Below are 288,358 nucleotides of genomic sequence, written 5' to 3'. Positions count from 1 at the left end.
ACCAAGAGCAGATCCAAACATAACAACCAGCCAGGGAAATTTGCTCTAGGCAGATAAACCAGAAATGGAAAAAAAAACCAACAAAACAACAAGCCAAATAGGTCATGGGTGAGAGAGACAGAGAGATAGAGAGATAGAGAGACAGAGACAAAGACAGAGAGACAGAGAAACAGAGAGACAGAGAGGGAGACACACACACACACACACAGACACACAGACGGACAGACACACAGACAGACACAGAGAGAGAGAGAGACAGAGAGAGAAGAAGAGAGCAGGGGAGAGAGAGAGAGCACTTCCTTCCAGTGGCCCAGAGTATCAGGATCTCAAACACATTAGTCTGATTTGGAGGAGAGAGGGGTTCTAGTCCTAGTTCTTCCACTAACTTGTTCTATGATCCAGGGAAAGACATTCCCTCTCTCTTGGCCTTAATTTCCCTATCAATAAAATGAGGCTGGGGGCTATACAATCTCCAAGCTCTAATAGTGTAGGAATCCGTGAGAGGGATGGTGATATGACTTTAGATAAAGAGGGAGAAGGGAGTCAGATAGGATAGGGCATTTACCCAAGGGCAGAAGGCGGGTAGACTCTCTAGTTTTAAGACAAGTGGGTCTAATGTTTGGAATCCCATGAGATGGTCTGAACTGAAGGGACTTGAGGAAAGAGGTACAGTTATCCCTTCCACATCGTGGAGGTTAAGGGTGTCATGCCCCCATGATCTGGAAAATCCACATAGAACTTTTTGGCCTTTCCTTCGCATCAGAGAAGAAGTCTGAAGTTTTTCTTTCTGTTTTATGGGGTGTTTGCAGTACTTTATTGTAAAATTTGAGTTGATGTCATACAATACTATGCATATATTTTATATATTTCTGAGTTTCTAAACATTTTTGGTGTCATCTGTGGCTTTCACAAAACTCCCCCAAAACTCCCACTTAATCTCTTATGCTGATCTGTGATATATCGAAACTGAGATGGGGAAAGTTGTGATGTGGATGGGATAACTTTATGTGCTTAAGTCATTGGGTTTTCACATCAGAAGATGAAAGGTTAGAAAATAGATTGCAGAAGTTTAAAAACATCAAGAGATGCCTTACCAAATGAATTTTCCATCTTTAGAAAAGAGAATTGAGTAAGCAGCAAGGACAAGACCTGGAAGAAATAGATCAGGAATGAAGAAGGACCTTGGAAAAAGCCAAGACCTGATTCCCTTTAGTTGCTTGTAAGCAATAGCTCTTAAGGGTTAACCCTCATGCACTTCTCTAACTTGTAAAATCTAACCCTCTTCTTTCTTATTGTACCCAATCTCTTGTGCATTACCACTGAGTCTATTTTAGAGAGTTGGAGAAATAGAGGGGGAAACAGAGCTTGGGTTCTTCTGGTTTTAGATCAAAGGAAATAAAATTTATCAAGCACTTAGCACAGTGTCCGGGACATAGTAGGAGTTTCCCTTTCTTTCTTTTTCCTTCCTTCTCCTTCCCTTTGGTCACACAGCCAGAAAGTGTGAGATGTAAGCTTTTTATCAGCTCTTCCTGACTCCAGTTTAGGCCTTGGGTTTGCTGACATTGGAAACAGGCAGCAGCAGGGAGGGGATGGGCTGGGGTATCATGTAGGTTCTCTTTGAAAAGTTTCAGTGTCGTTTGATGGTCTTTAGTTCATTCACTCGTTCAACAAGGACTTACTAAACACCTACTATGTGCCAGGCACCGTGTTAGACACAAAACAAAATCAAGATGACTCCTGCCCTCAAAAGGCTTACATTATATTGGGGCGAACAGCATGTACATAGAAAGACACAAAATATAGTGAAGGTAATTGGGCTGCTAACAATTGGAGGGATCAGAATAGGTCTCCCTGTCCTCTAAGACAGGATGGCTTGAGCCTAAAGTCAGTCATTATTAATCAAACAGTAGGGAGGTTTCCAGAATCAAGTTGGCCTGATGTGGGACATATGATTGATTCATGTTGTGCCTTTGTGAAATGTTCCTGAAGAATTAGCCATTCTAAAATGTCCTTGATTCTCATGAGGCCAGAGACAAAAAATGGATAGAGACTGGGAGTTTGGAAACCACTAGATTTGGGGGCTTAGTTGTGGTCTTTTACTTAAAGTCCAGTTAAGAGCATGTCAAGATATTATTAGGTGACACCTGTTTTCCAGAGCTAAGGTCCAGCAAGCAAGCTGTGCCCCAAGCTTGGCATAACAACAACCCTATGCACTCACACTCTGGATGATCTCAGCCACAGCAAAATCCCAGAATTGTTTCATATAATTATTGTATTGTTTTGTTCAGCACTAGGTGTTCTCTGAGCTTGGGCAAGCACATGCTGTATCCATGCTCTGATCATGAGGCCCTGCCATGAATCAAATTTGTCTCATCATTTCTGTTACCCCTCACTGTGCTACGGCTCACTGTGAAGCCATTGGTAAAGTATTAAGATCTCCCCACACTGCCTCAGGGCCACCCACTAGGGTGGGGCCTTGGCACATGTGTCTAATTTCCCTACTTGCTTGTGAGCCATTCTGTTTGATTCCTGACTCTCCTGTCTCTAGCCTTCTCTGTTTGACTCCAGCCACCCACAGATTAGAGGCCGGTTCCACCAGGAACTATTAACTTGAGGAATATGAACTTTGGTATACTTAAACATGTACTACACACATACACACACACACACGCATATGTGTACATATATATGTGTGTGTGTATATATACATACACATGTGAACTTTGATATATACGTATGCATACACACATATATGTTTTTATGGACAGCTAGGTTGTGCAGGGGATAGAGTATTAGGCCTGGAGTTAAGAAGAATCAACTTCCTGAGTTCATATCTAGTCTCAGACACTTATTAGCCATATGACTCTAAGCAAGTCATTCAACCTTGTTTGTCTCAGTTCCTCATTTGTAAAATGAGCCAGAGAAGGAAATGGCAAACCAGTCCAGCATCATTGCCAAGAAAAACCCAAATGGGGTCTCGAACAGTTGGACACGAATAAAACGACTGAACAACAACAAATATGCACGTGTGTGTATGTGTGTGCATGTCTATACACATATATGCATTCACATATGCACACACATATATAAATGTATACATATGTGACCTTGGGCATATATATATCCAAAAACACATGTGTTTTATGTATTCACTATACATAACCTTTATATATAACCTATATTTAGTTAGATAGAGATAAGCATATTTCAACACAGTTGATTTTCTTTATAATCCTATGTATTTTATTTTATGCATTTAAATGCATCATTTTGAGAAGGGGTCCATAGGTGTTCTCAAACTGCCGAAGGGGTCCATAATACAAAAAAGGTTAAGAACCCCTATGTGAGAAGAATGAAATCAACTGAGACCTTACTGATGCTTAGCAGGCAAAGAAAGTGTCTTCTTAAAGTCTTAGAAAATTCTGAATGGTCTGAGCCATGACTCAGCACTGAGATAAAGAAGAGGTTTCTCTTTGTGTTGGTGCTGGGGAAAATGAAATAAGGTCTGGACTCTAAGGTTTGGGAGGGAGGCCTTCATTTCCTATCAAGGATTGCCTTGCTAGGATTGCCTTGAAGATTGCCTCAGTGGCTATGCTTTTAAAGGACCCTGTCTGGTCCTTTCAGAGATTTAATTTAAAGTCAAGCCAGGCTGCAGAAAAAGGAATCCTACCATCAGAGTATAGCAGCGAGGTTCAGGATATGTAAGAATTCTGAAACGTCTTTATGCAGGTAAGAGAAGGGGTAAGGGAGTTTACTCTTTAAAGAATGAGGAACTCCAGAGTAACATTCCTTTCACCCCATCTGGCCCCTCTCCTTCCTCTGCTGCTTAGAGCCATGGGGCTTTGGCTGGTGTGTGAGGTAATGAGATGGGACTTCAGCAGAAGGTTGCCACCCTTAGGATCTAAGTGAGAGGGGGGTCAGGACCAGTGATGGAGGTAGTAGGCTTCTTGCCTGGGTTAACCATCCAATCCACTCAACTCTGCTCCATGCTAGGTTAGCTATGGTCACAAGTGGGATGCCTCTGGCAGTGAAAAAGATAGGCAGGATCAATCTCCAGGCTGAGCTAACATTCAGAGCTTACCCAGATCCTAATTCCATTCTACATGCCATGAGTCCCAGGTCTTATGTAAGTCCAGAGTTTCAGCACTGGCACCTAATGGCCAGTAGTATTGGAAGTGTGAATGGGACATTGCATGGAACTATACTCCCCTTTCTCTTGCCTGACCATCAGCTAAGGTTTGCAAAGCACTTTACATATATGAACTCAATTGATCCTTCCAACAACCCTATGAGGTAGCTGCTATTGTTACTTATATTTTACAGAGCAGGAAACTGAGGCAGACAATGATTAAGTGACTTATCAAGGGTTACAACTAGTAACAAAGTGTTGGAGGCCGAATTCAAACTCAGTTCTTCTTGACTTCAAGTCCCATGCTCCACCTAGTGGCCCATCAAGAGAATGAAGATTGTGCATTTCCTATAACTATTGGGTCCAGAGGAGCCCTGGCTTAAGGGCTTTGGAGATTAAGGAAAACAGCAGGTTCTCAATTAACTGGTAGATATTTTATGGATTACCATACATTGTGTGTTAGTTATTATGCATCGTTTATTTGCTTATTGATACTATGCTGAGAGCAAAAACAATTATATGCAGCATATGAATGCATCAAACCATCTCTACCCCATTTAAAGTAGGTGCCAAGATTCCTTAACCAAGAGGAAAGCATTTCTCCATTGAATCAATCAATCATAAACATTAGACTGAGTGCCAAAAGTCTTTTAGCAATTAACTATCTTTGAAAGCCATGGGATGAGCTATAGTGACATTGCACAGGAGGTACGTTGGATTGGTTAAGGAAAATTGGTCATGCCTTGGAGGGCTTCTATCCAATCAGAGAGCTGGTTGAAAATCAAATACTTGAACATCTAGCAGCTTAGTGGGAGAAATTTCCAGACAGGCCTTTGAAAAGGAATTGTTTGGAGGCCATTGAGAAGGAAGGTGGAGTCAAGATGATGGACTGAGAAGCATTTTCACCCAGCCTACCCCTCAATGACTTGGAAAATGCATCAATGTGTTTGTTATCCTACGGGATAGTTGAACTAGGCTGGGTGAAGGAATGAGTGTCATCTGGTAGTTCTGTTGCCCATTACCCAGCCCTGGGTTATAGATTGAAGGCAGAGAGGAGAGGTGAGGATCAAGCAGGACCCTAGTTGATTACTCAGTACAAAATACGTTCTGGAAACATGCCCGTGTGGCTTTGATCCCACCATGAAAGTAGAGAACTCAGTTTTACACTTTAGTTCAGCACATAAGCCTACAGTGGAATAACCAGGACAGGAGTCTCAGACCAAAGAGGAGACAACAGTTCAGTCACTCTGAACCTACATAACTTCCCAGCAGGCTAACACCAGCAGTAATCTACTGAAACTCAATCATGCACAAAACAACAGTCCCAAACCTGAGTCAGGAATATGCAGAGCTCAGACCAATAGGTCAGTGAAGAGGCCTCTCCCCAGATCACATTACTTTGGCAGTACTAAAACTTTTAGACCACCAGGCTGAGCTGTGAAAGCAGCAGAAGGACATAAAAGTCAGGAAGTAGACTGGCAGAATGAGTAAATAAAAAAAAAGAACCTGACCACAAAAGACTAATTTTGATGACAGGGAAGCTCAAGACATAAATACAGATGACAATGACTTGAAAATACCTATAAGCAAAGCCTTAAAAAAATTCAGCTTGGGCAAAAATCCAACAATTATTCCCAGAACAGTTAAAGGAAGAGTTGTTTTTTTTAAAGAACTAAAAATTATTTCAAAAACCAAATGAGAGCTATGGAAGAAGGATAGGATAATTAGAAAATGAGGTACAAAACCTTACTGAAGAAAATAACTACCTGAAAATTAGAATTGGCCAAATGGAAACTGAGTACTCCATGAGACATTAAGAAATGATAAAGTCCAAAGATTTTTAAAACTAGAAGAAAATGTGAATATTTCATAGGAAAAACAACTGACTTGAGAAGGAATTGCTTGGAGGCAAGTAGAGTGTCTTGGCTTTGGTCTTCTTCACCACTTTCTGCACTCCCTGCTCCCCTTATCCTCATCCTAACCTTGCCAGAGTAAGACCTTGTGAACTTTGGAGGACCAAAGAAGTTGGGCTTTTTTTTTTTTTAAAATCAGTTATAACAACATCTCAGGGACAACAGAAGCTGGAAACAGTGTCTATGCTGGGAAACAAGGATAGGCTGGACGTGTTGAAGAAAGGCCAATTCAAAGCTCTACCAGGAGCGAAACATAAAGCCCATACCATACTGAAGGGGATCTTTGTGACAACTCCACAAAGGAGAGAAAAAGACCCCCAGTAACTAGTACCTGTAAGTTACTCTCCTTTGCCACATGTACTTGGGCCTACTGCCCTCAAGACACTATATGAACTTTTGGGAGAGTATTTGACAGACTTTGGAGAGCTGGATATTTTATAGTAACCATACTGATTTAGTAAATTACTATTTCTAAAAGCTAATTAACTCTGAGTAATTGGTATCAAGTGGTAATCAGTGAGGGGTGGGAGGATATTCCTGGGAGAGACTCGTGAGCTATAGCATTAGACAAACATCCCACCAACTCTCAGGGTTACCCCTAGAACCCTGAGAGGACAAGAAATCTCCCAAGCTCTGGGGACCTGACCTGCCAGTGCAAGTGGGTTTTGGGAAGAAGAGGATAATACGTAATATTATTATTAATAATTATTATTATATATTATAATACATTAATATATATTACATCAACAATATAATATAAAATATATATAGTACCTACTATGTACCAGGCACTGTGCTGAGCCCTTTATAAATAGTATTTCATTTGATTCTCAAAACAACCTGGCAAAGTAGGTGGTATTATTATCCTCATTTCACAGTTGGTGAAACTGAGGCAGACTGAGGTTAAGTGACTTGCCCAGGGTCACACAGCTAATCAGTGTCTGGGGCCATATTTGAACTCAGGTCTTCTGTTCAGTTCCTTCCTGTATGACCCTGGTCAAGTTACTTAATCCTTTAGTCCCAGCTTCCTCATCTGCAAGGTGATAGATTTGGACTAGATGGCCTCTCTAATTCCCTCCAGTTTTAGTTCGTTGAACCTTAGTACTTGTTGAAATAAATTCAATAAAGGACATACGGTTTCACCAATGGGTTGGGGCTCAGAGCCAGGTTCCAACAGGGGTGATCAAAAGATCAACATACCCTTTAACAACGGAGCCAGCGTGGCTCTAGAGAGAGGTGGGGCTGATCAGCAGAGAGGTCATTAGCTTTCGGTGAGCCACAGAAAACACTGCCATTACTCAGCACTTCTTCCCAGTGGGGCAGGAGCAAACCCATCAGGATGAGCGTGGGACTGTCTCCCCGGGCAGAGGATATGAATGCCACCTGGTGGTTAAATATACAAACTCTAAAATTAGGGACTAAAATAAATAAAATAAGATAAAATAAAAATAATTTAGAAAATAAAAACAACTCTATGAGGCAAATGTGCATACATACATGTCTCTACTCCTTTAAAAATTTAAACAATAATAAAACATTTAAATAATAAATATTAAATAAATAGTAAAACTTTTAATCTCTTTGGTCCCACACTTGGTCTCCAAACATTTTGACTCCTGTGGCCAATGACAAAATCAAGGCAAGATGGAAAGAAGGGTGAGAAGGAAGGAGAAAATGAGAGACAATTACACGGCAGAGCTTGTTATCAATCAAAACTACCTCCAGGTAGGTTGAGTCCCTGCAGGGTAGCGAGTCTTTACTTGTGGTCCATGGAGAGTCTATGGCTAGATTTCAAGGGGTTCATGAACTTTTTTGTTTATCTTTTTTTTTTTAGTATTTTGATAACTGTATTTCAATAAAATTTTTGTAATCTCATTTATTTTATTTATTCAAAAATATGATTCTTAGGGGTTCATAGGTTTCCCCAGGCTGTTAAAGGAGTTCATGACACAAAGAAGACTGAGAAGCCCTTGTCTAGGGGATTACCCCATTCTTGCCAACCCTAATGTCCACTAGTCCATCCCATAGGGCAGCTAGATGGCGAAGAGGGCAGAGCATCAGACCTGAAGTAAGGAAGACCTGAATTCAAATGTGACCTCAGACACTTGCCAGCCATATGACCCCGGGCAAATCACTTAACCTTGTTTGCCTCATTTGTAAAATGAGCTGGAGAAGGAAATGGCAAACCACTCCAGTGTCTTTGCCAAGAATACCCCAAGTGGGGTCATGAAGAGTTAGATATAACGGAAATAATTAAACAATCATCCCATAAATTCACTGGAGCATAGATTTAGAGATAGAAGAAACCTCAGAGGTCATCCAGCTTAACCTTCATTGTACAGATAAGGAAACAGAGATCCAAGGAGGTCTATTGACCTGTCAAATGTCACATAACTGGCAAATGGCAGATCTGGAATTTTAACCCAGGACCTCAGCCTCCACGTTTACTATAGTTTCCACCCCCAAGGGGTGGCCCAGGTTTTTTCTCTTAGGCAGGATCCTGTCTTCCACCTGCTTCCTCCTTAACGGCACTGCAGACACACAGCAGGTGTGCCAGCATTGCTTGGATTCTCTGGCCCATCTTCATTTCCGGTGCAGGCCTATTTATCTGTATTTGCTTGGGTCCTGGGGGATGGTGCAGAGATGTTTCTAGTATCTTCTCCAAATTAGACGAGGAGAAGGTGTTGTAACTTCTTCTTCTTGATTTATTTACTTATTTTCTCCCAGCTGGAGGGCCTCACTGCCCCCTGCTCATGGAATCTTGCATGCATAAATCATGCTTCTTTAGGGAACCACGTGGGGCATACCTTCAGTCTTTGTATAGGTTTGGGAGAGAGAGTCCCTGGGGGGGGAGGGGAAGGGAGCATGGTTGGAAAGTGGATACTTGAATTGATCCACTGATCCATCAGTCCACATAAGCAATCTGCCCGTAGGTGGCATCTGTTGTCCGCAGAACAAGCAAGAGCATCATTGGGACAGTGCCTGGCACACATGGTGGCACAGAACTGTGAATCAGGCTTTGGAGCCAAAGGTTAGTGGGCAACAACTCTATGAGGCAGAGCCACGATCTGTGGTCACCCAAACAGATGGCCTTTCAAGAGAATTAGAGCTGGATTCTGGATTGTAAAGAATTTCCTCTCCCTGTTTTTCCTTAGCCGTCCTTGACCACTCTGAAATGTTCTGCTATCAGAGGAAAACAGTTCTATTTTGGTCTGAGCCTTTAGCAAGCTCTGCTCTGGACAGAGCCTGAAAATGCTGTCTGCTAGTCTATAGGAATACCCACCGAGTTCAGGACATAATAATAACGACAGCTGCATTTATATAGTGCTTTGAGTTTTGCAAAACCCGATGAGCCCAGGTGCTGTTGTTATCCCCATTCTTCTTTGGAGGGGGAAGGCAGGGCAAGTGGGAATAAGTGACTTGCCCAAGGTCACACAGCTAATAGTTGTGTCAAATGTCTGAGGTGTTATTTGAACTCAGGTCCTCCTGAGTCCAGGAATGGTGCTGTACTCACTGCACCGCCTAGCTGCCCCCTGTTATCCCCTTTTTACAGATGAGTATAGTGGGGAAGGCTAAGTGATTTGTCCAGGGTCACATGGCTAGTCAATGTCTGAGGCAGTACGTAAGCTTAGGTCTTCCTGATTCAAAGTCCAGCACTCTATTCATTATACCAGCTAGGCAGCTAGCTGCTAATAAATCCCTGGTGCCCCCTGAACACAAATCATTAGACTGCAAGCTCCTCGAAAGCAGAAATTTTGTGTGTATTGTGTGTGTGTGTGTGTGTGCGCGCACGCTCATGTGTGGATTTCTTTGTATCCCAGCACATAGCACAGTGCCCAACATGTAGAAGGCACTTAATAAATGCTTGTTGATTGACTGACAGGTCACGAAAAAGTGACAGATCTTTCCAGTCTTGGTGGCTACTTCATGAATTCAAGAAGTAGTTGAGCTGGTGGAGGTGGTACCTGCTACTATAACACTTCTTGGTTAAGGAGATAACCACTGATTCGATTGTCCTATACCTGAAAGGACTGAAGGGCTAGGCCTAGCTGGTCAGAAATTCTGGACTTTGTGAATTGCTCAGACAGTAGAAAGGAACTAGCTATAACCAGCTATTTGTAACACAACACCCAAATCATGAGGATCGGGGAACCAACCAGGAGCTGTGGAGACATTCATATCTTTCTTTCAGCAAGGAGTCAGAACACAAGTCCCCCTAGAAGGGGATGCATCGAATGCCCAGCTCCATGGGAAGTACTCTAGTCCAATCATGGTACTACAGGAAAATTATATATACACATATATGTATGTATAGAGAGACAGACAGAGACAGAGAGACAGAGACAGACCCAAAGAGATAGAGATAGACACAAACACAGATACAGACACACACAGACACACAAAGACACACAGATACACACACAGACACACACACATACAGAACTTTCCCCACAACCCTGTGAGATAGGTATAGTTTGAGTATTATTATGTTCATTTTACAGATCATAGGATCATAGATCTAGAGCTGAAAGGGACCTCAGAGGCCATCTTTTCCAATTCTATTTCACAGATGAAGGAACTGAATGAAGCTCAGAGCTTGCCTAGAGTTATACAGTTAGTTGGTGTCTGAGACAGCTCTTCTGACTCTAGGTTCAGCATAATTTCCCCTACTTTGCCTACCTTTCAGTTTCTCTCCCTCTCTCTCTCTCTTTCTTTTTCTCTCTCTCTCCTCTCCTCTCCTCTCCTCTCCTCTCCTCTCCTCTCCTCTCCTCTCCTCTCCTCTCCTCTCCTCTCCTCTCCTCTCCTCTCCTCTCTTCTCTTCTCTGTTTCTCTATATATTATGTGTATATACATTTGTGTATTTATACACACCAACATATATGTGTACATATGTACACAATACATATATTTATATGTATGTATGTGTATATGTGTTGGTATACACACACACACACACACACACACACACACACAAGAATTGGTCTATAGGGGCCATTTTAGGAAGCATGGGCCAGTTTACAAGGGAAATCTGAGCACATGCTCCCTGGAATGACTCCAATAGGCCAGTTCAACTTTGACTACTCCCTCCTGCTGGTTAAGTATTTGCCATCCTCTGTGAATCACTTGGGGGGGGTGCATTTGGCACATTTGTCCATATTCCAAATTTTGGAAATTGTATGGGGTCCTGGGGAGGCGCAAGCATAGTCCTTTCCTGTGCTTCCCTAGGGCCTTATATGAAAGTCTCAAACAAGACATATGTCATAGTTCTAATTGGTCCCCTAAATGCCATGTAAAGAGTCCCACCATTCCATCCAGCACAGTCCTTACGTACAAGGCTCACAAAAATTAATAGACTTTAGAAAGTTCCAAGGCCAAACACAACTGGCTTATCTGGAGATCACAATCGCTCCCAAACCCAGTTATGTGAATTTAACAAACAAGCATGCTTTTTTGTCAAAAGTTATCACTTGCTTAATACTTATATAATTTTGTTGTTTCTGCCTCCATATTATTTCTCCTTTATGTGCTTTTCCTTCCACTTACAGAGCTGCCACTTTGGTGTAGGACAGGGGTGTCAAACATGGGCCCTCAACTGTGGCCTGAACCAAATTAAAATGGAATTGGGAAATATTTAAAAAAATAAAAATACAATTAAACATAGATAATGTTAATAAGTGATATTTTAGGTCAACACGTGGCTTTCAGGGATCCTTATGTACAGTTTGGTGTCCCACCCCCATCTTTTCTATTTGAGTTTAACACCACCAGTGTAGGTCCTCATCACCTCCCACCTGGACTTTTGCAATAGTCTTCTTTTTGGTTTACCTGACCCAGGTCTCTCCCCACTCTAGTCCATTCTTTATTTAGCTGCTCAGGGATCTTTCTAACATGTAGGTCTATGTCATCCCCCTTACTCAATAATCTCTAGTGGCTCTCTATTGCCTCTAGGATCAAATATAAAGTCCTCTGTTTGGCTTTTTTATAATCTTCTACTTTACTCTCTTCCTTGTACCCTACAAATCTACAACATCACCCCCACCCCCAACTCAGTATCCCCTTGACAGACACTGGCTGTTCCTTATGCCTGGAATGCTTTCCCTCCTCAACTCTGCCTCAAGGCTTTCCTGGCTTCCTTCTAAGACTCAATTCAATTCCCTTCTATGGCAGGCTTTTGTTCTCTTCCCCACTATAGCTTTCCTTCTGAGACTACCTTCCATTTATCTACCTTTTACGGTGTACGTATATAGCTGTTTGTAATGTGAGCTCCTAGAAGGCAGGAACTGTGTCTTTGCCTTTTTATGTGGCCCCAAAACAGGCCTTGGCCTCTGCTTCTTCTTCTCAGTTCTAGGTGAAGGGAGCAGAAGGAAGTCGCCAGTCTTGGTTGGACACCAGACTGAAGTCTGTAGCTGATGTTGTATTGATGTCCCAGAAGCAAGAAGTAATTTTTGGGAATGCCTTCTGGACCCAGGTTAGAGAAAACTCAGATGAAGACTCATTTGACAGTCAGGCCATATCTGGATATGAACTAGGGTAGCCAAATGCTATGTAGGAACTGAGCTAAGTAATAAATATGGCCCCAGGTGTTATAGGAGATGTTTGTATTTGTTCTTGCTGTATCTTTGAAGTAAATATCCCTTTGTAAAGGGAATTGATGTTAAATGGAATGGAGGTGCCAGTCATGGGCACTTAACAGTAGAGGGAACACAGCCAGTTGCTGCTGAAAAGGGATTAATTTGGAAGTCAGCTGAAGAAGCTACATGAATCCGGTAGTCAAAGTCCAGACTGGGTTTTGCAACCAGCCCAGCATGAATGTCCCCATGTCTCAAGGAGCAAGGCCTAGCGGGCCCTTTGTTAAGGTTAATTGATGTGAAGTGGTTTTATGGAACTAGGGCACTAGGGGGATAGCAGCCTATGGGGGCTCCTGATGATGGTATTAGAGAAAAGAATGCTCCTAACTCCCTCCGGATGCCCTGCCTAGCCACTTGAAGAGATGTTACCTGCTTGTCTCTGGGGAGAGGGAGACGCTGCACATACCCAGTACGCACACATATAGTCAGGGACCTGTGATCTCACATGTACTGTGAACTCTCAGGGTTGAAAGTCCTCCTGCCTTACCCTTTGGTGACTCAGTCTTAGAAAGTTATCATGGGCACCGAGGGGTTAAATTCCTTGTCCAACGTCTCTTATCCAAGATCCTAGGATGTCAGAGGCAAGACCTTAATTGATGTCTTCCATCCGTTACACCTCACTGCCACTCACCATGTTATCTCATGTATGATTTTTAAGATTTTTTTTCAACAGCACTGTCCTCATTTCAACTCTCTATATTATTCCCATTTTACAGATGAAGGTTTTAAGCGGTAAGTCACTAATCACACAGTAAGTTTCAGTATCCATCCCAGATCTCCTGACTCTGAGTCCCATATGGTCTTCAAAGATACATGGCGAGTGCGAAATGATACAGGAATTTCACCAGTGAGGAGACTCTGGCCCTTCCCCCTGAGAGCGTTTGACCACCCGACTTCTCTAGTCGCCCTAGATCCACTCTCCCTCTCTCCAGAACTGGGGACAGGGTGCACCACGAACTAGGGTCTCACTTTCCAGGAAGGTCAGTTGCCTTGGAAGTGGAGGGGAAATCCTCCTGCGAGGGAAGAGGCAAAGAAAGGATTTGCCCGGGGAGAAAAAAAAAACAAAAACGCGCTGTGCGCTTTGTCTAAGTGCAAAGAAGCCAAAACTTTACTTGGGACTTGTAGATCTTAGTTCCGTCTCCCGATTCCTCCGAGAGCTCCCACCCCATTCCCCGCCCATCCTCCTTTCCCCACCCCCCCTCCCCGTGAGAGCCCAAGGGACCCTTTAATTCATTACTGGACCGCTCCATCCCATCACCCAGGGAAGCGGGCATCCCTGCTGGGAGATGCTGAGACTGAATTCCTAGGGCAAGGTCACTTTTTTCCCCTTTTATTCCTTTTAATTCATTGAGGAGAGGGCACTCCCCAGAATTTCTGATCCCTCCCCCTCTCTCTCTTCTTTCAGTCCCCGAAGAATTCCCTCCCCCTGCCCTCCAGATTCCTTTCCCTCTCTCCTTCCCCACCCTCTTCTCATTTTCCTCTCCTTCCTTTCCAGAGAAAGACCCCTCCCATATCTCTTCACCCTGAGCTCGCTTCGAAGCCTGGGAGTCATTCACTTTCCCCTTCTATTACCCTCCTCCTCTTTTTCTCCCCCTCTCTCTTCCCTCCTTCCTACCCCCCTTCTCTGAAAAGAACCACCCGGCTTCGACTTCGCCTCCTCAGTCTCCTCCAGTGCTCCTTGGTGGTGACTCCAGCCCTTGCCTATGCCCTGGTAGCCCATGGCATTGGAGTTCTCCTTTATCCCATCCACGAGGCTCCATGACCGAAACAGGAATCTCCTAAGCCAAGCTGGGTAGCATCTCTGCGGCCGTCATTCCACTCAGATTTGCGGAGCCAACAGGTAGGGAGCAAGCCACCTTTCTCGTGATGCATAACTCAGAATACTGGGTTGGGAGTCAGAGGATCTTGATTCAAATTCTGCCTCTCACTGACTTCGGCCAAGTCACTTCACGCCTTTGGCCTCAGTTTCCTCATTTGTAAAATGAAGGGGAGTTGAATTAGATGGTTTCCTGAGGTCCTGTCCAGTTCAAAGCTTTAATTCTTTGATCCCACGACTCTAATGCATGAGAATTTTCCTTATTTTTTGCTTAACTTACATTCCCATGCTCTCAAAGACCCTGGGAGCATCCCTGGAAGAGGGATGTAACTCTTGAGACAACAGAGCTTTTAAGTGCCCCAACGACGACGAGGACCAAGCTCAGCACTTCCAGAAATTTTCTATTGGACAGCTTCTAGTCTGGGCAATAGGGGTGCAGAGAAGTTGTCTGCTACTACAGATGCTTTAAATATTAAGTGACAGTGTTTCATTTGGAATCCAAATGAAATTCTTGCTAGTTAAGCAGTACCGAAGGATTTGCCTCCTTTTTAATTTATATAATTATTAACAGATGCCATTAAAAAAAAGGTGTAAAACCCATTCCTGGAAAGACTGCTCTTCTTGCTGAAAGTATCTTTGGCATGTTTATAATGGGTGGTTTTCTTTTTCTGTTTTCCTTTTTCTGTCAACCAAGCTGCACACAGACAAGCAAAAGAGCCCAGAGGGAGCACTCACACAGTCTTGCAGAGACTGGGCTGCCCATCCCTTTCACCATTTCCCTATTAGTGCCTCTGTTGGAGAGGAGGAGACTGAAAGTACAGTCTGGCTTTCTTCCCTATCTTTAATTTCCCCTACAGAGTTCTGAAATAGGAGTTGCCCCTTTCAACCTGATGGTTTTCATGGCTGGAGAAGGAGGGGTTCAGGGAATGAACAAATCTGAAAATTCTTGAAAATGACTTTGCCATCTGTAAAATCATATTTAGAACCAAACCGGCTCAAACATTTGAGAGAGAAGAGAGGAGATGTCACCCACATGAGACATTTAGGCTTGGAAAGAGTAACCAAGCATTTTACAAGACTTGATTTTGATTAAAAATTGCCAGAGGGTTTCGAGTCTAGAAAGGAACTGAACTTGGAAGCTATGTTGGCAGTGGTTATAAATAAATGTTCATAGAATCGTAGCTTTCAAGCTGGAAGGCATCTTAGAGGTTCCCTTAGTCCACTCCCTTCATTTTGATGTTGAGGAGCCTGAGACCCAGAGAGGTTGAGTAATTTGTCTCAGAACAAACAGGTAGTTAAGTAATAGAACTAGGATTCAAGCCTAGGTCCTCTGCCTCCAAATCCAGGGCTTAATTTGTCTGTATTTTCTGTGGACAGTATTGGGGGGAAGGAAAGGTAAAGGTAATGAGGATTGTTTAGCATTGATTTTTTTCTGACTGAATGAAGCATTTGTTTGTTTCAACCTATCTTAGATAACCAAGGCATATTCACTGCATTTAAGTGTGTTTACCCACAGTGTGAGCAAATTACCTTTTTGAGAAGATGTTTCATCTCTAATATGCAGAGGTCAAACTAGGTGACCTCTGAGGGGCCTTCCAACTTGAAATCCTGTGACTCAGAGCACAGAATCAATCAACAAGCATGTATTAAGTGCCTACTATTTGCTACTACTTGATATACAAAGAGAAAAATGTACGTTTCTACCCTTAAGCAGCTTACCTTCTATTGGAAATAAAAGTCATCATTATTTTATTAAGCTCATTTCAATTCAGTAAGAGCCTCCTATGTGTCATACATTAAGGTAGGTGCTGGCAATACAAAGACCAAAATACTAATAATGATGATAATGGCAATACCAACCCTAAATAGTCCACAACCTCAAGAAGTTTACATTCTATTGCAGCGAGTTGTACTTCTAGATTTCCTGTTCTATTCCTATTTTGTGTGACTAGTTAAAAGTGATCAGTGTCTAAGCTAAAAAGCATTGTGAGTTCAAGTAAACTGAAAAGCCTGGAAAATAGCCTACCAACAAGAATGCTTTAAGAAAACCCAGTAGGCCAAAACCCAGAGGGCATGCCTTATTCGTTCTGATGTTATTTTTTTCCTCCTTATTCACTTGGCAGGAATCCTTATTTTACAAAATAACGCATTGCAGGGTTTCTTTAATGAATAAGTTCCAGGTTAATCGATCCAAATTTCTTTGAAATAAAGCTTTCTAGAAATGCATCTACTGTGTATGGTGAGACTGTACTGATAAGACTTTAAGGCACCCAAAACAATAGGAAGCTTTTAAAGTGAATTGAAATAACCATATGACTGAATTGCAGTCAGCTCTGCCTCTGCTATCAGTCTTCCCCCCCAAACTATTGCAAAATGTCACCAACATGATTTTGTTTCCATTCTTCAAACTACATTTAAAAATAGGCCCACAGACATTCCCAGTATCAACTGGAACAGTCGTTGGCCATTTGTTTTCATAGAGAAGCCAACAAAAAGCTTAGCATTTGTTGATTGATTCAAGTATTCCTGAGTGCTGACATACATGACATGGGGAGTGAGCTAAAGAGTGTTCCCTCTGCATGATGAATGGGATGGCTGTGCAGCTTTAGAAGATTCAGCAGGGATCTGGGGCAGGGGAAATCAATTGGCAGAGTGGTGACGGTTGGCAAACATCAACCAGAAAGTTGGCTGCTAATGGATAATATTATCCCTCAGTTCATCAATTCATACTATGTAGACTACGCAGTAGGCTTTCTTAATGTAATCCATTCCATGTGTGAGAAGTCAGGGTTCAAGTCCCATTGCTGACAGTAACTAGTTGTATAGAATCATTTAACCTTTCTGAGACTTTGTGTCCTCCTTTGTAAAGTGGGGGTAATAGCACTGTCTTCTCAAGGTGGGTTCTGAGGTTCAAATGAGATAATGTATTATTATACTATATATAATAAATTTAGTGTATGTATATAATGATATAATACATAATATAGTATATATATAGTACATATATAAATATTATATATAATATTATAATATAGTATATAATAATATAGTATACATAATATATACTATATATAGAGAAAATATAGCATATATAATATGGTATATATATTTATTATATTATAATGTCAGTTATTATGAAAGCATTTTACTCTATTGCTCTGTTCACCATTTTTGTGCTGAATCTTTCCAAGTAAAATATAATTCACAGCTAAAGGAATAATAGGCAGAAGAACAGAGATAGGGGCTACCCCTGTGAATTCATTGATATGGGGAATGATCTAAAAAAGAAACTCTGTCTTCCAATGCAGGTCAGCACCTTGTCTGTACCTTATCTTGGAAAGCCACCCAGAGCAGGGACTTTAAACCTCAGAGCTTTCTGGTTTGAGGTCATTCTTTATCCACTGAGGTACACTGAATAATAATTCAAGTGAATACAGTAAGCCTCAGTTTTCTTAACTATAACATAAGGGAGTCAGATTGGATGACATCTAAAATCCTTAATTTAACATTCTAAGTCCCTGAGTCCAAATGGCAAGAATCGTTATGTTCTGTCTGCTTCTGCCACCTAGTGGTCTTCAGGTATATAAGCACGAAAATTTCTAGCCTGGAACCAAAAATTGTGTCACCTGCCTGCAAACTGTTTGGAAAATTAATGATGTTTCTCATTTAATGAGAAAATCAGAGAATTTTAGAGCTAGAAGGCGCTTCAGAGATTGCAACAGCTAAAAATGTGCCAGAGGGTTCTTTGTGCGAGGAAGCGTTGACACTGTTTTAATTCTCATTCTTTAGTAATGGTCAATGAATAAATATTAAGCACCTACTGGGTGCTGAGCACTGACACCCTACTCTTTATGACTTTAACTTTTTCAGTCATAGAATCACAGTATTCAGAGTAAAAAGGGAACTTAGAGATTATGTAATATAACTTTCTCATTTCACAAATGAAGAAACAGCCTAGAGAGGTTTAGTGACTTACACAATGTCGCACAAGTAGTAAGAAGCAGAGTCAAGATTTGAACTCAGGTCCTTTGAGTCTGAATGCAGTGTCCATGCATCACAATGCTTCCCAAACCACAAGCATTTATTATGCACTTACTATTCTGTATTACTTAGTCCAGAATTGTGGTGTGTGGAAAGCGGAATCAGAGGGCTTGGGTTCAAATGATACCTCTGATGCTTACTACCTATGTGAACTTGGTCAAATCATGTAACCTTCTGGGCCTCACTTTCCTCATTTTAGAGGGATGTAGGAGTTCTAGGTCAATGATCCTATACATCTCAATGCCTCTGGGACAAAGACTACACCTTTGACATAAAAAGTGACTCTCTCCCCTTATAGGTCCTTAATGTAGTGATGTGCACCCTAAGGAAAACTCAGTGAGGAAGATTTTTCTTCTTCTTGAGCATAATTTCTAGATTTCTTTTGCCTTGGAGATGATATTTTTAGTCCCCAAAGGTATCAGGGCTTAATTGAGAGCTCTACAAGCGATGGAGACAAAACTCCTAATGCACTCCTAGACAATAATTAAGGCCCGTGGAACTTGGCATAATATTAACGTTGAAGATAGGGGTTAAGAGTTAGGAGCCATTTAAACATGAAGAGGAAAATAGGTTACATGCACATTTGTAACCAATTCTGAATTTTCTACCTGTAAAAAAAAGTTACTGAAATACAAGTGTCACTTAGCTAAGAGGAATCTGTGAATCTTTAGAAAATATCCTTGACTAGAAGAGACAAAGAAAAAGATTTTAGGGAATGTATACTTGTTCACTGACATCACCAATCTGAATTTACAACTGGCTTCAACTTCAGCTACATGTGAAAGATGAATCAAATCTCTTCTGCTTGACCCCAGAGGGTAGAAGTAGGAACAATGGGTGGAAGCTGCAGAGAAACAGATTTAGTAACGTGTAAACAAACCCCTTAGAGGCTAGTATTGTTTTTCATTTTGGTTTTGTATTCCTGGCACCTTGCCACAGTATCTCGCACACAGTAGGCATTTAATGAATTCTTGTTGGATTGGATTGAATTTCACTTCAATATAAGGAAAGCATAAGGAAAAGGAAAAGCTTCCTAATAGAACTGGGTTACCTTAGATCAGTTGAATAGCTTACCATTGGAATCTGCTTGTTTTGAATGTCATAGAAGGGAGTCCTTTTCATCTAAAGGTTGGACTAAGTATAGCATAAAGAGCGTTAGCTTTGAAGTCAGAGGCCCTGAACTCAAATCTCACTTCTCTCATTTATTCCTTTACCTGTGTGACATCAAGTAAGTCAATTAATGTCTCTGGGACTCAGTTCCCTTCCCTGTAAAATTGGAGAGTTGAACAAAGTGGTCCCTGGATGTCTCAAGTGCCTCTAAATCTATGATTCTATGGTTTATGAAACATTTATTTGATATTTCTAGAGCATTGTGCTGGTACTATTAACGGGGGAGAGATAAAGATTAAAAAAAAGACAGCTCCTTCCTTAGTGGAACCTTATAAGGAGATAGACTCAAATAACTAAAATACAAAATGCCACTTGATATGTTCCCACAAGAAGTAAAAACTAAGTGGTATTTGAGGTCTAAGAGGGGGAGGATAGTCTGAGGATTATTTTAAGAGGCTTCATGGAGGAGATATTATTTGGACTGGACCTTAAAAGATGGGTACAGTATTAACAAGTAGAGATGGGAGAGAGAGCTTCACAAAAATCTAAATGTCTGTCAATATGGATATCAGAACATAGATCATTAAAATAACCCAGTGCTTTCCTCTAACCAGTTAATACTATAACGTAGTATAGAGCTATAAATTTATTCAGTGTGTGAATGAAGCAATAGTTACTGGGCTTCAAATATTCAAAATAAATATGTATAAATAAAATAAATGTGTATTTCAAAATAAGTATATATTCAAAATATAACACCATAATATATTTAGAACTGGAAGGGAACATGGAGATTATCTAGTCCAGGGGTGGGGAACCTGTGGCCTCAAGCCACATGTGACTTTCTAGGTCCTCCGGTGCAGCCTTTTGACTGAGTCCAAGTTTTACAGAACAAATCCTCTTATTAAGGGGATTTGTCTTGTGAAATTTGGATTCAGTCCAAGGGCCGCACTTGAGGACTTAGAGGGCCACATGTGGCCTCAAGGCCACAGGTTCCCCACCCCTGATCTAGTTCAACTCCCTCATTTTAGAGATGGGGAAATTGATGCCCAGAGTGTATAAGTGATTTTGCTCAAGATCACACAGTTAATAAATGGTGATCAGTGAGCCAAGAAGTATTCGTTTAGAGCCTATTGCATACTAGGCACTGGAGATACAAAAACAAAACCGAAATGATCTCTGCTTTCAAGGAGGTTGCATTCTGTTAGTAGAGACCAGATTACGCATAAATACAAAATGCAGGCAAAGTTAAGTCTGGGGATCAGGGGGGCCCTAGCAGCTAGTAGTGGGAGGTAGAAATCAGGACAGGCCTCATGTAAGAGATGGTATTTGAGCTGAGCTTTGAAGGAAGCTGGGAAGTCTAAGAAGCAGATTGGGTAAAGAGGCTGTTCCAGGAATGGAGGACAGCCTGGATGAAGGCATGAAAATGGGATATGGAATATGAGGTGTGGAAGGGACAGCTGAGCTGGGATTAAAAAATTGAAAAAAAACTAATAGGAAGATAAAAATTAATTATACAAATAAAATTTAATGCTCCTTTAGAATGAAGTTTGGACACTTTTCAGTATTAGTCATGTACAAATGTCATCACATAAAACTCATAGTTGTGTCACCACTAACTGATGTCAGACTACAAATATGAGTAATAAGAATAAATAATGAATAATAGCTCATGTATATAGTGTTTTCAGGTTTTCAAAGCACTTATATATGTATATATACACATATACCTATGTACATATTATGCATACTTCGTATATATGTGCCCACATGTACATATATAATATATATTCTCATTTAATTTCTGTAAGCCTCTCCCTTTTCCCATGTTCCCATCTGTCATCTGCTCACCCCATAATCAGCTGTGTAGGCTGACTCACAGTAGAGCATGACTGTTCTGACCTCAGCCTTATTATCCAAGGCTGGGGTTTGGAACAGACAGCTCTGGTCCTTTGGAAAGTCAGCACGGAGTACATGGTTACATAGGAAGGTTGGACAAAGAAAAGGGAATGAGAGAATGGAGCCTGAGCCAGCCTCCACTCCCCAGGATGGGGCTGCTTTAAAAAATGAATGTCACTTGCAGGCTCTTTTGAAGATGGGCCTGTGTTCCTCCTCCAGGGTTGCTTCTTCCATCAGCACCGGCTATTACTGATGCTGCATTTAAATTTCACCACAAGGCCAACTCAGATTTTCCAAAGTAAAGTGTCCTTCAATATTCATCCTATTTTAAAACATGCTTAATTATAGACTGAATTAGAAAGGTTAACCAAATGCATGGTCTCTAATTGCTTTGATTTGGAGGTCACATTGTAAGGCCCTGTCTTTTGCAAGCTGACCATGTTATTTCTAGACTTGGTTGTGTGTCATAGTCATATTGGACTTACTCAAATATTGTCACGGAGCCGGCAAATGACATTTATTATGGTAATAGTTTTAAAAGACTGAAAGTAATAACCTGTGGAGTGGCAAACTTTACTACAGCATTCACCTGAAACTGTTTAAAGAAATCATTCCTTATTAAATATCGTTAGCACTTAAATTTTCAGCTACTTAATGTAGCTAAAAAAGAATCAAAACCCAGATTAAATTCAGATACAATAAAACAACAGGGTGTTGTAGTAGAAAGAGCATTACGTTAAAAATTGGAAAACCTGAGTTCTAGTCCTGCATCTGTCTCTAATTAGCTGCATGGCCTTTACCTTTCTAGGTGTGAATTCCTCACTTCTTCAGGAAGACTCATCTTCCTGAGTTCAATTCTGGCCTCAGATACTTACTAGCTATGTGACCCTTGGGCAAGTTCCTTAGCCCTGTTTGCCTCTGTTTCCTCGTCTATAAAATGAGCTGGAGAAAGAAATGGAAACCCTTACAGTATCTTTGCCAAGAAAACCCCAAATGGGGTCATGAGGAGTCTGACAGGACTGAAAATAAACGACCGAGCAACATTCCTCACTTCTAAAATAAGACATTTAGATTAGGTGATTTCTGATGTCTCTTTCAACTCTAAGATTCTGTGATTCTACAATCACTGCTTTTTAAATCCAGGCTCAAAGAGGGAAAAACCCTGTGTTGTATTTAAATGTAGCACACAGAACCTCCCCTTACACGCAGGCAGAGGAAAGCTGTCCCAGGTGCGAGGTTACTGGGCTAGTATTCGCTCAAAATCACAGCTCAATGGTTTTCCCCCCGAAATTGCAAGGAAAGGACATTTGGCATAGCCAAAAAATTACAAGAAAGATTCCTCCGCCTCCGAGCACACATAGGTACGGACACTCTCCCACAGTTGGCATCAACTATTGGGGAGAGAGGAAATATAGGTAATACCTGTGAAGAGGCAGAGAGCATGAAATAAGCCAGAGAATATGAGTCGCCACAGTGATTCATGCCTCCAATGCTCCTCTGATGACGTCAACTTAGTCATCGTATCTTAGCACAGTGCTCCGGCACACAGTAAGCGTTTAATAAATGCCCATTCATTCACCCATTGTTACACTCAGGCGATTTGTTCTCTAGTAGGCATCTCTGCCGAACTGCTCTCTGCTGCCATCTGCAGGTCTCAGTTGAGAAACAACCTTTTCTCTGAAGGTGGAAAGATCACCCCACTTTTTAGTTTATAGATTCTAGCAGCTGTCTTTACTTCTTCAGTCCAGTAGACCTAGTGAGCTCACTATAGAAGACTTAGTCATTCTTAAGTGTGCCTTTTGAGCTCTTTTTTTCCTTACTGCTTTTAGTCTAAATATTTACCTGAATTCTTATGATCTAAAATTTCTTTTAACTATTATGCTATTGGGTCAGCAAGGGCCATCTTCAGTCATCTTGATCTATATATGGCCACTGGACCCAGATGGCTCCAGAGGAGAAAGTGAGGCTGGTGACTTTGCACAGCCTTCCCTCACTTAAATCCAATTCACTCGCAAGTCATGGCGTCACCTCCCTGATGTTATGGTCCTCTTCAAGAGTGAAGGGCAAACAACTGGGTCAACAGTCAGGGTCTGCTTCGATTCATTCTAAGGGCTCCACTTAGCAAAGTTGCAAAGGAGCTGAGCGCAGTGAGAGTGAGGAGGTTCTTCTCACCTCCCATAATGTCTTCGGTTGCCATGCAAATCAGCTCAGGAACAAGACCAGAAAGGGCTAGGTGGACCTAGTGAAGGTGGTGACCTTTCTCCTATCACTCCCTTTCTCCCCTCACTCCCCACAGCAGTCAAAATCACTCCATAAATTTTAAGTCTCCTATACTGCCTAGCATAGTGTGCTGGTTTTAAGCATACCAGGCGCTCAATAAATGTTTGTTGAATTGAGTCGCCATCCTGTGTTTTAAAAATGATACATTGGGTGGTGACTGTTATTTTTGTGTAAAACAGCTGAAATGATCACTCTTTCTAGAGTAAGGCACTTTTTCCAAAGCAGATGGGCAGGTTTTTTTTTTTTTTACATATATGCTGCTATTCAGAGGAATGAATGAAAAAACATTTATTAAATGCTTACTATGTGTAAGGCACCGTGCTAAGTGCCAGGGATACAAGTAGAAAAGCCAAGACAATTCCCAACCTCAAAGAGCCCACAATCTAATAGGGGGAGGCAACACATAGAAGAAAATTCAGTTTCAAAGTTAGCTGGAAAGATTCAATGGTCCTTGATGACAAGAAGCGTGGTTAAATTTGGTTCTGTACCCCCAAGGGACTGGAATATGCAGGAGTGTGCTGGTAAATGTTTACCGGCTGACTCTATGGGGGAAAAATGGACTTACATCATACTTTTAAGTTTAACCTTCATTATTAACATTTTATTCATTATTTTTAAAGTCTAGAAATCAGCAAAACTATAAATAAAGACCTGGTTTGTAGCACTTGCCAATTTCCAAGGTGTAAGTAAATGCTTACACTGAAAATTTAGCAGTTGTCTCTCAGGAGCTATATGGACAGGCTCCAGAACACTCCTGGGTATATGTATTGGCTCCCAATTTGTTCTTGCTGAATATTTACATAAAATAATTTTACTGCCAACCTTACTCTACCTGTCACCATAACAGATCAAACAGTGCAGTTGACTTGTAGGGTAAGGAACCAACCCTTGCCAATCTAAGCCAGCATCTCTTTGCACTTGGTTCCAGTGATTTCACCATTGACTACTTAATAACATGCTCTTCCCCAGTCTCCCCCTCCCCCTTCCACCACTTCCTGATCACTAAACTTCAACTTGAGGCAAAATTTCTCCTGAATTCTACTGGCCCCGAGGCTGCTTAGCTCCATGGGTTTGGAGATACGTACTCAATCGTAATTCCTTTTCCCCATTCTCCTGCCACTGCCACTGTAACTGGATGCCCAATTCTGGCATCTGCTCCCTCTTTCCCTTCTACTCCATTTCCACAAACTTCAGACCACAAGTTTTCTAAAGTTTATTTATAAGGGGAAAGAAAATACAGTATACAAATTCAGAAATAATATGCTGGAGCAAGATAATTAGAAGTGAAGACAAAAATAAAACTCCATTCTTGGACTGGGCAGTACTTAGCTTTTTTGCTCTTCTCTCCAGCTACTGTCCTTGAATCTAGTTTGACCCTCGTGCCCATCATGATTCTCTCATAGTCAGAAGTACCTTTTCCCCCATTGACCCCATGGGCAGTGAACTCTTCTACCCCTGAAATATCACTGCCAACACCATACTGTAGCCAGTTTGGAATTGGTCCTTCTGGATGCTCCATATCGAACTAATTGGTCAAGTCTTTAATGCCTGGCTCAACTTAGCCAATCAGAAATCCTCTAGATTAATTGGTAGACTTTTGGTACTCTACACACTTCTGGTTATCTAAATTTATTTTTTTTATTTAAACACTATCTAAATTTCACTTCCTCCTGCCAAGAAGACAAAGAAATATACACTGATGGCAAGCAAGCCACTCCCTCCTAAAGTTTGTAGTAGAAGAGAGATAAAACTAGATAATCATCTGACATGCAACCTACACTTGAAGATGGCAGATTTCAAAAGATTCAAAGGAAGGATAGAGAAGACCTATGGACTAAAACTTCTTTAGGGGAAGTCAGCCTAAACCGAATGGGAAACTTTCAAAGATGAAATGCTGAAGACATTAAGAGAAATAATTCTCATGAGGAGAAAAAACATGAGTTGTCTGAAAAAAGTAATGTGTTGTATAGGAAACTCATCGATGAATTTAGATTTTCTAAAGATAAGAACAGAAGATATAAACAAAGTCAGGTAACAGAGGATAAGTACAAAAATGTGGCAATGTAAGAATAATATTAGAAGCATTAAAGCTCAGAATAAACTGAAGCTTAAAAGTAAAGCTAAGGACATAAAAAAGAGGACTTGGGGTTGTTACTTTTGTTGTTGTTCTTAAGTTATAAGGGAAAAGAGAAGACTCGGGGAAAAGGAGGACCATGGCTTTTGGGTGGATGGCATGATGACAAATAGCAACAGAGAAGGCAGCACTGTTCATTTTTTTCTTCTGTTTTCTCTGCCAAGGAGAGTGACCTTTAGACTAGAACAAAAAAAGCTAATGCATAATCGATGCTTTGGATGTAAGCAAGGAAGCACCTAACTGCCCTTGGTGAATTCAAGTCATCTTGCCCTGGTGAACTATGTCCTCAGGTATTCAAAGAACTGTTGGTTGGAATTGTTGAGCCCCCATTAGTGATGTCTGAAATATCATGGAGGACAAAGAGATGCCCTACAGGACCAGACAAGAACGTATGTTTTGATTTTCAAAAAAGGATAGGGAATAGTCTGAAAACTAGAGGCCACTGAGCTTGATTATAATTCCTAGTGAAATTATTAAAAGGCTGGTTAGTGAAATCCTTGAAAAATTGTCAGTTATCACAAAGAGCAGCCATTACTTTATCTAAGAAAAGGTCATTCTAGACTTAGAGATAGGCAGGATAAGATGACTTCTAATAGTTCTTAGAAGACAGCAGGTGTTGTGAAGTCAGGAAAATACCTGGATTCAAATCCTGTGTCTGAAGTTTACTCACTTTGTGACCATAGACATGTTAGAGTCAGTGTGGCATAGTTTATAGAATGACTGATAGGAAGTCAGGAAAACCTGGGTTCAAATCTTACTTCATACTTACCAGCTGGTTGATGATGACTAAATCACTTAATTTCTTTGTGCCTCAGTTTCCTCATTATCAACTGTATATAACAATATCTGTATCACTCACCTTCTATCATTGTTATGGGCATCAAATGAGATAATTTAAGAATTTAAGTAAGTCTCAGCAATTTTATTCCTTTATCTCTCTAAGCCTTGTTTTCTTCAACTGTAAAATGAGAATTTTAATACCTGCATTACCTACTACACAGGAGTGTTGTGTGAAAATGGCTTTGAGAACCTCAACGTACTATAGAAATGGGAATTAATAAATTACTAATTATTATTTTACCTCTAACATTCTAGGAGGGTTTCTAGTGAAGATTTCATGCTTCTTTCTCCTTGGCAGGGAGTTATTTTTCCTTTTTGTCTCATTTTCCCAAGGCACTTTTGCCCTGTGATTTAAGCCCGCATTGGCCCCTTATGACATGTGATCCTTATACATCTCTATCTAAATATACCTTTTATTTAAGAAATATCCAAATTTCACTGCTTCCTATCAAGAGGAAGACAAGATTGAAAGAAATGAAAAAGCCAAATTGGATAGCTGTGGTTCTTGGGGTCAGAAGACCTGTGTTCAAATCCTGGTTCTGCTCTTTACAGCCTCTGTAACCTTGGGCAAATCTGTTAGCCTTTCTAGGGCTTAATTTTCTCACCTGTAAAATGAGGAATCTGGACTAAATCATCTCCGTGTTCCCTTGCAACTCTAAGTTCTATGACTGTGCTAACAACACCAGCGATCGTCTGTCACTCTCAAATACATTGTCTGTCTTCAGGCCCTGCTGGTGTAGAAGCAGCTGTGGGCTTTCTGGTACTGTGACATCCCACCACACCTCCATGTGTCAGCTACATTGCTTGCCTTTGTGTTAACAGTCCTGAGAAGGTCTCCATCCTCTGCCATGGGATCAATCTGAGTGGAAAGGAATGGGCTTGAGAAGCCAATTCAGCCAGCACTCACTGAACCTCGATCCCATTAGAATGTAAATTTACTGTGAGTTGGGATTATTTGTATCCCTGGAGCCTAGCCAAGTGTCTGTCATTACTAAGTGCTTAATAAATGCTTATTGATTGACTGATGGTGGCGTTCACACTATCATTGACTGGTGTTGTTTCTGCTGGGATTTTTGGATAGTTCTCCAGGACAGATGCACAATGCATGCCCAGAAGAACACACGTAACATATGCCCTTTTGCTTGTCTTCCCTGGATGAAAGATGCATCAGTAGAGGACAAGAGTTACATGGAAAAGAAGGCATCTGCAGATCCTAAACCATGGCAGCAGGGCTGCCTTGCTCTCTATCTCTCTAATCTGCCTTGCATTTATTTTGCATTTATTTCTACCTATCTCTCATCTATCTATCTATCTATCTATCTATCTATCTATCTATCTATCTATCTATCTATCTATCTATCTATCCATCCATCCATCTATCTATCTATCTATCTATCTATCTATCTATCTATCTATCTATCTATGTGTATACACATCCATATTATCTCACTCTATAGAATTAAAACTCCTTGAGGGCAGTGCCTATTTCTGTCTTTTTAATATCCCCAGCACCTGGCAGAGTGCCTGGCATATAGTGGGGGCTTAACAGATGCTTGTTATTGTTTAACTGGTGATTTCTACAACACGAGTTCTACTTTACTTTTTCTCACCTTTCTCATACTCATTCTGTAACATCAGCAGATATATGAAAGAAGGAGTAATTCTCCTCAATGCTTAAGTACATTGATATCTCACTAAAGGCAGCCTGTGCTTTGCTTCCCAGTGTCCTGACTGTACCCAAGCTCTTTCTATCCCTACTAGCTCAGCTTTATTGTTAGACTTATTTTTCTAATAATATCAGAACTTTGGTGATACAGTATGACCCCTGGATCCATCATTGTAGAGTGCTTCTCTTCTCCTAAGGTGTGGGTCTAGTTTTTAACAGTGCTAATTCTGTTTATTAAACACCACCACCACCACAAACAAGAGATGGTTTAATTGTGATAAAAAAAAAAAAATCAAATTTTGCCACCTAGTGGTCATAGAACAACACTGTGATCTGTGACTGATCCAGATCCCTCACAGGCATCAGAACTTCAAATGCTGATTCATGAGAAGTCTTAGGGAAGCCATCAATTTTATTTTTCCTCCCCAGGATCTAGAGCTATAAAAGATCTAGGAAAGTACTTCTGACTACCATTGCTGGGTCCCTGTGCTACAGTGTGGGAAGGGGGGTTATGAGTGTTTCTTTGGTGTTTTGGGAAGAGACTAAGGGGGAATCTATGGAAAAGGATAATGCCTTATCTCTAACTTGGAAGTATATTAATTATCTGGCCAGCAATCAAATAGACACATTAAAAAATCACTTATGGACTCTCAACATATTGGAAAGGTGACAAAATAGGGTTGCTGCTACCTCTAAGTGAAATTGGATGAGTATCTTTAGACAATAAAAGCCTAACTCTTCTCTTTTTCTTTTTGAAGGACAAGCTTGAGTTGTACTATCAAGATGGAAAATATATTATTCTGGCTGATCTTTTCTACCCCTGCATGGACCATCATTGGTGGCTCTGAAACAGAACAGGATTTTACCTGGCACTTAAGAAAAATACCTCGGGTAGTCAGTGAAAGAACTTTGCGTCTTTCCAGCCCCAGATTTGAAGCAGACACTAAATTGGTGCTAAACAGGGTATGTGGTATTGAATGCCAAAAGGAACTACCAGTGCCCAGCCTTTCTGAGCTGGAAGAGTCCCTCTCCTATGAGACTGTCTTTGAGAATGGCACTCGAACCTTGACCCAAGTCAATGTCCAGGGACTGATGCTTGAGCCTACTCAGAACACTACAAGAAAAACAACATCCAGGAGAAAGCGACAGGTATATGGCGTTGATAGTCGCTTCAGTATCTTGGACAAGCGATTTGTTACCAATTTCCCTTTCAGCACAGCGGTGAAGCTCTCCACAGGTTGTAGTGGTATTCTTGTCTCCCCTAACCATGTCTTAACGGCAGCTCACTGTATTCATGATGGACAGGACTACGTCAAAGGGGGCAAAAAACTAAGGGTGGGGTTGCTCAAGATGAGGTCCAAAAGGAATGGCAAGAAACCCAGAGGTTCTAAGAGGAGTCGACGAGAAGCTGAGTATGGAGAGCCACCAGAGGGTCCCCAAGAGGAGCTGAATATGAGATCCAAGGGAAGGAGAAGAAAGAAAGAATCAGGAAAGGTTCAGAGAGGTTCTGAGGGTAAGCCCTCTTTCCAGTGGACCAGGGTCAAGACAACCCACGTTCCCAAAGGCTGGGTTAGAGGAGTGAGTGGAAATGTTGCTCTAGATTATGACTATGCTCTTCTTGAGCTGAAACGCCCCCACAAAAAGAAGTATATGGAGTTGGGCATTAGCCCAACCATCAAGAAGATGCCTGGGAGCATGATTCATTTCTCAGGTTTTGATGATGATAGATCTGGGCAACTGGTCTACCGATTTTGTAGTGTGTCAGATGAATCCAACGACCTCTTCTACCAGTACTGTGATGCTGAGCCTGGCTCGACAGGCTCTGGGATCTATCTCCGCCTAAAGGACCCAGACAAGAAGAAGTGGAAGCGCAAGATCATTGCTATCTATTCAGGCCACCAGCAGATGGACATCAACGGGGTCCAGAAGGATTATAATGTCGCTGTCCGCATCACTCCTCTCAAGTATGCTCAGATTTGCCTTTGGATCCATGGAAATGATGCTGATTGTACTTATGGTTAACCACGCTTACCCCAAAAAGCCATATTCCCAAAACAAAGCAAAAACCAGTCTCATTATCACAACAGCACCTCATCTCAGGTTATGTTTGACTTTGACATCTATCATCAGCATTTCAGCATTTTGAAAATGATTCATTAAAGACAATGAGAATATTTTCATAATTTTTAAAAAGAGAATTTTAAGTCTTTTTAGCTACTAAAATGGAACAGGCACCCCAGTGCCAAAGTTTATGCTTTCCTTTAAATTGTGGTCATTTTAAGTCCTTTGTGAGCAAATGTATTTCCTTCTGCCTTAAAAAAAAAATTAGGCAAATTTTGAAGCCTGAAGCTGGTACTATCAAATAATAGGTAATTTCTCAATAGACTTGTTCTCAGGGTTCTGCTCTCGTTAGTTTCTAAGGTAATGGACACTCCATAGAACTTGTGGAACTGTATCTGCAGAAGCAGGTAAACCATGATGGACAGTATTTAAAATAGGTCAACTGAGAGATACTGAGAACCCAGTGAGTATAAACACTGTATTATTCTGTATTACTAGGTGCTATTTTTTTCTCGAAGTAGAAATTCCGTTATTCCCCACCCTCTCAAGAAACAGTTATTTTTTTTCTGACAAATATTATTAGCTTTCTTTCACATATGCCAGTTCTTTGGTGTCTGTCCAATTTTAAATATTCTCTGTTTCTATATATAAAAAACCTTCATGTTTTTGAATGAACTGGTCATTCTAGTCAGATTATCTCATCACTGGGAGCATTCACATTAATTCAACCAACTTCAAAGTTAGCCACACCATAGCTTTGGGACACAACCCAGAGTGGGCATGGTCTTGGGACCCATTAGCTAAGAAAGATATCCCAAGCTAAGGATCTCCTAATTAGGAAATAAATAGCCCTGGTAAGACTTGTGGATTTATGATCCTTACTTGGTATCTTGAAGACATTACTATCCTTCCCTCACTCCCCTAACCTTCACCCAAGTCACACTCTGCTTAGCATAAAAATGTTTTCATCTTTCCTTCTAAGGAGACCTAGGTATACCTTTCTACCGTTGTACAAGCTGTATGTTTGATTGGTAATAGCAGCTTCCTGAAATGTAGGATTCAGAGGAATCAACTTAAATACAGTTCCAGCTCACATTCTTTTGTACCGTGTGTGAGCTTGTGAGAAATAATTATATGTAAGTTTGCTGATTGGTACTTTTTTGCATGCTCCATTGAGTTCAAGAATGTATCATTATGGAGCCACCAACTAAAAATCTTTTCTTGGCTGGCTTCCATATGATAATGACAGATCTGAGGAAAATAAACATTTTTGTGGTTAGATATGTTCACACTAAGTAAGAGGAAGTAGGTTATAGTGGCTTGGTAGCCTGGCTGCGTGGTCAGGAACACCTGAATGCAAGTCTTACCTCTGACACATGCTGGCTGTGTGTCACTGGGTGAGTCATTCATTCTCAGTGCAACAGGGAATTTTCTAGGATGATAAATCGAAGACAAGTACCTTGGTAGAGGGTGTGCCTCACCAGGAGCTCCTTACATCTATGAAATCATAGGCTCTACTTTAAAAAAAGGGGGGGAGGGTAAGTGCTTAAGGTTAAATGTATTATATTTATGTACATTGGGGCCACTAGGTGGCATAGGAGATAGAGTACTGGACCTGGAGTGGGAAGATTCATCTTCCTGAGTTCAAATATAGCCTTAGACATGTACTAGCTATGTGACCTTGGGTAAATCACTTAACCCTGTCTGCCTCAGTTTCTTTATCTGTAAAATGAGCTGGACAAGGAAATGGCAAACTCTACTTTAATATCTTTGCTAAGAAAACCCCAAATGGGGTCACAAAGAGTCAGACATGACTAAAATGACTAAACAACAAAAATTTATTTAACTCTTTGAGGTCCACCCTTTTACTTAACAAGATTCAGCGCTACAAGATCCATATCAGTTGATGTCATTCTGGGGGGAAGTCTTTTCTTAAGTGTTGCTAGGCTCTTCCCTTGGATCTCTTCTGTTCAATGTTTTTATCAATGATTTTGAAAAAAAAAGTATAAATCATACAGTCATAGTTTTAGAGCTGGAAAGGACTTAGGAGGTCATTTATTATATCTTCATTTTGTAGATGCCTCATCTATAAAACTGAGGCCCAGAGATTTCAAGTAACTCGTTCAAGGTCACACAAGTAGTTAAATAGCAGAATCAGGACTTGAATTCAGGACCCCTGATTCCAAATCTATCATTCTTTCCATTCTGCATCCCATGGTAGACTTGTCAAATTTGTGGATGACACAAAGCTAGGAGGAAGAACTGATGCACTGCATGATGGAACTGGAGTCCAAAAAACCCTCCCTACACTGAAATGATGGGTGAAATCTAATAAGATGAAATTTTTAAAAATTAATTTATTTTTTCTTTTTAGTTTACACCACTCAGTTCCACAAGTTTTTGAGTTCCAAATTTTCTCTCCCTCCCTCTTCTCCCTTCTTCCCCCCAAGATGGCATGTAATCCGATATAGGTTCTACATATACCTTTGCACTGAACTTATTTACATAATAGTCCAGTTGTAAAGAAGAATTATAACCAATGGCATGAATCATGAGAAAGAAGAAATGAAACTAAAAAAGGAGAAAAAAAAGAGCAAATAGTTTGCCTCAATCAGCATTCAGACTCTGTAAATTCTTTCTCTGGCTGTGCAGAGCTTTTTCCATCATGAGTCTTTTGGAGCTGTAAGATGAAATTTAATAGAGGTGAACATAAAGCTTTACATTGGGGTTCAAAATATCAGTGGCATCTGTATGGAAATGGGGCGATGGGAAAGAGACATAGGTCAACAGTTCATAGGGTCTTAGTAGACTTCAAGCTCAATGTGAGTCAGCAGGGTGACACATCAGCCAGAAAAAAAGTAGTGAAATCTTGGGCTGCATTAACAGATGCATGTGAGGGATGGGGATAATGGGAGGAGGGCTGCAGTTTATTGTTGGGCTAACTCCATTACCATAGAAGAGTGGTTTGAACCTGAGTATCAGTGAGCTTGTCTATTTAGGGGTTTAGGCTAATGTAACGTGGGATTGATAATAAGGGAATCAATCAGTTGTACCACTGCAATCTGCCTTAGACTACATTTAGAATAATTGGTCCATTTCCAGGTGCTATGATACAGGAAAGACATCTATCAATGTCCTTGACATTGTCTATTGATATGTCCAAAATTTATCAGCTGGACTATATGAAAACAAGGGTAACCAAGATGGCGCACTCACCATCTGGAAACCATGCTATCTGAGGTTTGGTTGAAGGAACTAGGAATGTTTAGCTTGGAAAAAAAAAAGACTTATGGGAGGCATGCCTGCTGACATTAAATATTTTTCGGGGATATGTATAAGGGGGATTAAACTTATTTCGCTTGAAGTAGAAGAATTTACATGGAGGATAATTTCAGTTTGATATAAGAAAAAATTTCCTAATAATCTGACCTATCTCAGAGTGATATGTAGGCAAGTAGGTGTCACAGTGGGTAAAGTACTGGACTTGTAGTCAGGAAGACCTGAGTTCAGACGCTTATGAGCTGTATGATCCTGTGCAATTCGGCTGACCCATCTCAGCCTCAGTTGCATTATCTGTATAAGGAAGGTAATGATAGCAACTACTTTCTCATTGTTATAAAGATCAAATCAAGTAAGACAACATATATAAAGTGCTATACAAATGCCAGCTATTATGGTTGTTGTTTTGGGGACAGAGAGAGCGCCCTGTCACTACAGATCTTCAAGCCCCCCCTCACTTAAAACCAATTCCCTTGCAAGTCATGTCATCATCTTTCTGATGTCATGGTCTTCTTCGAGAATGCAGGACAAACCACAGCCACAACCACACTCACAAGACATGTAATAGAGCAGAATCCTGGTTAAGTACACGTTGGACTAGGTGACTCTTGAATTTTCAGGTCCCTTGCAGCTCTGAGAGCTTGTGATTACATGAATAGCCTTTAGAAATTACTTCCCTATTTACCAATCAGTTCCATCCATGTAATAAGTTCTAGGCTATAGCTTAATCCCATCTCTAGTGAAAATGTTTTGGGAACCTTAATAACCAAGTCAAAGACTCTACAGCTTGCTTCGCTTCTCTAAAGTCTTAGAGCTAATATGGTCACATAATCAAATGCCTCAAAGAAAAAAATTGTAGTAATTTGAATGCAGTATTAACCTTGATTGAACACTGAAGCCAGGAATGGTGGTACGTACCTATAATCCTTGCTACTGGGGAGGCTGAGGCTGGTGAGTTGAGTTCAGGGGTTCTAAGCTAAAATACAGCTAAAGCCAGAGCTAAGACTGACACTAACATGATGAGCCCATAGGAGCAGAGGGCTGCCAGGCTGCCTAACAAGGGGCAAACCAGCCCAGGTCAGAAAAATGGAGCAGATTAAGTCTTCTATATGAATTAGTATTGGAAATGGCCAATGGGTGGTGACTGCATTTGAGCCTGGATCGGATAGGGAGACCCATATGATGTGTATATGTATGTGTATGTGTATGTATATGTATATGTATATGTATATGTATATGTATATGTATATGTATATGTATATGTATATGCATGTATACATATATAATACAAGATATCCCAAAAATCTTAGTCTTTAAGTTTAATAACTTAAAACTACATTAATAATTTTGGGACACCTTGTATAAGGTGTATAAGGGATAACTTTGAGAAATTAGTGTTACCAGTTTGTGGTTGGTTGTAACTCTATGTTAAATTGCTTGATTTATGTGCGGTCACTAAAAATCACACTTTAAATTGGAAAAAAAGCCTAGGTAAACATTTTGAATGGCTTTTTATTTAGCTTGAATCTGTCACCTATTTTAATGAATTTCATTAAAGCACCTGAGTTGTGTCCTTTTTTGAAACAGACAATTTTAGCATTTTAATTTGCATCTTCTTCATGATTAAAAGACCTGTGATTTCACCAGTCAAGAGACTCCCTCTGGCAATGTAAATTGGGATTCCCCACATGCCATGGGATCACAGGCTCATAGACTTAGCAATCGATCAACAAGTATTCATTAAGTGCTTGCTAGTGTCCCAAGAATAGTGGTAGATGCTGGAGATACAAAGACAGAAGTAAAACAGTTTTTGCCTTCAAGGAGATTACATTCTATAGTATATAGTATATAGTTTCAGTATGAGAGCACAGACTTAAGGCCATCTTCAGAGACTTCAGAGGCCATCGAGTATAACCCCCTCACTTTACAGATTAGGCAATTGAGGCCCACAGAGAAATATGAATTGCCAAAGTGACCCAGGTAAATGCCACAGGCAAATGCCACAGACAAGATGTGAATTCAGGTACCACCTTGCCTTCCACTGTTCAGGGACAGTTTTGTAACATCAGAGGAAAATAAACTCAGGAAATCTAATTCTCCAACATTCCCTTCTCCATTTGTGGCCTTTTTTTAGGTAATTAAGTGGCATGTAAACACATACATATCAGCTTGAGGAACAAAGCGATGCCCAGCTGAAAGGCAAGTCATTTGGAAAATAAACTAGAAATCCAATTCAATTCAATGGACATATATTAAGCACCTACTGTGTGCCAGGTACTGTGCTAAGCTAAGAAATCAGTCTCAAGGCTTAAATTCAAACAACTGTTTAAGTATGTGACTCAGCCATGTCCTACTTTAGTTCTGTTTTTCTTTTCTCAAATCATGCAGAGGAATCCCCTGGTTTAGTATAAAGAGGGTACTACTTCTAGAATTAGAAGGCCTGGGTGGAAATCCTATCTCTGCCTCTTACTACCCATTAGACTGTGAGTTCCTCCAAGGCAAACACTGTCTTTTGCCTTTCTTTGTATCATCAGTGCTTAGCACAGTGCCTGACACATGATATTAATTAATATTATATTAATTGATAAATGCTTGTTGACTGACTAATGAGCTGACCCTAGATAAATTACTTCACCTCACTGGACCTCAGTTTCTTCATCTGTAAAATGAGGGAATTGGACAAGGTAATCTCTAGGGTCTCTTCCAGTGCCTAGCTCTAGGCCTGGTACATGCATTGTAAGTACTTAGCAAATGCTAATTGATCGATTGATTCTGGCTCTAAATCACGTAATTCTGTGAACTCTGTTCCCCTTTCTCCTTCCTCCTTGTAGACATGGGTATGGACACAGTTTTACTATGTTTCCCCCACCTCCTTTCTGATGTATTTTTTAAGGTCTCACTTTCTCAATTAAAAAAGAATCGATAATTCTTGTATAATAATTATATAATGCCAGGATTGGGGTTCTTGACACTTCCATACTCTTATGTACAGAACTCAGTAACATTTTTGAAATGTTCATTTTCACCTCTAAAATATTATCCAGTTATTAAAAAAGTAAGATAAGAAAAATAGAGATTATATATTGCAAATTATGTGTTTATATAAATCAATAAGTCTGCTCACCACATGTTCGTTGTGCAGTTTTCATTGAAAGCTTTTTGGTTTTTCAGTAAAGCCAGAATTGGTCATTCTGGTCATGACTGTTGGGTTTCATTCCTGTGAGTACCAGACAGTTGATTTGTTCTATTTTGAAAAATAGCACATGCCACAGAGACTTTTCCTGCTTCTTAATGAATACTGGAGTTAATTAGATGCAGGGTGGTATGGTAAGTGGAATTAAATTAAAGAAGACCCGAGTTCAAATTCCACTTTCTAGCTATGTAACACATGGACGAGTCGTTTAACATCCGAACCTTATAAGTCTTATAAGAGTTGCCTAATTTTTATAGCTAGGTTATGATCTACCTCGATAGAGGGAGTTCCAATACTAATGCTGAAAGACACTGTTTGATTTTTTTATATATTTCTGTAAAAGAGAACCTAGAATTGAGTCCGTGTACTCCAATGACAGGAGATGTAGTTATTTGGATAGCCAATGAAATCATCATTTTACCTCAGTTGTTTAAATTGAGACCCAAGACCTTAAGTGACTTGCCCAGTGACTGGAAAACAGTAGGTGCATAATAAGTGCTTGTCCCTTGCTTACCAGAGGTCACAGAGGTAGTAAGTGACAGAGCCAGGATTTGCACCCAGATAGTGCTAACTTAGCTCAAGTTAAGAGAACTGATAATTATGAAATTAGAACTCAAGGTTAGAGGGCTAATAGAAAGAGAATAACCTGGGGCAGCTAGGTGGTGCAATGGATAGAGCACTGGGCCATGGAGTCAGGAGGACCTGAGTTCGAATCCAGCCTCAGACACCTAATGCTTACTAGCTGTGTGACCTAAGCTGTGTAACCCCAATGCCTCGCAACAACAATAACGACAAAAATAAAAGAGAAAAGAGAGTACCTTGCCATCTACAGATATGGAAGCTAATGAAGCACGTAAATCGTCACAGGTCCAGAGAGGAAAATTGGAGTCGTATTTCATTACCCTTCTCTGCTATTTTGGGACCTAGTGAGTAATCCTTTATTAAAGCAATACATTCTACTGTCACTATGGTGAAAAAACTAGTAACTATCCATTAGCCTTTATTTGTTATTCTTTTGCTCTTTTCAAAACCTGAATTTCACTAAATTTGTCTGGCTTAAACTTTTATAGATAATCACTGTACCGCATTTTGAAATAAAAGCTGTTCCTCTGCTCACCTACCTGTGCCTACTTCTTAGCTCCCCTCCCCGCAACATTGCGTTTCTTTTAAACGTTGGCTTATCTATAAGGGTTGGAAGGACCTCAGGAGACACAGTATAATTTGTGGCGAAACCACATTAGAGTCACCTATTCTTTTTACCTCAAGTCCCCTCAGGAGGTCCTTAGTATACACTAATGACCACCTTTGGATTTATTACACAGACCGAAAACCCACTATGGCGAGAGGCATGCATCGCATTTAAAAAATACGTTCAGAGAAAGAGATCCCACAATCATCTCCTTTTTGAATTAAGCAGCCCACTGCCTCACCTGATAAACTCAATTGGTCGGAGGATCATGTATTCATATACACATATAAATATTTATAAATATATACATAAAACACACACATATGTGCCCCTTTTGCATGTATATATTTGTATATGCATCTATGTATATACAGATGTTTGTGCATATTATATATAGTGTCCCAAAAGTCTTAGTGCAGTTTAAAGCTTTAATAGTGCTTTAAACTGTACTAAGAAACAGCATATATGTATCTAGATGCAAATACATATGCATATAGATGTGCATGTATACATAAATATATGTGTATACATGTATATACAGCATAATATCTATATGCACGTACACGTATAATATATTTGTATGTGTGTGTATATATGCATATACATACATATATGTAAAAGCATTTTCCTTTGGCATTTGCCTTTTTATAGCAGTTATCTTTCCCCTGCATGAAAATATAACAGAGAAACATTCACTTGAGAGATAGCGTTTCAATCAGAGAATGAATCTACACGGTGGTCCCAACTCTCTCACCTCTGAGTGTTCCCAGGCTCCATGGGTATCAGTCATGCCAATGTCCAGGTGCATCAAGTCTCCATCCTTCTGGTCCACTTCTCCTGCTATGGAATAATCTGCTGTTCCATTAGGCCAAAGCTTCAGTGTGGGGCCAGGCTCTTTGTCAAGTAACCGCCCTTGGGATGTTTTCATCTTTTTTATAAGTCTAGCAAAGCTAAGAAATATAGAACTGAAGATCATTGGAAAGGCACAGAGAAGGAAGGCTGCAGTGTAGCTTTCTGTGGTGTCTACTGGCCATCTTGTGATGGGAAGGCTCACACACATGTATGTGTATGTATGTATACACACATATGTATATCTATACACACATACATACATACATGTGTATATATACACACACATCTCTCCCACAAGGGCTTCAGTACTGGCTTCATTAGGATCTACGTTCAATCCTGACCTCAAAAAGAGTCTTTTCCTCACACATTCGGATTCATTATGCTCCCACCACGGAGTCCTGGAGAAATCTCTTAAGTAAAGCTTAAGTTTGGCTCATGTTTATGGTCTCCCCAAAAGCTGTTAACAAGGTCTCTTTTAGAAAAGCTGCTCATTATATAAATTAGTAGATATCAGGTATAGGACAGTTATTTATTCACTCCTCTCCCCCTCCCCCAAGCATACTTAAATCACGAAAGACTTAAGCACACATTGATGCATACTTAAACCACATAGTCCATTTTTTCCATTCATCAGGACTAATAAACAAATATTTCATTCACTTCCAAACTTGACCTTCTGAGCAATAACTCTAGGTCCATATTTTCTTCTAAGCCAGGAATGATGTCCGACTCATCTTGTCCTATGAAAAGGATGTAGCTACAGAGAACACCTCCCACTGAGCAACCAGCACCCAAATCAACGACTCCTTCTACGGGAAGCCTTTCCCAACACCTCTTAATTTTAGTGTGTTTCCTCTTTTAATTATTTCCTATTTATCCTGTATATAGCTTGCTTTATTTATATTTATTTGCCATGTTTATCTCCCCCATTGGAGCGTAAGCTCTTTGAAGACAGGGACCGTCTTTAGCTTTTTATATCCCCAACACTTAGCACAGCGTGTATATACTATGTATATGTGTATATATACATATATGTATACATACACACACATATATACATATACACACACATATATGCTGTTCCAGTGCCTGGATCATAGTAGGCACTTAATAATTGCTTATTGATTAATTGGGCTCACAAGGTAGCTGCTAAAGGTGGAAATATCTGTGTTTCAGGTTTACTATTTAGTAGCCTCTGCTCATGGAGAGAAACATACAACAGACAGTAGGGACTTAGGCCCTGTCACATTCCTATTACCATGTGTGGACAGTCATTATAGCTGTTGCTAGACAGGGAAAAATGGAGAGGGGAGAGAAATCCATTTACGCCCCACTACACCAGCATTGGAAGTCCAAGCTGGCTGAATCCCATGTGGCAAACTTGAAAAGAGGAGAAACTTTTCTTCTCAATCCCTTATGCAACCTACTGAGGGGAATAATGGTCATCTTTGATTCAGCTTCCACCGTTATGGTGACCAAGGGACCAACCAGGAATCATGCGTGTCATTTAGTAAGGGGCCGAGGCCTATGTGTCCCTAGAAAGGTCCAGTTCTATTGAGATTTAGGGCTGCTGGGACCCCAAAATAGCAACGCAGGTCCTGCCTCGAATGAATTCCTTCTTTCGGCCAAAGACAAGATTTATTAGAACACCAAGAATCTGCCCTGGGTAGATGAGACTGACTCTTTTTATAGAAAAAAAGATTTTGTGGGAAGATCTGGATGGGAGTGGCCAGTAGGCTGGGGTGACTGGGAGATAATAGAGAAGGACAGAAAGGGCTGGGTACCCCAGGTGAACTCTAGGGACCTGGGCCAGGTAGAAGGGGTGTGGAGGAATTAAGGGTGGGAAGTGACCTGGAGTCATCCAGACAATGAAAAGCTGGGCTAGAGAATTGGAGGTTTGGGAGTAGGCCACAATGAAAGGCCAATTTAGAGGATTACTGGGATGGGTGATGTGATGTCTTAGGCAAATGCCAGAGACTTGGCCGTGTGGGAGAATTCAAGGAAAGCTCAGGGTGGGGGTGGGGTGGGTTGGGGGTGGGGGTGGGGGTTTCCCAGGGCCTGTACGCCATCAGCTCCATGGAAAGAACTCCATCCAGTCACCTGCTACACTTAAGTACATACATGGAGTATGTATATATCAGATGTCTTAGCCATAGGACACATCGAATCAAAAGAAAAGATATTTAGTCAAATAACGTAAGAGTTGGCTGATCTAGCCAAGTTTATACTTAAGTCCAGTGAGTACCATCACCCCTCACCAAGGGCAGATGAACCAAATCCAATCAGAGGACCCCAGGCTAAGTTTGTCCATTGTTTTGGCTGCCTGTGTCTGGGGCTGATTCCAAGCCTACTGTCCCAGACGACATTCTGACAGTGTTAGAAAATTCCTTGTAACTCCCATTTAACCCCTCATGGGGAGTCTAGGCTCCTGAAGCCTGTTTTAGGAAGCTCTGCCAAAACAAAGCAACAAAACAAAAACATCGGAATTGTTTCTACTTTGCTTCAAAGATCCTACCTGAATCGGTGTGCAAATGAATCTAAGAAAGCACAAAGGCTAAGAAAATAGCTGACATTTGAAAACGGGGCTTCTCCCCCCACTCTCTAGATCCCCACATTCCTTTCATGATTATGTTATATCTTCCAGTAACCAATGTAAAACCTCACTGGCTCCATACATCATGTCACAAGGGGAGTGAGTTAACAAAATGTACAATTCTCACCTCCCACCAATGAAGGGCAGTTATGCTTTGGGAGATCAGTGACTGTTTGGTGGTACGATGGAGAGTGCTGGACCTGGACTCAGAAAGAAGTTGGTTCAAATCCTGCCTCAGACACTTACTGGGACTCTGGGCAAGTTCCTTAACTTCTCCTAGCCTCAGTCTCCTCGTCTGTAAAATGAGTAAGATAATAACAGCACCTATCTGACAGGGATTGTTGTGATAATAAGATAACATTAAATAAGATAGTATGTTAAGTGATTTGCAAACCTTAAAGCACTATACAAATGCTAGCTATTATCATTATCTTGTATCTGTGACTAATCTGTTATTTGTTGTTCAGTTGCTTTTCAGTCATGTCTGACTCTTCATGAACCCATTTGGAGTTTTCTTGTCAAAGATACTGGAGTGGTTTGCTATTTCCTTCTCTGGTTCATTTTACAGATGAGGAAACTGAGGCAAACAGGGTTAAGTGACTTGCCAAGGGTCATAGAGCTAGTGTCTGAGTCCAGATTTGAACTCAGGAAGACGAGTCTTCCTGACTCCAGGCCCAGCACTCTATCTCCTGTGCCACCTAGTTGCCCCATGGTTCATCTACCTCACTGACATAGTACAGCCCTAACTCCACTCTAATGAGGTGGCACAGCAGGGCTTACTTACTGACTGGGCAATGCTCTGGACAGGGTTCATTATCACTAGCTCCAATCCTGCTTAGCATTAGGGCCTCTCTGCTGATTTACTGTAGCATAGTGACCAGTAAGTCTTCAGGGAGAAAGGATGCTCCAGACCACTGGCTTCCTTAGGAATTGGCTACTGCGCCCACAAATTGGTTCAACTTGGGAACTGTATATCTAAGTACAATATGTGGTTAAACAGAAGTGAGAGAATTTGAATGCTCCAGAAAAGCAGTCTGAATTGGAAGCTGGTCAAAGAGTTGCTGTTTCATCTAGACTAAACAGTGAATGGCTCAAAGATTGGCTCATAAACCAAGGCTGTCCACATGGCATCATGCTACCTTTGAGTCACCAGAGATGTGTCTTTAATTTCAGTGTGCTAGGTGGGGACCTTGCAATTTTTGCAAAGACTGTCCCAGCTGAATTCACTTTCTATATCTGTTGATGGAACCACGTTGGTTAAGTACTGCTCTGGATTGCAATGGCAAGTATCAAATTGAAGACTTCAGTTAGCATATGCCATTTTTCCAACCACAGTGATGGTCTTATTCAGCATATGTTCTAAGTTCAGTGGTAAATTCAAAATTTAGTGTCATCTTCAAAACCAACTTTAATTTGAGGTATTTAATCAGTGCTACTTTTTTCTTGGCAATAGAGCCCTCACATCAAGCAAATCCTGGTTTAAAAAAATAAAGCCTGCATAAATGGTTCCAGGAAGAGTATGAGATGAAGTAGAAATGACTTTTATCCTGCAAATTCCTTTCATAAGAGAATGGCTTGGAAGAACTGAGAATGTTTAGCCTGGAGAAGAAAGACTTAGGGTGGACATTAGAGATGTTTTCAGGTTGTTTGAAGGGCTATTATAGGTTCAAACTAAGTTCCTTAAATTCCAAAACTGCAACAGATTGGTGGAGCATTTGGTCTGCTTGCCCCAGAGGGCAAGTGATGTGTGTTAATTTTAGGTTTAACTTCCTAAAACTGGAGCTATCCAGAAGAAAAAGATTGCCTCAGGAGTTAGCAGCTTCTTTCTCATTGGAGGTCTTCAAGCAAAGACTTTTCATGCAGTGGGGATTCTTCTTCAGGTATAGGTTGGATTAGATGACCTCTGAGTTAACTGCCAACTACATGATTCTGTGTGTATCTGCTAGATTGAGTTGAGTCCAGCCCAACCACCTCATTTTACAGATCTGAAGACACCAAAGCCCAGAAAAAGAGTGTGATTTGCCTAAGGTCACAAGTTAGTGAGAGATCCAGGCACAGAAGCCAAGCTTCTTCATTTCCAGGAAAGCACTCTTTTCCACCATATATCTCTGGAAGAGACATCCATCCCACCAGGAACAGTACAAAAACCACATGTATTCTCTAGTTCTATGAATGAATTTCAAGCCCTGATCCATTGTCTGTAGGGTAGAGGCCACATTTGTTCCCAAATCCCTTTGTGACAGTATGCATTTCTGTGAGACAGATGGTTAAGGTGATGAATTTGATCTGGGTCAAGGCATAGAATTTTTTCAGTGCAAAACTAACTGGAGCAAATGAGAAAAATATAAAACAAAACAAACCAACCACCTATGATTCTGACCTCATTGGCAAGCTACAAGTTCCTTCTTTTATTATTGGAGCATATAACAGGACGATAACCTTCCTTCCTTCCCTCCTTCCTTCCTTCCTTTCTTTCTTTCTTTTTCATTCCTTTTTTCTTTCTTTAATTCCTTCTTTCTTTCATTCCTGCTTTCTTTCTCTTTCTTTCCTTCCCTTTCTTTCTTTCTTTCCTTCCTTCCTTCCTCCCTTCCTTTCTCTTGCTCTCTCTCTTTCTTTCTGATAAAGCATAAAATCCACTGAAAAACCATCAACCTCAGCTTTAATTATAGCTATAAGTTCTCTTATCCTGTCCACTATCCATTACACTATATAGCATCGGGCTACAAATAAGTTTCTCTTGAGCCAGTTCAACCTTAAATCTCGTGTTTTCAGCGGTGCTGATATTTCAATGACTTTTGGCCCAGAATAGTTCTGCATTTGACATGTGTCTGCTGTAGATACCAACTGGCCTTAGAATTTCCTTTGCCCAATTTTTACACTTTGGTAGGTGGCTTACCTAGCTATTAATTGAACCTACTGACTGATAATCAATGGGAAGCACATCGGATGGGGGCTCAGGGCATGACAACCTCTAGCTCCATCACTGTTTGGGATCTTTTTGGTCCATCTTCATCTCCTCTTTTCATACATTATTAAACTAGGTGAGTGGCCCTCAAGGATATAGATTTCTCTGAGCTATGCACTCATCTAGTTCAACCCTTTCATTTTACAGATAAGGAAATGGAGGGCTGGGAAGGTTAAGTGACTTGCCCAAGGTCACAGAGCTAGTTAGTGGCAAAAGGAGGATTCTAATCAATATTGGTCAATAATCGGTGTTCATACAATCAGTGAAGTAGCCTACCCTTCCCAGTTTCCAGAAGCAGAGTTTTGGTCCCTAGAAGGTAATGACTCCTTCTTCCCCTCAGGGTTCTTGGGTTAACCTTGAGAGTCTGGGGATTCTAGTACAATTGCTCATGAGATCCCATCCAATGTACTCCCATTGATTATCAACCAGTAGACTCAATCAATTTTAAGGGGAAGAAAAGGTATTTACTAAGACAGCATCGTAAGAAAAGTTGGTGCAAAAACATCCCCCATCCCCAAAGTCTAGAGCACACGCTTCCACAAATATACAGTCAAGTCTACGGGAAGATCATGCTTAAACCTCAAGTGAAATGGTGGTGAGGCCAACATAAAAGATAGGATACACATGTGGCAAAGAGGAGATCCACAGCTTCATGTTACTAGAAATTCTTTATAAAGCCTTCATGAATTTTTCCTTAGATAATCTGTCTCTCTCTCTCTGAGTCCTGAGGATCAGGGTCAGCATTCCTTGTGGAGTCCTGATACTGCCTGCCCTTCTTTTGCTTAGCTTGTCCTTGATGCCTCTCAGCTCCCAGGTGGGTGTATTATCTCCTACTTGTCCAGTCTCTCAAATATCATGGTCAGTTGGGAAAGTGTAACACTCCCTCTTGGTCTTACTTCTCTTCCCTTTTGCTGCCCTCTCATACAGGTGCAACAGCTTGCCTTCTCAAGGTGCTCCTGAGCCTGGAAGCTCCCAGAGCTTGACTACTTTGTTATTGAGTTGCCAGATTCTAAACTGGCTTTCTTTATTATGTGTAAGCCCAGGGGTGTGTCTGATTTTTCAGTCCATCAAAAAGTACTTCCTGTGTGGTTACCCTCTGCTTTTATCCAATGATCAAAGTATTTCACTCCTCCCAAATTGAATAAAGACTTGTTCAAACATAGCTTATATCTCTGATTGATTTGTTGATTGATCCAATCAAGACATCTGAACTTTTTGTGTTTACATTAATTGATGGGGAGCTTTTCAACACCCTGCCTCTTGCACTAACAAATTGATGAACTCAGATTTAAATGATGAAAACAAAAGGTGGAATGAGGGTCCTAGAAGTAAATGAAAATGTAGAATTGCCTACAAATTTGCAAGAATAACTTCAGGGGGGTAGCTAGGTGGTGCAGTGAGTAGAGCTCCGGCCCTGGAGTCAGGAGGACCTGAGTTCAAATCTGGCCTGAGAGATTTGGCACACTTAAGAGCTATGTGACCTTGGGCAAGTCACCTAACCCCAATTGCCCTGCCTTTTACCCTCCAAAAAAGAGTAACCTCAGGAAGGTTAGAGTCAGATGTTAAGACTTATGTAAAAAGCTAAGAGCAATGAGAAAGACTTTTAAAAAATATTTAGAGCAAGGGGCAGCTCAGTGACATAGTGGATAAAGCACTGGCCCTGGAATCAGTTCAAATTTGGCCTCAGATACGTATTAGTGGCATGACACTGGGCAAGTCACTTAACCCTGATTGCCTCCCCTCAAAAAATATTCACAGCAAAAAGAAGATAGGTTCACTGCTTGGAGGAAGATCAGATAACGCTAAGAGATTTTTTTAAAAAAATGTAGACATTTAACCCCAATTTTGTTTTTGTTTGTTACTGTTTTATTTTGTTTTGCCTAAAAGGGTAAAGCTAGAAACAGGGTAAACATTATCATGATGGACAGAAACTCGAGTGCTGATAATTATGGAAATTAGAGCTGATAATAAGTGGGCAATCTACCTTCTACAGATGTGGGAGCTAATGAGACAGGAAAAATCTTCACAGGTCAGGGAGAAACACTGGAGTCATCTTGCATTACCCTTACCCATTTTCTTGGGACCTATTAAGCTATCCTGTTTCTTTCAATTAACGAAATTTGGATATATAAGTTATGCATTGACTTCTGCTTTCACTTTTCAGCAGGGTAGTGATAATGATTACTACATAACCTTCCATCTAGAGAACATTTGCTGCTAAATGTTGGGAGGAATGAGCTCTGAAGATTTAGCACCTCTCTGGCTTCTCAAATTATCTCCTCCAACCTAGGACAGGAAGGGGCAATGTAGTTATATAGACTTCTTAATTCCTTCCAAAGTCAATGTCTCTTTGAGTTCAAATTCTCTATAGTTGGTCAGAATTGATCATGGAAGGGAAGCTTTCTACTGAGAAATAATTCTCTGTCCCATAACACCTTAGCAACTATAGAGTTTATATTATATATATTGGTAATGGCATATTGGCATATATAGGTATATATATATATATATAATACATATATATATATATATATAATACATATATATATAATTGGTAATTGGCATATATATTGGTAATCATTCTATGTACCACATGAAATGGTTTGTCATAAGTAGGGTGTTGATTATGAAATTTAAAAATGCTAAAAGTATGATAAAGTAAGAAATAGGATAAAATATGATAAAAATATCTTAAACACAAGCTCCTCAAACTTGTTTTATTTGGATGCTCCAAGAACACATTATGAGTACTTTTCTTTTAACACATATGTAACAGCAATGTTACTAGCAGCTGCTATGGGGGTATAAGGCCAACAACACCAGCACATAGGAGGGCTGCTAGCACAGATTCTTTGATCTGCTTTTCTAAGGAAAGCAACTTAAAGGGGTTTACAATCTCACTTTAATCAAATGTACATATATCATTCACTTAGTTCAGGGGGAAAAATCAGCACTCTGAACTTCAAAGCAAATACAAACAGAAATTACAAAGAGAGAAAATATAAACAGAGCAAATAACACAAATCAACAGACAGGCTTTTAATTGTCTGACCAGAGCTATACATACATAGTTGCCAGAGAGAGAAGCACCAACATCTGGGTTTTCAAAGCTGGGGGCAGGGGGGTCCTTAATGGCTACCCAGAGTCTCCATACCAACAGTCTTCCAATGAGTGAGCCTCAAACAAAATGATAACTTCTTCAGGGTCAGAGTACTTCACACCTCTTGAGGGCTTCACACCTCTTGAGGGTTTCATACCTCTCATGACCTAACTAGCAAAAGAGTGTGGGCTTTCCTACAAACAAAGGCAAGACTCAATCAAAGGCACTTGATTGCCTTAATCCTGAGAAGCACTCCAAAACAAAAGACAATAAAAAGTCCCACTTTGCTTGCCCTTACAACATAGCATACAAGTGATACACCTCTTAATGCCATCAAGTGTCAGTGGATATGGTTTAATCCCAGTTAGGAACTCAAGAGACACCATCATCTGAAATCATCACGTAGGACTTTCATGGCCAGAGATGGAAATGTCTTGGGTTCTGCCTGGTTCCGTGTGGAGGAGCAATTACAGTATGGTACATTACTTTTACTGCTTAGCTCTAACTTCTGTTTCCTAAAGGGTAAGATGCCGTTAAAGGAATGAAGTTCTCCTGGGGATCACACCCTCACCTCTTGTTCTGTATTACTTCTCATTGGCTTTTATCATGCAGTTCTTCCTACTGACAGTCATTTAAGGACAGTTGAGGCAAAGAGGATCAATTCAGTGCAATCAAGTTTACATCCACTGATGCCACCCTCCCTGATGTAAGTATCAGACTCTCAACTACACTTTCATGTGCTAAAGTGTTATGCCCTGCCGTCCCCCTCCAGTTTCTCCATCTTGCCCCAGCTCACCCCACTGTTTTTACTCCCATCTCCACAGACCCCACTGTTTGTGCTCCCTTCTCCACGGAAATAATCCTGCCTCAGCTTGTCCCACTGTTTGTGTCCCCATCTCCACAGAAATCTAATTATTTTCTTTCCCTTTAAGTACCCTTTCTCTTCCCTTGCTCACTGCTATTGGATTTGAGTAATTACTCCAAACAGTAGCACCCTTCAATAAATCCACATCCAAATTTATATCCGGGTCTTGCTTGCCTTTTTCGGCACAACATAAGGATCTTGTATACAAGGGCTTTCATTCTTCATCATAGACCCTGAAAACCCTTCACTTGGATCCAAATTGACATTTAATGGTAGCAACAATTACCTTTCTTCTCTGAAGCTTGCTCCAGCTGAGGAAAATAGCCATACCATATACTACACAGGTACAAACTTTTCTGAGAAAGCAGAAAGGGAAAGGATCCTCAGATAATTGGATCATAAAAGAAAATTAAACATGTTTTTTCTTCTGAAGCAAAACCTCCAGTTAAATCTTAATTGTCTTTGAAAAATGTGGGGCACAATCTAGAAATATTATAAGAGTATAGGCTCAGAGAGGTAGCTAGTTGGTATATAGAACACTGGCCCTGGAGTCAGGAGGATCTGAGTTCAAATCCAGCCTTGTACACTTGACACTTACTAGCTGTGTGACCCTGGGCAAGTCACTTAACCCTAACTGCTTTGCTAAAAAAACAAAAAACAAGTATAGGCTCAGAGATTTTGACCTGGAAATGACCTTAGAGAGTTCATTTAGTCCAACAGCCTTATTTTAAAGGAAATTGTAGAGGAAGCCAAGGACTAGATCGGGGAAGTAGTCATTTGTCAGAGGATATTGGTAGCAAGTGAAGAGCCAGGATTCCAGCCCAGCCAAAGTAGCTGATGACTTAAAAAAATAATTTTTATTTTGACCTTGCAGTGCTCTTGAGCAGTGTGTTTTGTCTCCCAATTCAGTTTCACTAGGACATATGTTCAATTAGTTGTCATCTTCTGATAGCTCTAGTGGGAAGAAGCAACCTGGAAGCATAGAGAGTATAAGACCAGTCTGTGATTAAACATTGGTTTCAGGTAACTTATGAGTGAGGGTTATTCAACTCATCCATCATGAGTTGCATTTATTAGAAAAAGTTCCCATTCAGAGTGTTCCTGGAGGAAGAAGTATGGCTAGCAATGTTGCACATTTTACCTGGCCCTCCTTTTGAGAGCACCTCCAGGTGCTATTTGGAAGGCTTATTGATGTTTATGTTGGTAGCCTCTATGCTTAATAGATTCCCCTCAGGCCCTCAAAAGGATCCAGTCCTTTTTTGTTGGACCACCATAGTGGTCCATTTAGTCTCTTCTTCTTCTTCTTCTTCTTCTTCTTCTTCTTCTTCTTCTTCTTCTTCTTCTTCTTCTTCTTCTTCTTCTTCTTCTTCTTCTCCTCCTCCTCCTCCTCCTCCTCCTCCTCCTCCTCCTCCTCCTCCTCCTCCTGCTCCTCCTGCTCCTCCTGCTCCTCCTTTCCCTTCTTCTTCTTTTTCCTTTGGCTCTTAATAACTTTCCTGTTGGATTATTTGCTTATGTTCATGATCTTTAACTGAATTTTCAAGTTAAAAATCTCATATTTAAATTGCAATGAGAGAAGTTTTAAATACTTTATATACTCATTTTAATTTCAATAAGAGTCAACATTGTGTAGTGGTTAGGGAGTAAGACATGGAGTGAGGAGGCCCTGGGTTCAAGTCCACCTCAGACACACACTACCTGGGCAAATCATGTAACCTCACAGTATCCGGAATACATCTCTAAGACTATAAATTACAGAGACGTTGTGGATCTGTTTCCCAGAGCCAGAGCAATGAAATCACAGGACATACTCAAAACAACTCAATAGTTATTTTTAAAATGGTTTTTAAAATTGTTTTGAAATTTAACTTCGTAGCAATATATACATTTAAAAAATACCAAATCTCAAATGATACTTTCATACTTTTAAAACTATGAAGCCAGTCATTTATACTTAATTCTAAAGATTGGTTGCATCCTTTAGAGATTCTGCCAGCATCTGGAAAAAGGCATAGAAAATGAAGTTTTGAAAACTAGTAAACAAAAATTGAAGTGGAAGAGAAATTATATTTGACTTAGAGGAAAAAAAGAGGGGAAGAATTAAATAAATAGATGAAAGCAAGCAAGAAAACGGAACCAATAAGCAAAGATCCAAACCTGGGGAAAGGGAAGATCATGTCAGCAGTATTAACCATGGAGATAAGAGGTTCCCTTTAGGAAAGTGTCTGGCACATAGTAGGTGACTAATAAATGCTTATTGTTAGATATACAAGCAATGGGTATAGAAATCTATCTTGCCCTACAAGAAAGTAAGGGGAGGGGGGATAAGGGGAGGAGTGGGATGATAGAGGGGAAGGCAGACTGGGGAAAGGGGCAATCAGAATTTATGCCATGTTAGGGTGGGAGGGGGAGGGTAGAAATGGGGAGAAAATTTGTAACTCAAATTCTTATGGAAATCAGTGTTGAAAACTAAAAATATTAAATAAAAAATGCTTATCGACCAACTATTATTGTATCTGTTAGGATCTTTATTTATACTGATTAACTCTCAAAGCTCAGTATCATTCAATTTCTTGATCCAACTATAGAACATATTTAAGGAATTTTTTCCCCTTAACTATATTTCAAAGTTGGTATTTTAAGAGCCCAGATGAATTGTAATGGAAGGCATGAACCTTCTATTTCTTTATAACCTAAACGTGTACTATCTATATTCTCCTTATAGGTAGAAATAGCAAATGCATGGATAACTTGCTTTCTCTGTAAAATTTTAAAATCCTACAAATGGATGCGAAAGCTCAGTCACCAAAATGTTCTCTTGGCTCAAAATAAAATAAGACAACATTCGATTTTGAAAAAATCCCAAGTCACAATATTTTACACTGAGGCCTTTAATACTGGCAATTTCTCTTAGAAAGAACATGTCAAAATTGATATGGTTTCACTTCGAAAGAAATGCTTTGACTGAGAAGTATTGTAAGTAAGGTAAGTAAGTCGTTTCTGCTTTTTCAGCTTTGGCACGCAAAGCACATGCTGAATAAATGCTTCATCTGTCTAATTCTTAGGTAGGTTATCAAAAGCATGAAAACTTTAGTTAAATAAGAAAATTATTTTGAAAGTTTGATATAGCTAACATAAAACATGTATTCCCCACTTGGGACCTCATATAGTCTGTGGTTAGAGTTGTAGATAACTTAACTATGAATTTTAATTTATTATGAAGTTTTTAAATACCATATTAGCAGTAACTTGCTGGTACAACCAATAAAATGTTGGGATGGAATCAGGAAGACGTGAGTTAAAATCTAGCCTCAGACCCTTAATAGCTGTGTGACTCTGGGTAAGTCATATGACCTTTGTTTGCTTCAGTTTCTTCACCTCCAAAATGGAGATAATATTAGCAATTACCTCACTGCATCGTTGTGAAGATTAAATGTGATAATATTTGTAAAGTGCTTAGCCCAGTGCTCAGATAAAAATACTCATTCCCTTCACTACTTCCCAGTCCTTCCCTGCCCCTCATTCCATCAGATGTGGATAAGAGTACTTTCTGTCATTGAATCATGTATTATGGTGGGATTGAAATGTTTTATTTCTTTTTTTTAAATTTCTCTATCTTTTTTTTTTGAGGGGGGAGGGCCAGGCAATTGGGGTTAAGTGACTTGTTCAAGGTCACGCAGCTAATAAGTGTCAAGAATCTGAGGTCACATTTGAACTGAGGTCCTCCTGACTCCAGGGCAGGTGCTCCAGGGCAGGTGCACCACCTAGCTGCCCCGTGTTTCTAAAGCAAATCATCTTTAATTTCCAATTGTAAAAGCAGGAATACTTTCATTTACACTGGCACTAAAGGTGAAAAGATATGTTATATAGGACCATTAAAGCCCTTATGCCCTCTAGGGCAGGGCTTCTTAAACCTGTTCCCCCCACAACCCCTTTTCACCAAAGAAATTTTTATGCTATCCTGGGATATATATATAGGTATATAAAATAGGTATACAAATCAAATTTTTAGTGATAATAAGTCATAAAGAAATTTTTTTAAAACAATTCTTTGGTATACATATGATTTTATCATTTATTAAAGATAAAAGCAAATTTGCATACTAATGAGATCGATGTGCTTGTTTATCTTTACATAAAGAATTAAATCTTGGCAGAATATTTGATACTACAGGACGCAGAGCATCTTCAACATTTTTCAGAGTTGATCGATATTTTGGTTTTATAATTGTCATTGCTGAGAATGCCGCTTCCCAAAAATACACAGTACAAAATGGCAGAAATATGTTTAGGGCCGTTTCAGAAATTGTTGGAAATTCTGTCCTAATCCCAAGCCAAAATTCATTTAATGATTTTATATATATGGTAGACACACTGCAATTCATAACATATAATAGTCTTGAGTCTGAGCCAAGGTGTTTCTGACAGTGTCCATTGGTGCTGCGTGGCACGACTGCATGAGTGGTGCAAAGTGCATATGTTATGTGTTCAGAACCAAGACTGCAATGAAGTTGAGCAATGCGAACACCAGCAAGCATCGCCAGAAACACCTTGGACATATTTGATTTTGAATTAATTATTGGTCGTTGTGCATTCAGAAACCCTTTACTGTTGCCAATTTTTTTTTTGCAACCCCCACATTCAGTTATATGTCCCCACATGGGGTTGGGACCCACAGTTTAAGAAGCGCTGCTCTAGGGAACAGGACTGGAAGAGCTACTTGGAGTGCAATGTCTGTGTGAGCCACCAGGTGATGCCTAAGCTGAGCTACCATCTTGAGTCCTTCTGTGTAGGAACCTACAGGAACTCCTCACCTATTCTTCTAGTGCCTTACCCAGGATCTGACTTATATAGTCTAGTGTATGGAAGTAGGGAAACTTTTGGTGATAATTCAAAACATAATTTTCTTGCCTCATTTCCATTCTCATTAAGATTCTCATGGCCTTTACCAAGTTCAATGGGACTTGAAAGGACTGCTCATTTAATACTTCTACCAGTTGTTGTTCAGTCATTTTCCAGTTGTGTTCAACTCTTTATGACCCCGTTTGAGGTTTTCTTGGCAAAGATCTTGCAGTGGTTTGCCATTTCCTTCTCCAGCTCATTCCTCAGATAAGGAAACTGAGGCAAACAGGGTTAAGTGACTTGCCCAGGGTCACACAGCTAACATGTGTCTGAGGCTGGATTTGAGCTTAGGAAGATGAGTCCTCCTGATTCAGAGCCCAGTGCTCTATCTACCGCACCACCTAGCTGCCCGATACTTCTACAAAACACCAACAAAATTAGCCGTATTGGAAACAAATGGCAATGACCTGTTGTTCCTTGTAACATATGAAATCTCAACTCTCCACCTATTCTTTTGTGCCAGGTGTTTTCATCCACAGACTCAAACCTCAACCCTCAACCCTCAAGTATTTCCAGGTTTTGAAGTCAAAGGGTGGGGCATGGAACTACCTCTAGGCTCACCACAGTCACCTCACAGTGGCTCATTGTATGGTGGGTAACATTCATCTGTCCCCAGTACCTGCAGGGATGGCATTTGCTTCCTGGCCAATTGCCAGTTAAGTCAACTGGTCCATTGGTCCAACCACTGGTCCATGGTTAGGATCAGATGACTGGGAGTCATCTTCCAGGGTTGTCACTGGACCTAGGGGTCCTTAAACCAATTAAATTGAATAACTGTCTGGTGAGTAGGAGCTGCAAGTGCAGTGTCTTTTCTCTTGGTCATGATTCCTATAAGGTATAGAGAACCCGATCTTTGTTTTTTAAGGTCTCCACGTAATATCATTTTATGCAGCTGCTTTTAGGTCAAAATGACCCAGGCAATTCATCTACTAGCCCTGTATTTTATGTTCTTTTCTGGTACCTAAAAGGACAGGAAATTACAGAGGAGAAAACCTACTTTGTTTGAAACATGAATTATACATATGTAGCAAACAACCCACAAACCTGTTAAAACACTCTCAACGTAAATGCTTGACAAGTATTAACTCATCATTATTTTAAATTGGAGTAGACGTGAAGAATGTTATAGTTAGAAGGTCTCAGTTGAGCATGAAAAGATTTACATAATTGGCACAATGGAAATAATTTCATTTTAAAAATTCATTTTCCTCACATTTACATTTTTAAAATTCATTTTGAATTTAAATACAAAAAGACAAAAAAAGAACATTTCCCCCCACCCTTCTGATTAATGCTTTGTTTTGTTATGGACTAATGTGAAAATTCTCTCCTTATCATTAGCTTGTGTATTTTTAATGGTGGGGAAATCAGGAGAAGGAAAGAGAATATTTAAGCTCATAAAATATAGGAAGTGTTTTCCAGAAGTATTTGAGTTGGCTCGGGTCTCCATCAAATGCCAGTTTTCTAGTTATTAACTTTGCATGGGAAGGGTAGTGCCACATAATGGATCCTGAAATCAGGAAGACCTGGGTTTAAATCCCTCCTCAGATACTTACTAGCTGTGAGATCTTTGGTGTACCCCTATGTCACTCCTCTTAAAATCACTATCGTCACTCCTCTTAGCCTCAGTTTCTTTAATCTATAAAATGGGGAGAATTTCTGCAGTACCTATGTCAAAGGGTTGGTATGAGATGCAAATGTGATCATATATGCAAAATGCTTTACAAATATTAAATTGTGCTACAAATATCAACTAGTTATTATGGTTATTTTTCTTTCAAAGGACATTTGATAATTTTTATTAGATGTCAATTAGCCAAATCCAAGTTTGCTCCAAATCTTAACTTTAGTCACATTGCAAAAATGGCACGAAGAAATATGTGCCAGAGGGAGAAATGAGCTCTTTATAGGTTCTGGTGCTTTGAACTTGGAAGATTAAAAAAAATCCATAATCTTTTATTTTTCCCCAATTACATGTTAAAACAATTAAAAAATTTTTTTAAAGTTTTGAGTTCCAAATTCTATCCCTCTTTCCCTTACCTCTCCTCCCCCCAAGTTGGTAAGCAATCTGATATAGATTATACATGTACAATCATGTAAAACATTTCCATATTAGTCATTTTGTACAAGATGTCTTGAATAAAAAGAAAGAAAGAAAGAAAGAAAGAAAGTGAAAAATAGAATGTTCCGGTCTGCATTCAGACAATATCGGTTCTTTCTGTGGAGGTAGATAGCATTTTTCATCATTGGTCTTTTGTGATTGTCTTGGATCATTGTGTTGATAAGAATAGCTAAGTCATTCACAGTTCTTCATTGTACAGTATTGCTGTTACTGAGTACAACATTCTCCTTGTTCTGCTCACTTCATTCAGCATCAGTTCATACATGTCTTGCCAGGTTTTTCTAAAGTCTGCCTGCTCATCATTTCTTACAGTACAATAACATTCCATCACAATCATAGACCACAACTTGTTCAGCCATTCCCTAATTGATGGGCGTCCCCTTAATTTCCAATTCTTAGCCACCACAAAAAAAAAAACTGCTATGAGTATTTTTATACAAATAGGTCCTTTTCCCCTTTTTATGTCTTTGGGAAATAGTCATAGACCTAGCAGTGGCATTGCTGGATCAAAGGATCTGCACAGTTTTATAATTCGGAATATTTTTAATGAAGTTGTCAAAGACTCCTTCACATAGCTGCAGAACTTCACAGTCTCTCATCTTCCTGAAGCCAGAGAAGGCCAGAACGATCAAAGAGATAAATACATGGTTAAAAGGACTATAGATAAAGGGAAACTTTCTCGAAGATGGTTTGGATCCTGAGATTAAAAATAAAAAAACCCCTCAAAAACCACAATAACCAAAATAATGATTAATGTGGCTTTTCAACTAAGATAAACAGTAATTCTGAAGTGCAAATGATACACTTGCTCTAAGGCACCCATATGCAGCAGTCATTGCTGAGCAACCATGCCTCTCACAATCTTGAGTAGTGAGAGGCATTTTAATGATATGGATAGTATTAAGGCTGCTATTAAAAGCAGCCAAATGGGGCCCTAGGCCCTTACATTCAGTTCTCTTCCCTTCCCATTTCTTGGTCCTTTACTCACTCCCATTATTCCCTTACCCTTACCAACAACAAAAATTTCGATCATTTTGTTGAGTTCAGTAAATAACATGGAAAAACCTTCATTTTACCTTCGATTCAGTGGGACTTAAACAGACCACAGATGCAATGACCACCCAGAGTGGCATGCTAACAGTTCAAACAAGTTAATTTAATTGGTGGTCTTTTTGTCACACTGGCATCAGCAAGCTTCTCTGCTGACAAAGGTGAGATGAAGAAAAATCCAGAGAGATGGAGTTTCTAGGTAATTAATAATCAATTTATAATTAAGCTAGCTGATAATAAATTGATGGTCAGTGGTTTCTCTTGGTAACCAAAGACAAAACCATGGAGGTCCCCCGAATACTTAAATGCCTTTGGAAAAGGAGGTGGCCCTGACAGGTGAACATCAACCCTGATTGGTGAACAATTAATGAGGGGGTGGACATATTAATAAGGAGATGGGCTAAAAGTCTTTACTCCTCCTGTTGAGAATGTGACTTGATCATGACACTCAGCTGCCTCCATCAATTTGGACAAAGGGATCTATCTCTACTCAGACCACTCTGATTGATTTCCTCCTTCATGAGCTGAGTTCCCCTACACTGCAATGGAGGGGTTCAAGGGTGTGGGTCAATGCTTTAGGGCTGGAATGGGCCTAGATTAGATTCAGTAGATCACTTAAACAGAAGTAAGGTCCTTTAGTTGGGTGGGGTCCACCCAAGATGGTAGAGCATGTACTCGGAGGATTAGACCAAACTTATCTATTAGCCTTGTCCTTCAGAGACTGACTGAATGACCTACAAGGGCTGGTCTCTGAATGAGGATATAGGAAGGAAAAACCTTAATCCTAATTTAATAATTGGTTATTAATATAATAGAAAAATAATTACTTCATTAAAAGAACAAGAGGTATGTTAAATATTACTTAAGAGGAAGTGTCCCATAGGAAAACTACTCTCCAATCTTCTGCAGGATGAGGCCTAAACTAAAATTGTAGGTCACCTATTTAAACTTCCAGGAGCCAAGTTAGCAGAGTAAGCAGTAAGTCGCTCTCACCCTCCCTTATGGAGTTTGAAAAACCCAGAGAATATTGCCGCAAGAAAAATCCTGGAATAGTGGAGCCAGCAGAAAGATGGAGGATAGCGGTTTTTTTAGATGGCCACCTCCTTTTCCAATGCCAGTGGCAAGCCACACTTCAGCAAACCAGCAAGAGATTCTGAGCCCCAGGGTGGTAAAGCAGGCAAGTGCCAACACCAGACACACACCAGCCACCACCAGCAGCTCCAGCTCAGCACGAGGTAAACTACCAGACCACTACAACATCCACCTGCCAACACCTGAGGCCCTAGCGCATCAAACCAATAACCAGGCTCCTTGCCCCCAGCACAAGAAGTCTGGGAAGTGCCCCCTGGGCCCCAGAAGCAGAGATCAAATTTAAAAGCCAGAAAAAAAGACAAAAACAACATTAGCAAGAAAAATCAAAGAAAAACAATAACCATAGAGGAATATCTTGGTGACAGGGAAGATCAAAACACAAATCCAGGAGAGGACAACATGGTCAATATAACCACAATTGAAACCTCAAAGGGGAATATGAATTGGTCTCAAGCCCAAAAAGCCTTCTTGGAAGAGCTCAAGAAGGATTTTAAAAGTCAAATAAGAGAGGTAGAAGAAAACTTTAAAAATACAATTGACAAAATGGAAAAAATAATTGTAACCAAGCCTACCAATGGGTCAACTAGGAAAAAAAAGATCTCAGGCTAGACCTCTATCCACTGGGTCAAGAAATAATGCTGACATCCAGGATTTAAATCAGATGATTTCAGACAGGATGTTAAAAAAATCTGATTTTTTTCTCCCTATATCGTAGGACAGTGTGGTGCAGTATATGGAGCTCAGCAGAACTGAGTTTGAATTCTAGCTGAATGTGAGCAAATCTGGTAAATCGGCCTGAGCTTGCATTTCATCTGTAAGAGGAAAAGGTTGAACTAGATGACTTCTATGGTCTTTTCCAGCTCAAAATTTTATGAAAAATAATAGCTAACATTTGTTGTTGCTATTGTGTCATGTCTGATACTTGTGACCCCATTTAGGGTTTTCTTCAATTTTTTCATTCTTTTGATTTTTTCTGACTGATTCTTTTTGGAATCTTTTTTTTTTTTGAGGAGAGAAGGCAGGGCAATTAGGGTTAACCAGGTTGCACAGCTAGTAAGTGTGTCAAGTGTCTGAGGCCGGATTTGAACTCAGGTCCTCCTGACTCCGGGGCCAATGCTGTGCTCACTGCACCACCTAGCTGCCCCTGTTTGACTGATTCTTGATGTCTCATTGAGTCATTAGCTTCCACTTGCCCAATTCTAATTTTTAATGAATTGTTTTCTTCAGTTAGTTTTCGTACCTCCTTTTCCATTTGGCCAATTCTACTTTTTAAGGAGTTGTTTTCTTCATCGTATTTTTTTTTCCATTTTGTCAATTGCATTTTTAAGGGAATTGACCAGTTTTTCTCCTTTATCTTTAGGGGCCCTTCCAACTCAAAATCTATGATGCCATAAACTAGTTTACTCCTTTGCTCCTGGTTTTATGGCAAATACTGAAAGCCATGGGATTTTAATCCCTACTGGATGCTGTTCTCCCTTGTTATCCCCAGAAACTCTTTCTGTTTGGCAATTGGAGATGATTGATTCAGGTTAGGGTGTGATGGGTGTGCCCTGAAATATACATAGTGAGGAGAACCCAGAAGGTTAGATTATTTCTAGGGCTGGTAGTGCGGTTTAGGTCTCTTCAGGTGTGAGTTTAGAAATGCTCCATGACTTTGAATTGCTTGTTTTCCATGCCTAGAATGCATTAACTTTTCATCTCCAGCTTGTAGAATCTCTTATTTCTTTAAGGGAGCTCAAACACTACTTCTCTTCATGAAACCTTTGATGAGCTCCTCCTCTCTTTACCAGCCCCCTCCCCAACTGCTAGTGTCTTTTTTTGCAAAAACTACTTTATATTTACTTTTATTTATTCTATATGCTAGGTGGTGCAGTGGATAGAGTGTCAGTTTTGGAGTCAGGAACACTTCCTCAGTTCAAATCTGGCTTTAGGCATTTACTAGCTGTGTGATGCTGTTTGCCTCAGTTTCCTCATATGTAAAATGAGCTGGAAAAGGAAATGGTAAACCACTCCAGTATCTCTGCCAAGAAAACCCTAAATGGGGTCATGAAGAGTCTGACACGACTTAAGAACAACATTCTTATATACTTGTATACTTTGTAGGGGCAAGCAAAGTGAGACTTTTTGCTGTTTTTTCTATTGGAGTGCTTCTCAGCACTAAGACAATCAAGTGCCTTTGATGGAGTCTTGCCTTTGTTTGAATCAAGAGTCTTTGATTGAATCAAGAGTCCTTTTTTGGAAACAGTATATATACTCTGAGGTTAGTATTTTGCTTTGGGGTTCACTCATTGGAAGAGTGTTCATGTGATTTGGCCAGACAAAACTCTGGGCAGCTGTTAAGGAGTCCCTCCCCCCCAGCTTTGAAAATCCAGATGTTGGTGCTTCTCTGTCTGGTAACTATGTATGTATTGCTATGGACAGACAGTTAGAAGCTCTGTCTGCTGATTTGTGTTACTTGCTCTGTTTATGTAATTTCTGCTTGTGTTTTCTCTGAAGTTCAGGGTGCTGACTTCTTCCCCTGAACTAAGAGAAGGATATATGTATGTTTAATTAAAGCGAGATTGTAAACCCCTTAAAGTTGCTTTCCTTAGAAAAGCAGATCAAAGAACCTGTGCTAGCAGCCCTCCTGTGTGCTGGTGTTATTGGCCTTACACCTCCACGACAGCTGCAAGTGGCATTGTTGTTACATACGTATATGTATCCTCTCATAGAATCTAAGCTGCTTGAAGACAGGAACTGGTTTTGTTTTTGTCTTCTTTTGTATTCCTAGGGCCTTAAAGTATCTGGTATACAAAGGGCACTTAAGAAATAATTATGGATTAATTCTAGATCCAACTGTAATAATAATAATAGCTAGCATTTACATAGAGCTTTAAAGTTTACAAAGTGTGTTAAAAACATTATCTCATTTTCTCCCCACCTGGAAGATAGGTGCTACTATTACCCCCATTTTACATATGAAGAAAGCGAGGCACACAGAGAATGAATGACTTTCCCAGGATAACGCAGGTAGTAAGTGTCTGAGGCTGTTTTTCCACTGAGGTCTTCCTGAGATCTACTGCCTGACCCAGTGGTCTTTAACTCCACATGCAGTCAAGAATCAGACTTTCTGAGGGTCCTCTAGAGGAATGGACTTCATATCTATACACCAATATGGGTATGGATACAGCTGAGTCTGAGGCTAACAATTTCCAGGGTGACCAGGTGGAGTTGTTTATTTACAAAGTGAAGACAGTCTGCGGGGGATAATTCAGATATTCAGAATGACTGCCCAGGCATTAAGCTTTGGGGACCTTGTGCTGGTGGTCAGTGGGGCCAATTTAGGGCAATTTAGGGGCAGAGAGAAGGCAAGTAACAGGTTAGTATAAAAGTCAACCCAACAAAACTACATTTATTTACTAAACACTACACTCAGAATTGAGGTAGGTGACTGTATCAGTAAGGCAAGATTCATGACCTCAAGGATGACCATGAGCATGCCTGAATGGTTCGGAATCCCAAAGTATGAAAAACTCTCTATGTAGAAGGCAGAGGAAGTATAACATTTATTTAGACTCCAGAGTTTCCAATCCCAAGACCAATAACCCCAATTTGATATAGTAGTAATTATATTCCAAAACCATTAAGCCCACTTCAGTGTGACAACACGGAAATTATAACACAGTGTTATAGCAAGGAACCAAGTTATCCTGTAAACTTCCCCCCTGCTAGGGCCTTCCTGTAAACAATCACTCCCAAATCCTAACTCTTGGCTCAGCGTTCTCGTCTGCTGCTCTGTTGACGCTGGCTCTCTTGACATCTGCTTCTCAATTCTGCTTCCCTTCAGTTCTGCTTCTCTTTAATTCTGTTCCTCTTCAATTCTGGTTCTCTCACACTCTGGGCTCTCCTTACATATAGTCCTAGTTGGTGTCTGATTGGCTAGAACTCAGGTCTCTGATTGGCTGAATTCATGATTGACTGGAACTCAGTGCACATACCATTGGCTCTGGTCTTAGCAACTCCCCTCAGGGCCCTGAGGGCTTCACACCCAAATCTGCTTAGTACCTAGTAAGTGGGGGCTTTAGGCCTACTTACAAACAAAAATATAATCCAGCTTTTCCCCCTAGCCCCACCTGAGGCCTATTGAATGGTTGGGGAAGATCTTTGATCACTTGAATACTACAGTGACACCCTCAAATGGGTCCTTAAGTCTCTTAAGAAAGTCTGTCCTGAGAGTTTTAGAGTTGTTCTCATATAGTTCATGTATGTTTTGACAAGCAATCTTCCAAGTATTTTATGTATTCTGTAGTTATTTTAAATGGATTTCTATGTTTAGCTCTTCCTGCTAGATTTTGTTGGAAACATATAGAAATGCCGATGATTTATTTGAGTTTATTTTATATACTGAAACTTGTCTGAAGTTATTGTTTCAATTAATTCTTTAGTTGACTCTATAAAGTTACCAAAATAGGACATAATATCATCTTCAAAAACTGATAATTACGTTTTTCTTTTTACTTATGCTTATTCTCTCAATTTTTTTTTTAATGCTATAGCTAGCATTTCTAACACTCCGTCAAACGTAGCGGTAATAATGGACATCCTTGTTTTACACTTGATCTTATCGGAAAGGACTTCAGTTTACTCCCATCACATATAACTCTGGATCTTGGTTTTAGATATTACTTAGGTTAAGGAAAGATCCATTTATTCCTATGTTCCATAGAATTTTTTGAAAATTAGGAATGGATATTGTACCTTGTCAAAAGATTTTTCTAGCTCTATTAATATAGTCATTTGATTTTTTTGTGTCCTTGTGATGAATTTGGTCAATTGTGTTAATAGTTTTCCTAATAACAAACCAGCCCTGCATTTCTGGTATAAATCCAACCAAGTCATCATGTATAATCTTTGTGATGTGCTACTATAGCCTCTTTGCTAATATTTCATTTAAACTATTTGTGCCAAAGTTCACTAGGGATATTGATCTATACTTTTCTTTCTCTGTTTTGTTTCTCCCTAGTTTAGGTATCAAGACCATGTTTGTGTTATAGAAGGAATTTTAATAGGCTTCTTTCTTTTCCTATTTTTTTTCAAATAGTTTAAATAGAATTAGAATGAATTGTTTTTTTAAAGTTTTGGTAGAATTCACTTGTAAATTCATCTGGACCTGTGGATTTTTTTTTTCTCCTTGGGAATTCATTTATGACTTGCTCAATTTCTTTTTTCTAAGATATGTTTATATTAACATTCTATTTCCTGTTAATCTGAATAACTTATATTTCTGTAAATATTCATCCATTTTATTTAGATTATCAGTTTTATTGGCATATAGTTGGGTGAAATAGCTTCTAATAATCGCTTTTGTTTCTCCACTGGTTACAAATTCACCTTTAAAGGTATTTTTGATACTGGAATTTTGGTTTTCTTCTTTTTTTCCTATCCTATTAGCTAATAGCCTATTTGTTTTGTTGTTGTTGTTTACTTTAAATGTTAAAAATCTCTCTTTGGTTTTCAAGATTTCTGTTTTGGTGTTTAATTGGGAGGTTAACATTTTTTGGTTTTCTAGGTTTTTTTTTAGTTGCATACTCAGTGTGTTGATTGACTCTTCCTCTATTTTATTCATGAAAGCATTTAGGGATAGAACATTTTCCCTGAGTACGTCTTTAGCTGCATCCCATAAATTTTGGCATGTCTTATTGTAATTATCTTTAATGAAATTATCATTCCTATAATTTGTTCTTTGATCCACTCATCCTTCAAGGTTAAGTTATTTAGTTTCTAATTAATTTTTATTGTTTACTTCAAAAAATCTTTTGTTGAGTGTAATCTTTTATCATATTATGGCTGGTAAAAGGGGTATTTCATATTTCTGCTTTATTGCATTTGTTTGTGAGGTTTTATGCCCTACCTAATAAATGGTTAATTTTTATGAAGGTGCCAAGTATAACTGAGAAAGTAACATCTCTTGATTATGATCCCTTCTCTCCTCTGACACTGTTCACACCCTGATGCAGACATCCATCCCCTCATACCTGGATTATTGCAATAGTTTCTGGTTGGCTTCAAGTCTCTCCCTACTCCAGTCCATCCTCTACTCCACTATTAAATCGATCTTTCTAAAGTGCAAGTCTTACCATGTCACATCCATATCAAAAAACTCCAGTGGCTCCCAATTACTTCCAGGAGTAAATTCTTGATATGATCAAATTCCTTCCTTTCAAATCCCACCTTCTGCAAGAGCTGGTTCCTGGTTTCCTTCAATCCTAGTGCCTTTTCTTTGAAGGTAAACCTTCAATTTACCCCATATAACCAGCTTGTACTTAGTTGTTGGTGTTTTTGCAGCTTGTCCATATCTATTAGATTGTGAGCTCCCTGAGGGCAGAGGCTATTTTTGCCTTTCTTAGTATCCCTGGTGCTTAACATAAACATGGAAAGTTCTTAATCAATGCATGTTTACTTGACTTGCATTTTCTGAAAGAAAAAGAAAACCTGCTTTAGGAATTTTGAAAGAGAGGATTTTATCCATTTAGTTGGTTTACCAGGCAAATATTTTTAACCATATGAATGAGATTAACCTCTCAATTCAAGTTTCTAAAGTCATTTTATGGATGTTATTGAAAAATGACAAGATTTCTTGGCTAAGTTGCCAATATGGAAGACTAGAAGAGCTTAAAATTGTTCTATGACTTCACTATATGTGAAAAAAAAACAGTACTCTTTCTCCCATGTATTCCTCTGATTTTCTCTGCTGCATTTAAACAATAAAACACATACCATTAATGCACTACCACTAATGTTACTAATATTAATGCAATACCACTAATGTTAAACACATTTAAGATATCATCACCATTGCTAGAGTTTCTATAGTGTTTTAAGGTTTGCAATGCACTTTACACATATTATCTCCTTGGATCTCCTTTGATTTAAATTTTACATATATTATCTCATTTGGTCCTCACAACAACCCTGTGAGGTAGGTGCTATTATTATCTTCATTTTGAAATTATTAGCGCACTTGGACACACATGTACACACACACACACACACACACACACACAAACATGGGGAAAAAACCAAACCCAAATACAGAAAGCAAACATACTCTTATGAGATAGAGACTTGGGGAACAGGCACACATCTCTTGAAAACAGGGGACAATGAGAAGAGGGAGAAGAATGAAGAATCACCAGCCTTGGTCTCAGAAGTTTGAAGTCAGTAAACCCTGCATCTGAAGGGTCTCTGGTACTTGATTCTGCTACAGAGTTCCTGTCCTGTAGAACAGTGCTTAGAGTCTCATGGCTCATACTCTCCTTCCATAGGTTTCCCCAGGTACTCCTCTCACTTCCCAATACTGATAGCAATACTGGCAGCAGTAGCCCTGGTTCTGCTTGTCAGGGGCACCATGTACCAGCCTCTCAGTCTGGCCTGTGTGCCCCCGTGGTGCTGCTTTCCTCTCCTCATTGTGGCTCTTGCCTTCCTCCTCCATTAGAAACAGAAGTGGGAAGTTTGTCAGTCATAGTCCAGACCCTGTCTGCCACAGAGTCAGGGGAGTTCCATGGGAGATTGAGTAGAGGGATGCTGGAGGTTTCTATCCACCACTGGATATTCTCTAGTATCTTATTACATTATCAAAATAAAGAAACATTATGCAAAGTCCTTATTATTTAAGAAGGTAGAACCAAATTAATTCAAAACATAAAGGATATGGTGGAACTTGTGGACTATGGAAAAAAGCACTGGTTCTGTAAAGGACTAGGGTTCAAATTTCACTTTTGATGCTCATTATCTGTGTGACCTTGGGCAAGTCACAACATCCTTGTGCCTTAATTTCTTCATCTATAAAATTAGGGCATTGGACCAAATGTTTTGCTACATTTAACTTTATTTCCTCTCCTCTTTTTGTATTACTCAATCTATACACAAGTCTGATTCTGATTTGTATCACCTCACAAAGGTCTTTCCATAAATTTCTTGCATGCTTTCACATTTATATATCCAGCTATTCTTCAAATGTTGGAAATAAAAGTTGCTTTCATTTTAAACATTTTTAATTAGTTTATTTTTTACAAGTGGAGCCACCATGAATATTTTTTACAGATATTTCCTTTTTCGGATGTTTTGGAGGAATAAAGTTCTAGAAATGAAATCACTGGGGTGAAAGGCAGGATTACTTCGGTGGCTGTTACTGAATATTGCCCTACTACTCTTCTCTAAAATGTTTTCACCAATCTACAGGTCTCTCGATAATGAGAAAACACTTCTCCTTGCCAAGCTAACCCCCTTCTAACTTTTGTTTTTTATTCTGTTTCTTGTTCTTCATTCTGTTTTCTGACTTTGCTGCCCTCCTCTTCATTACTTCATTTCTATCTCATCTTCAATCTCTCCTCTTTCTCTACTGCCCCATTTTTATATTCTCCAGGCTATCCTCAAGATGGCTTTCTGAAAACTACACCCTGGTTTAAGGTACCCATTGGGTCATCTATTCAAAACCACTGCTCATGAGTGCCCTTCCCATCCCCCTCTGATGCTTCCCTTTTATCCGATCAACCCCATCGGACAAGGAATAGCAAAAATGCTTCCATATTCGAGAGCACATTCTCCCACAGATTCCTATGCCACCAGTAAGAGAGGGAATTTTTATAGTTTGAAAAACTCATGTCCTTAAAGTTGCTTCCTAGATTTAGAGACCCTGTATTTCCAAATCTATTTGTTGCTTCCCCTTAGAGATGAAGATGGCATCGACTGCTTTCTCTGTTATGCTTCTGCTGCCACCTGTTGATCATCCAATGAATTGCTACTAGATAGTTTCTTTCATCTGGTATTTTTCCTCCAAATTGCTGCAAGGCTTCTTCTGCCCAAAGAGAAAACATTTATAACTTTTAAAAAGTGCATAGCTTCAGAGCTATTTCAGGTCTTCCCTGTGAAACTCCACCAGTGTGGCAGAAATTCCTGAGTAAAATCTGTCTTTTAAAAGATGATTCCAATTTCCCTATCAGAAGGATCTCCCCCAGCTCAGCTTTATAATTGGCCTGGGAGGAATTTCTTTCAACTCCCATAATGCATCTGGAGTAGTGTCAGGGGCATGCAGATTAACCCAGTGGTCTTAGGACCTCTTTATACTCTTAAAAATTATTGAAGACCATGGCTCCCTACCCACACCCTCCAAGAGCTTTTGTTTGTGTGGGTTACACCTATTGATGTTTACAATATTAGAAATTGAAATACCTTAGTTTCATTATGAAAATAGTTTTGACTTCGCAAACTCCCCTAAAGGGTCTCAGGGACACCCAGATCACACTTTGACCTAGAGTTGCAGTTAGCTATATGGGAAGGATGGATTGAAGGGGGAGGGAAGGGAATGAGCATTTATTTAGTGCCTACTGTTTGCCAAGCATTTTACACATATCTCACTTAATCCTCCCAGTAACCCTGTGAGGTAGATGCTGTTATCTTCTCCTTTTTATAGAGGAGGAAAGTGAGGTTGGATTTGCCCAGGGTCACTGGTGTCTGAAGCTGCCCTTGAACCCAGGTCTTCCTGACTCCACGCTTAGCACTCTATCCATGACACCACCTAGTTAGCTGTAGCTAACAATCATTGTGTTGCATTTCTACAACTGTACTCAAACTGCTGTTGCCCTTAGATTTCTAAAGCCTTCACTTCATTCACCCTTCCATCCCCTGAAACTAACACCCTTCAAAGCTACTCTCCCAAAGTCATTTATACTTATTGCCTTCACTTCCTTATTTCTCGATACATTACAATTTTTTCCCAACCCCATCACTCTACTGAAACTACTCTCTCCAAGGTTAACAATGATGTAAATGCTAAATTCAGTGGTCTGTTTATCTTAATGGTCATCCATCCTCTCGTGCACTGCTTTCTTGTTTTTTTCCTTTCCATCAGTTTGATCACTCAGTCTTCTTTGTTGGATCCATACTCCTCTTTTCTCCACCAACTCTGGGTGTCCCACTGAGGATCTATTCTGGGCATTTTTCTCTTTTCTCTGTACACTTTCATAGTGATCTACATGATTTCCTGAGTTCAACAGTGTGTATACATGTAATTCCCATACCTGTATGATGTCTAAACTGTTCCTGAACTCCTGTTGTATATATGTAACTCCTGTCCCAAAGCCCATTGGTACGGGATTTTCTCCTTATCAGAGATAAATGCCTGCCCCATGTGAGAGGCAGAGTTGGTGAGAGCCCAAGAGACCTTCAGTTCTCAGCCGGTTTTTGACAGAACTCTTTTAGATTTGAGTCCTGAGAGGTGCTTCTTCTGGTTGGAAGAGGCCAACCCCTTTTCAGGTTGCTGAAGGAAAATACTCCGGGAAAATATGAGAAGAGCTGGCAGTCTCCATCATGTCCCCACCCCTAGCTTGCCATACTGGAGACTTTAGGGAGTTTCTCCCTTGGGTGAGATCATGGACACTCTTTCTTGGTTGGGTTCCCAATGGGAGAGTGCTTTTATTTTGTATTGTCTGGTGAATATTCTCCCATGTATACCTTCTCTGATTTCTGTTTTGCTATGATTTGGATAAATGCGTTTCTTTGCTATTTGCTGTGTTCATTGTGGAAATGGTATTTGGTGGGAAAGGGATCAAGCCTTGGGTATAGAGCTTAGGGTCCCATTCTTCTAATAATGACAAAGTAATCAGAAGTTAGATTGAACCATCATATCCACTAGATTAATAATATTTAAGGGAGCTGATAGATAGAGTTTTAGCCCAGTCTCCCCTCCTTCTGAGGGCAGCAGAGTGGCTTCTGCCCCCAATGTCCTGCTCCTCATCCTGGCAAATCTCCCATGGCAAAGGGTGAAGGGAGAAGAGGCTAGAGATGTTTGTTCTGCCTCCCTTCAAGCCACCCAACCACAAACCTTACTACACAGAGGCCTCACTAAACATGTTGGGTTCACTTCTGTTACATATAACCAATGGTTTCTATATATCTTTACCTAGATGGTATCTCAAACTCAACACTTCCAAAATGGAACTCATTCTTTTTTCTCCAAACTTCCTTAAATCTACAGAATAAACCAACATCCTTCTAGTTACCCTGGTTTATAACTTTGTACTCATTCTTGAATCTTTTCTCTCTTGCATCTCCCCTGACCTCCATGTTCAATCCATCGCCAGATACACATTACTCAATAGTCACCATGATATGCCTTGGAGCATCTTCCTCTCTACTAAAATACACTATCTTAGTTCATGTCTCCATCATTTCTCGCCTGAACTACTGCAGTAGTCTCCTAATTGGTCTACCTGCATTAAGTCTTTCCAATCCAATCTTCTACATGGTTACCAAATTAATGTGCCTAAAACAGCGTAACTTCCCTACTAAAAAAATCTTCAGTAGTTCACTATTGCCTCAGTGATAAAATATTACCTTCTTAGCCTGGCATTTAAAGCCATCCACATTCTGGATCCCATCTCCATCCTAGACTTACTTCATATCATCCTTCTTCATACAGTCTATATTCCAGTCAAACTGCACTAGCAGCTGTTCCCCAAACTCAATTCTAGCAGCTACAGTTTAATTTGCAACAGTCTTTCCCTATGTTCCCCTCCACCAATAAAACAAAAGAAACATGAATTCTGTTTGCATTTTCTTTGTTCAAGGTGTTTATTGCATCTCAGAGGGCATACATACATGCACTGGGTTTTTAAACCAAAATACAAAGAAAAGCCATTTTGAAATTAGCTTCATGTTATTTTTCCCCCATTACAGTGTATGTTATCCCCACAGTAAATTCAGATACAACCACTTGTAAATGGTACCATACATCGATTAAATAATTTGAAAGACTTAGGTGAACATCTTTCCAACCCAATATGCTTTCACAAAGAGCTGCCAAGCCACTTGTAACACTGATCAACAGTGACCTCATTTCTCCATCGAAATCTTCAGCCAAGCCATCAGCACAAAGAGTATGAAAAAAAAAAACCAAACCAAAAAGGGGAAAATCCAATATGTACAGTGAAAGAGCATATTCATTGAATTAGTTTAAATCCTAATTATAAATGGTACAAAAAAAAACCCTACTCAGAGCTCATTTTAGGAATGGAGAAACATTAGTCTATGATACACAGACACACAAGCACACACACAACTACTAAACAGATGTACATAAAAGGTGAAGTAAAAATAACAATCTTTGCAGTAATATTCTGACTACCTACATACCAAAGAGTGCCTCCACAGTAACTTTAAACCCCTTATGAGAGAGCACAACTATGGTTGCTTTTTTTTCAACTACATGAGGAGAAACTGACCATTTACTTATTCTTCAGTGCTTTTAAGCAAAACTGGATAAATAAGCCAATTTAGATGCAAAACTTGTCAAATATAATGAAAATATATATATTTTAAAATATAACAATGATCCATATGGTATTCTTTCCAATATGATTCTTCGTTCTTGGTAAGGTAGCTTCAAGGAGAAGTGTTTATTATGGAAGTTAACCTTTATATTCCTTTAAATAATAATATTTCTCAACATATACAGTGCCACAAAAATAAACATTTCTCACAACAATTGAAATTCCTGTGATTGGAAAAATGTACTCCACACCAAAAAAAGAGGTTTGTATACTTAAGAGTGTCTTCCTTATCATCTGATATTATCACATATGCCTTATAACAGAGATACAGAAGGAAACAGAACTTATGGAGAAAGTTTTAGGGTTTGTCCAAAAGTTATATACATTGAAACTTTCAAAAAACACAGACACATCGCTCCAAACAGCTCACCACACAACAGCTGCATAATCTGTCCCACATGAGGTTCAGAAAAGCACTAAAGGCATCAGAAACATACATCCATTGTCTAAGTTGTAAAACACACAAATAACCCCAATACACTAAAAGTGAGAGAGTTGGGATAACAGCTAAGGTAGTACACATTCCTAATGTTCACTTTCACAGCTGGGCTACACGTTTTGGAAGAGAAGATATGAAGAAGCACTGGGTTTGGTACTGGTGGCTCACTTTGAAACTCTGAGCATCAAACTTATTTGTAGTCTCCAAACTCACTTTCCCCCCCTTATTCAGTCACAAAAACTGCAGCTGCGAAGACAAAAAAAAATACTTCAATTAGAAAGTAGAATGTAACAATATCTTCCAAAGTACACCTCAGATTTGTTTAGGTATCCTCAAAGTTTTGTGAGAAATGGTGGGAGGAGTTTTGTTTCCTCAGGATAGTGATAGCAGATTGCAAGTCAGGTGACTGGTTCTAATCAGAGCTTTAAAAAACGACATTAGTATTCTTGAAGAGATTTAAGGGGAGGAATTTTTAAGCTTTGGTTGATAAAATAAAAATAAGATTACTCAAAATCCAAACAGTTAAATATATTTTTAGAATAAAATATGAATTATAACATTGCAAGTTTTAACTTTCTATAATTCCTAAGTCAAATGTGTGATCAAAGTGCTCATATTTTCTAAACAACTTGTGGAGAATGTCATTTGTGCTTTACCTGTGTAACCTTGGAGTATAAAGTCTGAAGAATGGCCCTCTTATTATTTAAATTAAATAAAGTTAAATAATTCATTGATAGTTTTTGTAAGATTCTATTCCAATGCCCCCTCATCACTGCATAAAGGTGACTCTGAGTTCTAGAAAGTTATGTTAGTGCACACATGCTCTGTCAGGTCCCACCACTGACAGACTGAGTGCCTATTATTTGAGGACCAATCATGTTTGGGGCAGAGAGACTCATTACTAATAGACTGGTCACAGAGTGATGAAATTTTTTATTACAACAATTGAAAAACCATCTTCTAAAGCATGGAGAGGGTGTGATCTATATAGCCAGAGGGACCTACCACACCAATGAATCATGGATCTTTTGTAGCAGTATAATTATATTATACAAAGTGTTCCAAAAGTCTTAGGTCTTAGGTCAGTTTTAAGCATTACTAGCTTTCTCAGTAACGTACAGGTTTCTACATCATTTAAATGTAATGATTTGGACATAAGAAATCATTAAACACTATGTGATTACTGCAAACACACCCACAAAAAGCTCAATATTATATACCTTAAATTGTTTATAAGAAATCCTTGATGTTAAGATCCGCTAGTGGGTCCTTTGCTGGAGGTTTCTTGGGGCTCTGAGTGGCAGGTGTAGGGCTTGGAGAAAGCTAATGGAAGAAAATCCAGCCAAAAAAAGCAGGCATAGAAAGCAAATAAGGATATACAAGGATTAGGTAGAACACAAAACTACTACACAGAACAAACATGCAAAAGATTAGATGCCTAAAGTTTACAAAAAGAAAAGAAAAACAAAAAAACAAGACCTTCAATACTGTGTTCTACTTAGTCAAAATATAATATTGGATTTGAGATTGGAAAAATATATAGTTTTTATAACTTCAAACACTTCAATATCAGGTTTTGAAAAAAAATTGGGGAACTTTGGCAGAATAAGACTTTAGTCACTGTAGGGACAATGTAAACAACTAGGCTAGTTTAGTAAGACATATACACACATATCAAAAGCGTACAGTCAAAACCCATTTCTCTGAAGGAATTTTTATATCAAGATACCAGTATCACTAAGCTAAGAAAGTTTAATACGTTTTTCCATAGTAAGAATGAGTTTGCAGGAAGTTGTTTAAGAATTACTCAGTGATTAGGAAAGTGTACTTAGGATTTCATATTAACAAGTGCTAATCAAAAATAAGCAAGTTTATTCTAACTGGATAAACTTATCCAGATAAATCTTGTCTCCAAAAGCAATTTGCTGTTATTTCTTAGCCAGTTAATTTTTTTTAGCCTTTAAGACAGAAGATGGTAAAGTCGATTATTAATAGTAAAATGAACATCTCTTAGTTATATAGGTAAATATCCATACAGAATTTGAAAGAAAAAGCTGGAATCTGTTTTGGTTCAGCTGCCACCTAAGCCATTTTATAATGTGCCTGGACCAGAGACAAGGGCTCAGGAACTTGGCAGTTTTTTGTTTCCTTTTTGCTAAGAGGAATGGGAAAAAACAAAACAAAACAAACCCCCCCTTTTTTTTTTTGTAAAATACAAATATGCTAAATGACATTTGTGTAGTTGTATAACTTTTGTCACGGGGGAAATCGAGTTAGATATGTCTTTTATGTTATATCAAATAATTAAAGCTTCAGAGAAGCAAGGAAGGTGGGTTAATTGAGTAGAAAGAACATTAGTAGAAAGAAATACATTATTACAACCAAGTTTATCTCTCAGTTTACCAACTTTAAAGTATGAACAATGTCCCATTGAAAGGTAGATCTGTGGATAAAAGACTGATCTTAAAATTAGGAAGACCTGAGTCCATGTTTTGTCTCTGGGGTATACCAGCCATATAACTGTGGACAAATCACAACTTAATAAATGCATGTTGACTTGTTGGTCTGACAATTTTTTAATGCCTCTAGGCAATCCTCTGAGGTTCCAAATGAGAGGATTTGCTAATCTGCAGGGGTGGAGGGAGTTTCCACACTGGGAGTTTCCATGCTGATGAAATCATAGGTTTGGACAACTCAAAAATTTTTGCATGAAGATATAAGTTAGGTTTAGAGTTCCTCAGACAATGAGGTCTATTGAAATTCAGGGAACCATTTTATGATGAATGTAACTTCAAGTGGGACGTAATCTCCACCAACTGAAATGAATTATAAAAGAAACCAAAAAAGAACTAATACTGATGTAGGATAAGTTGTTAGGATTATATAGCTCACATTTGTACAGCACATTAATATTTACAAAGTATCTTCCTCAAAACAACCCTGGGAAGTAGGTATTGGGGGGATTATTATGCCCATTTTACAGATGAGGGAACTGAGGCTCAGAGAGGTTAACCTTAATATAGGGAGGAAAAGGTGGCTTCAACTTCTGCCTGTAACCCTGATTGGCCTTGATCTTCTCATCTGTAAAAAAGGGTTAATACTGTAGCACTGAAGCCATAGATTTTGATACTCAAATGAGATAATTTAAACAAAGCACTTAATGTTTTGAGTATTATATGTCAGCTATTAGTATTATTCTCTATCATACTCAGACTTTGCTCCTTTTAGGATATAGGGAAAATAGTTCTTAAGACAATTCAAAGTTTCCCATCAAGCAGGGCAGAACCATAACATAGAGGTTTACTATATAATCACATTACAGGAAGAATCTTACCAACCTATTTTTTTGGTTAAATTTGATGGTAGATAAGGAAGCCCTTTACTTTTTTTGATTATCATGTAGTGCCTGTTCTAAATCTTCTCTCTGCTTACAAGCCTTTATGCCAGCCCTGCCCTCCATCTCTCTTCCTGAAGCATATGACTTTGCTTTTTCCATTTACAGAGAAAGTTAAGGTCATTTATGGTGAATGAGTTCCCTCATTTCCTCCTTTCCACCTCTCAAAATACCCTCTCTGCTTTTGCTGCAGTCTGGCCTTCTTGTTAAGATAAAAAAAATCTATCTGTGCTTCTCATACCACTTCCTCTCATCTCTTCTTGGGCCTTTGCCCTGTTGAGTATTCCTTCTCTCTCCCATCTTGAATCTCTTCCTATTCATTGACTCTTACTGCCTATAGGCATTCCCAGGTCTTCCCCATTCCTAAAACCCCATCACTTGATCCTATCAGCTAATTTTATATCTCTTCTTCATTTCACTGCTGAGCTCCTACAAAAGGCATTTACTCCAATGTCTCCACTTTCTCATCACCACTCAGTTTTCAGATCTTAGCAAGAAGGACTCTAACCCAACAAACCTACTGAATTTGCTCTCTCCAAGACCAGCAGTGAGCTCAGCTGCTAAATTCAGTGGCTTTTTTCTTCATTCCTCAATCTCCTTGACCTCTCCCTGACACTTTAGCTTCTGCTAAACATGGCCTTGCCCTAGACAGCTGTTCTCCTCTCTTGGCTTCTGTGACAAGGCTTCCTCTTCCTGCCTGTCTCCTTTGATGACCCCAATTATGGATGAATTTAACTGCTGATTTTTAACACCACCCCTTGGGTTCAAGCATCTTAAATACACAGACGAATCTCACAGGTATATGTTCAGCCCTGATCATTCTCCTGAGCCCATCCCTTCTCTAAACCTCCCTATTTGTTTCAAGGATTCATAACCCTGGAGTTGTCTTTAATTTTTCCTTCCCCCCACGCCACCAGACTAATCACCTGCCAGAACTCGGCAATGTTACTTCTAGAACATCTCACTCTGTTTGCTACAGTTTCCTCAATAATAGAACCCGAATATCACTGTGAAGTGCTTAGCACGGTGCTGGCACATAGTAGGCGCTGTATCAATACTTGCTAATTATTATTGTTTTTGATCTCTCCTAATACACACACATATGTATTTAGATATAAACATATATATATACACACACATCTGTGTATATGTAGTATACTCCATTAAACTATAAGCTTCTCGAGAGAAAGAACTGTTTCCTTTTTTGTCCTTGTATCTCCAACATCTAGCAAATGAACTGCACATAGTATTTGCCTGAGAAGTGATGAACTTAATTCTATAAGGCTTACTTACCTCAATCAGCTCTTTTGGATGGAGCATAATGCTAACAAGTCTAAGACTGAGGGTCGTACTAGTTAGCTACATACAAAGAAGATTAAACTTTAGTGTTATTCTTATCCTGGTTCAATATTTTGCAAATGCAGAATGTCAGTCATGAAGGACAAAGAGAATTAAGTTGGATCCACTCTTGAAAAACAGTTCCAAGGTCATGTACTATTCTGTCTTTGTAGATGAAGAGAACATATATTGTGAGCTACAAAGAAACAATATTCTCTTCTGTAGCATTATACTAGTGTGTAACCTCCAACTCAGCAACCTCGTTGCTCCCTACCCTCTTGACCCTTTTAGAAGAATGGAAACTGGGTTTGTACCCAGTACGACTCTGACACTATTGATACACTTTTCTCCACATTTCCTTCTTACCCTTGCTGCCAGGTGGCCTTTACAATGGAGTTGTAAGAAGAGATCTGGGAAAATAAATGTTTTTTAAACTGTGTGCGTGGCAATTAATATTCTTGAAACTTTATGTTACTATTTCATTAAAAAATAAGAAAAACTTACCTGTGCACCAGGTACAGAGGCAGCTCCAAATGGTGGCCTCATCATAGGTTGTGCGAACATAACTGGCTGCTGTGGCATCATGGGCACACCCGTTCCAGCAGAAGGCTGAAATATTATTTAAAACTTCAGAACATGAAACTGAATCTATTATACAGAGAAATTTAATTATGGGGACCTCTTACCATTCCAAATCCTGTGCCTGGCTGACCGACGGGTGGCGCACCAGCACCTGGAGGAACTGTACTAGCTCCTTGCTAAAAAACATGCAAAATATGCACACGATTTTTAAAGCTCATAGAATGTGATTTCAAAATAAGTGAGTTCATATTATGCGAATTTTATGTTTTGTCTCTCAGACTTCACAACTAAATACCAGACAACTGCAAAAAGGATTACTACTTTTATGTTTTGATGGTATACAACATCATGTTACCGCTGACATGTAGTATCCCCTCACCAGTTTTTTCTCCCCTCTCATTCTCACATTTATCACTTATGCACAACTCCTTTCCACTTTATATATTTGTCCTACACATGACATTCTCCTCCTCTCTCATCTCCCCTCCTTCCCCTGCCAGGTACAACTTATACCTTCTATGCTCAGATTGGTGCTGGGCCTGACCTTTAATCATAAGGCTTTTCTCTTGTATCTTCAATCCAACTTTACTGTTTTCTCTAATTATTAAGGCTATTTTTCTGCCTAGATTATAACTTTATGTCTTTGAACTTTGATTGAAGACCTTTTTGTACCTGGACAGAATCAAATTTCTATTTATAAATAACATTTAGGAATGCCATTTACATATGGTAGATTACAAAAATTATCTCACAAAATAGGATACTAAAAAAGTAAAAGCAATTAGAAAGTTAGGGAACTGAAGTGAACCAAACATCAACTTTTCTTAAGGGATATGAATATGTGTTATTAGATTTACTTTGTCCCACATTCTTGATATAGCATCTAAATTCAAACTGTCTAGTGATCATTTTAAAATCTGGTATTTAGACAGTCAATAAATATTTATTAAGTGCCTACTATGTTCAAGGAACTGTGCTAAGAGCTAGGGATACAAAAAGAGGCAAAGACAGTCTCTGTCCTCAAAAAGCTCACAATCTAATGGAGGAGGCGAAAAAAAAAACCACACACACACACATATATGCAAGCTAAAGGTAAATAGGAAATGCTTAAAAGAGGAAAGGCACTAAAATTAAAAAGGTTTGAGAAAGGTTCCTGTAGGAAATAGAATTTTAGTTGGGATTTGAAAGAAGCCATGGAAGTCAGGAGGTAGAGATGAGGGAGGAGACCATTCCAGGCATGGGGGGTGGCCAGAGAAAATGCCTAGAAGACAGAGATGGAGGGCCTTGTTTATGGAACAGCCAAGAGGGCAGTGTCACCAGATCAAAGGGTAGTACAGGGTGAAGAATAAGGTGTAAGAAAATAGTAAAGGTAGGAAGGGGCCAGATTATGAAGGGCTTTGAATAGAGGATTTTGTATTTGTTCCTGGAGGTGATAGGGAGCCACTGGAATTTACTGAGTAGAGGGGTGACATGACAGGACTTGACCTTTAAGAAAATCACTTTGGTGGCTGAATGGTGGATGGATTGGAGCAGGGAGACTTGAGTCAGGTAGACCCTTGAGCAGGCTTTTATACAACAGTCTAGGTGTGAGGTGATGAGGGCCTGAAATAGAGTGGTGGTAGTATCATAGGAGAGAGGGGGTGGATTTGAGAGATATTTTAAAGGTGAAACTGATAGGCCTTGGCAACACCAGATTGGACACGGGGTAAGGGGTGTGGGGTGTGGGGATGGGGGTGAGAGATAGTGAGAAATCCAGGATGACTCCTAGGTTGTAAGCTTGAGGGACTGGGTGAATGATGTTGCTCTCAACAGTAACAGAGAAGGTAGGTGGGTAGTAAAGTTTAGGGGGAAAATAATGAGTTTAGTTTTGAATATGTTGAGTTTAAGATATCTGAAAGGAAGTTGGAGACGTGAGACTGGTAGTCAGTAGAGAGGTTAGGACGGTGTAGGTAGAAATCATCAGCATAGAGATGGCAATTAAATCCATAGGAGCCAATTAGATCACCAAGTGAAGTGGCTTAGAAGGAGAGAAGAGCACCCAGGACAAAACTCTGAGGCATGTTGTATTGTTAATGTATTGTTAACGGAATGGGAAGATCTTTCCCATCCATTAATAGGTCTATGTGACCTGCCTGAGTCACATGAGTCTGAGTTACATGAGCCTGTGGTGGGAGGAGCTTGCCAAACAAGTGGAGCAGGAAATTGGAGGGAGTTGGAGCTTGGAGAGAGAGAGGCAGAGCAGCTAGCATGAGTGAGAGAGGGAGTGATCTCGCTGAAGGGAGTTTGTTTGATGGAGGGAAGGCTTGGGGATGGTGGTGCTCTCTGCATTGATAATATGTATAGATTTCTCTGTTGCTATGAGGGATTTGGCTTTCTGGTGTTTGAGTAAATGTTTTGGTTTCGTCTCCCATAAAGAGAATCTTTTATATCTTGCAATTGAAACCTGGGAATACGCCTGCATATTCATAGCAGCCGCTGTGGGTATGGCATTGGGGATATACATGCTTATGTTTAGAAGGTGTGATCTGGATGAGGATCTGGCAAAAAAGACAGAAAGGGTGGTCTGATAGATGGGAGGAGAACCTGAAGAGGGTGAAGCCTGAGAAACCTAGACAAAGAAGAGTATGAAGGAAAAGAGAGTGATCAACAGTGTCAAAGGATACAGAGAGGCTGAGGAGAGTGAAGACCGAGAACAGCTCACAGGATTTAGTAACTAAGAGATCACTGGTTACTTTGGGAAGAGTGGTTTCAATGGAATGATGTGATTGGAAGCTGAATTGAAAGGAGTTAAGAAGAAACTGAGAGGAGTGAAAGTGGAGGTACCTATTGTAGACTACCTTTTTAAGGTGTTTAGCCACAAAGGGCAGAAGAGATATAGAATGATAATTAGCAAGGATGGAAGTAAGGGTTTTTTTTTTTAAGATGAGGGAGACATGGGCATGTTTAGAGGCAGTAGGGAAGGAGCCAGTATACAGGGAGAGCTTTATATAAATGTTACCTGTTATTATTGTTGTACTAAGTCATGCAGTGGCAGAACCAGAATAGAAAAATCCAGGTCCCTATCTCCAAGCCCAGCCCTGTGCTCATCATAAGATGCTGATTTTTAGTGTGGCTGGTGTCCACAGATCCCAGCTGTGTCTTCCCTTGACTCTACCCAAGGCCAGAGCCATGGAGAACACAAGGGGTTAACTGATGATGGGATAGGATCAATAGGTCTTAAGGACCTCTCTTAACTTTCTTTAAATAGACCTCTCCATTCTTTGGTTCTCCAGAGGAATGGAGAAAGGTCTAAGTGTGTTCGATTCTTTGTTCCTTTTCCTTTATTTATACTGCCTGCCTGGGTTGATTTGGTTGACTGGGAAGGTGTCTTTGTCCATGCTCACTATATCATACATATGTCTTCAAAAGTGAAGCACTAGGTGGAATAAGCCAACTTTCCCAAATAGTAAGCAGTGAGATTTAGTGTTTAATTTCTTAGGAGCTGGGATTTCATAAAATAATTCCCAAGTCATCAATTTGTCTGTACTAAAGGTATGTTCTTATTGCACTCTCAAGTCTTTTAGGGAAAAATGACTAGTAAATCAAGTCTGTAGTACTTATAACATTATGCTATCACCGAGGGATGCCAGTAATATATTAATTCTTGCAGCAGGGATGTCATGCTCTCAAGTTTAGTGAAAAATTTGATAAGCTGAATTGCAGAATTTTAAAATGAAAATTCACTTCCACAATAGAAAATTGCCCAACTTTTCTTGTAAAAAAGTTTTAATTACAACTAAGATAGACAAGTTAAAAAATACATAATTATAGCTATAATGAATAAGATATTAGATGAAGACCTCCAAAATCATGGATTCTACTAAAATGCTTCCAGAAAGCTTCCAGAACATATGAATGTTTTAATGTTTAACCCTATTAAAATATTACATTTAACATAAAGTACTATGCTCATATTATTTCTCCTTGTTAAGTAAAAATATTTGATGAAACTAAGATGCTAGTGAATTAAGCGTCTTGTTCACATTTGTTCATATTTCATGGCTGAGAAGTGGTAGAACGTTACATGAAGGAATTTAAGAAGTACGATAGTCTGTATTTTGGAAATATTCTATTAAATCAGAGATTTGGATGAGGACAGACAGTACTACATACCAAGGGGCCGCTTGGTGGGACACTAGTAGACCACGTTGCTGGTGCTACTTTTGGTTGCCAGTTAGCTCCTCCTGTCAGTTTCCTTTCTCCAGCATTCCACTGAAGATCTCCCCTAAAGTATCATGTGCAAATGGAATAAGATAGTCAGGAAATAATTATAACTGAAATTTAAAATATGCTAAAACTTGGAGCTAGGAGGTTCCTACTTTAGTGTCTATTATGACATGTAAGATAGTTTAATAGGGTTTGAAAAAAATGCATATTATAGAAATTCTACTTCATATTTCAGAACATTCCAATTTGCCAGTTAATTAAACTACATGATCATATCTCTCACTGGTTATAAACATGCCAAAACAATTATAGGAAATACTGTATATGTTGTTCACTGAAAATTAATATCCAAAATGAAACTAAGTATTTAAAACTAACTATAAGTGCTACCTCCCAATTATGAAACCAGAATATTTAAAATAATTCTAAATATGTTTTAGTGATAATTAAAGAGAAATAAATATCTTATTCCCATAAAGTACACATTTATAGGGTGAATAGTTAATATTTTTCCAATCTTATGTTTAAAAGGACCTAATTTTAGAATGAATAAACTTCACATTCACTCTAAAACACAGTGAACTTCTTCACATTATCACTTAATGTACAAAAAATAGAAGTTTACTTTGTTGGTTCCACATAACAGTTTATGTATTTCATAGTAAACAGCTGAATTAATTAATTATAGACTATAGTTATTCCAAGAAAAATGCTTTAACACTGTTCCTCCACTCCTCGGTTTAGTACAAAACAAAAAATGTATGGTTCAGAGTACTTACTTTTTTGATGTGGTGCCAGAAATCCCGAGATCTGCAATTAGATAAATAGAATGATTTTACAACATATGAAACATAGCTTTAGACTAGATCATTATTTTGCTCCAAGAAAAAAATTCCTTTCAAATCACCAAATAAAGAATTGTATTATAAAGCATATATACTTGTTTATTTAGATGGATATTTTTCCAAGCTTCAGAATTTATCCTCAAAATGTTATTCTGTTTAATTATTGCCAAATAATTAACAATAATATTAATATCTTACTGTTAATATTACTCTTTGTCAATTCCTGATATTACAAAATAGGATTAGGTGTTCAGAATGGAAGTCAAAGAATAATAACTGTACAAGTAAATATGAATCAACTGAGCTTGAAGAGAAAGGCAATTTTGTAACAGTTTAATAGACTAAGATAGTTTTCCCCTCTGAATTAATACCAGGGGGTATTTGAATTGGGCCCTTTGATTGAATCCAAACTTCATAGAACAAAGCCCCTTAATAAAAGGATTTGTTCTGTAAAACTTGGACTCAGTCCAAAGGCTGCACCCAAGGACCTAGAAGGCCGCATGTGGCCTCAAGGCCGCAGATTCCCCATCCCTGATAGTTGCTTGAATACTTAAAAGTATTTATTTAAGCTTGTATGTGAGAAGTAGACTGTGCTTTAAAGAATGTCATTCTTAAAAAATAATCTATTTGCATGTACTAGATAACTATAATAAATAGTACACTATATTGCTATTCTGATGCTAGAACCATGATGAATCTACGTCTATTGTAATCCCAGATATAGATTAATGATGTCAATATTTGGGCTATGACAAGTTTTCCCCCAACCCCTCTATCACATAGTATTAAATGTTTACTACTTATACACCAAGCACTATGTGTGTTAAGTGCTGGGGATACAAAGAAAGGTAAGTTAGTCCTTGCCCTCCAGCTTCTCACATTCTAATGCAGGAGACTGGCTGATCTGATTAAGAGGTATTTAAACTTCATATGGAAGGGCAGTAATAACTACATCAGACACCATGTAGAATATACCTGACAGAGAAAGAAAAAAAGTCATATAAAACAATTCACAAAAGAGGAGGAGCAAAAGTGGTCATTCATGGTTTCAAATATGTATATTCCAACCTGTGGAGAATACAATGAACTTTAGTTTGTTTTTTTTTTAAAGAAGTTTTTATTGATGTCTTTTTAAAAAATATCATCATAGTTATCCTCAGTATTCCTCTCTCTCCTATCCAGAGAGCCATGCCATATAGCAAATAGCATTTTTAAAGACAGAAAATAAAACTAAGAAAGAAATTAGCAAACTGATTAATACATTGGAAAATATCTGAAAATACGTGCATATGTAACACCTGTGAACTTACCACCTCCACCAAGGGATGTGTCCTCTCATAACAGTTTGATACAGTTATGCTTGATCTTTATAGTTGCTATATTTACATTTGACCTGTATATGTATGTCTATGTATATGTGTGTGTAAGTGTATGTGTGTGTGGTTCTTCTTTCCATTTATGTTATTGTAATTACGGTGTATGTTGTTTTCATGGCTCTGCTTATTTTACTCTGTATAAAATTATGTAGATATTTTCATACTTATCTGTATTCAACACATATATAATTTCTTACAACACAGTAATATTCCATTACATTCATGTATCACAAAGTATTTCAATGTATTCATTTAGCCATTCCTCAATCAATGGGCATTTACTTTATTTCCAATATTTTGCTTTCACAAAAGTGCTGCTATAAATATTTTGGTATATATGGGGACTTTCCTCTTATCAGTGGCTTCTTTGGGATGTAAAACCCAGTAACTATGTGTTCATATCCAAAGGACCATACATGCTCATTTCCTTTAGTTAGAAACTATCTTTTCATATCTGTACTTATCTATTGGGGACAGGCTATTATATATATATATATATATATATATATATATATATATATATATATATATATATATATAGTTTCTATATCTTGGATACCAAATCCTTATCAGAGATATTTGATACAAAGATATTTTCTTATCCTAGGTAAATTAATTTTGTATGTGGAAAAGCATTCCAGTTTCAAATAATCAAAATCATCTATTTTAATTCTTTAATTGTCTCTCTTATTTGGTTATGTGAGAAACGGTGGGAGCAGTTTTGTTCCCACAGGATAGCGATAGCAGATTCTAAGTCAGGTGACTTATCAGAACCAGTTCTAATCAGAGCTGTGATCTAGCAGAGACCAGACTTCTAATCGGGTGAAAGGTTAGAGGCTTGTATGCAAGGTTTAAGAGCCATTTGAGGAGGGCATGATGTAGGAAGTCAGGGGCCAATGAAGAGCCAGGAGGGAGATTCGAATTGGAAGTCAATAAAAGGACTGGTGTTTGTCTGAGTCCTTGTACTCTCCTGTACGCCATTCAGGGGATGTACCTGTTTATTCAGAATGAATAAATGTAAAATATAATTAAAACTTTTCTGGTTTCCCAATAAGTATTGTTTATTGCTAGACTGTGAGTATATTTCTAACAGGTTAAGACTACAGCTCTTACCCACAGCTGTGAGAGGTACATAATCTGCTTTTTTTCTATTTTTTAACGGTATGATTTTAATATTAAAGTCAGGCATCAATTTAGAATGTATTGTACAATATAGCATAATATGTTGGTCTAAGCCTAAATTCTGCCAGACTGCATTCCAGTTTTCCCAACAGTTTTTATTAAAAAATGAGGTTTTTTCCCTGTCTTGGTAATTTATATTTTCTACTTTATCAAACACTGGGTTATTGAGTTGCACTGTTTCTGATTCTCCCTTATCTAGTCTGTTCCACTGGTTTATCTTTACATTTTAAACCAATACCAGATGGTTTAGCCCACTTTTGCTTTATGATAAAGTTTGAAGTTTGGAAGTAATACTTCATTTTCATCCTTATTTTATCATTTCTTCTAGCGTGTGTGTGTGTGTGTGTGTGTGTGTGTGTGTTTGTGTATCCTGTTTTCTCCAAGTGAATTTTATTATTTTATCAAGTTCTATAAAATATCCCCTGGTAATTTGATCAGAATAACACTAAAAGTATAAATCAATTTAGATAGTATTGTCATTTTTATTATATTGGTAAGGTAAAGCCTTGAGCACTGAATATTCCTCCAGCTATATTAATATTCTTTTGTAGTCTCATTTAAAAAACACCTCAGTTTAGTTTCTCCAGCAATTTGTTCAGTTCCATAGTTTCCTTTCTGTTTTTCTGTTAGATTTATACAAAACTGAGAGAAGGATATTGAAGCCTCCTGTCATTATTATCCTATTGTCTTCTTGTAGTTCAGTTAATGTTTCCTTTGTGAATGTAGATGTTAAGGCATTTGGAGTGTATAAGTTTGTTACTGGTGTTGGTTTGTTGTCTATGGTTCCTTTCAGTATGATATAGTTTCCTTGTTTATCTATTTTTTTAAAGTTTGTTTTTACTCTGTCAGATAGCATGATTGCAATGCTTGCTATTTTGGATTCACATGATGTGTAGTGAATTGTTTTTCCATCTTCTCAGTTTTAGTTGGCGACAGATTGTTGTATAGTTTAAATCATTCACATTTAAAGTTATGAGAGTTAACTTTATATTTTCCTCTATTGTCTTCAATGTTGTTTTATCCCCCCAAAGCATGATTTTTCCTCTTCTTCCGTTGTAAACATAGTTCTATGTGTCTTCAGTTACTTTAGCTTAATCTTTTTAAAGATGGCCCCATTCCCACTAGCTCTGTTTCCCTTAGCCCTGATTCTCTCTCCAGTTTGTTAATCCTTTCCTTTGGAGCTTTCCTTATTGATTCCTAGAAAGAATATGAGAGGTCTAAGAGTCTGATGTGGTGTTCTAAAAGTTCTAAAATGATCTGAGATTTTAATAGGTCATAGACCAAAGACAGAAGTCAGGGCAAATAATTCAGGAAAAAAAGACAAAAGAGGGGCATGATCCCATAAGAATAAAAACAGGAAAGCTAAAGCTTAGAATAAGTTGAGGCTTGTAAAAACTGTTAAAGACAAAAGACATAGCTGGGGGTAGGGGGTTGGGGGTAGTGTTTTTTAAGCTTTGCTGGGAGCCAAGAGCAATAAGAGAAGAATAGGTCTACTGTTTGGGTGGATAGGAATAAGGTCAAGGAGACATTTTCAAACTGTTAAGAGGCAACTGAAGACCAACAATGAGCTAATAAGAAAATGAGATAGTAGGGGCGGAGCCAAGATGGTGGCTTAAAAACAGGGACTTGCTTAAGCTCTCCCCCAAATCCCTCCAAACACCTGTAAAAATGACTCTAAACAAATTATAGAGCTATAGAACCCACGAAATAACAGAGGGAAACAAGTCTCCAGACCAAGACGGTCTGGATGGTTGCTGGGAAGGGTCTGTTGCACCATGCTGGGAATGGAGTACAGCCCAATGTAGGCTGCACCAGGACAGACCAGACCGGAGTAACAGGGCAGAGCAGGCCTCAAAGCCCTGAATCACTGAGCCGTGGCAGTTACCAGACTTCTCAACCCACAAACACCAAAGACAATGGAGCAGGTCAGTGGGAAAACTGCTGGATCTGGGTAAGGGAAGTGTGGGGTCTGGCTGGGGCAGTGGAGGTGGCTGCAGCAGCAACAGCATGGTGGCTGCTTCCAGAAACCCAGGCCCACACGGTGGGGGGAATTAAGAGGCTGATCAAAGCAGGAGTATAGAGATTGCTTTGCTGGTGCTGAGGTAAAATTCTCTTGCTTTTCCCTGCTTAGATCTGGGTCATGGTCCTGGTTGGTGGGTCTTGGGGGAGGAGGAGCATTGGTGTGGCAGAGCTTTGTGGTGGCTGTGGAGAGGGAGTCTTCCTGGTGGTTACATGGCAGAAAGGAGTGCCTGCACTCACAGACCAGAGCACAGGCCAGGAGAGGAGCATCATACCACCTCAGAATAGAAGTAGCTCTAAAAAACAGCAGCACAAAACCCCTGAAGATTGGGAGAAAGCATTTTCCACTTTGAAAGCATTCATACCCTGACAAAAGACTCAAAAGTCAAGTCATTGGCTAGGAAAATGAGCAAGCAGAGTACAAGGAATTAGACTATAGAATCTTTCTTTGGTGACAAAGAGGATCAAAACATACAGTGAGAAGAAGTCAACAAAGTCAAAGAGCCTACATCAAAAGCCCCCAAGAAAAATATGAATTCGTCTCAGGTCATGGAAGAGCTCAAAAAGGATTTGAAAACTCAAGTAAGAGAAGTAGAGGAAAAACTGGGAAGAGAAATGAGAGTGATGCAAGAAAATCATGAAAAACAAGTCAACAACTTGCTAAAGCAGACCTCAAATAATACTGAAGAAAATAACACCTTAAAATATAGATTAAGTCAAATGGCAAAAGAGCTCCAAAAAGCCAATGAGGAGAAGAATGCCTTGAAAGGCAGAATTAGCCAAATGTAAAAGGAAGTCGAAAAGACCACTGAAGAAAATGCTACCTTAAAAATTAGATTGGAGCAAGAGGAAGCTAGTGACTTTATGAGAAATCAAGATATTATAAAGCAGAACCAAAAGAATGAAAAAATGGAAGACAATGTGAGATATCTCATTGGAAAAACCACTGACTTGGAGAATAGATCCAGGAGAGATAATTTAAAAATTATTGGACTACCTGAAATCCATGATCAATAAAAGAGCTTAGATATCATCTTTCAAGAAATTATCAAGGAAAACTGCCCTGATATTCTAGAACCAGAGGGTAAAATAGAAACTGAAAGAATCCATTGATCACCTCTTGAAAAAGATCCCAAAAAGAAAACTCCTAGGAACATTGTAGTCAAATTCCAGAGTTCCTAGGTCAAGGAGAAAATACAGCAAGTAGCCAGAAAGAAACAATTTGAGTATTGTGGAAACACAATCAGGATAATGCGAGATCTAGCAGTTTCTACATTAAAGGATAGAAGGGCTTGGAATATGATATTGCGGAGGTCAATGGAGCTAGGATTGAAACCAAGAATCACTTACCCAGCAAAACTGAGTATAATACTCCAGGGCAAAATATGGATTTTCAATGAAATATAGGACTTTCAAGCATTCTCGATGAAAAGAACAGAGCTGAATAGAAAATTTGACTTTCAAATGCAAGAATCAAGAGAAGCATGAAAAGGTAAACAAGAAAGAGAAGTCATAAGGGACTTACTAAAGTTGAATTGTTTTGTTTACATTCCTACATGGAAGGATGATATTTGTAATTCATGAGACCTTTCTCAGTATTAGGGTAGTTGAAGGGAATATACGTATATATAGACAGAGGATACAGGGTGAGTTGAATATGTAGGGATGATATCTAAAAAAAATTAAATTAAGGGGTGAGAGAGGAATATATTGGCAGAAGGAGAAAGGCAGAGACAGAATGGGGTAAATTATCTTACATAAAAGTGGCAAGAAAAAGCAAGTGGAAGGGAAAAGGAGGCAGGTGAAAGGGAATGAGTGAATCACTGGATTTGACTTAAGGAGGGAATAACATACACACTCAACTGGGTATCTCAGCCTCTAGAAAAGTAGGGGGGAAGGGGATAAGGTGGGAGAAGGGAGGGCAGATTGGGAGAGGAGGTAGTCAAAATCAAACACTTTTGAAAAGGGACAGGGTCAAGGGAGAAAAGTGAATAAAGGGGGACAGGATAGGATGAAGGGAAATATAGGTAGTCTTTCACAACATGACTATTATGGAAGTGTTTTGCATGATACATATGTGGCCTATGTTGAATTGCTTGCTTTCTCAAGGAGGGTGAGTGGGGAGGGAAGAAAGGAGAGAATTTGGAACTCAATGCTCTAAAAACAAATGTTTTTTAAAAAAGTTGTTTTTACATGCAAGTGGGAAATAAGATATACAGGCAATGGGGTATAGAAATCTATCTTGTCCTACAAGGGGAAAGGAGATAAGGGGTGAGGAATGGGGTGATAGAAGGGAAGACAGACTGGGAAAAGTGGCAATCAGAATTTAGGCCATCTTAGGGTAGTGGGGAGGGTAGAAATGGGGAGAAAATTTGTAACTCAAAATCTTATGGAAATCAATGTTGAAAACTAAAAATATTAAATAAAAAAAGGAAAATGAGATAGTAAGAAAAAACATTCCTGCCCTAAATGAATTCAAGTAATGTGGTACAAATCAATTACTCTTCATATAGTAAAATAATTTGCCAAAAATGACCATGAACCAATATCTGATCTTTTCAGAATCATGGAGAATGAGAGAAGTTACAGAAGATTGTAGATGGGCAAATGATCCAGTTTTCAAAAAGGAGAAGGTGGATTTTTGCCAACTATTAGTTAATGGCTCTATATCCATTTATAGAAAAATTCTAGAATGGATTATTAAAGAAACTGTATGTGAGCATTTAGGAAAGGAAATAGTCATCACTAGAGCCAGTATGGGTTCATTAATAATTAATTCCAGATTATTTCTTTTCCTTTGTGGACAGGGAAGGTAAATTGGATCAAGGAAATACCACAGATGTGGAGTAAGGCAGTAAGCAAAGTCCCATCACACCCTGGTGGACAAAATAGAGATACACGCTAGATATATGATAGCACAGAGAGTAGGGTCAGACCTAGTTGAATGACTAGACCCAAAGAGTGTCAATCTTTGTTGAATTAGAGGAAGGTCTTTAGTGGGGTGCAATGAAATACAGTCTTTGGCCCTGAATTGGTCAAAATTTTTATCAATGACTTGCCTGAAGACATAAGAGTGATATTAATGAAATTTCATTATAATGAAGAGCTGTGAGGGATAGCAAATACAATAGTTATCATCTCAAAAGAGCTTGATAGCCAGGAGAAATGTCATCTGTCAAAATGAAATTTTTATAGAGGTTAACATGAAGTCCTACACTTAGGTTAAAAAAAAAACCAATGATATAATTATGGAATAGGGGCGATATAACTAGCTAGCAGCTAAAATAGATGAAGAAGTACAGTTCTTTTGTGTTCTATACATGTCAGACCAAATCTGGAGTATATGTTCAATTAGGAAGAACACAGGTGAACTAGAAAGGCATTTCCTTTCCAGTCAAGGGAAAGCATGCTGGATGGTGAGATCATTAAAAAAAAGCATCAGATGAAGAAACTGGGACTATTTATCTTAGAGAAGATTTTGGGAGGAGATGATTACTGGCTCAGAGAAGGTAAAGCCTTGTCAAGTGAGAGTGGAATTAGGCTATTCTGTTTCACTCTAGTAGGGATGGGTGGGTGGGGAACTAAGACAGTTAGATGAAAGTTACAGGGAAAGAGATTTTTAAAAATTAAAGAAAAAACTTTCCTAATAATTTTAGTGCAACCTTGTATTGTTAATGTATTTTTGCTTAATGGGAGTTGCTTAATGGGAAGATCTTTCCCATGCATTCATAGGCCCATGTGACCTGCTTCAGTCACATGGAAGCCTAAGTCACATGAGTTTGAGTCACGTGAGCCTGGGTCACGAGGGTTGTGATGCCCTCTGACTCTGAAGAAGAGTATATATACTGTGAGGTTAGCATTTTGCTTTGGGGCTCACTCAAGGCAAGAGTGTTTACGTGAGGTAGCCAGATGAGACTCTGGGTAGCCATTAAGGAGCCCCCCTTCCTCTCCCCAGGTGTTGGTGCTTCTCTCTCTGGTAACTATGTATGTATTGCTTTTGGTCAGACAGTTGGAAGCCCTGTCTGTTGGTCTTTGCCGTTTGTATTTGCTCCGTTTTTATAATTTCTGCATTTGATTAAAGTAAGATTGCTGACCCCTTTAAAGTTGCTTTTCTTTAGAAAAGCAGATTAAAGAATCTGTGCTAGCAGCCCTCCTGTGTGCTGGTGTTCTTAGTCTTACACCCCCACACCAGCTGCAAGTCACACTTTTGTTACAAAATGGACTCCAAAATAAAATTGGCTACTTTCAGAAGCCATTAGTTCCTCATCAGTCTTGGCGGTCCTCAAGTGGAAGTCGGATGACAGCTTGCTATAGAGATATCGACCAAACTCTAAATTCCCCAATTCTGAGATTCTATGAAACAGTGAGTACACATTTTGGTACCACATTTGTTCTCTGCTAGTAAAAATGGAAAATACATGAACCTGAATGCCAGTGACTGAAAAGAGGTGTCATTGGGCAGCAGTCTGGGGGAGCTGAGTATGTTTAACAAGGCAACATGGAAGAAAGCTTACGTTTGAGGAAGAAAAATGGGATTGGAAGTAAAACAGAATGGAGAGCAGTCCCCAAGGAAGACTGTAAGAAAAGGAGCTACAGAAGGCAGAGGTCGAGGGCAAGTCTATGCATTATAGGCAGCCATTTTATTTTTCAAGAACACAGTGAAAATAGCTTTGTCTCTTGATGTGGGTTAGCATGGGAAGTGTGAATACCTTCCTTTCTCTCTTCCCAGGTAGAGGCATACAGAAGGCCATCTCAGCACAGGTGCAGTAGTAGTCAATTAGTCAGGACAGCCACCTGATGTTAACCACTCGCCACCATTACTTATCAGCAGGAGCTGTTTAAGGCAACAGGGCCACACCTGATACTGGTGATTACACTTGCATGCTGGTTTTCTAGAATGATTGCATTAGGCCACTATGGTAGATTTACAGCTTAGATAGATCAGAAAGACTACCAGCTATTACCACTCTAAGTGACAGTGTTAGTACTTCCCTTCACCCACTCAAATAGCACCTCCATGACCTTGTACTTACTTCGTATATATTCTGCATTTATAAATCAGTGAGTGTGTACATACGTACATATATGTATATCTCACACTAAAAAGCAGAGACATACTAAAAACCATAGTCAAAGCTATGGTTTCTCCTATAGCAATGTATGGATGTGAGAGTTGGATTGTAAAGAAAGCTGAATGTCACAGAACTGACACCTTCCAATTGTGCTGAAGAAAACTTTGGAGAGTCTCTTGGGCAACAAGCAGGTCAAATTATTCAATATTTAAAGAAATTAATGCCAACTATTCATCAGAAGTCAAATACTGAAGTCAAAATACTTTGGCCACATGATGAGAAGATGGGATTCATTGTAAAAGACATGACGTTGAGAAAGACTGAAGGTAGGATAGACAGTGTCATGAAAACAATGAAAATGAACTTGAACAGACTTTGAAAGACAGTGGAGGACAGAGGGGCCTGGCGTCCTGTGATCCATGGGGTCACAAAGGGTCGGACACTAATAAAAACAAAAATCAGTGTATATTTAGCTTTCTCCTCGTATAATGTAAGCTTCTTGAGGGCAGGCACTGTTATCATATAATTGAAGATTTAAAACTGGAAGGGACCTTGGAGGGCAACCCTTCTCATTTTACAGATGAGAAAAATGAGAATGAAAAAGTTTAAGTGATTTGTCCAGGGTCACATAGCTATTATATAAGATACACCTTTTGGACTTCAGTGGTGTATCCCTTATGCCTCCTAGCTGCCTCATTTTTACCTTTGCATCTCTAGTACCTAGCACAAGGCCTGGTACACATAATGTATTTGATAAAAGCTTGTTGAGTTGAAGGAAATCAGTCTGTAAGACTGAGATAAGAGCATATGAAGAGAGACTGAAGGCTGTTGGTAGCCTACTAGTGCTTAGTAAATATTTACTAAATTGAATTAATAGCTATGGACCTATACTAGGAAAAACATTTATACTCACTAATGGATAATTCTATTTACTCTTGGTATAAACATCAGAAGATGAATACTGGAAACAAAAATAACTTTCATCAAATAATTTTACTTAATTTTATTTAACTTAAAAGGTTACTTTTAAATGTTACTTACTGCCTACTAAATTTGCAAGAGATGAATCAAGATCACTTCCAAGGGCTTTGCTTGCCGCCATAGCAGGACCCGGTGTTACAGCTGAAACAGGTGCAGGCTGACCAGCAGGGATCATAGTTGGCATAAGAAGATCCCCTAGACCATCAAACACTGGAATTCAAAAAGATCAGGTTCAGAATATTTTTTTAAAATAACAATAGAATTGAGTTGCTTCTTTTATTTCTTTCTTGGTGGGGGTAGGGGTGAGTGCTTTGATTTCATAGGTGTACAGAGCTCCCAGTTAGGAAATTCTCTTTACCAGTGCAGATGGACAACTCTCCTGTCATTTACAGACTTAACAGAGGGTTGCTTGTAACTGAAATTACCTTAATTAAAATTGTGGGTACAAGTAAATAATATACTTTTACAAAAAAGTAAAAGTATTTTCTTCTTGGCAAGAAGATAATTCAACAATTAACTCATAATTTTTCAAGTATGGAAACAGACCTCTCAAAGCTGAAATAAATTTAATGAACATCTAAATATTCACTGAAGTGCTAGGAATGTAAATCAGAATCCTTTATTCTGAAACAACAACAAAACCACTGTGATTTTTGAGCATTTAAATTTGAGTAAATGGTTTATTCTCAGAGTACCAAATGAAATGAATGTCATATAGTTAAGACCTGAGAAGTAATAGTTATAGTGAATAAACTTATACTTAGTCTGTATTTTAGATATATACTGAAAGCTATGATTCTTTTTTTTGTCCTAGGTAACTTTTGCTTACAACTTTAAGATCACACCTAAAGCAGTATAATTAATTTCCTTATGAATTTTCAAACAAAAAGCTGGCCCTGTAGAGATTTACCTAATGACTCATAACTCATCTTGTAAAACACCATTTGAGAAGTTTCAGTCATCCAAATGGACCCTTCCAAATACAGACTCACACTAGGATCTGTTGATAACCATATCCATAGGTTCTAGAAAATTGTATTGCTAAAATCCAATACAAGTAATATTTGCTAGACATCTATCATAAATATTGTAGTACTACTATAATTTAAATTGAGGGAAAATAGAGCATTCAATTATGCACTAGCTACAGAAGCAACTGAATATAGGCAAGGGATATTATTAGGGTGCTTTTTAAACTCACTTAATTGCCAAAAACTCACCAATTGTAAATTTGTAGTAAGGACCCAGCATAGGAAGAGTAGAATGGAAGAGAATACAAACAAAATGACAGCAGGGATGAAAGGTTAAAGGCAGGCAAAGAACACTCTATATTTGTATCTCAACTTTGAAAAACTGAATGCCATGCAAGCTGGCATGCTCTCCTGCCAAAAGCAGTGAGAGTACACGTTCAGATACTGACTATATGGTACAAAATATTTGTTTTCCCTTAAGTTCTAAAACTCATGCAAAGATAAGCACATGCAAAGAGATGATGTGCATGTTAAGTTAGATTTCTGCTAAAAATTAAAAACGGATTCAGAGAGGGTGTGTGGGCTATTCCTAATGCTACACACAAATGTACTAATGGCAAGTAACTATTAAAATTAGTAGTTTAAAAATACAGAACAAGGGATAAGTTTGAAATGATAAGGTTCTCAACACCCAATATTTGTTGTTATTTTCTTGACAACTTAAAGAATAAATAAGCTAAGTTATTTTTCAATGAATTCAAATAAGTTAAATTAAAAGTCCATTTAATTTCCTCACCTGAGGGATCAAAGGAGCTGCTGCTCGTAGTTGATGGTGATGTTCCAAAAGCTGCTTCAAAATTAGGCTGCAATAGGTTGTTCTGAGCTGGTGTTACTGGTGATGGAGAGGGTGCAATGAAAGAACCTCCAAAACCTGGAAAAACAGTTGAAAAGGAAAAAATAACATTTAAAGTAATATTATATACAAACACTGGTAAATAGGAGCTAGGGGAGTATAGAGACAAAAAATGCGATTTAAATTTAAGAATAGATAAAAAGTTGCAAAACCTAGTAAATTGTTCAGAATTTTTCAAAGATCACTGCCTAATATAGAACTTAAATTAGAATGAGAGAATTGGGAAATTACAATGTAAGATGAATAGTTTTATTGAGAACAAGGAAGAACTAAACTTTAATCCTAGATGCTTTATGTTTTAAAGAAAATTCAGGCAATAACTTTATTCTGTACATTTAAGTTTCATTTCTTCACCCACCAATCAAATTTATTATATACTTATTGTGTTCCAGACACTGTGCAATTGCTCTGGGGATACAAAGACAAAAATGAAAGTCTCTGCCCTCAAGGAGCTTAAAGTCTTGGAGAGAGGATGCAGAAATCCAACAACATGCACACAACATAAGGCTAATGCAGCTGGTTGTATAGCTGGGGGGATTAGGAAAGGCCACATGTAATAGGTAGCCTCTGAGTTGAGTTTTGAAGGGATTCTGTGACATGGTGGTAAGAAAGAAATGTAAATGGAATGTGTGTGTGTGATGATCAACCAGTTAGCCAATTTGGGCTGGCCTCAAGAGTGAAGGGGAACAATGGCAGGCTGGAAACTGATTGTGTGAGGTTTTAAATGACCAACGGAGAAATTTGGATTTGATTAAAGCTGCCATAGAAAGATGGGGGATGACATTGTCAGATTTGTTTTAAAGAGTGTCACTTGAGCTGTGACTTCCACTGTGTGGAAGATAAACAGGAGAAGGTAGAAACTTGAATCTGGGAGATCAATTAAGAAGTTACTGAACTAGTCCAGGAGATAACTGATGAGGGCTTGAAAGAGAGAGGTAGACATGTGAGTAGAGAGAAGAAGAGAGATGCAATAGACATTTAGGATTACAAGAAAACTAGAAATTGCTTATTAAGTACAGAATGAAAAAAATAACATTCAACTAAGACCAAATGAGTAATATGTTTTCTTTTTAAAAGTCTTATTTTTATTGATACCTTCTGTTTTATATTGCATTAATTTCTGAATATGTCCCTTATCCACCCAATGAGCCATCCTTCATAACCAAGATTGAAAATGAGGGGGTGGGGGTACATAGTTCAGCAAAAACAAACATATCAACCACGTCCAATAACATATGCAGTATTCTACATCCATAGTCCCTCACCTTCACAAAGAAGAGAGGGAAATACATTTTCTTAGCTTTTTTCTGGGGCCAAATGTGGCCATTATAATTATAGAGAATTCAGTTTTCATTTGCTTTTCCTTTCCTCTTACATTGTTGTAGCTGTGTATATTGTCTTCTTGGCTCTCTTTATTTACTGTGCATTAGCTCTTCCTAAACTTCTCTGACTTCCTCATACTCACTGTTCCTTTAAAAAATTTGGTTATTTTAATTTCTAACTTCTTTTCCTCTCTCCATCCTCTCCCCCATTCATTGAGCAAGCAAGAAATATGATGCTCATCATACATATGAAGTTGTGTAAAACATATTTCTGCATTAGCTACGTTCTGCAGCGGGGAAAAGAAAAATAAAGGAAGACATATGCTTCAATTGGCAATATAAGTTCGTTAGTTCTCCATCTGTAGGTAGATAGCATTTGTCATTATGAAGTCCTTTGTTGTGGTAGATCATTGTATTGATCAGCATACACATTATTTCTTAAGATCCAGTAATATTCCATTACATTCATGTGCCATAATTTGTTTAGCCATTCCCCAACTGGTGGGCATCTATTTTGCCTCTCATTTTTTGTTAACACAAAAAGGGCTGTTGTGAATATTTTCTGTGTATATAGGTTGTTTCTTTCTGTCTTTTGCCTTCTTGGGGCCTGGGAGTAGGGCTCTCTGGGTCAAAGGATATGGATATTTTCAGATAAGTAACTCTTTTTTCCTTTTAAACTTATTTTATCCAATGAATAAAAAATCCATCCTTTCTCCAACCTCCAACCCTCTCTGAAAAAGAAAAAATACCACAACTCTTATGATATACATAGTCGAGCAAAACAAATTCATTTATTATCGTGTCCAAAAAATATGTCTCAATCTATACCCTGAATCCATCACCTCTGTTGGGAGGTAGGTAGCATAATTCATCACAAGTCCTCTGGAATCATGGTTTGTCATTGAGTTGATCAGAATTTTTAAGTCTTTCAAAGTTGTTCCTCTTCACAGTGTTATTTGTTACTGTATTCTTTTAGTTTTGCTTACTCAACTCTACATTAATTCATACTAGTCCTCCTTGCTTTCTCTAAAACCATCTCTTCATTATGTTATACATCACAATAGTATTCCATTACATTCATATCCCATAATTTGGTCATCCTTTTCCCATTTGATGGGCACTCTCAGTTTCCAAGTCTTTGCTCTCTATCATAAAAAGAAGTGGTATAAATATTTTTGTACATAAAATATATCGGTAATTCTTAAAGTAACACAATTAAACAAAGAAGTGTATTGTGTTTAAAAGATGTTTTATCTTTAGTCAATGTGAGAAATGGTGGAAGCAGTTTTGTTTCCACAGAGTTGAAAGTATCCCTCTCCCTCCCCTCCCCCCAGCTTTAGCAGAGCTTAAGTCAGGTGACTGATTAGAATTAGTTCTAATCAGAGCTGTGATCTAGCAGAGACCAGGCTTCTGGTCAGCTGAAAGGTTAGAGGTTTGTACACATGCTTAATGAGCAATTTGAAGAGGGCATGATGTAGGTAGTCAGGGGGTTGCATCTGGCCAGTGAAGAGCCTAACCAGAGATTCGAATTGGGAGTCAATAAAGGGACTGGCATCCACCTGAGTCTTTGTATTCCCTTGTGCTTTGTTCAGGGGATGTACCCATTTATTCGGAACGAATAAATGTAAAATATAATTAAAATGTTCTTGGCTTCCAAATGAATATTGTTTATCCCTAGACGATGTGAGTATATTTATAACAATAATTTGGGGTCTCATCATTGGGATAAATATAGCTTCAGAAAAAAAGAATATTTCACACTGGAGAATGGGAAGGCACCCCCATGGTTTCCAGTGGGCCCTAGTATCCGCAGGTGGAAGTTTCCCTTCTTCAGACTGCTAACTTCCTGGGAGTAGTTTTCTGGAGTCTTGGGAACCCAGGAACATGAGCAAAGGGAAAAAGTGAAGCTAAATGGCCATAGATGTAAGTCAGGTACCTGAGCAAGGCAGGAACAATTTGGGATCTAAAGTACTGCTTTGTCATATCTGGATTCATTCTAGGTTAAGAAATAAGATTTGCCTGAGAATGGGGAAAAGAGCTCTCAGGATATTTGGATCTAGGTGGGGCGAGAATGGATTTCTCCTGGCATTCTTCCACATAGCCCATGAAGAAAAATGCTGGCAAACTGGGAAAACAGTGGGTTGACCAAGAAAAAGGATTTGAAAGTTTGTGGGTAGTAAAAATTCTTTCTCTCTCTCTCTATTCTAACTCCAAGAGGCTTTGAATGGGAGAGATAAGTAAACAAGCTGAATCCAAATTCTAAATTGTTCGTGTGCAATGTCTTGTCTAATGTCTGTGTATTTTAGAAGTTTTATGTTTTATGTTCCTGTAGAAGTTTTTAACTCTAGGAACAGAGAGCTTAAAAGGAATTAATTAGCAAAAGAAAGAGATCTCTGGAAGGTTGTGGAGAAAGAAAACAGGTTGGGGGGATGGAGATAAGCTCCTTTAATATGCAAATTGTTAGCCATTTAACTTAACTTCAGGTTTTAAGATTGCGAAAGAACTCCCATTTTTAGGCTTTTAGTGGGAGATTAAGATTCTTTTTGGTTCCAATACTGGCCAAGTTGGAATACCAGACTAGAAATTGTGAAAAGCCAGCAGCTTTTAGAACTTATAAGAAATCAGAGCCAAAACAGCCCAGAGGAAGAGAGGGCTGATAGGAAGAGGAAAGCTGAGGGTTCTGAATTAAGGTTCAATTGGGTCCTAAAGGTTAAAATCTGTATGTTTGCATTAACTCAATGTATATGACATCAAGCAAAGTGTTTTAAAACTGCAAAAATAAAGGGGATCTTCTGTATGATAATGGAATGATAATTTTAGGGTTTCAAATGGTCTGTTTAGAATGTGATTAAATTGTTAGACATTTAACTTTAAGTTTTAAGGTAAAAGCAGCTGGAGGAGAAGCTGGGTGAGTATAAATTTTTTTTTCATGTATTTGAAATGTTTGAAGTAGTGTGGGTCAAGATTAGGAAAGAAAGAGATTGAAATTGGAGCAAGAAAGAGAAGGTAAAATGTTTGAGTAAAGATTGGGAAAGAAAGAGAGATAGAAGCTGGAGGTAAGGGATTTGGGGGGGGGGGTGGAACAGCAGTCAGTACACGTGGCTCACAAATGCACTTGTTCTTAGTCACCCCTTCCCCCACCCCAGGTTGGAAGACTTGGGTGTGTCAATCAGGGGCTGAAGCTAAAAGAAACTTGTAGCCTGATTGGACATAAGGCTGATTAGTTAGCAATGAAAGGTCTTATTGAATCTGGGTATTGACTATAGTAAAGATATTTATTTGTATATTTATAAAAGAAGCTTTACCTGTGTAAGGTATGATTGAATTTTGTTTCCACAGAGATTATATAAAATTATGATTTGAAGACATATACTAGTGGCTAGGGGTAGGAAATTAAGCTAGCCACCTGAAAATTAGCATATCTAAAAGGGCTAGCTCCTTTGTTCTTAGAAAGGCCTCTGCTATCTCAAAGGGCTGCCAGGCCCAAAGTAACTCACCTAGGGATGAGATCTTTATTACCGATAATCCTGGACTCCTAGTCCATTCTCTTTAGCCTTCTCCCGAGCTATCTGAGGCAAACGGAGGGGAAACCAAAAATATTTTAGCTTGGTGTGTATGAAGATGAGCACATTGGGGGAGCAGCCAACCCATGTGCTCTTAAGAGTCACTCCCTCTTCATTTTTCTTTAGAAGACTTGTCCAAAGCTTTTTGCTTGGAAGGACACCTCCTTCAAAATCCTTAGGCCTTTTATTTTGGCTAAGCTAATCTAAGGAGTAAAGAATTGGAATGCCTAAGGTGAGGTTTGGCCAAAGCTGACCAATGAGGGTCAGGGCGCCAACTTCAAATCTGGCTGGATTATAAAAGCAAGCAATGATATGAGATAAAGTTCTTTTTTTTTCTCTGAATTCACTCATGGCCAGGCAAATATTCCTAATACCTGGGCCAGAGGCAGTGGTAGGCTCAGAAGAAGAGCTGCTCAGTGCTGTATACAGCTAAATAAAATGTATTTAAGGGAATATATAAATACCAAAAGTAACAGGATCAATAATTTTTATATGTGATAATCTGGAAATGTAATTGAGGTCATCGTATTTCTAAATTGTATTTTTAGGGTTCTCTTAGGTTGTAAAATTTGAGAGACCATTGTGAGGTGTAAATGGTATCTGGCTTTTGTTATGTATGAATTGATCTTTTAAAAAGGGTGTGATAAAAATGTGATAGTTTGAAACTATTATATTTGGTTATAAACAAGTAATATTACAGCAGATTTTCCTTTTGAAAACTGGGTTATTTATGAAAATGTATACAGTGGTTATGAGATGAATACGCCCTGTGTAAGGAGACTTAGAAATGCATTCACCTAAATTGAAGATGGGTAGTTTCAAGTTTTAAATACATAAAAATGTTTAAGGAATTATTACATTTGTATGGTTTAAATGTTGTTAAGAATTGTACTGTCAGAGAAAAATGATGAATGGGTTCAAAAGCTATTATTGAATTATTGCTGAAATTATAAACTTCCAAGTTGTGGTCTTTATTTTAAAGGAAGTTTTAGTTGAAATTGTTTTGAATTTAGTTGTTATAACACTTTGGGAATCTATGAAAAGCAATTCCTCTTATAATCTAGATGTTGTTAGATTAAGAATTATATTTGATCAAGAATTGAGGCTGTTAACTAAAACCAGGATTTTTGGCTTGACTTTTATGGGTGGGACTAGGGACAGAAGATGAGGTAAGACAGGGAAATTTTATAACCCAGCACTGGATGGGGGGGAGACACAGGAAATTTTTTTTGGAAGCCAACTTTGGGACGCCTTCAGGTTAAAAAGCTGGGACTGCTTTGAAACACCTGTCCTTACAGGTCTCCCTATCCCCTTCCCCCACTCTCCTTCCCCTCTTTAGTCTAGATATCCTTTTCAACTTGGCAGAAGGGAAGGAGGGGGGAAGGGCAGTAGTTACTGGGATTTAAGTTTTACTGAAAGAGAGAGAACAGCAGGGGTCAGAAACCAGCTATCCTCCAAATCTGGCTTTTTAAAGTCAGCAGAACTGATTCCTAGTGATTGGTTTTTAGGATAAGATTAGAAATTGAGATGTGGGTCCTGGTAAAGTTTTGATTAGTGAAACTTGCCATCTGATATAAAAGAACCCACCCTCTGGGGTAGATGCCATTAGTTAGAACAGGGGAATATGCTGCTGGTTTTTTTTAATGGCAGTCTCTGTAATCAAAACAAGTAGTGATAAAAGGAAAGATATCTGTTACTATTGTGAAGTGAAGTTGCATACAGTACCTAAAGACCTAGAATGTTTTATGGGGAGAATTGGAAAATTTGATTAATACAAGTAAAATCTTGCTGTTTTCAATCAAATGATTGGGTAAATTGGTACTCTTGTATAGTCATGTGAAAGATAACATTCTTTCTAAATATTAATGGGAATAATTAGACAAAGGGGAAAAGAAGTTTGTGAAATAAAGATACAAATGTAAGGTTGAATCATTATCCCATAGACTAAGGCTGGGATTTAAAGTTACTTTGTATCTATGTGGAATAAGGTCCTTAAATGTTTCAAAGAGATGTAATTAATTACTGGAATTAAATCAGAGACATTTTCAGTTTGGGGAAAAGAATTTCAGTGAAAGTTTCTTAGATAAGTTGTAGAATACTTTTGCATTGATGGGAAAAGTTAAATGTGGTTGCTTGGATTTGAATTCATTCCATGGTCTAAAACACAAGATAAAGTTAGTATTTGAAGCTATCATATTTATATGGCTCAGTTCTTGAAGTATATCTCATTCTTTCAGATCAGGCCTAGTTAGAGGAGAATAGAAAAGCCTCGGAAACAGATGCAAATGTGTTAGAACAACAACTTACGATCTTAATGGGAAGATTTTATGAACAAGGGTGGAAGTACATGTAAGCTATTTAAGGCTCATTTTAGAGATGTTCCTTAAGCAATATGAGATTATAGTCATATCTGAAACTGATTATTGGAACTTGCTATTCAAAGACTTAATGGAACTGTTAACTGTTTCTGAGTCTAACTCCACATGTGAAAATCAAGAAAGGCTGTCTGAGTCACTGATCCATGGTGCCAGCAGCCCTGTGAGGGGAAAGTATGAACTGAAGGTATGATTTCATGGGAAGGATGAGCAGGGAACTGTTCAGCATGTCCTGAGGTGGGACTTTCTTGACTTGATTCCTTAACTGAAACCTGGCACTTTAAGCCTGGCTAAATGCAGTTTGACACAACTTCTGCCTGGAGTTGACATGAGGCTGTTCCCGTACTATAAGTTGTGTCCCTAATTGCTTAGTGGAAAATTTCTATAATCAGAAGGTTTTGTAAGTACAGTAACAAATCTATTAAAATACTATATTATGTAATAGCTTAGGTTACTATAGGACTGGGACTAGTGTTCCTGTATAAGTTAGAGTCCTTTATAAGGGCCCTGAATAGGGTCTTATATAAGTTAGGGTCCTTTAATTATTGGTAATGGTATGGAGACAGGTCAAGGGCTTGTGAGAATATTATTTTGTTATTTGGTTAATATCATGCTTGTCTAAAGTTTTGTTACAATTAGTAATGTTAAAAGAAGAATAGCTTGTGGTTTACTTTGTAAATGCCTTAAAAGAAACATGGCATGACTAAAAGTTTATGATTTTATATGTACTGTGTTAAAAATTGATTATTTAATGTATTTATGTATGTCCTGGAGCCTGTTATTAATTCCTTAGTGAAATCTCATCCTCCTGGTGAGGAAATTAATAATGTATTAATATAAAGTATAAGAAACTGGGTTCTGATGTGAATTTCTTAAACATGACAATTGGCCAAGGTTCCAATTTTGTATTTGTAAAAATGATCAGGGTTATGAGGATTAGAAATAGTAATTTTAAATTGTGCTAAGGTCACTTTTGTAGGATAATGGACAGAAAGCTGGCTCGTACAAGAAGATGCTGAGGTGCTGTGCTGGAGATGGCTGGAACAAATACCAAGGACCAGAGGACTTCATTGATGATGTTCCCTGCCAGACAGCTGTATGGGAAGAGACTTTTGAATCTTAAAGGGACAACTGCATTATTGTTTTCTTTTGGGTTTCTGTATCTGTATTTATAAAGGGGACTGCCACCTTTGATTTGTCAATACATTGATCAACCTTTACCCCTTCCCATAGTTACACGGATGTTAAAGGATGGTTAAAGGATAGTTAAAGTTAACCCCTTTAAAGGGATGATGGTTAAGGGGAAGAATTCAGATGAGAAAGAGAGTAAGGGAGCATTAAATATGTGGAAACAAAAATTTGAATACAAGAAAAGAGGAAATTGTGAAAAATGGTGGAAGCAGTTTTGTTTCCACAGAGTTGAAAGCATCCCTCTCCTCCCTCTCCCTCCAGCTTTAGCAGAGAGTAAGTCAGGTGACTGATTAGAATTAGTTCTAATCAGAGCTGTGATCTAGCAGAGACCAGGCTTCTGGTCAGGTGAAAGGTTAGAGGCTTGTACACATGCTTAACGAGCCATTTGAGGAGGGCATGATGTAGGCAGTCAGGGGGTTACATCTGGCCTAGTGGGAGATTCGAGTTGGGAGGACTGTCTGAGTCCTTGTACTCTCCTTACTATGTTCAGGGGATGTACTCATTTATTCAGAACGAATAAATGTAAAATATAATTAAAATGTTCCTAGCTTCCCAACGAGTATTATTTATTCCTAGACAATGTGAGTATATTTATAATAGGCCATAAACAGTTATTAAGTATATACTACATGGCCAGGTACTGTGCTAAATGCTGGGAATATGGAGACAAAAGATATTCTCTGCTTTTAAAGAGCTCATAGTCTAATAGTTGTATAGCAATGTGGTTTACTAGAAAAAAAATAGTATGCTTAAATTAGGAAGTTGCAATACTGGAGGAAAGAATAGTCCTACATTCGCAATGGAATCACAAATTCTTAGGATTCAGAAAATCTTCTGACCCTACTGCTAAGAAATAACAATTGAGAGAAAATAATATTATACTATTATATTAATAACTAATTATTAATTTGTGATCCACCCTTTCCCCTCTTATTTCTGTTGAAACTCATCTCCTGAAAAGATTAGTTAGCCTGTGAAGGGCATGGCAGAGTGATAAGATTTGCTTCTAGCCCTTAAGGCACATGGAACCCCACTCAACTGGAAGGTCCAATATCTGTTTAGAGTATAAACAGAATCTGGTCTGGGTGAGGCACCCCATGTCCTTGGTGCTCTCCATTAGAATTTAGGGCAACTCAGCTCATGAAGGAGAAAACTATCTAGAGAGGTCTGGATGGAGATGGCTTCCGCTTCCTCAGATGCCTAGAGGCTGATGAGTCCCATGATTAAGCCATGTTCTCAGCAGAAGAAGCTGAAGACTTTTAGCCCACTTCCTCATTATATACACACTAATCAGGGTTGAGCTTCACTTGGCAGGGGAGTTCCCTTTCGGAACGGATTTGAGGTATTTTAGGGTCCCTTGTGGCTTCTTTAGTTGCTGAGAGAAACCTCTGATCATTAATTTACTGATTGCCGGCTAGACTAATTAATAAATTATTAATTACCCACAAATTCTGTCTCTCAGGGTTTTCATTTTTCTCACAGTATAGTTTTAATACATAGCTTTATATATCTTGATTAAGTCTAAGAATTTAAAGTACTAAAAGTAATCAAAGAATTTACTTTTTAAAAGCCATTTTTGCCAAATTTCATAATCCTGAATTTTAAAATCAACACATACCAAATATAATTACATAACTAATGAGCTCCATAAATTATAGAATTCAACGAATTCAATAAATAACAGAATTCTATATACTTCACGGTACATTTTCAAGCTGTTTATCTTTTGTGCCAAAAACAGTCACCCTATCTCGTTTTGGAGAGAGGCAGCATTACATATTCTTAGACATAACAGTCAGGAAGATGCGAGTTAAAATCCGCCTGTAGCTATATAAATTTCACTAACTGTGCGGCCCTCTCTGCCCTAATTTTCTCATCTATAAAACAGTGAAATAATAGCGCGGCAATAATAGCAATAGTTGGGAGGACAAAATAAAATAATATATGGAAAGCTTTTTGTAAACATTAAAGCGCCGCACGTTAGCTATTATCTACATCTAACAGAATTCACCTTCTAAACAGCGGCAGAATAGCTATTTCCTGATTAACATACTACGTAAAGCTACATTTAAACATTTTCCTGCCCTGTCCTCCGCAAACAAACAAAAATATCCTTACACCATGAATGTATGAAATTCTCTTTTATATCTTAGGTTCTTGTGAAGAGCCGGAAGAGTTGCGTCTACTGGGTTGGTCATTTTTAGACCTTAAAAATCCAAGCCCATGTTAGAGGAGTCTACACTTGAATGGGCCCACTTCTATTTCTGAATTGAAAATAGTTTAAAAGATGAAATCCTGTTTCTGCCTTGAATCTAGGGTTACAAAGTTATAACTGATTGGGATCTTTATATTCCATTCCCATGCCAAAATTGAGATTGTGTTTAAATGAATGAAAAATAGACTGTTAACACTGCAGAGTGAATCACCGTGGTTCACTACTAGACGTTTTAATGACTAATTTTCCTTCACAGTTATTGGAATGCAATCTAAGGCAGGAAAAATGGAGTGAACCGACTGTGGCAAATTATATACAATAGTTCTGCTGTGCCAAATAATGAGTAAGTTTATTATATGACAGGCTTTATGACATAAGTGAGGGTTAAACAAGATTCCAACAACGCAAACAAACATATATTAAGTACCTACCATACTCAGGTACCGCATTAGGTACAAGGAGATACAAAGGTGGAAATAAGATAGTCCCTATCTTCAAGCGCGTTATAATTTAATTAAAATGTTATATTTTTGTAGTGGAAAAACCAAGACAATTATTTCAGTCTACCCGAGTGAGCTCAGCTTCTCATTCTTTTATCTTCTTCAATAAAAAAAAAATTAAAACAGCTATATTGGCATGAGTTATATACTCAAGTTATTTCCGGGATGGATGAAACAGCTATTTCTGAAAAACAGTAAAATATCTGAAGTTCCCTTTTCTAAGGCAAAGAAAGTTAGATGTGGCAAAATTTTTAATATTTTACTGTTTACTATCTCCAGTGGACTGTGCCTCAAAGAACCTATTAGATTGATAAAGGAAAAATGTAGAAATTATACCTTGCTATGAATTAAGAGCAGAAATTCCTATAGGGTTATAAAGTTAAAAAGGACTTTGAAAAACAAATCTAGTACATAATAGAAACGTAAATCATGAGAGACTCATAAAAGGTCATAAAAAATTGTGTAGATATGTAAGTACATGGCAATCTACCACATTAATCAAGAAGCTATAGTATTACTTGGGAAAACCATGAATAATAAACACATTTTAAGAATTACCTTTACTTACAAGTTAACTGAGACCTTATATTTATACTGACCTTTGCAGTGTGCAAAGCACTTTCTTAAGAATGTTGGTAGTGTGGGTGTTATCATTCCCATTTTATAGATGAAGAGAGACTAAGGCTCATAGTTGAAGTGATTTTCCCATCTTAACACAGCCAGTTATGAGGCAATATGGCAGTGTGGATAGAGAAACGGCCTTGTGGAGAATGGAGCTGGCTTCAAAACCAGGAAGACCTGATTTAAGTCCTATGTCTGATACGAAGTGGCTGTATGACCCTGGGAAAGTCACTTAATCATTCATGGCTCTAGGCAATACTCTGACTATAAATTGTAAAGAAGGTGTATGCTAAAAATTTATGTTATACTGGTTCCCCAGACTGCCCCTTGCCCTCTTAATTTGCATAGTAAGTAAATTTATTAATATCTGTATAAAGGTAATATCAGAAGATAAGACTGCAAAAAAGGGAACTTAGAAGTCACATACAAAGTGTCCCAAAGATCAAAGGAGGATAATTTACAAATTGTATCCTATATTAACTAAAATTCATATCCTGGTAATATGTGCTGAATCAGGAGAAACCATCTAGGTGCTACTTGTCAAGGTTCTCCTATGACGGATAAATTTCCAACAAAATCCAGACTCCAGAGCTCCACATCAAGAAAACATCAAAAAGGTGCTGATAACTTTGAGATGATTTGAATGTATTAATGAACCAAAGTCAAGGTAGCACAAATAGGAGTTGGTCTGTTTCCCCTAAAAAACCCTATAAAAATGAGACCTCAAACTCCTGTCCACCAAGCACTCTTCCATCTTTTTTAACAGTCCATGCTGCTTAGTACTCCCAACTCTTAATCCATGGTTATGTGAGTGATACTTTCTCTCTCTCCCTCACCCCATCCTCTTCCCTACTCTGCCTTCTTTCACCAACCCATTCCCTGTCCCCACATCACCATCTTTCTTTGTACCACTTTTCACTGCTTGTCTCTGCCTTTATAGACTTTTTGCCCCCATACCTTCTATGTTTAATTAAAGTGTGATTGTCACTTGGTTTCCTGCTGCCAATTGCAGTCTTTCCTGATGAGTACCCAATGGTGTCTGCTCCTATTTCATAATTTCATAAATTATCGACTCAAGATGTCAGCCTGCATTTACAAGAGGATTTTCCTCATCTGGGAGCCCTGCTGATATTAGTAAAATCACAGGTCCATTCCCTCACCCCAATGTTCTAATAAGTTAGCTATCCTTACTCTGAATTAGCTCCAGTGCCATTATGACTACACTATATGCATGAATGGCTTATAGGGCAGGATAATAGTTTAAATTTTCTTTTCAAAATTCTTTTTTGATAATGTCTGGCTTTTGTTGGTCTTTTGGGCACAGCAATACATTGGGCGATGTCTTCAGAAAGTCATCCCTTTAATAAGAATGACCATTCATGATATGAGTATGGAATGAATTATAATCTCTCAGTCTCTTCTAACTCTGCAATTTAATGAGGTAAGAAGAGAAAGTGTGTTTGTAATCAAGGTTTGCAAAATAAATATTCTATGTCTACTAGCTTGACTGCTTACTTCTTTGAAGAGCTAAGTATCATCTGGAAATGTGAGATGTTACTATGTGCTACTACCAGATTTCTCAAATAAGATCATGCCTGTTCATTCAGAGAAGTACTTATTTAATCCTATCTTCTTTCCTTTTAAGGCAATTCATAACATATGAAAAGAAACCAGCATCTACTGATTAGATTTGCTGCAGTATTTAGGGATTCTTTTTTTTAACATATTATTCAAAATTAGTTGGTACTGAGGCATCACTTACTAGTCTCTAATATCCCAGTTACCTTCTATAATCCTTTGTAGAATGAAGGTTATATGATTTTACTCTTCGATTCCTTTAAAACGTCCAAAAAATAGGAGTTAGTCCCACTGAATTACTATTGACTTCTAGTTTATCATAGGATCACATATTTTTTATAGAGTTTAAGCCTGGAAGGGACCTTGGAAATCATCTAGTCTATACCCCTTTCTGACTCTCCCCCAAATTTATTAATGAAGAAACTAAGGCCCAGAAAAGGGTTAAGTGATTTGCCCAAGTCACATTGTAAATGACAGATCAAGACTTGAAACCATTCTGCCTTTGGGAAGAAGGTCAACACTCTTTGCATTAACCAGTTTATAACCCCCCTTTACAAAGAATGATTTAGGAGCAAGAATTTTACTGACATTTTCCTTAGTAAAGACAGGCATAGATTTTATTTAGTATGTATATTACCTTCTTTTCATACCTGAAAATCCATCTTGTTCCACGATCATCATGGAATCCCACTGATATTACCTGGTTTCTACCCTTTGGTGTATTTAAACTAAGCTAATATATAGATTATACCTAATCTGCCATTCTCTAGAATAGTTCCCAGTTTTCCTTGACTGAGCTATCTTTCCATTTTTTGGGAATGATCTCTTTTCCTCCCGAAATAGCCCTTTAACTCTACTCTTACACACATACCAACACACACACACACACACACACACACACACACACACACACACACCTCACACAACTGGTATCTTAAGTTCTGAATCCTGAGCTCTATCATTGACTCAGTTAATTTTAGAAAGACTGTTTTTTTTGTAACTTATAGAAATCAGTCTTGTTACTTTATTATCTTATTCATGCTGATCTAAAAGGAAATGATATGGAAGCTGCTTCTTCTGGATGTATTATTACTTGCCAGGTTTCAGTTGGTGCTAAATCTCCGTAAGACAGTCAAATATGCATAGCAGTGATATAAGTTTTAATACAATACGGTTTTAGAGACAAAACTAACTATAGTACATTGAAAGAGACCAGGTGATCTGATGATGACCCAGTACCATCTTATTAAGTAAGAATAAGATAGTTGGGTAAGGAAACAATCCCAAAGCATCTGATCACCAGATTCCAATAAAAAATCATATTAATTTATGTCCTACTGATATTTACTTCTCAGCTGAAATATGATAAAGCTATTTATCTTGATAAACTATTTTCTCTCTAATAAGCTTTACTGTATAAAAAAGGAAAAATATATTCATGGAAATTTTTATATAAAAGTACAAGTTGGGTGAAAGTATATTGCCATAGATCACTAACTGACCATAAGCAATGGTACCTTTAATTGTGACTATATTTTTTATGAATAAAATAACAAGACATATATTTAATGACCATATTTAATAAGAATTAAAAATGATCGAAATGTTTTTGATCATGATGAAAGCAAAGTGTTTATCTAGCATCATACAAAGAAAAAAAACAATAAGTTGTAAAAAATTAGAAATTATTTTAAAACAGAAAACAGGTCATTAAATTAATCAATATGGAAAAGAAGTCTAGGAAAGATTTTTGGAAGAGAAAAATATTCAAAATAATATCTTTTTCAATCATCAGTGCAGGCATAGGAAATTGTAGTTACAGAAAGGGAAAAAAATGTTACATATATGTAATGCGCAGAAAACTTAATAGTGACACTTGTTAATTGATTTCAGCCCCCTTTCTTACCCTATTATATAAACAACTGACAGGTAGCACCTGGTCCAATTTTCTACCAGGCACCAGAAAATATCCTCGAAATGGGCAAGAATTGTTTTTGTAATCATTATAACTTTAATAAAACTTGACAGTTGCTAATATTAATGTTAAAAATATGTTATAAAAGCACATGACTTTCAAAGCAATACTCAATAAAATTTTTTTATGATAAAATTAAGAGAAATTAAGACAGACATGTTAATCACAGTCAATGGTCTATAGAAAAATCAGTTAATCTTTTACTCTCAAATTTGGAAAAACACCATCCTTTTATAAATACTTAAAATCCTGGGATGACAGAGAGCACATAGAACAATTGAGATTCTATGCTCCCTTTGAAATATCTGAAAATTAAGCTAGAATTTCAATAGATTCAATAGTAATTTGCTAAATACATTTAATGCCTAAAAATAAAGACATTTGAAATATCATCTGAGATTTAAATATCATTTTAGCCTTATTCTAGTGAAATCACTATAGGAGGGGTAGAGGGGTGGGATCACATACGAATGAAAATAAAATAATTTTCCAAGAATTCTATTAAAACTTAGAAACTAGATAAATGCTGTGTTTCTGCCTCATCATACCTCTTCTCTTTTTTTTTATGAGGCAACCCAGGCTTGATGTCATCTTTTTGAGTTCTGGCTGCCACCACCATCCATCTATTTTCTTGGTTTCCTCTATTCCCAGCTGACCACAGGTAAAATAAGTTTCCCTCCCTCCCTCCACTCCCTTTCCCTTGTTTATCAAAAGCAAACTTTCACTTAATTCTGGAGATTCACTACAAAGAGGATTTACTACAAAGCATTGTAGAGGAAATATGTAAAGGCAAGTGAAGAGTACAATTATAGGTTTAAAAAAATGGCTAAGAGGTTTCATATGCTACAAAGATTCCTACATTTTGAAGCTTCACCTACAGGGAATCAGGCCACTTCTTCCTCTTCTCATCCATTCTACCAATACCTTCTCTACAATCTTCACAGAATTTTAGAGTTGGGCGGGACCTCAGTAGCCATTTAGTACAACCCATACCAAAAGAGGAATTTTTGCTCCAAAATTACTGATAATGGTTATCAAAAATCTTCCAATGAGGGAGAATTAATTAATGAACAGGTATTCATTAAGCACCTTTTATGTATTGGGCTCTCTGCTTAGTGCTGAGATATAAAGACAAATAACAGTCCTGGCTTTCAAGGACCTTTCATTCTACCAGGGGAGGTAACGTGAACATAAATAAGCATATATTGGATTATACAAAATAAATACAAGGTAATTTCTTGGAGTTAAAGCACTAGGAGCTGGAGGGATAAGGAAAGGCTTCATGTAGAAAATGATTCTTGAGCTGAGTCTTAAAAGAAGCAAGAGATTTCAAGAGGTGAAGATGAGGAGGCATGAAGGATTCAGGGTAAGCGGGTTCAAAGGTTTGTGTGTGAGCAGCAACAGTGGCAGTTTGGTTGGTCAAAGAGAAACATATAATAAGCCTGTACAGGGAGACCAAATTGTGAATTGCTTTAAAAGCCAGAGTAGTTTCTTTTTTATCCTAGGAGCAATAGGGGGGCCACACGAGTTGATTAGGGAGGGGAATGCCATGATTAGATTTATTCCTGATCACTTTGGTAACTGTGTGGAGGATGGACTGGACAGGGTTGAAACTTGATGCAGAGAGACCAATTAGGAGGCTACTGTAATAGAGCAAGTAAAAGGTGATAAGGACATAAATTAGGGTGGAGGCCATAAAAGTAGAAAGAAGTGGTAGGCTGAGAGAGATGATGTGGAGGCATGGGCAATAATATTTGACATCTGAATACTGAGGTAAGGGAAGGGGAGAAGTCAAGGATAATGCTGAGGTTTTAAATCTGAGAGACTGGAAGGACGCTGTTGTCTTGAATAGAAATAGGAACATTCAGAAGAGGGGAGCCACTATCTTCTGAATCATCCCTTTCTAATTGTCAGGACTGTAGTCGTATGCAAGAAGAAAGGAAACACCATGCCAAACCTTTTCCAGCTTCGAAAACCACTGTAGACAACAGAGGCTGGGGGGGAAGAAATAATAATTGTTATTATTATAATAGTGAACAAGGGCTCACTAAGTGGCACAGTGGAAAGAATGCTGGGCCTGGAGTCAGGAAGGCTCATCTTCCTGAGTTCAAATCCCATCTCAGACTCTTACTAGCTGTGTGACCCTGGGCAAGTCACTTAATCCTGTTTGCCTCAGTTTCCTCATCTATAAAATAAGCTGGAAAGGGACATGGCAAACCAGTCTAGTATTTCTGCCAGGGAAAACCCAAATGGGGTCACAGAGAGTTGGATATGACTAAAAAATAACTTAACAACAAAATATACTAGTCACTGTGCTAAGAGCTTTATAAATATTACCTCATTTAATTCTCATAATAATTCTGAGGTAAGTGCTACTATTATCCCCATTTCACAAATAAGGAAATTGAGGCAAACAGAAGTGAAATGACTTGCCTGTGGTCACACACCTGGTAAGTGCCTGAGACCAGATTTAAACTCAGATATTCCATGACTCCAGGCTCCGCACTTTATCCACTGTGCCACCTAGCTGGGATGGCAGAGCGTTTCTCCAGCTTCTGGTGCCTCTCCTGAAGACCCTGAACTTTGTGAAACAGAGAAATGCCTTTCTCAGAGTACAGGAGTTTATGTGCTCATTGCCAAAGCCCAAGCAGTACTTAACAAATACTTGTTGACAGAAAACACCGTAAGTCTTATAGCTCTAAATTCTCCAATAGTTTGTTCATTTCCATATTTCTCTTATTTTCCCATTACATTTGTCTAGCTCAGGTTAGAATCTCCTACTTCCACTTTTTTGCAATTCAGATAACTTTTATGTGTTTAGGTGCTATGCCATTTTTTGGTGCACATGTGTATAATATTGATTTCGGGTCCTTATGGTGCCTGTAAGCATAATGTAGTATTACTTTTATCTCTTGCTATTGAAGATTTTTTATTTTTGCTTTGTCCAATTAGCATGATTGTAACTCCTGATTTTCTGGATTCATCTGATGCATAGCAACCATTTCCATTTTCTATATATCAATTTTTAGATTGCTGGGTTTTGCTTTCTTATCCATTTTGCCATTGTCTTTCATTTTATTGGCTTGTCAAATTTAGTTATTTTTAAAGCTATGATTGTTAGGTTTGTGTTTTCCTCCATTTATTTACTTTATTGATTTTTATTCCCTTTGTCTTTTAAGTCAGTTCTTTGCCCTGTTTTTGATGCTAGTCTATTCCCAAAACTCTTCCTTCACCATATTCATATTCTTTGCCTTTCCAAACCTCAGGTGTTTGAATTTAAATTGTTAATTTCTCCTTTTTTGTCCTTCTTCCTCAACCAGTTAAATGAGTATGTAAACACCTACCCTTACTTCCAATGTCTTATTTTAATTAACTTTCTTTTTCTGAAGGCATTTTCCATGAAATTTTCCTTTACTCTGTCCTCGTTGTCTTCCATTTCTATCCATTCTGAACTTTATTTTCTGATCCACGGATTATACTATTAGGTGTTCTTACTTTGTTCTATGCTCTCAAGGGGATAAAGCTTTTGAATTACCAAATTTTAGCTCCTATCCAATTTCTAAGTTACTGCCTTTGATGATTTCACCCCATATTCCCTACATTGAGGTACACCTCTCTCTTAGAAATACAGATTCATAAGGGGCACAGTGTCATATAGGAGCAATAGCGTACGGTAAATCATTCTATGTCTCAAATTGTGAGGCCTGACCTTAGTAGTCTCCATTCCTAAGGTCATGTAATGCTATGTCTGGTTTTATGTTCCCCCTCTTCCTCCCCTCCCCCAATTTCAGCACTAGAATCCTTTCTCTGAGAAGTTGGTCTCCCAATGTGTGAATTTTCCTCAGACAAAAAACATTTTAAAGTCCCTGTCTCTTATTATAGACACGTACCTTCTTTTCCAAGGACGTGCTCTTGAGTGGCACTCTTTCATTTCCCTTCTGAGGCAAGAACCCCATGTACCCTCAGTCACTCATCCTGGTCCATTCCATCCACTGTTTTAATCCTATTCCCCCACAGCTACCTCTTATTGAGAGATCACAGGAATTATTACCCTTTCATCATTCACTTATGAATTTGGCAGAAGCGCTTCACCCACTTCCATCAATTCCTTACCTAACCCCTCTCCATTTGTGCAGCTTTCAACTCTGTTATTCTCTCCCACATAAGATTAACCATGTGGTATTAATTCAACTTTTCTACCTTCCCTGCTCTTGGTTCAAATTCTATTCCATTGGCTGGGCTCTGAGAGGTTTCCACCATTCAGGAAGTTGTTGGTAGTTCGGGGAGCTGACTGAATGGGGACCCAGCTAGTTGGGTGACTCAGCTCATCTTTTCCCTCTCTTCTCCTCTCCTCTCCTCTCCTTCCTTCCTTCTTTCCTGCCTTCCTTCCTCCCTCCCTTCCACTTTTCTTTCTTCTTTCAAAAAACCTTAAACCCAGTTCACTCTGAAGCTCGTACATTGGACTTAGTGGATGCATTTCTGGCCCTCCTAGCTTAGAGTGAATGTCAATGGTAACCATTTCTCTTTGGAACAGAAACTCTGAGGTTCTTCCCCTCCCAGCTTGATTTTTTTTTCCTTTTTTCTAATTAAAAGGACCATCCCTTGACTCACTTCTTAAAGAGGCCTGTTCACTGAATGGGCATTGCCTCACTCTAAGCGAGAACCTGAAGAGGCCTTAGCCTAAAAGGGCCAGGGTCTCCCAATGCATCCTGGGCCATCTACAGTCATCCTGGTGAACTTCAGGCCACTGGACCCAGATGGCTCTGGAGGAGAAAGTGAGGCTGATGACCTCGCACAACCCTCCCTCACTCAAATAAAAGTCAACTGCAAAACATGTCATCATTTACCTGATGTCACAGTGCTCTTTGAGAACAAAGGACAAACACAACAATCTCCTACTGATCCTCACTCTTTTTTAAAAATTACCTTACATATTAAACTCCACCCTGCGCCCCCCCCCCAAATAATCTATATCAGGGCTATCCAACTTTAGGTTTTTATTGAAACAATAGACAATATATTTTGGTTTGCCATTTTAGTGAGAGCTCTGTGGTAGCTTGGCTTCTTTTACTAAAGTATTTATGTAAATCTCTATGCTTGTAGAGGGGTGGTATAAATTGCACTGCAGGCTGCATGTGGCCTATAGGCCACATTTTGGACCGCCCTGATTTATATGAAAGAAGTGATTTCATTATTTAGTCCTTTCTTAATTAATTTCTTTCTTCCTCCCTCCTTTTCTTTCTTTCTTTTTCCATCTCTCCTTTTCTCCCTTCTTTCTTTCCTTCCCTACCCTGCAGCTCTCCATTATCTGCAAAAGCAGATTCATGTACTATGACAGCATATCCTCTTCTCTGGCTAAATGTCTTTCTAACTCTTAATCTGAATCTGGAGGCTTGTGGTGTCTTCTAATTCAGCGGCTGAGCTGATATATGTTCTTTGGCCAATGGGCATCTTCCCTCATTTTCAGCTATAAGGTGAATCATGACTTACATTAGGTCTTTCCATTCTGGCAAATACCATAAGCTACCCACATTTTTTTACCAGTGCATGGGCAACACTGCAATACTGGCATACTTGTTCTTTATTTTCTTTCATGAAGTAATTAGACAGAAACATTTTACCATATCCAATTATCTGTTAGAATCCAAACACCGAATTATGTAAGTAGTTTTAAAATTCTATACTTAACAAGAACTTTAAATTTTCATTTGCCAATTTGTAACTTTTGACAGAAAATCCTAGGCTTGGCCAGAACCTGGGATACATTTCTTTCAGAGCTGCCCAGCTATAACCTGATGCAGCTATCAGTATCATACCTGCATCTTCACCATACAATCAAGCTGTTGCTTCAAAAGCACCACAAGTTTATGGTGCTTTGACAAAATGACTAAGCCTGAAATCCTATGAGTATAGGAATATGCAGTTAAAATTCATCCACTCACTGGCATAAAGTGAACTCTGAGGAAGTGTTAGTAGCCAATGGGATAGCCAGGACAAACCTAGGCCCTAAGTAGTAGGGATGGCAAAGCAGTACCATTTCTTTTAGCATGATAATGATGAGGATATAAACCGCCACCACATTCTGGCACAGGTAACTCTTCTGGGTATAGCTATGAAGGATTTATTTTTCTCTCTCAAATAAAGGCTTAACATTCTCAAAATTTCCCCTTAGACTCATCTAGCAAAAGAAACAAATCATTTATAATTTATTGGTGTGGCGGACTGGAATTAATTATAGATTCCAGACAGTATACACACACACACACACACACACACACACACACACACACACACACACATATATTATACATGTACCCACACATACACATAGGTTATAGAAGCAGCACAAGTAACAAGCCTCAGACTAACTACAGGAGTCAGTAGTAATTTCTCCTCATGTAATTCGTATGATTCTACAACCAATGTCAAATTGCTGGCACAAAAAGAGAAACTCAAGGCAAGAGTAATATGTCCAGATTCGTTATATTACAGCACCTCTTTAGGAGTATAATAATGAAAATAGCCTAATGGAAAGATCACAGTAACCTATATAATGGATAAGGTTGGTTTTGCATATAACAGGACTTTTAAACTAATTTCATAAAATGCAATGAAATTTATTCAAGAATATAATGAACAGCTTTTGTTTTCAGTTGTATGAGATCAATGGAAAAGGAAAACACATAATACATTATTAATTCCCATCTTAAATTTGTATAAAGCAAAATTTAATTTAAAAACTTTAAGTTAATTACCGGCTAGTAGGTCGGCTGAAGCTGAGGAACTAGAAACAGCCTGGATTGCAGGTTGGGGTTCAGAAACACTGCTTCCAAAAGCATCTATTGGATTATCCATTATGCAGCAAGAAAGGTAAAAGAGTTTAAATAGTGAATATATTGACTCAATGTTATGAAAAGAAATGCATAATTGCAGCGCCTTGTATTCCCTAGTGACACATATCCTACAGGTATGAGAAAAATACAAAATGAACTGTGTACACTGTTCTTTTTTCAAAATAATGGATTGTTGAAATCGTCACGGAAGAAGAGTGAATGCCCCTTAAATAAAAAGCTGTGACTTTAATCTTAGGCTTGGGATAGAGCATAAGGAGAAAATGAAATTTTTTTTTCCACAGAGTAAATTTGTAGACTAAGTCTCATATATCATCCACATATAACAAAAATCACAATTTTTTCTTTAATTAGAGAATAATTTTTTTTCTATTTAGAAATGGATCAACTTTTTGATACTTGATAATTTTAGATTGGTGCAAGAAGCAAACTTGGTTGTATCTATATTTTCAGCTCAAAATTTAGCTTTCCAAATTTGAATGTATTCATTGATATGTTAGTGCTTCAATTATGCTTTCAAAGCTACATCAGAAATTCAGCAAGTTAAAAAAAAAAGAAATTCAGCAAGTTAAGCTCTCTGACTTGCACCTTTTGTCTGTCAACTATGGCAAACCACTGAGTATATGTTGTCAAAAGCAGTAAACTTTATACATTCACTTATACTTTTAGGCATAAAAGTTATGTCATTCTCAAGATAAGAATGTTCTAAATCAGCAAAGTATCTTCTAATTTTGTGGGAGGATTTTAACAAGTAAGCAACTTAATTCTGATTGAATTAGAGAATTTATTCAGTCCATTACAATTTTAACCTTTCAAATCTGGGTGCTTTAATTTTTTAATGCTTGCAATCATTTTTCAAGAATTAAGTAAAAGCTGATTAAGGCAACAGAGATGAAAAAGAATCATGGTAGACAAATTCCAAAACAATGTATTATATATTAAGACAGTGGAAAAATTACCTGGTTATGTTTAAACCATGCAATAAAAATGATGAATAAGATGATAGTAAAATAATGAAATGGATGAAAATCATAGTTTTAAAAATCATATTTACATTCAAGACAGAAAAATGATTTTGTAAAAGTGAGAAAATGATTGAATTAAATGAATATGAATGAATAAAAATAATCTGAGATAAAGTGAGTTAAGTGGTGAAGAAAGATTAATACGCACCACCAAAAAGATCAATCACACCTGAAGAATCCACCTTTGCTGGAGAGGCAGTGGCTACAGGAGTTGCTGCTGCAAATGTATCCACTGAGTTAAGCAGAGAACAGATAATGTTGTATGTCAAAGAAAACTGAGAGCCTTAATAGTTCTTTTGAGACTTATATTTATACTCAAGATTAATAAATCCTATGAGCAAACTCACTGAAGAGAATACTATTAATAACGCAAAAGCAGATTCACATTTTATGATACACATTGATTTTCAGAAGAAAAAATAGTTCAAAATATCACTTTAAAAATTAAGGATTTTGACTCAAGTTATTTTCTCTCCACTAGCTCAGACTTGTAGCCCATCTGATTTGTGCTGGATGGTTAAGTGAAGCTTGAACTGAATTCCTCAATTTTTCTAGCCTAAAAGACTCAACTAGCACATATGTAAGGACATTCATTATCTGTCCAGACATAACGATGCATCAGCCAACTAAGAAGATTGGAATTCTGTAAAAGAACTCACCAGATAAGAGATCAGCAGTGAGAGAACTCTCAGGCACAGGAGAAGCCCCATGTGGAGGAGATGAGAAAGCATCTTCCAAAAGTGAAACAAACCAAAATCAAGCAGAAGTAAGTGGAAAGCTGAAATCAAAGTCAAAAATCTAACAAACTTATCATTACAAATGAGAATCAGGAGTTTACGCATGAAAACATCCAAGAAATCAAAATGAAAGAAAGGATCCATTTATTTTTACCTGTGCCAAACAAGTCAATGCTAGGAGTAGCGTCTGGCTTAGGCGCTGCAGCAACATCAGGAGCAGATTCAAATAAATCTAAGACCAAGAATATATATGCCTTTACTCAATTGGACCAAACAGAAACAACATTCATTTCCAGTTCTGAATTTTGATTAAGAGAATTCTGAGGTATGATGCAAATGGTTTGTAGCAAATAATTTAAATATACAGTATACATGCAATGTTATGTGTGTATGCTGTATGTGCATCTGACAAACCAGAATTTGATCCACCAGAATCAAAGAGCTTTAAAGAATTACCACCAAAGATATCTAGAGCAGGAGGAGCAGTGGTTGTGGTGGTAGTGGCAGGTGTGGTGGCGGTGGTGGTAGTGGCAGTAGCAGCAGTAGTAGTAGTAGCAGTGGCAGCTGCGGCAGCAGGAGCAGGAGAAGGAGTTGTTGCGGGAATCGTGGGGGCTGCACTAGTTGTAGGGGTAACTACAGGAATGCTGGTCTCAGGTGGCTTCATTGCAAAAAGGTCCAGTTCAGGTGCAGTCTCTGCACTACCTTCAGATGGGGCAAAAGGGTCTTGTAAAAAGGAAAGTGGAGAATATATAGAGAGGATCAGTAAGGAAGGAAATAAGAGAAAACAATCACAGCCAAGGATAACATACACCATACACAGATATACACATAAGCTAGGTCCTTTAAATGGGGCTCTATTCCAGTGTAATCCTAACCAGTGTAATTAATTAGCACACTTCTTTGTCTTTTTAAGAAATTTACAAGTATAAAGGTAAAGATTTCAAACTCTAATTGGGTAAGATCAGAATGAAGTGTGAGGGGAGTACATCTTCAAATCCTCAAAACCCACCTGACAAACTTAGTAATTTTTTACATTTATAAAAACATGCTGTTTATCAGTTACTTAGACTAGTGTAATAAAAAGTACTCCATAGCATTAGAGAAAAAACATTAAGAAAGCATACTTACATTGACAAAAATTGTCAATCTTGAGAAATTGCCAATTTTGAGAAGTATGCACGTCTGTATCTTAATGTTTTAAGTGTTGGTCTTATTAATTTAATTTAATGAATGATACTTCATACTCACAAGAAACGAAGAATGACTGATAAATTAAAAAAAAACCAACTCAACAAAACAACAACAAATGGCTACATCTGACTATAGGATTTAATACTAGAACACAAAACAAGAGACTTGCTAATGACGTAAAACCCACCATTTCCTGAACATGCATCAAGTGCTGCTGCTACAGGGGTTGGGGTAGCTGGTGCTGCTGCCCCTTCAGGTGCTGCAGGGGCTTCACCAGGAGAAGCTGCAAAGGCATCTTGGGTGCAGTATTTTTTTAAACGATAGAAATTAAAAGAATAAAAAGAGAAGAAAATATAGTAAAAGAATCAAGTTAAATTGCAGAAGAAGGCTCCCTTATACAACATGAATTTTTAGAAATGTTATTTTTATGGGTCATGCACTGTTGACAGTCATGAAGTAAATTTTTCCTTGCATTCCTTCTAGTCAGTTACATACCATGTGGTTCAGTTTTGTTACTGCCAAGGCACATTAAAGTCCAAAAGATAACATGATTCTCATTGTATAAGGGTTCTGAGCAGCATGTTTTATGTAATATCAGAAATTAACTAGAATGGATGTTAAAAATTAAAATATAAGAGTAAACTAATGTCAGTTAAGACATTAAAATTTTCTTGTTCAGTCAGACTTGCTTAAGGTAACTATTATGACACATCTGACTAGTGGCTTAAAGCAAATGTGAATGTCTTCTTTAATGCCAATCTAGGTAAATTGGTACCTGTAATATATATGGAATGCATTAGCTATAGTCTAGTTCCAAATGTTTAACAGGGTAAATCAATAATGTTTATAACAGCATAAAAAGACTTCTTAGTTACAAAGTTTAGAACTTTGTCAATGAAAGCATTTTTTGATAAATATAAACATTTATTTTAAAGAAATAAGGGGCATGAATAAAGTGCCCTTATTTCTCTTAAAATAATTTAATTAGCTTTCATTTTTTTAGATATTACAGTAGTACTTCAATTAGTAAGAAAAACCTATCTTCAATCGCTGAAAAATTCAGGCTTGATCTATCTATTCATGTGTAATCTCTTATCCCAACATTAATGTCATTGTATCATCAGTGAACTGGTGGTATCTAGGAAGCTTATAATGTACTGTACTTGTCAGAGCTTATTAATGCACTTGCCAGAAACAGTGTCAGTATGTTTAAGAGATTAGCATTTAACCACATTCAACATTACTATCATTTCATTCTAAAAACCTTATTTTTGATTAAGTTAGCACATTCTAGAAAGAACATCTGATAGCATGCCTTACTATATGGAATCTAATGACAAAGAAATCTATTTCAGTGTCATACCATATTTTAAAGATTATGCTATTTAACCTTTTTGTCCAAGAACCTTAAATAAATCCTGAAATTAGGCATGCATATGCTTAATAACATCATTGTTTTAAAAAGCACCTTAAAATTTGTATAATAGTGAAGGTTTACATAATACCCTTTTTAATGGATGTTTCTCTAAAGCTGACCACTTAAACTATTATCAACATTTTAAAAATATAGAAGCTCAAACTTTTATAGGTTTTTAAATATGAACATTTTTGTGTAAGTTTGGTATAAATAATATAAAAACAATGTGATGTTTTATTTCTAGAAGTAATTAACGCTAGGCAAAAGTAGAAAGTCATGCACCCAAGTCATACAAATATATTCAGTACATATCCCTGCCTACATGCATATATATGTGTCCATGAACTGATATTTAATGCTTAATTCTTTAAGAATATACAAAAGGTTATTAACTTATGTAAAATTTATTTAAAATACTACCTACTGAAAGGGAATCCTTCAATTTCAATACTGTTTTTAAAGTTCATGTGTACAGGAAAACTTTCATGTTAAAGTTTAAACTACCACGTGTGGAATGGAATAGAATGGAAAACCTCTCTAGAAAAAAATTTTGTGTCACTGTCAATACAAAGTTCAACAAAAAGTAAGAATCATCAATATACACTTAAACTTATTGAAACAAACAGTAGTCAATAGCTAAATTTTTATTTTTGAAAATTAAGCAACCCACAAAAGCCAAGACAGAAATGGGTACACTAATAATTTCTCAACAATGTAATTAAACATTTTCAGTGCAAACATAACTGAAATATTTGTGAAATCAGGTGGACACTATCCATGCTGAAATATATTGCCAGGCAAATCAGTTTAAAGCATTTTGCCAACTTGGAATGCTTTAAAAGTGGCCTCTAAATCTTATAGTTCAAAACTGACTACAAAGGCAGCTCTTTTCACCCTACGGGTACCTGAAAAACTTATCAAAGTATGCAAAATAACTGGAAAACATGCCTTGTGAAACCTTGTTTAAAGATCTGAGGGAGAAATAGTTCAGTGGAGGAAATGTTAAGTAAGAAAACGAAATAAAAGACTATGGTAAAAAAAAGGCACTAAAAACTTATGAGATATATTGTAAAGAGTTCTTAGACAAATTTACAAGCATTTATTTCCGATGTAAAATGTGCTGAACACTTTCCAAAACTTTCCCTCTTAAATGGTATTTCAATTCATTTAATTCATCAGAGAGAAAACCTCAGCTACATGCTCATATAGTAACATTTGTTAATAACTTTTCTTTTACAAGTTAAGTTCTTGTCTGTGGGAAGGTTTGCAGTAACTGCCAGAGATGGGGGACAGTGTTCTCCCACAAGTTGCATTAGGGAGAGGATATTATTTGAACTTATGTCAGCCTATGAGTGAAGATGTAAAAATGTATAACTCAGTGAATTCTCTCAACAATATATACAATAGGAATTTAAAGTTACTGAACAAAAAATTGGCAACAACCTAAATCTCACAAATCTCATAATTTCACAAAATCACCAAGGAATCCAAAACAAGTAGAAAGTAACAATGTTTGAGAAGAACAAAGTAGGGTTTTGATGGAGTGGATTTCTCCACATTTCAGGTTATCTAAGTTATTTAAATTCAGCAAGTATTTGAGAACCTATCAAGTCTTTTTTCATTTTAAACAGCTTTTTAACAAATTCAATTAAATACAATTTCATCCACCTTAAAAGTTGACTAATGTTTGCCAATTTAGTTCCAGGCAACCTAAAAAATGTGGTAACTGATGGTTAATTTTCATATGAGATTATGCATATATCCCAAACCAGACATATCTTGTTACATATATATTATATGCATATAATATATATGTATATTACAATATAATATAATAACATTTATTTAAAACAACTTTATTTAAAATAACTCAGCACAAACACTGCAATCTGTCTTTTGACCTTATTACGCAAATTATTTTTCCTCAGATCACAAATCATCTCTTCTTAGTCCAATCCAATAATTTATGTAAAAATCTATATAAAGGGAAAACCCTCAAAGTTCAGGTTAGTGGTTGAATTTTCATCTATCAAGTATAGCACATTTATATAATGTTTTTATATAATGGTTTTTCTATCTCTCACATTCACTAGAATTTATTAAAATTTTCATGAGAGGCTCCAACTATAGCGGACAGTGAGCTAGCCTTAGAGTTCAGAAGCCCAAGTCCGACCTTTCACTGACACTATGAGACTTTCTGTGATCTTGGGCAAGTTACCTCACCTCTATGTGACTGAGACAGTGCCAGTGAAAGCACACATCCAGGTCTGGTCAAAGTTCCAACCCATAGGTACCATCCATGAATTTATCCCTTCTTACCATTGGTCTACATGTGTCTCAGGGGCAAGGACTGTAATTTCTACTTTGAAAGTTGTTGTTAAGAATTTACATGAGATTTTAATTTCATTTATAGCATTTCAGATTGAGAAAAGAAAACAGGATAGGGTGACTGGGAAAATGAGAAGACAAGTATTAATGGCTTGGGCAGCAAAAAGTGCTATTTTAACTCTACCAGATTCATTCTATCCTACATATTACCTCAACTTTCCAACAATAGAGAGTTAATGAGATAACTTTTTTTCCTTGGTATCAAAGGTTCTAAGGATAGAAAGGATGTTTAGGGGGCATCAATTTCTACCCTTTAACTTTGCAATTGAAGAAACTGAAGCCCAGAGAGAAATTATTTATGTAAGAACACATATGTAATAAGTAGAAAAGTGGAATTTGGACACAGGCTTTCTGATTCAAGGTTCAAAGATCTTTCCTCTATACCACACTGATCTCTGATCTCTTATTATTTGATCTCAGGTCCATTACTTATATTTTTAAAATTAACAGATTTAAACAACCAAAAATTTTTTTGAATACCTGAAAATTAATGAGGATGGATTGTTTTGTTGATTGGTTTTGTATCTCCATCTTCCAGCACAGTGAAGAACAAGGTTAAGTGCTTAATAAAGACATGATTGATTGATCTTACGATATCCTGCTCAGGAATCTATTTTAATGATACTTTTAGTATTTTAGATGATCATTCATTTCCTCATATAATACCAGGAAATGATAAATCATGGGTAAGTTAGCTGATTTCTCCTCCACTCCCCTTATGTTTTCTCTTTTACTTTATCCTCCTATTTTCTAGCGTTAATTAGTTCTCTGTATCCAAGGAAGGAAAACTAACTAGAAGATGCAACATTATAATAAGATTTAAAACTGCTAATTCAGTTAAGCTTCAAGCATTTATTAAGAAGTGTTTGGTGAGATACAATGATAAAGTAAAAGTCCTTGGCTATAGATGATTGTAATATAGCATAAAACCAGATAATCCAAAAGTGAACATAAGTGCCTGAGAGGTATCAACTGCTTTGAGATTTCAGAAAAAGGAAAGGTCATTTTTTTGCCTGGGGGACTATGAAATGCTTCGTGGATTACAAAATGAAAAATCAGTGTAAGTATTTTTTCTAGCAGACATCTAGAAAGTTCTATGCTAATAAATCTGGATCTGAGGTGGCAGGATAATTCCTCATATTCAAGTATAGAATGCTAGTGAAGTCAATTCTATCCTATCCAAGTTGAAGCTAGAACTTAAACATAAACTTAAACATGTCTATGTGTTTCTAGACATCCACCTCTGGGCCTGGCCTAAACACTCTCTGTTCATCTCAATGTTTCCTTAAATCTGGGGCTAACGATGGCAAGGGAATAAGGTAGAGATCGCACCACAAGGACAACTAAATGAACAGTTTTTAGAAACGTTCAACCTCTACTCCTGAGCTCTTAAGAGAGAAATAAGGATAGCACCATCCCCAAATTTCCTCATGTCTTCTAGGTTAGACAATATAATTCCACAGCCATTCTGGTAGAAATAGTACCACTGCCTCAGGAATTAGATAGTCCAGGCCTATATGTGACACAGACATCAGATATCTATGATGTTCCTATCTGTGATAGGATCATTATCTACAAGGATACTCCTTGCCATATGGATTAAGTTATTTGTATTTTCTCCCCTTAAAGTCTACAACAAAGCCATCCCTGGTCCATGGCTCAAGTTGTCATCCCTTAATACAACTTCCTGGTGGCCTCTAGCTAGAACAAGATGCCTTTTTGGTCTCCTGAGAACATAGATGGTCCACTCATGTATAGTCAGTCTTTCAGAGCCACCATATGCTATCCTGCTGGACTAGACACATTTGGAGACAAGGGAGGCTAGCTACATTTTATCACTGAAGTATCCTTCTGGAGTACCTCTTCTATGCTATGGCTAAGTGTAACAGCAAGTAAAGTGGGACTTTTTGCTGTTTTTTCTTTTGGAGTGCTTCTCAACACTAAGGCAATCAAGTGCCTTTGACTGAGTCTTGCATTTGGTTGAATCGAGAGTCTTTGATGACCTGCCTAAGTCACATGAGTTTGAGTTACATGGTTGTGATGCCCTGTGACCCTGAAGAAGTGTATGTATACTCTGAGGTTAGCATTTTGCTTGGGGCTCACTCACTGGAAGAGTGTCGTGTGATTTCATCAGACAAGACTCTGGGTAGCCGTTAAGCAGCCTCCTCCCTCCCTCGCTTTGAAAACCCAGATGTTAGCTCTTCTCTCTCTGTCTGGTAACTATGTATGTATTGCTATAGATAGATGGTTAGAAGCCCTGTCTGCTGATTTGTGTTATTTGCTCTGTTTCTATAATTTCTGCTTGTAATTTGTGTTTTCTCTGAAGTTCAGCAGACTTTTTTCCCTGAACTAAGTGAATGACATAAGTATGTTTAATTAAAGTGAGACTGTAAACCCCTTAAAGTTGCTTTTCTTAGAAAAGCAGATCAAAGAACCTGTGCTAGCAGCCCTCCTGTGTGCTGGTGTTATTGGCCTTATGCTCTACAGCAGCTGCTAGCAACATTGTTGTTACACTAAGTAAGCCTCCTTTTGTTAACTGTTGAATGATCTACAATGACCTCATTTTGTTCCAACCACAACTAAAGTATCTTCCTGAATCACTGCCTCACCTCTAATACTGTTCAGTGCCCATTCACTGTTTAATGACAAAAGTTAATGAATTTAAGTCAAGTTTTAATACTAAGTAAGGAGGAGGCAGAACAGAGACAGAAGCACACATCAAAAACATGGGTTTAAGTCTACCTTACCGTTAACTCAATGCATCACCAAAGGTGAATCACTTAATATCTCAGGGAAGGGAATTATACTATAGTATGTCTAAGGGAATTTGTATCTATAATGCTTTAAAAATTCTGTTTGACCATTTAACTGGATCAAAGAACTGCCAGCTCATCTCTATTGCAAGTTATCCTAAAACCGAGGTGAATCAGCGTAATGGGCTATGTATGCACACAGTTATTTGGACTTTGAGCATTTGCTTGATTATCTACTTGTTATAGTGTTTTTGTTTTTCTCTTAAATAGGGGTGGGATGGGAGAGAGAAAATAATTGCTTGTTAATTGAGAATAAAATGAAAAAATTATAATTTATAAGTGAGGTGCCAATTTGCATAAGTAGAGGGAGTTCACACTGGGAGTCTTCTACACTTATGGGAAAAACCAAAACAAAACAAAAACCAGTTCCAAGCCCTCCCCCAAAATGTATGTAAAGTCTTTAAATACTTTTATTACTAAATCATTCTAACAGTCCTGTAAGAAATTTATAAAGAGGTAATGCGTCTCAACTAACCTCCAAAAAGATCCACTTCAGCAGTGACAGCAGTAATAGTTGTGGTAGTTGAAGAGGAAGTGGAAGCAGTTGCAATTTCAGCAGTGGTAGGAGGGCTAGGCTCTGGTGCAAATGGATCTGAAATCTGTGCTTCAGAAGGAACAGTGGAAAGTGCAGCCAAAGAATCTGTGTCCACCAAAGATGAGGATTAAATAGGAAAGAAGAAAAGGTGGGGAGGAGAAATATACTGGACTCCAAATAATAAAAATGGTCAAGCTATTAATCAGTTCAAAACTTTAAGAATTAAATATTACTTACCTTCTCCCAAAAGGTCTAACAATTTCCATTATATGATAGCAGTATAAAGAAACAAAAATTAAAACTGAGACATTGAATGGTATCAGTAGTAAAGCTACTACTAATAAAAATTACTTCGGCTCAAGGAATATCAGCAGTGTGAAGCTGTCAATAATAACTGAGAAAATGACCAGAATCAGACCAACTTGAAACTGCATTTTTAAAACATAAATGCAGACCTAAATAAAGCCTGAGAACATCAATAACTGTACTATATGAGATAAATTTAATATATTTCTTGTTCAAATACATAATTTTATCTAATTAAATGGTTTCATTATAAATGTAGATTTTGAATAGACTTGTTTATTCTTTTCTTATCTATCATTTAAGTAGTCACATATAGTAGAAAACTAACAAAAGCTTTGGATGCTGTAATTGAAGGCAAACATATCAAGTAGGAAAGAAATAAACTCAAGGAAAAAAATCCTATCTAAGAATTTAAAATAAAGTAAAAGCAATGTACAAGATGTTAAGTTATAATAAAACTTTTCAGATATCCTGAGGCAACCCATCAATCAACTGTTGCCTCATACTTAAATAGCTAGAGGTAACACCACAAATTAAAAACTGGGGGATTAATTAGTATTATTACTACTTGTAATTGCCCAGATTGAACCAATGATTAACTGAAAGGACATAAGAATACCAATGCTTTCACAAAGGTATAAAATACTTAAAACCAAATATGGTTTATCCTTAATCCACTCAAATTTAGAGTATCAACAGCCAAGTTAAAGTTTATAGGCAGTCTAAGAATTGATTTTTAGCATCTTCTACCCTCTTTTCCAGAGCTTTACAGAAAGGGGGGATGGCACAAGACCATAGACTAATTTGCAGTTTTATTTTAAGGATGGCACGAATATATTATACTCCAATGCTGAAATGAACACTGGAAAACACACGTAACCTTTAAAAATGAATGTTGCCAAGACTAGATTTATCTAGAACCCCTGAAGAGAACTAGTATTAAATGTTTTGGTTTTCTAGCATGTAGTATTTGCCAAAAATTAATACCTTTATTATAATGTTATTGCCAGAAGTTAACTATAATTATTGGTTCATGTCAAGGACAATATGAGGAAAATATCAATTCAAATCTAAAGGAATCCATAATCAATACTATATCTATCTAATCAAAATGAATAAGAACTTTAAATTCCACATAGATTTGAGCTAATACTTTGAATTAATTTTGCTATACCCTAACAACCTATTAAAAGAAAAAAGCAACCACTCATAGTTCAAGTTAATTTTGCTATACTGTAATATACTATTAATTAGAAAAACTCAAAATTTGGGTAAAATATTTCCTTATGTTGCAAATTTTAACTCAAGCTCAAAAAATACAGGCATGTGAAATTTTAATTGTATTGCAGTTTTTTAAAAAAGCTAACACAACTATATGCCTATGGACATCACTTGTGGTCCTTCCCCTCTCCTCATTTTCTACTACCATTTAGAATTGTCAGATTATAAAAGAGGCAAAACATTTTTTCCAAAATGGAGAAAAATTACATTTTAGACTAACCTAAAAATAATAAGAGATAGGAAGATATAAATTGTTTTCACTATTTTCCCTTACCTCCCCATGCAGTTGCCCCTCCAGAAGGTGCTGGAGGGGGTGCTGCTGCTGCTGCTGCTGACTGTGCCCCAGATGAAAAGTCTGGTTGGAGGTCAAGGAGATCACTAGATGGTTTAGATGTACTGATTGAAAGAAAAAGAAGACTTTAAAATTAGTATAGCATTTTTAAAGAATTATATATGTGAACATTTGTTAATTTGGCTAACAGATATAGAAAAATACTTTAAAGTATAGAATCTAATTATGACAATAGATTCACAAATTGGCTACTGAAATATTGTATTCAAGTCCTCTGGAAATTAGAATATATATTTGAATATAACAGCAGTAGTTACTGCTGTTTGGAGTAATGCTCTTTCTACTATATAGCATAAAGACTCCTTCAAACACCTTAACCTTATGGTTCCTCAGTTTACTCATGCCACATGACCTCATACACCCCACCTCATCCACACGCAGAGATTGTCATACTCTTGATCTTGCCAAACACTGAAATTCCCCTATCTGATCACGATCTATTGTCATTCTATTTCTCCCTCTGCTTTGCAACTCCAAAATCTGTTGTTTTTTAAGTCCAATGTTCAATTTTTATTTTATCTTTTTACTACCAACCAGTTACCAGACTTTTTCTATGGAATATTTCCAGTTTTCAAACACTGCCTTGATAGCCAAGAGTTCTTTTTCCCAGAGCAGAAAACTTGAATACCATGCTTTTACTTTCTCTATCAGTAAGGGTGGTATAAAAAGTAAAATTCCTATACAAATAAAATAAAAATCAAACTAAAATATCAATAATATACCAATAATAATTAACTAACCTGATGGGAGCTACTGCAGATGAAGTTGCAAATAGGTCAACTGGTGGGGATGTATCAATAGTTTTAGCTGGAGTAGAATTAGGAGATGTAACAGTTGTAGCTGGAGAAGACTGAAAGTAAAGATGTACAATATATAATACTCTAATAAGTATTTATACCATATATAAACTAAAGATAAACTTACTGCAGAAGTTTACCCTTTGCAATGACAAAGAGTAATTTACCATAGAATAAAAGAAGGTTTAATTATTATCAGACTGTGAAGAAAGTCTCAAATTACAAAAGTTTAATTTACTGAACACTTTACATCTTATCTCACAATAACTTCCATTTCTATATTTACAATCATATTGTCAATGCCTAAAAACATTCTTTCATCAGAAAATTAGTTGAAAAGAGAAAAAAAAACTAGTGGCTGCCAAAACTTAAATATTTGAAGAAACATTTGAAGTAACTGCCAAGACACTCAGTTCAGTTAATACACTCACCCCCGCCACTCTTTTCCCTTCCCTTCCTACACCTACTTCTACTGGGAATCTTCCTGCATGTCTTTAGTGTCTAAAAATCCAACTTACAAAACAATTCAGAGATGGCAAAGAATGACTCATAAGCATGATTCAAGTCACTGGCAGCTTGAGGATATCTTGTGCATATCCACCCACTAATCTGACACAACCAGCTGAAAAAGAACAACAAAGCCTATAAATCCTTTTTCTGGATTAGTTCGGTTTGAGGCAGACAGTTGAAACACTAAATAAATACTTAAAGCTGTGGTTGGCCATCACAGTAGCTCTGCTTCCTTTCTTGAGATAATTTCACTTTCCCATATTCCCAGAAGAATATTATCAATAGGAGGGGAGGGCCTGCCTGGTATCAAAGCCAACCAGAGACAGAAATCTCATTTCTGCTTAAAGAATTAACAGCACAACAAATACTTCTTATAAATATGTCACTAACCTAAGTGTACAACGAAATTTAAAAAAAAAATAAAAAACCACATACCAAACTCTTTGTGTTGCTTTGTTTTGTTTTAGAAAACTATTCCAGAAAAAGGATAAAAAAGGTGAATATTTGTGGGTGACACCTCAGTAGTTGTACAGAGGCAAAACAGTACTTGTTTCAAACCTATAAACTCTGTAACCAAGAAATCAGAATTAAATAGATAGGAGTACCAGTTACAGAACACTTAAATAAACAAAAGCAGTATAGGGATTTCTGTTGTGCACAATGCTACTTGAACCTTTTTTTTTCCAAATAAGAATTAGCATATAGTTCAAATACTGAATAGTATCTTCAAAGTGATAGAAACTACTAAGCTCAATCTGGTTTGCATAAAAACATTAGGCTAGTTATGCTAAATTTCAGCTATAGGCATTAAGACACATAAATAAAACTCAGATATACTCCGCAACCACAGCAATAGGCTTAGGATAGATACACCAATAGAAATCAAAAGTGATATGCCATTTTTGTCACAAGTCTTGTTACAAGAGTCTGAACAGTTACAAATGCAACAGATACAGAAGCAGGTAAGAGTGAATATGAATAGGTAGCTTTGTAAAACTGTCTGTTCACAGTACAATTCTTGGCAGGATACTTGATAGCTGTGGCAGCCAAGCAAAATTTCTGGACATTACAAAAAAAAAGATAGACAAATTTCAATCTGATTTGACCAATACATGAACCAGTTACAACAAACAATGCTAAAACTACCCAATGAATCCTCCTGAAACTTTGTCATACTTTGCTTATAATGTCAGGAAAACTTTATATCCTGCTATTTAGCAGTTTTACCTATTAACAGTATATACATATAGATTAAAAAAAGCTAAAAATGTTCTGGGATAACAAAGGGATGACAAGTAGATTACTTCTGAGTCAACAACCATTAATTATAGGAAAAAAACCACTTCAAAGTATAGTATAGATCAGGGCTGTCCAAAATGCAGCCTGCAGGCCACATGTGGCCCAACATGTGATTTATGCAGTCTGCTTACAAGCATAGAAATTTACGTAAATGCTTTACTAAACGAAGCCGAGCTACCACAGAGCTCTCACTAAAATGGCCAGTCAAAATATATTGTCTGTTGTTTCAATAAAAACCTAAGCTTGGACAGCCCTTGTGTAGATCAAGGGTTAGGATTCTAGATGATGGATTTGGAATTAGAAGAGACTAGTGGAGGCCCTAGTCTAGTCCAATGCCCTTATGTTCAAGACGAGGAAACTAAGGCCCAGGGACTTGAATGACTTGGCCAAAGTCACACAACATAGTAAATGTCAGAGGCAGGCTCTTTTATTAAGTTGTCATTGTAAGCTTAATAAATGCTTATTGATATCCTAGGCTACTTAAAAGTAACTGATGTTAGTAAATTCTCTTGTATCTGATATCTTAATCTAGGCGTTTAAGATGTCTGGCACAATCTCTACTATTTGAGCAATATAAATCCATCAAAGATAAGATTAAATCAAAGTTCAGGATTTTTCAAAATTGTGACTAGAGCAAAAAACACATCTAAAGTTAATGATGTAAATTTAGAGATGGCTCTTCGCTTTTAAGATGAAAAAGCCAAGTAGGCAATGCTTTGCTATATTATTGTTATTATCTTTCTAATACAGAAAACAATAAGACTTACCTTACTCAGTGGAGAGGGAGCACCAGATCTAAAATTTAATTGAGAAAATTTTAAAAAGGAAAGTATATGAATACACAGAGAAACATTTCAAGTAACTTGAAAAATGTCAGGGTTTAACCTGCTTATGTGTAAACATGTAGCATCCACGTATAAAACAGCATTTCAAAGTCATCCATTAGAAATACTAACTTTATCATAAAAACAAAGTTCAGTAACAACATTTTCTAAGACTTCAAGTTTTTCTATATTAAATTATGCTATATTCTTTCTTCTTTTCTTTGTTATTTTATCAAATCATAAGAATTTTAGAGTTAGAAGTGACTTTAAAGATCTATTTTTGTAAACAAAGAGTAAATAAAGCAGAGTGGTGAAGTAACTTGGAGTAACAGTTAGTAAATATCATAATTGGACCCAGAACCAAAGTCCACTGACTTGATATTATTGGTGATAATGACAATTTGAATTCATAGAGAACTGTACAATTTGCAAAGTGTTTTCCTTGCAACAATCATGTTAAGGTTGCATGAATTTCTACAAAGTGATATCTCAATCTCATTTCCATTTAAAATATTTCCAGAAATTCAATACCCTATTTGCTCCTTATGAAACTTCTACCATATCATAAAACTGACCATACTGAAACTAGATACAGGGAAAAAAATCTTTAAAGGGTATAAAAAGGAAAATAAAAGTGAGCATTGTAATTCTGCAAAAACTTTATTTTTACCTATTTTGAAAAATAGATAGCTAAGTGTTAAAGAAATGAACAAATTATAGAAAATTTACAAAGAAAAAGGTCTACACTAAGGTTTATTTACAAAGGTAGAACTAATGTGAATGATGTTTCCAACCAAACTTTTAGAGGAACCATACCATAATTTGCATATCCTGATGACTAAAGTCTATTTTACAGCACAAAAGAAAACTCCCTTTACTGTCACCATGTCTCCTGTATTTTCTTACACAATAACCTCAAAGCTTGTTTCTGGTTCAGTAAATGAAGATGAAGACATAATAAGTAGACGCATACACCTAGCAATAGTACTTTTTAGCAAAAAAAATGCAGCAAAACCACCAAAAGCCTAAAATCCCACATTCTAAAGACCTTAACACAAGAAGCAAATAGCACCATAATATAGAGAGGGAAATGTTGGGATTGTGAGGTGCTCAAATGATAAATGGAATTTGGTGTCGTATAAACTCTCCTTAGGAAGAAAGTGAAAAGAAATAGCCACTCCACAAAATAAAACAGCAGTCTCTCTACCTAGGATTTGATACATGCCAGAGTTTAAAGTTTGGGTCATAAATTGTTTTTAGAGAAAAGTAGATTATTAAACTTCTATTACAGAATAATCTTCAACTTAAATCTACAAATATGCAGAACATCTAAGAAAGAACATGGATAAAATGTTTTTGAAATTAAGTTTTTTTTTCCTTAAGATAACAATCATCACTGGAGTAAAGGCACACTGGCTAACTGATACGTTTATGGGCTAAGTAATCAAAAAACACCCAAGCACTCCACTTAAAGATGCAGCTGGATAAATGTATATTCCTTAAAACAAAGGTATCCTAGAAAGAAATCTGTATATTTACCTGCTGGGGATTATCTCAAAAAGGTACACTATATATGAAAGAATTCTAATTATGTTGCTCTTGGCAACTGTAGAACTCAAACACCAGGACGGTGTATACACATTTCCCCAAAGAATTTGGTCCATAACTTCTTTCCTAAGTCTTTTTATATAGGGAAAGTAGAAGAGAAAATCAAATGAAATAAAAAAAAATTTCAGAAAGCAAAGCCCTAAACCCTGTAAAGAAAAAGGATTGATCACCAAGAAGCCATTAAATCTGAGTGTGCAGGGAAGGAATGACAGAGAATTTATTTGTTTCTGAAAATAATTTACACGGAGAGATTCTTTAAAGGAATCAGCTGAAGTTACGAGTTAGAATATTAGCTGATGAAGAAAAATTCAGACAATAAGTAAATACTTTTAAAAATTTTCTTTCTAACTAGTACCTTAAAAATTACACACACACACACACACACCTGCCCACATATGTATATATATTCTACTCTTAGTTTAGAAGAAATTTAATGTGAAAAAGCCAAACTCATTCAATTCATACTTTAAATCTCAGTAAAAACATTCATTCCTTACTAATCATCAATTTGTCAGTCTTACATATAGGCAACTCTAGCATAACAAGTGAACTAACCCTTGCCTAGGATTGAATGAACTCCTGAATCTCTGTTATGAATTATAGTTAAACAGCCACATATGTGCAGGTTAACATATGCTATTTCCTAGAAAAAAGGAGTAAAATGAATGTGTTGGACTTCCTTAGTGAACAGGCATGGCTAAAGAAGTAAGTGAAATGTTTTGGAATACTGTTGCCAAAGGGTCTGTGTTTGTGACATGAAGTTGGTTGTTCTACTTACTGAAGATGACTGAGATTGAGCTTACATGATATAAATCTAATTGATTAACAGAGATTCATTGAGACCTGGAAGCCACAGATATCTATCCATTTTTTTTCATTTATTCACTAAATATTAAGAACTTAGTATATTTAAGATTCTGGTCTAGGTCCTGAAATGAGCTATACAGATGAATAAAAGAGCTTAAAATCCAGAAAAAAAGAATGTGTGTATAAATCAATATTATACAGTTACCTATTTTAATAAATTTTTATTTATATATACAATTGCCAAAGAAAGGCACAAAATGGTATGGAGATTTGGAGGACAGAGAAATCAAATGGAATGGAGGAAAATCAGAGAATATCTAGAAAAGGATGTATGTAAGCAAGATTTCAACAGCTAGAAATAAGGAGTAGAGAGCAGGGTAGAATAATAGGCTGAATCTATTAAGATGAAATTCTACCCTGCCAAACCCTAATAAAATTTTAAGCCATGCTATGAGATGCAGAGTATCTAGAACGAGTAAGATACCATTCTCCACTTTACCCAGTCAGGTTGTTTAAGCATTGTTCTGTGTGCCACATTTTTCAGAAGGATGTTGATAATCTAGAGAACATCCAGGCAAATGCAACAAGGATAGTGAGAAGACTCAAGACCATGCCATACAACCTTCAGTTAGAGGAACTAGGGGTGTTTAGTCTACTGAAGAGAAGATGTGTGGGGCACAAAATAATGATATTATCTGCAAAGGTGTAAAAAAAAGAGAAATTAGATTTGGTCTGCTTGGATTCAGAGGACAGAACTAAGAGCAATGGGTAAAAGTTTCAGAGTTTCATAATGAATATGACAAAAAACTAATATTCCTACTTAGCTGGGCATATTATATAGGGGAATCTTGGTCAGGTAGTGATGAAATTAGGTAGCTCTCAGGTCCCTTCCCAGTCTATAATTCTGATTAAGAGGGAACAAATAAATATTTTGAAGTAAAAAATCAATAGGTTCTGAGAAATGATTAGATATAGGGAGATAAGGAGAGGATGCAGTCAAATATTAATCATAAGTTTCAGATCTGGATGACTGGGAAAATGCTGATATTATTAATAAAAATAGAGAATAAAGACAGTGCAACAATTCAAAGGAAAAAGTGCTAGATTTGAATAAGACCTGGGTATAATAAGTACTAAAACACTGTTGTCTCCTGGCATACCCATTGTGTTCAGATTGTGGATGTGGGTATCCTAGATCTAGAGTTGGCATCCTCAACTCCGTGCTCCCCTGTGAAAGATTTTCTGACATGGAATCCCGCAGGATTTCACTACTTTCCTAACCAGCTAACTCCCTTGCTCTTCCTACCTGAGCCAGGGTTTTGTGTGTTGTATGCTTTTTGTATTTTTCAATTTCATCTCCAGGCCTTTGACTATTTCGGTTGTTTGTTTGGTTTTTGGCTGAAAGGTGAGAGGAACCTAACTTGACATCAGATCAGGCCCAGTCTGGTCTCCTTTGGGGAGAAAAAATTATTCTCACTTGCTTGAAGGAACATTTAGGGATGTAGTCTAGATCTTTTTTTTTTTTTACCATGGGTTATTTTCAAGGATTTGGAATTTATGCTATCCTGGATCCAAAACACATTGGTTATGCAAATTGAATAAACGATTGCACATTGGCCATGGGAGGTAAGTGGGTGGGGATCCAGGACAAGGAAGGTGGAATAAAAAACCCTTCTTCAAAAAGAGAAAAAAAAAATGCTTGTTCTGGGATTTACTACTGGTGTGACCTCAGACAAGTTACTTAACCCCTCTTGGCTTAAGTTTCCTTATTTGTAAAATAATGGGATTTGAAGAGATGCCCTCTAAGATCCGGCAAGTTTCTAAATCTATCATTAGGAGCAGTTAGTTTATTTTCCCCTTGGGTTATGAGCATTTGGAATGATGACATCTATTAAAAATGTAAATTTTCATGGATTGATATTAAGAACAAGTGATCATGGGTAATAATTCAGTCTGTGATAACGTTCTGGATTTGGTATTTGTAGTATGGGAATTTATTAAATCAGTAAACGGTAGTGAACTTATGATGTATAATTCTGGCCAATAGATTGTTTTGTTAGGTATTCAACAGGTGCAAAATTTTACAACCTGAAATGAGATGTTTTACAATTTTTCAGCATTTCACTGAGTCATCTACATTGATTACTAAATCTAGTCTTGTTAAGAATAACTCTTTTATAATCTCTGATTGCAACGACAAGGTTATAAATTGCTATCATAAAACTCCATATCCACAAACAAGTTCACATGACTCAGTCATTTGCCCAGTGCTACTTTGTCAAATGCTGGTTGCATTTATCTGGATGTTTCCCATGGAGGGAGGGCCTTTTTGTTTTATTCTTGACCTTAACCATTTCATAGATTCCACTCAGAGATAAATAACTTTTGGCAAGTTACGTTAGACAGCTGTAATGGCATTGTACCTGATACAAGTGGCCTTCACTAGTAAGTCAGTCAAGAAGCATTTATGAAGTACTTACTAATACCAGGCACTGTACTAAGAGCTGGAACACAGAAGAAATGCAAAAAACAATCCCTGCTCCTTTGGAGCTCGCGTAAAGTTTAATATGGGAGACAATATGCAAACAACTATATACACATTAGATATATACAGGAAAAAATGGAAATCATCTACAAAGGGAAGACATTGGCATTAAGGGGGAATGGAAAGACATCTTGTAGAAAGTGGGGTTTTAGCTGGGACTTGAAGAAAGCCAGGGAAACCAGGAAATAAGAAGTGGTGAGGGAGAGAATTCCAGGCATGGGGGACAGCCAATAAAAATGCCAGGAGTGGGAGATGGAATATCTTACATCAGCAAGGAGGCCAGTATCCCTGACCTATCCTCTACATACACAGAATATGTAGAGGGGATTAAGGTGTAGTAAGACTGGAAAAGCAAGTAAGGATTTGATTGCTAAACAGATTTCATATTTAATACTGGAAATAAAGGAGCCCCTAGAGTTTATTTAATGTGGGCAGGGATGTTACATGGTCAGACCTGTGCTTTAGGAAGACTAATTTGACAGCTGAGTGGATTGGAGAGAGAAGAACCTTGAGATAGAGAGACTAACAGGCTGCTGCAATAGTCCAGGCATGAAGTGATGAGGGCCTGAAGCAGGGTGGTGGGTATGTCAGAGGAGAGAAGGGGGTGTCATGAAGATAGAATCCAAAAGATCTGGCCACTGACTGGAAATGTGGGTGGGGTAGGAGAAGAGAGAAAATGAGGAGTTGAGGATAACTCCTAATTTGGGAGCCTAGGTGACTAGGAAGGTGGCGTAGCCCTCATCAGTAACAGAAAGGTAGGAAGAGGGCAGTGTTTGGGGTTGGAATAGAAGAATAATGAGTTGAATTCTGTATATGTTGACTTACTGATGCCTATAGGTCATCCAGTTCAAGATATTCAACTGGCAGTTGGAGATGTGAGTTTGGAGGTTAGGAGAGAAGATAAATCTGGAGCAAATGATTTAACACATTTAACACTCCAAAAACCTTAAAGCACGATCTAAATGCTATTATTGTTATTATCATTTAGATCAGAGAAAAATAGCATAGAAATTATATTGAATCCATTGGAGTTAATGAGATCCAAGTGAAACAGTACAGAGGGAGAAGAGAAGAGGTCCAGGACAGAGCTTCTGGGTCACTCACAGTTAGTGGGCTTGACCTGGATGAAATCCAGCAAAGAAGCCCAAGAATGAATAGTTAGAAAGGGAGGATTATGAGAACAATGTCACAAAAAACGAGAGAAGAGAGTATCAAGGGGAAGAGTATGATTGGCAGTGTTAAAAAGAGGTCAAATGGATTAAGGTGAATCATTGACAATTATTGAGAAAGCAGTTTCAGTAAAATGATATGGTAGAAAGTCAAATGGCAGAGAAGAAGAAAGTGAGAGGAGAGGAAGTGGAGATACAAATTATAGATAGTTTTCTCAAAGAGTATGTATAACCACAAAAAGGAAAGGAGATATGGGATAGCAGCTGGGGTTGGGGGCTGGGGAGGGGCAGAGACGGATGGATCAAGTGAGGGTTTTTTGAGAATGAGACATGGGAATGTTTGTAGGAGGCAGGGCAGCAATCGGTAGGCAGATTGAAGATAAATGAGAAAGTAGGAATGCTAAGAGGGATAATCTCCTAGAGAAGAGATGGAACAGGATCACATATGCATAGAGAGGGATTTGCCTTGGCAAGAAGAGTCACATTTTTGTGTAAGACAAAGAAAAGAAAATGGCTGAAGACATGAGTTGAGGAGGAGGGGAGAGAAGAGGGAGATCTCATTCAGTAAAATAAGAAGCAAGGTTCTCAGTTGAAAGAATGAGGGCAAGGGGGTGAGAGGTTTGAGGACGGATGAAAAGGTTTGGAAAAGTGGTTGTGGTGTGTGGAAGAGTGAATTGATTAGGATGGTGTAAAAGGATTGCATTGCTTTAATAAAGGACCAGTTGAGATTATTTAACATAAATTTGTACAGCTGCTTGGTGAAGTGATGTTGGTTTGTTCCAAAAGTAATTTTGTGATTTTTTAAAAAGTTATTCATCATGTGCTCTAAAATGTATATCAGTTATCTTCCTCCTTTTTGATAAGGAAATATTAATTTTTCTATAGCTTCTTTGGAGGTGATAAGCTCTATATTTCATTAGTATAATATGAGTTTTTAGTAAGACTTACTAAATCCGTTTTGGTCCAGTTTTTTTTCCAGTTTTGAAAAGGTATATTAAGGCAACTATTGAGCAAGTTTTTTAAAATTGCTCTTTCCAGTAAGCTTTAGTTTCAGAATGATGATAAGTCTTGTATTTCCACAGTCTTCTTGACAGCTTTATGCTAGATGTATCTTGCTTGGAGAAGACAAAGATATCTGTAGGTATCACCTTCATTCATATGTTCAATGTGACTCCTGGATTCAAACTCAAACTTTTAGTCTCTAAATTTTTCTTGGCATATATTAAGATTTTACACCTATAGTTTAAAGGACATTTTGATATCAATGAAGGAAAAATTCTATGACATGAAGGAGCTCTTTAATATATTTTAGTGGAATTATATAACTTGATATCATCCACATACAAAAAGTGATTAATAAAATATTTGGCTCAATTTGCTTTGATTTGCCCGACTGTATATATTTGTTACAAGAGATTTTTTTTTATAGAGGGGGGAAGTAAGAGGGAGAGAAAATAAATATTTGTTAATGGAAGGGGAAAAAAAGCTGTACTTCATTCTATTTAAGAGAGTTGATAAAGGTATATATGATACAGTGGAGTGACTTAAGAAGAGTAATTTAAGAGTCTGGGTTTGAATCACAAATCAGACATTTATCTAGCTGTGTGATCCTGGACGAGTCACTTAACCTTCTTGAGCTTCAGTTTCCTCATCTGTGAAATGAAGAGGCTGGACTCAATGATATCCAAGGTCTCTTCCAACTCTAATTCTATAAATCTATGATCCTTTGTATTCAAAGCTAGTCAGAACCACCATAAGCTTAAATTGAGCAAAGATGTCATGTTATACAGCAATTATTCCTGATGGCGATTATTGTGTTAGTGGCATGTTTAATTGTTCTTGATAGCAATTATTGTATTGGTGGCATATTTTAAATACAACAGTTTTCCATGTGAATATAAAATAATCTAATATTCTCACTATAATTGGGTTTATTTTATGTAATTGTAGCACACGAATAAGTTACAAGTGCAGAATTGGGTTAAAAGGTTTTGTGATAGACAACAAAGGTAATACAAATATCATGGTGCAGCTTGCTCAATAATTATTGAATTGCAAGTAAGTTGCTTTTTCTGAGACTCTTAGTAACACCTGTTTTGTTCATTAGCCAATATATTACATTCTTATGTAAATATCTTTGGGTTTTTTTTTGGTGATACAAGCATTGAATACATCATATAAAAACACAAATAGTAATTGGCCAATATTTGGATAAATTGTTGGTGTTCTCATATTATGGTGATAGGTATTAATGCCTTCTATTAAAAAAATGTAGTGCCTTCCTAGTAATTTGTGTAGTACTGAGAAGTGTTTCAGCCAATAGTTAAGGATCTTAACCAGCTCTAGAGCTTTCTGTTTTGCAGAGAAGCTATGTACTTCAGTTATCTCTCTTAAAATAATTATTCTGTAATTGATTATATAAATGGTGTCCAAACTTTCTAATTCTCGTCTGAGTAAGCTTGCTTTTTCATCGTGTTGGATTTTCTGTGACCATATAGATGACCAAAAATTTTGTACATCCTTTCTTTGGCAGAAGATGACATTGCACAGTGGAAGGAACAGTGGGTTCAAAACAAAAAACAAAACTAGTTTAAACCTAAGCTCTGCCACTTATTGCTTATGTGACCTTGGTCAACTCCTTTAACCTCTCTGGACCTAATACAGTGCCTAGGCCCTGTGAACACAAAGAATGAGATGACATTTACTCACAAGGAACTTACATTCTGATAGGGGACACAACAGCATATATATGTATTTGTGTATGTTAATATATGAATGTATACATGATATACATCTGTATTTCATATATATATGAATGTATACATGGCACACACACATAAATATACAAGCAAACATTTATATATGTATATTTGTATATGATCTAGTCAAACTGGCCTTTTCTTTCTTTCATTCATAATACCCCATCTCTCAACTCCATGTTTTTGCAGTGGCCAGCCTTCACAAACAGAATGCATTCTTTCCTATTCTCCATCTTAGAGCTCCTCTCTTCCTTTAAGATTCTCTCCTGAGCTCCAGTCATACCACCAACTGACTTTTGCATATTATTGGTTGGATTTCCAGTAGCTACATCAAGCTCGTTAAAAACAGAAGTCACCCTCCTTCCTCCTAAAACCCTCACATCTTCTGAATTTCCCTTTTACCATCAAGTGCACCATGAACCTCCCAGATACTCAGGTTTGCAACCTCTGCCATCCCTGACTCCTCACTCTCACTCTACTTATCCAATCTGTTGCCAAATTCTGGAATTTCTACCTTCACAATATCTTTTTTATATGTTCTCTTCTTTCCACTCACACAACCACTTTAGTTCAGGCCCTAATCATTGCTCTTGGATTAGTGCAATAGTTTTCTAATTGGTCTCTCTGCCTCTAGTCTCTCCCAATTCCGGTCCAAGCTCTATTCAGCTGCCAGCAAGATTCTTCTATCCTGCCATGTCAGCTCCCAGCTCAAGGACTTCCAGAGGCTGTTATCTCCAGCATCAAATACGCATTCTTGTGGCAAAGCTTTTCACAACTTGGCCTCTTCCTACCTTTCTAGTCTTCTTGGACTGTACTCTCTATACTCTATATTCCAGCAACATTGTCTTACTTGCAAGTTCCTTGAACACAACATTCCATCTATGTCTGCATTGCCTGTCCCTGCGCCTGGAATGCCCCTGACTTCTGCTTCTTGGCTTCCCTCGTTTCCTTCAAAACTCAGCTCAACCTATTGAAGAAAACCTTTCCTAGTTCCCCAGGTTGCTGATGCTTTCTTCACTCGCTCAAATTGCCTTCTGTTTATTATTTACCTATTGCATTTAACATTAAAATAAAAGTTCCTTGAGGGTAGGAGCAAGGCTTTTTGTTTTGTTCCGCCTTTATTCTTATTTCCAGAGCTTAGCACAACACCCCACATAGAGTAAAAACAAGACTTGCTCGTTGACTTGACTTTCTTACATGGCAATAGCCACTGCACATATTGCTGTTGTCAGGGGCTGAAATGATTGTAAACTTTCTGTCAAACATTGTGAGAAAACACATTCATTCGTGATAGTTGCTGGAAATAGTGGCTTTTTTAGGTTACTCTGTTTCGGCATAATTAGTCCAGCTGGTTGGAATCACATCCACAGGCATTCTGGAATTCTAGTCTAAGAATTCCCATCTCTTTTTTGAAATCATTTCAGATGCCGGAACTATTTTTGTCATCTGTCTCATTATGAAGTATAACTTCTAGAGTTTGCGCTGAATGAAGATTTCTAATGACCCCAGATTTTCCAACTTTCCCACTTCTGGTTTTGGTAGCTCTATTTCATCAAAACTAAACTTCAATATAGTTATTTTTATTATTGTCTCGTACTGGTCAGCAATGCATTGTTGTGTGACTGGGAACAAAAGGTATTATTGATACAAAATCCTTGACTACAATTTCTGAGCTTAGTTTCCCAGTCATGGGATATCATGAAAACATTTGTGTCTTCAATATATTTTATACATACTTGCTGTTTGCTTGCTTTGGGGGTCAGCACCATCTGCACCAAGGTATTTCTAAAAGGTAGGCTATTGGAATGATTTTTTGCAATGTAGATTGTCTTCTTGTAATAGAACATGAAGGAATGCCTGTGTCAAGCTGATCATCATGGCTTTAAGTAGGGCCAGCTTATTTCTTTGAGTATCAGAAGCAGATAAATGACAATGACAGGGATCGTAGCCCAATCAATTAGAATCATTAAACCCTAATTCACCAGCATTTCATGGTTCCTGGGGTCCTGCCAGGCTTTCACAATTTAGGGCACACAAAGTCCGTGATTTATCTATCTACCTACCTATCTATCTATATCTGAACAGAGACACACAGATACACACATGTATATATATACACAACATATACATACATGTACATATATGTATATATGTATGTATATATTTATTTCCCTTAATTTGCCATATACATGGCATTCCCCTAATTTGCCACTGCTTCCTCTTCATAATGATGTGGACTTTGCGTTGAACTAATTCAACAGAGGCTAGACCTTTTAAACAAGATTTTCCTATTGGCTAAAAATATGGATTCTAAGTTATGACTAGATGGTGGCAAAGGTCTGTTACAATGCTAAAATATTGTGAAGCTATGATTCTGCAAGATTGGGATATTGGTCCACAAAATAGCCCATTTTATTCATTAAATGAGATAGAATATTTCACATTTTGCAAAGTAGGAAGCTCAAGTTTTCCCATCAAAAATGACCAAAAAAATTTCAAGAATTTTGGGGCTTGTAAACTTTAAATAAGAATTAAAACCTTCATAAACAAATGAACATTTTTAGAGTTTATTATTTAAAGTATCAATATTTAAAAAAAATGTCTCAGAGTTCTACTTCCATCCCGTTTCCCTACATGAACCAAGGTTTTTAAATGGCTTTATTCTAGAATTCAATAATTTTAAACAAACTGTTAAGTTAGCCATGCAATTTAATATAATTGAGTTGAGTTTTGTACTCTTTGATTTTTAAATCTCAAAAGTGTATAAGTAGAATACTTTATACTTTGTTCTTCACGTATAAACAAAATCCTAAATTGGTTTCATTTTCTGTGTGACATTTTTCCTTATAAAAAGAACACCTTCATAAGGTTGCCCATCTTTGCCTTAGATAATAAATATTTTAAGACAATATTCAAATCACTGACCTTATAATAAATTTTATTTTCCTGCCTACCTCTCCTCACCACCCCAAAAGAAGGACCTGGCATATATGATCTTCCTACTGAAAGAAAATATAATGACTGCTTCAGATAGTGTCTTACAACACTTGGGATAACTTAGCATGAATCTTTGATATTCTATGAAGAGCACTGAGTAGGATAGGGATTTTTCCCCAATATATTAACATTAAGGGAAGTAACACCGTATGGCAGAAAATGTCCTAGAAAGGGATATAGAGTGAGGATAAGTGGTGTTGAGGTCCCTTCCAGATCTAAGACTCTAAACATACAGCTATAGAAATTTCAAATGCTTCAATTCTATTCAAAATGCCCAGTAAATCTGACACTATCCTTGGACTAATATTGAGATAAAATTAAGTATCTACACAATAATCCACATGGTATTAAATATAATCCTAGGACTGAATGTCTACAGAAAACTGATGTTGTATTTTCCCCATCAATAGAATTTAAGTTAAAATAACTAAAGATTTTAAAAAATATTTTTTCAAAATAAGAGCGCACAGAATGAAATCCCTTTTTGTCCTTTGAGAGTTTTTCAAAAGATAAAATACAAAAGGATTTTGTACAATGTTATATAAGAATTCTCAGAATACCAGAGAGTAGGTTATGTAATCCTGGAGATAAACAGGACATCAACATGAACTTGTAGGTTTTCTTTTAAGAGTATATAAATCTCTTCTCAGGTCTACAGATCAGACTTATTCTAACTGATGATAGAAAATAAAAAAAAATCTATTTTCATGAAACTGTCCTTTGATAACTTCATCAAACTTGTTTTTGTAAAATCTTAAAAAAAACACACTGTAAAATCTTTGAGATTTTAGAGACTAATACCAAGGCTTGGGGAATATGTTTCTGGAAGAAGGCTCATAAAATTTTTGCCAAGTCTCAAGAAGGCATAAATAACAACCCACTATAAATCTATGCCATCTATGCTAAAAGACTGAGAAGCACCACTGAAAAAGATAACAAATTAGAAAACAGAAATTTGACATTTAGATATTCTGAATATATTGTTCCACTTTATGAGTATTTTTGCATACACAGTAATAACTGAATGCAAAGTAAACACTCAATATAGTACTTACCCATCACTTAAGTCCCCAGGTAAGCACAAATATAGAAAAATGAAAATAGTTAACTACCCACATCTGTTAATTTTAATTAGGGATAAGAAGATTAACATAAGGCCGAAATGCTCTGGATTAATTCACAATGCAGGGGGAAAAAGATTTTTGATAGATATAAAGTGAAATGAAATGGAATGGGGGGAAAAGCATTTACTCCATCCAAAGGATGATTCTAAAACAAAATAATTACATCATGAACTTTTCTTATATAAGGTTATATATATATAGCCCTTTGTATAGTAAAAAGTCAGGCACTAGCTCCCATTAATAAATTATACTTTTTAATGATACAATCATAACACATGTGGACATATTACAAAAATCTCAGGAAAAATGCATAATCTTTTTCTCAGGACAAAATTCTGAGGTCTAGGAAACTGGATAGAAAACGTGAAAAACATACTGTGATGGAGTGTGGCCCAGTTAAAATCTTTCAACAAGTCAAGGTCCATCAGTCACCTGAAACTTATGGGATTGTCTCCACTGACTTTTCTGTTCTCAACCCAGTATGTTTGTTTAATTGATGGCTCTATAACCACCAACAAATATTGATTATATAATTACTGTATTCAAAGTATGATATGGAACACATAAAGAATAGTATAAGCCACAATCTTAGCTCTTTTGATGCAAAAGTTATCTAAAAAACAAAGCAGAAAAATAATTAAGGATTTTAGAGTAGGGAGGAGAATGACTTCACATAAGTGTTAGGAGTTGAGCTGGATTTTGACAGCAAAGAAGTTGAAAAGGGGAATTCTATGGAAAATGAAAGCTTCCTTCAAACCAAGGAAATAGCAAAATTTAAGGCCTGCTAAGTACAAGGATTTGACTGTTGTTAGAGGCTCAGGCTTCTTTGAATAAGCAGTGGGAAATAAAACTAGAGGTGTAGGGGGTGGGGTCAGGGCCTTGAATTTAAAAAGTTTGATCTAAAGGGCATAGAAAATTTTTGAGTAGGGGACTGGCATAATATAAATGTAGTTTTAGAAAGATAAATTCATCAGCTTTGTGAAGAACAGACTGAATGGAGCAACCAGAGACAAGGAGACCAGTTAGGAATTTATTTCTATATCTATTATGGAACTAGTGGCCAATTAAAATGGTATTTTCAAAACCTAGTTAAGATGACAAATTGTATTTGTGTTCATTTGTCTTCCCCAATATTCAGTTAGGGCCCAAGGAAGGAGGGAAGGGGAGAGGAAACAGTTGCTTAAAAATCCCTACAGAGGAAAAGTGAATAAAAGAAAATAAATGATTGGTAGAAAATAGTGTCAACAAAAGCTTTTGGGCGATTAACTCAGAATTGCATTAGAAACCATACTGCTGACAAAGAAATTCACATTTTGCAAGTTAATTTAAAAAATCAGTTAACATATAGAATCATTAAGATTCATATTAAGCCAATGTGATTGCTACAAAACCAAAATTCTATTACTTCAGTTGAAAATTTTTGAAAAATCTCCTAATAATAGAAATTGGGTTAGAAGGATGTCATTTATAAATGACACTATGATTTTATAAAAAAATCACTTTTTTTAAAGCTAGCAAAGATCCCCCCACAACACATACACATACACACTTTAGAATATACAACTAAAGCATACTTGTTTCCAGTTTTCTTTCCTTCTAATGTATTTAGATGCTGTTCAAGTGTCTCCATAAGACTGCTCGGAGCCTATAATGAAAAAGTAAAAGTGAATGTCTACATTCTTTTCCCTTAGCCTGCCAAAGTTAAAATCCCTGGAACTAGACTATAATCATGTCCTAGAAATCCATAGTTGGGTTCTACTGAACATGTAAGATTCTATCAGATAAGGTTCTTTTGATATTGCAATAATTAAACCCCATTACATAGGATCCAAGATGGACCCACATTATACCTAATTTGACTCTATAGTAAATAGTGTCATTGTGAGGTTTGTTGTTGTTCAGCTGTTTTCAGTCTTGTCCAACTCTTTGTGATTCCATTTGTATTTTTTTTTTAGCAAAGATATTGGAATGGTTTGCCATTTCCTTCTCCAGCTCATTTCACAGATGAGGAAATTGAGGTAAATAGGATTAAGTAACTTGCCCAGCATCAATCACACAGCCAGTAAGTGTTGGGACAGATCTGAACTCAGGAAGATGACCCAGCACTCTATACACTGTGCCACCTAGCTTCTCTTTTGTGAGGTTCTGGCATATCAAATCACAGAAGGCAGGAAAAGTTTAATACTTATACTTAGAAAAATTTATCAGCTAAAGTTCAGTACATCCATTCTCATACTAAGAACAGAAGAATGGTCAAGTGAATCCAAGATAGAAACATATTCCCAAAGCAAATTTATAAAAATACAGTAAAATCTCACTACTATATACCTGAGTGAAAACACTAAGCACAGGGGAAAAATAGGGAAGGAAGGAATCATGGTAAAATAAGCACAAATCTTTTAAATGGTTAATAAGCACTAAAATTTTCTTTTGTTGAGATGTAACTTAATTTAAACAACAAAATAACTTTGTTCTATGTAACTAACAACACCAAAAGATGATTAAAAAATATCTCAAATTTGTTTGAGATACTATCTTTTTTTTGAAGCCTCAGAGATTACCTTAAAAATATTCTAGACAATAGAAATGTGCAGAATTTTACTGCATTGGGAATAATAGGTTCATATAAATATTTCAACTGATTTATCCTAAAACTTTAGAAATTTTAACATTATCTTGATCATGCTAACACTCAAATCCAAAAACTTCACAGATATTTACAGGGCTGTAAAATGACCTATTCATAACTACAATTGAAACTAAATGTAAACTAATCAGGATTTCTTTAGATATGAAAACTTTTTAAAATGGGCTTCAAAGACGCAACCATGTTTTTTATCATTTTAACTGTCATAATAGAAAAAATATAGTAAGAAAATCCCACACCAAATACATTTTATGACAAGATATACTAAATTAACTTTAGGTCAAGAATATAAAAATACATAATTTTCATAGTCTTGTAATTTCATGCTTACATAATAGCTAACATTTATTTAGCACTTTCTATGTGCCAGGCACTGTGCTAAGTGCTTTACATTGACCTTCATGTGATCACATATCACCAGAAATAGGAAAAGTTTCAAATAACAAGTTCACAAAATTATAGCTAAATCTCTAAATAAGTCATTAACAGACAAGAGAATGCTTTGGAGTACAACTCCAACCTATTCAGGATATCCATGATTTCAAAGAAGAGGTCTCTTGGCAACGGAGAGACAGAATACTGGAGTGACTCACTTTGACAATTCTTCTAATTCACAATTTATTGTAAATTTGAAATTGTACATTTCTATTCCAAAATCAACTTACACTACTAGCTAATAATAAAAGCTAATATTTATATGTCACTTTAAGGCTTTAGGTTCAAGATTTGCAAAGCATTTCACCCATCTTATTCGATCCTTACAACTCCATGAAGAAGGTACTATGATTATCCCTATTTTACAGATGTGAGAACTGAGTCTCAGAGGCTAATAATTTTCTTAGGGTCATACACCTAGTAAGAGAAATGTGACAAATTTTGTCAAACCTAGTTAAATGAAGAAGTCATAAATTCATCAGTTTAGTATATGTTTTTTGACCTGTATAATGTGAGATCCTTGGGGGCAAGACCTATTTTTCATTTTTGTCTTATCCCTAGCATCTTACACACAAGTGCTTAATGTTTATTGGACTTAATAAAATTTGTTCAGTTGACCAGTTTGATTTTAATCACATCAAGTACTTAAAAAAATTTTAGGCCTTATTTTTTAAAAATGAGAAACTTTACCCAAATATCAGTGTTTCCTATAGTTACTATTTGCTCTAACAATCCTGATATTACATTGTAACTTCAGCTATATTGTCAAGAGAATAAATATATGTGTATATGTACGTATACATATATATATATATTGCTCTTCACTTATCACAGAATCAACTCTTTCAGCAAAACTAAAATTTTTATTTTAACTATTAAGAAAAATATTCAATGACTATTTTCTAATTGGAAAAATTAAACAGTATAATGAAGTAGAAAGTGGGTAGAAAGCATGTAATTTGAACATGAATAAAAGGTTGACTTTACTTTTGTTCTTAAAATGTCAAAATACTTTTATTTTGGGGGCAAAGAAATTCATTTAAAAGATTATTCTTTAAAATAGGCTGAAAATCAGATTAGATAATTTTTATTGTCTCAATTATTTCAACTTTACTCTGCATTGCAAACTCTGAGGTAAAAAGAATTAATTATATCTCAGATTTCACAATATGTAGAAATAGCTAAAAGACAAAGATATGTTAGCACATCAATAAATTTGGTGTTGTTTGGTTGTTTTCAGTAGTGTGCGACTATTTGTGACCCCATTAGGGGTTTTCTTGGCATACTGAAATGGTCTACCATTTCCTTCTCCAGATCATTTTTACAGATGAGGAACTGATACAAACAGGATTAAATGACTTGTCCAGGGTCACACAGCTAGTAAGTGTTTGAGGCTGGATTTGAACTCAGGAAGATTAGGTTTCCTGATTCCAAGCCCAGTGCTCTATCCACTGTGCCACATAGCTGCCCACATTAATAAAAATCAGGAAATAATTTGGACCAATTTAGATGCTAATGATAAAGTTCATGAGTCCTCCCCTGTAATATTAGTTAAATTTCTAATTTTTCAAAAAGGCTAAATAAAAAACATTATTTGAGTTCAAAGAGATTTCATTTTAACAGAAGAGACAACATTTACATATATAAGTATACATAAGATAAATGTAAAGCAATGGGATTCGAGGAGGGCACTTGCAGCTCTGTTTTGAAGGAAACAAGGGATTTCAAGAAGCAGCGGTGAACAGAGCATGCATTTCTGACAGCCAATGGCAGCCAATACAAAGGCATTGATCTATAAGGAATAGTAAGAGAGCCAATTTTCCTACACCATAAAGTGTGGTAAAGGGAGAGGAAGGTTAGAACCAGGTAAAAGGCATAGAGGAGTTTATATTTTATCCTTGATGTAACTAATAGAAACTGAGTGACATGATCAGCCCTCACTTTAGAAAAAGTGCTTTAATAACTTTGGGAAAGATGGTTTAGAACAAGGCAGTACTTGAGGCCAGTGAATGAATGAATGAATATTGCATGCCTACTACATGCCAAGTGTTGTGCTAAGCACTAAGGACACAAAAATTAAGAGGTCATTGCAAGAGGTGATGAGGGCCCAGACTGGGATGGTAGCCACTGGGGTAGAAAGGGAGAGATGTTCAAGACATTGTGGAAGGATAATGACAAGATATGGCAATTAAGTGCACTTACAAGATGAAGGAAAGTGAGAACTCAAGAATAATGCTGAGGTTGAGAACTTGGTTGACTGGATGTTCAGGAAGCTGGCAGAAATGCGGAGGTTCAGAAGAGGTGTGGGTTTGTGGGAAAGGATGATGAGCTCTGTTTTGGAAAGGCTGACTTTGAAACGCCTACAAAACACCTAGTTAGAAATGTCTGATAGAGATCTGCTAGTTATAACTGGAGGTCCAGAAAGAAAAGAGTCAAGTTAAAAACAACCTTTTTACTACCATATTTGGCTTGTTAGAGTGTATAACTACTAGGAGAATTTCTATCTGATCATAATGTCAATATGGCTGATACAAAAGTAAATCAAGTCAACATTTTTAAAGAAACATAGTATGGAAAAGTACTGCAAAAGTTAACTATTTCAACCCCTGCACACCAACGATTCCATTTAGGAACCAAGTAGAAATAAGTTCATCCTTTTCAGTGGAAAAAGAGAAAGTACTTTGATTTTTTTCTTGAAAATTTTTTTTCTCCAACAATTCATGGATTATGTCTCAAATCTCTGCTAAGGAGTACACCAAAATGTCTCTGTCATTGTTAAAGAAAGCAAGGAAATATACAGCATGCAAGAATACTCAACAGTATTCTGAGTCACTCAAGTAAAAACAGCGCCAATCTAGTAGACACTAATTGAATTAGAACACAAATCTAAAGAACGAAAGGATAGCTTTTGAGAAATAGAAGATAATAGTAATATTGTATCAGAGTTACCAATTCACCAGCATCTGTCTTTAAAAGAACTTTTATTACTAGTGGTTTTCAGATCAGTCAGAAAAGTCTAAAAAGTTTTTCATAAGTAGAGATCATAAGTTTAGAACAGTTGTATCCAAAAAGCAAATTAGTACCTTCCCAACAATCTTTTTGATGGAAAATAGAACTGATTACAAGAAGAAGTACAATAAATAAGTCAAATGCAAGGGGAAATGACTTACAAATTTTTCAGATTAATTTGAAAATTTAAAATTTTTCTTTGGTCAGTTCTTAAAAAAACACAAACTATTAAATGTTTAAAGGTACCAGTTCTGATAGCAATATAATCTTCAATCCTCATCTTCTCACACCTAAAACTTACATGTCTCTTTGAAAAAGTTAGTAAGAAATTTCAAATATATAGCTATTCTTATAGGTGGTTATAATGAAAATTTAATGAGATAAATGGGCTTCAGACAACTAGCTTGATTTCTCATGATTCTTCTCTATTTTCTTGATTGTGGTTGTGGTTTGTCCTTCGTTTTCAAAGAGGGCCATGACATCAGGGAGATGATGACATGGCTTGCAACTGACTTTGATTTGAGTGAGGGAGGGCTGTGCAAAATCACCAGCCTCACTTTCTCCTCCAGAGCCATCTGGGTCCAGTGGCCAGATATTGATCAGGATGACTGAAGATGACTCAGGATGCAGTGGGAAACCTTGGCCCTTTTAAGCTAAGGTCTTTTTAGGTCCTCACTTTGAGTGAGGCAATGCCCATTCAGTGAGTAGGCCTCTTTAAGAAGTGAGTCAAGGGATGGCCCCTTTAATTAAAAAAAATCAAACTAAGAGGCGAAGACCCTCAGGGTTGCTGGCCAAAAGAGAAACAGTTACTATTTACATTCACTCTGAGACAGGAAGGCCCAAAAATAACCATTAAGTGGTGCTTGGGCAGGGACCTGTTGTCCAGTCCATGAGATCCAGAGTAAATTGGGTTTAAGGCTTGGTCTTTGATTAAGAAATCTAGCCAGTAAACCCCAACTTAATGAGGCAGCTTTTGGCCATCCAAAATTTTAGAAGGTACCCATAGACAGAACCCCTGTCACCTCGTTTCCATTCCTGGGGTCAACAAAAACGTCAACTTTTTTTCAGGTTTCAAAAAATATGTATTATATCTCCAAATCAAAGGAAATCCCCACTGATCACACATTCCCCTTTCTCCAACAGGGCTTCCCCCCACAACTCCCCCCACTTTCTAGATAAAGATCAGACAAAGAATTGTCACAGAAGATAATTACTTGGATATATGTCACCTATACAACAGAATCAGATGTTAACCAGATTCTACTCTAAACTTCTCAATCAGGCTCAGAGGCACTACTTCAATCAAAAGGTATAAAGATTTCTGCCCAGTCCTGGAACATTTGTGAGTTCTAGCTGACCCAAGCGTTTCAAATACTCCTGAGGACTACCTCAGAGTCCGGTTTAGTCCACTTCCTCTGAACTTAATCCAGTTGGTACAATGAATCCAGAATTCGAAATCATTCAGAGAATTCATCTAGCTTCCTTTGGTTCTCTAAACTGGGGCTGGATAGGGGCACATGCCAAAGTATATTCCGTTCATTTTAGACTACACAATTAGGACCTTGTAACCTTTTAAAAAATGAGATGAATAAATCTTAAACTTTAAAATTCCAAAATCAGGTAACAATTATTTATTGAATGTCTGCAAACAAAGCAGTACACCAAAGAATTGACTTATGTTTTAAAGGATACCTTCCCTATATATTTAAAATTAAATGGGAGTCAGGGGGGTCATGAAGTATGATTCATGATTAACTTTTTAAATTGAAAGTATACTTGGGTATATAAGAAGCAATAGCAAGAACAGAAAGTGAAGTATAACTTTGGTCCTAATCCATTTGTAGAAAAAATCTTTGCTCTTCCCCATATGCAAAAAAAAATATGTGAATGTGAGAATAGAGATAAACTATGCATATGTAAATTTTTTATGTGCTTGGAAAAAAGGTGTAACAACACTCAATATTAGAATGTATCTATGATCTCATCAATCTGGATACTCCCTCTAGTGATTTCACCTCTGCAACATCTCTGAAATATGTCCCCTTCTCTCCTCTGACACTGGCATCACTCTGGCGCAGGCTCTCATCATCTCATGCATTGATTGCTACAATAGCCTGCTGGTGGGTCTGCCTGCCTCAAGTCTTGGCTCATTCCAATCCAATCTCCAGTCATCTACTAAAGTGAATTTCCTAAAGCGCAAGTCCAATCATGTTACCCTCCCTTTTCCTACTCAATAAACTCACTATCACCTCCAAGATCAAATACAAAATTGCTGTATGGCATTCAAAGCCCTTCATAACCTAGTCCTCCCTACTTTCCAGTCTTCTTAAACCTTATGCCACGACCTATACTTCTCAATCCAGCAGCACTGGCTTCCTGGCTACTCCACAAAACAAGACACTGTCTCTTGGCTTGAACCATTTTCTCTGGCTCACTGCCATGCCTCAAATTCTGTCCCTCCTCATCTCTGCCTACTGACTTCCTTTAACTTCTAACTAAAATCCCATCTTTTACAGGAAGCCTTTCTCAAATCTTCTTAATTCTAATGCCTTCCCTTTTACTGCTTATTCTGTATATAGCTTATTTGTACACATGTATTGTCTCCCTCATTAGCCTGTGAGCTCTTTGAGGGCAGGAAACGTCTTTTGTCTCTTTTTTGGGTCCCCAGCACATCTCAGTGCCTGGCACACAGACATTTAAAAATGTTTACTTATTCAAGACTGCCCCTCCTGCACAAATACCCATGGTCTCCTGTAAGTTTGCCATAGGGGTTCACCCAATGTTGTTTCTCCTAATTTCACCAAGTTACCAGGGGATCTCTCAGGCTGTCCACTTGTCATCCCTCACTGTAGCTGAATGTTCATCTTCTTTTCTTATCATACACTTGCTTAATGTCATTTTTTCCTCTTCTTTGAAATTCTTTAGTGGTTACATATTACAGTCTTTTCATATCCATAAGGTATTTCTCCATTGTCCTCTGTGTGATATTCATTTTAAATTCTCTGTGGACTATTTCTGTGACTCCTAACCGGAAAACACTGGCAGGATATTTATATTTAAAAGATCAGCCTTTGTTTCTGGGAGAAACTTAGGATCTTGGTCATTAAAGCAGTTTTGCAATTTCCTGAAAGCCATCCAGTCCACACTTCTTCTCTTGTTTAATTCTGGCTCCAACTTACTGTTCGTTTGTGCAGTCTGTCCCTGGTAAACACACACACGTAAGTATATATGTGAATGTGTATGAATATATGTATATATACATAATGTATGTATCTATATACATAATGTGTGTATATATGCCTATGTATATATGTACATGTATATGCTAATCCATCAGATTTATATATTGTCCATCAACTTGATTATTACAATCTGGGCAATAGGCATTCTTCATTCACATGGTGTTTCTTGTGTGGGTAACCTGGCCAAACTCTCAAATGCTTATAACTCTCAAGAGGAGATGCTTCAGTATTCTAGGGCTTGGTACATCTGGCACAATGTTATTCACAAATAGGAGCATCTGAAAGACCTCATTAAGCACAAAGAATACTTCTTGAACTTGGGTCTCTATCACAATAGTAAACATTATTGGCAAGAACACATCTCCTTGTTTTATGCTCTAGCTCAGGGCTGTCCAGGGGCCTGCAGTGCGATTTATGCAACCAGCCTACACGCAAAGAAATTTACATAAATGCTTTAGTAAATAAAGCTGAGCTACCGCAGAATGGCAAATCAAAATATATTGTCTATTGTTTCAATAAAAACCTAAGGTTGGACAGCCCTGCTCTACCTGATACTTATGATCAGAGGGTCACTGAATAAGATTTCTTCTCTTTATCTTTGAAGAAACCTTAAATGATTTTGGTATATGGATGAGGTATCATATTCAAAGAGTGCCCTTAACATGGTACTTTGCTCTATTAGATCAATATTCATTTTCATAACTAAAATGAAAAGTGAAATGGAAATTGAAACCGGAAAATGAAACCCAAACAAGTCGATATATCTTTTTGTAATAAGACCATAAAGAAATCTCAATTTCTAAAAACAAGGATCCTAAAACAAGAAGTAGATTTTAGGCCATTTCCCAATTTTAAAATTATATTACATCTTAAATGAACTCAGATGAATATTTACTTTTGCTTAAAGATCTCTAAATAAATTTACCCCTTCAATATATCAAGTACTCCATTATTATTTTATAGCCAAACTTATTACCTAACTGCCATTAAAGACTATTTAATTTTATAAGAGCTGCTTGGTTAAAATCATTATGTTCTATGTTGAGTTTATTTTGTAAATAAATACAACTTGAGAAAATGTGCCTAAAATTTAATTAAAGCATATTTGATAATCTTCAATAAAATTCTATTCTAGTGCTTCCCTGCCTCCTGGAGGTGACTCTAGGTTCTCAAAAGTTTTGCCAGCAGAGCATAAGCTGTAGCAGGTCCTTCCACACTTTAAACACTTTTAAGTATAGGTCTAATAATGGACTGTACCAGGGTTGCATTGGAGCCAACTCAAACTGGCTAATGAGACACAACTGTTAAATGTTCAAGGTAAGCATTTTACATCTTGGAAATCAGCAAAAGCTACAAAATGAGCCTCAAAACATTGTTCTGTTGAAATTTGTTTTTCAAATTTCAAAAACAGATTTCTTTTATGAAGTTTGGATTTAGTCAAAGGACCACGCTTGAGGAAGTTGGGGGTCACATGTGGCCTTGAGGTCACAGGTTCCCCACTCCAGTCTAGACTTAAAAAAGTGATGGAGAAAATGCTAATAATGAGTATTAAATTTAAATTTAATTTATATAAAAACTGACAAAATAGTTTTTAGCCACATTTTCAATTATATGCAATCATCTTATTTGGTTACAAGCTTCAAAAATCTTACTTTAGCATAAAATATTTCATACGAAATATAGCTACCATCAACTGGAAGCAAATATAAAAATCTGCACAATGTGAATGATTTTAGATAACAATACAACAACATTTTAAATTTTAGGTCTAATTCTCATGATGGAAAATGTTATCCACATCCCGAGAAAAAGCTATGGAGTTGGAATGCAGATCAAAGCCTACTATTTTCTCTTTTTTTCTTTCTTCTTTCTTGTGGTTTTCCCCATTGGTTCTAATTCTTATTTACAACATGACTAATATGGAAATATGTTTAATATGATTGTACATGTATAGCTTATATCAAATTGCATGCTGTCTTGGGGAGGGGGAAGGGAAGGGAAGAGGAGAAAATTTAGAACTCAAAATATTATAAAAGTGAATGTTGAAAATAAAAAAAAATAATTGAAAAATTAGGTTTAATTACTGAAACAACATTTATTTTAACTAACTCTTAAGATCTCATTTTTTCAAGCTGCTCTATCTTGAATTTTAAAACAATGTTTAAGGATATCATTTAAAATAAAGCAGAAGACTCAGATACCAGATAAAAATAATTCCATTGTATAACATAAAATTACATGTTAATATACTATGTTATATACCAATGCATATTACGTAATATTATAAAAATATAAAATTGCGCCTTTCCATCTGCTACAATGTCTTCTTGGTTTAAATTAGAACATTTTCTGTCAAAATCATTACTATAAGATGAAAAAGTCTCTATTAGATGATTTTTATAAGTGCTACTTAAGACTTCTGTTTAGTTCCAGTAAGAGCAAAAATGTTTCTGGGGTTTAACCAGAAGATATGAGACATTAATTGGACATAAAAGACTTAAACTTCAGTAGTTCTGCACTTGATAAAATGCCATCCTTTTATATATCTTCTGAGAAAATTTTATTAGTATTAGTGAATTCAATTCTCCCATTTAAGAAAGTTGTAATTATGTACTCCAGACACATAAATGAAAAAAAAGTACCTCCTTCTATCTGAATCCCATCTATCTGCACATAAAAAAAAAACTAGGTAGCACCCAGGAAAATTTTTTGGCTGTCAACACAGTTATACCTCAGGTTACGCAGTGGCTGTGAAAAAATTATACATGCTGAAATTCCTAGTAGTATGGGAAAAGCAGGAAGCAATACGGTAGACTTGTGACAGCAATGTTTTTCCTAGCTTTGGTCCTCTTAATTATAGCCTACTTGTCAAAATGAAAAGGGTGAAGTGTAGAAGCACAAGCAGGGAATATGTTCTTATTTTTACATATATGTCATATGGAGAGACATTACTGCTAACAAGAGCATTTTATATAAGCATTCCTACTAACAGTTTTGTTTGGTTCAAGTTTTGGGAACCAAAACTGACATATAAATCAATAAGCAAATTTAGTGGCCATCTATGAAAAAAAAAAGCATGGGACAGGTCATCCTTAAATTATCCCCACAAATATAATCACATGGGCAGGAAAAATAAGGTGAGTTTGAATCATCTCCAACAGAGTAGACTAGAAAAAGTATTTGTTATTCACATCATGTGAATACACATGATTGACAAGTCATAAAATTTCTCTTTAATAGCCTAGTTAGTAGTAGCATGCACCAATTTGGCCTTAGAATAAAGCCACCTATATTTTTTCTTTTCCTCTAGGGATCGCTTACCTGTGTAAGATCCGGAATATCACCTTTATCAATACCAACTTGCTGCGAATAAAAAATAAGTAATTTAGTGGGAAGTTTTTATTTACTCTTCCATAATTTAAATTGTATCCATAAACAATGAAAAAAACTATAGCTCATTGTTTTAAGTATTATAGTATAGGTCAATTTCTTTTGGATCACATTGATTTTCTTGCAAATAATAAAATAAAAAATGATTGTTTCTATGTCTGGGTGTACATCATATATACCTTTTACTAGAACCCAAGCAAAATGTTACAGAGTTCTGTTAAGCAACACAAATTTCTAAGACTAATAATCATCACCTCCACAAGTAGAATAACAAAAATAATAATGAAATTAAAAATTATGTGCTACTCCTTAAGGTTTGCCAAGAGCTTTATGAACATTTTCTATGTGTCTCACAACAGTACTGTGAGAAAGGTACTATTATTACCTGCAGAAGCTCAAAGAGGGAGCATGGCTTATACTAGACTTGGAGTCAGGAAGACCTGCATTCAAAACTCTCCTCTTATGCTAGTTGCGTATTCCTGGGTATATCACTTAACCTCTCTGGGCCTTGGTTTCCTCATCTATAAAATGAGGGGGGCTGGATTAAGGGGTCTCTAAAGTCCCTTCCGACTCTAGGCCTACGTTCATGTGATCTATCACCCGAGGTCAAGCGATTTGCCCCAGGTCAGAGAGCAAATAAGCATCAGAGGTAGGACTTAGAATCTGGGTCTCCTTGATGATAAGTCCAATTCTATATCCACTATGGCTATTAGGACATATAGCAGTTGTTTTAATTGACTTGATAGGCATAGAGAATTCATACTGAAGAGATTTGTTCTTCTAATGAAGATCAACAGCACCTTCTCAGCAACTAAGAGATCATAGAGTGGCCTGGACCTCCTACTGAGAGGTTAGCTGACTTGTCTGGGATCACACAATCAGAAGCAGAATTTGAACCAAGGGTGGCTTCAAGGCTAGTACTACACCATGGCTGCCTCATATTTTGACCATTGCTTACTTTAATTATAATTATTATTAGTTAGTTTTTTAAAGGGGGTGGGTTTAAAGGTACTGACATTTGACAAATGACAGTACTAGGGAACTGGAAAGCTTTACTCAAGAAAGTTTCTCTAAGTGGTTCTACCAGTTGAAGCTGCCAGTGAAGTAATAAGGACACTAGACTTGGTGTCAGTTTCACTGCTTACTGGCTGTGTATCTTTGGAGAAGTTGTTTAATTTCTCTGAACTTTGGTTTTCTCATCTGTAAAATGTAGGTTATACTTAAAGCATTTCACAGATTTGTTCTATGGATAAAATTATATAGGAAATGTAAAATTCTTTCCAACCACTGTCTTATACCGTGTGAGTTATCACAACATTATGGAGTTTTGATTGTTTAAGCAGTCACATTGACTACGTCAGCTGACTTGGAAATGGAATCATAAATCATGTTATTCTCTTGAAAATACATTTGTTAACATTTTACTGGAATTTATTAGCATATTTCTTGACAGAGGTTGGAAGGTATCCAAACAACCTTTTGATAGATCAGTAAGTGAAGGTAATTATAGAACAATTCATATTTAAAAAGGGATATTCTTTAAAAGTTATTTTTAAATATTGGAACTGTGTCACAGTAGCTAAAGAAAGTTACTAGCTTGATTTGTAGAGGAATTACTTGAATTAAATATCTACCTCTTCCTTAGCCTTTCTACCTCCTAAAAGTCTAGAATCCTCCCCTGAAGGTTTTATGTTAAATATCCTAAGCTTCAAATAAATCTGGTATTGAAAATTGCCATGAAATTTTAGTCCCACCTCTCCCTAAATCATGAATCCTGTCCACAAGACACCTGAAAAGTGGCCACATAGCTAGCACTTGAAGACATACAATAATTGGAAATTCACTACTTCATGAGACAATCTATTCCACTTTTAAAGTGCTGTAACTGTTGGGATTTTTCTTCCTTAAAATGAGCTAAGATCAGTCTCCTTATAATTTCCATTCATTACTTTTGCCTGGTGGGACCAAGTATTAAGTTCTGTTCTATGGTGCTTTCTTCCACAAGATAACCTTTCAAATTTCAACTGTATCTTCCATCTAAATGTTTTTTCCCCCAGGTTAAACATCTCTAATTTCTTTAATTAATCCCAGTACAGTATGATTTCAAGACCCATTTCTAGTGTTATTCGCTTCCCTTGGTATATGTAGTAACTTGTTAATGTACCTCCGAAAGCATAGCATACAGAATTGAGCTCAGTACTCAAGGATATGATTTGCCCAGGCTAAAATACAGCAGCACTGTCATACCTTGTTCTAGACACTCTCTACTAACATGCTCTAAGATTGTATTACATTTTGGCTGTCACATCACACTGCTGAATCACACTGAGCTTTCAGCTTACTGAGACCCCTAAATATCTAGCTACCTACCTATATCCAAGTACCAGATTTTGCATTTATCAAATCTTATCCTTTCAGTCCACTGTTAAACCTAGTGAGACTGCTTTACACCCCAATTCTTCCAACTGAGTTTTAGTTATGTCTCCAACTTTGTGTCATCCCCAAGTTACTAATAAACATTAACAATACCTGTAAGATCTTTTATTTCCCATGACGTATTAAAGAACTTTATCACAAATACACAGCTCAAGAAAAGATACTCTCAAGGTTGAAAATACATATACTTCTTAAATACTGTTTTGTTATCATCTGTATTTCTATGCCCACCCCAAATAATGGCTCAGAATTATCTGAGTCATATTTATATATACAACTAGGTCTCAAATATCAACATAAACTAGCAAAAAGATTTTAAAAATGAAAATATAAATCACCTAAGGAAGAAAAATAAAATCATCATGCGATCGTGCAAAGTTAAACTATTATTTAGAAACTATAAAAGACCTCAAGGATAATGGATATAAATTTTTTAAAAATTAGAAAACCATATTCTTTTTAAATGTCTTTCATTCCACTATTATATTTAAGTAAATGGCAAAGTGATGATAGCTCCATTTTTAAAAACAGGTTATCTCCCTATAGAGTCAGAACTTTAGCAGACTGACAAACCACCCCATACTAAGACATTACAAGGAAGTACAAGTACACAATATGGGAAGAAGTAAAAATCAGAACTGGTCATAGAGGAAATGAGCTGTCTTCACATTAATGAGGTTCCCACTACTATAAGTATTAAAAATAGCCATCTGGGTGACTTTGTCAAAAATGGCATAGAGAAGTTACAGCTTCTGCTTTGGGTAAGTTGGTCAAGATGACTTGTTTCCTTACAAGTCTAAGATTCTGCAATTCTATAACTGATTTTTTTGCTTGTTTTTAAGTACCATTATGTATTATGCTTCCTCGTATATGTTGCCACTTCGACTCAACTCATAATAAAATTTAACATTACTTACCTCTGCAACTTTAAGGAATTCTGAGACTCGTGTCATTCTCGTTAGAAATCGTTTGTAAATTTCTAGGGCATCTTTGCATTGCCCCTTCTTCATTTCAAAAAATTTTTCTAGGAATAATAGATGACATCATTAGCAATTTGGAAAATAAAAATAATATAATTTAACTCCACTTTATGACTGTGTTAACTAAAGTTAAGCCTGTTGTTAATGGTAGCATGAAATATATTTAGATGGCCTTTTTCTCTCTAGGTTTAACATGGCATTATTCTTATTGGGCTATGCAAACCTTTGTATTCATCTTTGTTACCTGGTTTCACTTAACCAAGTTCAATAAATTCAAATTAGTCAAGCAAGGGCCAACTAATGGGATAACTAATGGGAAAATACTTCATTAATTTTTAAAAATCACAATTAAATCAACAGATACAGAAAAAAACTTTTGAGAAAATAAATCATTTATGTCAAAAACACTAAAAAGCATTTGCTTCCTAAAAATGAGCCAAAGGATCTTTCTTTAACATAATCAAAAGCATTTCTCTAAAGCCAAAATTGATACAGTGAAGCAAGCAGAACCTGGAAAAATTATATGTACGTATATATATATATATATATATATATATATATATATATATATATATATAACATATATGTATGTATATAGACTATAACAAAGCAAATGATAAAAAAGAGAAAGAAAGGAAAATTTAAGACCATGTTATTATGACTAAGCTTGACTCTGGAGAATTGAGAAAATTCTTCTTCTCCAGGTGGGGAGCTATAGGTGTGGAAAATTATATGTATACAAATTAAAATATACATATTGTATTTATACAAATTAAAACAATTCTGAGGTATCACCTCTTGCTGCCAAACTTGAATGGTGGGTTGGTGACCTAAGGAGATTAGTGACAACAAAATAAGACACACATATAAAAAGAGATTCATAGAAACACAATTTGTAATAAAAGGTTGGAAACAACATGTATACCAAATGTTTGTGGTATTACTAAATAATACTAAATAAATAAAATTTATTGTGTCATAATAAAGTACTATTGTCAAATATTTCCACAGCATTTAATACTACTGATCACCTTTTCTTCCTAGATATTCTTTCCCTCTGTATCTTCGTGGCACTGATTTCTCATGTTTCTCTTCTGTTCTGAAACCGCTGAAACTCCACATTATGTCACCTGGTCATCTCATTGGCTCCCAATGGGTTTAGTTATCATCTTCATGCATATGGGTCCAAGTTACATTAATCTAGCCCTAGATTCTCTCGAGTTCCAGTTCTATATCACACATTGCTTAATTGACAGTTTAAATGAGATGTCCCATAGATGTATCAAACTCAACACACATCCAAAACAAAATCATTCTTCCAAAATCCATGCCACTTCCAAACTTTCATATTAATGTCAAGGGCATCCTTACAGTCACACGGATTTGCAACCTCAGTATTATCCTCAATTCTTCATTCTCAGGTACTAAAATCAATGTTATTAACAACTGGTAAGCTTAAAAAAAGTAGAGTGGTATGTATTATCTGTTATAACCACTCTATTAGACAGTTTTCATAGAATCAGTTAGAAGGAACCTTTGAGGTCATCTAGTTCAACTTCTTCATTTTAGGGAAGGAATAGGCCAAGTATTTATACATTATTATCCTTTATAAAAGTAGAAAAGTGTTTTCTGCTTCTTAATAGCCTTCATAATGAAGATGAGTATTCCATTAAGGGTTTCTTTAGTTCCATAAGTACATTAGGTCGTTGTCTTAATAAATCTATTTACAATGACCACCAAATAGTATATAAAAAGGAAAGCTGAGAGCTGACTATCCTTTAAGTTTTATTTTAATACATTTGTACATAATGTCTTATTTGCTACTTTTTATTTCATTCAAGCCCTTCCTATATTCTACTAGCACAATATATTACTAACTAGAAATCTGGTGTTTTAACTTCCCTAAGAATTATATGTAATTAAATGAATTAGTTATTCAGGTCCTTTGTCTTGCAATAAGAGTCTTTTGGCAATTTAATTGTTAATTTATGCCTCCAATAGAAGGTAAGCAAAGGAAATAAAATCATTTTGAACATAAACCTAACAAAGATAAGTGTGGTCAGCTGAAAATACAAGCTAAAATGAGTTTTAGAGATTCTGGGTTTCTTTTACCTCTTCTCTACAATTACATAAATAAAATGATATGACAGGCTGTACAGATTTTTTTCCTTTTTAAAAAAAACTTTTTATTTATGCTTTTGACATCATCATGGTTTCCCAATGTACCGCCCCCTTCCAGAGAGTCACCCCATGTAACAAACAGTATTGTTTAAATAAAAGAAAAAGAGAAAAAAATCAGCACAACTGATCAAAAGTCTAAAAACATAAGCAACATGCAACACCTATGGACCTCCCACCTCCACGAAGTGGTAGTTAGGGGGTATGTTCTCATTTCTTTATTCCATTCATGCTTGATCTTTATTATTTTGCTAGAGTCACTTTGGACTTTTAATTTTTTTGTATGTGCATTGTTATTCTTTCCATTTACATTATTTCAATTATTTGTATATACTTTTTCTTGGTTCTGCTTACTTCACTCTGTATAAGTTCATGTACATCTTTCCATGCTTCTCTGTACTCATCATTCATCATTACTTATAATGCTGGAATAGTCCATTCTTCATGTACCATAATTTATTTAGCTATTCCTCAATCAATGGACATCTACTTTATTTCAAATTTTTTGCTAACATAAAAGTGCTGCTATTAATATTTTGATATATTTTGGAACTTTCCATTCTTGGGATATAAGCCCAGTAATGGACTCTCTGAATCAAAGGGTATGGACATTTTAGTCACTTTATTTGCATAATTCCAAATTGCTTTCTAAAATGGTTGTCACCAGCAATACACAAACATGCCTATAATCCCACAAGCCTTCCAACACTGATATTTTGGTCATCTTTGCCAATTTTCAGGGTGTGAGGTAAGACCTCAGAATTTGTTTCATTTGCATTTCCCTATTATTAGTTATTTAGAGCAATTCTTCTTCTGAGAACTGTTTGTTCATATGTTTTGACCATGTATCTACAGCTATTAGTCTCATATATACATTTTAAAATTGTTTACATATCCTGGATACCAAACCTGATCAGAGAAATTCTATTTTTTCCCATTTCATTGCTCCTCTCTAATCTTAGGTGAATTAATTTTGTCTGTGTATAAGTTTTCCCATTTCATGTAATCAGTAATTTATTTTAGTTTTGTCATTGCCTCTACCCTTTGTTTAAGAATATATCTCCTACCCATAGACATGAGAGGTATATGATCTGTTTCTCTTCCTTTATAATATGATCTTTAATATTAAGATCATGTGTTCATTTAGAATACATTGTAGAATATGGTATGAGGTGATGGTCTAAGCCTAATTTTTGCTAGACTTCTTTCCAGTTTTCCCAGCAATTTTTCTCAAGTAGGGAGTTCTTTGCCAAGTCATTTATGTTTTCCACTAATTTCCACTGTTTCTGATTCTCCCTTGTCTAGTCTATTTATTTCTTGTCTATTCCATTAATCTATTTTTTAAAAAATGAGCATCAGAGGGTTTTGTTGACTTTATAATATGTGGCCTGGAAGTGCTATTATTCCTTCATCTTTACCTCTTATCAATTGTCTTGATACTCTAGATCTTGTTTTTCAAATGAATTTTGTTATTATTTTATCAATTTCTATAAAGCATCCCCTTGGTAATTTGTTTCATATAATGTAAATGAACTTTGGTAATACTGTAATTTTTATTGGCATGACTCAGCCATAAGCAATGAATACTGCTCTATTTAAATTTTTCTTTCTTTCTTTAAGGAGCACTTTGTAATTAAACTGATACAAGTCTAGTGTGCTTTGGTAAATTGATTTAGAGATATTTTGTGAATTGTGTAGTTCTTTGGAATAGGATTTTCTTTTCTATTTTTGCTTCTTGGTTTTTGTTATTGTTATATAGAAATGCTATTCATTTCTGAGGGTTTATTTTGTAGCCCGCAACTTTGCTGAAGTTATCGTCTCAATTAGTATCATCGCTGATTCCCTAGGAAATTCCAGGTATGCCACCATATCAGCAAATAGAGAGAGTTTTATCTTCTCTTTACCCATTGATTTGCCTTTCTTCTTCTTGTCTTATTGCTGTTGCATGCATTTCCAGAACTATATCAAATAATAGTGAGGCAGTAGACATCCTTGCTTTACTCATATTCATTGGAAAAGGTTTTAGTATATCTCTAGTTTTAGATAGATGCCTATTATGATATTTTTAAAAAGTTCCCTTAATCCTTATGCTTTGTAGGGATTTTAGCATAAATATGTATTGTACTTTGTCAAAGGCTTTTTCTGCATCTTTAATTTGATTACAGCAATTGTATTCCTAATATTTAACCATCCTTTTATGCCAGAAATGTCAAACACGAGGCCCATAGGCCTCTTGTGGCCCACAACTCTCTTGGATGCAGCCCAATCCAGATTAAAATATAACTGGGAAATATTTAATAAAGTAAATAAACTATCAGAAAAAGAAATAAACATGTGGCTTTCTAAGTCAATATGCAGCCCACAGGGATACTTATGTATGGTTTTGTGGTCCCCTGTTTCTATTTCAGTTAATACCATTACTTTATACCATTCCAGTACATAAATCAAAGTTGGTTGTAAAGAATTATTTCTTGGATAAATCACTGGAGTCTGTTTGACAAGATTAAAAAAAGAATGAATATTTATTAAAGATATTGGTCTACAGTTTAGCTTCTGTGCTTTATCTAAATTTTTTTTATTTTTTCTTTATTTTTTCCCAGATAGTTCACACTTTTCTTGGTAAAATGTCTACTTTCTCATAATTGAAAGGAACGTCTTCTAAAACTTTATATGTTCTTTCTGTTACAATTTAAAATTGATTCCCTCTTGTGTTTTTCTTAATTGAAACAGTGAAGTGATAAGCCCTTAATCATCAACTAATCATATACATGAAAGCCATTAAGATTATTTAGTTTAATTTCCTTTATTTTTCTTTGAACAATCAATTTCCTCAAAAATATAAGCAATGGCCATCCTCTAATTTGGAATTTTAGAAGTTTCTCTTATTTTTTTATCACTGTATTTTAAACTATTCCTAATAGTAAAAAAACTGTGGCATTAGGACAAAAAGTCACAATAACTGCTATCATAGCAGACACCAGAGTTAAAGACTATTTGTGTTGCCTAGTGTATAGCCCTGAGAGGCTTAACTAGATCCAGGTTTATCAGTGACAGCCAGAGTATGTGGGCCTAGGCAAGGCTTCAGTTAAATCCTCTTTGAATTTGAGATGCATGAATCTTTCATATATAGGGCATTCTGTGACAACTGTTTTAAAAATAATTTTAAAATTAATTTTTATGTAACCTTTTAGATTTTAAACCTTTGAAAACTCTGCATAATCATATTAGTCACTAAGATAGGGTCAGGTCAACAGTGTATTTAAAAAGGAGTCATTTCACAGAAAGACAAGTTAAGACTTTCAGTGTTAATTATTATTGTTATTATTATTTTTATCATTATTGACTGCCACCCAGAGATTCATTCCTAGCTGGTAAAGGATGAATCAGTTTCCCTATCGTTTAGGAACTTTATTACTATCATAGTATACCTAGTGAACACATGCAGCATCCACATAACTTCAAAGTGTGACAGAACAAATTGCTAACAGAGTTTGAGTGAAAATGGTCAATGTTGTTTAATGCCTCTGGATGCTTTGTAATATAATAAGATTAACATCATTAATAAATGGAAAAAGTGAGGAGCTTTTTTAGACTGGACATCTTAGGAGCTTCTCATGAATTTAAATATATGTCTGTCACTTTAAATATGTCTTTGCCGTAGACCTAAATTTGTTATTCAGGGGAAAAAAGAAACAATCTGCTTTTAAAAATAGCCCACTGAATCAGTATTGGAAGACTTTAGATAGGCCACGGGTTCTCTATAGCTTCACCGAGTGGTTATGTAACCTTTTCCTAAGTCCTCTGCATTGCTTCTTAAACTTTTCCCACTCTCGATCCCTCAGTGCTTCTTAAAATGTGGGTCCCATATGGGGTTGTGATCCACAGTTTAAGTTGAATGAGCAAAACCTCATTACCTTCCTAGGCAGTCCTTTGTATTTCGGGATAGCTGGAATTGTTGAGAAAAGTTTCCTTACAACAAATTTAAAAATACCTCTGAAACTTCTTTGCCCTGTTCATAGTTCTGACTTCTGAGGCCATGCAGAACAAGTCTAATCCTTTGACCCCTCTCTCCTCCCCCTTAGTCTTCTCTTTTCCAAGATAAACATTTATAGTAATTTCAGTGGAGGCTCATATGGCATGATTTTCAAGCCCTTAAGCATTGGTCACTCCCCTTTCTAGGTGATTAATGTTTCTCCTAAAGAGCTTCATCTAAAACTGAAAATTACACTCTACAAGGATTCTCCTCATAATGAATATATTCAATATGACATACCCATTCCTGTGGCATATTTTGATAACAAACTGAGTTATTAATTCAGTAAACTTTGATTAAGTCAAACCAACCTTTCCTTCTCTTCCTACAGCCTAATGTTCCCCTTCCCAAAAGACAAACAAAACAGACTTAATAGGGGGAAAACCCAGGTCAGTTCAGGGTACTACTTTTATGTTATAGATACTCAAATCTTGTTCAAAGATTTGTCAATGATACTGAAGGTAAATACTTTAAATGGTGGCATCATTAGAAGAAATAAAGAAGAAAGAGGAAGGAAATGAAAAAAGTCAATTTCAGACATCTTGAATTTGAGGTGAAGACAGAATATTTTAAAAAGAAATGTCTAACAGACAAGTTGGAAAAGTAGGGCTGGAGCTCAGAAGAGGGGTGTAATGGCAAGCAAAATGGGACTTTTCATTTTGCTCTTTTTTCTCTTGGAGTTCTAGTTCTTCTCAGCACTAAGGTAATCAAGTGCCTTTCATTGAGACTTGTCTTTGTTTGAATCAAGAGTCTTTGATTAATCAAGAGTCTTTGATGACCTGCTTAAGTCACAAGAAAGCCTAAGTCACATGACTTCGAATCACATGGTTGTGATACCTTCTGTTGACTGACCCAGAAGAAGTATATATGTACTCTGTGGTCAGCATATTGCTTTGGGGGCTCACTCATTGGAAGACTGTTTGTGTAGAGACTCTGGGTAGCCATTAAGAAGCCCCCCCAGCTTTGAAAGCCCAAATGTTGGTGCTTGTCTCTCTGGTACTATGTATGTATTGCTATGGACAGACAGTTAGAAGCCCTGTCTGCTGATTTGTGTTATTTGCTCTGTTTATATAATTTCTGCTTGTAATTTCTGTTTGTGTTTTCTCTGAAGTTCAGGGTACTGACTTTCACCTGAACTAAGTGAATGATATATGTATGTTTAATTAAAATGAGATTGTAAACCCCTTAAAGCTGCTTTCCTTAGAAAAGCAGATCAAAGAACTTGTGCTGGCAGCCCTCCTGTGTACTGGTGTTGTTGGTCTTATACCTTCACAGCAGTGGCAAGCAGCATTGTTGTTACAAAATGGCCACTCTGGTGATGAGATGTTATATTAAGTATTTTGCAAATGTGATGTGTTTACTTTGAGGGAATTTTGTTGTACTTAAGAAATGTTAGTACCTATTCAGACACAAGTTCCCTGTGTAGTGGACATGAAAGATCTTCCGGCCGAATATAGTGACAATCAGTGATTAAAGATCTTTCCCACCCATTCAATAGGCCTCAGGTGGGGCTAGTTAAGGGAAGCTTGGTTGGTTTGTAGGCAGGTCTACAACCATTACTTACCAAGCCCTAAACCCTAGGCCTATACTCTTTACTTACTAAGTACTAAGCCCCAGGCCTACATCCTTTGGCTGACTGGGTGTGAAGCCCTTGGGCCCTAAAAAGAGTATTTATACCCAGAAGGTAGCCATTGTAAGATCAGAATTCAGCACAAGGAGAAGGAGTAAGAACTCCTAGTGAATAGAGCTGCAGAGAGATTGCAAAGCAGAGAGTGTAAACCAGGAAGCTTTGGAGACCAAAGAACTGAGGGGGGAGAGAACGCAGGCAAGCATACATTTGGGATTTGTAAGTGTTTATGGGAAGGCCCCAGCAGGGGGGAAGGTTACAGGATGACTTGGTTCCTTGCTGTGTTATAATTTCCTTGTTGTTACATTGAGGTGGACTTACTGGTTTTGGAATACAATTACTGCTATGTCGAATTGGGGTTATTGGTTCTGGGATTTGATCCTCTGGTGTCTAAATAAATGTTATACTTCCCCTGCCTTCTACCTAGAGAATTTCTTATACTTTGCAATTCTGAACTATACAGGCATGTTCATGGTCATCTTCGAGGTCATGAATCTTGCCTTACTGATACAAGGGGGCAGGGAATGGAGAGTAAATAAGTAGTGTTAGAGAAAAAAAACTGTTACAACATTTATTAATTCAATTCTTATTATTGAACTCTTTCAATTATCAATCAAAAGTTTTGCACATGGTACCAGGTTGCTAATGTTTCAGTGACAAACACTTCCCTGCTACTGTTAGAAAATCACTAATCCGATACACATAAAGGGAGATCAAAATTAGATTGTTAAGTATTAGGGTTGCATTTTCCAATGTTTCCTTGAATAAGGGTAATAGGTGAAGGAAAAGATTTCAGCAATTTTACATACCTAATAAATTAATAACTCCATCATTATAGCAAGCAAAAAGTTTGATGAGATCTTTAAAAAGAAGCATAAATGCAGCATTTATGACACCATTTGTCAGCTCATTTGGATGAACCTATAAGTAGATATAAAAAGTTAATTAACTGCATATTCTGAATTTACAATTCTCTCAAAGCTTTTAAAATTCCAGTTGAGTACTTAACAACAATGTATAAATGCAAGAAAATATTTTTAAAATGTCTTACCAGTGTGTTTGATTTAAGAGAATTTAACAGTTCTTAAAAGTTGCAAGATTAATTATTCCATTAAAGTTTTCCATTTTTTTGGTGACCCACACTGTAGATGCAAAGACAATAGCTAATTTTTTCCATTTTGCATTCCACTGCTCTGTTTATTCTATGCATACTAAATTATTCCTCAGCATCTTTACCTCACTCATTTGCCAGTTCCTATTGCAGTCTGGGATGCTAAGTTTGAGAAAGGATCCAGGATCCAAAGAAGATGATGTCCACTCCCTGACACCAAAACAAATTTTTAAAAAAAGTCATCTCTGGAGTACATATCCATATAATTCTCCCTGTAATTCCCTTACCACCATGAATTTTAAAAACCTTCTCCACTTCTACATACTTGGTTCTCATCCAGCTGTATACACCTCTACTAGTATAAGATCTGGACCTCACATTCAGTGAAATCCTGCCTCCAATAATTGTTAGATTAGTTCTAAGTGACTAGCCAATGGATTTGGCTTGGGTGTAGGTATCTGGGCCCTTGGCAAATCTGCTTCACCAACTCTGAGCACTGGGAAGAACAGTTGCTGTCCCCTTCTACTTCTGACCTCTCTTCCTCTCCGCTCCCAAGTCATTCTCCAACCAGTGGCAATTGACCTGGTAGAACCTTTCCTACCGTTAACTAAAATAAAGGCTTTTCCCTTGTGAGAATTAATTCTTGGTCCTGTATTTTACATTTGATTTTATTCTGTAACCATATTCTGTATTCTATGTAATAAACTTAAGCCTTTTCTTTGTCTGAGTGAAGAAGATCATGGGTTCAAAAGTTCAGTCCTTCTCTCAGAGCTAGATGTAAAAGTTAAAGTTTCCCTGTAACCACTGTTAGAGAAAAGCTTTGAGCTAAGGGAACTGTTATCTCAACAGTACCTGCAAATCATTCCTTTACAAGGAATCCTTGTCTTCCCCCATAACTTCAGCTCCTGAGAAACAGCACAGTATGGATGTGTTATCCTTGGGCATGAAACAAATTGACCATGTCCCATCTTTAGTCCCATCTTTGCCAATTAAAGGTGGTTTTATCTAATTCTCAGGTAACTATGAGTCTACAACTTTTGGTCCACAATCAGTGATCTCAGGATGTAGCTTGGATTCATAAATTCACAAAAGCATTCGTTAGAGACAGAGAGAGGGTCTTCATTTCATGTATGTGCTATGCCCACATTCTTTAATGTAACCATGATGCTGCAACCCCATGATGTTGCCAGTTCCATAAACAATGATATTGTTTCTGTTCTCTTCTGTGTTCTATGCTTATAAAAAAGAGTTGCATCTTCAATTCTGGGTTTTTGGCCAGAGGCAGTGCCATTGCTTTTTTAACAGGTTCAATGCTCTACTACTAAACTGATATCTTGCTTAGAGAATAGCCTCAGTTTACCTTTCTGTTAAATTTCACATGTGACACCCTTCTCTGTACTGCCTAAGATTTCTTCCTTAAGCTTTATATGGCAAAAGATATGTAGCTGTCATCCTGGGTTTTTTTGAGGGGAGATTCTGATGCTCTAGCTTTATAACTTATGTCATTACTGGCCCAATTTCAATAGCTATTTATAACAGATGTATCAATGCAGCTGGTTTCTCTACCATATAGTTCTGGTTTTTGGGTCCACTCCTCTATTTAGACCATGTAGCTCTAAGATCATACAGTATAAAACACCAGGATGCTTGTCTCCCAAGTGTGACTTCTTCATGTTTTCTCCAACCTTTTCCTGCTGAAATTAATTTCCTCCATAATTCTTTGATCCTCAGCTTATGGGGATGAGATAACATACATCTTGAGCCCAGGAAATAATGGATGTAGTTTGTGGCCTTTCTTCATATTTTGTATCTCCTCTGATCTTCCATTTATTGAGTAATAGATTACTCAGTAATGGCTTATGGTCTCTCCCCCTTTGAGGGATAGAAAGGAATTGCTTTCTAGAATCTGAGTTTCATAGTATGAATACAGTAAAAAAATACAGTATAAAATAGCAACCAATTTTCCCTCCATCTTCATTAACCCCACCCCCTGCTTGCATCCTACCCAAAAAATCCCCAGATACCAGATTTCTTTTTTTTGAGCATCTTACTAACATTTTAGGGGATGAAGAGTGGTAGCGATGACAAGGAGAACTGAATAAGATCAGAAACAAAGAGATCTTTGGTAAGGACTTCAAATATTTAGAATGATGACTTTTGAAAATAATGATCTCAACTTTTGTTCTAAGGTCATTGAAATGATTTGTAAACGCCTCTGCTCATCATAGGGAAATTTCAGAGGAAAAGAAGCATCAGTTCAAATTCCTCAGACCATCTAAGAAGCATGACCCATTTAAATCATTTCCCCGAAGTCCTAAAACTCGAAGGTGGCAAAAATGCAATTTAAAGTATTTATCTTGTTTACTGCGTTTTAAATTTTTAAGCTACTGCAATCCTTTTGTAAATAGATGGGTACAAATTCTAAGTCTTAAAAATAATAAAAATTACTTCAGCTAGGATATGACATTCAATTGACAGAATAGTATTTTGTGTGCCACATGTACACACACACACACACACACATATATACATACATATATATGTATGTATACATATATATATGTATACATATATATGTATACATATATATGCACACATATATACATACATATGTATGTATATGTATGTATATATGTGTGTGTGTGTGTGTGTGGAGAGAGAGAGGGAGGAAAGTCCTAATAAGATGTTCATTAGGTTCTTGAAGGCGATATCATCAAAAAATTAGCTCTGGTAGGTCCTATGCCAAGCTGAAAAGTCTCTGACTATGAGTCTAGTGATGGATTGAATATCTACTGTCCACGGATCTACCTAACTAAATTTATAAAGGCCATCAACAAGTTGGCTTCAGAACACTATATTTTTTAGCCACAGCTACTTGAAGACCATTTATCAAGTTCTAGATGCCTTACAATCTTCATCAACATAGGTAGTAATCACACTGACAAAACTACATATCCATGAAGTATTAAAGTATGTACTCTTTAAAATCTGTTAAGGCTCTTTGTATAATCAGTGCATTAAGAATATTTAGGCTTCCTCTGTAGGATTCAAAAAAGAATTTTATCATTTTAAACTATTGCCAGGTGGATTTTCTTTTCTCTTTACTTTTAAGACACACATACTTCTTTATGATCATTTAATGGCAAATCCTTGGTCAAAAATGCAAAGGCCAAACTGAATATTGTTCTTATAGGAAAACATTATCTGCTTTACAATGACATTTTATACTATAGGTTCAGGATGCATTTTGGAGAAAAACAACAACTGCCTATAGCATTAATAGGAGCAGTATAGCCCCAGTTTCATATTTCTGCATTTTTTTCTTTTGTACATGACAAGTAAGATCACTATGGTAACAAATTTATTCTTCAATCAGATCTTAACATCAATTTATAAGGAATGCTTTCCCCCCATTTAATCTATATACCTTCCAGACTAAATTGGCTTTTACTCATTTTTTCCTTTTATATACCTTCCTCCTCCCTATCTTCCAATTTTAAAAGCTTGATTTTTTTCCTCTTGGTGAACTGCTGTTTGTTAACAGCAACTATACTAAAAGCCTGATAAGAGTAACTGATGCTGTCTGAAAATATCTATATACTGAATATAAAGTAAAATTTTTTTTAGCATTATTCAAACTGCTTAAAATATTGTAAAGTTTTCTAAGGATACAAGCAGGGAGAAATTAGGTTTTCTCTGACATGCTGTGGCAGGGTGGGCAGAGAGAGGAGAATCACAGTTAATTTTATTATATTAACTTTCTAGAATCCAAAGAAAAGAATTTCTCAAAAATTTTGGAAGCATGAAAATATTTACAAGCTTGTTTGCTACTGTAATATAAGTGAATTAAATCTGTTGCCATTATTCAACTTAAAAATACAAGAACAAATGATTTTTTTTAAAGTAGACTCTTGTTAAAGGTGTTTTTGTTTTTGTTCCAGACATACGATTTAATCAGTGTAGGGCAGTCCCTTTAACAATGAGGATCAGCAACAGCTCTACCACCTAAGATCTTAGAGAGTGGCCCAAGTCACCCCTCTGTCTACTACTCCATGATGCTTCTTTTTGATAAATTAAAGTGAAAAAAATCCAAATTTATGGATACATACATCAAATTCAAGCAATGCATCAATCTGTCCCTGCAATATTGGCATACTCTTTAGTAGCTTTTCAGGAACCATTGTTCTCATTACACCATCAGCTCTATAAGACAAAAATGAAGACATTATATTAGATTTTGCAAGGATGTAATTAACTCAAGATTACATGCATAATATCCAAATACTTTCCACTATTACCTCATTTACCCTTGCCTACATACAAAGTATGGAACAGGCAAGTAATTTTAGAGAGCTCTGGTATCTTAACTTGGAATTCAGCACTCTTTCCATGGGACATAAGTTGGATCTATGTACAGTAAAAGAACGGAACTAATGTTGACCTTGATCAGTACCTTTTGTTATTGTTCAGTCACTTTTCAGCCATGTCTGACTTTCTGTCACCTCATTTGGGGTTATGTTGGCAGAGATACTGGAGAGCTTTGCCATTTCCTTCTCCAGTTCATTTCACAGATGAGGAAACAGAGGCAAAGTGGGTTAAATGTCTTGCCCAGGGTCATACAGCTAGTAAGTCAGCGTCTGAGCCAGATTTGAACTCAGGAAAATGAGTCATTCAGGCCCACACTCTATCCACCGTGCCACCTAGCTGCCCTAATCAGTATTTACTGCTACAAAAATAAGGTAATAGGATCTCCATTAGCATCTCCATTGAACATGAAGACAACTAAAAAGACTATATTTAACTTGTTCTTTGGTGGATTTTATTTCATTTTACTTTTATGAGGGCTGGGGAAGAGGAGATGAACAAAAAAGCAGCATTTAAATTTGAGAAAATAAACTTAATTATTACTCTGGGACTCTGTCTAGAAAACAAGTTATATTACTTGAGCACAGTTACAAGAGTCCCACACCATGTTAATGTTAGGACCTCTGTCCTTGTCCCCTGAACTGAGAAAATGCGACCTCTAAAAGGAATCTCTCATCCTATGGAGTGCACAAGGACTAGAGCTTGAAAGCTCTCAAGAGTTTTTTGGTGATAGTAACCACAAACCTCAAACCACGGAAGCTAATTTAGCTGCTGAGCTCTCTTCTTCATACCCTCCCCTTGTCTTTGACATCTTTTATGGGGCTCAGGAAGGGACAGAACAGGGTTGTGCTGGATTTTTAGTTAAAAAGGATAAAGATATTTGAGAAAATATCTGTGAAAGCACTCTGAAAAATATAAAGCAGGAGTCTAACATTATATCTCAAAAATTTACCTGGCAGATCTCAAAGCCAGTGGCCAATAGTACGGCTCAAGTTTCTACAGTTTGCCAGTATCCCAGAGAAATGTTTTCTCCTCCCCACATAGACCTACACATAGGGGCAGTAAAATCAGCTCCACCTTATATCTTGCTCTTTTGTCCCCTGATTACCTCAAAGCTTTTGGGAAATGAAGTAAAAAGGTAAGGCATCTCCGGCATAAAGCAACACACAAATAGATATAAGATATTATTGTTATGCAATGTAAGTTAGAAAACTGACTTACTCTAACTGGAGCTACAAAGAAGGAATGAACCAGAAATAAAACCCTAAAATTTTTTCCATGGCAGTTTGGATTACGCCAAGAAAAACCCTAGAATTTATTGAGTTGTATTGTTTTCCTCAGATATAATAAAATGTTACTAGCTGTTCACTAACATATTAGGGAGCCTGCTTTTCAAAGAGGTTGTAATCTTTCTTTTTAACATCTTGCGGCTCCGTAACTTAATCAAACCAGTTATTTCTAGATTATGCAATAATTGTTACTACGTTGTAGTTTGGTGCCAATTGGAGGGCTCCTCTCTACCTGACAAGCAAAGTATAATACTTTCACTTTTCTATTTCCTGGTATTTTTAGACAATATCTCTGTAAATGGGAAAGGTATTTATCATAAAATAATATATAAAGAGTATTACACTAAGGTCTAATATGCCATAAACTTAAGGGCAGGAATTACATTATCTTTTATCAGTGCATTCTCAGTTCCTACGCAGATTTTCACCATAGCATTCCCAGTACCTACCAAGAACATGTTGCATGAAATAGGTGATGTTTGATTAATTTACTATTAAAATGTCACATGCATTTAGTTAATGAAAAATACACTGTTTAATAGGCATAAATTACATTGTAAAATATAAGAATATCAAAGTATATTTTGAAACATATTGCTCAAACACATGATTCCTATATATACATACATATGTGTATGTCTATATCTATTTCCATATCTTTTCAGTTGTTATGAGGTCTAATCCTGTATCAGCAACTCTGTGACATGTCCTCTTGAACTTTCCACAGGCACTTCAAACTCACTCATTAAAATCTATTTTGCCTCTAAACCTCACTATTTCTGTTTACAACACCATCCTTCTGGTTACCCAGTTTCATAATCTCAAAGTCATGCTCAACTTTTATTCTCTCTTCATATCTAATCAGTTGCCAGGGTTTATTGATTTGATCTCTGCGACATCACTCACATTCATCTCCTTTCTCTTTACCACAGCATGACCAACCTAGTTCAGGTCCTCAATCCCTCTTTCCTGGACTATTATACTATCCTTTTAATTGGCCTTCCTTTTTAATTCCTCCATTCTACCTTGCATTCTCCACATACCAGCCAAATTTATAAGCCTAAAGCACATATCTGACCTTGTCACTTCCCTAGTGAAGAAACTTCAAACTAGTGAGCAGAACCATGAGAACATTGTACACAGTAACAGCAACATTGTGAGATGACCAACTTTGATAGACTTAGCTCTTCTCAGCAATACAGTGATCTAAGACAATTCCAAAATACTCACGATAGAAAATTCTATCCACATTCAGAGAAAGAACTATGGAGTCTGAGTACAGATCAAAGCATATTTTCTCTTTCTTTTGTTGTTTTTTCTTTCTTATGGTTTTCCCTTTTTGTTTTGATTCTTCTTTCACAACATGACTAATGTGGAAATATGTTTAATATGACTGTACATGTATAGTCTATATCAGCTTGCTTGCCATATTTGGGGGAGGGGAGAAGAGAGGGAGGGAGAAAAAATCTGGAACTCAAAATCTCAAAAGTGAATGTTGAAAACTATCTTTTTATGTAATTGGAAAAAATAGTATTAAATGGGAAAAAAGATTCACATTGACTCTTTTTATCACTAGGATAAAATACAAATGCCTCTATTTGACATTTCTTTAAATGTACAATCTGGCTCTGACCTATTTTTTTTTTCTAGGCTGATAGCATATTACTTCTCACACACTCATCATTTCAGCCAATCTGGCCTGTCTATTGTTCTCCATACCTAACATTTTATCTCCTATTTTTGTGTCCCTGCTCACCTTTGTATCACAGAACCATTAGTTAAATTCAAGGGCTACCTCCTACAAAATGCCTTTTCTAACCCTGCAGTTGTTAGCAGTCTCTTGACTCTAAAATTACTTTGTATTTACTCTCTCTATTTTGCTTATTGTTATCTATGTACATTCTGTTTCCTTTCAAGAGTAAATCTCACTCTCCTTAAAAGGAAAGGCTAATTCTATTGTCTATATCCTGAGGGCCTAGCACAGGGCCTGACATATAGTAGGCACTCAATAAATGGATGATGAATTGAGTACTTTGCACATAGTATGTACTTAAGACATGTTGAATTGCATGTATAAATAAGTGGCAGTCTGAATGAGGGGTTTTACTGAAAATCTTGCACTGACACATATGGTAACAAGCTGATGATGGAGAGTTGTCACATGAATTATTGAACTTAAGTTATTTATATGCACAAAAAGATGTACAGGCTACAAAGTTTAAAAATTAAATAAATCATAATAATCATTAGCTTACTGGGCCATAAAGAGAACTTGTTGGCAGAAAATCATCACATTACTCTCTATAATACCCTTTTAAATTTTATTTATCAGCTTTCAAAGAGAATAATGTCATTAAAATATCTCTATTTTCTCTAGTTTTTAAATTATCTGCACTCTCAATTTATACTTTGCTAATAATTATACTAAAGCTTTTCCACAGCTCTAATATGCTATAAATCTACAGGGTAATACTTTTAACTTTCTAGTTCTCCAACTCTAGGAATCCATCTGTCGTTAGGGTCAAAATTTGCTTTTATTACATGGCACTCATTAAAATATATGACACTTCAGCATCCCAGTTAATAGAAAAATTAATTCAGAAAAACAAATGGTAAATGCACCCTTTTTAGACCATAATGCAATAAAAATTACAGTCAATAAAGGACCTTGGAAGCATAGATTAAAGTTAATTGGAAACTAAATAATCTAATCCTAAAGGTTGACTCATAGAATAGAATCATAGAATCAAATCATAAACTCATAATCACAAATCACAGAATTATAGAATCGAATCAAATAACAGAATAACTTCTATTATCATAATCATAATTAAATCAAAGTATCACAATAACCAAATCAAATAATTATAATGAAATCACAGACTCAAAGAACAAATCACAGAAACAATCAATGGTTTCATCAACAATAATGACAACCATGAGGCTACAAAATTTGTGGGATTCAGTCAAACCAGTGCTTAGGGGGAAAATTATATCTCTAAACAGTTACATCAACATAAAAAGAGAAAGAGCAGATCAATGAATTGGTCACATAATTAAAAAAACAAACTAGAAAAGGAACAAATTAAAAATCTCCAATTAAACACTAAAATGGAAATCCTGAAATTCAAAGGAAAGAATAATAAAACTGAAAGTAAAAAAAAATTAACTTATAAATAAAACTAGGAACTGGTTTTATGAAAAAAAAAACTAAAATAGATAAACCGCTAATTTTAAAAAAAAGAAGAAAACCAAATTTCTAGTATCAGAAATGAAAAGTGGATGCACCACTAATGAAGATGAAATTAAATCAATTATTAGGAGATATTTTGCCCAATTATATGCCAATAAAATTGATAATCTAAGTAAAATAGATGAATATTTACAAAAAATAAGTTGCCTAGATTAAGAGAAGAGAAAATTAAATACTTAAATAACCCTATCTTAGAAAAAGAAATTGAAGAAGCCATCAATGAGCTCCCAAAGAAAAAAATCCCAAAGACCATATGACTTCACAAGTGAATTCTACCAAACACTTAAAGAATAATTAATTTCAATACTCCCTAAACTATTTGAAGAAAAAAATAGGTACAGGAGGAGCTCTAGAAAATTTCTTCTATGGAAAAGTATAGCTTTGAAACCTAACTCAGAGAGAGAAAAAAAAGAGGAAGAAAATTGTAGACCAATGCCCCTAATGAATATGGATAAAACATTTTAAATAAAATACTAGCAAGGATATTATGCAATATATCACAAAGATCATATACTATGATCAAGAGGGATTTATACCAGAGATGCAGAGCTGGTTCAGTATTAGCAAAATTATCAGTATAATTGGCTATATCAATAACAAGAAACCCCAAATGCTATGATTATTTTAACAAATGAAGAAAAAGCTTTTAAAACGATACAAAAACCATTCCTATGAAAAAACACCAGAAAGCATAGGACTCAATGGAAATATTCTTAAAATGAAAAGTAATATCTATCTAAACTTAAGAGCAAACATTATTTGTAATGGGGATAAGCTAGAAGCCTTTTCAAGAAGATCAAGGGTGAAACAAGGATGTCCACTATCACCACTAATATTTAATACTGTACTATAAATTCTAGTTATAGCATAAGACAAGAAAACTGAAGGAGTAAGAATAGACAGTGAGGAAAGAAAACTATCAATCCTTGCAGACGATATGATGGTATACTTAGAGAACCCTAAAGAATCAACTAAAAAAACTAGTTGAAATAATTATAACTTTAGCAAAATTGCAGAATATAACGTAAAAGCACATTAAGTCATCAGCATTTCTATAAATTACCAACAAACCCCAGCAGGAAGAGACAGAAAAAAAAGTTCCATTTAAAACAACTGAGGCCAATATAAAATACTTGGGAGTCTACCTGCCAAGACAAACCCAGGGAACATATGAACACAATTACAAAACACTTTTCACACAAATGCAGATCTAAAACCCTGGAGAAACATTAATTACTTACAGTTAGGCCGAGCCAATATATTATAATAAAAAAGACAACTCTACCCGAGTTAATTTACTTATTAAGTGCTATACCAATCAAACTACCAAAGAATTATTTTTTAGAGCTAGGAAAAATAATAACAAAATTCATCTAGAAGAACAAAAAGTCAAGAATATCATGGAAATCAATGAAAAAAATGTGAAGGAAGGTGGCCTAGCAGTACTAGATTTCAAATTATATGACAAAGCAGTAATCATGAAAACAATGTAGTATTGGTTAAGAAATAGAGTGATAGATCAATGGAATGGATTAAGTGTATAATACACAGTAGTAAATGACCATTATAATCTAACGTTCGACAAACCCAAAGATCTAAACTTTGGGGACAAGAACTCGCTATTTGACAAAAATTGTTAGGAAAACTAGAAAACAATTTGGCAGGAACCAGGGATAAACCAACATCTCATACCATATACTAAGATAAGGTCAAAATGGGTACATGATTTAGACATAAAGAGTGACATAAGCAAATTAGGGGAGCATGAAATAGTTTATCTATAACATCTATGGACAAGGGAAAAATTTATGACCAAACAAAAGACAGAAGGGATTCACAAGAAGTAAAATGGATAATTTTTTTACATGAAATAAGAAGATTTTGCACAAACAAAACCAATGCAGCCAAAATTAGAAGGAAAACAGAAAACTGAGGAAAAAATCTACCATAGATTTCTGATATAGGCCTCATTTCTCAAAAATGTAGGGAACTGAGTTAAATTTATAAAAATAAGAGCCATTCCCCAGTTGATAAATGGTCAAAGGATATGAACAGGCAGTTTTCAGAGGAAGAAATCAAAGAAATCAAGAGTCTCATGAAAAAGTGCTCTAAATAACTATTGATTAGAAAAATGTAAATTACAACAACTCTGAGGTACCACCTAACACCTATCAGATTGGCTAACAAGACGGAAAAGGAAAATGACAAATGCTAGAGGGGATGTGTAAAAATTGTGACATGTATTGTTGATGGAGTTGTGAACTAGTCCAATCACTCTGGAGAGCAATTTGGAACTATGCCCAATACCCTTTGACTCAGAAATACCACTAATATGTCTGTATGCAAAAGAGATCAAAGAAAAAGGAAAAGGATCTATACGTACAAAAATATTAATAGTAGCTTTTTTGTGGTGGCAAAATTGGAAATTATGGGGGTGCCCATCAATTGTAATGGCTAAAAAATTTGTGGTATATGATTATGATGGCATATTATTGTGCTATAAGAAATGATAAGGGGTCTGAATTCAGAAAACCTGGGAGGACTTAGATGAACTGATATGAAGTAAAATGAGTAGAACCAGAACATTGTGCATGGTAACAGCAATATTGTAATGATGACTGACTATGAAAGATTTAGCTACTCTGATCAATACAATCATTCAAGATAATTCCAAGGAACTCATGATGAAAATTGGTATCTACCTACAGAGAGAGAAGTGATAAACTCTGAGTACAAATTGAAGCATAGTTTTGGGGGACACAGAGATAATGCACAGAACAGAGAGACAGAGGGTCTTTTTCATGGAACAACAAAGAGGCTGGTGTCACTGGATCAAAGAGTGTTGGGGAGTAAGGTCTGAGAAGACTGGAAAAGTAGAAAGAGACTTGGTTATGAAAAGCTTTAAACACCAATGAGAGGATTTTTTATTTGATCCTAGAGGTGATAGGGAGCCACTGGAATTTATTGAGCGGTGAGGAATGGTGTGGTGTGTAGGTGTATGCAGGTGTATGCAGGTGTATGCAGGTGTGTGTGGGTGTGTGTGGGTGTGTGTGAGATATGATTGGATTTGTGCTTTAGGAAAATCACTTTAGTGGTCAAATGAAGAAAGTATTCGAGTTGGGGGAGACCTGAAGCAAGCAGAACCACCCCCCAGGAGGCTATTGCAATAATCTAAGCATGTAATCATGAGTGCCTGAAACAGAGAATCAGAGGGGAAAGGGGGTATATTCAAGAGATTTTTTTTGGAGGGGAGGAAGGCAGGGCAATTGGGGTTAAGTGACTTGTCCAAGGTCCCACAGCTAGTAAGTGTGTCAAGCGTCTGAGTCCAGATTTGAACTCAGGTCCTCCTGACTCCAGGGCCAGTGCTCTACTCACTGCACCAACTAGCTGCCCCTATTCAAGAGATTTTGCAAAGGAGAAACCAACAGGCTTTGGCAACAAGTTGGATATGGGGGTGGTGGAGGTAAGAAACAGCGAAGAGTCAAAGATAACACTTAGGATGTAAGACTGAGGAACTGGAAGGATGGGGTGTTATCTTCTACAGTAATAGGAAAAGTGGGAGTAGGAAGGTTTTAGAGGGGAAGATGAGTTCCATTTTGGACATGATGAGTTTAAGATGTCTACTGCCAGTGTGAGATGTCCGAAAGGCAGCTAGAGAGTGGAGGTCAGCAAAATGGTTGGGACAAGATAAGTAGATGTGGGAGTAGTTAGCATAGAGGTGGACTAAATCCATAGGAACTGATGAGTTCACCAAATTTAACATAGAGAACAGAAGAGAAGGCCCGGAACAGAACCCTGTGAGACACCTGCAATTACAAGGTGTGATCTAGATGAGGATAGGAGGCTGAGAAGGAGTGGTCTGATACGTAGGCGGAGAACCAGGTGAGAGACGTATCCTGAAAACCTAGAGAAGAGAGGATGATCCAAAAGTTACAGAAAGGTTGAGAAGATGAGGACTGTAAAAAGGCCTTGGGATTTGGCAACTAAGAGATCAGTGGTAACTTTGGAGAGAACAGTTTTGGTGGAATGATAAAGTTGGAAGACTGACTGTACGGTGTTAAGAAAAGACTGAAAGGAGAGAAAGTGGAGGTATCTATTGTTAATGGATGTTTCAAGGAATTTAGTCAGGGATGATACACAAATGGACAAAACATCTAAGAAGCAAAGTGGACTAGAGATTTTTACTACCTGGGAGCAAATTTAACCTCAGAAGTATCAGAGACTGATTGGGATCAGGTAAGTGGCTAGAATAAAGATAGATAGTAGTAATAACTTATTCAAAAGCACCAGAATAGATAAGCATAGGATTATATATTAAGAATATGTACTTGTTTAAGAATATCAGAATGAGGATTCAAGGGATTGTGAAGGAATGTCCTCTTTCTGAAAAGGAAAAGAAAACAGGTGAAGGATGGACAGATCACAAGTCTGCCATTAAGGCATCATATAGCAGTGAAAGGAGACTTTAATTATATGGACATCTACTAGAAAACTCTCTGTCAAAAGTAGGGCAATTAATCAATCCATGGCTTACCTTAATGATAAGTTCATCCTTTAAAAAGTAGAAGGATTAATCAACAGTCATATACTTAACTAGCAACTAGATGATAAAATGATTAGATGAATTCAGAACTGATTTGATGACTGGATTCAAAGAGTAGCTGCTAATGGTTCCTTGTAAATGTAGTAGCAGTTCTGCAGTGGAGAATACCAGGGATGTGTCCTGGGTTAAACATTTTTATCTATGTCTTAGATTGGCAGTTGTCAAAATATGGTGCAGAGATCCCCTGAAAGTTGAATCCATGGGGACAAAATTATTTTCATAATAAAACTAAGACATTTTAATTTCTATGGTAAATGCTGATCTATATAACTCATATAAATTAGAGCTCTTTGAGATATTCAATAACTTTTAAGAGTATAAAGGGGTCCTGAGACCGAAAAGTTTAGGAATGATTGACTTACAAAGCCACAGATGGATAGGAATGGAAGGAGGGATAACTAACATCCAGGATAATAGTCAGTATCCAAAAAAATCTTGATAATCTGGAAAACTGGGGCAAGTCTAATAAGATGAAATTCAACAGGGACATGTATAAAGTCTTAAACATGGGCACAAAACAACCAGTTTTATAAATACAGGAAGGGGCTGAGATATGATTAGACAACAGTTGTTCTTATAAAAAACTTAGGATCTTAGCATACTGTAAGGTCAATATGAGTCAGCAGTGTGACATGGCAGCCAAAAAACCTACTGCCATCTTGGTATGTGGTTTTTTTCATCTTGGTTTGTATTAAGAGAGGTGCAGTTTTCATGAACAGGGAAATATAGTTCCATGTACCCTGCCCTCATCTGAAATATGCTTTCAGTTCTGGACACCATGGTTTCAGAGTAACACTGATAAGTTTAAAAAGTACATAAAGAAGAGCAAACACAATGATGAAGAGCCTTGAATCCATGTCATATGAGGATTGGTTGAAGGAACTGGGTGCACTTAAAGAGACGATTTAGGGGTGGGGCATGGAAGAGGGGAGCATGATAGCTATCTCTATATATCTAAATGGGAAACCTCGACATCCTGCAAGGTCAAATCAACATTGGCACCCATATCTCATCAATATCCTCTTCCACTCTGAGTGGAGGGCAGGAATGATGAGCTCTCAAACTGCATGTGAGAAGGGCCCCCAGGCCAGCCATCTCTTCATTTCCTTCCTTCACTCCTTTGAACTCCTCCATCATCTCTCCACTGAGTACTTTCCTTCTCCCCCATTTCAGCTCCTTTTCGTGTGTTGTCTTCCCCTATTAGTTTGTAAGCTCTTTCAGGCACTGTTTTTCTTTTTCATGTTTATAAACCTGGAGATTAGCACAGGGCCTGGCAAATAATGAGTGCTTAATAAATGATTATTGACTTAATGGCTGTGATGTAGAGGAGGGATTAGACTCTATTTAGCCCCAGAGAGCAAAACCTGAAGTAATGGGTATAAGTGGCAAAGAGGTAAATTTAGGCTTGATATCGGGAAAAAATTTCCTATAATTAGAACTTTCTAGAAGTAGAATAGCATGCCTCAAGAGGCACTAGGTTCTCCTTCTTCAGAGGTTTCAAGTCGAGGCCATTAACACCACTTGTCAGGTTGTTATAGTGGGGATTCCTTTAGTGATAGTTTGGATTAAATTGCTATTGAGGTTCCTTCCAACTCTCAAATTCTCTGACTCTGTGTTTGTGCATATGTGTATATATGAACACACATTCATGTATGTATTTGTATATATATGTATAATTTTCTCATTTATGAGATTCTGACAACAACCCTGTGAGGTAGGGGCAACACAGGCACTGTTATTTCCATTTTATTAAGGGGGAAACAGACTCAGAGGTTAAATGAATTACTCATAGTAAAACATCTGATGTGTGGTCTCTATTAACTCTAGGTTCAGCACACCTTATAGAAAATAACTCCTCCAACATCTTTGCAGATATGGCAGACCATAGGATGGAACACTGCATATAATGCTCTAACCTAGTCCAAAATTCTGTCTAAGAAGACTCCTCACTTTCAAGCCATTCTTCATCTTTTCTCAGGGAGGTTGAAGATGTAGTTCAAAGACTTCTCTACCATTATTCCTCCACTCACATGTGACTGACAGAAATACCTTAATTGTCTCCCTGATTGGCTGTCAGAATCTTCAGCAGCTAGTCTTAACTTTTTTTCTAAACTCCTTGAACCTCTTATAATACACCTCCTTCCCCGAGCCTTCTCAGGAGAGGATCTTCCATCCTATTTTATTTAGAAAACAGGTGATTCAGCATGAGCTCCCTCTTCTCCTCTACTCTAAAATCTCTCTTGATCAGTTCTGATTCTTTTTTCATAAACTCCAATCTCTGATCAAAAGGTGGACAAATTTCTCCTTGACAAAGTAACTTTTATTATACTCTTGATCCTATCATTTTCCTTCTTGAGCTTCACCCCTGTCCTAGATCATTCTCATTTTCTTTCAGTCTCTCCTTATCTACTGCCTTCCCCATTGTCTACATACATGTTATTTTCCATGATCCTTTTTAAAATTTTTTTTTCACTTGATCCCACTATCTCCTCAAGCCACCCTCTCATATCACTTTTCTTTTTCATAGCCCAACTCTTTTAAAGAGCTGACTACACTCACAAACTACATTGTCTCACCTCCCATTCACTTCGAAATCTATTGCAATCTTGCTTTCCAATCTACCACTCAACTGAATCTGTTCTCTGCAAATTTACTAATGATGTCTTAACTGCTAAATGCAATGGTCTTTTTTAAATCCTCATTAAACCTGACATCTCTACAGCTTCTGACACTACTGACCACTCCATCTTTTTAAATACTCTCTCTTCCCTTAGCTTCCATAACATTTATTTCTCTTGGTTCTCTTCCTAAGTGAACTGAATTAACTATTATGGTCCTAGAGAACTAAAGAACACACTTTTTACTCTCAGATGAGAGTTGGAAATTACAGATGGAATGTGATACACACTGTCCTTTAGGAAGGACAATGTATCAGATGCCAATGATCCTCTTGCTTATGTAGCTCCCCTTCCCAAATCTGGGATCACTCTCCCAGGTCAGATTCACATTGGCAGGCTGGGTCCCAAATGGGCAACTGATTACTTTTCCCTTCACGGTTCTAGGGGTAATTCTGAGGGCTTAAGGATAGTTTTCTATTATTGTTGCTCACAAATCCCTATCTAATTTGCTCCCCACTAATTACTAGGCTTAAGCTTATAGAAAGGGCTATTTCTATGGTGGTATAAAAGAATAAGTAATACAAAATGTATTTCCCAAAATTTTCCCCCATTTTTCCACAAGTACATACTGAGTTCAGTAAAGAGTGGGTTCAAGCCTACAGTGAGGTAAAGAGGTAATTCACGGCTCTTGGTTACTGAAAATTTTTTCTCCTTTTATGGAGTCCTCATGAAGTTCCCCTTAGGTGTAATTATCTGCTCCTTTCTTTGTAGGATTTGTAGCAACTCTTCTCTCCACCTACAAAGAAGTCACGCTCCTAAAACTGCCTTTAGTTGATGTCTGGTTTGTTCTCCCTCGGTTCCCAGCTAGATGCGTTGTTACTATGATGGTCTGGTCAAGTTATTCCTATGATATGGTTAATGGAGAGGGGCGAGGTGACTCTTACTATGGGCTCACTCACAAGGAGTTTGATTCATTAAGGTGTTCCTAATGCTTTACTAACTCCTGCAGTACTCTCTTTTCTGAACAATCACAAAATATTTCCTCTAAAGTATTCTGATTTTATCCAATGGCTTGAAAACGTGTTTGGGCCTAGTTTACACCTTTGCTTGATGGAATGATTATGCGACTGATAAAACTATCAGAGCTAGAACATCTTTTAGTTACATTAACTGGGGATGGGAGAATATCCCAGTTATACCTAATGTTTTCTTTGTTACAAGGAAATGTTCAATGGAGGTTGTGAGAGAGGAGTTAAGGGGAAATTTTTATGGTTTAAAAGAAAAAGGTAACAATACAATTTAAAACTAACTTAAATAACTGGTCCTAATTTCTCTTGCTCCAATCCCCCATTACCAACATTTCTACCTGAATAGCCCATAGGCATCTCAAATTGAATAGGTCCAAAAGAGACTTCTCCATATTTCTACCAAAACACATCCCTATTTCCACTGAGAACATCCGTGTGCTTTCTACTGAAAGCATCAACCACATTTACAACATTGCAGTAATTCCTAATTCTTCCCTGTCCCTCACCCCCTATCTCTAAATCCCCAAGGTGGCAATAAGACAACTATTTATTAAGCACCTATGTGCCTGTGTCAGACACAGCTCTGGTGGGGGAATGGGGGGAAGGAAAGAGAAGCAAATAAGCATTTATATAGCACCTGCTCTATGTCAGGCACCGTGCTGAGCACTTCAAACAGATAAAGAGAGATACATACACAGATATAGATATAATCATATATGAACCTCATACACATAAATATATATGCACATAATATACATGTATGTGTGTATGTATGTATGGGTTTATATATTTATATGTATGTCTACACACAAATACATGTGTAAATATACGTGTGTATAGATCTCTATATGTGTACGTACGTATGTATGTATCTTCTATGTTTCATTGCAAAGTTTCTAGAGTCATTTCATCTTATGCTTGCTCTAATTTCCCACCATCCCCTTCTTCTCAACCCTTTGTAATCTGGCTTCTAGTATACCACTTGATTTAAACTGTTATTCCTAACTACTAAATCTTTCCTAACCACTGAATCTAATGGCCTTTCCTCACTCCTTATTTTTAACCACTGTGTAGCTTTTGATACCATTAACCACCCATTCGTCCTAGATAGTCCTTCCTTTTTTGGTTCCCATGACACTACACTCTTCTTTCTCTAGTTTTGTCTCATCACTTCTGAGCCTCCTTTGCCATATTGTCATACAATTCAGGCCTCCTAAGAATAAGTATTACCAAGGCACCGTCTTGGGCCATCTTTTCTCTATATTCAGCTCAACAATCACTATGTATGTAAGATATCATATTGGGGCCTAAGTATTCAAAGATAAAAAATGAAACATTTCGTGTCATCAAGGAGTTTTCATTTTACTTGGGGAGTAGATATAGCAGCCACCCAGCCTTAGTTTTTTAAAAAAAATTATTCTAAATGAAAGAGCCATCTAGGATTTTTTGAGTAGAGAATGACACAGCAGATCTCAGATCTTTTTAGGATGTCATTTTTGTAGCTGTGTGCAAGATGGAATGGAGAGAGAAGAATTAGGAATCTTTTGCAATAGTACAGGTGGTAAATGCTAATAACCTGAACAATTAAGGATGAGGCTATGTGAGTAGAGAGGAGATGGAGATAAGACATGAAATGGAAGAAGAATTGGCAAGGCTTGGCCTTCTTTCTGTTTCTTGTATATCTATGACACATTATCTCTCATTTTTGTGGCTTTGCACTAGCTGTCCCTCATGCCTGGAATGCATACCCTCTTCACCTCTCCTTCAAGTGCTTCATTGGTAGAGCTATGAATTAGTACAACCATTCTGGAAAGCAATTTGAAATTATGCAAATAAAGTGACTAAAATGTCCAAAACCTTTGATCCAGAGCTTCCACTTATAATCCAAAGAGGCCATTGATAATAAAAGCTAGCATTTATAGATCACTTTGAGGTCTGTAAGGTGCTTTACAAATACTATTTCATATGATCCTTACAACAACCCTGGGAGAAAAGTGCTATTATTATCCCCATTTTACAGATGAGAAAAAAAGAGGCAGACAGAGGTTAAGTGATTTGCTAGGGTCACACAACTATAAATGTCTGAGGTTACATTTGAACTCAGGTCTTCCTGACTCTAGGTCCAGTGATCTTTACTACCTAGCTGCCAAGGATAAAAGTCCCCATATGCATCATAATATTTTTAACACTTTTTGTGGTAGCAAAGAAATGTAAACAAAGCAGATGCTCATAGATTGGGGAATGGTTAAACAAATCATTGTACATGAATATAATGAAATATTTCTGTGCCATAAGAAATGATGAATATGATGAATATAGAGAAGCATGGAAAGACTTACATTATCTGAAAAAAGTAAACAGAAACAGAAGCATTTAGACAATATCTACAGTGACTACAGAATAATTGTAAATGGAACAAACCACAAAAATCCCACAAAAAATAAAAGTGAATATTGCAAAATTACAAAATTACAAAGAATAAGCATGGGCTTGTCCAACCTCTAATAAGGTATACCATCACGCATACTATTGACCTCTTATGGGAAAAAAAGATTTGAAAAATAAGTAGACACCCTGATACCACTTCTCACAGGTATGTTACATTGCATATATTTTCATACTTTTTCAAAGTATTGAGCAGTTTTACTGATTTCTTTCCTTTACAATATTTGTTATATGACTCTCTGGGAGAAATGAAGCAGGGAGACACTGGGAGTTAGTCTATTGGTATGAATAAGTCAATTCTAAATTCTAAAAAATAAATACGGGGGAAGAGATGGAAAGGTAGAAATTTTGCTTAGAGAAGAAAATTTAAGAATTCAAAATCATGGAGTTCAAATAGTTTTGGGTATTTATGAAACCTAAAGTATGACCATCCCCTATGAGAAGCTGAGACAGAATTGGGATACAAGTTTCAGAAGTTAGAAAGGTTAATGGCCTGGGAGGTTTGGGTGTCTGAAGGGACTTTAACATAAATATTGCCATTCCCAAGGGTAAAGGCAAGAGCTAGAATAGAGGGGAAGAATATGGGCCAGGTACTCAAATGAAAAAAGAAAAAGAGGATCTGAAGCCATGAGTGTAATAAGGATCTGGATAGTATATCACAGACAGATGGAGTAAACCTCAAAATGAAGAGAAATCACTGCATGATGGCATCATAGGAAAGTTCTGGGAGTGGTAGCAGAGAGCAAGAAACAGTCCTCCTCCCAGCTGAGTGGGTAGGGCATGACAAAATAAGCACTGAGTATGGTCTTCTGTAGAAAACTGAATTTCCATGCGCATAAGATGAGAGGAATGAGAAAGGAAAAGAATGAGAAATGAAAGGACATTTGGTACTGATATAGAAGATATTTTAGAGGGCAAAATGGAAGGAAAAGGAAGAAAAAGAAATGGGTGGGTAGGATAGGTCTAAGCTGAATAGTGATGAGATCTAGAGTGGAGTATGGGACAAAAAGGTTTTTGCCTTGGTAAATTGTGACAGTCACAGTGATTGAGGGGAATCAGACAGTGGGAGTTTGCGAATCATAGGGGAAGGTGAAAACAGTTGATCAGCGAAATGAAAATGATCAGAAGAAAGCATGGTGAGGTCAGTTGCTGTTCTGTCACAAACTGTGAGGGGAGCTGGTACCAGAGTAAGAAGAGACAATGGTAATGGTGTCTAGGAGGAACATGTGTTATAGAAGGTCTGTAGGCCTAGGCAGCCCATAGCCACTTCTCTCAATTGTCTACTCCCACCCCAGTCTTAGGGAGAGCCTAGGTTTGTGGCTGAGAACAGGACATTGGTTTTTGCGATGGTGGCAGTGGCACCTACTCTTTCCCTAACAGAAGATGGTAACAGCATTAGTCAATGCCTGGTGACAGAGAGTAGAAGAGGTACTCCCTATGGCCATCATTATAAGGAGGCCAGGGAGGCTATGTGTTGTCTATGACCATAAGCTGGGGACCCTGATGCCCAAGGTATGGGGATGAGGGAAAACAGAATGAGGTGCTGAAGAAATGGCACATAGCATTATCTCATCCCTCCTCAGGTGGGATATGCAAACCTTCGCTGACATGCCTCCTTCTGGGTGGACATAGTGAGGGCTGAGCACCTCAGGCTAAGGTGGTGGTCAAAGCTGATTTGTGACTAAACACACAAACTCACACAGCTAAGAAATGCCAAAGCCAGAATTTAAACCCAAGTCCTTCGGACTATAAGTCTGTTGCTCTTGTTCCCACACCCACAACTTGATACCAAATAACTTGCCACAGAAAACGCCTTGCTTGCTTGTTCTCAGCAATGCCCAGGGCAGGGTGGGGAACCTGCGGCCTCGAGGCCACAGTCAAAGGGCTGTATTTGAGGACCTAGATGGCCACATGTGGCCTCGGGCTGCAGATTTCCCACCCCTGGCCCAGGGATTTCAGGGGAAGCCTTGGGCTCATCTAAGGTAGTACTTTAAGGGAAGCAATAGTCCACTCTAGACTGGATTCACAAAATTAGACCCAGGAAGAACACTGGAGGGCTTTTCATCTAACCCTATGGGAAGGGAGAAGTGTTGGACAGCCCAGGAAAATAGGGAAAACCAGCTCAAAGTCCTCGGGGTCTTGGAAAATAATATCCTGCTTAACATCTATAATCTAAAAGTCACCCCTACTTAAAATGTATGTTGTTTTATTTCCTCTCAATAAAAGATTGTAAAAATATTGTTGTATTAAGCATCAATTTAGATTGGTGTGTATAGAGGAAACATTTAAATATAATTACCTAAATTGTTACTTTCTGATACAACTTCTAATAGCAAACCTGACTTTGGGGCATAAAAACACAAAGATGTGTTAAAAATAATAATTAACCCAATATTAACCTTCATAGTATCACTTATAGAGAGAACTTCCCCCCCCAGAGGAATTCAAATGTTCAAGCTTAGCTGTTATTTCTCTTAAAGTAGCTCCATAATAAATTCTTTAACTGATGGGTGAGTAGAAACCAAGAATGCTTCACTTTCTCACTATGCTAAAATAGAAACACGAAATGCAAGTCATACCCCTTCTTCACTCTGGCAAAGTCAAAGGCCATTTGTCTGTAGGAGAAAGCCTTTTCATTCAAGTATCTACTATAGCGTCTTATAAAGGTAGACATATCATAACCTGTAAAAAAGAACAAAAATTTATTTTATAGGAAACCTTCAACTGTAATTTTGTTTACTAAGATAAAAACTACATCACCATGTGAAGTCTTGTGAAGAATATATAATCATGGGTTTTTTAAAACTATTCTTCCCCAAAAGAGGAAGTGATCTTTCTAGAGATCTAAACCATTATTCTACTTAATAATGCAAAAGGATATCATCTTAGGAGTCAAGAATAAGCCAATTTCAGGTCAAAATCAGTGTCAAGAGCTATTAAAATCCAGTCTCAAGTTTGATCCTAACTCTTTACTTATAAATCTCAAGTAATATATTACAAAAATATTCTTACCATGAGATCCACTTTTGTCCAAAAAATTGCTGAGATTGAATAATGTATTTCTAGAGGCCAAATACTGAATAAATCTCTGAAAAACAAAATCATAATTAAATGCTCTATTTATCTGAAACTTGTGTGGAAAGTATGTTGCCATTCCTCTAAGCATACTCTTCACAAGCACTGTCCTAGACATGGAAAGACAGTGTCCATTACACTTGGAATGTTCTTCCTATTCCTGCCCCTCACCCCTAAATCCCACCATTATCTCTTGTCAAAATCTTACCCCTCTCCTTCAAGGACTAGCTCAAAAGATGCTTTTCCCAGAAATCTTTCCTAATCTATCTGGCCAAAAATAATTATTATTTTGCCAGGGCTGCCAAAGTACTTTGTTTTAACCTCTTATAGCACTAATCTCTCAATTATTTTAATAGTTATTTATGGATATGCCTAACTTTCTCTATTAAATGTTAAATCTTTTAGGGCAAAAAACTTGTCGTATTCATTTATGTATACACAAAGCAACAGTTCATTTGCATCCTGCTCTACCAAATGTACGTAGCATAGTCCTTTATATATAACAGGCACTTCAGTTTTTGAATTGAATTCAACTACAATTGAACCAAATTTCAGTTTATTACTTAGCATTTGAAATAGTGTTTCTAATGATATTTAAATACATTTAAAACAAAGGAAAACATTAGCTTAAAAATTTTCTTTGGAAAAATGGCTATATGAAGATCCCAAAATTACATTCAACGTATTATACAGTTTTTCTCTTTATCTTCCAATATCCAAATTCTAACAACCTTGAGTCACCACCTAATTTTTTCCCCCACAAAGCATCTAAAAATTATACAAATAATGACATGGGTATAATACTAAAGAAAACCTCTTCTGGAGGAGATACAACCACCCTTATACTATCAGCGGTCACCAACATGCATTTCACTATCCTTTTAAGGTAATCCCTCCAAGAACATATAAAAATGAGCATATTAAAAAGGGAGAGGAGGGGATAAGAAATGGCTTTTTAGCATCTACTAATTACTAAACAAACTTAGTGGCAATATTCCTGTTAACTTTCCCTCCTATTAAAAAAACACAAGGGGCAGCTAGGTGGCGCAGTGAGCAGAGCACTGGCCCTGGAGTCAGGAGGACCTGATTTCAAATCTGGCCTCAGACACTTCACACGTACTAGCTGTGTGACCTTAACCCCAATTGCCTTGCCCAAACAAACAAACAAACAAACAAAACCCACAAAAGCACTAAACTGAAAAAACTACAGCTTACCTCATTACCATGGACCATTAGATGGTGTGTTGTCACTAAGGCTTTGAATACAACCACCCAGCTACTATTTGTTGCTCTTTCAAAGAGTGTGTCAGCCATCTGAGGGATGTTAACATTTGTCTCATTGGTAGCCTGAATCAAATCTATAAAAATCAAGAGATACAGTGTTAATTATATCTTTATAGGTGTCTACTTTAACTTTTATGAACTAAAAGCATGCCTCCTAGAAAACAGGTTTCATAATTCCTTTGATACTAACTAATAATAAAGTAGGCTCATGAAGCTTTTTTAAAAATAGGTTTTCACAGAACTTTATATTGCAAATATACATGCATACATATATACAGCTTACATAAACATAATGTATTTAACATAATGTACTTAACTTATTCATGTATTTTGTTCTTGCTGTTAATTCAGTATTTCCTTTTGCTTTTTCTTACCCATATCTTTGTCCTATGATTTAGATAATAAATGTCAAGAGACTTGGGATTTACGTTAATTTTCAATATTCAGATGACTCCATTAACATAATAGTATTCTCTTCTTAACTTCTTTGATGGCAGTATACACACATACTTATTAAAAGTACCTTCATTCTTCACAAAAAGTTGAAAATAAACTTCATTCTGTTCTTAAATTGAATAGCAGCATCAGCTGCTGAAATGCATGCTGCCAATATCCTCAAGAACAACCCCTATCAAAGTAAGCAAGAGTGATAGGAGAGCCGAGTGGAACACAAACTCCCTCAACACCTCATATACAGGTACAGCTGTTTGTATCCAAGATCTAACAGAAGAATATAGAGGGTTTAAATTATTATAATCTGACCTGCTAATCCTTATAAAGCCCTGCATACCTTTATTTTAGTGACAAGTATCAAACATTAAGCTTCTTTAGATTTTTTTTATTTTTTAAATTTAACATATTTAGTTTTCAGCATTGATTTTCACAAGAGTTTGAATTACAAATTTTCTCCCCATTTCTACCCTCCCCCCCACTCCAAGATGACATATATTCTGGTTGCCCTGTTCCCCATTCAGCCCTCCCTTCTGTCACCCCACTCCCCTCCCATGCCCTTTTCCCTTCCTTTCTTGTAGGGCAAGATAAATTTCTACGCCCCATTGCCTGTGTATCTTATTTTCTAGTTGCATGCAAAAACTTTTTTTTTTGTTTTTGAATATCTGTTTTTGAGTTCCAAATTCTCTCCCCTCTTACCTTCCCCCCCACCCTCCCTATGAAGTCAAGCAATTCAACATAGGCCCCGTGTATCATTATGTAAAACCCTTCCACAATACTCATGTTGTGAAAGACTAACTATATTTTGCTCCTTCCCAACCCATCCCCCTTTATTGAATTTTCTCCCTTGACCCTGTCCCCTTCCCAAAGTGTTTGTTTTTGATTACCTGCACCCCCATCTGCCCTCCCCTCCATCATCCCCCCCCTTTTTTATCTTCTTCCCTCTTATTTCCTGTGGGGTAAGATACCCAATTGAGTATGTATGGTATTCCCTCCTCAGGCCAAATTTGATGAGAGCAAGATTCACTCATTGCCCCCTCACCTGCCCTCTCCCCTCCTCCCACAGAACTGCTTCCTCTTGCCACCTTTATGCGAGATAATCCACCCCATTCTATCTCTCCCTATCTTCCTCTCTCAATATATTCCTCTCTCATCCCTTAATTTGATTTTATTTCTTTTATCTTCCTTTCATCTTCAACTTACCCTGTGTCCGCTCTCTCTCTCTCTTTATATATATATATATATATATACACACACACACACATACATATATACATACATGCACATTCACTCATATATATATATATATACACATAAACATATATATATATATATATGCATATTCCTTTCAGCTACTATGATATTGAGGTCTCATGAATCATACACATCATCTTTCTATGTATGAATGTAAACAAAACAGTTCAACTTTAGTAAGTCCCTTATGATTTCTCTTTCTTGTTTACCTTTTCATGCTTCTCTTGATTCTTGTGTTTGAAAGTCAAATTTTCTATTCAGCTCTAGTCTTTTCACTGAGAAAGCTTGCAAGTCCTCTATTTTATTGAAAGTCCATATTTTGCCTTGGAGCATGATACTCAGTTTTGTTGGGTAGGGGATTCTAGGTTTTAATCCTAGCTCCATTGACCTCCGGAATATTGTATTCCAAGCCCTTTGATCTCTCAATGTAGAAGCTGCAAGATCTTGGATTATTCTGATTGTGTTCCCACAATACTCAAATTGTTTTTTTCTGGCTGCTTGCAGTATTTTCTCCTTGATCTGGGAGCTCCGGAATTTGGTGAGAATATTCCCAGGAGATTTCTTTTTGGGATCTATTTGAGGAGGCAATTGGTGGATTCTTTCAATTTCTATTTTGTCCTGTGGCTCTAGAATATCAGGGCAGTTCTCCTTGATAATTTCTTGAAAGATGATATCTAGGCTCTTTTTTTGATCATGGCTTTCAGGTAGTCCAATAATTTTTAAATTCTCTCTCCTGGATCTATTTTCCAGGTCAGTGGTTTTTCCAATGAGATATTTCACATTGTCTTCCATTTTTTCATTCCTTCGGTTCTGTTTTATAATATCTTGATTTCTCATAAAGTCACTAGCTTCCACTTGCTCCAATCTAATTTTTAAGGTAGTATTTTCTTCAGTGGTTTTTTGGACCTCCTTTTCCATTTGGCCAATTCTGCCTTTCAAGGGATTCTTCTCCTCATTGGCTTTTTGGAGCTCTTTTGCCATTTGAGTTAGTCTATTTTTTAAGGTGTTGTTTTCTTCAGCGTATTTTTCAGTATTTTTTTCGGTCTCCTTTGGCAAGTCATTGACTTGTTTTTCATGGCTTTCTCGCATACTTCTCATTTCTCTTCCCAATTTTTCCTCTACTTCTCTAACTGCTTTTCCAAATCCTTTTTGAGCTCTTCCATGGCCTGGGACCAGTTCATGTTTTTCTTGGAGGCTTTTGGTGTAGGCTCTTGCACTTTTTTGACTTCTTTAGGCTGTATGTTTTGGTCTTCTTTGTCACCAAAGAAAGAATCCAAAGTCTGAGACTGAATCTGGGTGTGTTTTTGCTGTCTGGCCATATTCCCAACCAGCTAACTTGACCCTTGAGTTTTTCAGTGGGGTATAACTGCTTGTAGACTAAAGAGTTCTATGTTCCACGTTTAGGGGGGGATGTGCCAGCTCTGCCACACCAGCACTCCTCCTTCCCCAAGAACCCCCAACCCGGAATGGGCTTAAATCTTTAGCAGGCTGTGCACTCCTACTCTGATCCGCCACTTAATTCCTCCCACCAGGTGGGCCTGGGGCCAGAACCAACAGCAGCTGTAGCTGCCCCAACTCCGCTGCCCCGGGGGGGGGCGGTGGGGTGGCTGAACTGTGAACTCCTTCCACTCCTGCAGCTTTTCGTACTAACCTTCTCCGCTGTCTTTGGTGTTTGTGGGTTGAGAAGTCTGGTAACTGCTGCAGCTCACTGATTCAGGGCTCTAGGGCCCGCTCCGCCCCGCCGCCTGGCTCCTGGTCTGGTTGGTCCGAGCAGTTCACGCTGGGCTCTGCTCTGCTCCGCTCCCAGCTCACAGCTCCGTGTGGGATAGACCTCACCCAGAGACCATCCAGGCTGTCCTGGGATGGAGCCCTGCTTCCCTCTGCTGTTTTGTGGGTTCTGCAGTTCTAGAATTGGTTCAGAGCCATTTTTATAGGTTTTTGGAGGGACTCGGGGGGAGCTCACTGCTTTCCAGCTGCCATCTTGGCTCCGCCCCCGGAAGTCTAGCAAGCTTCTTTAGAATTTTGCCATTGAATGTGTGTTGTCTACTACAATATATTACTAATATGCTTTCAAGTGCATAGTAGTTGGCCTGGTCAATTTAATCAGTAGCTTTTAGCATATGATTTTTACATAATCTGTACAATGAAACTTTCAAGATATACCTGATGTGAATATGTGGAATAAGACTAGTTATGTACATTATGGTAAGACTTCACTAGACTCAACATCTTCAGTACTGATACCAACCTGACCTACTGCGTTACCTCTCTTAAGGGGGAAAAAAAGACTTGAGAAATTCCCCAGGAGGTGCCCAATTTCTAGAAAACTAATCCCTGCACAATTCCTTAAACCAGGGCTTCTTAAACTTTTCCACTTGCGACCCCTTTTTGTGCTCCGGCAGCATCTGTTGGCATTATGCAGAGTGAGGGCATATGTAGTGCAAACTGTGCATGCTTTGTGTTCAGAACTAAGGCTGCAAGTGAAGCTGCATGATGCAGCATGGGTAAGTGCTGCCAGAAACTTCTCAGATCCATTATGTGTTTGATTTTTAATTAATTTTTGGTTGTTGTGTTTTCAGAAACTTTTTACTGTTGTCAATTTTTTTGCGATCCCATATAGCTTCATGACCCACAGTTTAAGAAGCAGTGCAAACTATCCTGATGTGCCAGATGAAACCTGCTGAGGTGGCTGATATTGCTTTGGAAAAGTAACCAATATACAATTTTACTGATTCGAGAGGGTCCGTGAAGCAGAAAGTAAAACAGACTTTCTTGCTCCTACCACCAACACATTTCAGAATCTCTTGGTGGTCAAAACCTCCCTGTGTTTTAAAGGGCACTCAACCTAGAAGATAACCATGTGCAAAAGATGCTTCATCTATGACAGCTAGTTTCTGCCATTTCTGTCATGCTGTGCAGCTCTGGCTCAAGTAAAGTATGTCCCATGATGCTATCCAACATTTCTAAAACATCAGGACCAAAATTCTCACTCAATTGCTAGGCCTTCATGAGAGCAAAATATATCACCTTAATTTTAAAAATTTGTAGTCCTTCTACTCCATAAGCAGTTGAATACTATACTGGTCCTTTGCAATAAATTGCATCACTACAACATAGACAAATGAATGCCATAAAATATCACTTTACTTTTATTTATGGTCTACTGCTATTCACAGTCACCTTCTTAAAAGAGCACTTCTTAGAAAATGAGGAATGGAAGGAAAACTTACAGATCATCTACTTAGTATCTTCATTTTGCCAAAATAAACCAAATCCCACCAAACCTCAGACCTAGAGAGAGGATAAGTGACCTGCCCAAGGTGACACAGTTAGTAGCAGCCCTATGCCTACAACGCAGATCTCCTTCCTATTATGTCATCTAACTCAACTGAGGGGTAATCTCAACTGTATAACATACCCAGCAAAGTCATCCAGCCTCTGATTAGACATCTCCAGAGATAAGGAATCCCTTAAATTCCAAGTTTGCTCATCGCACTCTGGGATAGTTCCAACTGCTAAATGTTTTCTTCTTATATCGAGCTGAAATCTCCCCAACTTCCACCTATTTTTCATAGTTCTGCCCTCTGGGAAGAAGCAGAACAAGTCTAACTCCTTTTTCAGGGCCCTTCACACATCTGAAGAGAGGCTATGATGCAAGCTGCTTCACAGTCTTCTCACCATCTTGGTTACCTTCTCTGAATGTGCTCTAACTCATCACTATCTTTCCTAAAATCTAGCCCTTACAACTGAGCATAGGACTCCAGACATCATCTGATCAAAACAAAGTACACTGGAGTCATCATTATCCTTGATATTTGAACTATTCTGTAGGACACTGAGCACTCCATTCAGATTCATGTCAATTTAGAGCACAGTGAGGTCGTGTTATGTGATTCTAGATCTAGGCCAGTAATTAACAATTGTTAACCAAAAAAGTCAAATGACTAAAGACACTGTGTAGAGTTTAACATAATAAAACATGCTAATCCATAAATTAAAGATCTTGGTAGTCACATACAAAAGAACCACACACAGCTCTGAATACTACTATTTTGTGAGTGGTTTTTCAAATTATAATTTTAACAAGTTATTAAAATATACAAAGCTATTTCATTTTTATGAAAAGAGGCAACACACTATTTTAAATAGGGGTTTCAACTATGACTACATAAGAGTGTCTACCCGCAGCTACCCAAAGATTATATCTAAACAGCAGCTTTATTCTGCATTTTAATTTCATTGTACTTAGTATTCTCACATTTCCCAAAGACAGGCTGAGACTTTAAAAAAATTTCACCACAGCTTATATTTGCTTCTATTCAATTTTCTAAATTGAGTGTGTGCTAAATTCTCATAATTATGGATAAACATGGTGTAGTAGGATATGGAGTTGAGAGAAATTATATCTTTGACACTTATTAGCCTGTCTGACTTTCTGACAAGTCCCAACTTCTCAGAGACTCAGTTTCATTATCTTTAAAATGGAGTATTACCTTAAACTGTCATGGAGATAAATGAGAATTATGCAAAGTACCTTATAAACCTCAAAGTGCTATGTGAATTTCAATTATTGTTTATATTCTTATTAATAAATATTTGGTAAATACCCCTCTTCCCCCCCAACTCTCCTTGAGCATTGAAAAATAAGTCCTGAAAAGAAACTTAATTCCTAACAAGAGCTTCAAGTTTCTAGAAATACAGAGGTGCCCTCCAGTCATTCATCTAATCTAATAGTTAAAAAGGAATTTCAGAGGCATCTAACATGTAAACTTAAGAGGAAATGCTTATGCAATATCAATCAATAAATAAGCATTTATTAAGTACCTATTATATGCCAGGCGCTGCCAGAGGTGCTAAGGGTAGAAATGCAAAGTTTGAAACTATCCCTATTCTGAAGATGCTTGTATTCTCATAGTTTATGGCTACAGATACAGATATATGGCTACAGATATAGATCTATATTGTTATTGTTCAGTCTTTTTAGTCATGTCCAACTAATCCTTCATGACCCCATTTGGGGTTTTCTTGGCAGAGATACTGGAGTGGTGTTTCAACAATCTGGCTAGCAGCTGCTGTGGGGGTGTAAAACCAACAACAACCAGCTCACAGAATGCTGCAAGCCCAGGTTCTTTTGATCTGCTTTACTAAGGAAAGCAACATTAAGGGGTTAACAATCTTACTTTAATCCAGTATACAAATATCATTCACTTAGTTCACGGGAAAAAGCCAGCACCCTGAACTTCAGAGCAAATACAAACAATTACAAACATACATTTATAAACAGACCAAATACAATTCATAGTTACCAACATCTGAGTTCAGCTGGGAGCTTGACAACGGCTAGCTCAGAGTCATGCATCACTACTGCTGCAGCTCAGAGCTCCGAAAAAAAGAAAGCCAACACCTGGTTTTATATATCTTGTACAGGGTCAAAGGTGAGTCACACATGTGACTCACCCACGTGACCTAAAATCGTCACAAAAATGCAACTTAAACCCACGTAGTCTAAACACCTCTGATGTCTCAAAGATGTCACTCAAACCCATGTAAACTAGGCTTTCCCTTGAGGCAAGGAGGTCATCAAAGACTCCTAATTTAATCAAGGGAACAAAGGCCAAACTCTTCAAGGGCACTTGGTTGAATAAGTACTAAGAGCCCATCTTGATTCCCAATACAAGTGGTTTGCCATTTCCTTTTCTAGCTCATTTTACAGATGAGGAAACTGAGGCAAACAGGGTTAAATGACTTATCTAGAGTCACACATCTAGTAAGTGTCTGAAAGATTTGAACTCAGGGAGATCCTGGCACTCTATCCATTGCCCACCTAGCTTCCCAGACAGACAGATGGCTATAGATGTACAGAAGGCAGTCAAATAGAAGGTAGTGGAGTTGGGGTGGAGAAATACCAGCAATTGGTGGGATCAGGTAAGGCTTCATATATAAGGAGGTACTTGACTTGTGCTTTAGAGAGCAGGGTTCTTTGATGTGCAGGGGAGAAGGGAACTCATCCCAGGAATGGGGTATATCCAAGGCAAAGGCACAGAAATCAGAAACAGAATGGCATGGATATATGAACAGAGAATGACAGTCTGGCTGGATTATAGTGTGGAAGGGAGAGTAGAGTACAATAAGGTTGGCAAGATAGGTTGGGGCCAGGATTTGAAGGGCTTTAAAAACTAAGTAGAGGAGCTTATATTTTATCCTAGAGACAGTAGCAAGTTAATGGAATTTACTGAGGAGGGGAGTGGTCAGATCTGGAAAATCACTTTGGCACCTGTGTGGAAGGTGGCTTGGAGAGGAAACCACTTGAAGAAGGGAGACAGATTTGAAAGCTATTGTAATAATCTATAATATCCCCTAAAGACATTCACCCAGTCTTTGCCTGAAGACTTTCACATAAACCTTTATAAAGCGATCCATTTCACAAGCTACCCAAACTCCACATAAATAAGTTCTCCCCGGAGCACTCTAGGCGTTCTCTCCACCTATGCAAACACCAAAATTGTTGAAACCTGAGCAATCCACTTCTTTGCTCCTTAATCTTATTGAAGAGTTTGCCCTGCCAAGAATCTACTGCCTCATTCTTAAAGATTGCTGCTGAATGAATGAAACTAGAGAAAAATCACAAAACTATGTTGACTAGGTCCACTACAAATATATGTTACATAATTTTAACTAGGATTTTACTGCAGCAAGGCAATCCTTTTATGCCTGCCTAATTGACTCACTATCCTACTCACTACAATGGCTTTTTCCTTCCAAACTTTTCATCCTTTCACAATCAGCCCATGGCCCCCTACTCCTTCCCCATCCCCTCAGCTGAGAACATTTCCTCATATTTCACTGAAGAAATTGAAGCCATTCTTTTTCTTTTCGCCTCCTCATCTCATGGCGCTCATCCTTCTCACACATTCTTCCTTTACTCCTGTATCACATGTTCTTCACTTTGCCAAGGCAAATTCTTCTACATGCACAAATAATCCTATTCAATCTAATCTCCTCCTGCAAATTGACCTATCATCTCTACTATCACTAATCATTAATCTCTTCCTGTCTCCTGGCTACTTCCTTACTACCTTCAAACATATCCATGTCTTTTCCATCCTCAAAAACTTCTCACTTAATCTAGTGTTTCTTGCTAGCTACTGTCCTATATCTCTACTCCATTTACTGGCTAAACTCCTTGAGATAGGCTGCATACATTCAGTACCTCCACTTCCTTTCCTCTCACTTTCTTCTTAATTCTCTACAGTCTGGCTTCTGATATTATCATTTAAATGAAACTTCTCTCTCTATAGTTACTAATGATTAATTGTTGAATCTTGGCCTTTTTTCAATCCTCATCTTTCTTGACCTCTCTGCAGCCTGTGACACTGCTGATTGCCCCATTCTCTCTAAATTTATAGGACACATCTCTCCTGGTTCTCCTCCTTCCTTCATAGTTTCCTTTGCTGGATGTTCATCCAGATCATGCTCATTAACTATGGGTGTTCCCCAAGGCTCTGTCCTGGGCCTGCTTCTCTTCTCTCTATATACTATTTCATGTGGTGATCTTATCAATGGATTCAACTATCATTGCTATGCAAGTGATTCTCAGATCTATTTATCCAGCCCTAACCTCTCTCCTGACTTCCATTCCTCCACCATCAACTGCTTATTGGGCATTTCAAACTGATGTCTCATAGATATCTTAAACTCAACATGTCTCAAATAGAACTCAGTATGTTTCCTCAAAAACCCTATCCTCTTCCTAACTTCCCTGTTACTGTTGAGAGTACTACCATACTCCCAGGAACCCAGACTCACAACTTAGGGAATGTTGGTACATGATTTTCTTTTTGCAGATGATCGTGCACTCAGTGCAGCCTCTGAAGATGAGATGCAACAAAGTATGGATCAATTCTCTGCTGAGTATGCTAATTTTGGCCTAATAATTAACACCAAGAAAACACAGGTGGTCTATCAGTCACCACCACACCATCCATACATGGAAACTTTGGTTACAGCAAATGGAGAAATTTTGAATGCTGTGGATAGGTTCACTTACCTTGGCAGTGTACTTTCCAGGGATGTACACATTGATAATGAGGTTGACATATGTATTGCCAGAGCTAGCTCAGTGTTTGGGAGGCTCCGAAGGAAAATATGGGAGAGAAGAAGTATTAGACTGACTATCAAACTGAAGGTCTACAGAGTCTTTGTGCTGACTTCATTGTTGTATGCCTGTGAAACCTGCACAGTATACTAGCGCCATGCCAGGAAACTGAATTGCTTCCATTTGAATCGTCTTAGGAAGACTATGAAGATTACATGGCAGGAGAAGATGCCAGACGCTTAAGTCCTTACTCGAACTAAAGTACCAAACTCTGCTTCGGAGAGTACAACTCTGATGGGCTGGACATGTTGTTCAAATGCAAAACATACACTTGCCAAAAAAGACTATTTTATGGAGAACTCAAACAGGGCAAACATTCACATGGTGGTCAGAAGAAGTGACACAAGGACACTCTCAAGGTCTCTCTTAAGAACTTTGGAATTGATTGTGTGATATGGGAGACACTGGCACAGGACCACTCAGCATGGCGTGCCCATGTCAGAGAAGGTGCTGTGCTCTATGAGCAAAGCAGTATTGAAAGAACTCAAAGGAAAGGCAGGATGCGCAAATTTAGAGTATCCACCCCAAATGTTCACATGAACTATTTGTGCCTGACCTGTGGTAGAGCATTCCAAGCTCATATTTGTCTGATCAGCCATAGTCAGACACACTGAAACTTGACTCTAGCATAGTGATGTCATTTTGGTCTTCTTCAAGAACGAAGGACAACAACTAACCAAACAACCAAGCAACCTCCCACACCTAATAACTTGCGAAGTCCTGCCATTTCTACCTTTGTAACATATCTTATATTCTTTTTTTTTGGAGTGGAGATGACAGGGAAATTGGGGTTAAGTGACTTGCCCAAGGTCACACAGAGCTAGTAAGTGTGTCAAGTATCTGAGATCAAATTTGAACTCAGATCCTCCTGACTCCGGTGCTCTACTCACTGCGCCACCTTGCTGCCCCACATCTTATATTCTTAGCTCTCTCCTCTTTCTTTTCACCTCTGTCACTCCTACCACACTGGTGCAAGCCTTCATCACCTCATGCCTGAACTACTGTTAATAGGCTTCTGACAGCCACACTGCTATCAAACTGATCTTCCCAAAGCACAAGTCTATGTCACTGCCTATTCAATCAACTCCAATGGCTTCCTATTGCCTCCAAAATCAAATATAAAATCCTGTGTAGCTCTCAAAGTCCTGCATAACCTGGACCCTTCCTACCTTTCCAGTCTTACATCTTACATTTCCTGACCTCACATACTCTTCAATCCAATATCGTCATTTCATATTTCCATTGAAAGGACCACCATCCTTCCAATCATCTGGGTTTACAATGGCAGGTCTATTTGAACCAATCAATTTAAGCACTCATTAAGTGCCTATTGTGTGCCAGACCTGCACTATTAGAGATGCAAATTAAAAAAAAAAGAAACAACCCCTACTTTCAAGGAGCTTACATTCTATTTTTGACTTTCATCATACCTCACTCTTCCATTGCCGATCATTTGTTAAGGCGTGTTGATTATACCTCCACAACATAGCTCATTTCCATTCTCTTCTCTCTACTCGTGCACATAGTACCCAAGCTCAGGCCTTTATCACTTTTCATCTGGACTACTATAGTAGCTTTTGGATTATTTCTCTGCCTCTAGTCTCTCCTATCTCCAACCCGTTCTCTACACACTCAAGAAGATGCAATAGTGCCCTCCTACCTCTAAGAAGCATTTCGTTTGTTATTGTTAATATTACTGAGCAGTTCTATAGTACATCCAAAATAATACATATTCAATTTTATATGTGGTTTCTATTTACCACTTATGGCTTAGATGATAATACACTTCCTCTTAAAGCACTTCACTAAACAAGAAATTCAGAATAGGCAGCCCAAAAGAGGCTAAATAGAAAAAATTCTAGGCAGTTTTTTACATGCTAATGAGAAAGTGAATTCCATCTATCTTCTACAGTTCTCTCTGTTTCTATGAATCTGGTGGCCACATTCTTTTGGTTATTGGTAATTTATCTCCACATTATGGTTAAAATATAAAAAGGGATATATAACCTGTCATATTTGACCTTTCTAACTCAGGACTATTTTCAATGAAAGACATGGTCTATGTACTTATGAAATTTAGAGTCTAACAGATGAATCAGGATGGATTATAATACATGAAAAACAATGTTTTATTAGGTCCAGAACAGGAGGGTAATATGTCTTTTCTTTAAAAAATCACATTATATGATTTTTGTCACTCTAAGAGGATCTCCAATTATATCAAGGGACAAAATTTCCAGAAAATTCTCAAAGCAAAATTAAATTTTAATTCATAAATTTTTAGATTACTTAACATAAAACACTTCTGGAAGGTCTACTTTACACTGATTACTTTGTGTGCTTTCTAAACACTAGGTGTCGCTAAAGGTTAGGCTCATGGTCTGATGCAGCCCATTGAAAAGGCTCATCTTTGTAGTAATTCTGTTCTTCAGAATATAGTTATAAAACATATGAATGGCTTGTGATTAGGCCCTCAGAGAAAGACAAGTCTTTAACACCGGGCTGGGGAGGTGGGGTTAGGTTCACAGCCCTTTGACAGTAAAGGTCTTTCTCTGCTGTATGGCTTCCAAAGCTGCCCTATACCCTTATGCCACAGACAGTAACACAAGGAAATGAAAAGGAGAGGGTCAATCACAAATGTTTGTGAGAAATAGGATCAGTCAGATTCAGTCTTTAACAGAATACAATAATGGGCTTAGAAATGGATATGAGTTGTACCTGGCTGAAGTAAAACAGTAAAAGGAGATAGGCACCCCTCAGTTCCAGGACATTCCCTATAACTAGTTTTTATCTTCAGCACTCCAGCCACTTAAGCCAATGCTTGCTTCAAATATACAGACAGATAGAAAGATGGATGTATAGAGACCTAGAAATATAGATCTACACACATATGTATATATGAATGTATGTGTGTGTGTGTGTATTATACCTTACTGCTTGCACCTTTAACTTTCTCTTCTATAATCTTCCCATAGTTATGGACTTGAAGAAGGAGGAATTACCAATATCACCACCACTGCTGTTGGGACACTACTTACCCTCACAGCTGGGGGAACGACCACCATCACAACCCTTTTCCTGTGTCCTCTTTTCCATTTTTTTGTGGGCTCTCCTCCTAGTTAGGAGATAACTAAAAACCACAAATCCCAGAAATCTATTCAGATTCAGACCATTCTCCATTTCCTGCCCCTCTTCCACAGCAGACATTAATATATCATATATATCCTTATATATGCACTTGTCTCCCTAATGGAATGTAAGCTCTTTGAAGGCAAGACTTTTCAATTTTTCCTTTATGCCATTTTTCCATTTATCCCCTTGTGCTTTGTAAAGCCTAGCACTTAGATGCTTAAATGTTTATTATATGATTGATGAGGTAGTGTCAAAAAATAAATAAGGTATAGAAAATTCCAAAAGTATTAGGAATAACTGCTTTTTTTCTACATGTTTTTCATTTTAATTCTATCCACCAAGATTTTCACCCATTTCAATATCACCTACGGATGGAGAATGTGAATCATTATGTTAAAAGCTCCATTTCATCTGATTCCTTTATTTTACAGAAGAGAGCCCATTATTCTTCTAAATTTTCCTATTTCTGTCAAGGGCAAGTTTGCAACGTTGCACTCTCCCTTATTCCTCACCTCACATATCCACTCTTACTAAATCTTGTTGATTCTACATTCACGTCTTTTACGTTATCTCTTCTTCAACCATATCACAACAACCCAAGTTCAGAATTTTTGACTTTTCACCTGTACTACTGCAATAATCTATTGGTCTCCTGGCCTCATCTCTCACCTCTTCAATTTATGCTTCCCACAGATACCAAAGTGATTTTCCTCAAGTATAATTTCTGACCACACTTCTTCCCTGCTCAAGTTCCCTATTGCCTTTAGGATAAAATACCAGCTCCTCTGGAATTTAAAGCCTTTCATCAGCTAATTCCAATGTACCTATCCAGCCTTATCTCACCTGACTTCCAGGCCAGCTAAACTGGCCTGCTTGACTGTTCCTCACACATGACATTCCATCTCCTAACTGTGTGCTTTTGTACAAGCTGCTTTCTATGTCCAGAATAGATTCTCTCTTCAACTTTGCCTCTTGGAATTCCCAGGGGTTTTCTGTTTTTGGTTTGTTCTGTTTTTGGGAGTTCTGTTTGAGCTACAGCTTATATGCGGGCCTTTCCTGATCCTTTTACCTCTCCCACCCCAAATTACACTGTATCCCTATATGTACATATATATATACACATATATATATTTCCTTATGTGTGTACATGTTGTCTCCTATGACAGAATATAAATTCTTGGAGGGACTTTTATTTTGGACTTTGTATTTCAAGTATCTAGCACAGGATCAGGCATATATAGAAGGTACTTAATAATGCATATTGCTTGATCAAGAAACTAAAGCCCCAAAAGCTTACCTGTCTTGCCCAAGATCAAAAAAGAGGTAGCAAGGCCAGAATTTGAACCCAGATCTCAAGTCCTAATGTTAAATGCTCTCCATTTAACCATCCTCTCTATTCCCTCACTCAAAATTGTATAAGGATAATTATAATATGTGGGCAAGTTGCTTTCCTTCAGTCCTTAAGCACATAGTCTTCCTTCTTCTAAGCAAGGTGAACATTCATTTAAGCCTAAGCAGAAAGCTTAATCTAATGAAAACTGGTCGGAATTTTGACAGTCTTTCCAGGTTTTTCTGAAGTCCACCTGCTCATCATTTCTTATAGCACAATAGTATTACCTTCCTATACCACAACTTGTTCAGCCATTCCCCAATTGATGGGCATCCCCTCCATTTCAAATTCTTTGCCACCACAAAAAGGGATGCTATAAATATTTTTGTACATGTAGATCCTTTTCCTGTTTTTATGATTCTTTGGATACAGACCTAGAAGTGGTATTTCTGGGTCAAAAAGTCCTCTAGAGACATGGCTGATTGTTGTTTTGATTAGAGTTCTTAAACCTATCCAATTTTTTTTACAATGTTGTTGTCCTTGTATAAACTCTTTTCTTGGTTCTTCTCACTTCACTCATCATCAATTCATACCAGCTAAGTCTCTTTGAAAGTCTTTTTTTTTTACCATTTCTTATGGTATATTAATACTACCTTATATTCATATAACAGTTTGTTCTTCATTCACCAAATGGCCAAGAGGTACTCTAAGTCAACGGTATCAAACTCAAATATAAATAGGGACCACTAATCCCTACATAAGGATCTCTATAGGCAGCATATTGACTTAGTTTTAAAATGTAACGTTATTTGCATTTTATTGAATTTTTATTTTGTTAAATATTTCCCAATTATATTTCAACCTGGTTCAGCCCACTAAGGAGTATTAGGCTCATCTAAGTCATCCTCTTTAGGTTCATTCTTTTCTTCTCCCCTAATTCTTGGAGAACCAGGAAGTTTGTGTTACTTGTGATTATTTCCTCCCAGTCGTCATGCTCCCTAGTAGCCCCATTCGTTTCCCTATTAAGTATGATGTATTTCCATACATCATATTTTGTGTGTGCTCACCCCCTATTGAGTTATGTCTTCCTGGGTACTCCCAATTATGAGAAACACCAAGTTCCAACTCCTTCTTTCTCCTTTCTACACTAGTGTATTCCTTCTTTTGCCCTTCTTCTCTTTCCCCTCCTCAACTCCTCAAAATCGACCATTCTATTTCTCTGCTTTTCTTATATAACTCCCGTAATACCATTTGAAGATTGATTCTGAAGAGACTTGTTTCTTCTTATATTAGCATGTTAGCACTACACATCAGCATACAGTGCCTTCTAAGTGCTCAAATAAATTTATCTTTCTAACTTTCTCTGGACTCTTGTGTTTATATTTCAAAGTTCCTATTCAGCTTGGTCTTTTCATAATGACTGCTTGAAAAAATCTTCTATTAAAATTTTCTATTTTCCTTCATTGGATTATGCTGACCTTTGCAAGACAAATTGTTCTTGATTGTAAGCCCTTCTTTTTCGTCTTTTAGAATCTTGTATTTTGAGATGTATTCTAGTTTTTAGGAGAAGATGCCTAGTCTTGTGTGATTCTGATTGCAGTACCTTGTTATTTGAACTACTTCTTTCTGGTTGCTGGTAGGATTTTTTCTTTGATGTGAGAATTTTTATTTTGGCTGTGACATTCCTGGGACTTTTCCTTTTTAACAGTGATTGGCAGATTCTTTTGATCCTTACAATATTAGTATTTATGTCCCAGAAATTAAAGAGCATCTTCAGTTCACCATGCATTTAAGTATCCGTTTACCATGCATATGCACACACAAACATGAACATTATGTATAATACGGTGGATATAATACCTGAGCCAGAAAAACTTTTCCCCAACTCTGGATAAAGATGGTGTGAGGAGAGGGTAAATAGGAAAAGCGATTCGGTATGCTCTTTTGAACTGGAGTAGGTAGAAGTTATTTGTGAGAGGGGTAAGAACTCTGAGGGGGCATGTGAGCACTGATTAGAATAAATGAAAATTGATCCCCTTCATATCTATACCTACTTTAATGAGTATCAACTCTATCAACAATTTTCTTATTTAAATCAAATTTCTCATCCTACAGCTAAGTTCATGTTCTGTCCTCAGCAGAAAATAACTGGTGACACCCTATTAACGATTTTCATTCACATGAAAACTAGCCATAACACTTTCACATTATCATCAATATTTACTAGTTTCACTGCTGTGCTTCCAAAAGAGTAAAAATACTGTCTTAGTGAATAATGCTAACAAATCTTTTAGAAGAAAGAATTCTATTTAAATCTGGGAGTATTTATTTATTTTTATAATTTTATTTATTTTTTAGTTTTCAACATTTACTTCCATAAGTTTTAAACTTTCTCTCCCTCCCTACCCTCCCCCCTCCCCAAGATGGCATGCAATCTGATGTAGGCTTTACATATACATTCCTATTAAACGTATTTTCACATTACATTTACACAGCAGAATTAGAGTGAATGGGAAGAACCATGAGAAAGAAAAAAACAAAAAAAGAAAATAGTCTGCTTCACTCTGCATTCAGACTCCATAGTTCTTTCTCTGGATGTGAATGGCATTTTCCATCATGAACTTTTTGGAATTGTTTTAAGTTCTTGCATTACTGAAAAGGGCTGAGTCTATCAAAGTCAGTCATAGGATTATTTATTAAGTAAGGGCAAAGCAAGCTCTCCTATTCAAAAAACAAACCAAAAAAATCCACTCTTTCACTCAATTCTTAATAGACTACTATTCATAGGCATAGAGTTCCCAGAGATAAAAGCAGAAACCTATTTTATACAGCTTTTCTACCCAAATCTTTTAAGCAGATCCTAACTGCTTTAAAAAGCCTAAATAACAATTAACACATTCCTAAGCACTCTCACAATAAAGTAGTAAGACCATAAAGACTTAAAAAAAAGCTGCACTTCTTTTTCATTTATACCAATTAGGCCTCCAGAAATTAGAATTGTAGAGTCCACTAGATCACATTAACTTTTTTTTCCATCCATGCTTATACCATTATCTATGCGTGAAACTTTAACCACATTAGTAACCATAGTATTGGTCATTCTAATCAGCTGTGTCACGTGAGGGTAACTGATCATTAAACTTCCAACTTCTTTTTTTCATTATGACTTCTATCATTCCTGAGTTCTTAATTTTCTTCTTACTAAATAGCTCAAAGAAAAAGACTTGGGCATTGCCACATAACATTGAAAAATTATTTAGTAATCTAAATATTTAAAAAGTGTCAGTGTCTAAACACTGCACAATGCTTACAGGACATTTAGCTACACACGTAAGGCAAAAGAAACCCCATGCTACTCTCTCCAAACAAATCTATCATTACTCAGAGAATGTACTAATTCCTTTAGAAAGTCTTACTTTATATGAACTACTGCTGACCAATATGTCTACTCTACGGAGTAGATGGAGATCTAGCACCCCCCTCTCAGCTCAGTTGATTTGGCCACAGGATTATAATGACAGATGATGAGGTATAAATGTTGTAACAAGGTATTACTACCCAGTGATCCTTTTAGGAAGCTGGCACACTTTTATCTAATGGAATTAAAGGGACCCTGGTTATTGAAAGAGCAAACAAACTGGCCATGCCTCCGGAGGCTTTAAGTAGCTAAGCCCTGGATACTCTATGCAGCTGATCAATCTAAGAGACACAGCAGTCTGGAAAGAAACCAGCTCTTGATCTCTTGAGGAGATATGACTGCTGACTGCTCTCTCAACCACCTCCACACTTTCCAATTTTACTGTAGATGGTCTCCAGAACTTGAAGCCCCCGGGGCACAGCCAATTTGCCTTTGTTCTTCCTAAAATAAGGCTCCCTTTAATTTTATCAGAGAGAGGTGCAGGTCTTCTAAAAGGATCAGATCTCTTGTTAATACCTTGTTAACTCATTTATACTTCCTCATCTGGTATTATGTCATGTGACCACCTCACCTGGAGGAAGGGTAAGAATCAAATTCTGCCCACCCCCCACACCTAAGACAACTTTCTCATTTCTGCAAAGTCTTTATGATACTTATTTACGCACAAAACAAGGATATCATTGATGAGAATATAGCGACAGGCAAAAAGGCTTTTATAAGTGGTATTCAACAATGGACCACACATTAGCCATTTCTCAACTGACTGAAAAGGGTAGAGGATATAAGATCTTATTGTGCCTGCTGTTGGATTATGAAAAACCATCTGATTCAACAGAATAAAAGATCAACTTGAAGGTGCTCTTTTAACAAGGTGTTTCCATCAATTCATCAAAATTGTTGAAGATGCTCTTCACACTAGAAAGACCAGAATTTAAGAATACCTCTTGAAGGACTAAGCTGCATCAATTGATATAGTGGATTTTTTAATCCGTAAGACAAAGAAAACAGAGATAAGATGAAAATTTTTATTTCCAAAGAAAATTATAATAAAATTTTTGCATAAATTGATGTGCCTGCTCTTTCTAGTGTTAAAGATATGATGTAACAAATAACTCCAATTGGCAACCCTCTCTCTAATCACAAATATAAAGCAAGGTACAAAACAGGGAGATGTATGTTACCTAAAGATTTTAGCCAATGTGATGGAGGAAATCAGTTCAGAGTCCAATTGGATGAAGGCCCTCCTGTGGACAGAAAGGTCCTTCATAAATTCCTATTTGCAGATGACATTAAGCCAATTGCATCAAGTCACCAGAATATTCCACTGATATCTTTTAAAGAAAGCAAGGAGGGCCTCCAGGAACTTTAGGTAGACCTCCTGCAGTGAACCTTTGGGAGGGGAACTGTTATAGGCTGGCAGACATGTATGGGTTGTGAGCTGAATTGTTCAAGAGATGACAGATTCATCTGAGTATTTTGAATATATCCAAAACTCATTATATTATAAAGTGAGGATCATCAAAACTGTTTGGTACTAGTTAAAAAAAATAAAAAGCAGATCACTGGAAGAAAATAACTGAGCTTACTAACCAACGTACAGTAAACTACAAGACAAATAATTGGGTTGGGTGAGGAGGAAGTCTCTCTATTTAACAAGAACTGTGTGGAAAACTAGAAAAGAGCTTGGCATAAATTAGGCTTAGACTTTTATAGGATCTACCAGGGTAGATTCCCAAAAGATCTTTTACCCAAATATAAAAGATCATATCATTAAAAAATAAGAAGAAAGTAGAATGAAATACTTTTCACAAAGGATATTATAAAACATAAAAATAAATTCAAGTATATAAAATTTTAAAAGCTTATGCATGAAAAAGGAGCAGAGAAACAATTAAAAAGCTTTTATTTTAGTTTTTTATTATGAACTTACATTTTAATATATAAAAAACAAGGTGAAGAAATATGAAAGAAACTGAACTGCTGTTTCATATTAAAGCATGCTAAATCTGAACATATTTGTGTCCTCGTACTTATATACTCTTATGAAGCTTGTTTTCATCTCCATATTTTAATGTTTTATTGATAATTTGGAGGGGCATCTCTATCACTACCCACTAACTAAATACCCCCTTTAAATAAAAGCCCTTTGTCCTTAACAGATATGTAAAATCAAGCAAACATTGATCAACACATTAGCCATGTCTGAAAAAGGCCATCTCATTCTGTACTTCTAGTCTATCAACTTTCTGGTGAGAGGTAGGCTTCATTATTAGTCTTCTGAGGTCACGAGCAATCACTGCTTAGATCAGGGTTCTGAAGTCTTTCAAAGTTGTTTTCTTTAACATTACTATGATAATCATGTTAACTGCTTTGGTTCTGCTCTGCATCAGTTCATATAAGCTATGAATTGTTTCAACCATTCACGAAAGCAATTAGGAATTATCCAAGAAAAGTTACTACTTATTCATATGCTTTGACCCAGCAATACTACTACTGGGCATGTACCATAAGGAGATCAGGGACAAAGAAAAGTTCTCTATATGGATCAAAATTCTTATAGCAATCCTTTTTTTATTAACAAAAAACTAGAAACAATGCCCATCTGTTGGGGAATGGCTAAACAAATTGTGGTATATGAATGGAATAGTATTATATTTCAAATAGTAATGATTATTAGAAATTCAGAGAAGTGTGGAAAAACTAACTTGTATGAATTGGTAAAGTGAAGTGAGCAGAAGAACTAAGAGAACAATAGATATAATTACAAAAATGAAAAAAAAATCCACTAAGAGGAACCAGAACTTAGTAGATTAAAAGGAGCAATCTCAGGCCTGAGTAACAGAGAAAGAAATGGACCTCACTCATTTCTTTCCTTATGCAGGGCAAGGTGACTTAGTAATTAATTTTGCTTAACTGTTTTTCTTTGTTACAACCAAAGACTCTTCAAAATAAGGTTTATTTTGAAAAAGGATAAGTAGCTCACATAAATGATTATTTAAGTGCTACTTTGATAAATCCAAATCCAAATTTTAGTTTTTCTCCTTTTTGCTGCTCATTTTCAAGTTCCTATAGAATTAAACAATCTTAAAAGTTAGAAAAAAGGTTAAGTTGGAATACTGGATAGAGATTTGGAGTCAGGGTGACAGATACTCAAGTACTGCCTTTAGGCAAACGTGGTCTGTGAGACTATCCTGGACAAGTCACTTAAACTCTCTGTGCCCCAGGCAAATCTCTAAGACTATGAGTGGTATAGTAGGTGCAATTTTACTTCTACAGAGGAAGTTCCTCACTGTGAATTCAGTGGGTAGTTGAAATTCCAGGTCCAGTCAAAAAAAAAAAAGAAGGATTTTACTGGCTGTCCAGGCTAATTCTTACCACACCATAAAGATCTCCTCCACAACACTCAAAGACATAATATAAAGTTTGACACTATGTACTATTTGATCAATCAAGAAAAATGTAATAAGCACCTACTATGTGCCAGGCACTGTGCTAGTGGAAAATCTCCACCCTCAAGAGCCTTATTTTCTATCAAGGAAAACAACATGTACACAAATAAGGAAATATGAATGAAATATGCACAAACTAAATGTTAGTTTCTGAAAGAAAGCATTTGGGGGAGGGGAGATCAGTAAAGATCTCAAAAAGGAGGTGGTGATTAAGCTAAACACTGAAAAACGCTGAGGATTCAAAGAGGTGAAGGAGAGGAGGCATGGGCTTCCAGGGATGGGGGTAACCTTTACTGAATTTAGGTACTGAGATTAAAGATAGAAAGCCATGGACAGAGAACAATCAGAAAGCCAGAGTGCATGAAGGAAGAGTAATGAGTAATCAAAAGGAATTGCAAACTAGTAATAATCATAAGAAAGACTATTTCAAATCACTAAAACTAAGAGAAATACAAATCAAAACAACCGTGGGGCTCCAATTCATGCCCAACAAATGTGCAAAGATGATATAAGATTGGCATACTTAAAGTTGGAGGGCCTGTGGAAAGACAAGCACACAAATACACTATTGGCAGTGCTCAGAAATGGTCTAATTACTCTGGAAAAACAATTTAGAATCGTTCAAATAAAGTGACTGAAATATGTATACCCTTTGATCCTGAGCTCCCATTGCTAAGGCATATACCTTTAAGAAAGACTCTATATACACCAAAATATTTATAGCATCACTTTTTTATGGTAGCAAAGAACCAGAAACAAAGTAAATGCCTTTTAATTAAAGAATGGCTAAACATTGTGGTACATGAGATATATGTGGGTAACTCATCTCTAATATTATTGCACCATAAGAAACAATGAAGAATGCAGAAACTTGAGAAGATATTTACAAACTGATGCAAAATAAACAGGACAAGAAAATATCCACAATCACTCTAACAATGTAAATGAAAAACAAAACAAAACAAAAAGAAACTAGACACTGCAATTATAATAAATTAAAAATTACATAAATATAAAATTAAAAATATAATTAATTACATAGGGACCAAACCTGGTCCTAAATAAGGAATGAGAAAATGCACCTTACTCCATTAATTTGAGAGGCAGGGGGTTAATGGTATGGAACACTGTATCAATTTTGAGGAAATGCTTTTTAAATTGTGTCTCTCTGGGCAGGGGAAAGAGCCAGATTTATTTAGAAATGATATTTTGCTCGATCATGCTCAGTTCAGACAAAGATTTTCCCCTTCCCCCTTCCCCAAGTTAACTAGAAATGGGGTGGGGTCAATATGTTAACAATAGTGATGCTAGAAAAAGCCAATGTAACACTTGGAAAAAGCACAGAAGAGTACTTACTTCAGAAGTAAGCAGAGATAATCAGGACAGTTTTGAAAATAATGTGTGGACTTTATTATATACTTTTTTTTAAAAAAGCAAATTGAAATGGAGATTCACAGTTTGATACAGATCCTCTTTTTGTGTTCTGCTATGTCTATGGAAATGTTCTTTTTAGTTTTTAAATTCAGAATTTAAAATTTTTTAAATAAAAAGAAATGAAGGTGATATGAAAATCAAAAATACCAAAAATCCGAAACAAAATTTGAAAATAAACACGTAAACATAAAACCAAGCAAATAGTAAAAAGGTTTGCAAATAAATAAAGATGACACACAATGCAATTCAGATACATGATAACAAAACATTTTAAATTCTCTCCTTAAGCAATTAGACTTTCTGGTTATTAAACTAACAAGTACATGGAAATGGTTTTTGTTTAGTTGGTTGTATACACACAAACACAGCTCAAAGGAAGGATACAGCGTAGCAATTACTGAAAATATTTTTTTACTGAATTATTGAGGTAATGCAGCTTAGGAATCTGAAGCGGTATAGTGGTTTTAGATTAATTCCACTTAAAAAAATACTTGGCGCCAATTATCCATGTCTGCGGACTTTTCACGGCTGCAATAGCTATCTAAATTTTCTAACATGGTCTTGTTTTACTTCGTTGCTATTTATGTGTGGGAGGAAAGACAATAGACAAGAGGATAAAAACAGTTTTTTCACGTTATAGATTTGAAAGATCACAGATCTAAAACTGGAAGGAACCCCAGAGGTACTGTAGCTTAACCCCTTCATTTTATAGATGAGGAAATTAAGGCCCAGAGAGGTTAAATCACATGCCCACAGTTACACAGGTAAATGGCAGAACTTAATATTCAAACTCAGGTCTTGGTGACTCCAAGCTCAGTGCTCTTTCTGCTGTACTGTGCTTCATATTCTTTATGCCCTACTCATACCAAAATATTTGATATTAAATATTTTTCATTAAACTTCTAATCTAGTGTTATTTTGAAACATCCATGCTAAAGTCAGTAATTATGATTTGTGTAATTTGTGTTACAATAGAATAACTTAGTCTAGTCCAAATAGGGCAGTGATTGCTATCATTCAAAATAAAAGTTAAGTCTAAATACCTGCTTGTAATGACAGTAAAATATAGCATAAAATCTAACTAGTGTGTTGAATAAATTTTGCTTCAAAATATAGTCTGATGGCATTTCAGAGGAGGAAAGGGCAAAGGTTATAAACAACTATAACCTGTTTATTTTTTGATTTTTGCTATCCATGATGAATTATGTATTATTAATTTATGATAGCCTCTTAACCACAACTGCTGATGTTATTAACCATAAAAGGCCTATTGAGCCTTATGCTTAATCTCAATCCTTATAGTATTATAACCTTCAGATAAAGCTATTACTATTCACATATTATGGCCAATATTTTTGGAATCTTCTAATACTCTCAACACTGCATAGGTGTGGTGTTCACATTATTTATTGACTAATATTTAGAATTTAGTATCTTCATATTTAATATTTCCATAATTCAGCAATATTCCTAATAACCAACAAGTCAGTCAGTTACCAAGTATTTATTAAGTATTGATTATGTGCCAACATAGCACTAAGTTCAGGGGACTCAAAGAAAAGCAAATCAATCCCTGCCCTCAAGGAGCTTACATTCTGGGAGTGTGTGTGTGTACAACACAAAAATGATCAGATATATAGAAGATATAGACAGAACAAATAGAAGGTAATCAGAATGGGGAAGGCTTTAGCGTTTGGGGGAAGTGGGAAGGGTCTCCTGAAGGTGAGATTAAAGCTGAGTCTTGAAGGAAGCTAGGGAAAGTAAGCAGCAGAGGTAAGGGGGACAGAGCATTTAAGTCATGGGCTATAGTCAGTGCAAAAGAACAAAGGGAGATGGAGTGTGATATTCCAGCAATTTCAACTAAGCCAGCATGCTACTTCCTAGGGGGTAGAGTGGGGAGTTATGTGTAAAAAGACTCAGAAAGTATAAAAAGTAGGGAAAGGATCAAGTTATAAAAAGCTTTAAACGGCCTACAGAGAAGTTTAATACTTGGATCTGAAGATAATAAGGAATCACTGGAGCACACTGAGCACAGAGGGGTGAGATGGTCAGACCTGCCAAGTAAATTGGAGCAGGGAAAGGCTAGAGGGAGACTAGTTAGAAAGTTATGCAGTAGTCCAGGTAAGAGGTTATGAGGTCCCGGAATACAGTTGTAGATGCGTGAATGAAGGAAAGGGAACATATGTGAACATATATGACATGTAAAGGTAGAAACAAGAAGACTGGGATTAGATTAAATTCAGAAGGGGGAGAGGTGAATGAGAGTGAAAAGGTGAGAATAACACGGCAATTGCAAGCCTGAGTGACTTGAGAGGATGATGATGATGCCCTTCGCAGTAATAGGGAAGTTCACCGGAGGGGAGGTTTTGAGAGGAAAGAGAGTGAGTTATTTTGGACATGCTGATATGCCTACAGGACACCCAGTTCAAGTTATCCAAAAGACATCACTGTAGCTGAGAGGAAAGGTTAGAGCTGAATAGAGAGATCTGGGAATCATCTGCATATAGATGAAAATTGAACCCATGAAAGCTCACCAAGTGAGAGAGTATAGAGGAGGAATCAGTAATTTTTTTTTGTAGGCAAGATAGTAAACATCTCAGTTTGCAGGTCAAGAGACAAAATTGAGGATATTATCTAGGTACTTAAATAACAAGAGAGAAAACAAATTTCTATGCAATTTTATTGACAAAATTCAAAATATAATTATAATTGAGTATTTTTTTTTGTAATACAGGTCCATGAGAATGAATGAGAAGACTAGAATTCTCTTTTTTTTGGAGATAACATTTCTTGGGGTTCAAAGTTAGTGATCTCTATTATCAAAATCAATTGAAAATGTTCATCTGTTATTGCTTATTTGTAATGAGATTTTATGTATTCCATCTTTGAAAATGCTCTTTCACAGAGGTAGGTGCTGCCAAATATTGATCTCAATCCACCAATATATGATTTTAATTGAGTATAGTCATCATTTGGAAGGCATTTAATAGAATTATATTAGAGTCTTCTCTTGATAATTACTTATCAGTACGTTATTACACAGCAGATTAATCACTTCCATTTGAAGGTTAGGTGGAAGCTCCTCAATTGCAGAGTTAACTGGATTTTGAAAGATGGAAATTTCTTTTGAACTTGCACTGAGGTCTGAAAAACACATGCTGGAACTGTAGTTTAAACTCAGAAAACATATCTACTGTAAATTTGTGTGATAATGGAGATCAAGTTTCTTGTTTTAGTTTCTGACAGCACAGAAAGCGTATAGAGCAGCTTGACATGACTTGTAATGGAAACATTCGTTATCACTGAATTCATATTACTGTAGTATAAGTTTTGCATAAAAGCACTATTTTGCCTTGTAATTTTAGGTTGCATTCATTAAGAAAAATTATAAAGTCTGCCCAAAGCTAATTTCCAAAGCCACTGAGTGTTCAATAATAATGGTTGAGGGCAGGTGTCATTCCGGAAAAATGTCAATCTTGGTCCTGGGTTTAAAAAGTCTTGATAAAACTTTTTTCTCTTATTTTCTTATTTTAACATTATAGATGTTAAGCATGATGCTAATTAAAAAATATCACAATATGAGGACATGCATGGCACTCAAAATGCTGCTGAGTCACAGCTGCATCACTGTGATTTGTAGTATACCTCAGGCTGTATAAATGCAGCCACTGGGCCTTTGGTCCACAGGACTTAGTTTGCCAATCCCTTCGATACAATAAGGAGATAAGAGGTCCCAAGACAGAGCCAAGGGGGATACAAAATGTTAGTGTTGAGTGACATGGATAAAGATCTAGCAAAGAAGACTCAGAAAGAACAAATGTAGAGAGCAATGTCACGAAAACGCAGAGAGGAGAGACTATCTAAAAGGAGGTGATCAACAGCTGCAGAAAGTTCCAGAAGTTTGAGAAGTGAGAAAAGACCACTGGATCTGGCATTGACAACTTTGGAGAGGGCAGTTTCAATTGAATGATGAAGCTGGAAGCCAGATTGTAAAGGATTTCAAATCAAGTGAAACAATGGTAAGTCAAGAGGCAGCTTTCTTGAGGACTTTTTCTACAGAAGGGAGGAGAGATATGGAGTAAGTACTAGCAAGCATGGTTATCAAGTGTCCAGAGCAGTGTGGAGGAAGTCTATAGGTTAGGAGAGACTGAAAATAAGACAGAATGGAGATTAAACGGAAAGAAATCTGTCAGAGACTATAGAAGGGGATAAGATGGAGGGTAAATATAGAAGTGATTGCCTTGGCAAAGAGAAGGGCCACTTCTTTAACCCGAATGAAGTAGATAGTGGAGGAAGATGTCTAGGTGATATAAGATGAAGAGGAAATAAAAGAGAGCTCTCAGAAAATGGCTTCAAATTTTTCAGTTAAATATGAGACGAGGTCTTAAAGAGAACTGAAGACAGTTTTTATTTGTTTGTTTAAAGGCCTTTATCTGGAGTGGAAAAGTGAATAAATTAGGAAGAGAATGTTTGTCTTGCTGCACTAGAGGCCCTGATGAGAAGACAGATTTGTAGTAAACAATCAGCATAATCTCATGATTTCCTCCAGCTCCATTCAGCAATATAAGAATAGGTGAAAAAGAAGCAGATACTGAGAAGTTTGGCAAAGTGTGATAGGACAAAAAGGCAAAGATAATGTAGAGTTAAGTTGGTTTACAAAGGGTTGAGATAGGGAAGGGAGGCCATCCTAGCAGTACAGGGATAGAAGTAGCTTGTGAAGATGAGAGTAGAAGGAATGTAGGTCACAGTGAAGATGAAGAATGTTAAATTATAGTATTAATCTTAGCAGTACCAATTGTTAAAGACCTTCACAAAATTCAACTAAATTACCATTCAGTAAAAGCAGTTCAAATCAAGAGAATTATCACCAACACTGGTCCTGTCATTGTTTATTTATCGTTTCGCCTAGCAAAGTTTAGTGTTATTTACAAATTATCTCCTTCAATTCCCCCCCTTGTCTTCACTTTGTTTCTTCCCTCAGTGCCCAGACTCTAACCAGGCAGAAGAAGACCCACTCCCATGGTACCTGCTCTCCTTTCCCTTGCCTTTACTCTTTCTCTGCCTTGGGCCACTCAGACCCCATTCAAGTTGTTTGACTGTTTGCATCACCTGAATGAGATGGATGTCAACAACTCTGTTCCTAATGGTGAGATCCAAAGGACCACCAAGCCTTACTATTTACCCTGCAAATGCATCCCAGGTACTCCATACCTTACCATGTGTACTGCCTCTAGGTCCTCCAGACCCCCAGACACCATCATCTAAGTCTACTGATGCAACCTAAGAACCCCTGAACTATATTCTTAGGACTTCAGGACCTTTCCATCTGTTCTGCAACTGGTATTTCTTTTGTGTTATCTCCCTCAAATGAAGTATAAATAAGCTCCCTGAAAGACAGGACTGTCTCATTCAATTTGCATCCCCAAGATTTAGCACAGTGTTTGGGACATAATGATTGTTTAATAAATTTTTTTAAACTCATTTATTTAAAAACCCATTGTTGTACTGAGGCCACCAAATGTTTACCAGTAAATAAATGTATGTAGTCTATGTCCTTTTTTAAGCTAAGACTATCAGAAGAGTATACACAGAATTATCAATAGATAATGTCAATTTTCTATTTTTAACGTGGCATCTACTATACTACAACAAAATTATAAGATATAGGGAAGCTACAGCTAAATAGAAGAAGGATTAACTCTCAGAAAGGCAAAGGAAATAACTGAAGAGTTGGTTTTATCATGCACTTAACAGTTAAAAGAAACATTTAATGGGACACTAACTAGGTCATATCATATCAAGAGAGTTCATGATAAATGTCTGGAAAAGACCTAGCAATAAATGCATAAACTCATGGAAAGGATAGAGATGGCAGAGAAATTCTAAGGAAAACTAGATAAAGTCCTCCAAAAAATCTATACTTCAATACAGGGTAGGTCTGTGAAAAATGTTGGAAAACATGTTCAAGATTAAGAAATGAAAGGGGACAAAAGCTAGTCATGAAATAGAAGTCCCATACTGTATATCATGAACACTTTCTTCATGAAGAGAGGTAAGAGACACAAAAATGTCATCATAAAAAATTTAAATCTCTACATTTGAACATATAAGAAGTGACTTATCTCTCCTATGAATATCAAGCAAGGCATAATTCAGGAAAATGTATTTTCACCAGAGGTATTTGCCATTGTCATAGAGGAAGTCCAACACAGAGTCCACATAGAATTATGATCCTTTATAGATGAAGAGGTCTTCTCTTATTTAAAGATGATATGATGCTGATTGCACCAAGACCCAGAACACTGGTCTAACTAGATGCATAGGAAAAAAGCAAGTGGATAAGATGGTGCAGATAAAGATATAAAATTGGAAAAATGACTAACTAGTCCATAAACACAAATATTATGGACAGATGAGCAGTGTGACATCAACAAGGCCCAGAATTGAAGATTATCCATCAGGTAGGTGTGCAGCAAATACAGCTCTGAGCCTAGAAACAGGAAGATCTGCGTTAAAATCCAGCCTCAGATACTTTCTAGCATTGTGACTCAGGGCATGTCACTTAACCTCTGTCTGCCTCAATTTCCTCAGCTATAAAATGATGATGATAATAGTACCTACCTCCTAGCGTTGTTGAGAGAATCAAGTGAGATATGTGTAAAGAACTTAGCCCAGTGCCTGGCACATAGTAGGTGCTTAATAAATGCTTATTTCCTTCCTTCCAGAAAATGTATTGCTTTTCAATGACCACAAGCTTCCCCCTCCCCCAAATGCCTATTGTCCTAATGTCACTATTCTTCTGGTGATACTGCATGTTTATAAATCATACAATATCATGGTCTCCAAAGAATCAAAATGTATGGGCCATCTGTGAGTCAATACAGAGATGTATGTGGAGCACATGTAGGCTACAGGACTACAGCATATTATCACAGCTTAATTGCATAAAATAAGTGGTATAAAAAGAGATATAATCAGAGAGATATATCAAGGGAAAAGGTGATAGACTGGTCAAGTAATGAAAGCAAGGGATAACTAAGAGATAGTTTATATACTATATTAATATTCAAATATTTAAAATTAAATTCAAATTCAAATTTTTTTGAAAATGATGCATCTTAAATTCAATAATTTTTTGTAAATTGTGGGGTTTTTCCTGCATTGAAATTTTGATGATGCAATATTGTGTCACATAACTGTATCATAATGTAAACAAGTCACTATACGCACATATTCCTGTGGATGTATACTGGGCTTCCTGACAATGCATGCTAACATTTGCTTGTTAAGACCTGTTGGTGGACTTTACCTCTGAATGGCTATAACTTGCACTTTGTGTGTTTATTTGGAAAATAATGTAGTCGCTACAGTTTTAACTCTATTGCACAAAAGATGAAACATGTACAAACGGTTTTTCAAAATTTTCTTCTCTTCTCTCCTTTCTCTAACCCTTATTTTTATTCAATGTCCTCCAATTGCACCAGAGGCTAGTACCCCCTCCTCATCCTTCCAGAACCCCCCAGGAGGCAGTATCACTCACTTTAGGAACCTCTGCAGACCAAGTGGACAACTTGCTATTCCCCCAAATATATCCCAAACTTTTCTACTTCTACCACTTTGTTGAAACCAACATGTAAGTCTGGGTTGAACTCCTTCTTTCATTGCCAAGCTCCTATGCTGTTTTCTTCAGGAAGTGTTCCCTGATCCCCCAAGAGATGTGATCTCTTTTCCCATTGAACTTCCATAGTACTTTAATTTATACCTCTTCCTTATTGATTAATCAGTTTCTATTTTATATCATAGTTCTTTGAATCGATTTCAACTCCCTGATCTCAACTCCAAGAACAATACTTTCATCTTTGCCTCCCATCTATGCCCGACATATACACAGCACTCAACAAGTGCTTCTTAAAAGCATTCCCTTCACCCGCCAAAGCTCAGTTCAGTCCCTTTGAAGATTTCCCGGATCACCTAAGGTCATAATGATCTATTTCTCTTAACCAGTATAGCAATTTTTATACCTTTCACATAACCATAATCACTAGCTGCTTTTGTAACTATGTTTTGTTTAGATGAGGGGTTGATCAAAAAAGTTCTTTGATAAGCATCTAGGGTAGTAAGCCTTTGGCAATTTTGATTGTATTTCTCTATAGAGTATAAAGACACATCCATCCCATGGTGTCCTCCAGGTTTTCACTGATAGGGATTGCCTCCAAGATGGATTGGTTGATTTGCCCTTTGAAGTGGTCCAATAAAGGTGAATATTCATTAAGGTCCAAGGTCCTTTTTTCTACCCTTCATAGCATATGCCAGAAGCTATGTGTATCTGCCCACATGGCCTAAGTTAGGAGTACCTCCCTTAAAGGGGGATTTCTTGCCAATATTATTTTTCTTGAAAAAAAACTGAATTGTAAGTAGACATAAGATTCTTGAAGGTGGAGGTGATTTCATTTTTGTCTTTATAACCTTAGTAAGTGCTTAATAAATGTTTATCTTCTTGTTAAAATATAAATGCAATTCAATGTTAACAGTGACATTAGGAGCTGTTTTTGTTATTCTATGTCTGGTTATTTGGGCCAAAACTCAACACATTGTCACCTTAGTATCTGAGAAGAACAAAATATGGTCTATAATAAGAAGAATAGTGCCTGGCTTACAGCTAGGTACATAACATCCAACCTACTGTAAGAATGAAGCCACAGGAAAGCCTTTATTCTCTGTTACTTGTTTCCTTACTTTGGATCAGAGCTCATAATTTCTGTACAACTCTAGCAAATCATGTAAATGTGTATGTTGTGATTAATGTGATATAAAGCCATCATTCAGTTTTCTCCATGGGTCTATGTATCTTTTTATTCTGTTAGTTTAATGGTTTATTCACTTGTGAAGAAAGCATTTCATAATGTAGGTCACAAATATTGTGAACGTTTGAGGTTCTCAAATCCTAATGTTCACGAAGCTGACCTCTTCGAAAACTATATATATCCCTGGTGCCTCATTCCTAAAAAATGGAGAAAAGATAAAACACTGACAATAAAAAGTTGACATTGACAACTAATTTCTCTCCACATCTGATGATCAGCAGTAGCAACCATTATCTCTCTCTTCTCCCAAACGCTAAAGAAATGAGGTTAAGCAAAGCACTCTTTCTTTCAAAGTCTAATGTCCAATGCACAATGGTTTCTACACTATACCTCATAGGTCTGGAAAACATGTAAATACTATGAAGGCCAGGTATATATCAACAGATGTCAACAAAATAAGGCAAAAATATTTTGTCTTCATATTATGCTCTAATGAAATGAATCAACTGGTCAGATAAGGCAGCATTAACATAAAGAGTCTAAAATTTCATTTTGCTTATGTATATATAAGGAAGAGATTTTCCCAGTTGGTACTTGGTTAGTTTTTAAGAAAATGGCATCAAACCCTTTTTGGGTATGCTATGGTAGGGATTCTTTGTGCATGTGTTGAACTAGATGGCAGCTGTGGTGCCTTCTAACTCTCATATTCTGTGATTCTGATACATAAAGGATACCTCAAAACAGGGGGTCTTAGTCTTTTTGTGTTGTAAATCTTTTTGGCAGTCTGGTAAAGTCAATGGATTCTATCTCATAATGTTTAAACAAATATATATATATATATATGTGTATGTATATATGTGTGTATGTATATAAACTATATAACTATATAAACTATATAACTATATAAAATAAACTGAAGAAAATGCTACATTTTGATTAGAACTTAGAGATATAGTATATATAAAGATATATATTTTTTCTCTATATAAGTTCATGGAACCCCTGAAATGTATTCATGAGCCCCTTGGAGTTAAGAACCTCTGTTATAGAGAGACTGAAGCAATTATGCTCTGAAAAATGTTGGTTTTCTTAGATTTAAATATTTTTCCTTGAAATCTCATTGATATTCCTAATTTAATAATGTTTTCCCCCAAAAAGTCATTCAGTAAGCTTCCACAGTCTTTATTAAAGCATAAGGTCCAAATTAATGGAATTCAAATTAATAATATATTACTATATAAAACATTTCAGAGCTCCTAAATGGAATCCATAATCATTCAAGAGTTTGACCTATCAACACAAAAACCCAAATAGGTGGAGAATGTCTACTGTACAGACCGTATCATGTATTTGAACAGATATATGATAGAAATGGCCCATAAGGCACATATATGTTGAATATACAATGTGGAAGGCCAATGGACTAGGCCCAAAACTGAATATCAAACTGGAATACATTTTGGAAATTATGCAATGCTTTTAGTGATTTAAGGCTTCTCTTTGAAACAAATGTTCATCTTTTAAACATCAATATTGTTCTAGTGATGCTATACAGCTGTGAGTCATGAAATGTTACAATCCTCCAAAATTTAAAATCAAATGTTGTGCAAAGGACAATGGAGAAGTACAGGGTGGGCAAGAGTAGGCTGGAGCATATTACTAATTATGATCTATGCTGAAGAAGCAATAATGAATCAATGAACAAGCCTACATTCCAACAGGGAGAGAACATGTATTCTGTTCTACGTATGTATGTATGTTCGTGCATGTGCACAGAACAAATACAAAAGAAGTCCAAGGTAGTTTATACAAACAGATTTAGAGCTTAAAGGGATTTTAGAAACCAGTGGGTCGAATCTCCTCCAATCTTCATTTTAAAGATGAAGAAACTGAGCCTGAGAGAGTTAAGTGACTTGCTCAGGGTCATAAGTGTGGGAGGCAAGATTTGAACCCAGGTCTTCCTTAGCAAAGGATAGTCAAGGAATGCCTAATATATTCCACTGGTATTCACACAATGTCAAGATCTAGAGAAAGGCCCCCAGCATGCTGGCTGGTCCCTCTGTACAAAATTTATGGAAAATATGGACAAGATTCACTTCTCCTCTACAGTTACCTTTCATTCATTCTGTATTTTCTATGTACTTATTTATATACCAGTTGTCTCTCCCCCAAGTAGAATGCAAGCACTGGGCGGACACTGACCATTTTTGTTTTTTTTCTTAGTGCCCCTAACACTCAGCATGATGCCTGGCACATAGTAAGCTCTTAATAAATGTTTGTGAATTATGATCTATATATTCACATATTAATTAGATCACAAATCTATAAAAATTTAAAAGCATAGGAGTATGAGTATAAAATGAGCCTGATTTCTATAAATCATACCTAAAAATCAGCCTATAGTCTTATAACTTCAACTTAAATAGTGATAACTGATACTCTGAAATGTTATGCCTCATGCAGCAATTTTTTCTCCCAAAATTTTACAATACAACATTGTGGATATAAGTAAATAACAAATATTGATATTGGCTTTAGCATTATGTACACATGCAAGAAATTTTAGAAGATTGATTGAAGTTGAAGAGCAGTTAAACTCTAAGTTTCTTACAGTCAAGTGCAATGTCTTAATACTTTTCTTTTACCAACCCTAGCATGCTGTTAACAGTATAATAGTAACTTAGTAAATATTGTTCATGTTCCCTGCTTTCAAATTTTCATTTACAGTAAGAATCCATTCATCTCATATCTAATGTTACATTAGTATCTGATCTGGTATACTTTTCTCTACTTTTACTACTTCCATTTAGTTTTTAAATCAATTTTGACTTATTTTCATATTTCGATTCAAAGAAATTCCTGAATAAATTAGCTATTACATACTATTATATAGTATATTATATAGCTATGTACATAATATATATTATATTATATAAATATATAACAGATGGGCTCCTGAAAAGTTGTATGCAAACAGTTTCTGTAAATCAAATATTTTAATGTCCTAGAGAGCTACCTTAAGGAAATTGATAATGAATCCTTTTGTAAAGTGAATTATTCTCTAACTTAAATATTTCAAACATTCATGTAGTTTGTTCACTTTTTATAAATATTTTACAGATAAGATTGAGGCAACTGTAATTATAATATAGCCTGGAACATATCCTCTAGTAGGCTGCTAATGGCTATTAGCATAGTACCACATCATGGCAAATCCTCCAAAGGCTTTATAAGAATTAAAGTGATATTAACTCTTTCAATAAAGGAAACACAGCCCAGCCCTCCAACTCCAAATGTTTTCACAGGAGAAATTATATAGAGAAAAAATAATGTAATTCCTCATTAAAACTAGATAGCAAAAATAGGTTAAGAGTGAAAGATATTACAAAACGATTAAGAACTCAAAATATCCGTTTAGTTTACATAAACTAAACAGAATCATAATAATTTTTAAAGATCAGTTGGTACATTAGAATGAAAAGTATGGATACAAGTACTATTTTGTAGCACTTACCATCATTTTTAAATCATCTTTTATGCCTAGCAAATTTTTCTTTTCAAAAATTAGTTCCCTATAAGCTCTAGTTACATGGAGATATGATTTAAACTTTCATTTTACTAACTAAATGTTCAATTTAAGATTACTGAACACAAAAACATCACACAAGAACTGTTACTGAAACAAAGATACAAGGGAAGTATTGTTTCTTTTTTTAAATGTATTTCTATCCTCAATGCCCCACAAAAGTAGGTGCTTAAAAATTCTTATTGAGTATTACTTTCATACTATCCATACCTGTGCAATAATGTAATAGGAAAAGCCCTGAACTCATACTTTCAAAACCTGAGTTTTTTGCCCCAGCTTCAAAAACTTACTAGCCCTTTTACAATGGGCATGTTTATGTCCTTAAGCCTCAAATCCTTCACCTGTAAAAACACAATGATATTATAACTACCTACCATATACAGTTGAGACCATCACTACTTTGTAAATATTCAAGCATTATAGAAGAATGAGTTATATTATCACTATTACATTTTGCAATGGATCTTAAAGGTCTTTGGGAATATGAGAAAGGAATTTCCTAAATGCCAGTTTTGATCACTTACTTCGATTATCATTACTATTGAAACAAACATGAAGTCAGAGTAGTTTAACACAGTGCTTATTATGTGAAGAAAACTAGCATGGAATGATGCATCTAAAATAACTAAGGGTCATCATATATTTTTAATTAATACATGCTAATTCCAGGAATGTCATTATGAATGAAATGCTTTCCTCCAACAAAATACATTATCATTCCAAAAAGCAAAATTTAGGAACCAATCTTTTCATCTGTCATTTCCATCTAATCATTTAATTCCTGCCCAAATATTAACAAGGCACTTATCAAACCCATAAACCTTTATATATCTGACAAACAAAAGGGAGTTTAATCTTCATTAAATTTACAAAAAGTGAATTTCTTTTCTTTTGAAATGTATGTTCAAAACTATTTGGTAACCAAGCACTTAAAATAAATCAATCAACCTATTTTAAAAAATCGACAAACTTTCTGAATAGCTTTAATCTTAGGTACCCTATTCACCTTACTTCTACTCCAATCAAAAAGGACTGTGCCCAAACTTTTTTAAAGTTTCTTGATCAACCAGGTTGGGGAGGGGAGTAAGAAAACATATGCACTGCCACCTTAAATATTAAACATTTATTTCACAAATGAATCCCAAATTCATTCACTTCAATTGACCTGTTACAAACAACTTGTTTTTATCCAAATTATTCAGTTTCAATTCCAAACATAAAAAAATGTATCACAATGCAAATCAAATTTTTTCTGGATATAGGCATTCTACTTATTCCAAATTCCAGGTATAAATAAAGCACAGTATTTTACCATTAATCTATAGAATCCCATATTCTCACCATATTCTCAATAGCCACATACCACATACCTAAAATTCCCTCAGTTGCTACTATTGAACAATTAAGCTTTGGTCATCTAATGACAAATGTGCTTCAATATATATGAGAGCTAGGTTCTTCCTAGTCCTTGAAGAGCAGAAATTGTTTCATTTTTTTTGTCTTTGTATAGGTAGTGCCAAGTGCGACTGGAACATAGTAAGCGTTTAATAAATACTATTGGTTGATTAATTAAAATTCAAATGCACTATAGGAGACTCCCAGTCAAAAGAATCCTGCAGTGAGTTATTTTATAAAGCAAAAGTCCTGTTGAAATTAAGTAGCCTATCAACTAACCCCAATTTAACTGTTTTAGATATTCAGAATATCATATTATCTTAGAATTCTAGACTCTTAGTCTCAACCATTTGTGATTTTTTTGAGTGAAAGGCAGTTTTTCTTATTAATAAATTAGAAGACATATCTCTCCTCTTAGCAGACAGAATACTATGGGACAGAATGTTGCACACATATTTCTGATCTAGTCAGAATACTAATGCCTCCAGTGAGCATCCTCTACAGTCTGACTCTAACCACCTCTCTACTCTCCAGCCTCATTTCACACTCTGGCCCACTGCATAATGTCCATTCAATTTAAAAGCAACTTCTATGTGCAGGCACTGTGCTTGGCTCTAGAGATATAAAGACAAAAATACCCAAGACCCTTCCCTAAAGGCCCCTGTACTTCCATTCTAATATATGTGTGCATATGTATACGTATACACACACACACACACACACACACACATACACACACACAATAAATTGGGGGGAGAGGGTTAAAAGTCACTTGGAAGGATCAACAAAGGCTTTCTGTAGGTGTCACTTGAGCAGAGTTTTGAAGGAAACTGGAGATTCTAAGAGGCAGAGGTGAAGTGAGAATGCATCCCAGGCAGAAAGGAGAGCCAGTGTAAAGGCACAGGGATGCGAAGTGAATGTGGCAGGTAAAGAACAGCAAGAAGGTCACATATGAAAAGATGGGAAAGGTAGCTTGACACTGGGTTGCAAAGGGCTGTAAAAGCTAAAAAGAGGATCTTCTATTTGATACTAGAGATAATAGGGAGCTCCTGGAGTTTACTGAGCAGGGGAGTGATATGGTAATAAGATAATAGGGAGCTACTGGAGTTTACTGAGCAGGGGAGTCATATGGTAAGAGCTTAACGTGGAGAACAGATTATAGAAGAGAAAGCTTCGAAGGCAGGGAGATCAATCAGGAAACTACTGCAATACCTCCAGTGTGACGTGATGAAGTCCTGAACCAGGGTGGTGACCATGAAAAAAGGAGACAGTTGTAAGAGATATTGTGCTAGGTATCAACTTGACAACTGATCAGATATGTGGGTGGAAGGTAAGTGAGGGCTTGAGAATGACACCCAAATTGCAGATGTGGGTGACTGAAAGGATTTTGGTGACCTTGACAACAACAGAGAAGTTAGTTAGAAGGGTGGGCTCTGGACAAAGAGAGTAAGTTCAATTTTGATACATTTGGGATATAGTTCCACAGTTAGAAAAGCCTGTTGGACATTCTAGTTTGAAATGCACAACAGACTGGAGCTCAGGAGAGGGACCTAGCCCTGGATATCTAGATTTGGGAGACATCTGCACTGAGATGACAATTAAACCCATGGGAGCTAATGAGGTCACCAAGTGAGAGAGTACAGAGAGAACAGAAGAGGCACAGAACAGAGTCTTAGTGAACATCCATAATTAGGGGAGGTGATATGCATAATAAATCAGCAAGGGAGACTGAAAAAGGAGCAATCAGATCAGAAGAAGAACAATGAGTAGTGCCATGAAAATTCAGGCAAGAGAAAGTGTCCAGAAAGACAGAGTGGTCAACACTGTCTAATATTATAGGGATGTTTAGAAAGACTTCAGCAAAATCAAACTACTACCTGCTCTCTAAACTTAATAGTCTATTTTCTGGCATGGGAGTATTCCTATAAGCCACACCTCCCCTATACCTGGAATTCACTGCCTTTTCAACTCTAGAAACTTCTACAGAGCTCAGGGTATCACCTTTTCCTTGAAGACTTCCTTGGTTCCCCTAGCTGTTAGTACTCTCTTTCCTCAAATTAACTAGTATTTAACTTATTTGTATACATAAAGAACTTAAGTTCCTCAAAGTGAGGGACTATTTCCTTTTTCTTCGTATCTCCAGCACCTAGTATACTGCCTTCTGTGTAGTACCTGTCAAATTTGAATACATAGAAAATATGACTATAAACATAAAATACCCTGTAAATGAGAAGAGCAGAATGTTAAGGTTAACCATGTAAACTAATTTAATAAAGATTACTGATAATGTACAGAAGCAACCAAAGCAAAAATGAAATGCTTTTATTCCCTTTATTAAAAATGACACATACTATGAAGCTACACACCTCTAAGCCATTCCATTCAGCAGTGATTTCTGAAAACAATGGAAAGAATGTGCTCAGTCTGCAGCATTTTTACTAAGCATTTCCAGATCAAAATCATCCCCAAGGAAAATAAAATAACACCTTTAAAAAAAGAGCTAATGAATTTTACTATCTCCTCCAATGATACCCCCAATTCTGTGTGAAATGTCTTTCTCCCTTCATTATTTAGTTCATACATAAGTCTTTCATAATTGTCAGGTAAAATTCACATACATGTGAAAAGAAAACTATTCTTTGAATAGTTTAGACTATTGCAGAAGAATAGTTTAGACTATGCAGAAGTCTGACACTTCTGCATAATGTTATTTAGCATTTTTGTAGTGTTTTATAAATATAAATTTTATAATTTTCAATACAAAAATTTTTATTAAAAAGCATTAAAAGAGACCTTTTAAGGTCCACGAGTCACACATATGGGTTAGTTTCTCAGGTGAAAAGGATAATAAATAAGTCCATAATTTTCATCATGTAGGCAGCAAAACAACTAATTCATGAATTTATAATTCTCAATTATTTGTTTAACATCATATGCTACACAGCCCCATCCATATTGTGTTGCTTATACCATAAAGTGCATAATAAAATGTATATATTACAAAGCATTTATTCAAAAAGATTGAGGAGTTTATAGCCCTCAGATAAATATAAAAGGGAAATTATTTAATATTATAAGGTAAGAGGAATGGACACACTCTAAAACATTGTTCTATTTTGACTATTGGCAAGTCTCTTCAGTTTGTGCTTATGCTTCTAATGGGTCCAGGGGTAAATGCTAATACCAGTGTGTAAGAATAACAATTCCTTCCAGGGAAGCAGAAACAGAATCCAAATAAGGATAATACAACCCAGATAATGCAATTCTTGACTACCCAGTACCACCCTTTCAAAATGATGTCAGAAAGTTGGCATCAGATTGCTGCTAAAACTCGGCAATGGCTAGAATTTGTACATGGCAACAGGTTACCCCTGAAAGCCCTGACTAGGTCTGGCAGAGAATGAGGCAATTTTGGCAAATGGTAGTTGTGTAGCTTCTTACGCAGAAATCACTACTCATACAGGTACACAGGTAAGTCTTTTCCTTTGAGATTGTTTCCATATTATTCCTCCAAGTAAAGGAATTATTTACTACATTAACTGAGTCAACCAAAATGTCTCATCATTTCAGCAGAAGTTATTTAGAACAAGTCTGAATTTTTTCCCATAAGGTCACAAATATGAAAAATGGAATATATATCACTCCAAAATCCCGGGAAAACTTCCATTTTGTATCACAAAATATAATCTACAAAAGATTCTTCCAAATACAAAATGAAGTATTTCTATTAATACCTGCAAAATGCATTTAAATGTTTAGTCACAAAGACCAACTAAGTTCTCAGAATGAAACACACACATACAAATGAAAATATAAAAAAACTGTCCAAAATGCATTTAAAATCAACCGGGGTGTTCATCTTTTCTTTCTGAGCTGTAATTGTAACCCCAGAATTTCCTGAACTAGCCAGCTCTTAAAACAAACAATAACAAAAAAACCCCCACAACTAAAACCATAAGAAAGTAGTGAAGCTTGAGTCTCTCATGTCTCAATAGCTCACATCAGGCTTTAGCTTGCTACACTAAGCCTATACTATAACCTTACCTTAGTACAGAAATTGAAGACCAAAAGGAAGAAAAATATAACTGAAGGGATATGGAAAGTAACAAAAAAAGTCACTTAAAGACACTCAACAACAGCAGACTTTAAAAGACTTCCACAGCTGGGAATATCAAATGCTGCAGCATTACTGATAGTAAGCTTAGACAGCCTCTGCTTAGTCTCTGGAGTGTCTTTGGCATGCGCATGTCCCGCTTATATAAAGAGATGCTTACAGTCCAGGTGCTTTTTCTTGGGCCCCATTACTTCATGAGTGGTTGCTTTGCAGACGGCCCTCGCTACAGCAGAGCCTGTCACGCTGTACTGAGCAGCTGCGATTCGATCCGTGAGCGTTTGCCCCGACATCTTCGGCTGCTGCTTCTACTGCCTCCTCTTCTGCAAGAAAGAGAAGATAGATGGCCTCCTCATTAGCCCAGGGTTCCTGCCTTTGGGCAACAAGGGCCTCCCTCTCTGCAACCTCCCTTCTCCACCCCAGAGGGACCTCTGTAGGCGCTGTCCCAGTATCTCGGTACCCACCGAACTAGAGGTTGTAAAGATGCGGATGAACCTACAATCCTGAGATGCACCCACAGAAAATGAACTCATTATGGGGTGCACTCATCTGGGGCTTCTCTACCCTGCAACATATCCTTCTCCTTTTTTTTTTTTTTCTTTTTGCTTCCCCACCATCCCTACGTCCTCCACCCTCTTGTCGATCAACAATTTTTCTCCCCAACCTTATTCAGGACTAGACCCTTCAGGTTTCGGGGTTGTTTCCTGGGCACCGTGCCCACAAGGCGACCTCCCCACCGCTGCTGCAGCATGCCCTTACTCCCTCCCCCCAATCCCCAAGAGGCTACAGAGACGGACTGGATCGGATACCCAACCTTTGCCGCCCTGCCCTCCCCCTCCCTTGATGCTGCCTCGGCGGCTTCTGCTGCTGCAGCTCCTGCAGCAGCAAAGGGATCTTCCTCTCTCCATCTCCTCTGAGCTGGAGATTATCGTTGCATTGCGCCATATTATGCCCTCGCTCCCCCTTCTCGGCATACGGCCGCTACCGCCTCCCACATCCTTAATCCCTCCCTCCCGCACCCCTTTCCTGGTCCCCTTTATGCCCCGACCCTGCCTTCCCCCCCCTCCCACCGCAGCCCTCTCAATGCTCACTGCAGGGGGCCCGCCCTGGGGAGGAGGGGTGGGAGGGCTCGATTGCGGCTCACCCTTCCCGGGTGCGGGAGCCGAGGATCTCCCCGGCCCGCTGCCGCTCCCCGAGGGTGGGAAAGGGCACCGGGCCCTTGGGCGGCGGGGGTGCAGCACCGCACCCTGAGCCGGCGGCGCGGGGCGGACCTGTCACTCCCGGTCCTCCTCCCTCTGGGGAAGGATAATCGCCTCCGACGGAGCCCCCCAGGAACGCTAGGCGAAGGGGGCACAGCCCGAGGCGGAGAAAGACTCTAGAGTGGAGCCGGGAGCGGGCGCTGTGCCGACGGCTGCCGTGTAGACAGAGCCGCACGAGTCCGTTACTCGCCCCCGCCCCCACTCCCCAGGGCGGCGCTGCAGCTGCCACCGCTCCTGCCTCTCTGCCGGGCCGCGGGGGAGAGACAACGTGCCCGCCCGCCTGTCAGTCTGTCTGCCCGCCCGCCTGTCGATCCGTCGGCCGTCCGTGGCCTCGGGGCGGAAGGAAGGAAGCCGGCGGGTGGCTAGAGAGCGGGCGGGTGTCTCGCGGGGAGAGATGCCCCCCCCCGAGCTCCCCCGCAGCGCTGTCCCTCCTCCTTTTCTCCCTCGGGCTCCCCGCCGCCCAGGGCCCCAGCCCGCCCACCCCGGGGTGCAGCATGTACCAGCCAGCCGCTCCCCGCCGCCGCCTCCTCCACTGCCGCTGCCGCCGCCGCCGCCGCCGCCGCGTCTCTCTGGCTCTCCCCGGCAGCGTCCCCATCCCCCCGCCCCCACCTCAGCTTTGGTTCTTCCGACAGAGTCAGGTGACAGGCGCGGACAAACCGGTGCGAGCCCCTCCACCGAGAGGATCTCCGGAGCGGGTGGGGCGCGCGGGGTGGGCATGGCGGGGGTGGGGGGGTGGAGCGCGAGCCCCAGCTTCCCCGTAACCCTCCTCCCCGCACCTTCCACACACACACACAAGCAGACATGCATGCGTTCGGGCATACATCCATACTCACACGTACACCTTCCTTCGGTCCCGCTAGGCTGGAGCAGCTTTCCTACGAGCGGTCTTCACCGAGAGGATAGCATCCCCTGAAAGGCTGTGCTGGAGAGAGACTGGGAGGGGAAGGCTCACCTCCGGCCCTTCCCCTCCGCGGGCAGCATGCGCACGCGCACGCCAACACCGGCTCCCGTGCACCTGCCTTCGCGACTCTGCAGCGGACACCGGGCGGGCTAGGGGAGGCCCGCCGCCCCGAGCCCCCAGCTCCGCGCCTGCCCGGCTTCGATGCTAAATGGGCGAAGGCCGATGGAAGGGCAGAGCCCCTCTGCTGCCCGCTGGAGGGCAGTGAGGATGTCTCCTTCGTTGGCACTAGTCATGGCTGCCCGAGCCACTGCTGGACAGTTCTGCCGCATTTCTATCTCTGACGGCCAACAGCCACATCTGAGTTGCGGGTGTTAACACCGGGCACATTTGCATCATAATATTTAGACCTGAAAAAGTAGCTTAGAGATAGCCCAACACCCCATCCCCCCATTTTACATGGGAGGAAACTGAGGCCTGGGAGTGAAAAGGGACCCACCCAAGGTCACACAGGTAGTAAAAGGACAGATGCCCACTGGCAGCCTGAACTCGGAATAACAAATGTGTTGCTTTTAGGTTCACACCGCAACCCTGTGAAGTAGGTATTGGGCAGTGTTAATATCCTCATTTGATGGAAAATTTGCCCATAGTAAATAGCAGAGGGAGGGTCTCACCCCATATTTCTTGGGTTCCAGTGATATACTTCAAGACACCAAAGTCCTCTCAGAAATAAGTAGAAAATGTGTTAATTAAGGTCCTGATTAGGGTTGATAGATAATATTAATAAATATTTATTGTATGAAATTAAGCCTCTGGTATTAGTACCTGAAAGTGATGGGGTATCTGGATTTTATAAATACGCTTGAATTGGCACTTAAATTGCATGGAACAACACAAACATCGATGTTTTAATATATTGATACTTTTAAGACTATTTGGATCTTAAATTCACAGTAAAAATATTTTAAGTTTTCAGTTTATGAATGTTAATTTTCATTACCTCCTATAGGCAACCTCTGTCCAAACTTCAGCCATAATATGACTTTATTTAGGTTTTATGTATATTCCTTTTATATCTATTTATCCACTTACCCTCTGTTCCCTTTATAACTTTTCATGGCATCCCCAGGCCGTTGCTCTCTGTTCTATAGGTGCTCCATAAGTAATAGCATTTATTTATCATTGCTCTTTCACTCTTACCCCAACATGTACGCACACACACACATACTCACTCGCTTACCCTTCCTTGATTTCAAGGCTCTAGAGGAACAGAAAGTAGCTCCTACTAACAAAAAAAGTTGGAGACCTTTGGTATATAAGGTTATCCTTCATTTAGTATCATGTTTGTCAAGATCGTCAGAGCTACAGCTGAAATGACATCACTTTCAAATTTTATTAAATCAAATTCATTAGAGAACCTGAAATTATAATATCCTGGTACCTTTCCTCCAAGAACAAAAACATTTCTTTTCAGTAGCAGCTCGTTACTGGGGGACAGGGATTTCCTAAGCAGTTGCATGGCTCTATTTTCAAATGCCTGTTTTTCTGGCAACTTAGTTGGCAGGAGGCCAAAAATTTTAAAAGGAGGGCTAGGGAAGGAACATATGGTTAGGCCCACAGGGTCACACTTATAGGAAAGTACTTATATTATTATCCCAACTTTTGTAGCTGCTCTTAGTGCTTATGTACAGTTCTGCCTTGCGTGTCCAAACAAAAGTACTCATGGAAATTCATTAGCCATTTATTATTCAACACCCTCATTGTGTTAGGTATCATACTGAAATACCAGGACGCAGTCCATTAAGTCCAGATGTGGCAGTCTTCTAAAAATAATGGAGTAGCATACAACTTCCTATTATAGTATATTAAATTTTTTTAAAAAAATTATATTTTGTTTATTTATACTGACATCCTTCAGGTTGATTGACACCGCTGCTTGTTTCAGCAGTTTAGTCTCTTCTTTCTCTAGCGCTTTTTAAATATGTTAAGTTCCCATAGCAGAATAGATACGGAAAGCTGGCCCCAAAATGGGAAAGACCTAAATTCAAGTCGCACCTGACACATCCTGACTGTGTGTGTCTGAGCAAGTCGCAATCTCAATGCTTCAATGTAACCCAAGTATCCATCTTCATTGGCAAAAGAAACTTTGTAATTATGGCAATCACAGGAGAAGTTAAAAAAGTTCCATTTAAGGCAGTTTAACTGTCCTAACTTGCAAACAACAAGGTTAATGCTATCCCTTCCATCTCTACAGATTTTTCTTGCAGTATTTCACATTTGTACAGCACTACTTCTGTTGTCTAGAATTTTCTTTTTAAGCCATTTTAAAGAGTCAAACAGGTCACAGACTGAAGCGCCTTTTATCTATGAACACCTTGGGTTGTGGCAATGCAGTCCTTGAAAAGAGTTATCCATTTGGTATTATAAAATATCTTACAAATATTCCTAAGACACAAATTTTATTGCGTTTTTTCACCCTGTGGCAAACATGCCATAGATGCACTTGGTCAAAACAAAGATCTTAGAATAAAGGTCAACGTAATGCCATTTACTGTACTAATGTGAATATAGGCCACACCTATATACAGTTCACTTTACATATGATACTGGAAAATAATTACTCCCTACAACCAATCCATTTTGGAGACCAATACTTCAGAGCTGCAACAGCACCCCCCTTTTTAATTTAAGGAAGACAACCCTAATGGGTCAATTTCAAAGACTTTTTTTCCTTCCTTTCTACTTCCCTCAATTTCAAAGCTTGGCTACTCCATTAAACTATTTGGGATCCATTATTCCCATTTATTCTTTCACTCAATGACACTGAATCAACTCTGTACCTAAAACAGCAGGCTTTGGGGAGGTAGAGGGGATTTTTTCTACAAGTGGGAAGTGGCACTAGAAGTGCAGAATATGGTAGAAATTCTTTGGGGAAGGGAATTCTGAGGAATTCCCTCTCGCTATTGATTTCTAATAGTCCTCCCCAACCTTGTAGGTATAAAGGAAGGAGCTAGCTGATGGGCTTTGCAGTTGAACTTCTAAGGGAAGATGAGAAGTCCCAGTGATTAAGGGTGAGGTATATAGTACTTACTTTGCTGGACCAGACACAGGGACGTAGAACACAGGTTACATCAGTGTGGGATGTAGGGATCAGAAAAAAGCTGGTGCTGTTGTTGCTTCTGCTGCTTTAAGACCAACAAGGCTAAAACTGTGACTGTGATGCTAAGAAGACATTTGGATTTATACAAGTCAGATTTGGGGATGGGAGTAGGATGGAGAAGAGAGTGTATGTTATATTTGGACTAATAAAATACTTACAAAAATAGTAAGCCAAAGTTGGACATTTTTAAGTTTGGCTCCTTTACGCCTGTTCTTCAAGCAAAAAAGTGCAGAGATTTAGTTGTTAATAAACATTTAGTAGAACAATTAGGATAATGAGAAACATTTCATATAATAAATATTTATCATTAATAATTAACAAGATACTACTTACAGTAAAGGTAAAAGTAGTTACAGTTACTGACCAGGTAATTAGCCTTTTAATATTTAAAGCAGTTAGTAACCCTGAGTCCTCAATGTCTTTGCCAGAGGAGTACAAGCTCTGGCAGGTTTTTACCAAGCTGGAAAGGCTTTTGAGTAAGATCCTGGTGACAGACTGGGCCTACTGTCCAAGAACCTGCCTAGCTAATTATGAAGGGGCTCATTACCTGGTTGGCCACCAGGTGATGAATTCTTTGGCCATGAAAACTCATGAAAATGTCTTCAGCACCACTAATTTAGATCAGATAATTGTGATGCTGTGGGCCTGAGAGAAGAAGGTTGTGACAAGAAATCAATTATAATGCTGGTATTTCTGTATGGGTATTAGAGAATAAAAAATGGAGAAGTATAGGAAAAGTAGAAGAAATGGAGACTAGATGGTATTTAATGGTGAGAAAGCTTGATGTTGGATTTAGAGCTGGAAGGCATCTGAAAGGTTATGAGTCCAATCCCCTTATCTTATCAATGATGGACCTCAGGTCCAGGGGTTGAATGACTTACCTAAAGTTACACACATATAGCAAGTGGCACAGTCACCAGGCTGCCTCCTAGCTCAGCCAAGGGTGCTAGAACATTTTTGTGATGTTGTACATTTTGTGGCATGAGTGAAGAATGCTTGCCAGATTGTAGGGGGCAGGGCAGAGAAAATATGTAAAGACTGGAAGGCAAAAGATAGTGACACTATGGTTTTCTGTTTTAAGTTTCCATCCCTTGTGTCATCAGTATATATGTCTATGTGTTCACATGAGGAGGATTGAAGGCAAAAAGAAAAGGCGATGGCAGAGGATTAGATGGATGGATGGTATCATGGAAACAAGAACATAAACTTGGACAGACTTTGACAGATAGTGGAGGATAGAAGGGCCTGGCATGCCATGGCCCATAGGGTCATGAAGAGTTGGACAAAACTCAACAAAGTGTTTATAAGAGTACAGGTTGATCTTGGTTCCAAGAAATATACAATGATGAAGCTGTTTGTTCACATAAAGTGTAACATCCATGGCACCCCTTTCACACATGTGGTCTCAAAATAGCTCTTCCAGGTTCAAGGTTCTCTAGAGGTCCATATCTAATCAAAATAATAATACATCTCTCCTCTGATGTGTACGCTTTTTTCTCAAGACATAATTAATCCAAAACAAAGGCATTTAGTGAAATAGCAGCAAGATTTTCAATAGAACACCCCCCCTTCCAAATGCGGCACATCCTTTCCATAATAAACACTATCAGTTGGGAGAGTGATCTTGCAATAAGGATTATGCGTGAAGGACAATAAGGGACCTACACATAGGAATTCTTTATAGAGAGACTAGACACACCTCCAGTGCTGCCTTCTGATATTACTATTTTGCTCTCTGATATTACCATTTTACTCTCAGCAGCTCTGTACCTTGATGTATATGACGTCTCTACAAAACATGTTCCTTCGTTGATTCCTTCTGGGAGCAGTGGTTTCAATGCTAGGTTTACTCTTTGCTGAGTACTGTAGAGTTTCTGCTGGGCCTGATCTTTACTATGCAAAGGGTTTCTGCCTTACTGGGCCTTCTGTTTGCCAAGGTATAGTAGTTAGAACCTGCCATGATAAAGGGTCCTGTTTGATTTTGACCCCTAGATTGTAGATCAAAAATCTTCCATTATAAATAACTCTTACAGTTATCTATTCATACATCCCTATCTCCCTCCCCACTCTACCCCTCAACTCATACACTGTTATCCTCTCTAGCTGAACTGCAAATGAATTTGAGGCAGATAAAAGATAATCTAGGGGGGCAAGGTTAGTGAATTCCACCCATCTAGTCCACTTGCCTATCACATAGCCCTATACGCCTATGCTTATCTATTAATGGGAAAACCTGAATACTTTGATGCCATATTTTAGCCAATGAAAAATATGCCTCCTTAATAACAGTATAAAGCTACCCACTGAGCTTTCTTCCTGTGTCTTATTTCTTGAGCAGGATGCTGGGGGGCTAAGAGGCAGTTGCCCCATAGTGATATAGAGAAGATGGTAAATATTCCCAATAATTTGGCAACATAGCACCATTTATTAGTTATTTTTCATTGTAAAATGTCTTAGCTCCGCAATATGACACCTACTTATGCTTCATCGTTTCTCCCATTGTGCTTTGAAGACAGTTAATTAGCTGATCCCGAGCAAGTCAATTAACCTCTCTCAGTCTCAGTTTCCTCATTTGTAAAATGGGAATAATAAATTCACTTTCCTCCCAAGGGTGTTGTGAAGATTGAGATAATATTTATAAAGTGCTTTTCATCCCTTAGAGCGCTGTATAAATGCTAGTTACTGTGATGATGATTTTAGATAAAAAACTAAGTCTTTCAGAGATCAAATACCAAGGGGAGGTGTTAACGACAAGGACGTACATGGCAACGACTGCCAATGATTAAAATAAAAGCATCCTCTGGAAATGTTCCTACTAAGTAAAAAAAAAATGGTATGTGGATTATGGGTACTTGGCTAAATCCTAATGACTCTTTGATCAAAACAGAACTATGATTTGAAAAAGTCTGATGAGTATTGATGCTGTGAAGTACTAACTCAAAAATTCCATCCTGTTCTTTGAAGGGCAAAAATAGGATACCATGAAGAATTGCTTAAGTATAAACTCGAACATTTAGTTGTGATGTCATTCGGGAAATAATTTAGAAAAAAACACAATGGAAAGGATTTAATCAATTATCTCAGTTGAAAGGTGAGATTTAAAGTTTGAATGTATGTCGGTGGATTATCCAGACACAGGACCTCACGGATTGCTCTTCTAGAGTAGTGAAATTTGCCAAACGGCTAGGCAAAAGAAGTGGAGGCTAGAGCAAAGAGCTCTACATTCTCAAATCCAGAAACCTCTAGAAGTAGGGATGGGAGTTTTAAAGTGGCTACAATAAGAGAGGGGAAGGAGAGGGGAAACAAGCGTTTATTAAGTGCCTACTATGTGCCTGGCATGGTGCTAGGCACTTTATAAATATTATTCCATTGGATTGTCATAGCAACACTGTCAGGTAGGTGATATTCTGATCCCCATCTAACAGTTGAGGAAACTGAGGCTAAGAGAGGTTTAATGACTTTTCCTGGGTGTCTGAAGCCACTTTTGACCATTAGGTCTTTCTGACTCTAGGCCCAGCACTCTCGTCACTGTGCCATTTAGCTGCCATATAATAGCTAGTATTCATATAGTACTCTAAGGTATACAAAGCACTTTACATATATTGTCTCATTTAGTCCTCCCGACAACCCTGTGAGATAGATGCTATTACCATTCCTATTTTATAGATGAAAAAAAAACCTGAGGTTAAGAGGGTGACTTGCCCCAGGTCATAGGACTAGAAATGTCTGAAGTAGGATTTCAACTCAGGCCCTCCTAATTCCCAGTCCAACCCTCTATCCACAATATCACCTGACTACTTGGTAAAAGAATGTGGGGAAAAATCTCTCATTCAAGATTTTCTCTTTGAAGGCCTAAATTCATCGTTAAAGAATGTTTAAAAATTAAATTAAAACATTTTTAAATAATATAGTTATAAAATTATAAAAATATATAACATAGTTGTAAAATCTTTAAAAATAAAACAGTGTACTGAAAATGAAATTTTACAAATTCAAACTTGTTTACCGTTGCCCTCCCCATGAGCAGGAGACATGGAAAAGTTTCTGTGCTACTACATGCAAACTTAATGACCATCATTTAGTGCTTAGTAGATACTTATATGGATTAGATTGGCCACTGAGGTTCCTTCCAACTTTAAAATTCTTTAAGAATGACCTCATCCGTTTGGGTGCATGCCCAACCAGTGGGGCTCACAACCCTATACCTTTTTATCTTTCAAAATTCTCTTCTGTGTCTTTCAGAAATCCTCCAAGAGGATATGACCAACATGCTGAAGACCTTTATTTGGTTCTTTTTTGTCTTGGCAGTGTCAATGTAGCACTTGAATTGGGCAGCTTTAGGCTCCCATTCTTGCTGCATGATTAGCCAGCTTTCTTTTCATATACATCTTTCATGTTATTGTTTATACCATTTCTCTGGCCTACTTGCTCAGACACCCAGCAGGTGTTTTTTTTTTTCTTGAGGGGGTTTAGGTTGTTTTGCTGTGTTTTTTCCTCTCCGTTAGGTTGATAACTTAGCACTGAACTTGTTAACTACAACTGTTCAGTCACCAGACCACAGTCTTCCTGGGTAAGAACATCATAATTACCCAACTCCCATAGAGGGTATAGAAAAAGCCTGAATTATGTACAAATTATACCCATTTCCAGAATGGCTCATTATTTTGTGGGAACCTTACAAATAAAAGGGGACCAGAAGTAAACATGTTGATTCTGTTACTACTTGGACATGAATAGAAAATCTGATTCCAGAGCAGACTGAGGAAGACAGCAGCTTTTACATAGCACATGAATAATAGACTGGATTTTAATTCCTGCTAACTTTATACTCCTTATAGATATTAACTAATTAGAGTATAGTAAGTATGTTCTGTGCTCTGTGTTCATATTCCCAAAGGAAAGACATCTACATATCCCCCTCAGGGTGCTAGGGGTTCCCCCAGAGGAGTTGGGGTATCTTTCTCTAACACCTCTGGCTCAAGCCCCTAATACCTGTGTTCCCCCCCCCCCCCCACACACACACAGTGGCCCCTTGCTGTGCCAGTGAGTCATATTTCATTTACATTTCCATTTAATCACTTTACATCTGGTATTTACTTTGAAATTATAGCAAGAGAAAATGTACAAACATTTTGCCCCACCCCATCCCAACACCTCAGAGATGCACTCTCCCCTATTCCACTTCTGCCTCTGGGGAGAGTAGGTTCACTTTTAGCATAGTTCTTGTACCACATTGTTCCCAAGAAGTTCACATCCAGATGGAGCATGACTGCCTGAGAAGTCCTCACCTCAGCTACCCTGGGCTGAGTCTTGAAGGTTGCTCCTGAAGGTCACATTCAATCCTCGGGACATCAGTGCTGAGCTGGCTTCAAAAACCTGGATGCCAGGACACATTCTCCACTGAAAATCAAAGAACAAACATGGAGGCTGGGAGAGAACCCATGCCTATAATCACAGGGCCATGTGGCAGACTCAGTGTGGAGGGCCCAAGGCCTCTCTCATTAATTACAGTATTGCTTCTCACAAGATGCCATTAACAAGGAGTCCAAAATATCCATCAAAGGTACTGCCAAGGAGAAAATGGTCAAAAGGACTAGGTCCAGTCCTTTTTGAAACTGCTCCCCAGTTTTAGCCATGCAGCTAATGAAAGAAGGCTTCATTTATCCACATGCTGAGGCAAACAGGGTTAAGTGACTCACCCAGGGTCATGCAGCTAGAATAAGTATATACAGTGTATTATTTACTAATCAATAAAAGAAAGTAGGTCATGCCACCATCAGCCATTTAAAGTAGGCCTTTAAAATAATTGCCTATCTAAATACATACTTGGCTCTGTAATGTTCCTTGAACCAAACAGTGAAGATTCAATTTTCAACTTCAGCTGAAAGATTAAAATCTTTACTAAGGAAGAGTTAAATAAAACACCAAAATGCAGGGAAATGTTATTAGATGATAAATATGAATGCCTCACATGCATAAACATAAAGATCAGTTTTTTCTACCTCCTTAAAACTATTTATTCTTTGAAAATTGTTTTATTTTGTTTGTTTACTTGGTTATATAAAGGTGAATATTAAAAGGAAGATTCTTTTCATCTTATCTCCTAGGGCTCATTGGGCTAGAGCTAAAAGGGAAATCAGAAGTCATCTAATCCAAGCCCCTCGCTTTACGGATAAGGAAACTGAAGCTTAGGGAGGTCAAGGTGTAATAACAATATTACTAGCAGCTGCCGTGGAGGTGTAAGGTCAATAACACCAGCACACAGGAGGGCTGCTAGCACAGGATCTTTGATCGGCTTTTCTAAAGGAAAGCAACTTTAAGAGGTTAACAATCTTACTTTAATTAAACATACATATATCATTCACTTAGTTCAGGGGGAAAAGTCAGCACCTTGAACTTCAGAGAAAACACAAACAGAAATTACAGAGAAAATAACACAAATCAACAGACATACATAGTTACCAGAGAGAGAATCACCAACATTTGGGTTTTCAAAGCTGGGGGGCTTCTTAATGGCCAAATCACAGGAACAGTCTTCCAATGAGTGAGCCCCCAAGCAAAATGCTAACCTCAGAGTATGTATATACTTCTTCAGGGTCAGAGGGCGTCACAACCATGTGACTCAAACTCATGTAATTTAGGCTTTCTTGTGATTTAAGCAGGTCATCAAAGACTCTTGATTCAATCAAAGGCAAGGCTCAATCAAAGGCACTTGGATGTCTTGGTGCTGAGAAGCACTCCAAAAGAAAAACACAGTGAAAAGTCCCACTTTGCTTGCCATTACACAAGGGACTTACCCAGGGTCACACAGGAAATAAGAATCAGAAGCAGAATTTGAGCCCTGGACCTCTGAGTCCAAAACCAGAGTTCTTACTACTGTACCTAGCTACTGTTCGCTTTATGCTAGTTAACAAGATCGAAGTCTATAGATGAAAAAAAATGCTTTAAAAACTTTGTTTATTCAAATTCCCTTCTCTACTTTCACCTGAAATATTCTAGTTAAATCGTTAAAGTATAATGACAGATAGCTCACTTTGGACTTGGGTGACACGTTGGATAGCACACTAAACCTGGAGTCAGGAACACCTGAGTACAAACACTTATTAGGTGTGTGACCCTGGGCAAGTCACTTAACCTCAATTTCTTATTCTGTAAAATGGGGATGATAATAGCATTTGTTGTGAGGATAAAATGAGATAATATTTGTGAAGTGATTCGAAAAAACTTAAGGTTCTTTTTATATTCTAGCTATTATCATCATTGTTACTATTTAACAGGAAGGATATTTTTACCTTTTATCTTCCTGTTAGCATATAATCTGCCTACCTCAGATGATTTTCTACCTACCTCACAGGGTTGTGAGGAAAGTGAGTGGTAAATTGTAAAGAAATCTATCAGTATGAGATATTATTGTTATAATTATTATTAGATACTAAGAAAGTATTGAGTTGATTAGCTTGGGATAATGATCACCAAAGTTGCTATAGCATTCTGATGAAGATTATTCCACTGGCTTCATTGTTCAGGTTGGGAAGGTAAAACAAAGACCAATGGAAGGACCTGCCCAGTTAATCTCAGCTTCAACATTACAATTGATTCAGAATTGAATCAGAAAGATTCAGAATCACTTTAGTTTAATTGGTAGGCGTATCTAGGTAAGTTCTGGGCACAAGGGAAAAGATATAGGCTCTGTGTAGCACTTGGTTGTGGCAGCCATTACACACCTTTTATATCTTTTACTTGAGCTAGTATGTGATAATATGAGGTAATATATAAAATGCTTTGAGAACCTTAAAGCACTATATGAATACCAGTTATTATTATTATGATTTATTCTGAGAAAGCTAGAACACACAACCAGGTCACAAACAAATGTACAAAGAACTTAAATAGTATTAAAATCTTCTCTTTTTCAAAACAGAAATGGAAGAAAGGGAATTTTTGGAAACGAGGAGTAATTTTATATTGTTGGATGCCTTCAGCTATTTGACAAAGGAAAGACTCTGTTGATTCTAAGCTGAACTCTGGAGGAAAGAGAATAGCATCAGCTAGCATTTATTCAGAGGTAAACACTGGAACAGTGTGCCTTCTATCAAGCATGTCTATCGGCTTTTCTCTGCCTTCTTTCTGTGTAACTGTATCTACATATGTCTGTATCTAAATTTATATTCTGATATGTTGAAGGCAGTGACCTTGTCTATATATTCTACTGCTCATTGTTTGGATAACATGGAAGGTGGGGTGTGTGTGTGTGTGTGTGTGTGTGTGTGTGTGTGTGTGTGTGTGTGTGTGTGTGTGTGTGTGTGAATCGATAGGAATAAAGGACTGGAATAAAGACAACTATTCATTATTCATCCTTTGATTTAGGCTGGAATCTTTTGTGAGGATATGTTGTATGTGTGTATGTGAGTATACTAAACGTATTCTAGTCTAATAAAATGGGTTTTGCAGATGAGAATAGTGAAGAGTAAATACAAAATCTCACTAAATCAATCATCTTTCCTTTCTGCTGCTTTTTCCAACAGTGAGAAAATTAATGTGAAATTGGACCGTTGTGTTATTGTTTCTAATTCAGTGTAACAATCTGAGACTGGACTCATGTTTTATAGCTTAAATGAATCTTGGATAAAATAACTGTGGCCTTAATGCTTTTTACAAACAGAATAGATTAGGAAGCCCTGAGTGGTTTGGTTCTGTTTTGTTTTTTTCTGTTTGCCTTAAGCATTTTCCATGGCCTAAGTACTAATTTACTTACACAACAGACAGAAGAGAGGCATTACACAGTAGAAAGCATCTCTGTGTTAAGGTTTAGAAAAAATGCATAATCTAAATATGTAGCCTTTTCAGAGTCACAGGGAAGCTCCATTACAATAAAGTTTCAGAATTAATATTCTAGTATTAATTGATTCAAAACCAAAAATAAAAGACCAACTCAAAAAAAAAGCAGTTCATACTGGGCTTCTTAAGAATTTGTGTGAAGAGACTTAAGCCAAAAAATCCTGTCTTGTGTTAAAAGGGAAATGTGTTAATGCCAGAAGTTTGGATTTTAAGAAACTCTGAAAATTTATTCTAAAAATTCCCAATAATTTCCACAAGGAGATTACCATATGGATTGCTAATATCTTTAGCTCAGATGTCTAATTCTCACTGATATGATTGATGGATCTTTTAACCTTCTTAAAAATCTTCCTTATTAATATGAAAATTGGATGGATTCTTATTTCTATTGGATTTGTAAATGGTTTTGAATATGTTCACAGAAACAAAACTAGAGAAAATGCCCTGTCATTACATAGCACATCACTCAGCCCCTTAGAAGTAATTATTTCTCATTATGTCTTTTTGAATTTATTTCTAACTGAGTAGATTCAGAGACATGCATTTGATGTAGTGACAACTGCATCAGCATTAATAGTGCATCTCTTATATCTGATAGATAGAGAGGAAGACAGCTAAATTTTCTCATTCTTACTCATTTCTTCTCTACAGCCACTGTCAAGTTCAATCTATTCCTTATTAGTAACAATAAAGGATGCTGAATTGCCAAGAAAATTCTAAGGGTTCCGTGTTATTATGAGCAAAATGAATGAAAATTGCCCAAAGTTGTGTTGAATCAGTGAAACGGTAATATTTCCCTAGTATCTTCTAAGGGCCACCTGCATTACAAAGCCTCCTCAGTGAACCTCCTAGCAATGTTAATGAGATTCAATCAACCATCCATGTTGAAAAAGCACTGTGGTTGGAAAACACATTGCCTAGTCTTTGGACAAAAAGGCCATTGAATTAGTTAGTTAGATAGATAGATACATAGATAGATAGATAAAAGACAATGAACCGGACTCTAAATTGAGGAGGGATAGGGTTAGATTGACTGCGGGGAATTGTGCCAGTCTCTCAGTGATTCTGAATTGCTTACTGTAGCAAAAGCCCATTTCTTTAAAATCAGTAGACTCCCAGGGATTTATATGACTGCAAATCACTATACACCAAGATCTTGGAAGAATCAAAATGCTAATCCAAAGGACAAACACAGATGGTAGGCATAAATGGGCTACAGCATATTACCAATGATGACTGGTACATAAAAAGTGGCACAAAATCATTGTTGAGAATAAATACAATCAAAAAATAAAAAGAGGAGAATCTTTCATAAAACAAGAATTATATATAACATGCGTATATATGTGTGTATATGTATATGTATGCATATATATCTATCTATGTATCTATCTATCTATCCTTAGACACACATCCCCCTCCTCCCAAGGGACTCTCTTCTCAAAACTACCCATGAAGAGGTAAGAAAATGTCTGACTCAGTTGATTGGCATGCTGTCAGATATGACCTTGTGGTGCTAATGTGATCAAAGATCTTCCCTTGCCCATTCAATAAGCCTCAGGTGGAGCTAGTTAAAGGAAGCTTGATTAGGAGAGGCTTGCTTGTAGGCAGGCCCACACCCCTTTGCTATTAGGTGCTAAGCCCCAGGCCTACATCCATTTGCTACTAGGTGCTAAGCCCCAGGCCTACACAGGGTGTATGTACACACACACACACACACACACACACACACACATATATATACATACACCCTGTGGGTAGCCATTAAGCTCAGCCTAGGGAGCTGCAGAGTGGAGAGAGCTATGAAGAAGATGAAACTTCGAGAAGAAGAGAGAACTGTGAGAGAGAGAGAACTGGAAGGGCTCTGAGAACTGCAAGGGCTTTCAGAACTGGGGGAGGAGAGGATGCAGGCAAGCAGACAGGATTGTGAGTGAGTGTTTATGGGAAGGCCCTAGCAGAAGGGAAGGTTACAGGATGGCTTGGCTCTTTGCTGTGATACTGTGTTTTAATCTCCTTGCTATTACATTGAGGTGGATTTACTGGTTTTGGAATACAATTACTGCTATGTCTAATTGGGGTTATTGGTTTTGGGATTTGATCCTCTGGTGTCTGAATAAATGTTTTACTTCTGCCTTCTATAACTGTGACTCCCATACCCATTCCTTCTTAGATCATAGTAGCTTGGTCTGGCTAAAGCACTCTTTGTCTCACCTTCATTCCCTCTTTCTTTCCAGTATCACCATTGTATCACCTCTTCCATTCACTCGTTCCATTGTACTCATTCTTTTAAAAATGTTATTCTTAAAAATTACTTATGTATTTATTTTTTCCAAGGAATTATTATCTGTCTCTTCCAGTGCCCCCTTCCCAATTGAAAAGTAAAAAACAAAAATAAGCTTCACAACAAACTCCCGTAGCCCACCAAAGCAAAATCCTACTTTGGCCATGTCCAAAAATTTATTCCTCATTCTGGATTTTAAGTCCATCACCTCTGGCAAAAGGTGGCTGGCATGATTCATCTCCAGTCCTCTGGACTAGTTTTTCACTGAATTAATCCATTCTTTATCCTAATTCTGTTTTTAAATTTCACTCTAACTTATTCCTTATAAATGAGTTTTTAGCCACTTAAACTCTTCAAGCTAATTTCACCATGACAATAACTTCTGTCAGAGTTCTTTCCTTTATCACAACCAACCTAATTTCTGGTGGCCAAAATCATCCCTAAGGCTCCTTTGTGACATATTTAAAGAAGCCCAAGAAACCAAGGGCATCTGTGTTTGCCCTGCAGCCGTAGGGGTACAGCTGTTCCTCCTTTCTTCAACTCCTAACATATGAGTACTGTCAAGATATTAAGAAAAGAGAGAGACACACACACAGAGAAAGGGGGGGGCAGAGAGAGACACACACACACATAGAGAGACAGAGAAACAGAGAGAGAGAGACAGACAGACAGACACAGAGAGAGAGACAGACAGAGAGAAAGAGACAGAGAGACAGAGAGACTGGCCTTCATCACATTGGATTGGGAGGATCTATGGAGAGCAATGAGCAAGGATTATAAAAGATGAAAAAAGGAGGCTGCCATCTCGTTGGTATAGTAAGTACCCACAACAATTAAATCATGCATCTTTTAGAGGATCTTCTCTGAAAGCACTCAGAGTACTTTACAAATCTCTCACTAATCAATCTCATTTGTAGTTTTCTGTAAGATAGAAGCAAACATATACATACATATGATATATACAATGTATACATATATACACAAATACATATATACCTAAATATATACATATACACATATATATGATAGTTTTCATGGTCATATACATATGGTTGCTTTGAGGGTGCCATGGACTAATGATATCCTATGAGGGGCATCAATGAACAGTAGCTCTACTTAGAACTGCTCATTAAGAGGCTCATTATTAGTGACCCTATCTTGCCTTTAGAGTTGCTCCAAAGATTCAGAATCAATTAACTATCAGCTTATAGGATGCTGATTGTGGCACTGGGAAAAGAGAAGTTGAGAACCAATTGTAGGATACAATAAATGAGAGCAAAAACAATTTTCAAGTCATTGATGCTGAGAGAATGTGAGAATAAGGTCTGGGTTCATTAAGCCTTTCTGTTGTATGTTCAGAGCCATAACTAGGAATTCTTACACCTAAGGCAAATTCAGTATGACCTAGGTAAAAATTTCCCCAGTAGAGAGAACAGCTTAGCTCATCCTCCAGAAAGCACAATCTAGACGCCCAAGGGACCAGTGCCAGTGCTCCAACCACTGCAAGCAGTCTGAAGTAACAGGGAGAAGGACAGAGAAAAGGAGGTGACTCTGGGAGAAGGGCACCAAGCAACATGCCCCCGAGGGTAGAATAAAGCATGGAAGAAGCATCCTCCAGATCTTAGTGTCCTAGTTACTCATTATTATTATTATATAATTATACATGTAGAACTCATAGTTACTTTGGGATAGTACTGAGTTTTAAGGTCAGTGAGACTGATCATGTGTTCTCACGCTACGTCCCTTGGGCCTTCCATCGGCAAAAGTACAATGTGTTGTATGCACCATAGGTCTGATCTAATGTGGCAATCCTATGTTCCCATAAATCCAAAAAATTATTGGGTTTCATAGCAGAAGCAACACCAATATCTCACATTTATACAGTACTTTAAAGTTCACAAAGCACTTTCCTCACAACAAGCGATCAAAGGGAATGTATATTACCCTGTCTCATGAAGATTGCCACATAAATATTCATTTTCTTTATTTTTAATAGAAGACCAAATGCAGATGTTGACTTGGCATATAAGCAATATTGTCCCATGAATATCAGTGTAACAGATTCTCTTCCCCACCCCACCCCACCCTCAAGTTGGAGCAATGTAAAATTGCCTTTCCCGGGGGGACCGAGGAGCCACTTGAATATATACAGTTATCTTCTGCCTGCTTCCAGCTACATTTGACGTTGCTGGGTTGAGTCCCTCATATGGTTGCTGATCCAGAAAAGAACTGATGATGCAGGGTGCCATACTTGGAAGGAGGAAGGGAATAAGCATTTATGTAGTACCTACTATGTACCAACTACTGTGTTAAGCCATTTTTACAAATATTATCTCATTCGAGATTCATAACAACCCTGTTGTTATCCTCATTTTATAGTTGAGGAAACTGAGACAGAAAGAGGTTAAGTGACTTGCCCAGGGTTACACAGCTAGTACATATCTGAGGCTGGATTTGAACTCGGGTCTTCCTAACTCCAGGCCCAGCACTATATCAAAGTAGAAGAAGTGGTTTCTATCTGATAGGTCTCTTGGAAGTAGCTTATGAGAAAAGAAGATGTCACTCCAGTGAGGTATGGGGGAAGAGGTAGATACTTCAGCAAAATGTGGGGCTGGGCTCTCTGAGCCCCCACTCCTCATATGGAATGTTGACCCAGCTAGCCAGACATGTACCAGAGGACCCAGGCTTTGTTGTTGTTCCTTTTGCTATTCATTTTCTCTAGTATCAACCGTTTGAGCATCAAATGGTAGTAGAAGGTCTATGACTATTGGCAATAAGGGCAGTGTCCGCTGGACAGTTGGGTTTCAGTAGTGATATCAGTATCTGGCTTGCAACAGAAAAGGAACAGGCATTGGAGAGTTGGGCCTCTGGGCAGAAGATATGGCTTAGTATTGATCAGACAGTGCTCAGTGAAGGTGAAATATGAACTGGCTAATTAGCAGTCTGGATTTGGGGTGGGAGGGATCAGGAGGACTGTTTATATCCTAACCTGGCTCGAATATTAATCTCTCAAATAACTGTACTAGTAGTAATAAATTAGGCATTCTGTTGTAATCATTCTACGATTCTTCATTGCTGATCATTTCCTTTTCCGGGTAGGAACAAACTGCCTGTTCTATACCTGATTCGTGTTTGAACACTGGATACTTTTTTTTACTTTCTCCTTTCCTGGGGAGAATTCTTAGACTTTAAGCCCATCACCATTTCTATATTTAGGAATTCTATAAGTAGGAACTTTCCCCAGCATCACTAGGGTGAGAGTGAAGAGCCAATGAATGTGAGAATTAGGGAGCCTACTTTCCTTATCCATATAGGAGTCAGGCAGCCATAGAGGAATGAACCCAGGGAAAACTGGATTCATTGATAGCAGGTCAAGGACAGAGTCTGGCACAGGTTGCCAGCCAATCACTTTCCTAGACTGAAGTGAAACTCTTTCCTTACTTATTATCAACTAATTTATCTAGTTTGAGTTTTTGAATCAGAAGTTTTTATCTCTTTCACTTTTAACCATCACTCCCCACTTAAGGTTTCTATTATGTGAGACACAAAGAGGCAACTTTGCAAAGTGGATAGAGAGCAGACCCCAGAATCAAGATGACTTTAGTTTAAGTCCTAGCTCTGACACGTACTGACCTTGTGAACCTGGACAACTCACTTAACCTCTTAGTGCCTTAGATAAATCTCTAAGATTGTAGATTGCCTGTTACATTTCTGAAATGTTTGAGAATCTTACCTCAATGGGAGTTCCCCGTACCAATGAAATCCCAGGTCCAGATATAAAAATGACTTAAAAATGTGTATGAAATATTCCATTTAAAGTACCTCTATCACTTTGAAATCATATAGGGTTTCTGTAGCAAATTAGCCAGCTGGTACTAAGCCAATTCACATTTCCTGTTGATCAAATAGTATAGACCCTCAAATCAGGCTTCAAGAGACAAACCCTCTACTGTAATCAATGTGATTTTGGGCCAAGTAAAGTGAATTGTTTATTTAAATATTCTGCTGCCTTGCTGATGCTTGAAAACTAAATAAAAATCTAAATGCTGCAGAAATGAGAAAAAGAAATATGCCCCAGTGCTTTAGTATGAAATGCCAGAGGAATATTGATAGAAAAATTAAGTTTAGTGAGAGAGAGAGACTGACAAATAGAGAGAGATAGACAGATACCCCCCCCACACACACACTCTCCCACTGGCGGAGGGGAGAGAGAGGGAAGAGGAGGGAAGAGAACACAGCCTAAGAGTTCATCTACTCCATTCCCCTGCCTCCTGGCAAGACTAAAAGCATCCTGTATAAGGTTGCACTGACCAATATGGTTTTACAATAGCATCATTAATAATACATTAGTGCCAAACCTCATTGTAAAGTCATGAATCCCCACTGACCCTGTTATAGTCATCTTTCAACAAATTGTCCATTTGTAACATTGTTTCTATGACATTAAAAATCTCCTGTTATTTCACTTAATGTCAAGTTTTTCTAAGAGTAATTAATAGCATCAGGTAGAATAGTCCTATACATATTTCAATCATTTTAGATGGGTAGAAATTTCTCCTATTTTCGAAGATCTAAATAGATTTCATAGTCTCTCTGATAAGCTGTTCTAAAGTTTAACAACGTTTAGGATGATAAATTTAAAGCTAGAAGGGATGTTAGGGTCTATCTAGTCCAAACCCCTCATTTCACATGTGAGAAAACTTCGGTCCAAAGAATTAAAATGATTTGCCTAAGGTCATCTAAGTAGCAAGAGAGAGGCAGGATTGGAGCCCAAGTCCTCAGACTCTAATGCTCATTCTATTGTACCCTGCTATCTTTTGATTAGCTCTAGCTTGTCTCAGAGTTGTTTTTTTTAGCAGCTTTAAAATTTTCCTACTATCATAGGATTTAAATCTACTGTTTGAAGCTTTGATTTAACCAACACCTCTATGGTTGCTTCATAGTTATCTTTTGTCAAAAGCAGATTTAAGCTTTCATATAATTATGCCAGGGTATATTTTCCAAAAAGACTTACTGCTTTCATTGAAAAAAGTATATTCAGAAATCATATACATATATATAATGCCATAAAACTACAGTATCCCATACCATTAATAATGCCTCTCAAACTTAGTTCAGGAAACCAAATGTTAAGCTTTTTGATGTTAGAAATATAATTTTAAATAATTCAATAGTTAATAAACATTAATTAAGTGCCTACTGTTTGCAAGGTGCAGTGCTAATTACTGGGGACAAATAAGAAAAAGAATGAGTTTCCCATGGCTTTCTCTTTTCTCTTATTAGCTTATTGCACAAGGCTAATATGTAAATCCTGCTCTCAGGGAGTTTATAATCTAATGGTAGAAGAAAAATACACAAAACGAAGCTGAAAATCAGGGTGAGGGGGGTGAGAGATGGTGGTTCAGGGGAATAGTGTGTGTGTATGTGGGTGATGTTCATAGAGTTGAAACCAAACAAAGTAGCTGATGGGAAATGAGGAGATAGCTGGGAAATCCTGGGCCCTCTATAAAAGGAGGCTTTAGGGACAGGCAATTTCATTATTTCACTATTTTTCATGAAGAAAAAATATACCTTTTTCTATCTTTGAGTTTATTTTGCACAATACAATGTGTAATTAGTGCTTATCTCTGAATGGATAAAAGAGTTTAATGGAGGGAAAACCCTTAACAAAAATTCGTCCCCCCCCTGCGTTGTGCTTAATAAATATTTGTTAAGTGGATTGCACTGGATTTAATAATTTTCCTTAAGATGTTGGTTTTGTATGACATAGCCATGCCTTCTTTTCCTTAAATTCTCACTTTAAGAGTCAAAACTTTAGGACAAAATTAATGGAAGATGCCATTCTTTTTTAAAAAAATATTAATTAATTTTTAGTTTTTAACATTCATTTCCATAAGATTTTGAGTTCCAAATTTTCTCTCCCTCCCTTACCCCAAGACCGTGCGATCTGATATAGATTCTACATATGCATTCATATTAAACACATTTTCATATTAGTCATGTTGTAAAGAAGAATTGGAACCAATGGGAGAAACCACGAGAAAGAAGAAATAACAACAGCAAAATGAGAAAGCAAATAGTATGCTTCTATCTGCATTCAGACTCCCTAGTTCTTTTTCTGGATATGAATAGCATTTTCTATCATGATTCTTTTGGAGTTGTCTTAGTCATAGAACAATGTTGCTGTTACTGTGTACAATGTTCTCCTGGTTCTGCTCAGTTCACTCAGCATCAGTTCATATGAGTCTTTCCAGGTTTTTCTGAAGTCCACCTGCTCATCATTTCTTATGGAACAACAGTATTCTATTGCTTTCATTTGCCACAACTTGTTCAGCAATTCCCAATTGATGGGCATTCCCTCGATTTCTAATTCTTGGCCACCACAAAAGGAGCTGCTATAAATATTTTTGTACATGTGGGTCCTTTTCCCATTTTTATGATCTCTTTGGGATAGAGACCTAGAAGTGGTAAGGCTGGGTCAAAGGGTATGCACAGTTTTATAGCCTTTTGGGCAAGATGCCATTCTTAAAATGAATATTTGATTCCTAAAAAGAGATGACTCAGAAGAAGAAGGGGAGGGAGAGAGGAGAAAGAAAAGCTAAGAAAAAGGAAGAGAGAGTTGGAGATGGGGGGCAAGAATGTATGTCCCATGGCTTTCTCTTTTCTCTTATTAGCTTATTGCACAAGGCTAATATGTTAATCAGCTGAGTCGATAGTAAGTGTGTGATCCTGAGAAGATGAAATGCAGAAGAATATTTAAATGGGGAGCATCAAAAAGTCCTTAATGCTAGTTCTTCCCCTCTGAGATTATCTCCAATTTATCATATTTGTGTGGATGTGTGTATACACATATCTTGTTTGTACATAGTTGTTTACATGTTGTCTCCTCCACTTAGATTGCGAGCTCTTTGAGGGCAAGGACTATTTTTGCCTCTCTTTGTATCTCAGTACTTAGTGCTCTGCCTGGCACAAAGTAGAAGCTTAGTAAGTACTTGTTTACTTGATATGTAAAATAAAGAGATGAGACTAGAGCACTTCTGAGGTCCTTCCCAGTCCTAAAGCTAAGCTCCTATGTCAGGGACCATGTCTTATACATGAATCAAGTAATCAATATTTGTTTACATAGATGAGCTATGGTGATTGGTACCCAATGATAAGAGATACAGTGGGAGATGCATCCATGTGTACTTTACCCCTTTCTCTATATGTACCCCAAGAATAGTCTGTAAAAACCTGACAGAGCAAAGATGTAAAAAGAGATGAGTGAAAAGAACATTCAAGGGTCATCTTTTCTCTTCCAACTGAAGGTAGTGACAGGAAATGAAAGGAAGTGAACAGCCAGCTATAGGGATGATGCTGAAAAATGGAATGGGTTCCTGGAAAGGTATAAAGTATACATTACAGAGATTAAAAAGAACATGTTTGGTAGTAGACTTGATTAAGATGGCTTTAATCAGGAATTTGAAAGTGAGAGAGAAAAATACCCAAATAAAACCATATCTTGAGATCACAGAAGACAACAGGAACAAGGCATACCAATAACGTTCAGTGAAAAACAACCAAGACAGAATCAAATGTTAAACTTATGTCTTCAGATATCTGTAAGCAGGTATCTACAGAGTACACATAAAAAAGGAAAATTAAAATTTTAACACCAGTATGTAAATAAAATCTGATAGGTATTCCTGAAACTTGGTATATGATTGTAGCATGGAATGAACTCATTTCAGACAAAGTAATGCTCTTTTACTGCCTTCTACATCTCTTAACTAGTTTGTTCCACATTTTTCAGTTTTAAAGTCATTCTCCTTTAAAGGAAAGATGGAAGCAAAAACAATGGTGCATAGTTCTGCTTTCTGTCTCCTTTTAGAACTGTACTATACTTCATTCAAAAGTAGCAGATCTAATCAAAGGAGTGGGGAAGTAGCACTTGACTGACTTGTTGATGATTGAGGAAGCAATGAGGGGAAGTGATACTCTGGGGATTTTTTTATTACTAATAAGAAAGAATAGGGTGGTAAAATAAAATTTCTGGGAACCTTAGGAGAAAGTGATTGTCATCATCCTTATAGTCAACCAAGGAAACAGTGAGCATAGTCAAATAATCCTAAGACTTTAGGAAAGCAAATTTCAAATAGTTCAGAGAAAAAACAGCTATGATCCAATGGCTGAGATTCTAAAAGGTTATATGACTCAAAATAGACAAGAGCTTGAAAAAAAAACAGAACTGTGATACTCCACACACAAATGATCCAGATGAGGAAGAAAGGGGGTGGCATCTACAGGAAATAAGGTGGTTGTACAGGAAGCTCTTTATTGAGCTTAGATTTTAAAAGGACACATACCAATAGGTGAATTAGAGGACACAACCGAACATGACTACAAAAGGGTGGCAGAACCCTGTAAGAATAGTATCAGGAAGGATAAAGTACATAAGGAGCAGAGGCTTAGGGGAAAAGCTGAGGATGATAGAAAGGGCTGTTTGGGGCTAACTTCAGAGCAAAAAGCAAAACAAGGAAGGGATTAGCCCTTGCTACTTGAGGTAGTGGAGTAGTGTTGAAAGGTGAGAAATAGCAGAACCATACAAATTTATGTTTTTTTGTTTCCATCTTCCCCATCAAAGAGAATGATTTTAAAAGTGAAGCTATGAAAAAAAACATGGTTAACGAATGAATGAGTAAAGCAGTTATTAATATCGATAACCATTATTATTATTATTATTAAAACTTACTCTGTCTGAGGCACTTTGTTAAGCACTGGGGATAAAAATTTTAAAAGCAAGACAGTCCCTACTCTCAAGGAGCTTACATTCTAATGGAGAGACAACTCCAGTGGAAGGTTTTAACTGTAAATGATGGAAAAGTCCCATGGTTCTTAGGGGACAGTGACAAAGCAGATAATAATGCCTTTTCTTTAATGTCATTTCTGCTGATAAAATCATATCAGTTCTGATATTGAATCCTTTGAAGGGCATCAAGGACTTTGTTGGAAAGAACTTTAATTTTTAGGTCTTCAATAAGGGTGGCTATAACACCTACAGGAGCAGTGGCTAGGCTGCATCTTCACAGGTATTGATTCCCAGGCTGATACCGAGCTGGAAGAATTACTATTCCAAAGTCTCTTAAGTTTATTGGGGTCTTGGGTTGTTTTCATCAGTGCCTGAGGAGAGATGGTGGTCAAGGTGGTTTTTGTGGTTTGACTTGCCAGGTACATATTGTCTTCTTTCTGTCTCTGTCTCTGTCTCTCCCTCTCCCTCCTCTGTAGTGTCAGTGGGGCTGGCTTATTTGCCTGTGAGCGGCAGTTAGTTGGCACTTGATGGGATGGGTGGCCCCATCCACAGGAGCAGTCTTCCTGGATGATGGTGGTGGTTGGGCTGGATGTAGGACTGGTGGTCTGGGGCAGGGTTGGGGGGTGAGTGCCACCACTTCAAAGGCTCTTGAACTGGTCTGCTGATTGGTGCAAGTAGGTCAGCAGTTGTTGCTGATGGTGATCAGTAAAGTGAGCCCCTTCTCCACAATGATTTCTCCCCTTATTGATTGTTATGAGGTATAGTAAGTAGCAAGAATAGTAACCTTGTTCTAAATGAATTCATTTAGGATGGAACAAATTACATTCCCTAGTTGGAATAATGATAATAATAACTCATATTTTGTGTTTTACAATTTTCTTTTTTTAAACATTAACACGAATATCCCCCGAAATTCCACATGCAAATTAGAATGAAAAAGATTATATGTAAAACGTGAATCTCTATTGCTTGCTTTTTAAATGTATTTTATATTTTTCAAAGCAGTTTCACATATATTATGTCATTTGATTCTCAAAACAACTCTGAGGACAGGCATGATATTATTATCCTCACTTTACAGATGGGAACAGAGCTTGGAGAGATTTAGTGACTTACCTAAATTCACATGGCTGGTAAATTATGAGGCTAAGGCTTAGAACTCGGGGCTTCTGAATTCAAAACAGTGCTGTTTCCAGTATATAACACAGCCTCTTTGGAATAACTCCTTCAGGTTACTGAAAATAACTTGCAGATGCAATTGGAGAGAATAGAAAAGGTACTGGAAGCCTGGAGATGGGCAAATGTTTTAATTTTGAAACAGAGAGAAAAGGTAGATTCACGAAACTACATGCTGATGAATTTTATTCTCATTGAGTAAAAGCCTGGAATAAATTATTAAAAAGATGGTTTATGAGCACTTAGAAGAGCAAGGATTGGTCACCAGGAATCAGAATGGGTTCACTGGAAATGTCAGGCCAAACTAACCTCATTTTCATTTTTTATAAAGGAATAATTCTGGTAGATTAGATGAATGCCATAGACAGAGTATATTTTGATATTAACAAGGCATACTATTTTATGAAATCCTGAATTATATGGGAAAACATGGACTGAAAGATAGCATGGTCAGGTGGCGCCTGGCTACTTGAATGTCTATACCAAAGAGTATTGATTAATTAATTCATTTCAATCTGGAGAGAAATCTTTAATAGCAGAGCTCACAATCTGAAAAGGGATATGACAAATATTCAAATAACTATAAGACAAATAGAGGTATAAACAAAGTGCTTTTCAAGGACAAAGAAAGGAAATATCATGAGGATAAGGGATTAGACTCCAAAGATATGAACTGGGAACAGTGAGTAGAAGTTGTAGAGGTTGTTTTGTGAGGCAGGTAGTTCCCTGTCAATAGAAGCATTCTGTTGGATGTTGGATGAACATATATCAAGGATGGCGTAGAGACAACTTCTGCATTGGAAGGAAAGATGGACATCCCTTCAAATCTATGATTCTAAAATTTCATGATTTAAAAGCCTGACATTTAAGAGCTTAAAGAATACATTTTAATCACTAAAATGATTATTTACATTTTATCCTCCTTATCAGAGCACTGAACTTGGAGTCAAATTTTTCAGAAAAGGATGCATCTTATCATGGGGAAATACGGTATTGGACCTAATTTTTTCTTGGCATAAAAAAGTTTTTGGTGCTTTTAGCCAACCCTCCTTCACACCTTCCTCTCTTTTCTTCCATGACCTGTTCTCTCCTAATTCCTCTCCTACCTATCTGGTCAGTCTTTCTCAGTCTCTTGCTGTATCATCATCCATCTCCTACAATGTAAGTAGAGGTATCACCAAGTCTCCTTTGAAGGTATCTTCAAGGTTCTCCCTCAAGCTATCTCCTTCTTTTCTCTCTCACTACCCTCTCTAGCTCCTACGAGTTCAGTTATCATTTTTATAAAGATGATTCAAAAATCTACGTATCCAGTCCTTACCTCTGTCCTGAACTTCAGTTCTACATCATCAGCTGCCTGCTGCACATCCTAGGCATCTCTCTTGCATCTCAACTTCAACGCGTAAAACACACAACTAAATTTTTTCTTCTCCCAAGTTCCCTGTTTCTAATGAAGGCACCAACACCTTCTAATCGTCCAAGTTCTCAGCCTCCGAGTCATTCTTTATTCTTCCTTATCCCCTATAGAAAATCAGTTGCCAAATATTGGTAATTTTGCCTCTACAATATCTCTTGTATCCAACACTTTTCTGTTGTTTTGACCTTAGTTCAGGCTTTTATCACCTCTGGATTATCACGATAGCCTCTCAGCTAGTCTCTCTGATTCTAGTCTTTTCTTTCTCCAATCCATCTTCCACATGACTACCAAAATCATCTTCCTGAGGCGCTGATTGAACAACGTTCCTCCCCAGAAACCACTTTACCTAGCAGACTCTTCATCTCCTTTCTAAACACAGAGATATGACAGCCACATTCAACACTGGTTTGTAAAATCTCATGGAGGAGCCTGCTAGAAGATTATGAGCAGTATCAGCTCATAAAATATCAAAAAGTGAAAAAAAAGAAGTGGTAGAGGAGAAACACCAAACTTACATAAAGCTTCGTGTGAGATCCCATTAATCCACAGCACCCTGAGAACATTAAATGATGAAGTTGGGTGTTGTACAACAAACATGAAAAATATCTGTCAAAATTTCCATAGCAAACTCTTTATCAATGATAGTGGATCCTCTCTCCACATTTAGAGGCTAACATCATTGTTCCTGATGTACTGCAGAAAGTGGAAATGGCACTAAAGAAAATAAACAGAAAGAACACCTATAAAAAGCCAAGTATACACAGAGGAAGTCTGTGGCAGAGATGATGCAATTTTGAGGGAGCTGAGGGATTAATTCTGAAGAGATCTGGAGGAAGAGAAGATATTGAATTATTAGAAAAGAAAATCATAGATACTACTACTATCAAAAATACAGTTAAGAGGATACCAATACAACTACCAACCCACATGTCTAATTTCTCATCTTTACAAACACTTTATAAAAATAAATCATTTACATAGGCATAAAGAGTATCCTATAGAAAGAATGAAAAGAGAATAATATTTTGCCAACTATATTTCACAGCAGACCATATCATTACAGTCCACGAGTATAGGAAATGGAAAAAGAATAAAAAGATCCCACAGTGCTTATTGCTTTTTGACTTTTAAAAAAGTAACCAAGTAAAAAAAATGCCTTGAAGGTTTTTCTCCCACAAAGGGAGCACACATAAGGTAAAATTATGTAAAACTCCTTGATAGATGTTACAACAGAAATAATATTGTTTCATGATCTTCTGGTTATTAACAAGCAATACATTAAATATATTTCTTGGGGCATATTTTATTTGATTATAATAATAAACTTATGTATACTGCATCTTTATAATTTGCAATTAAATTCATAGCCTGGTTGTCTCTTTATGATTTAAATATAAACGGAATACTATTTAGGACCAGCATATTGCAATTTTTAACTTTATTGGAATATGTTAAGGCAATTACCATGCACAGAAGTCAGATTAAATTTTGTTCAACATAAAAAACAACAGGAACCAAGCAATAAATAAAACAGGAAAATACTATAATCACCAGTGTCATGGAGGATGTCAGAGTCCAAATTGAAGAGAATGGCTTACAGATGGTAAGATCCTCCAGATGTTCCAGTTTAAAGGAAATATTAAGCTGATTCCATCTCATCTTTGGATATGCCAAAGACTCTTAAATTAGATTTATAATCGATAAAAGTAATATGACCTACTTATCTATATAGGAAAACCAAAGTGGATGAAGAAGATTGATTAGCTAGATCATCATATGAAGATGGATGAACTACCAAAAAAGCTAGCCATAAGAACACATATCTTAGAAAAATGCTGCAGATAAATGGTGAGCTGGACCCCCAATGGAATAGGAAAAAGAGTTGGTTCACACTTGAGAAACTGCGTAGCACTTTCAATGCAAACCAAGCTTATATAACTGAAATAAGATACTGTATTTTTTAAAAATGAATTTGATAGTTTTCCAGCTTTAATTGAAAATTTGGATTCCCCTGATCTACTCCAATTCTAAGCCATCTGAGAGTGGATAAAGATCTGACCTCAGAGTCAGGAAGACCTGGTCAAGAACCTCCTAGGACCTATAGTAGCTATGTGACCCTGGGCTAATCACTTAACCTGTCTAGCAACTCTCTAAGATTATATATTGCAGGAAAGGCACTGATTTACACTAGTAGATCCTCCTCATCAGGAGTTCTCTATGCTAATTAAATTATAGGTCCAATTAAAAAATTAAAACAGTGATGTAACACGATTATAATGGAGTAACAATCCAGGAAGAATCAAAGGGCAACAAGAGAGACACATTGTCTGTATAAATAGGCATCATATTATGAATGATGAATTGAATTCATGAAGCATCATAAAATATATCATCAAAAGACCTAGGTTCAAATCCTGGCTCTTCTACTTATTACCTGTGTGACATTGGACAAGTCATAACCCCTCTGGGATTCAGTTTCAAAAAAGAGTTTTATTATATGGCTTTGAAGGTCCTTTCCAGCTCTAAATCTAGGATGGATTGATTGGCTCTCTGGGATTCTGTATATGGGATTCAAACCATAGGGGCTTAGTCTTGTCTGTGTACGTCCTAGAAGAGTGGAGGGTGTCTAAGGGTATTTCTATTGATCTTGCATCTTTGCAGGTCACAGGAATAAGACAGCAATGTGATCTGTCACTACAGGAACTGACTAATGGTTTTGGACGCCAGGCTTGACTGATAAGCAAGAGCTTGATAGTGGCTTTGGAAATATTTCTTTCCTCCTTATTTTGAGCATAGATTTGGGGATGACAAAGATAGTTAAAACTCATAATCCAACAGTGTGGACTCAGTGGCAGTGTGGACTGCCCCATTTCCCAAAGATGAGGGAAAATCCATATCAATCTCCTTGACATGCCTTATGGAAAGAACACTGACTCTGGAGTAAAAGGATATAGGTTCAAATCCCTGCATTGAAACTGGCTACCTGGGTGACCCTGGACAAGCCATTTAGGCTCCTTTGGCCTCAGTGTCCTCATTTGTAAAAAGTAGAGCTTCATCCTTCTAGATGTCCTCTGAGCTCTCTTCTAACTCAAAATCTATGATCCTCTGGTCTGTCTCCTTAGACCTGCAAAAGTAAGCATACCACATACAGATAAAGATAAAAATACCCACAAAACAACGATATAACAACAATAATCCATTATCCTACTTAAGAGTAGGTGTTGAGTAGGTCAATAAGTAATTTCACATGGCACCAAACTATACCTGATAATAAGCTGTTACAGAAATTAATTAACTAGAGGTACTTCCTATAGAAGGTGAGGCCATCCATTCTGAAAGGAGCAATTCTGACTTTAAAGGAGTTTACAGTAAAAAATGAGGGTATGTGTTTGAGATGGCTTTTCATAGGTGGCACAAATTCACAACAAAAATTTTCCATTCTGTTCCTTTCCTGCGGTGATCTATTGATGGTGAATAATGGCTTTGTTGAGATAACTGGAGAACAGGATAGCAGATTTTGATATCCCTATAGGAAATGTATTCCTGAATGAGTTGCTGAGGTTCTTGGATTAGATTTCAAGAGGTGAGGGTGGGGAGAGGAGAGGTAAACAAAGATGGGGACCAAATATGTATAATCCTTGTAGCCATACCTCCTGCTTGTTAGTCAGTAATCCTGAAAACTTCATTCTTTGCCTGCCGTGGTGAGATCAATCACTTTGTCACATGTGCTTTTGAATTGCTATCCCACTAGATACTGGGCATATTAGAAAGCTTCTGTTATTACTTCTTTGCTTCCTCTAAAAAGGAACCAAGGGAAGGATTTATATGAGTGTCACTAATTATGGTGCACTGACCACAGTGACTCCATCAGTCTAAGTGTGGGTTTGTTTGCTCAATTATTTGCATCTGCACAGGACATAATTACTCACTCCCACAATGGCAAGGTTTATTCCTTTTTCCATTGTAATTTACTTATAAAATATATAAGGGGGGAATATGGAGTAGAAGATGGAGGACTGGCCTCAGATTCAGGAAGTCTGCTATTGAAATCCTATGTCTGAAAGATGCTGGCTGTGTGACCCAGGGCAAGTCACTTAACCTTAGTATCCCAGGGAACTCAGTAAGGCTATAAATTGCAGAAAGACTGTCAATCTGATTGAAAGAGAGTGATAAAATCATTGGTCTGGGTATTTTTTTAAAGTATAAATTAGGCAGTTATTTCCCCAAACTGAATACAGTGATGAGCCTGGAGTAGTTTATTTACTGTTAAATATTTCATTTCATCCCTCTTTTGGATTCCTTAGTTAAAATTAAGTTAATTGTACCAAAGTATAGAAATTCACACAATTAAAATTTAGCAGCCTTTAGCTAAGCATATAAAGATTTTGTAGTAGGATCCTAGATTTAAAACTGGAAGGGACCTTAGACTTCCTAATTATACAGATGAGGAATCTGAGTCCCAGAGAGGTTAAGTGATTTCCCCAAAGTCACACAGTGTCAGAAATGGGATTTGAGTTTGATTCCTTTGACTTAGGATCTAATATTTTTTCTTCTGCACCCTATTCTCTATTACTATAATTGATCATGGTTGAGGCTTACTAAACTCAAATGCATGTTTGTTATTTTTAAGGAAGTTCTTTATAAATCCTATGGTACTGTGAATATGTGAGATAATACACACACACACACACACACACACATATGTATGTATGTATATATATGTAATAGCTGGCATTTAAATGGTACATTAAATTTTATAAAGTGCTTTTCACCCTGTCTCGTTGGAGTAGGCTGCCACAATAGAGATAAGCCAAAACTAAGCATTCTGGCTGTAAGTTCAGTTTTTAGAAATCCCTTAATGATTTCATTCTGATGACTCAACCTTAAAGAGAGCTAGGGAAGAGTCCATCTTACTGCCATGTAAACAAAATGGCTTCTGGTGACTAAAACTGACAGTAAATGTTTTGTACGTGTTACTCTTGATGGCATGCTCAAGTAAGCAGTCCCTTTCCTAATAAGAGCTGAGTTGTTCACTTGGTGCTGTCAGTGAATCATTTATCCGCTAATGAAAGACACCACATCTGTGGAACCCCCAAACAGTGCTGGCTTTTCTTCCTGCTTTCTAGGAGCCACAGGACTATTCATTTTAAGCTTCCTAATTAGAAAATGCTGGTGTTTTCTTGCAGGAGTAAGAGAGGACCATAATTCAGTGCCAATAAAGTACATGTTTCCCTAAGAAATAAACCCATTTAAAAATAAGAGCCTCTGTATCAGATGGTACATAGCTTCTGGGTGGCAAAAATGCAGACCCTCTCCCTGGAATTTGGCCCCTGAAGAGAGAGGAAGAAATATCACAAGTGCTTGCTATATTAGTACTAAGAGAGATGAGCTAACTCCAAGACCAGTGCATGATTTCAGCTAAGAAAAGACCCAGAATAACAGAAGAATCTTAAGAATTGCATAGGGAGACAAGAATTTGCCTTACTTTTGTTGGGGTTAATTTTCACTCTCTTGTTGGAATTCAAGTTGAACAGAATGGCATTTTGAAAGTGACATTCTTAACAGGACTTTGATTCCAGACTAGTGCGGTGTACTAGAAAGAGCATGGGATCTGGAGTCAGAGGACCTAGGTTTAAATCCCAGTTCCCCCATTACTACCTGTGTGTCCTTTAGCAAGTCTTAACTTCTTCTTCTACATGTTGAGTCAACAAGGAAAGAAAAATCGATGGATGGAAGGAAGGAAGGAAAGGATGAAGAAAGGGAGGGAAGAAGGAAGAGAAGAAAGAAGGAAAGAAAGAAGAAAGGAAGAGAGGAAAGAAGGAACGAAGGAAGGGAAGAAGAAAGGGAGGGAGGGAGGAAGAGAGGAAAGGAGGAAAGAAAGAAAGGAAAAGAGGAAAGAAAAAAGGAAGGGAAGGGGGACGGAAAGAAGGAAGAAAGGAAGGAAGGGAAGAAGGAAGGAAACAAGTGTCTGCTTTGTTCTAAACACTGTGCTAAGCATTTTACAAATATTATTTCATTTGATACTCAGACCTGTGAGAAGAATGAGGAAACTGAAGCAGACAGAAGTTGTGAATTACCCATGACCACACAAGTTCAGTCAGATCTGAACTCAGGTATTCCTTCCTCTGGGCCTAGAATACTAGCCATAGCTCCACCAAAAGCCTCTGTATTTATTAAGTGTTTACTAAGTGTGCCAGGCACTGTAGTAGGTGCTGATGATACAAAGAAAGTCAAAAGATTGTCCCTGTTTTCAAAGAGCTCATGGTCTAAGAGGGGAGACAACATGGAAACAACCAAGTACAAACAAGATAAATTTATGGGATAAACTGGAAATACTTAACAGAGGGAAGCCACTAACTTTGAGGGACCAGGAACTTCTTGGAGGAGGAGGGATTTTAGCTGGGACTTTAAGGAAGCCAGGAGGCTTGAGATGAGGAGGGAGAAAGTTTCAGGCTTGAGTGATAATAAAAATGCAAAATGCACAGAGTCCACAGATGCAATGACTACATGGCTTCTGAGGTTTCTTCAGGCTCTAAATTTGTGATGCTCTGTACATGGCTGTGAGGCTATTGTTTGAAGTCTAGGTCTTTTGGGGGCTGTTTTATAAACAAATATAAGAGGACAGTAGCTGACGTTCAATGGATCTTGTAGGAATAACAGTTAGAATATAAAATTACTGTTGAATCACAAGCTGAAGGGTGATAAGTGATCGGTCCTCAGTGTGAAGGACCTTGAGTTAAAAATAGCTGAAGTTTTCTGCTTACCACTTCCATATGAAAACTATTTTCAAACTAGTTGTTGGAGTGATATGGGAGAACAAGTGAGATATGATGGCAGAAGAGGAGATCTGCCAGGCCTTACACATTTTCCAAGTCAAGAGATTTAGAATTCTGACTGGCCTTGGCCAGAACTTCAGAAGGAAGTGGTCACCTCTATTCTGGCAGGAACAATTTTCTCCATTCTCAGGTTCTGCTTTGTTTTTGAAATCTGACTCCAACACCTCATTATCAAGAGCCTGGCCTACTGTTCCAGATTTTGGGTGCTACTACCTTCCTATTGACCTACTTTATTTGTTTATTGGTCAAATGAAATAACATATCTAAAACCCTTTGGAAACTTCAAAGAACATTTCAGACTACCTGTCTGAAATGTTCTCCTTCCTCTCCTTTGTCTAATGGAAACCTTGAGTTCTGACTCAGGTCACCCACTGTTGTCTGCATGAAGCCTTTCTTGGTCTCTATCAGGTGCTTGTATCTGCTTATTATGTGTGTGTGTGCATATATATATATACATATATAATATATATATATCCATATATATATATATGTGTGTGTGTGTGTGTGTGTGTGTGTGTGTGTGTGTGTGTGTATGTACATGCACTGTTTCTCCCATTAGACTACAAGTCCTCCAATGGACAGTAACTATTTCATCTTATTTTTGTATCCTCAACATATGTATAATCTCTAGGGCATAGCTGTTGCTTAATCAATGTTTGTTGATTGACTGATTACCCATAATCATTTAGAAAAACCACAGCCAGAGCCATAACCAGCATGGGAACAAGCAATATTTCATTCAGGGAGCCAAGATGTGAGGCGAAAGGCTAGGACATGTATAATTCCTTCTCAGGAGTCTCTTGGGGGAGTAAGAGACCACCATAATTCAATGCCAATAAAGTACATATTTCTCTAAGAAATAAATCCATTTAAAAATAAGAGCCTCTGTATCAGATAGTACATGGCTTCTGGAAGGCAAAAATGCAGACCAAATTGTTCTGTCTCTGAAATTTGACCCTTGAAGAGAGAGGAAGAAATATCACATGTGTTTGCTATATTAGTGCTAACAGAGATGAACTAACGCCAAGACCAGTGCATGATTTCAGCTAAGAAAAGACCCAGAATAATAGAAGAATCTTAAGAATTGCATAGGGAGACAAAAAGGTGCCTTATTTTTATTGGGGTTAATTTTCATTCTGTTGTTAGAGTTCAGGTTGTGGATAGAATGGCATTTTGAAAGTGACATTCCTGGGTTGGGGCAGAGCCAAGATGGTGGCTGGAAAGCAGGGACTTGCTTAAGCTCTCCCCCAGGTCCCTCCAAACACCTGTAAAAATGGCTCTGAGCAAATTCTAGAGCAGCAAAACCCATGAAAAAGCAGAAGGAAGCAGGGCTCCAGCCCAGGAAAGCCTGGATGGTCACTGGGAAGGGTCTATATCATGGAGCTGGGAGTGGAGCACAGCCCAGGGTAGGCCATGCCAGGACCAACCAGACTGGGAGCCCAGCAGAACAGGTGGTAGGTCCCTGAATCATTGAGCTGTGGCAATTACCAGACTTCTCAACCCACAAATGTCAAAGACAACAGAGAAAGTTAGTGGAAAAACTTCTGAAATCCAAGTGAGAGGAGTGTGTGGTCGGGTGTAGCTCTGAGGCTGCTTCCAGAGCTCTGGCTGTGGTTGCTTCCAGCCCTAGGCCCACCCGGTGGGAGGAATTAAGCAGCAGATCAGAGCTGAAGTGCAGAGCCCGCTTGGATCTGGGTCACGGTCTGGGTTAGTGGTTCTTGGGGGAGGAAGAACACTGGTGTGGTAGAGCTTGCTGTGTAGATGTAGCTCTGAAAACAGCAGCATAGCCCCTAAAGCTTGGGACAAAGTACTCTCTACTGTACAAGCAGTCATAAGCTGACAAAAAGCTCAAGGGTCAAGTAGTTGGCTGGGAATTTGAACAGGCAGCAAAAATGGACTCAGATTCAGACTTGGACTTTGAATCTTTTTTTGGTGACAAAGAAGATCAAAACATGCAGCCAGAAGAAGTCAACAAAATCAAAGAGCCTACATCAAAAGCCTCCAAGAAAAACATAAACTGGTCCCAGGCCATGGAAGAGCTCACAAAAGATTTGGAAAAGACAGTAAGAGAAGTAGAGGAAAAATTGGGAAGAGAAACGAGAGTGATGCAAGAAAATCATGAAAAACAAGTCAATGACTTGTTAGAGAAGACCCAAAAATACTGAAGAAAATAACCCCTTAAAATAGACTAAGTCAAATGGCAAAAGAGCTCCAAAAAACCAATGAGGAGAAGAATGCCTTGAAAGGCAGAATTGACCAAATGGAAAAGGAGGGCCAAAAGACCACTGAAGAAAATACTACCTTAAAAATTAGATTGGAGCGAGTGGAAGCTAGTGACTTGATGAGAAATCAAGACATTATAAAACAGAACCAAAGGAATGAAAAAATGGAAGACAATGTGAAATATCTCGTCGGAAAAACCACTGACCTGGAAAATAGATCCAGGAAAGATAACTTAAAAATTATTGGACTACCTGAAAGCCATGATCAAAAAAGAGCCTAGATATCATCTTTCAAGAAATTATCAAGAAAAACTGCCCTGATATTCTAGAACCAGAGGATAAAATAGAAATTGAAAGAATCCACCAATCGCTTCTTGAAAAAGATCCCAAAAAGAAAACTCCTAGGAACATAGTTGCCAAATTCCAGAATTCCCAGGTCAAGGAGAAAATACTACAACCAGCCAGAAAGAAACAATTTGAGTATTGTGGAAACACAATCAGGATAACACAAGATATAGCAGGTTCCACATTAAGGGATCAAAGGGCTTGGAATGTGATATTCCGGAGGTCAAAGGAGTTAGGATTAAAACCAAGAATCAGCTACCCAGCAAAACTGAGTATAATGTTGCAAGGCAAAATATGGATTTTCAATAAAATAGAGCACTTTCAAGCTTTCTCAGTGAAAAGACCAGAGCTGAATAGAAAATTTGAATTTCAAATACAAGAATCAAGAGAAGCATGAAAAGGTGAACAAGAAAGAGAAATCATAAGGAACTTACTAAAGTTGAACTGTTTTATTTACATTCCTACATGGAAAGATGATGTGTATAATTCATGAGACCTTTCTCAGTATTAGTGTAGTTGAAGGGAATACACACACACACACACACACACACACACACACATACATACATACATATATATATATATATATATATATATATATATATATATATATATATATAGGCAGAGGGCACAGGGTGAGTTGAATATGAAGGGATGATATCTAAAAAAATTCAAATTAAGGGATGAGAGAGGAATATATAGAGGGAGAAAGGGAGAGATAGAATGAGATAAATTATCTCACATAAAAGTGGCAAGAAAAAGCAGTTCATTGGAAGGGAAAAGGGGGCAGGTGAGGGGGAATGAGTGAATCTTGCTCTCATCAGATGTGTCTTGAGGAGGGAATAACATACACACTCAATTGGGTATCTTACCCCACATGAAAGTAGGGGGAAGGGAATAAGAAAGGGGGGGACGATAGAAGGGAGGGCAGACAGGGGGAAGAAGTAATCAAAAGCAAACACTTTTGAAAAGGGACAGGGTCAAGGGAGAAAATTGAATAAAAGTGGACAGGATAGGATGGAGGGAAATATAGTTAGTCTTTCACAACATGACTATTTATGGGACTGTTTTGCATAATGATACATGTGTGGCCTGTGTTGAATTGCTTGTCTTCTTAGGGACAGTGGGTGGGGAGGGAAGAGGGGAGAGAATTTGGAACTCAAAGTTTTAAAAACAGATGCTCAAAAAAAGTTGTTTTTGCATGCAACTGGGAAATAAGATATACAGGCAATGGGGCAATGAAATCTATCTTGCCCTACAAGAAAGTAAGGGGAAAAGGGATGGGGGGGAGGGGGAGTGGGATGACAGAAGGGAGGGCTGACTGGGGAATGGGGCAGTCAGAATATATGCCATCTTGGAGTGTGGGGGAGGGTAGAAATGGGGAGAAAATTTGTAATTCATAATCTTGTGGAAATCAATACTGAAAACTAAATAATATTAAATAATAAAGTTAGGAATTAAAAAAAAGAAAGTGACATTCCTAACAAGACTTTGATTCTAAACTAGTGTGGTGTACTGGAAAGAGCATGGGATCTGGAGTCAGAGGACCTGGGTTTAAACCCCAGCTCAGCCACTTACTACCCGTGTGTCCTTGGGCAAGTCTTAACTTCTTGTTAAAACTTCATGAGTTTTGGCAAAACTTGGCAAAACTTAACTTCTTGTTCAACATGTCAAATCAAAAAGGATGGGAGGAAGGAAGAAAAGAATGAAGGAGGGATGGAGGGAGGAAAGAAGAAAGGAAGGAAGGAAGAAAAAAGAAGGAAGTAATAGAGGGAAGGAAAGGATGGGAAGAAAATGGAAGGGAAAGGAAAGAAAGGGAAAGAAAATAATCTCCTTGTGATGATTGGTCCTGTGTTGGTCACAGTCTTTCACCCACCTGGGCCACTATCTGGTACCACCATCAGCCCCTAGGGTCCCATCTCCATGGAAAACTACCTTCTCCCCAAATACCATGAGGGCAAAGGCTATATTTCTCCTTCTACTGGTATGACTGTACCCATGATCAGACTGTCCTATGTGCCTTTTCCACCCTGCCTTCTCCTCCAGTGGTTTTATCTGCGGTTAAAAAAAATCTACTTAAATCTATAATTATATCTACATCTTTTCCCCAGCCCTGGAATCTCCCAGATTGACAGCTGGCTTATGTGTCTTATTCACTGTTTCAACACTTGCTCTTAGTTCTTGGCCACTCCCCCAGAGATCACTTGAGGCATTATCTCACCCAGACTACAGGTCAACCCTTGGTAGCAGTTTTTCAGAACTGACGTTTTGCTTTCACTCAATTGTGAATGACTACCCTACATGCTGTTGGAGAAAAATGAATGCTGTTGCATGTGGAATAGAAGAGAGACAAATGTTCTCCAGAGAGAAAAACAAATGACTACAGGCTCAGGCTTCCCCTTTCTTGGGGAGCCCTTTCAGGGGCTCTAATATGATAAGTAGAAGTTGGATCATTGGACTTGGAGTCAGAAAACCTAGTTTTTAGTTTCTACTCCATCATTTACTAGATATGTGGCCTTAGCCAAAAAGTTATTTCTGGCCCTTAGTTTTCTTATCTGTAAAATGAATGGTTTGAGCTAGCTGGCCTCTAAGGTAAGCTCTCACGTTCTGTGTTTCTATTCTCCTGAAATATGTGTGGGCCCTTAGTCTCCCAGAGAAATTTGATCTCCCCTTCCTACCTCAGAAAGTGTTTTCTCTTTCTTCGAATTTCCCTAGAGCATTTTGTCTGTATCTTCCCTTTGTCCCATCATGCTCTTCCAGGCATTATACTTCTCTGCATTCATGTTGTATCCCTGCTCAGAAAATATAAGCTTTTAGAGAGAAGGGTCTATATAATTTTTATTTTTACAGCCTGAATGCCTTTCAAAGTGCTTTGACTGTAGTGGCAGCTTAATGAATATTTGTCAAAATGCAAACAGAAAGAATAAAAAAGGTGAAACTGAATGCTATGTAAACTGTAAATGGTCAAGCTTGACCCTAGAGAGGAGTTGAGAAATTGTTCCTCCTTCTTTGAAGGGGTGCGGAACTCCAGGTGTAGAATGTTGCACATACTCTCAAACCTGGTTGATGTGTTGGTCAGTTTTGCTGAACCGTATTTTATTTCATCTTTTCTTTTAAATTTGTTGTTACAAGGGGTGGCTCCTCGTGTGTGTGTGTGTGTGTGTGTGTGTGTGTGTGTGTGTGTGTTTAGAGGGGTATATTCAGAAATGAAGATGATGTGGAAACAAAAGATATCAATACAACCAGAATTTACAAAATACATATTTGTTGAATCATTGAATTTGGGGAGCCATAGAAGTGATAATCTTGTCCAGCTCTGAATTTTTATGGAACACAGACACAGGGCTTTTTTTGCCACAGGTGGAGATCTTCATAAATCACCTAAGTACCTACACTAACAGAGGACAAACCAATTTATGTAAACAAGATGAGTAGGCTATGGCAGAACTGAAGAAGCATATGGGTATTCAGAGGAAAGAGGCCACTAACCAAGAGATCCAGGAACATTATCAGGGACATACTAGACCGGACCATTTCATTCTAGCAGCTAGATGGCACAGTGTTTAGAGCACTGGACCTAGAGTCAGGAAGACCTGAGTTCAAACCAGCCTCAGAAACTTATTATCTCTGTGCTGCCTAGCAAACCATTTAAGCTCTTTTTGCCTCAGTTTCCTCAACAGTAAAATGAGGATCATAATAGCACCCTCCTCGAAGGATTTTTGTGAAAATCAAAAGAAACATGTGTAAAGAACTGCTTATTCCTCTTTCCTCCACCTTCCAGTTTAAGGTGGAGACAGAGATGACATCATACTAGCTGACTGTGGTTAGGAAGGAATAACAAGTACAAAGAGACAGTCCCTGTCCCCAAGAAGTTTGTATTCTACTATGTAAGGAGTTCTTAACCTGCACCCTGGGAAGGGTCTATGAACTCAGATGAGAAGGAAAAAATTACATCTTTATTTTCATTAACTTCTAACTGAAATTTAGCATTTCTTTCATTTAGGAATGTAGGCAACAAAGCATTATTTCGAGAAAGGGTTCATAGGTTTCAGTCAGTCAGTCAAAACATATTTATTAAGTACTTATTACGTTCCATATACTTTGCTAAGCGCTTGGGTGACAAAGAAAGGCAAAAATAGCTCCTGTACCCAAGAGGGTCACATCCTAATGGGTGATATAAAATGCAAACAACTATGTACAAACAAAGGCCCATGATACAAAGAACAAAAACAAAAATAAATTATGAGCCTCTGCCTTAGATGGAAACAGACACAGAGGGGCCAGGTAATAGATGAACCTGGAGTATGAAATGTACTTGCATGTGCAGACCTTGAAGGTCAGAGTGGTGAGCTTGGAGGGGCACAGTGGCAGTTCAGCCGGGCCTTTCCCTGTGTACTATCAAGTCAAAGTGGGAATTAGCCTCTGGGACATTTTATCAGCATCCCATTTCCATGCTGGGGTTGCGAGAACAGATTAAAGCACAGCTTACACCTGCATCACTCTCCGGTAGTCACACATATTTAAGAGCATATTCAGGTATGAATTAGACTTTCAATACGTGAGTGAATATTTGATCTTGTTCAGAGTTGCCTCTTACTTGGTGCAACTCTTGTCCATGTATTCATAAGTCTTGTATAGCGTGTGTGTGTGTGTGTGTGTGTGTGTGTGTGTGTGGTGTAATTCTTCCTCTAGGTCTGTCAACATGTACATAGGCACTAGTGAAAAATTCAGGCCATCCATCTGGTATTGCTAGGTAGGCTACATGAATGGACCATCTCCTTTTTCAGCCGTTTATACGTTTTTGTTGTGCAGTTGATCAGTACAACTCTTTGTGACACCATGGACCATACTGTCCATGGGGTTTTCTTGGCAGGTGAAATAGGTAGTAATCATCAGAGAGACTGGATTTGGACCCAAACCCCTGACTCCAGAGTCAGTGAATCCCAAGGACCATCTTAAAAACTGTATAAATTCAAAGGGGCACATCCACCTGTTGTCTGCAGAGTGATGAATTTTTCAGCCACAGCCACTCTCAAAGACTGTCAGTAGAGAGGTAGTGATCTGCATCTGTGGAAGGGCCCACACCAACTGGGGTCTTTTGAACACACTTCAGACAGCCTCAAGCTACCAGCCAATTTACTAGGTTCATTAGCATCTTGGTAATAGTTGCTGTTGACATCTCATTCTTCAATCAGTTGCTTTTTCTTTGTTGTCATTACTTTAAGCTCTTATATTGCTATGCACAGCACAGCATTCAAGAATTTTACACCTGAAAATGTCACTGTCACTGCTACTGCCATGTTCTGCCAGAAGCATTACACACACGTCCTATATATGCATAGTTCTCATTGCCTGTTATGTTATATCCAGCCCCACTCAAAGGGCAGGACAATTGAGTCAGAAATAAGTCTGCTTGCCCTTCGTGATGGGAACCTGTCATGGGTCTTGTGAGGGCTCTCAAATGGTACCAGATTGGCAGAAGCAAATTTCCTTTCTCAGAGATTCATGAGGTCCAGTTCTGGCCACATCATTTCTCTGCTCAAAAATCTCAAGAGGTTTCTTATTATCTTTAGGAGTAAACACAAATTTGCCAGCAACATTGAAGGGCCTTCCCAATCTGACTCCAACCTATGTTTCCAAACTTAATTCATGTTAGTTCCCTTCACTTTCTATAGGTTCCTCCCAAACCAGCCAGTAGCCATTCCCAGGAGTCAGGATTTTATCTCCCATCTCCATGCCTTCACAGAAGATGTTTGTCTCACTGCTTGGAATTTTTGGCTTCCTTCACTCAACTCGGTGCCTCCTCCTAATAAAAATCTTTCTTTCTTTTTAAAAAAATATTTATTTATTTATTTGGTATTTTATTTTTCCCCAGTTACATGTAAAAACAATTTTTAATATTTGTTTTTAAACCTTTGAGTTCCAAATTCTCTCCCTTCCTCCCTACCCGCCCCCCATTGAGAAGGCAAGCAATTCAATATAAGTTATACATGTATAGTCATGCGAAACATATCCATAATAGTCATGCTGTAAAAGAAAGCACAGACAAAAAAATTCAAGAAAAATTAAGCAAAAAAAAAAAAAAAACGCTTCAATCTGTATTCAGACACCATCAGTTCTTTCTCTGGGGATGGATAGCATTTTTCATCATAAGTCCTTCAGAATTGTCTTGGATCACTGTTGAAAGAATAGCTAAGTCATCTTACAATATTGCTGTTACTTTGTACACAGTAAATTTCACTTTGCATCATCCCATGCAAGTCTTTTCATGCTTTTCTGAGAGTATCTTGCTCATCGCTTTTTATAGTACAATAGTATTCTATTATAATCACATACCACAACTTGTTCAGCCATTCCTCAATTGATGGGCATCCCCTCAATGTTTAATTCTTTACCCCCAGAAAAGAGCGGCTATAAATATTTTTGTACATAGAGGTCCTTTTCCTTTTTGTTTTTTTTTTTAATCTTTTTTGGGCTATAGACCTAGTAGTGGTATTACTAGGTCAAAGGGTATGCATGATTTTATAGCCCAGAAAAAAATCTTTCTTGATCCTTTGAATAAGTGTTATTTTACTGATTCTATAGGAGGTTTTTCTCTTAAAATGAGGACAGTCTGTCAAGTCCTCTTACTAATTTTAATTCCCACATTTGGCAGCAAATGTTTCTCTAATGATTTTTTTTAGTGGTAAATTAATATCCAAACTAGGAAAGGAAAAAGGGGACCCACATATAAAACTTAGGTATTTGCATATTCTTTGCTTTAAATGTTCAGGAGGGCTAGACAAGGAGATATTAAAAGTCAAGTGTGTGTGTGTATGTGTGTGTGTGTGTGTGTGTGTGTGTGTGAGAGAGAGAGAGAGAGAGAGAGAGAGAGAGAGCAGAACCAAAATTGAAGAGAAGAGAAAGCTCAACATTCCCCTCCAAACAATTTTCAAATAACACCTCAAATTGAATTTTGCAGTGGCAGAGCCAACACAAGATCCAAATGATACATTCTGCCAGTCCAAGACAACTAACAAGGCAGAAAGAGAGATCTGTGACACAGAGATGGAACACCACTGGTGGGACCAGGTGACAGTGAAGGAAGCAACAACTTTGAGAGCTCTCAAGCCGTAGATTGTAAAGGGCCTTGGCAACTAGTCAGAAAAAGATTATAGGGGACCCCTGTGCTACCACTGGACTCAGGACCAAACACTCTTTGGAAGCTCCATTGTCTATACCCACTTCTGGGTCATATATCATTAAAGGGCAGAGAAGAACAGTTTTTGGTCAAGAAGGAATGGAGGTCCTGAGGAGGAGAATCACATTTGCTCACAAGGGATCAGGGATCCTGATGAACAGTCTCACTTCCAGTCCCAAGGGATCAGGCACTCTAAGGAAAGTATCATTTCTGGTCCCAAGGGACCTGGGTAAGGACTACAATACAGACCAGGAGAGCAGTGACCACATGTTTCCCCAGATCACACCACCTTGGAAGCATTGAAAACTTTCAAACTAGCTTTGAAAACAGCAGTGTGAAAAAGCCTGAAGTTTGAGACACTGCCCCTCCCCCACCATGCCAGGAACAGAGCCAAACTTTATCATAAAGCTCAAAATCAAGAAATAGGGTAGGAAACTGAGCCAACAACAACAACAACAACAAAGAACCTGGCCACAAAAGCTCCTATAATGACAGGGAAGATCAAGCAACTAACTCAGAAAAAGACAATGAAATAACAAGCAAAGCTTCAGAGGAAAAAAAATGTGAATAGGACACAAGCCCAATAAGAATTCCTGGAACAGCTAAAAAATGATTTTCCAAATCTTACTACCATACAGGTAAAGAAATGAAAGCAAAGGAAGAAAATTATAAAAAGACAATTAACATCTTGGTAAAAGAGGCATAAAAATACTGAAGAAAATAATACTTCAAAAAACAGAATTGGCCAATTGGAAAAAGAGGTACAAAAATTCACTGATGAAGATAACTCCCTAAAAAGCAGAATTGGCCATGGGAAAGAGGTACAAAGGCTCACTGAGGAAAATAATTCCTTAAAAATTAGAATTGGGCAACTGGAAGCTTGGAAGCTCCACAAGACATCCAAAAAACAATAAAACAAAGTCAAAAGAATGAAAAAGTAGAAGAAAATGTGAAATCTCATTGGGAAAATAAGTAATCTAGAAAATAGGTCAAGGAGAGATAATTTAAGAATTGTTGGATTACTTGAAATCCATGATCAAAGAGAAAGCCTACACATCATATTTCAAGAAATTATAAAGGAAAATTACCACAATATCCTAAAACCAGAGGGTAAAATAGAAATGGAAAGAATCCACTGATCACCACCTGAAAGAGATAACAAAAGGAAAACTCCAAGGAATATTATAGCCAAATTCCAGAACTCCCAAGACAAAAATAAAATACTTCAAGCAGCCAGAAAGAAATCGTTCAAATACCAGGGATCACACAAGATTCAGCAGCTACCATGTTAAATTAGAGGAGGGCCTGGAGTATGATATTCCATAAGGCAAAAGAGCTGGGCTAATTAATAACTAAGAATAACCAGCCTTTCAAAACTGAGGATAATCCTTCAAGGGAAAAATGGATATTTAATGAAAAAAAGGACTTTCAAGCATTCCTGAAGAAAAGAGCAGAGCTGAATAGAAAATTTGACTTTCAAATACAAAACTCAAGAGAATCATAAAAAGGTAAATGTGAAGAAGAAATTGTAAGGGATTCAATAAGGTTAAACTGGCCACCTTTTTATCTGGGAAGATGATACATGTAACTTCTAAGAACTTTATCATTATTAAAGCAGTTAGAAGGATTCTAGTTAGAAAAAAGGTAAGAGAATGAGTTGATTATGTTGGGGTGATGTAAGAAATGGATTAGTGAGGAAGTGGGATTCCTTGGGAGAAGGGAGGAAGGAAAAGAAGAACAGGGGAAATTATTTCACATAAAAGAGGTACACAAGGAATAACTTTTACATTGGGGGGGAAAAACGGGGGCAGGCAATGTTTGAACCTCATTCACGTCAAAATTGATTCAAAGAGGGAAAATATATATACATACTCAATTGCTAATAGAAATCTATCTTACCAACAGGGAAGTAGGAAGAGAAAGGGATAAGGGAAAAGGAGGGTGATAAAAAGGAGGGTGATAAAAAGGAGGGCAGATAAAAGAAGGCAATTGTCAGAAGCAAAATGTACTTGAGAGGAGGGACAGGGTAAAAAGAGAGAGGGGGATAAACAGAACAAAATAGGATAGCGGGAAATGAAGAGCTAGTAATCTTAACTGTGAATGTGAGTGGGATGAACTCACCCGTAAAACAGAAGCAGATAGAAAAAATAGATTAGAAACCAGAATCCACTAATATGTTGTTTATAATAGATACAATTGAAACAGATAGACACACACAGAGTTAAAACAAAGGGCTGAAGCAAAATCTATCCTTCAGCTGAAGTAAAAATGATAGGAGTAGCAATCATGATCTTAGGGGGAAAAAAGCAAAGATAGACCTGATTAAGAAGAAGAAGCAGGGAAACTACATCTTACTAAAAAGAATCATAGACAATGAAGTGATATCTGTACTAAACAAATATGTACCAAATGGCACAGCTTCCAAATCCTTAAGGAAAAGTTAAATGAGTTATAAAAGGAAACAAACAATAAAACTATGCTAGTGGAGGACTTCAACTTTCCTTTCTTAGAGCTAGAAAAAATTTAACCATAAAACAAATAAGAAAGAAACCAAGGAGATGAATAGAATCTTAGAAAATTTAGATATGATAAATTTCTGGAGAAAACTGAATGAGAATAGAAAGGAGAAGACCTTTTTTCTCAGCTGTACATGTCACCTTCACAAAAATCAAACATTTGTTAGGGCACAAAAACCTTACCACTAAATTGCAGAAAAGCAGAAATGTTAAACGGACCCTTTTCTGACCATAATACAATGAAAATTACATTTAATAAGAGCAACGGAAGCATAGATTAAAAATTAACTGAAACTAAATAATATAATCTGAAAGAATGAGTCAAAGAAAAAGTCATAGAAGCAATCAATAATTTCATTAAAGGGAATGACAACAATGAATAATATTCCAAAATTTGTGGGATGCAGTACATCAATAAAAGAGAAAGAGCAGATCAATAAATTGGAATGTAACTAAAAGAAACTAGAAAAAGAATGAATTAAAAATCTCCAATTATATAGCAAAATGGAAATCCTGAAAATCAAAGGAGAGATTAATAAAGTTGAAATTTTTAAAAAATGAATTGAACTAGGAGTTGGCTTTATGAAAAAATTAATAAAATGGACAAATCATTGATTAATTTGATTTAAAAAGAAAGAAGAAAATCAAATTACTAATATAAAAAATGAAAAGGTTGAATACATCACCAATGAAGGTGAAATTAAAGCAAGTATTAGGAGTTATTTTACCCAATTATATTCCAGTAAAATTGATAATCTAAGTGAAATGGATGAATATTTACAAAAAATATTAACTGCCCAGATTAACAGAAGAGAAAATAGAATACTTAACTAATCCTGTCTTATAAAAAGAAATTGAACAAACCATCAATGAGCTCCATAAGAAAAATCCCTAGGACCAGGTGGATTCACAAGTGAAGTCTAGCAAACATAATCCCAATACTAAATAAACTATTTGAAAAAAAATTAGGTAAAGAAGGAGTCCTACCAAATTCCTTTTATGACACAAATATTGTTTTGATATATAAACCAGGAAGTCCAAAAACAGAGAAAGAAAACAATAAACAAGTTTCCTTGATGAATATTGATGTAAAAATTTTAAATAAAATACTAGAAAGAAGATTACAGTAATGTGTCACAAATCATACACTCTGACCAGGTGGGATTTATACCAGGAATTAATGGCTGGTTCTACATTAGGAAAAATATCAGCATAATTGAACATATGTATTGTTAATGCAATGAGAAGATCTTTCCCATCCATTAATAGGCCCATATGACCTGCCTGAGTCACATAAGTCTGAATCACATGGGTAGATCAGGAAGTGATTCAGAGCAGGCAGAAGAACTAGTGTGAGAGAGAGAGGGAGTGATTTTGCTTAAGAAAATTAGTTTGTGGGAAGGCCTGATGGAGGGAAGACTTGGGGATGGTGAAGCTGCCTACATTGATAATATGTATTGATTTCTTTGTTGCTATGATGGATTTGGCTTTCTGGTGTTGGGATTTGGCTTCCTGGTGTTTGAATAAATGTTTTGGTTTTGTCTTTCGTGGAGAGAATCTGTTATATTTTGCGATTCGGAACTATACCAGCATATTCATAGCAACTGCAGCCGCCGTGGATATCACATTGGCACCACACCATATCAATAGCAAAACCCCCCAAAAAACCCATATGATTATATCAATAGTTGCAGAAAAAACTTTTGACAAAATACAATAACTATTCCCATTAAAAACACTAGAAAGCATAGGAATAAATGGATCCTTTCTTAAAATGAAGCCTTCCCAATAATATTAGAGGTGATGCAAGGGTGTCCATTAACATGATTATTATTCAATATTGTACTAGAAATGCTAGCTATAGCAATAAAATAAGAAATTTAATGAATAAAAATAGGAAATGAGGAAGCAAAACTATCATTCTAAGCAGATAATATGATGATATACTTAGAGAACCCTAGAGAATCAACTAAAAAACTAATTGAAACAATGAACAACTTCAGCAAAGGTGCAGGATGTAAAATAGATCCACATAAATCATAAGTATTTCTATATACTACCAACAAAGCCCAGCAGGAAGAGATAAAAAGAGAAATTCCATTTAAAATAACTGCAGATAACATAAAATACTTGGGAATCTACCTGCCAAGACATATGAACACAATTACAAAGTACTTTTCACACAAATAAAGACCAGTGGAGAAATATTAATTGCTCATGGGTAGGCCAAGCCAATATAAGATAATAAAAATGACAATTCTACTTAAGTTAATTTATTCATTCAGTGTCATATTATCAAACTACCAAAGAATTATTTTTTAGAGTTAGAAAAAATAGTAACAAAATTCATCTGGCAAAACAAAAGGTAAAGTATATTAGGAAAATTACTGAAAAAAATGTGAAGGAAGGTGGCCTAACAGTTCCAAATTTCAAACTATATCACAAAGTGGCAATCATTAACCAATCTGTTACAAGCTAAGAAATATAGTGGTAGATCAGTGGAATAGGTTAAGTACACAGTACACATAATAAATGACCATAGTAATTTAGTGTTTGATAAACCCAAAGATCCAAGATTTGGGGGTAAGAATTCACCATTTGACAAAAAACTGCTGGAAAAACTGGAAAGCAGGTCGGCAGAAACTAGGTATAGACCAACAATTCATACCATATACCAAGATAAGGTCAAAATGGATAAATGATTTAGACATTAAGAGTGATATCATAAATAAATTAGGAATCATGGGAAAATATACCTGTCAGATTTATGGATAAGGAAAGAGTTTATAACCAAACAAGAGATAGAAAAGATCATGGGAAATAAAATTGATAATTTTGATTACCTGAAATTAAAAAAAAACTTTTGCAAAACAAAACTAACGCAGCCAAAAGTAAAAGAAAAACAGAAAATTGGGGAAATTTTTTTACAGCAAGTTTCTCTGATAAAGGCTTCATTTCTCAAATGTGTAGGGGGCTGAGCCAAATTTATAAAAATAAGAGCCATTCCCCAATTGATAAATGGTCAAAGGATATTATTGGGCAGTTCAAATCAAAGCTATCAGTAGTCACATGAAAAAATACCATAAATCACTACTGATTAGTGAAATGCAAATTAATACAACTCTCAGATACCAACTCACATGATCATATTAATAGGATAACATGACAGAAAAGGAAAATGACAAATTTTGGAGGAGATGTGGAAAAAATGGGACATTAATGCACTATTGTTGGAGTTGTGAACTAGTCCAACCATTCTGCAGAGCAATTTAGAACTATTCCCAAAGTGCTATATAACTATGTATAGGGGCAGCTAGGTGGCACAATGAGTAGAGCACTGGCCCTGGAGTCAGGAGGACCTGAGTTCAAATCCAGCCTGCTGTGTGACCTTGGGCAAGTCACTTAACCTCAATTGCCCTGCCTTACCCCTCCAAAAAAAAAACTGTTTATATACCCTTTGACTCAGAAATGCCATTACCAGGTCAGTATCCCAAAGAGGTTAAAGAAAATGGAAGGGGATCTATTTGTACAAAGATACTAATAGCAGCTTTTTTGTGGTGGCAAAGAACTGGTCATTGAGGGGATGCTCATCAATTGAGGAACAGATAAATGAGTTGTGGTATACGATTGTGATGGAATATTATTGTGATATAAGAAATGATGAACAGGATGGTTTCAGAGAAACCTGGGAAGACTTATATGAACTCATACAAAGTGAAGTGAGCAAAACCCTGTGACAGTAATGTTGTAAGCATGATCAACTTGGAAAGACTCAAGCTACTATGATCAAAACAATGATCCAAGACAATTCCAAAGGACCTATGATGAAAAATGCTATCCATATTGAAAGAGAATTGATGAATTCTGAATACCGACTGAAGAATACTGTTTTACTTTATTTTTCTTATTTTATTTTTGTCTGTGTTTTCTTTTGCAGCATGGCTAATATGGAAATATGTTTTGCATGGCTTCACATGTATAACTGACATCAAATTGTTTGTCTTCTCAAGGAGGAGGGGCTGGAAAAGAAGGAGAGAATTTGGAACTCAAAAATTTTTTAAAGATTAAACATTTTTTACATGTAATTGGGCAATGTTTAGTGAAATAAATGAAAAAATGTTTTTAAAAGATCAAGTCTGCATCAGATTAACTCTTGGGGCTGGGACTGAGGGGTGGAATGGTAGCAGTTCCAAAGGTGACTCCTCATCTTTCTCTCTTCGTACAGGGAAGGCCTCATCTCTGACCTGTGTTTGTTATGTTTCACAAGTTCTAATTTCCCAAGGGGTCTAACAGACATCCTAATTGGTGGGGAAGCAAGGTATTATCTGTTGTTTCTGCTTCCAGATAGGTGTTTTGGGATTTTTGAGCACTCTAATTAATTGGGAGTGGACAAAGGCAGTTAAAAAAAGGAAAGGGAGTCAGGCTTATCCCCAGGATAATTTGGCAGGTTTAATGGGTCTAATTCGTAGAGGTAGAGGCTTTCTCTCTTTGTCTTGACTTGGCTCTGAGCAACTTTCTCTTCTGCAAAGTTATGAGCTCATAAAGGACTACCTGGCAAAACAAACAAACAAAAAACAAACAAACCCAACAAGTACTAAACTTTGTTTCTGGCCTGCATTGCTGATTTAAAATCCAGCTGTGCGCTAGTAAACTTAACTGGATACCCAGGGGAAAAAGAGGTATACACACTTTTAAAAATATATTATACACATTGGCATGTTGCAGGCATTATATAAATGCTTATTCTCTTCCCTCTTTCCCCATATGGCAGGTGCTTAATAAAGGTCTGTTAAAATGAGGCCATCACTATCAGAGCTGGGATTTGAATCTGAGCAACCTTAAGTAATTCACTTAACAACTGTGGGCATTAGTTTCCTCATTTGTAAAAAACTGGACTATCTGACCTCTAAGGTTCCTTCCAGTTCTAAATCTATGGTCCTGTGATATTTATCACCAGGATGAAGTTCTAAATATCCTTTCTATGCCCTTCTGGAAATAATTTCTGGAATTTATGGCTATAAGAATTTCTACATAATTGTATCACCACAGTTTTTTGCAAATGGTTTTCATGTGAAACAAATGAACACAAAAGCTTCTATGGTTTAAAAAAATTGCAATTATGGAATCCACTTCCTGAAATGTACTTATTTTCCCAATAAAAAAAAACTATCAAACACAGTAGAGGCTGGAGTAACTGTACAGCTTTGTCATGAAAGTCTCTTCTTTTGAAAATCACAGTGACTATGAAAATAGAGTCATAAACAAAAACCAGTTGGGAATCTCCATGCAAACATCCATGAAAAAACTTTGTTATGGAATATCATCAAAACAAAACTAAAAGTGAATCTTCTCTAGGCACAGGGGGACATTGAGTAAAAACTGACCTCAACAAACATTTATTGGATGCTTTCTATCTACAAGGCACCATGCTAGGTTCAAATGGAGCTACTTGACTATGCCTTTAAACCCAAATCACTCCGGCCTTTCACTGAATGGCCAGCAACAGGCCCCAGCCCAAGCCCTTGTTGCTCATTGTTTGGGTTTTGATGGCTTAGAGTGAGTGTGAATAGCAGCTGTTTTCTGTTCTGGCTGGAAAGTCTGAGGGTCTTTCCTTCTAAGATTGATATCTTTGGGGTGGTTAAATTGGACCATCCTTTGTCTCAATTCTTACCTAGTCCTTAGTCACTGAATGGGCACTGCCTCAGGCAAACTGAGACCTGGGAAAGACCTTAATTTAAAAAGACTAAGATCCTCCACTGCATCCTGGGCCATTGCCAGTCACCTTGATTCTTGTCTTGCCACTGGACTCAGGCAACCCTGGAGGAGAGAGTGAGGCTGATGCTTTTGCACAGCTCTGCCTCGCTTAAACACAATTAACTCTGAAGTCAAGACATCACCCTCCCAAATTCATCGGTTGTCCTCAAGAATGAAGGAAGAACAACAAACCACACTTGGTACCTAAACTCTCCTTGAGAGCAACAAAGAGAGAACATATAGGTACTGCTCTCAAGGATCTTATTATCTAATTGGGGAGAAAGAGGTTCACCAATAACCATCACAGGAGTATCAATTTAGAGCTGGAAGAGACTTTAGACATAATTTACACCAACCCCCCTTATTTTATACATGAGGAAACAGAAGACCAGGTGTTGTCGTGACTTGTTGAACGAAGGAAGTACCAGAGACAAAATTTCAACCCAAGAGCTTTGGCTGCAGACTCAGTGTTCTTTCTGTTGTACCACTGTCTATCCCTATAGGAGAGAAAATTAGATAAGTACAAAGGATAGGTGTAGGGAAAGTGTTTTGAGAAATCTGAGAACTGGGGACCCTTAAAATTGGGAGCTCTGTATCTTTTCTGAATCTGTGGAGCACTATTGCTCTTCCTTAATTAAATCTCTAGCAAGCTCCTGATAGACAAACTGTGGAAAGCTGGACTGCTGTGAATAGTAATGGTGAAAGAGTCGAGGAAGCTAGCAGGATGACAGCTGCAATGAATAACGTTGATGGGGGTGGAGGAGGGTAATGTTCACATGAAGAGGCCCTGCTTCCAAATCTTTAGGTTTAATTAAAAGTAGGAAGAAAAGCAGAAAGCTATAACTATTCCAGTCATTGAAATTTTGTAGTGAGTTACACATTGATTAAATCTCATTCCATTAAAATTAAATCCACTTAAATCCTCCGAAGGAATGTTGATGCAGCAATGGGGGCACTAGAGAAACAGTTGTGAACTCATGTCGTTCTGCAGTTTTAAAAATGGAACAAAGATTTATTTTTGTGGAAGGGGTAGGGGAAGAGATGGAGACTGGTCATTCTTAGAAAGCTGATTTCCTAAACAAAAATTAAGGATGATTGATTGATTACTATAGAAGATTCGCATGCACAAACCTCTGAAGTAATTGAAAAATGAGTATAAAATACCTTGGAACTCTTCAGAGAAAAGTGCTAAGTAAAATTTTTTAAAAGGCAAATTACTAACTTTGTTTTTGGTATGTGTATGATTTATATCAATTCCCAAGGACAAAGACCAGCCAAAGAATGTTCTATTCCCTTTGAGTTTTCCCATGAGATCTCTAACATCATCTACAGTTAAATGTATTGATGAATGCCTGTCTCCCCAGCTCACTCTTCTGTGTAGGAATTCATTTTAATCATAGATTTTTTTAAAGGTATCAGATGCCTTCTAAAAAGTTCATCAGAAGTGATTTTAAATATTTTATTTATTTTAGTCAAATTAAAAGAGTATTGTAGTAAACTGGCTTAATTAAAAATGCTTAATTAAAAATTTCTCTCCTTACATATTCATTGTGTCAACTCGAAACAGATGACTTATATCGTACCCATCTCATTTCAGGCCAGTTTGTCCCTGCTTCTTCTGTGTAATGAAAGTTTATTTTATCAGGCAGCCTATATTCTTGTTAGCCTTAAAATTTCAAATCCAGTCAAAATATATAATCTCTCTGATGAAAACAAGTATTGATTATCCACTTGGCACATATTTGTACACCTGATCTGTGATTTCCAAAAACAGTGGAGAAATAATAATGCGATAATGGAACGGACCTTAGAAGATGCCAAGTATAGCCCCTCATTTTACAGATGGGGGGACTGAGAAGCATAGAAATTAAGTGACTAGCCTAGGATCACAAAGGTACTAAGTGTTTGAGGGATGTTTTGAAGTCAGATCTTTCTAACTCAGAACTTCTGCTGTGTAATGCTGCTTTATAATGTTTCTTTTATGGTAAATCTTAGAATTTTAAATTTCCATCTGATCAAGTCTTATATCCTTTGAAGATATATATGT

At 37.4% G+C, this 288,358-nt stretch overlaps 2 protein-coding genes across 3 annotated transcripts; one reads left to right on the top strand and one right to left on the bottom strand.

Moving 5' to 3' along the window:
• The first annotated feature begins 29,240 nt into the window (after positions 1 to 29,240).
• On the top strand, positions 29,241 to 30,482 carry PRSS35 (serine protease 35). The gene has a single exon (XM_036765846.1). It carries the CDS (start codon positions 29,241 to 29,243, stop codon positions 30,477 to 30,479), a length of 1,239 nt encoding a protein of 412 aa, XP_036621741.1. The 3' UTR covers positions 30,480 to 30,482.
• A 38,820-nt stretch (positions 30,483 to 69,302) lies between these two features.
• SNAP91 (synaptosome associated protein 91) lies at positions 69,303 to 235,822 on the bottom strand. Of its 2 annotated transcripts, XM_036766826.1 has the most exons (29): positions 235,737 to 235,822; positions 233,808 to 233,967; positions 193,058 to 193,200; positions 191,780 to 191,855; positions 191,347 to 191,449; positions 173,276 to 173,369; positions 168,865 to 168,976; positions 160,155 to 160,261; positions 156,733 to 156,774; positions 145,653 to 145,723; positions 131,013 to 131,040; positions 128,380 to 128,489; positions 127,562 to 127,683; positions 125,938 to 125,952; positions 125,641 to 125,805; positions 118,735 to 118,842; positions 117,813 to 118,079; positions 117,511 to 117,588; positions 117,279 to 117,350; positions 116,768 to 116,851; positions 115,499 to 115,582; positions 93,287 to 93,421; positions 91,580 to 91,729; positions 80,824 to 80,854; positions 79,991 to 80,102; positions 75,943 to 76,014; positions 75,761 to 75,865; positions 71,745 to 71,847; positions 69,303 to 70,770 (listed from the first exon to the last, which is right to left on the bottom strand). In XM_036766826.1, the coding sequence occupies exons 2-28, from the start codon at positions 233,935 to 233,937 to the stop codon at positions 71,755 to 71,757; spliced, it is 2,709 nt and encodes a 902-aa protein (XP_036622721.1). In that variant the 5' UTR covers positions 233,938 to 233,967; positions 235,737 to 235,822; the 3' UTR covers positions 69,303 to 70,770; positions 71,745 to 71,754. The 2 variants fall into 2 exon arrangements, with proteins under 2 accessions (XP_036622721.1, XP_036622722.1); XM_036766827.1 differs by lacking the exons at positions 125,938 to 125,952; positions 235,737 to 235,822 and adding an exon at positions 235,404 to 235,452.
• Between the last annotated feature and the right edge of the window lie 52,536 nt (positions 235,823 to 288,358).

Source organism: Trichosurus vulpecula, chromosome 7 (genome assembly GCF_011100635.1).
Source record: "Trichosurus vulpecula isolate mTriVul1 chromosome 7, mTriVul1.pri, whole genome shotgun sequence".
In the NCBI taxonomy this organism is placed as follows: domain Eukaryota; kingdom Metazoa; phylum Chordata; class Mammalia; order Diprotodontia; family Phalangeridae; genus Trichosurus; species Trichosurus vulpecula.
Note: the sequence above shows the minus strand (reverse complement) of the source record. Positions and strands in the feature narration are given on the sequence as shown.

Excerpts from the sequence above, each read along its gene's own strand:
- PRSS35 (XM_036765846.1), top strand. The coding sequence starts at position 29,241 with ATGGAAAATATATTATTCTGGCTGATCTTTTCTACCCCTGCATGGACC.
- SNAP91 (XM_036766826.1), bottom strand. The coding sequence starts at position 233,937 with ATGTCGGGGCAAACGCTCACGGATCGAATCGCAGCTGCTCAGTACAGC. Across the intron at positions 168,977-173,275 it reads ATGCATTGCTTGAATTTGAT|GTTCATCCAAATGAGCTGAC; the intron begins GTATGTATCCAT and ends ATCTACTTATAG. Across the intron at positions 117,351-117,510 it reads CATTGACTTGTTTGGCACAG|ATGCTTTCTCATCTCCTCCA; the intron begins GTAAAAATAAAT and ends CACTTTTGGAAG.